The sequence below is a fragment of the Pagrus major genome, chromosome 8, assembly GCF_040436345.1.
Source record: "Pagrus major chromosome 8, Pma_NU_1.0".
NCBI classification, from domain to species: domain Eukaryota; kingdom Metazoa; phylum Chordata; class Actinopteri; order Spariformes; family Sparidae; genus Pagrus; species Pagrus major.
The window spans coordinates 6,075,629-6,308,526 of NC_133222.1; the positions used below are offsets into that span (position 1 = coordinate 6,075,629).

Consider the following 232,898-nt stretch of genomic DNA (forward strand, 5'->3'; position numbering starts at 1 on the left):
TCTTAATGGTTAGTTTCCAACCTTTATGCTGCAAATTATTTTTTTTATATCAACAATGGATGAACTGACCACCTGTACTGTGAAAGGTATCAACAGATGATTATCACGCAGCTCTGCAGCTCCCCTCTGTAGTCTCTACAGAGCTTATTATAAACATTTAACTCATCGTATGGGTCGTCATTTTACTGTTTCGGTTCAAAGTTACATTTACATTAAGGGCATTTAGCAGACGCTTTTGTCCAAAGCGACTTACAGTAATTCATACATACATTCATACATTGATGGCGGTGGCTGCCATGGTGCCGACCAGCAAATCAGGAGCAGTTTGGGGTTCAGTATCTTGCCCAAGGACACTTCGGCGACCTTCCGATAACAAGACGTTGGCTCTGCCCCTGAGCCACATCTGCCCATAGCGTTAGTTAGTGTTAAGTTCCCTCTGGAGTTTGGTGGAGACTAAAAAAGAGCTTAAAGCAGAGCAAATGTTAGGCTTACATTGGTGGTGGACAAAACCACAACTCCAAACGAAAGCGAAAGTGGCTCCATTGCTGCTTGATGTGGAAAAAGAGCACTGCTAGCATGCTCTAAAGGTGATAAATCTGCTGAATTGCTCAATATTAAACACTCACACATCATTAAATGTAATATACAGTACAAAGCACATAACCCACTGCAAGATAAAGAAGATACTCCAGGCGTGTGTTAAATAGGCAGAGTGGAACCTAAAGTTGCAAAGGCAGGAATATGTAGGTGCTTCGACAGCTTTCCAAACAAATATTTCAACAAGTCAATCAAAATTTTGAACGCTAAGGAAGCTAAGTTACCATTTATCACATCCACAAATGCTGTATTAGTAAGATTTATATGTATACACACAAGTACTGCAAATGCTGTTTAATACATAGCATGTTAAACAGAGTGCTTTTCCCATACCAGCATATTTTTAAGTCTGTGATTTGAACTTGACAGACAGTCTCCTGCTGTGTACTTAGCAAGGGAAAGAAGCAGTAAAGGAAAAAAAATCATTTTAATCCCAACTGGGATTCCATGCTGTAGAGTCTTATTAATATGTAATATTGCTCGACTACTGGGTCTACAGGCAGCTTAGTTTGTTTGCCCAGAATAGGGTGATCATCCATGACAAGCAGGTGTATCTGCCAGTCTCCAGCTTGCTGCAGCATTAACAAGATCCTCACTTGAGAGCCAACACAGAACATCAGACACACAAGGGAGCGAGGGCTGCCGATTGAAGCCGATATGCAAACGCTTGATTCCAGTCATGTCGGTTTTTAAGACAAATGATGCGCGGCCTATGCAGAAACAGGTGCTTTAAAAGCTTTTCATCCTGATTTCTCGAAGGTCAAGCTGCATTAAAAAGGGGAAGAAAAGGCTTGTGTTTGTGTGTTGAAGGCAGCAGACATTTGAAGCTGACTCGCATTGTCACAAGAGAGGAGAGGTTGGAGCACATGCACACGGGAGAGAAGAGAGAGTGACAGCTGCATGGCGGATGTTTTTGCATCCCACCGGTGGCCAGGTGAGAGTCATTTCTCCCCGTTCTGACGTTTGTTCCATGTGCGACTGCGAGTTCAATTCATAATCGATCCAGCTCCCTTGTAGAAAAGATACAATACAGCCACAGAAGTCGTATTCAATGAATGTAGCACGCAGTGATTTAAACTGCCTGCACATGATCTCTAACAGTCTGCAGCTTAATGTATTTCAGTCCTCTCAGAGCCCTGTATCAGCACTTGGTATTACCTTGAGTGTGTCAGTGAAAAGCCTTCTTCCTGGCACCATCAAAGGAGGGCTAGGACTTCTGAATCCTGCCTGTCAAAATTCAAATGGACCCTTTGGGAGCAGTGTCATTCATCTCTGCTCAGTCAATAGCTGGCAGCTCTGTCCCTCAATTGATTATCAACTGCGAGGGAGGCAAAGAGGGACGACAGGCAGGCCTTTTGTTCCCTCTCCTGAAGGAGGACTGCCAGCTAAATAACTCGCTACAATTAAAATCTCAATACATCAGCTGGAGTTTACTTTATGGAGGAGCCCAGCTGTTATCTGAAGCACTCAATGAAAAGGAGACAGAAGACGCCCAAATGCATAGAGATGCTTATGGTGCCATATACGGTTACCGGCTCAATTTTTCTTGGTTCCTGTCTTGTTTGCTGCGTCTTCAGTCTTTTTTCTTCTGCCTGTGCAGGAGTGGCTTGTCTTTTATTCTTTTACTGCGAGGACTTTGAGGTTAGATTTGTCTGTTTACAGAATGTAAATTACATTCAAATACAGAAGAACTGATCATTGCTCATCCGACAAAGTGGGACCATCATACAGGGGCTGAGCGCAAGGTCAGAGGTTAAAGACAGCTCAGTGGCAAAGGCCAGCAAAAAAGGTCTGCGCACTTGTTGGACTTTAACCCCACAGACGATTGCTCATCATGACGAATTAAATCTCCTTGACAAAGCAGGGAGCCAAGTGGACAAGGGTAGAGCCTGGAGACATGAACTTGAGCGCGCTCTGTCAGCTTCCATAGCCTCCCGCAGAATGAATAAGTTAACAAGCTGTCATAACATTAGCAGGCGAATATCTGGAGATTTGGATTCCGAATGCATCGCCCCGATTTGCCAGCGTTGTGCTGAATGTGCCCACAGTCCCAACAATGTGATGTGAACACAAATAGAGCTGGTGAAGGCATACAAAGAATGCCCCGTCCAGTCTGTCAGTGTTTTGTTGTTGTTTTTTTTTTTTTTTGTTAGACAAGAACTTTTGCGACTATATGGATATAACATTTCAATCACACACAAAAAACAAATGCTGGATACCTCTGCAAAATTGAGGCATGGGCAAAAAATGGAACTGGAAATGAGGTCAGACTTCAGCCTGCATTCATCCAGCGAGGCAGCGTACCTGTGTTTAATGTGAGCAGTATACAGAAAGAGGGACTTTAATGGATAGATGCAGCAAGTAATTCAGGCACTGCATGGAACCTAATGAGGGATAGAATTCAGAGAAACCAATCTTTTCTCCCCATTGGTGGCACCGGGTTGTTTCATAGAGCTACACTGCCCTCTGCAAGGTCTGACAGGTACTGCAGCTCAGGTTTGGACTCACTCAGGCTCTGATAATGTCCCTTTTTTATGGTTTCTAAAAAATTTGCAATAACAGCCTCCGTGTGTTAGCACCACTGACCAGTAGATTTCAGTGTCTGCATTAAGGCAGACGGGTAAACTTGACGGCTTGCCACACAGCACAGCCCTGAAATATGCCTGTGGGGGAAGCCAAGGAAAGCACAAATGTGAATTGATCTCTCCAATCAACATGATGAACGAGGAATGCCAGGCGTTCTTTCTGCAATGCCAGGTCTCGCTCTGCAGTATTGTTCACTCCATTGTGTTTTGGGGGGAGAGGATCAGGGTTTCGTAGTCGATATTCCTTTGGCCATTAAGCGAAGCTGCTGTGTTATTACACAGGTCAAGACTGTATTTACATGGAGGGGGTTTGCAGATTTGCTGCACCAGTCTGTCATTGGGTTTATCTAACCAACACAGGATGAGGAAAGAAATCCTGCTGAACTAAAACATTTTCATCACACAGAACTGACTCTGGGTGGTCTGCAGTCTGCAATGTTTCTTTTCATATTTTTATTTGTTTTGTTTTTTTTATGGATCATTAAATGCAGTGAGAGGAACAGGCAGGCATCTGCATTGTGATTGCTGTCGCTTTATTTAAAGTGATGATGTAGACATTTAAAAGGGGCGGATACAAAATCTTTTCAAACTGATACCTTCCTTTACCTGCAGATCACATGTATAATAGCACAGTGCATCCAGTATATCACATACATAATTTCTTTACATCACTGAATTATTCCCGCCACCTGTTCTGAGAGATCCACAGCGTTCCTATCAACACAGAACATGTCTAAATTTAATACTTAATGCAGCATCTTTTCCTCTCCAGTCCTCGCAATCTCGAGACAACAGGGTGAAACACAACAGATGGTAACATCTGTAAACTTTGCCTCAGATTGCACACCAGTGGAGGATGTCATTATATGTGGGCTTCATGTGTTGCTTTTAATACTCTACATAAATGCGATATTTATCTCTTTGTCGTTGTTACAGCTTCGCCGGGCTGCTGGTTGCAAAACACTGTGCAAATACTGCTTTTTTTTAACAGCCTGGGAGCTTTTTTTTATATTTTGGATCATCATTCCTGTTTTTATGACATTTTACTCACCATCTTCACTGTAGAGACTTCAGGCAGCAACACTAGAGTATCACAAACGCAGCCAAACATGTTCAGTTAAACTCAACTATCTGAAGTGTCATTTGGAGATGAGAGGGAAAATAAACTGTCCATTACAAGCATCTACACAACCGCACACTTAATTCTGCACACACTACGCCGTTGCACGGTTCACATCCGCTTTCATTACACCTACATTCGGTTACAATTATCCGTTCAGTAGGCAGATTTCTTGAATAGGTGGTGAACTGAGGGTGGCCAGGTGCAGAATGACAAGGTATAAGTTTGCACAACACAGAGAATAATCAGAAGAACCAGAGCTGAAATATACCCCCCAGCTCAGGGTATAAATTAAATAATGAGCGACAGGAACATCCTGCTGTTCTGTATGAAATATTGAAATGTATTGGTGATTCTATCAAAAGAAGAACAAGTTTAGCTCATTTGTAAAGTGGCTGTATTTTGTCCAATGCTCTCTAAGTACATATGAGAATTATAGCAATATTATCCAGGGCTGATGGTCTAATTAGCAGCAGTGTTATGAAATTAGAAAAACATCACACTTGTTTATTTTTATTCATTTATTTGGAAACCTGAAAATATTTCTTATTACCGTAATAATTTCCCCCAGATTTTTATTCCCACTATGTGTTACAGACATTAACAATGTACTGGTAAGTCTTGTTAGAGCATAATCTCATTAGACGGAAACCAAAGGGAGTCGAGTGCGCCGTGAAGTGGCGGTCGCTTGATCTGCTTACTCTGATAGGAAGGTTGATGCGTATATGAGCCATTGATTTTGCGATTCCAACAGAGCAAGAGCAATCGAAGGGTGTCCTTTTACCTTGTCAGATGTCACGTAAACAGAGTACCTTTTTCTCAGTTTGTCTTCGCTCCTCCAGAGGTAATGTCACAGGGAATGATCCTTTAACGTTGATCAATCCTGCCACCTGACACCATCATGAGAACAATTAACTCCTGTTCCAGCTCTAGGAGGAGACACGAGGGGGAGAGAGTGCAGTTCTGTGGACAGACAGGCTTTGTTCTGAGTGCTGCCTTGTGTGCCAAAATATCCGCTCTCGGTCCTATTCTGCAGCCCTGTGTGTAATGTGTCTGGCACTGTCATCAAGTGTGCTCCAGATTTCTATCCACCCCAGCAGAGTGGCTTTCAAACTTCTCTGGTAGCCCTTTTGTTTTGTGACCCACAATAATTTAATGGACTATTGTGTGGGCTTATCGAGCAAAATTTATCCTGTTTCAAGCTAACTACTAACCTGTTATAGTGTTTTACTCAGCTCAGCACACATTGCTGTGACCAAAGAGGGGCTTTGGCATCACAACATGGCCGTAATTTGGATATAAGCTTACACAGAATTATTTCCTGACCCAGTTAAATCTCGCTCTGAGTCATCTTTGAGTTTCTACCCAAATGCTCTCCAGCATGTTAACTTTGCACGCAGATTCTGATGGTAGCCAATTGTATGTGGTGCTTTAATTATCATTTCATATTGCACACAAGTGATGACACTAGACAGCAACAAAATAATGGCCTCCAGATGTCCCTCAGGGCTGTGTTAATAGGAAAGAAAACAAAGGGAAATTAGAGTAAATGGAAACAGAGACTTTTACTCTTATTTTATTACATGATGAAGCAGCGAAAGCATCCAATCATTCATATGTCATTATTTCCTCGTACTTCCTCCTGTGTGAGCTCGGCTGGACACATTTCTCCTCTGCGTGGCATCTTCCCGTAATCATCTTATGCTCTCCGACTCTCTCTCATGCACATGGCAGTGTGTGTGTGAGTGTGTGTGCAGAGGGGAAATATGGGAGAAACCACAACTGATGGAGAGACAGAACGCAAGAGATGGGATGAGCTTACTCATCCAGGCCATCTCTGCCAAGACAAAACAAACCCGGAGAGTGAAAATCATCTTATCAGGGCGATAGCAGACAAATAAAGGGGGACTGTCAAGAAATTATCGCGTTGGTATTCAAGCCATGACTTGCTGTGTCTTGTCACAATAAAACAGGGGGGGGAATGCAAGCGGCAGCTCAGAGAGTGCGAAGCAGAAAGAGAGAGAGAAAGAGAGAGCTGTTGATCTGTTTAGCCTGCTTGCTTCATGCCACTGCGGTGCATCTCCTCTCAAATGGCTGTATTTGAAATCAGCTTTATAGAGTAGAAAGACACTGCAGAGCCCTGTGTGCCCAGGCATGCCTGTCAGACCCAGGAAGAGTAGGCATTCACGGATGAGTTGTGATTGCTTACATACACAGCTACACACCAAACATTAATCACAGACAGCGGTCTCTTTCCAAAAATACTAAAAAAAAAAAAAAACAGCGGAGGATCAGAGACAGGTGCAGAGCTGTACTGGGGGGACGGAGGCAGGACGGGCTTGGGAACACAAAGAGCGGCTGAGACCTGGAGAAAATAAGGTGCAAGGCTATATGTAGTAAGTTATGAGAGCACTTTATTTTACCTTGTAGAAAGAAAGAGTGCAGTGGTGAGATTGTGTGCGCTTGAAGAGAGTGTTGCTTGCAATTTTAATGCAAAGCACGGCTCTACTTCAACCTGTCTGAGACAGCAGGGACTCTCTCAAGTGGCTCTGACAGGGACCGTCTGTGAACCTGCCTGTGGATCATCGTAAACCCTGCACCTGCTCATGACTGTATCACAGTGCCCCGCCGCTTTATATGCACATTGCATATGGCTCAACACATGCTGAATATATGCACCATTATGGGCCATAATTCATCATGCGTCCAGCGCTATTGATTATGTGCTCGGTGATAAGGCAGTGGAACATGCTTATTGAATATGGATAAAACATGCATCTGCATTAATTTGTCCACACATCTAATTACTGATGAGCGCGCTGCCAAATAATCACAGAGGAACAAACAGCTTTAATTAAACATGACTTGCAAAAAAGCGGACTCTGGAGATGAAGGGTGAAGTAAGCAGAAGACATCTCTGGATAAGAAATGTGCACGCCCTATCACTTTTTTTGTTTGATACAGACTTTTTTGCTGCTTTTCGCTCTAATAGACTTTCATGGCAGAAGTGATTTGTAATTAATGGTGGTTTTGTAACTCATCTATATCCCTGAAGCTTGACGAGACCGATCGATAGCTCTGCCTGTGGTCCACTCGGTGTGCTCGCTCGCTCTCTGTCTCACTGCGGCAGGACCAGGACTTCCCTTCACAGGTGGCCACGTGTACACACATTCACACAACAGCAAACCCACAGGAGGGATCTGTAGTCAAAAGTGTATTAAAACCTTTGTCCACTTTATATAGGAAATACATATAAGGAGACGACACGCCATTTTGTGCTTGTTTCTTGGGTTATTTGGGCAGCTGGTGGCAGCAGAACAATCCATAAACACGACTGATAACGACACGTTATCACCTTATGGAGTTGAGACTGCGAACATGTTAGCAAACAGCATTCCTGTTCCTGGACACCTCGATGAACACATTCCATTTCCTGTGATTAGCCTACTTCAAAATAAAAGTCGACTCATGTTTCCCCAGTCCAGCTTTAAAGTTATCATTGTAAATATTTAATTCCTGGCTGTCTGGTGGTGTCTAGAGTGTTTTAATGATAAGCCCCAGAATTATTTTGTTAAATAACACAGAATGCAAACACATCCGGCACCAACTGTAAGTACTGTAGTAAAATGTGGCTTCATATACCAAAAATCTTTAGTCAGACTTTGTTTACAGCGTACTGCATATGTGAAAAAAGTTGTATGGAACTTAATGTTGGAGCTGCACAGACATGTTGTGTTTGATAACATGTCTCAGGTGATGCCACTTGAGTCAACATCAGTTGGATCTCAGGACAAAAAAGACAATCTGCAGGTGCTGAGTTAGAAAGGATGGAGTTTGTCACACCTGCTATTCATCTCTGCTTGAGGCTAGTGGCTTAAGGCTGCATTAGCCGCTACGATCATAACACCCCAAAACTTGTCAAGTATATCAGATGTGAAGGGAGCTAAAGACTGTTGGACATCTAAATATGGTTTGTGGTAAGTGGACTTGCATTTTCTATAGCACTTTTCCAGTCTACAGACCGCTCAAAGCACTTTACAACACTTGTCACATTCACACACACATTCATGCAGAGGCTGCCATGCAAGGTGCCAACTGCTCATCAGGAGCAATTTGGGGTTCAGTATCTTGCTCAAGGACACTTCGAGATGGAGCCGAGGATTCGAACCAGCGACCTTCTGATTACTAGACGACCCGCTCTACCTCCTGAGCTACAGGTTATAAGCAAACTTTAATTCACTCACAACTGCAGCACATAAAGACAGACTCTCTATTTAGTGTACTGTATGTACCTTTCACAATAAAAGCCCTAGATAGCATATACTGCCTAATTGTTTATCTGGGGTGAATTTAAGTTCACTCTGACCATTAAACTAACAGGACACTCAATAAAATAGTCTACAATATCATTATTACAATTCCAGTTATAATTATTAATCATTATTTGCTATGAAGGTCATATATTGATGGGTTTCAAACGCAGAGACTACATTATTTCGTTGCCTCGAGTTGCATTGTGGTTAATAAATCCATCAGGTTGTGACAAGGAAGAAAAACAGAGAACAACAGAGATCTCTTGTTTATTTCGAGTCTGACGTTGTGATGTTTATGAAAAACTGTAGTGTGAAATATATTTGACTGCTCTTTCAAGGATTATCATTTTAACGCTGAACTTATGAACCACAAATAAGCTCCTTTGTCAGAACAAGAAAAGTGAATATTTAGAAAATGTGCCAGCACTTTGCACCCGACTGCTTTCTTTCTTCTCTGTCATGCAGAGATATTTACTGTTGCATCCCTCTGCTCGCTGCTTTGCTGCTCTCTCCCGAGCTCCCAGCTCGCTCCCTGGGCTCACAGTCAGCTCGGGTCTTTATTTGATTTTATGTCTCTTTCAGACAAGTGTCTTTCAATCTTCCCCCTTTGGGTCATACCCCTGAGTTGTTCACATAAAGAACACTGCACCGCCAAATTTACGCTTCAGTAAAAAATGAAAAAAAAAAAAAATCTAATCCGCAAAAAAGAAGGAATAAGACGGGGGGATGACGGGGGGAGAGTAGAGAGATGGGGGTTAATGATAGACACTAACCACATTTTTCCGGAAAGGTCACTTCACAGACAGATGGCAGCCCTGTGCTGTTCTGCTAATGTTCCCCATCATAATAGCTCCTGATTTTCATCTTCCATTTCCTTTTATTTTGGGAGTCACCCATTCATTTGGCACCGGGAAACTTTCCCCCGTCGCCCTCGACACAATATCAATCACGTCAGTGTCACAGCCAAACAATGCGGGCAGCACCAGTGTTAATAACAACCTTATCAGATAAGATGAAAAATAAACCAGCTGCCTCTTACGCTTCAATCTCCAACCTAAAATGACATGAGCAGGTGCACAGGGATGACACAAACAAATTAGAAGAGAAGGAATGTGTGACAGGACGTGCTATCACCTTGTGTTAGGTCCAGGAAGAGTGGCACTATATTCAGTTGTGTCAGCACTCCTATAGCTCGCACACACACACATATTCTGGATGGCTGCTAAGAAGCCTGAAGAGCAGGATGAGGTTGCTGTAAAAGCAATTTCCTCATGAGAGAAAGGTCTCATAATTCTTGTGAGACAAAGCATCTGGGATGATTGGGGGACAGATGGGGAAAAACTGTATGAATTCAGCAATGTCCTCATTCACTGCAATTGTGTTTTTTCGGTAACCTTTCTCGTGGAAGTTTCTCTGATGTATTTCCCCTGTTTTTGAGGGACTTCACATTAATCATGGTTGACAAGCAGCAAGGCTTTCCTGTTGACGGCAGTGTTTCAAACGTGGAGTGAGTGTGCCTACGGGCATAATGTATTGTGCTGGCAATGATACACGTATCCAGTCATCTCGTCCACGGCGAGCTTCCTTGATCACTTATCACTGATGAACATATGCTCAAATGCACGACACTTTTTTTTGCAGTGCGTGCTATATATCCATCTGATGTGAAAATTGTGTGCCATGTTTGTCGCTCACACTCCTCAACAGAGCATACTCTCAAACCCTGAAAAAATATGGCTTCTTCTGCAGTATCAAGGAGAAAATATCCAGCCAAGCGAAAGACATAAACAGAAGCTGGACTCTGTTATTATGTCCAGACGTGGGAATGGTTGGCCTGGCTGAGGCATGACTCGCTGATTTCAAAGATGGTTGTAGCAGGTGAAATGCTGGAGGAGAGCCACGGACTATCCTCTGGGGCGGTGGTATTTATGTGTCCTCCTCTCTCCACCCCTCACTCGCACTCCCTCTTTCTCTGTTTTGGTTGCAAAATTTAGCTCAAACAAACTTGTAACACTGTCCCTGTGCTGATTTCCCAAATGTGCCTTTGGTTGTCATTTCAGTGTCTTGAAAGGGTCTAAATACGATGTTTTTAAATGTTTACGATCATATTTGAACCCAGACAAATCTATACATTTCTTAAAATTTTATTTGGTCACCTTTCACTGGCTTCATCCCCTTCACCCCCTGTTTGCTGTGACTTCCAGGGAAACACAGACAACACGGGTGATAGGTCAGAGAATGAGGAAAGGAGTTGGTGAACCAGCTAACTAGCCACTATTGTTTGCATTGCTCACTGAGGATTGAGCATGATTACCAATAGGTGCGCTCCAATTGCCTTGTAGGGTTTTAAACCATGTTAAGTCCAAACTGTAGGGAGCAGATCACGTTCAGTTCAAAGGGAACTGTGAACTGTGTAGGGAACAAGCAAGATTACCCATCAGTCATTGCGCTCAAACAATCGAGCACTGTGTGCACCAACCTACAAAATGTAATATTTATATTCCCTTATTATTTCTCTACATTTCTTTTTAATTTCTCTTACAGTTTTAGGAAAACAAGTTATTGTTGACCTTTTTAATTACTCCAGTATTATTGCTTGTTTTACTGTAGAAGTGTAAGGCTGACAAATGGTGACAACAACAGGGTGCACGAGACCTGGCATCCATTTCGTTTACCATTCATAATTATCAAAGACCACATGATATAAACAATCTGCATAATATTAATCTCTTCAGCCTACATACGGCGAAAAAAGCCGCTCGGAGGATTAACATACATAAAGTGTCACCAAGCAAAATGTTCTGTTCAACACCAGTGGCAGAATATCAACAAACCAACAGGCGGAGTGGAAAAAACTGCCAGCGGTGGCAATGAAGGTCACACGCGACACGAAGGGTTAAACTGAGAGAGCGAAAAAAAAAGTATGGCTTTTGATCACCAACCATCAGCTCAACCACAACCTCCTGCTCCCCTCCACTCTCCGCCATTTATCTTCCCTGTGTGTTACTGTGCTCTTCAACACACCCCTACGTTATGTGGAGCAACACAACAACCGTTATCAGGAATGAAAAAACTCCTCGCCAGGATTTTTTTCCTCAAGAAACTGGTGTGCTGTTCGCACCGCTGTGTACGATGTTGCATTTTAATATTGAAGAAATACTGAAATAATCCAAAAGCTGCTCGAGCATTTTGTGGTGTAGCAGCACTTTTCATTTAATGGGCCATCTTGGTTCATCAAAATTGCAGCACGGTGCTTGAAGCAGCAATAATTGATTTTTTTCTCAACGCTGAGATCGCTTTAAAAAGTTGTTACGGCGCACATAAGCAAACAGCTGCCTATTTACACATTCAGCAGACATATAAGCAGCATTAACACTAATTTAGAGTCGTGTCTCTAGCCACCCAAAGAGTGTTAACCAAATAGCCGCGTTCCTTATTGGCTCTAGTTTGGCCTCCGTCAACTCTTGAGGGAAATGTCTGGCTCTTAAGAAGCTCGACGCTCCAGTTTGTTTACCGGTTACCTGCCAGTTAACTGTGTCTGGCTTCTGTTTGAATCTGAGCCTGAAAACAGATGCCTCTTTCCTTGACAACACTGCTGATGAGAGCGGTGAGATGTTTCAAAATCGGAAAGTTGACGTAAAACCAGAACAGTGAGCTGAAAAACACTCAAATGCCAATCATTTTCTGTGTCTTTATCACTACAAGCATGCCTACTGTCATTTAATCCAGTAATTAAATCAAGAATATTGTTTGTCGCAGCTTTTAAAATTCAATTACGCCTTGTATCATAAATGGGTGCAAATATATAAAGCTGGACGCGGTATTGTGCCCACATCTGCAAAAATCTAAGTTTTGTCATGTCCTTAAAATAGAGGAGTGCTTTTTTTAAGTGTCGATGAATAATTAAAAGGTTCGGGGCTGACGAGATTTTCAAAGGTCTGGTGGAAATAGATGAAAATGCAAAACAAATGGGTAATGAACTCTTGAACATGCGAGGTGAGGTGAGAGCGGGGAGGGGAGCTGCCGAGCGGGACAAGCCGATTGGAGTCTCTGCGCTCCAGCACTGTCAGATCAAAACGCCTTTCTGGGCATCAAAGACACCTGCAGCAGCAGTGTCTCCAGTGATAAAGATGCCACTCTGCCTGCCTTCCCCCTCCGATTTTAATTACAAATATTTATAAGCTGCTTAACTGCACGGACAGGGGTTTTTTTCTTTACCAGGCAAGGGTGTGGGGGTGTCTGGGTATCAACGCAGCTGTTGGATACGATAAGATTATAATTTTTTTTTTGTTGTTGTTATTTTATTTGTTTATTTCCTGTTAATTATTCATACCCCCCCACACGATCATCAACTCCACTTTCTCCTCCTCAATGCGTTAAATGGGGGGATAACAGCAATAAATAAAAATAATAAATAAATAAACTTGGGATAAACATTATCAGTGAAAAGCTAGAGGGGTGAACTTGTCTCCCTTGGAAATTAGACTCTTGCCTTGCGAGTCTGAGACTGAGAGCAGGTTTTCGCGTGTCACTTCCTTCAGGATGTTAAACTCCTTACTTAACAACTTTCATATCTTTCAGTTTTGTCATCTTCACCTCGCACACGTCGCATTTCGGCGTAACGCCGCACGGCTCAGAGCCGCTCATCTGACAACAGGTTTACTTTAGGACACCTATTTTCACCAAGAGGAAAAAGTAGAGCACACTCATCTCACACCTCACTACTTTAACCTTCACGGCACATTACTATAATCCTGGAGTATAAGTGTGGAAGTCACCTTGTGTGAGGAGGAGAGATGTAAAAGGGAAGAGGCAGAGAGTGTGTGAGAGAGAAAGAGATAGAGACAACACAGGTGTTTTTTTCACTGCTCTTCAGAAAGCAAAATACATTGTTTTCCAGTGAAACGGGGTGACGGGGGGTTGAAGGAGGTTGGGGGTGGGGGGGCATTTATCTTATTTAGTTCAGATCTCTTCTGACTAAGCAGTTCAGAAAACTGAGTGGAAAGTTTCTGTGGGATACTGTTAGAATGTCAATAACTCAACACCTCCTGTGATTCTCTGCCTTTTTTTTTTAATCAGTTCATAGATGTCAGGAAGACTATGGTGGCTGAGCCATCAGCTAATGGGAATGGTAATAAAGAGCCCCCGAACGGCGATCTAAATAGTGGCAGGAAAGCCAATTGTAGCACCGAGCGGTGACGGGAGGAAGGTTTATTCTCGTCCCGGTGTTCGGGGCCCCAAATGGGAGTGCGGGAGGGTTTATTTTGTTTTCAAATCGGAGGTGGACAGTAATTACATTTAGTCTCATTAGTCGTCCCCCCTTGACTCTGCACGGTCATCAAGGTAATGTATGTGGCCCTTCCTGTTTGGGCGAAAATGGATTTGTGCTGCATTAGCTGATGAGGCAGGTAAATTACATTATGTCCCCCAGTGTGATCTTAATGTCAGTGATTCAGGGATGGATCAGCCCTGTGGACAGTCTCAGACTTGTTAGTGCACTTCGTTTCACCGCTCTGTCTCTCTCCCGCGATAACAAAGAGCAGGGTTAGGCCGCTTATCCTTAAAAAATACTCATTTCAAAGAAGCTAGAGGAGTCACTCGGTGAATCTTTTTCAATTCTGACCTCATTTGGGGCACTAAACAGGGGTATTGATGAGGTATTACAGAGGCAAAGAAATGACGGTCAGTGAATTACCCCGTAACGCAGAAGGGCTGAATGAGTGGCATGAAAAGGTGAACGGAAAGTCTTTTTGGAAGAGAATGAAAAAGATGAATTCATCAGAGGTTTGAAACCTTTCTGTGTTGCCTCGACACCTCTCAGGGAGAAAAGATTGAGGTTTGCTCTTCTACAGATGTACTTCTCATATCTAACTAATATTATTTCGTTTGGTGTTGAGTGGGAGGCATGTGCATGGGCCTAATAAAGGTCTCACACCAGCAAAGGTATACACCAACTACAAGTCATGTTCAGCCATGCAGGGGAAGAAGGGATCTGCTATTTTCTTTAGCAAGCAGGCTAACATCATAGACTTTATTATCTGGTCACTGCCTCGTCTGTCAGAGCCGGCTGTTAGGGGTGATTTGGGTTTGAGCATTTATATATATTACATAAGAGTGTGTGAGTCGCTGTGCTTATGTGTGTATCTTTGTATTCCTGTACTGAACCACATATACCAAACTGGAAATTTGGTTTCTGTTTGCCTAAAAGCATTATATATTCAGCGTACAGGATGTATAGAGTGTTAGGCTGTATTCAGTGGGTGTACATTATGAAACAGTTTGTGTTAATGTGTTAAAATGTAAGTTGTTATGGTGTACTGCACTGTCACAGTCCAAAGCTTGTTGTGGGCCTCAGGAAAAATAGCTGCTGCAGCGCTTTAGTTAATGGGGATCCTCATAAACTAAACTAAACTGAACTAAAACTTTGATTTCTCTCTTTTGGTTGAAGGCTATTCCTGACTAAATCCTAATGTGTACTGCATTATATAAGCGGAAACCAAAAGGCAGGTGCTGTCAGTTAAAGCTGATTTGAGATTATAGATCACACGTCCTTCATGCGCAGCGTCTTTTATGAATAAATGTAGTGGAGTATACAATTTGCCTCCAAAATGTAATGGAGTGGAAGAATAAAGTAGCAGAAAAAGGAAATACTCATGTAAAGTACTAGTACCTCAAAACTGCACTTCAATACAGTACTTGAGTAAATGTACTTAGTTACAGTCAATCTCTGCAGTTGGAAATGGAGATTTGAGTCTAAACATAAATCTAAACATTTTTTATAAATGAGGCCCTGGTAACTCTTCACCACAGGTATTCAGTAATTACAGCAAAATATTGCTCCTTTCTGGCCTTCGGCTATTGAAGGTCTGCCCAGAAAGCAGTAATGTAACTGTTTGATTCTCACACAAATCAAGCAGAGATATTTGAACATTTTGTGTTCTCCCTGGGGAACTATGTGTAATGTGTTTGGCATCCTCTGCTGTTTTGTTTGATTTACATTCTGTTACCTTCAAGGGAAAAAGATAGGGGGATGAGAGAGGAAGGAAACTAGGCCAGCAGACTGAAAATGGACTCTGTCGAGACCAAGGATTGTAATGTGGAAGACAAAACTAAAGTTAATGTTTGCTCTCAGACACAAGGTCCTCGTAAGAAACATGAGAAACGTAAAAAGCCGGAGGAAAAAGTCTAAACAAGCCTAAAACCTTGCCTGCCTGTCTGTATTGGGGAATGATTTATTTTTACTGAACACGTTCAGAAAAACCCAAGTCAAATATTGTAGACCCATGCGAAACTATTAGCTAGAAGAGTTTCACTGAGACCCTCGAGGGATTACAATTGGTCCCAAAGCTTTCAGCCACAGGTTTCCAGAGCAGAAATGTACCAATCGGGACCGAAACCAATGAAAACAGCTGCTTGAGAAAAGGGTAATTCCAAGAGAAAATGGGACATGTAGCCTTGGGTGCTTCAACAAATCTTGAACACTGGATGAGAGGCAAAAAAACCGATGTAATTCACTATAGGAGGTTGTAAACAACTCGATGAAGTAAATACACAGCAGGAATAGAAGGTAGAAGTTAAGATTTCACTAGTTCTCAACAGCGGCACTAAAACATAAGTGAGCGCAAGACTAATATGTGCGGACACATCATCGATACTGATATAACCTTTGAGTTATGGATACATGGAATGATGGTAAAATACTCTCATATTGAAAGAGATATACAGCATACAGTATATTCGCAGGTGTACTGTGGAGTTTTACTTACAGCTCTGTGTCAACCTGCAAGAACAGCATATCATTTTTAATAGTTCAGTATTCCCTGTATCCATCTGTGACTCTTTGTTTATTCTCACCCCTGTACACTTACTCTAAAGTGTGGATAGAGCAGCAGGGATAAATATATAGACGCCCCCCAGTTACACATACTGCAAGCTGGTTCAGCCCAATCACCAGAATGAAACAACGGCGTTGTACATTTCAGCAAACCACGTATATACATTAAATTCATGAGATGGAAACAGGTAACAGCGTAGGCCCGCTTTAGGCTCAGTGTGCACTACTGATTATAAAAGTCTTGACTCTGCATGAGTCATATCAGGGTTGAAAGGCAGAAAACAATCAGCATGTGGAAGATAATTTGATTACACAACATGCCCTTTTTCTGTCAGTGTGTCTGGATTGTACATACCATCAATTAATTTGTGACTCCTATGGAATGTTGCGGACTTACATAACGCTGACACCGTTTGTGCCTCCCACAGACACACAACAATAGGTTAATTATACAGATGTCACTTCTTACCCACTTGCATGCTCTGTTTTGAATGTTTGCTGTCATCACGTGTAACATAATTGCTGACAATAAGATCAGAAAATTACGGGCCAGAATTGACAGTGAGTCATAACGCTAATAAATAAGACTTGGTGACATTTTTCAACAGAACACGGGGGTCTGACCAAAACCTGTTGTGCGTTACACACAACAGATCTGCGGCATTGTTTAGTGCCTCGCAGATACTTCCAGTGTGTGTGTGTGTGTGTGTGTGTGTGTGTGTGTGTGTGTGTGTGTGTGTCCTCCAAATTAAACAACAAACTACATTGTTTGTTTTCGCCCTCGAGACTGACTGACGTCCCGGCATGACAACGTTTCTTTGTCTCTAAAACTGTAAGAAGTCACCATTGGTTTGGGAACTTTTGTTGTCATGGTTACACTTGAGTTTTAAACACAAAGTATGTACAAAATGAACTCAAGGTTAGACAACAACCATGGCCATGGTTAAAGAAGCTGTCTGTAAAAAAAAAATTAAAGTATAAACATAATGTGAAGATATCTGCAGACCTTAGCATGCTAATCAGCTAGCCTGTCCTCTCTCGTAATACCACTTTGTACCTCAGGAGGTGATAGTAAGTCGCTGTAATGTCCAGTCTGCCCTCAGTCAAACGTGAGAGGGTGAAGAAGTAGCGTTGCGGCGAGTAAAGGGATGAAGTTTGATGCTGAACAAAAAAACGTTGCATCTTTAAGGTGATGATGTTGTCCTGTACAGCATTCCTTGTCCTACATCTGATTGTGAATCTGAAGGCCTTATTGTTTTGTAAAACTACTAATAGTATCATTCATTTCGAGAGGGAGGAAGAAAAATAATGATCATACACAAAGTTTTAAAAACATACTGTATATTTGTGGTTCTGGAATCAGCCACATGGATGATATCTCAAACTTGTGCCAGAAAAACCTTTAGCCCTGTTCCACACTGGACTGCAGGAGTGTGAGTGTCATGCAGAAAATTGACAGAAAAGAGTAGAAAAGTGTATTTTTCTTTCAAGTATTCAGCTCTGCTCTCTCCTCCTTCTCAAGCTCCAGCCAGAGGAAGAAACAGGCTAGTGCGCACATGAGGGCTGTAATGTGGTTTCAGTGTCTGGGCCCCTGTGGTATAGTACCCTCAGGTGGAAAACCTCTCAGACTGTGTTGGCACATCACTACTCCAATTATCAACAGCAGGAGTGCCCCTTTCATTTCTATTACATCTTTCTTCCTTTCTTCTTACTGCACCTTTCTTCGCCTTCACCAGGGCTCTCATCGCTGCCCCTGGCTCCTTCACCTCTACTCACCCTCAACACTTTTCTTCTAATCTTCCATCTCAACAATCATACCTTTTTTTCTCCACTCACCCCTGCGTCATACTACATTGAATGACTACCACTCTCACCGAAGAATTACTTACTTCGCTCGGCCCTGGCCGGGCTTTGGCCGGGAAATGCTCTCTAAATGGAAGCATATTGGACCGCGGAGATGATCAGACTGGAGAGGATCTGATGATTCAACTCATCTGTCGCAGCCGCAGACTACCGCTTGAAACACTACAATCCTCAGGAGAACTGTACTATCACATTTAAGTTGGGAGTCTCTAATCAGAAGACCGGTCTTATTGATTTCCTTCTCCCTACTTTCACATCACAAGTATCTGCTCCTTCTACTCCCTTGCTTTTTCATTGATTATTCTTTTTTTTCTCTCGTCTTTCATTCCAGTTACTTTTTATCTGATGCGACAGCTGTCTTCAAGTTTTTCCCCCATTTCTTTTCTGCTAAATATTCCTCATCTGTGCTGAAACTTTTCTATCTTACATTTATTTAATCTGCCGGCTCTTTGGGTACGTGGTCATTTTTTTTAGATAATTACCAATGTTATATAGTTGTAACAATTATCCGTGTTTAAATCATTACATTTACTCAAATTCAATCAAGTTGCATTGAACGTTTTGTAAGATTTTGCAGTGATAACATGAATGTGACATTTTTCTTTAATAGCAGATGGATAGCAAGGTTATGCACGATTTGACAGCTTACAAATCAGACATCTTGCTCTCATTTTCTGCTCCACCAAATCAGATAGAGTGATTACAAGTCATATTCCGTTGGAGATATCTTCAGATTCCGGTAACTGATTTATTGAAGCATCCCTCAGTACTGTATGAGGAGAGCTACCGTCCCCTGTACTACCTCTAGATGCCTGTGACATTTGTTTCTATAAACACAATTCCGAGACGCAATTATCAGAAGACAGCCGAGCTACTGAGGTGGAAAGTGTGGTCCCTCTAGGATAAAGTTTACACTCCATAGTTTTGATAAAGTCATCAAAACAGAGTGGTGCTGTAATGATTAAAAAGGCTCATCATAGATACGATGCTTTTGAAGGAATGGATTGACATTTTACTTATCTGCTGAGAGTTCGATGAAAAGACAAATTAAAGTTCGGGCTGGTGAGTTATTTTAGAAGCATTTTTGTGGTATTTCTAGTAGAAATCTGGAGATCCAGACAGCGATCAATAAATCAAATGCTCTGACTCTGTAATAAACTATGAGGCTTTTTATCCCTTGTATTAACATGCATCTTAGGTGTTAGCACTAATGATCAGTTCTCAATGGGTTTTTTTGCTCAAAGAGGGAAAGAACTTAATGTCTAACATTTGCCGAATGAACAAGGCCGTAATAATTTATGATTTTGTCAGCGTTTCATAAAGTTTATAAAGTTATTTTAGTTATAAAACTCAACAACTCGCAAAAATTGAGTGATATTATAAGGAAGTCTGGGGAATTTCTTTCCCTCCACATCTTCTTGCTGTTCTTGATTGTAGTTGACGTGTGGCTGCTTTGACCTGTATTGTGTTGGTGTTGAGTTAACCATCAGGCTGTAGTCCACAGACAGGAATGTAAAACTGACGTGCAGTTTGAGAAGGAATTCAACCATTTCTTGACCAAAAGCAAATAAGTTCATGTACGTAAATGACGTACTGATGTCACATAATTACATTTGAAAGTCTTAACAGATGTTGCATCTAACGTATCAGTCCTGACTTGACCACAGAGACATGTGCAAACTGATGCTGGAGGAGTAAGTAGAGCATCACAGTTTGAAGCTCAAGGGCACTGACCAAGTGGCCAAATTTGACGAGTTGGGAGTGAGAACGTGTTGGTTTTAAGATAACCACCTCCTGGCTCCTGCTCCTCATGGAGGAAGTAATGATTTCACGAAAGTCTGCACCAAAGTGAATAATACATGTAAGTCCTCTTTAAAGTGGGGTATTAAGGATTATGGGATTTTGAGTAGACATTAATCATCACCTTCCTTTGTAGTAAAAAAACTGTCACATCAAGGTCGTATGAAGTAAACTAACAATAACCTGATTAATTAAAATCTTTCAATCAGAAGAAAAAAAAAGACAACATCCAGGTTTACTTTCTCGTTTCCGTTTTTTGCCCTCTTTTAACGTTTAGGCACATTTTCTAAATGACATACATACTACCTCTTTAATGTTTAGGTTTCAAACACATCGGCAATTTAAATTCAAATTTGCTGCCTTTACTGTGATTCAACATTCTGCTCTGGTGCGTCACAAGGTCCGATGTCATCATTAAGAAAAAACACACTTTGTCCTCTGCTCTGAAGAAAAACTTTGCTCCGGTTGGTATTGTTTAACAAACACAATTCATCATTGTAGTTCCAAATGACTGCATGCTGAGAGCAGTGAGTGATAAAATAATGAACTCCTTGTAGCTGCGGAACTAAAAGACATGATTCATCATTTTGGTGATCCTACTATATTTCTCTTTACTTGCCCGCTGGGGAGACTTTGTCTTCCCATTATAATTAGCATCAAGTCTCCCTCTGTCTAGCAGCCAGCCAGCAAGGGCACTTAGGGATGGCTGAGTCAATATGTCTTCTCTGCACTTTTAATACAGAAGTGTGGACTGACTGACAAGTCATTTCAACAGGGCTTGATTCCCAGATTCCCATCCCTTCACACCGCGCAGTCTCTTATGGAGGCAACCGACACAAAGCAACTGCTCAGCCTTACCTTCAACACATTTTCAAGGACTGAGGAAAAACTTGGCAAAACTGGAGGGAAAAAAAACATGCAGTCACAGTACTGTGCATAAGTAATATTACACTCAGTTTTACAGTAGTTGCAGGCAGCTAAAATGGTTTTAAAATGGATTATGGCCAGAAATTTATGGGCAAATCATTCCATCAGTTATAAATGAATATGTTTATATCTTCATGGAGCTCAGACAGGTTTGAAATCACCATTCTGTTCAAGTGTAAAATAGAAATGTGCAGTACAAAATGAAAGAAAGGTGATGACAAACCGCAAAATATACATCCCCCGCAATCTCCTTTGTTCCATACACTAAATTAGTGCACAATAGCACATAGCTCTTCAATGATATTGCTTGAAAAGCTTTTTTCGAAGTCAAATGTCTGTGAATTGCAGCAGTGCAAAGCTGTCTCCTACAGAAGTACTTTATTTAGCCTAAATTTGCTTTTCCACATACCTCTGGAGATACTAGAAACGTAATTGCTGTCTGGATTATGTTAAATGGTAATGTTTCAGACAGGAACTGCATTCTTACACTGCAAATAGGAAGGGAAATTGGGACAGACTGGGGGGATTTAGATTTAAAGAACAGAAGATTTTTCAGAGGAAGGTGTTTGTAGCTTCATCCTGCTCTTTTGTAGATGTATGCTTTAGGTTGGAGAAATGATGGTTTTGGTTAAAATATGAGAAAGATCAACACAAACAGTACGTTTACAAAGCAGTGGCTGGTCGATGTCCAGAGAATCTGTTGGATGGATTTTGTTTAAATTTTGTGCTAACATCCCTAATGGTGATGTCGATGCCTTTACTTTTCATCTAGTGCTAATTAGCATGTTTGCATGCAAGTATTGCGATTTTGTTTTTTATGTTTGCCTGCTAAGGCTAACATTTATCTCAATTCATTGCTTTTCTCTGCCTCAGTACAGCCTCACAGAGCCGATAGTGTAGCTGTCTAGACTTTTCTTGTTACATTTACAGTTTACTAAATGTTAAGAGTTTATCAAAAAGGGTCACACAGAGGCAGGAAGGTAAAAAGTGAGTGAAAAATACAAAATACAAACAACAAAAGGCAGGCCAAGGGAAAGTCTAAGGAAAAACACAGACTTAAATACACAAGGGTTAATGAACAACTGGAACACAGCTGTACACAGAAAAAGGGCAGTAAAACGGACAAAGACAGGAAGTGGAAAGTAAAACAAGACACATGAGGATCAACAAAATAAAACTGGACACAACTTACCAAAAACACAAACCTTAACTCTATAAAAGTTTCTTAGTTGTCTTCTTATACTGACAAAAATAAGATTATCCAAGCGGCATCCATTTCACACAAATCACTTGCTTTTGTTCCATCAATAGCGAGATGATCTTGGACTTTTGCAATTTTTTTTTTGCGATTATTTTCTCCTGTGTGAAATAAGGTAAACTGTTATCACAGCAAAATACAAATCACATATACAAGTAAAACACAAACAAAAAGCACCTGAAGCGGGATCCTTCCTCTATCATGAGCAAACACAACGTGTCGCTGATGTTACAGGGTGTTATCAAACGGCAAATACGGCCCCACCTCGGCGATATGAAATTCTGATACAGCGCCCGAGCCTTGTTTCTCTGCCACCTTTACAAAAAGACGGAGAGTTCAGACAATCACTCACAAAGTTCCAAGTGAAATGTTACAAGTGATTGAAACCGGACACTTTGCCCTTTAGGAGACGAATGAGCCGAGATCATACGAGAAAAGGAGCTCACGCTTTTTTCAACGGCCGCCATTAGTGACAGAATTACTTTCTAGACATGTTTCCATGAAAGTGGCCACACCCCTCGTATTTCAAAATATCCTCGCATGCACTCTGTGCCCTCTCGGTGCTGTGCTGGGACTCCACGTGCAGCTACTCCGGTGGCCGATTGCCTTTTCCCCCTCCACTCTGTTTTTGTCCATCCTGCCACTGTAATGCATTTGAGAGCATAATGAAAACAAATAACAAGAAAACAGCCACCTCACTGGAGTTGAGTAATGAGAAATTGTGGGGATAAAGGATGGGTTTTTGGGGGGCAGTTGTTTAAAGGTAGCACAAGTGAAGCAGCTCTTTCGTTCCCTCTGAAGGTTACAGAACAACAAGATTAAAGGAGTGTCAGTCTGTAGCCCCTTAAATGGCTGGCAATGAATGCATCTCTGCGGAGGAAATAAGAGAGAGCCACTGGGAAAGAAAGTGGGAGGGCGTGCGAGGGATAGTTGAAGAGGAGGAACAATGGAGTGAAAAGTGAGAGAGATATTGGGGGAGTTTGGTGAGACGTTTAGGAGGAGACGACAGTGTGATGATGGGTGAAGAGGCAAGTGATGGATGAGACAGAGAGAGAGACGGAGAGAGGGTAAGAGAAAGAGAGAGCGAGGACGGGGGAGAGCAATTGTGCTGTTCTTGACACCTCCACAGAAAACACCTTGGCAAGCTGTCAATCAGACGGGCTCGCTTGATTGATTTTCTCCTCTTTTCAATCAGCATTTCACTCCGCGTCCCTCTTTTCCTTCAAAATGTGCCCCGATGCCAACGCTCGGCTTTTTTTTTTTTTACATCCTTTATGTTACACGCCAGGGCCAAGAGGTGACCGTCACATCGACTGTCCCGAAGCAGCAACATAAATTAGGTTAGAAATTAAAAATCTCTTTAATAACACATCCGCACAACTAATCGGGGCAAGTTTGAACTCTTTTTTTTCTTCTACATGGGATATGTGCACCTGGGAAATACTGTAGGCTACTAAATACTGGGACTTTCAGACTGCACTGCAGCAGCAGCTCACTAGCAGGAGGTCTTCAGAGCATTCGGTGATAACCACATTCGGAGATAAGTAAAATGACTCTGGAGTGGTTTAGACAGTTTAAATTCAAAGCATAGCCTAAAGTAATGACAGACCTTTTAAACCACGAGATACAGTGCACATATAACCACTAACACTTTAATATTTGGCAGGCAACATTTTGAGTTATTACCAAGAAGGGAACAAATCAGGAAAACTGCCGGTTTAATGTCGTTGCCTTTCCAACTGGCCCATACTGTATTACCCTGTTTACATGTTTATATGCTTTTATCTCTGTTTTTGTCTTCGCCAACTCCTTAGGGAAATATCTGGCTATTCAGCATCTACATACATCACTTTCTAGCTAGTTGCTATCTTTGTCTGTCTGCCATTTGGGAGCATAGAGTGGGTTTAGAGGGAGCTGTCCACTGCATGAGACACTAATGAGAGCAAAGTGAAGCGAAATGTGAAAGTTGCAAACCAGAACAATGAGCTGTAAAAATGCAAAAGCTCTGAAACATAGTGCTGACGGGAGCTGCAGGACTGCAAACACAAGCAGCTCCTTTTACATAAGTTCATTTGATTATTAATCTAAAGATGTTTATTGAAGCAGCTTTGAGGAACTATTTGTAGAAGGAATTCAAAGCTACTCATTAGCCTGGTTGTCAAAACGAGGTTAAGTAATTTATTTTAGAAGCAATTTCGGTCATATTAAATTTCCTGACATACAGAAAGCAATATACATTATTAAAAAAGGGAAAAACAAAGGTGCCTGCATCTGTGGCAGGATGTATTGCTAAAGTGGATATATTGCTGAGGCTATTACTGAGCTAGTCGCCAGTTTTCCACTCCTAACACGCCTTGAAAGCGGTACTAACAGTAGCCCGATCGTAAAACATGATGTCATGATGTCACCCTCCAACGTTAGCCCGAAGCACACCCGCAGCAGTGAGCAGTGTTAGCCATCTTGAACTGAGGTACGTTTGTGACGACTATGTGTTTATTAGAGCACAGCTTTATGTTTATTAGATTTTGGCATTTAACAGGGTTGTTTATGTACATATTTATTAGACTAAAAGAAGCTAAGTGAGCTCGTGGAACGTAGCACACATTCAGCTCACACACAGGGGTTGATCTTTTTGGTTGGACACTTTTAAAATCTAGCTTGCTCTTCCTGGTTTTTCCAGTTATCAGTGTTTTTTGCATTCTCACCATCAAATTAGAAACTAATATCTGAGTAATAAGTAATTAATGGGTAGTAACAACACTCCGCAGCCTATAATCGGGGACAAAATGACCACTTATAAAAGGTCCCATTATACTTATTTTCAGTGTACTTTAGGTGTCTTATAGTCTAGGAATTGTTTATATGCTTTAATGTCCAAAAAACGTGTTATTTTTCTCGTACTGTGCATCGCCACAGCACTTTCAATCACCCTCCGTCTGAACGCTCTTGTCTCTTTAAGGCCACCCTCCCGAAAAGCCCAGTTGATTCTTATTGGTCAGCTCTCACAGGCCTGAGCAGGAACTGTGATTCTGCACTTGTCAGTGTTATTGCTACCATATTTCTGAATATAGGCTGGGTGTATAGTTTTCTGCATGGTTTTGATACTCTCACAATTTCGGTGCTCAATCGAGAATTCTTCGTGAACATCAAGTGCAAATGCAATCAAACGCCCCAGTAACACGACTATATTTTTCGCAATATCACCCACAAAATATACTGCTGAGTCATATAACAGCCTTGTTTCCTAAGAGGAGGTGACAGTCACCTTCTTTTGAGGTCTCACAGCACAAGCAGATTGCATGTTAAGTGCACCTGCTTCGCCTCTGCAAATAAACATACAGGAGAGTAAACATAAATCAGACCGGAGAAAAAACAATGAGCAGAGTAACCTTTTCATAGCCATCTAAAAGGTTAACAAGCAGCCAATAAAGCCCGGGGCAAAGCCACTAGTCTCATTTGGAGAGGAACAAAGGCATGCGGCGCTGTAGCGTCGACTATACTGTACACCTAAATAAGCTCTGTAAAAACTTCACAGCTGCCAATCTATATCTAATTCTGTCCTCTTCATACACAAATTGCTCTAATCTTGTTTCACAGCAGTATTTCTTAGACCAGGGATTTTCTGAGAAATGATAGTCTTTTATCTTTAAATGTGTTATCATATCATTTGAATATCCGCAGATGACAGTGTTTACCGCAACAGTGGGACACGACGTCCCCGCCGGTGTCCACTTCACACTCGCAGTGCGGCTGACTCAGATGGTGGGCAGGATTCCTGCGGTAGGAAAAAGAAGTGAGCGTGGACAGTGGGGGTGTGTCTGAGAGACAGAGCCCATTGATTTCCATGCGGATGGATGAATAGATCAAATGCATTTGCTTTTTTCTCCTCAATTCCCCGAGCATCCGTGAAGGCCAAGGCCAATCAAATCGCCACCAATTGTTTTGTTTTTTCGGCGAAATAGTGGTGCAAGTGGGAGCAGGTTTTATATTAATCAGAGAGACAAATGGGAGAGGGCACTGTGGGAGGCGTCCTGGGAGAGGAATTCTGCAGTTATTACTGAGTGGAGGTAAAAGCCGGCAAAAAACAAGGAAAGAAAAAGGAGGAGGAAATATAAACTGACTGCACAGCGCATAACAGGTGCAGGTTTTAATGTGAAGGACAGCCCCTCACATAGAAATCTGCTTGTATGCTTAAAAAAATATGAAGAATGACGATGATAAATGCATGCAGGCATTGATTGTGAAAAAAAAGGAAAACAGAAAATGACGAAGGTGCATCAGGCAGAGAAAGCGGGAAATGACTCAAGGACGAGAGATGTGCAATTTGCCCCTCTGCCAGCCACCGCAACATAATAAGGTGATAAAATCAGACAGCTTTGCTTGTTACTTTGACGATGACATCTATCCATCATTCAACATGCATCTTCACAGCTTACCGACGTGTCAATCACTCCATCCTTCTCACTTCCCACCAGCACCAAGACTGTCCAGAAAGTGAAATCAATTATCTTACCAGCTCGTTTTTTTCCCCCACCGAGCTCTTGACCCTGTTGCTTTTTAGCATTTACCATGAATATAAAATTCATGATGTAGATTACATTCCTGATTACAGAACTGCCGTCTTCCTTTCTGCAATGTGAAAAGTAGGTGGATGTAATCGAGGCCCGGTAGCAAAGGGGTCCTTATTTAGTTTGTGGGTGAAGATAGCAACAGGGAAATGAAAAACCGCGTCTCATTTCCTGTCTGCTACAGCAGCTATGAGGTTTCAAAGCACAAAATGTTTCTCTGGTGATACATATCGCTCAGCCCTTACACTCCAATCGTAAACCAAACACAAAATTGCTTTTTTGCACATTCTCTGTGAGCCACCATGAAGCTTGTGCTGAGGAGGGATTGGGAGGGGCGCCCATTATGCAGGGAGCTATGCATGTCACAATTTCCTTTTGTCTTCAGCCCGCTGGCCAGCCCTGGAAGTCTCATTCGCCAGGGTCACACTGATAGCCATGACTCCAGGCCTAATTAGTCCAGAGGAAATATAGTAGCATTTATTGCATTTTATATCCTGTCTGCAACAGATACAGGCTTCATAAATATTATAAGTTCGAGGTACCCAGACGCCAGACGGTTATTAAAAATGAAAGGAATGCTTGACCTCCAAACACACCATACATTCCCTCCCATTGTGCCCTGCACTGTGCCTGCATGGGGCCTCCTCCAGGGAAGAGAGGGATGAGTGAACCTAGAGGAGCCTCAGCATCATGTCAAAGATCCCTCGCACCACATTTTTCTCAGACAGACACAAGTGCTGATTGTCCTGAGCCCGCAGAGAGCCACCAGGGAGGAAGGCCAGAGATTAAGGCTGACAAGTCAGCCCCCACTTGTGAGAGGAAACATGTTACAAACACACAGCAGTGTCACATTAGACCGACTCCCCGGTGAGGAAGGAAACAGTGCTGAATTGCTGAATTTTAAGGGCGCCGTGCTGTTTTGTATTGCAGCAGGTTACCAGATGTCTCATGTTATTGAACAGGGATACATTCATGTCACACTTTCAGTCAGTTACTTAATTTCCCCTGAATGACGGCAGAAATGGCTGAGAGTCATGGGAAAAAAATGAAAATCAATAGGAGACGTGGTGTCCAGCAAACGGCAGAGCGGCATGTAATGTTTTTCTCCACAAAATGTTGTTACTGTACATAAAGCTATATCGAAGAGTAAGGATGAGAGAGTACATCAATATCTGTACCTGTGTCTGTTAAAATGATCCGTACCCGTACAGGAATGTGGGAGACTTTAACCTGAAGTGGCTGGTTCTTTAATCAGAAGTTGCTAATTCAAGGCTAAAACTGATGCTGTTGCTAAAGGCTATATAATATTTATTACAAAATTCTTTACAGAGCAGCCTCAGAGTTGAGCTTCAGACCAGTGTTTGATCACAAGAATCAGAGAACTCTCTCAACTTGAATGAATAAACTTCAGTCGGCTACCAGCAAAGAGGATTTTCCTTCATCATGAGTGTGGATATTGACTAGAGTGCGGCTAGAGTCCAAGAGAGTGGTAAATGAACCCAACACGAAGCCGACAGGTGTTAGTTTTTTTACATCCGAACCCGACTCAACCCCAACCCCAGCCTGGAGGTCACCACGGTTGTGTTACCCTCTCACGCAGTTGTAGATCTGTAGATGACCGTGGCAAGGCGTTGTTCTACACACATAGATATAAAATTAAAAAATATTTAGGCCTACATAGAGTTTATATCTATGGCTACACACGTACTCATATTCCCAACTCAGAACTGGAGTTCTGACATTCAGGCAACAACTACCCCTGACCCGAACCCAGGTTTTCGGGTACCCATGCTCTAATATCGACACATTTCATTTGGATGATATTCGGACGTCAAAAAGTACATTACCTGTACAGGATACTTTTTTCAGCCGAGTAGGTGGAAGCTCGACTGCCATGATAATTTTATGCTGCTGTTCCTAGGTATAGATTTTAGATATTATTTCACTGCTTCCCAGTCGAGCGGCAACTGAAAAGATGATGGATAGTGAAAATCTGGAGGGACCTTGGGCCATTTTTCAAGGTAAAATAACATATTTGGCCTCAGCTAACGTTAGCATTCTACCACTTCCTTGCTAACATTACGTTTAATTACATCCAGTGTGTTGAAATCCCAGAGAAAATAAAAGTGTCAAAATATGTACGCTGATATTTTAGAATTAATTTACACCTTTCCTGTCTTATTACTTTGTAACACAATGAAACAGTAATCAGCGAGGAAGTGTTGGAATGCTAAGGTTAGCTGATGGGAAGCTAATGGAGTATCGAATACGTGTCTGACCTTGAGATACGGTCTGATGCTCCTCTGGACCATCCTCTGGTGAAATAACAACAATTTTTCAGATTCCTGTGCTTTTACAACTTACAACCTTGAACACATTAGTACGATATTTGAGCTTTCCCACGCTGAGCCATGAAAATGGCTGCCATGCACCCGTTCCCTTAGCTTATTCTTGTTTGAATCATTATGAGATTTCTGGTTAATGTGAATTTACACAGCGTCTGTCTTTATACTAGTCTCAAATGTAACCGTGGCTCTGGTTATGGTTTAAAGTGGGTGTGAGGGAGGCGGTTACAGCGAGCCAGAAGTTGCTTTGTGAGCCTAATTCAATTCTCTAATGGGAGCTGTCTACTTTATTACCGCAGTATATTACCTGCTCTCACCCCTTTTTCCTGTAACATTCAATCTGGGTTTTCTATATGGGTCTTATCTCACAGTGGCACAATAGCAACAGGGATAGTGGACACTGGATGCTGCGGGGAGGTAACAATATGAACAGATTATGTACTCAAAAAAAGATGTGAATAGCATCCAAATTATAGCAGCAATGTTTAATTTATCATTTGTTTGACTGTATGGACCTGTCACATTCTTTCACTTTAATTGCAAGCAGAGAATCTGCAGCCTCTCTGTCCCATAGCCTCCAGACAGTGCCGCTGTTATCTTAACTGTGAGTAGGTCGAATGGTGTGTTAGAGCCCTTGGTTGGATTACAAGGGCTTCCTGTACACATACACATGCGTAAATACATAAGCTGCTGCACACACCTCCAGTGTCATCGTCCTTCCGTCTGTCACTAATCTCTTCAGTGTAAACAGTTCAATAAATCAGTGTGGGGCAAATAAGACATTGCCTGATCAACAGCACTGGTTACTGTAATGACTATAGTAAAACTGTCATTACATCGATGCATAAGATGCTTGTAAAACCTATATTTAAAAGTGAAAGTGTGCAGTTCATCAATGCTGCTTTACAATGAGTCATCACTTGCATTTATATTCCATTCACTCACATGTTAAAAATCTAAAAAAATCCTTGTTTTGTACGGCTCTGGGGGACGGCAATGCTGATTGGTTGGTTGGTCCACCGCCTTGATGCAGACTAGGCATGTCAGTTTCAGTACATTTTCTGCTTTTGATAAACCAACACCAATTTAGCGGTAACTAACCAATTAGTATTAAGATAAACAATGCTAAGTGACGCGAAAAACAAGAGGCGCTTTCCATTTAATCAAGCGCTCCATTGGCTCCGCCGCGCCGTGGCAGCCCCTGGCGAGGCTGTCTGACGTGCCAGACGGAGAGGCTCTAAACGAGGAGTGCACCGGTCGTGCATAACCGCACTTATTTCCACATCTTGTTTCGTCGCTGTGTCAGCGCTGCAGAAAAAGGAGAACACTGGACTGCATCTCTTAGTCAGCAGCTAGTTGTAAAGTTAACTTTTGTTTGTGAGAGTTGTCCAGCAGTCGCTAATCAGAGCTATCGTTAGCCTGTCTGCCCTTGTTATCTTGACTTTCAGCATGTCACTGTTCTTCACTTTTTACCTGGTACTGCTCGATAGCACACTGTGTGCAAATTAACCTGTAGACCTTCATGCGTAAACGACCAAAAATATTCCGGGCGGTTAAGCTAGTCACGGTTAAACATTGACATCCTTAGTCCAGACTTTATAAAGTGCTGTGGAACTAGTCCTCGAACCCGGAAGTGAGTTAGTAGTTTCGCACTTCCTTTCATCTTGAAGTCAATGGGGTTTTTTTAATGGGATTTTGGTTAGACGCCAACACAAGCTGAAGAGATTTTCATGTTTTGTTTTATGACATAAAATAGCTTTTAAAGAGGTAAAAAATCCATTCATGATTTTTAAAGCGTTCACCTGTCTTAAAAAAGGTCGTTAGCCTCCTAACAAGTGGCCAAATGAGACAACAGAGGTTGTTGTCATGCCTCGTCAGTCTTTACTGTTATTTAACTATTCTAACTAAAATGTTCCGATTTGTAGAATAATACATTCATAGTAAAGTGTGTTTAATATAGTGCAGGCGAGTAAGAAGATAAGTGGTGGTGACGATAAAGTCATATGCAACTGTTGTGAAGGCTAGTTTGTAGCCTAACGTTAGCGTTTACCCGTGCTGCTTGCATTAATGCTTCAAAACTCATAAAAGTGGTGTTCATTTGTCAATAATGTCTTGCTGAACTAAACTTTTAAGTGTCATTAATACTTGCTTGCCACTATTTTCTGATCCAAAATCCAGTTGAAAAATCCTACAGGCTTTTTGCCAAGGGAAACGTGGCGATGCTAATGCCAAAAAATCAATCAAAAAATTGTATTCATCCACGAGTGATTCCCTGTATTTTCATCTAGTGTTGTCTCCCCTTAGGTTGAATAATAATAACTTGGGCGATCCCTTAACTTTACATCTTAAGCCATCTATTTGTCCACTGCTTCGGCTTACTAACAAACATCTGTCAGCTGTCATTCCCATCAGCCTCAGCTGTCATTTGTGTTTCATGCTAATTAGCCCATTTTAAAGTAAGCTCCCATGCTAAACTAAGATGCTGAACATGGTAAACATGCCTGCGAAACATCAGCACGTTAGCTTTGCCGCCGTCAGCATGTTAGCATTTAGGTATAAGTTCCGCTGTCCCAGGCAGAGCCTCGTAGCACAAATAGCACGGCTTGGTGGAAAAAGATTGATGCAGCCACTGATTATAGCTTTGCTTCACTCTCCTGATATGAAGTGCCTTAATTCTGAAAAATACAGTCATGCACGGCTGCACAAGGTCAAGAAAAGGTTGTGTCATATGTCATCGCAACGACTGCCGTCTAATCTCCTTTGATCCACGTTAATGACCAAACCTTATTCTTCCAATGTAAAGGTCAAGTTCATTAGACATGATACACACTGCAATAAAAAATCAAGCAGTTCATATCTCATTAAAATCCTGTCTTATAAATCATCGAGGAGGAGTTGGAAACAGCTTTTTTTTTTTTACCACCTAGAAAGTGCTGAATAAAACCACTCCCGCTGCTGACTTGAACTTGAAACACCTCGCTTCTGTTGCTTTTTCTCCCCGCCGTCCCTCCCCGGCCTCGTCAGGATTCAGGCAGGTGTAGAAGAGATGAGGAGCAGTACAACCAAATTGAGTTTTTCTGCCGCATACATGGAAGTATACAGTGGCAGTCTGTTTGTCCCTGTAAATCCCACTGATCCGCCACAAAATCCAGTCTCGACCACAGAGGGCTCTGTCTGGGGCCCAAGGCGAGCCCTGACAGGTGGTGCCGTCCTGAGTACTGGCAAGGTGACTGTCTGCCACGAAGGGACAGTGGAGATATTTCCTGAAAAAATATAGCTCCAGACATCCAAAGCCCGCATACTGAACCACTTCTCTCCCTCTCTCTCTCTCTCTCTCTCTGTGTATACAAACACTGACATGATGCCTTACTATCGTATGTTTTTATAGCCGCATCATTACGTCCCGACATAAATCTGAGCCGCCTGCTCCGCGAGATAAAAATGTGATTTGAGGGAGATCTAGTGGAAAGGAAATCAAGTTACACAAACCTTCTATGTCCACATACATATCAACAAGAGCATCCATGAATCACCGCAGTCCATTTATCTGAAGCTCTGAGTAACATGACGGGCCAGAAAGGTCCATTATGACAATGATGCGAAGCTCACTTTGCACCAGCGGGGCTTCCGCGCTATCTTCAAAGCTATGAAACGTCCTTACTATTGCAGCTATTTTAGACCAATTGCTTGGCTGTCTTCCTCTGTTTGCATAAGAAGTGAAAGCAAAAGCCTAAGTTCCTCCTTTAAAGACTCTCATACGTCGAGTGCAGAGCCCTCTTTGCTCCACACTCAGCCTCAGTCCTCACTGCCGGGTGTGTGTATGCTCACACATGTATAGGGGAAGCGTGTATGTGTGTCCAGGCCATGTGTCTGAGTTTGTGTTCAGCTTTGCAGAAATGTGGTGCTTTTCTGTTTTTTTGTGCAGCCGCCACCATAACTCATTAGTGCAGTGGGAGCACTGGATGAGGCTCAGCGGCTCGGATGTGGTAACAGTGACACCCACAGGAGGAGAGACGTACTGACCTTCCTGCCAGAGGGGAAAACAAATTCCCACCACCTTCACTGATTATACCCTGGGTGCGAGCAGTTCATGGAGACATATTGGGCAAGGGTAAAATAATAAAATATTAATGCCTCCATTTTTTTTCATCCCTATCTTAAATAGGGCAGGAGAAAACTTTCTCTGCAGTAGTGTTACAAATGACGTGAGATGCTTTGTCTGGTGGCTGTGAGCTCCACGGTGCTGTTTGTACCTTAAAGTAGTCTGTCTCCTCCTGCACAAAGCAAATCTGTTCTTTCATCAGTGGAGAGAAAATTCCCACGTGATGCTTCCTGTGATCTCTGTCATCATTTCACATCTGACACATTATCTGGGGATCCATTAAAAAGATCATCAGCTATAAAATATTTTTGGCTTCCGAGGGGAGACGACTAGGACCGAAATATATGAGCAGCGTGTTTACTAATGTAAGCTGGAGCTCAAGTCTGTAAACATCAGATCCTGAAAAGCAGAAGGCTTTGTGATTGGTCCAAAGAGGGGATAAAAGCTGTGGGTTTGTTTAAAAGATGTGGTTTCTATGTGTCTATACTCAGCAGATATAAGACTTTTGATTATTTTAATGTGCACATAAGACCTGAAACTTCCTTTAGTCAACACTTTTGAACATCCTTGTCCTTTTTCTTTTACAAGGTTTAAGTTATTAGTGATGGTTTTTGTACAGATGTTAATTTATTCTCTATAGACAGTAGCAGATCATTTCTGAAGGCAGAAATTATGTAAACCTCTAATTAAGTACGTGTGTCCCCTCTGGTGGAAAGCTAATATACTTAATTAGTGTGCATTAGGTTCAGTTCTGAGGTACTTGAACTCTACAAGTATTTCTACTCTGTGCTTTTGTACTTGTACTTATTTCAAAGCTAAAGGAACTGCTTACTTTGTATATAAAGATTAAAAAACATGTTACGACCATATCAAATATAATACATTAGTAAACTAGTGCCTCCTGCACATTAAAGGATCACTGTGTAGTTTTGGAAACTATTCAAACTCAGAAAAGGTAACATTTGCATTATTAATAAGGCAATTGCACAAACTCAGAAATATACAGTATTTATTAGAAATATACTGTGTAACTGAAATATACAAATAACTAAGTAAAAAAGTTGTAACGTATAAAAATTCTTCCCCTAAACAACATAGTGCACCTTTAATACAGCAGTGACAATACAGTAATGTAACACTACAACCTGCTGCATGAGAACTTGTGATATTTGTGTATATTTTGATCACAATACTCTTTTACCCAGGTCAAATTTGAGTATTATGGAGCATTTTTCACTGTGGTTTTGCTCATGTTTCCTCAGTAAATGAGCTGGATACTCTCTGTCATCGTCACTAGCGCAGCACGGCACCATACATCATTTGTACTCGTTTGTTTGTGTTATTATAGACATCACCGAAGAATCTGGGATAGGATTAGGCAGATAACAGCAAAGAGAAGATGAAGTAAAGTGAATCATCTGTCACTCTGGTTTCCATCTGCCCATGAAATGGACAAATTATTCTCCTCTCCATCCAAGCCTGAAATAACACTTGTAACTTGCAGTCGCCTATTCTGTCCTAAGTGCACGCGTTTGGGTTTCTTCGTGTTATCAGAGACATCGCTTTTCTTTACCTATTTCTATGATCCTCATCAATTACCCATCTGGCTAAGCTTGAAGTTATTTTGTTGTGAATGTCCTGCCTGTGCCAAATGATGCCTGTACAATTTCAGCTGCATGCTCTCCAGCTGCTGTCTGCTTGGCAGTTCATCGAGCTTAACTAGCTAAATGGCCCTGTTGCCTGTTGAAACGGGGTGGTAAATATAGTATTGCGACAAACCGAGGCCCCGGTGTTCCTCAGTGTCGGGAAATTTAGCTGCTATTTAGAAAAATATCTCAGCCGTTACAGGCTGTCATGGAAATGGCGCTAATTATATCCAAAGGCTGCTATTTTGCCAGGAAATTGACATCTGTGAAGATTCTTATTATTATTTTATCTGTTTACTGCATCTTTTGGGCTTATCTGACTTTATTACATTACATTATATTATGTTATGTTTGTGTTTAAAGTGTTTAAGGTTTGCTGGGTGTGGGTCACTTTGATTAGAGGACAGATATACATCATTAACATATTGAGTGAATCAGCTTCAGTAAAGAAACAAAGAGTGCTAAGCTATGAACAGCTGTTCCAGATGGAGGCCCCATGTCTCTCTTCTGTTTGATTTGCTCCCTCTCAGCCTTATCACCTGGGTGTTACTGTTGGTGCCCCACTAACAGCGCACCTGCACACAGCAGTGGGGGCAAACAGGAGCTGGGGGTGCCCTTTTATCTCAATCCTCATCTCTCCTGTTGGGGTAGCACCAACTGAAAGGCTGTGGTCATGGCCCTTACTTCACTGCCACCACAGGCAGCGGCACCACCTGGGGGGAGAATGAGTCTGGTGCTTCAGTGCCGCAGGACTCCTGCAGCACTAAAGCCTATTTATCCGTGCAGAGTCACTTTCTCAACCGTACAAACACAAAAACGGGGGCACGCTCGTGCACGTCAGCGCAACACCGGGCTTAATCAAAAACCAAATATCTTGTAAATTAAACAGGAAATCAGTGGCATCCTTCTCAAAACAAATGTGCTGATTTGAATATAAACAAAGGCAGCATGAATTCATATTGTCAGATATGGAGATGGTCTTTGTGCAATTCAGATGTGAGTCATACATGAATAATATCCTCAGTCCTAATACGAAATGTTGCCAAAGAAATATGTGTCAGTGGAGTGAGAATTTTTTTTTCCCCTGCTCTGAAAGTTTAACATAACCCCTCGAAAAGGTCTCGTCCTTTTTGGTCCCGCTCCGCTGTGCCATCCACCAATTAAATGTGAGGCGACAAGAGCAGACATTAAACATGCATAGCCTCAGAACGAGTACACAAATGTGAATACGTTCTTTCATACTGTTTTAAAGTAAAGTAAACCAAACACGCGTGCTGGAAAATGTGTTCTGATTTTCTGCAGTATGAACTCAAGCCAAATCCTGTCACGCACGCTTAGTTTCTCTTTCTAGCACAAACACTTCATTTATTTTCTCCCCCCCTCTCTTCTCCGCTCGGCATACTGTACTGTACAAGCAAAAACACTTCCTGGTACACAAGAGAACAGCACTGGAGAGTGAAGATGACACACAGCAGAGAGCCGCTGCAACCTATTGTAAGCACTGCGAAGAAAAAACTCACTGCAAAGTCACAGCGTTAAGGAGGCGATTACACACAAATTGAACCTAAATTAAATGAACTAACATACTGTTAGCCAGCATTTGTAAGCCATTTGTTTCTACAGAAGAGGACAGAGACACAGACTGTAGCGACATGAAATTAATCACAGTGCTGCACGTTCACCCGCTGAGCCACACACACTGAAGTGTTGACGACTGTACCCGGCTAATACCTTCCCCACCCAAACCACCCACACACACAACAAACACACACTCCTTTTCCCTCCTGCACGCACTAAAGTCCTTAGTCATTAAAAGACTCTTTAGACCAACCTAGATTAAAAGACCAAAAAGCAATTCATTCACCAAAAATGTGCAACATTTGGCAAGAAAAGGCTGTTCACAAAGTGTCTGCACATCTCTCATGAAGGGCGGAGTGCCATTTGTTATTCAAAGCAGCCATCTATCTGTGTCTTGCACCTGAAGGAAGTGTTGAAGGACAATCTGAACAAGATGTTCACTCCACATCAATGGAGATAAAAATCCTCCTTGTTATTTTTTTCTTGTTGTCCAGAGTGAACGTCTGAAAAGTCTCTCCGGCACCGATGCAAATCAAAGCAATTTTATTCTAAGTAATTCATTTTGATACGAACTTTTGTCATTTTATATGCTGGTGTGACTCGGCCTTAAAACTTTTGTTAAGAACTCAAACTCAAAATTCAGTGCAGCAAACATGAGGTCAGCTGGATGAAATGTATTTTCAACAGGAACACGTGGACATAACCTGATGTGGAAAGTTATTAGCTTCTCGTTCACAGAGATGGACTAATTTAGCGCTGAAGTAGACAATTCTAGAGAAAGATAATGGATATTGAATCTCATTCTCAGGTCGTCACATACTGATGCTTTGGTTTGGCCACCATCCCAATTTCATATTGTGCTGGATGCGCGTAAAAAGACAAATGTTTTGCCAGAAAAATTTCCTAATAAACATCATGTGGACATCAAACTTAGGTACGGCAACGGCAACAGACAGATGTTGTATTGTGCAGGTCTTGTCCTCATAATCTCGTCTTTTCAACACGGGCTTTTGAGGCTGCCAGGTTTCATTATTGCTACCAGTTGTGCTGTGACATTTTGTCTCTGTCCTCAGGGCCCCCTGGCAGTAAGGGTCACTTAGAGCTGCGTCAGGTGACAGATGCAGGTGAGTCAATGTAACATCATCCTAACCTTCCTGGTAGGACACCGCCAACCGGAACAGAACTGAATGACAAACTAAAGGACAAGTCATCCTGTTTTCTTCCTCTCTTGACAGGACACATGAAAGCATTAGGGGTAAATAACGTGTGCACAGAAATGTAAATGCTTTCACCTCGAGTCACTCGGGGTACGTTGACATTGTAATGAATGCTGCCATCGGAGGACACTTAATTGCATTCAGACAGGCACTTGGTGAGATGTGGATAGACAAAAACCATTAAGTCCTTTTCCAGCTTTCCCCGTCCTCGTGTTGGACGCTCCACTGGCTCTGCCTGATTTGGAATGACAGCTTCTCTTACCTGCATGGCAAATCTGTTGTATTCCTTAAGATTGGAGTAAGTGCAGCATTACAATGCAAATGATTATCTCATTGGCTTTGTTTTGTGTGATCATCAAACGCAATTCAAAAGTGTGACAATCAAATTAGTGGAAATGAGAGCTGACTCGCTGTTCAATTAAAATCAGGCTCCAGTTGTTTCTGAAAGGGTTGCTTGTCAATGTAATTGAATTGTATCACCAGGAAATCATGCATGGCAATGATAATTTTTGCAAAGTAATTATTTCACCTTCTGAAAAATTCTCAACCAGTGGACGTTGAAAAGCGGTGCGTCTTTTTTTTTTTTTTTTTTTTTTTAAGCTGTAAGAATGGAAAGTGGCAGAGGGTGCTAGCAGCGCCTGCCAAACACAACACTTTTGTTTGACGCAATCTGTCTCTCGGCTCCACCCACAGCCCGAGCAAACAGCTCTGTCTCACTAAGAGAAAACACAGGCTTCAGCCGGCGTGGCTGCACTGAGAGAGAATTCCATCAAAATGAAAAGGCCTTATTAGTTGTGTCAAATACTGATATTCACCATGGCAAAAGTGCACAGAATACAGATAGCATTACAGCAGCATGCAGCCGGCCATATCAACAGCTCAAGGAAAAGGGCCCCGGACAATAACTTGAGGGATGGCGCGATGGCAGGCATATGAAAGGCGTCGCAGATGACGTCTAATCTGTATTAAAAGACCTGGGCCAGCTGTAATCACCTCTCTGTCACTGTGCTAATGGAATCCACCGGCAGATAACGGACACGAGAGAGAAAAGAGGGTCAGAAACGGTGCAACACACAGAAAAGCAAGAAGAAGACATGCAAGGGAGGGGAGGGGGGATGTCCTGATACCAGCAGGCAGACAAAAACATCACAGCAACTGTGAAGACCAAGACAGGCTGAGAGTGCAGAGCAGAAGGCATCTGTCAAAGACGGGCTAGGGTATACGATTATGTACTCCCCTGTGTTCATAAAAGGGAATTTCAATCAATTTGAAGGAGCTAACACTATTAAATATTGACACTCTCCTCCTCCTGTTTGCCTGCTAACCCTTCCTCCTCCTTGGTTTGGCAATCAGAGACATGATGTTGATCATAATTAAACAGCCAGCCCCCTTTTTTCCCCTTTTTTTTTGACTGGTTTGTGCCATTAATTAGGCTGCTGAGATTTCCCCCCACACACAAGTCAAATGCTGCTGCTGCTGCTGCTGCTGAGTGCTAGATCACAAGCTAATGTTACAACATTACATGACTACAACATAAGTAAACGTTCAGTCAAAGCGTAATTAAACCCATGCTAGTGATGCCTTGTCTGCTTGTTTCACTCTGAAAAAGGGCAAAGAAGGCTCTTCTTGTCTCTTTGTTTGAAAGCACTTCATTTTTATAGGCAGTCGGAGGTGATGGCGGCAATTTAAGAGGCACTTGAGCTGCGTAACGTCTCCGCATAATCAGCATGACATATTAAATATAACCACTTCGACTAATGAAGTCATTAAATAAGCGAATAAACAAGTACACCACACAAGTACTGACAACTTAAAAGTCTGACGGCAGGTGTTCAACACCACCGTTGGCAGTAATTGTAATCACTGAGATAGACATGTGCATTTGGACATTTGTGGAATAAGTACTCTGTTTGTTTAGCTCTTGAAGAAGATATTGCTGAGAAACTTTTTAAGAGGAAAAAAACACCTCTCAAGCTTTGGCCTTTTCTCTCTGAGTTTTTCTTTTTAAAGTGGATCAATAGATTGACCGCCAGTTAGGTTTAAGCCGCTGCAGTAATGCACCGCAAAGGTCCAGGGAGAGCGAGTTGAACCACAAAGCACAGTGCTCCATCCCGGAGAATCCGATACAAGGAGCTGGAAATATGGTTACCCTGCGAGGTGTTGCACAGAGGAGAGCCCACAGAGGAAGGTGGACCAGGAGCTGCTCACTGGAAGGAGACCCAGGAAACACAGCAGCACACCTCCCTGTTTGAACACCTGCACATCCCCAGAAAGCGCTGTAGGACGTCGGCGCGCACAAGGACGACTCGGCTTTTGTGCTCGGATTGATCGATGACGCATAGGTGGATTGTGTCACGATAAGCTCAGAGTATATATTCACCTTTTTTACCTTGAAGTATGAAGTGTATTGTTAGTCTCCCATGTCACTCCACTTGATGGGCTGTCTGCATTAAAAATGGCTTCCGGGCTGCTGCATGCACAGAGCCACCGCAGACAGAAACAGAGATGAAACACGGCGAAGACAATACAATGAATACTGCTCATTTTCATTTAGTTTTGCTTTAAAACCTCGCAGCCTTCCATGACGTTTCTGGCTTTATCTGTCCTAAATAACTACAAGCTCAGCGCTCATCACACCCCAGTAAAATACCTCAACATATCCTGAACATCACAGACCCTCTCAGGCATGCGTGCCACATAAGCACCCCTCTAGAGTACACTGTAATTTTAATCATTTAAGCTTTTCCACGAGCCAGACTAGACAATCAGCTCTTGACATGTTTTGGTCCACAGGTAGCTACACGCTACATGTTTGACACCCACAAACACAGATGGGGAGGTTGGTAAATTGACAGGGGGGGAGGAATTGTAGGAATTAACGGTGTCAGGGAGGAAGGAAAGGTGTCATACCGAGCAAACCCTGACATGCTAATCTATGTGTTCTGAGTATCAAGAGGCGTCCCTTGCTCAGCGCTGCTTGTCGTCCGCCGTGTCACACTAAACAGAATATCATTGTTTTTGAAGCTCATTTTTATTCTCGACACGTCACCAGCGTACCCACACATCCACACGTCTGTCAGCACCAGCCATTTATGGAGCTGATATAGCCAACACATCCTCAGATAACCCAGTCCCCCAGAGTAAATGTTCGCAATGTTTGCTTTTGGAAAAACCACGGATATGTTGAAACATTTCTTTAAGTTCAGTTTTAGGTTGTGACAGTGCTGTGCTGTAGGTCTGGTGAGGTTTTAGGCATGTAATCCAATTTGTTAGGGTTAGGAAAAGATCAGGTTTTGGTGTACCTGGTTTTTGCCAGCAGCTGTCCTGATATCTTGTTAAAATTGTCAAGTTTTGTTGTCACACACACAGCTGGAAATCGTTTCCAAATCTAGTCCAAAACAGTTTGTTTTGTTGGTACAGAAACGGCTTGAAAATGTCCTGACATCTTGTCAAAAATATCAAGTTTAGGCAGCACAAAACGGCTGGAAAATGTCCTGAAGTCTCCTCAAAAATATTCGGTTGTTGAAACTGGACTCTCACTTACAGTCTGTCCGCCCAGCTGTGATGCCACCACCATCACCTCCTCCTGGCATAAAAGTCATCTCATATGCATGTAATGTAAACGTGGTGTGACACGTAGAAATGTTGATACGATACAATCGTTTTATTCTGGCGACTGGGCTTGAAATTACATTTATTTGTCGCTGTCTCAATGTCAAGGACTTGCAGTTGTGGCTTTTAAAAAGGTGTGAGACTGTGCTTGAGGAACTGTTCAGGTGTAATCACAGGTTATTAGCTATTTGAAAATAAAACCTAAAACCTAAAAACTTGGCCTTAATCTCCCCAAACAATCCAGACAGGCTGATTCATCCAAATGCCGAATGCTGAGCAGTCATTGATTGTGTGCTAGAGGCAATTACAGGCCGCTCTGTGTCAAAGAGACACAGCCACTTTCCAGAACGCCTCTTTTCACTCTGATTTTACGCTTACCGCAGCATATTTATAATTACACATGCTAATCAAGGTGGGAGTTCACAGTAAGCCATTCTATTATGTCAGCATCTCTGAGTGGCAACAGAGAGTCAACAGCCAAATCACTTCTGTGCCATTTGGCAGAGATTACACAGGCGACCCCCGCCACTCCACAATCCTTCGCCCGCCGCTCTGCTGTGTCAAATAGTCAACATCAAATCACACACGTGCTGTTCATTGAGCAGGTCTGCATTACCCCGAACATGTATGAGCTTAACACGCTCACAATGAATGATTGTTGCCAGGCTTTCAAGTCTGTGATCAAGGTGAGAGCTTTGATACGGAAGGTGCGCTGAGAATGAGAAATAGGTGGAGCTGTACCTTCAGTACTCGCAGCAGGACAGCTAAGCAATCTGCATGTAGATTATGCATAAAAAAAAATGTGATACAGACTATTTAAAAGGAAATGACTTCCTTAATCACGCACATTATATGCATCTAATATTATTTATATCCTACTAAATTAAAGGTTGACGGTGCCTTTCCAAGGCTCACCGAGGAACTGTTGCAAGTACTCTCATGAATTAAGAAATATTTTTACTTTTATTGAGTTTTCCATTCCTGTTTTTGTACAAATTGTTAAAACTGAGTGAATGTAATCAGGGCCTCGATTAAAAGAACCATTCTCCGTGAAATAGCACCGCGGCCGTCTCACCGCCTCGTATCAATACAGCACGGTGAAAACTCTGCCTCTCTAATTCCAGTATAATCAGAAAAAATAGGATAAATTGATATTAATGAAGATCCATACGCACAATTTAACAGCCTTATTTTCAAACAAGAATATCATTACGCTCTTCTCAAAGAGCACCTCCCTTAATATGCCTAAACCCTGATGAGACAGGGAAAAAGTTTGAATGGAAACAGAAAATTCATCAAAGTCGGGCGATTATACAGGTTTAATACTCACCTTGATAACTGTTGGTGCCAGAAGTCAAACTCTCTCATCCACAGAATTAAACTCATTGTCTAAACTAAGACTAAGAGTCTAAAGCCACCCTGTCACTTCTGTTTAGCTTTACCCAGGCACAGTGGTGCTTTGAGCTGAATGCTAATGCTAGCATGCAAACATGCTTGCAATGACAATGCTAACACGCTGATGTCCGGCAGGTGTTATATTCTCCATAGCCACCATCTAAGTTCAGCATGTTAGCGTGCAAACATTAGCCCGACAGAGTACAGAGCTGAGGCTGAAAGGACTGTCATTAGTTTTGCATTCAGTCTTAAAGGGCAGGTTCACCCAAAAATGAAATGAATGAAAGTCATTGTCATTACTCGCTCTCATGTCAGCCAGATCAGATGAAGTTTCGAAGCACACAAAACATAACTGGAGCTTCACATCAAGACAGCGTTTCAGCATTCTCCTCATCAGCTGAAGCAGACGGCACCTTAAAATGTAATGTAAATGGAAGCAACCGCTTTTAGCACTTTGGCGCTCTTCAGAGAGGATCCATCTCGGGCATTGCTTGGCACAAATTGGCACGCGTCATCCACTAATGGAAACACAAATCAACGTGGCACAGTTTGACCCAGCATGACCCAAAATGCCAATGAAAAAGACCCATAAATTAATTTGTTAATTCCCTTTTTTTCAGTTTTCAGTCGTCACTGTTGACTTAAGTTTGGGTAACGAAAATATTTGGTTAAGTTTGGGGAACAAAACTGCAAGATTAGGTTGAGGAAACATGGTTTGGGTTAAAATACACCCTTTCACAACGCTAGCCACATATTGCAAAGGATGACTTCTCCCATGTGCGTATTCTTCCGGTCTTTTCCTCTAGATGCAAAGCTATTTCATTACGAAAATGCCATTGGTCAGTTTCAATGGCGGTCCTGGAACACTAATTATGATGCTCCAGGAGCGCCAACACGGCGATATCCGATCAACCACATACAAAGACTGCGTAAAAAAATCCATCTTATCACATCTTACAAACGCAGAGTGTCCCTGAATTACATTGAAATTATTTACTTAATAAATAGCAGCTCTATTATACCCTGTAAATAATATCTGCTGCATAATCAGGACCTCAAGCCTCGCCTCCGGCGCTGGAGCATTAATTCCCTCAGCTGCTACCTGTCAAACCAGCATCGCCATCGTTCATTACAATAAGATAAGACTCTCGGTGAGAGAGAGCTGTGTGAGAGGAATATCCTTCATCATATTCTTACCGTACAGTGTACAGTGTCGAGGTAGCCCATAAAATGTAATCATGATGATCAGGCAGTGTTATTGACTGTAGTTGTTGCATTCAGTGTCCGATATGTCCGGACAGTCGAGAGCCCCTCATGCCGAACTGTTTTTCAATGCTAAGGGATCTTGTGCTCACTCAACTGCCTTTTAATCTTAAAAAATAATCAACAGCGTGATTAATTGGAAGCCAAATATGGGATCCTATCTGGGACCATCAGTTTCACTGTGCAGTTCACTGATGTATGGTATCGATTGCAACAGGGAGCCCTCTAATCAGAATCATGGTAAAATCAATAGCTGGCATTGCCTGAGGTCGTGTTCATGCTTCAGTGTACACATCTGAAGTAAACTCCCCTGCGCTGAAACAATGCGGCCATTTGCTTAAAGAAAATCAAGACTCGCTGCAATGGGGAGGCCTGCGGAGATAAACTGGAGGAGACAGACAGAGATAAAGGAGGAAAGCACTGAGACAGGTGAGAGAGAGGAGGGGGTTGTTCAACGACGCTGCAGGTTTTCTTACTTCAATCTATCAAAGCTTCCAGGGTGCTGCGGAGGATCAACAAGCTACTGACCTCGACCTGATGCACAGGCGAGATCCAGCCACCGAGCTGTCCTGCTCGCTGTCACATGTCGCTCCCTCTGCGCTCTGACCACTCTGTTCCTCCTCTGTCTCCTGATCCCCCCCCATGTGCCTCGGGAGGGAGTTAAGTTGCAGGGCCGCAGTCATGTGTCTATTCACCGTATTCCCTGATGGGAGACAAGGGGAGGCAGGGTGAGCAGCAGATCTGAGCTTATCAGCTGAAAACATGGCTGTAGGTTGTCTGTACAACATACAACAGTCACAGCCCATGAACCGTGACACTGTCCTGAAGACAGTTGAATGAAGTAGACCTGGGAGAGCTCGGAGGAGACTGTAGAAAAGACTCCAGGGTTTCCACCAGCATCTGGTCTGGTGCCAGGGTATCTGAGGCAGCCTGCACTCCTGGCATCCTGCCACGTACCAAGGCAACCAAACCTCGCCGCTCACCTACACAGAGAGAGGACAAAAGAGGCGAAACACATTTAGTGGAGCAGGGAATCCAAGAACAATAGGAACAAGATGAAAGAAGAGGAGGGATTTGGAACAAAGGAACATGGAGCATGGCAGGGGCACTGTGGATTAAACAACCCGATTCCTTTACTAAATTCCTTTATATCCGAGTGATACGCTTTGCCAAATATGTTTTTGAGGAGACGTATTCTACCTGGCTTGTGGTAATTGGCAGAGCTTTTTCCAGTTTAAGAAGTCAGACATAGGTAATGGGATGACGGTTGTTTGTGGGCTTAAATATACTACAATTATTAGGCACAGGACTTTGAAGACAGAGATCAGGGTTTATGTATCCTCCTCCAACACATTTGCCGAAAGCTAGTAAGACACTCAGGAGTCACTTTATATCGAAAAAGCTGATATATCCCGTCTCAAGCTTCAAGTCAGCTGGGAGTTTATCTCCAAGGATTACTGATTAACAGATCCAGCAAACATAGAGCCACATTAGCATTTAATTGGAGTTGTATTTCCAGTCAAACATTAACTCTTTTGTTTCTTTGTTGACTGAATAAAACATTCGGGGGAAACATCAGTTTTTTTTTTTATAAAGTTGAATGCTCCACTATCGTCCCTTACTGGTTGCTATCCTTGTCTGTCTGTTGTTTGGTGCTTGACATGTCAGGTTGTGCACATTTTCACTGAAAACAGCTGCCTGCTGCAACAAGGTTGTCAAGAGTGAAGAGTGAACCGATATAATATGTAACATTTAAGGTTAAAATGGTTAAGAACAGCTCGTCCTTTGTTATGTATTTTGTTGAGTTATGTACTCACATCATCCCAACGTTTAAACGTGCAGTGCTTAATTTCTGCGGCTAGGGGTCTCTCATCATAACAATGTCGAGAACCAGAGTGGGATCATGGGAGTTGTTGTCTTCATTGTTGAACAGCCAGCATTGCCAAATCAAAAATCTATTTGACGTAACCCAACTCAAACGACAAAATATATACCAAAAGTCTAGTTCACATGGAAATATTACTTATTATATCTTTAACATCTGTCTGTACAACAAAACAACAAACTAAAAGATGGCATTGTCACAACAAGCATCTACTTTCACGCCACGTTGTCATTTTTTTCCTTTGGTGAAGGTGCAGTATGTAAGATTTCAGTTGAAATACTCAAAAATGAATTTAAAGTATCGACAGGATGTGAATAACAGTTCGGACGTTGTGCGACCATTTGTGTTGTGTTGCAAGGATATATACTTAAGTTAGCATGCTAAATAGCCAGCCCCAACCCGTCCCAGTCTGAAGCTCCCGTGCTATCGGTGTAAACTCCAACACTTCCCTGGTTTCACAAACTCCAAGTGAGCTAACGGAAGCTACAGTTAGCAGCAGTTAGCAATTACTCCTGTGATATGCTGCCCCCTATTTTGAGTTATAGTTAGTTTTGAGTATGAATTCAACAGGTGGTCAATTCCTACATATTGCACCTTTAATCCAAACAAATTGATTACTGCAGCTTTATCCAAAACCAAGCGCTTTGAATTCCCTGAACATAACCACAAAAATCCTAATTAACACAAGTTGCAATTTTTCAGGAGCAAATATTGTATGAGAAAAAATCCCAGTTGCCAGTGAACAGTACTGTACTGTGCAGAGCTGTTTGTAGACACATTAAATAAAACTGTTTCATGGTTATGTTAACAAATAGTATAAACTTGGGGGCATTAGGGCCATACTAAATGAATTTGCTGATGCAGATTAGCAGCATTGTGAGCATAATTTTTAGGAGACAGTTTGGGGATTTAGACAGAGTGGAGTGTTGAAGTGTGAAAACTGTTATTCTGAGTGTAAAAAACTGAATCCTGGTATTACAGATCACCTCTCACCAGATGATAGCCACCGTACCGCAGCAATATTAACCAGAGTGAGGTGGAAAGTGCCCCACCGGCACTCGGTACCAATCACCACAAGGGGAGCAATTACCGTAGCATTAAATAGTGATAAACACCACTGCACAGTGATCGTCAGAACATCAGAGCTGTCACCGCATCATCCGTCAAAAGCACGCTTCGGGGTAGTAGCAGTCAGGTAGTGATACATTACAAGGGACAGAAACAGGTGCTACCATAGATTCTAATTACTTTGTTCTATCAATTATGTACAAATCCTTGCATGGCCTGGGGTCTGCCACGCACTGCTGTGCCTCCTACTCACTCTCTGCACCATGCCAGCTGCGGCTACATACAGTATAGAAGGCAGCAGCACTTTTTTTCAACAGCGCTTTTGTGCGGATACCTTGAGGTGACTAGAAAGGTTTTATTTTTCCAAGGCTGAATTCGTACGCACTGGAACAGTTCTCGCAAAAATAAAGGGAAGAAAAAACCCATTCTGCATATCCCACTGACATCTGAATTCAAGCGTTATATCCTCTCTAGTAACAAGAGTAAATTCTTTTCACTTCCACTCAGCCCTGTAAGCATCAGTTTAGACACACAGGTGCTCTGCATGCTGTTTTGTGTTTTCAAGCTGTAACGGTCTTCCAGGCACTTGTGGTTTCTGCCTTTGTTTTGCACACTCCTCAAGTTTTCTCTCTGCCGCTCAGTGCACAAAAACATTATGCTAATGAGTTGGTAGACATCTGCTTCCAGCTCCGTTTTTCTCTAGGTGTTTAGGCGTGTGTGTGTGTGTGTGTGTGTGTGTGTGTGTGTGTGTGTGTGTGTGTGTGTGTGTGTGTGTGTGTCACTCATATAGGGGATGTGCTTTTACCTACAGTAGGTCACATCTTTAAAAAACAGGGCGTTATACAAAGGTATTTCAGACCGCGAGAATGTGCCCATCATCGTTTCTGAATGATGTTTTCTTCCTCATTTATTTTCCCCTCCCCTCGTGAAAACAGCTTCATAGTATGATAATGCATTAGGTGTATGAATTAATGACTCATGCTCCTGGAACAGCATGTCATTCAGCGCTGAAGGAGAGTCTTTATGGATAAGGCCCTGCTGCAACTAATAGCCATATTTGTTGAAATGTGTATAGGGCTTGTTCAGTGAGCTATACGAGCAGACTGACAGAGTGTAAAGGATCAGATCATTTCTGATGCCAAAAATAAGTCAAAGCATGAGGGGAAATGAGAAGGAAAAAGGCTTAATGTGAAGGCAAAATAAGGGAATGGGAGACACATCAGATGCAAAAAACAAAGCTTTTAGTTAAGGCTGCAGTAGCAAAAGATGAAAATGTGACTCTAAGCTGCAGAACAGTAAACAGTACACTTGTACAAAACAGACATCCTTATGGAACTACGCTTGGAAGGAAACGCTCCAGTGCTTGAATAAATATTTCTGTTTTTTTATTTCAAGTAGTTGCCCTCGACTTTCCTGAATACCAGTGGAAGATAAGAACATACCGCCTCGTAATTAAAGAAGAGACTGATGAGAGTTTGTGTGAATTAGGAGCCCTCGTCTCGCCGCGTAAACTAGAACAAAATTATTTGAGAAACCACAATTCATCAGTTATGAGATTTTAAGGTGTTTCACAGTTTTACAATTTTCAGAAATTAATGTCAGAAGCATATTATAAACCTTAAAGGGTAACTCCACCAATTTAAACACATTAAAGCATGTTTGCAGGTCTTGGGGAGTACAACTGCATATGTGAAAAAGTAGTATAAAAGCAAGAGGAAGCTGGATGTAATCTGATAAATTGCCTCCAGTGATGTCACTCACTCAAGTTGCATTGTGGGTAATGTAGGCACCAGGTTTTGAAAAGGTAGAAAGATTTTGAATGTCTATAATAAGTCCAAAAGTGTTATAGGTGTGCAATGCTAAACCAGTGGACTGCTTTTCAAAACCAGCTGCCTTCATTACCCACAATGCAACTTAGTTACTGAGTGACATCACTGTCTGCAGTTTATCAGTTTATAGTTAGCTTCCTCCGGAGCCACAAAAGGTTTTATACTACTTTTTTCCACATAAGCAGTCGCACTCCCCAAGCCCTGTAAAAACACTTTAATGTGTCAAATCTGTGAAGTTACCCTTTAAGTCCAACTAAATGCAATTAACAGGCTGTTTGCAGCTTCATCAGTTACTACAATAATTAAGATAATGTTGTTGAACAGGAGGATTTTTCCAAACATTGCTATAAAGTCTGTGAATTTGTTGCATTCAAGTGTTGATTTTTCCAGAAATAACTACAAAAAACTAACAAACTATTGAAATTAACATCTACTGCTAACCTCTCGACAAAAAAGATATCATCAGAGGTGTTTATTGTTGGGCAATTAAAAGAACGAACAGTACTATATTTGGCCAATTCCAAACATTTTGTCATCATGCGTTTCCCCCACAGTGTAGGTCATGTTCCCACCGTGGACTGATAGGAACATCACTTTTAATTATTCATTTGACTGTATCACTTATTGAGGCCAGCTGTGGACGCGTACAACACATTTATTTACTGAATATAAACATGCAATCTCTTAATAAAGGCATCTGATAAGGCAGAGAGCGGCAGTGTGTCCCTTTTTCTCTTGGATTTCACATTTAAACTTGTTCAACCACTGGACCGAGAAAAAAAAGATCCTGCATCTTTTGAATTTCTGAAGCTAATGTAAAAGTTAGGGTTGTTCAACAGACGAGAATCTCACAATAGCCTGTTGTATAGCTGATACCCAGTGGCATCAATGAAGCGACTCAGTAAATGCATTCAGGCAGCACACCTGCCAGTGAGCAGCAGTCACAGACTGTTAACCTCAAGATCTGGAAGTGTTTGTGAGTCAACGAAGCTTCACAAACTCTGTGGCCGTCTGCCTTTGTCGAAGTTCAGCGACAGAAAGAGCGATTTGGGTTCAGTTAGTGATTGTAAGATTCACAGTAAAGCGAGCTCAAGCACTGCATCCTGTTCCTGGCCGTGAGGTAAGCCATCTAAAAAATATTATTTTAAAAGTTATAAGGCTGTATAAATCGACTATATGCTATTGTTACTCTCAGATGACGTGTAGAGTCTATACATAATCCTCCTGCTGTCTGTACAATATTGTCAGATGCTGTCTGTACTGAAGTGACTCTGTCCTCAACTGGATTTAATATTTCTGTTTCTGTTAAAGCTAAATAAAATGACATTGTATTGTCAGTTGAAGTAACGATGTCCCAGTCTGACTCAGAATAAACTCTAAAAGAGATATACAATCATGTAATTGGAAAAGGACGTCAGTAATTTTGTTTTGCTGTAACCTCCTTTTCGAAGAAAGAACCACATTATCAATACAGAATTCACAATGTTCACGCTGTGCTATTGTCCAATCATTTCATAACGGTGCCGACAGAGAAACGTAACGCATTTTCCATGAAAATCGTGCTGCGTTCTGTCTGTCACCTCGTAAACATTCCCAGAAAGTGACTGACTCAGTGAAGCAGCTCAGTGAGGTGTTTGTTGGTGTCTCATGCTGCGTTTAAGTACAGCCTTTAAGGTTGTGATTCAGAGAGAGAAAGTCTAAACATGAGGTTTTGCTTCGTGGGTGAAGATAATACATTGACCCCATGAGGAGATAATTTTTCCTTATCTAATTGGGTTGTAATTAAGTTTTGTGTCACTGATGTTTGATCCTTTGTTTTGTTTTTTTTACTTTGTGTTGCCAAACAAACAATAGTAGCCATAGAGATAATCATACAGCATGCAATATGTAGCAATAGTAGTAAGATACAACACTTTTACTGTCAGTGGGTGTGTAAGTGATGTCTGCTCGCCATCCCAAACATGTAGCATCTTGGCAAAATTGGGGATGCAGGGGGGGTTATTGCTCCCCATGAAAACATAATAAAGTGCCCTCTAGGGTGCCCCACCACATATAGCCGGTGCCCTTTTTATTTAATTGTTTTCGCCCCTCCCCCTCAGACATCCTTATTCCACCATCTTCTACAATTTTCATTATAAATCTAATAATAACAATAAGCAGTAGTAGTTGTAGTCATTCTACTAGTTGTTGTTGTTGTTGTTGTCTTAGTAGTAGTAGTATTGTTATTAAGATTTATCACTGGTATTAATTGTATGTTATTCCTATTCCTTTACCATTATTATTCATTTTTTATACAATATATCTATATGATTACTATCTAAGTCACGAAGTAAGTAAAACTTCATTTATATCGCATCCAAGCACAGGTTACAAACTGATTTACATCAACATAAAGATAAATCACAAGTATCCTGCACAGACCACATAAATAATCCAAAAAAATAAGTCAACATAAAGAAGTGGCTTTTAAACTGTTTTCTGAAACAATGATTGAGCTGATCTAACAACAGGGGGGAGATTGATCCAGATGTTTTCCAGATGAAATATTCTAATTATTGATAAGCCATTGGTTACGCTATCTTTCAGAACTTTGAGGAGATTCTACAGTGCATGTTATGAATATGTTCCTCCAGGTGTTAGTCATCAACAGGAAGTAGAAATTTAAACCCCCACCCCCCTGAATGAAAACAATCAACAGCTGACTAACATATTGTCTTCTTGTGTTGTTTTGATGCAGGCACCTGCCGGAAAATGACCCTGCAACCATTAACTCCAGTGAACTGTGCCAGCCTCCTCCAGCCTGGCTGCTCTCTGCTGCAGCTGGATGGTGAAGTTCTCCTGTTTGGCCAGAAAGGCTGGCCCAAGCGGTCATGTCCAACAGGCGTGTTTGGGGTTCGGTTAAAAAGTGGTGAGATGAAGCTGAGGGCCATCTCCTTCTCCAACGACTCATGCTACCTTCCTCCCTTACGTTGCCCGGCCATTTGCCGCCTCGACCCCTATGATGGGCTTCCCGAGAGTTATCTCATCCATGGTGGCCGCACGCCAAATAACGAGATCTCATCAAGCCTGTATCTGCTGACCATGGATAGCCGTGGCTGCAATCGTAAACTGACCCTGTGCTGCAAAGAGAAAGAACTGGTGGGAGAAGTGCCCGGGGCCAGATACGGCCACACGATGAGCATGGTTCAAAGCCGAGGGAAGACAGCTTGTGTGTTGTTTGGGGGTCGATCCTACATGCCAGCCGGAGAGCGGACCACAGAGACCTGGAACAGCGTCGTCGACTGTCCTCCTCAGGTGATCCTGTTTGACTTGGATTTTGGTTGCTCCTCTGCGCACACTTTACCCGATCTCTGCGATGGACAGTCTTTCCATGTGGCCCTGGCCAGAGAAGACTGTGTCTACTTCATCGGGGGTCACTCGCTCACCTCTGACTCCCGCCCTCCTCGACTCTTTCGCCTGCACGTCGAGCTTCTGCAAGGCAGCCCATTGCTTTCCTGTGAGACTCTAGACACCGGCATATCCATCTCTAGTGCCATTATCACTCGTACAGGTCCCGCTCACAGATATATCATCTTAGGTGGGTATAAGTCAGACTCTCAGAAGAGGATGGAGTGCAGCACTGTGATTCTGGATGAAAAAGGGATCCGCTTTGAGCACTTAGAACCACCTAACTGGATCCCAGATATCATCCATAGCCGCACTTGGTTTGGCGGCAGTGCCGGGGATGGAAGTGTCCTGCTTGGTGTACCTACTGAGGGAAGGCCATCCCAACAAGATATTCATTACTTCTATCAGGTGAACTTCCAGACAGAGGGAGAAGGCAAAGAGGACGAAGGAACACAGGCGTGCAGCCAGGAGTCAACAGATTACGACGACTCCACTCCTCTTGAAGACTCTGAGGAGCTCTACTTCGGCCGTGAGCCACATGAGCTGGAGGACAGCGATGGAGAACAGGACACTTACAACGAGGAGGATGAGGAGGACGAATCACAAACAGGCTACTGGATCAAATGCTGCCTGGGCTGTCAGCTGGACCCCAACACTTGGGAGCCTTACTACTCTACTGAGCTGTACCGGCCCGCCATGATCTTCTGCTCCAGAGGAGAGGAGGGACACTGGGTCCATGCCCAGTGCATGGAGCTGTCTGAGACCCTGCTGCTCAAGCTCTCTCAGGGCAGGAAAAAGTACTTTTGCCAGGACCACGGAGGCCTGCCCTACCAGGAGATGACCCCGCCTCGACAAATCGTGCCTCTGAAGCGTACCCCCATGAAAGTGAAGGACAGGAAGACTCCAACAATCAAGATTTCCCCGGCCAAAAAAAGCTTTTTCAGAAGGCTTTTTGGGGCCCTACCACGAGATGACCCCGCCTCGACAGATCGTGCCCCTAAAGGGTACCCCCATGAAAGTGAAGGACAGGAAGACTCCAACAATCAAGATGTCCCCAGCCAAGAAATGCTTTTTCAGGAGGCTTTTTGACTGAATCTAGGTTTAATCATGATGTGTGTTGATGGTCAGTGTGAAAAATAATGGACTGATGAAAAATACTTAATATGCTGATCTGTAAAATTGAGCGAAGAGCATAAAATTTCAACATGGTATTTAATGTCCAAAAGCTGTGTATTTCTTTTTTTTAACATTTATTTCTACAAATAAAATGTTGATTACTGAAAAAGTGTATATTTAAGAGTTTGCTTGTTTATATTCAGAAAATGAATTGTTGCTGAAGAATACTCAATATGCTGAACTGAGCTGAATGAAATCAACAATAAACAGCCCTCTTCAAATTATATCTTTCTGACTCTTTGCCTGTTTATTCTGAGTTTGTTTTTACAATTTTCTTTTTATTTGACAAAAAAATCATTTTCACAGTGTTTCTAGTTTGCATTTTTATCAGTTGTATGTCAATTTGCAGACATTTTGTATTCCATCAAGGACCACGGTTAAATTACAGGGTTAAATAAACATCGGCTTCCAGAGCATAAATATACATAAATTGTTTTTAGAAATAAATAAATCATGGATCATACCTTGTATATATTTACTTCAGATATTTTCATTACATGTACAATGCATTTTCTAAGTTTATTACATAAGTTCAATGTTAAGTGTCACATTTAATGTACATTTTTTATAATTACCTAATGATACCTTGTCTGATTTAATTAAGTCAATGCAGAATTACATATAAACCTTATGTGTTAATTCAATTATCGCATATAAAGTTAAGGGGAACTCTCGATAAACATAATGTTTTTTTCAAGTGTTAATCATTCAGGTATTATAAGTAAAAGTAATACAATGTCAGTTGGGTATTCTGTCTCTTGTAATAAAGCATACATGTAGTTTTTTAATTTATACATATTTACTCCACATAATAGAAAGAAATGTGTTAAATGTGACTTTACATTGATCTTATGATATATTATTAGATGGGAAATCACATACAATTAAAGTCACCGTTGCAGCTAATTGTGTTTTGAGTGTATATATGATATAATACATACAGTAGATGATATGATACATGATCTAATTGCACATTATATAGAAATTGCTGCTCATGTCTCAGGCCACTTACTGTTTATGACTATTTATAACTATGCCTATTTACAACTCTTACTCTATTTATATACCCCTATTTGATGTTTTCTTTGCTTTGTGTTTATATTTCATGCTTACAATTTTTTTATGCTCGTATTTTATATTTGTGTTTTGTATTTATTCCTTCTTGTAGCTTTGGTATAGCACACTTTACTCGTTATACATGTAAAATGACAATAAAAGGTGTTCAATTCAATGATAATGTAATATAAACAAATATGTTGTTGGTTAAATCTGTAATTACATCAAGTAATGCAGCTTGAATGAACAACCTAAACCTAAATGTCTTCATGGTTGCATCCTAATAAAGAGCTTTCACAATCTTTATATGTAATTAAAAAAAGTATATATGTTCATTGTCGGAGGGCCGTGAAAATAAGCATTTACTAGTGCTGTTATCAGGACCAAGTTACCTGAGCTCTGTGCTCTTAATGGTATATTAAACATAAACTCTAATAAAACAGGTTATAAACAAACCAAGACATCAAGTCAGATTTTGACTTTATTTATTCTTTGGAACGAGAACAACGGTACAACCTCCCTCCTCCAAACTCATCAAAACGATGGTAAGTTGTCCGTTTCAGTAAAAAATACAGCAGAAGTATCTGAATAATGTACAGCATTTAATAACCAATACAAAATAAAAAAAGTAGTGGAACTTCAGTGAAATACTGTACTTGTGAAAGTCTTCTGTTACCCCAGTAAACAGTTTACTTGATATTTAGTGTGATATGGAAACAAAAAAATGAGGATATACACAGTGAACAAGTGGAATTCAGTGAATCATCCATCATCCGTTACTTTGGAAATGCAATTCATTACAGCAAAAAAAAAAAAAAAAAAACGAATATGAGGCGAGTTTCAGTATAATGCACTCTGAAACAAGACGTTGCTGTGGGACGGTGACAACCATCAAATGAAATGTGAATATCTCGTAGCTGTCATGTGGTTAAACTTATGACAGTAAAGCAAAATCAAACATTCAATCAAATAAGAAAACAAAATTGCCTGTCACGATTCGAAACTGTGAGGGCAGAAAGAGAAAATATAATCAATCAATCAAACAAATAAAGTTGCCAACAAATCAGTTTACATCAGGTCTCTCCGGCTGTGGCTCATCCCTCTCCTCTGTCAGCCGGGGCGACGGAGAAATATCAGCAGAGGAAAAAGAAGGCAGGTTATATACAGAACTTAAGACAAATCCCTGCCTAGCTGGAGAGTCTATGGGGTATTAGGCGTCGTAATGGACCATACTGTATTTTTATGATATCAACAGGAAGGTCAGTATATGCTTTATTTTATGTGAAGAGTTCGAATAAGCATCATCTATTCTCCACTGTGCAAAAACTAAAAGAGATAAAAATTGGTTCAAAGTGACCTGGCATCTATCCTGCCCCCTCAGGGATCCCAAGATAAAGCACTAAAGTAATCTTTTTCAGAGGGCACTCATGAAACAAAGAACATTTGGGTCTCTGTGATTGCATTTTGCTCCAGCTCAAATGATATATTAATACAGTGGCCACAAATGTGGTCTTTTTAACACAATTTCCCTCCATGACTTACAGCGCTTTCATCTGTTTCCATAAATATCCTCTCTATATAAATTCATAAATGTGTCATAGCCTTGCAATACAATAAACTGCACCATATTTCACAGACGGTGGAGATAAAAAAAGAACTTCCCTGCTAAAGGCAAGAGTAAAGAAACCTGTGTGTGTGTGTGTGTGTGTGTGTGTGTGTGTTACCTCTATATTCAACTGCTGTCCTATCTTTGCACACAAAATTAACAGCTAACAAAGCAGGGCAAGGCAAATGTTTATGTCGAGAACAACAAGCCAAGACAAGTAAAACACACATTTAAAAACGTGGTGTGAGAACATTTTTACCTCAAAATTTGGAAATAAGGCAGAAATAAAATATGTCAAAAAGGAGGAAATTGGCTATTTCATTCTTTAAAAAGCACTAAATGATGATGACGTTTAAATTTGCACAGTATTATGAGGTTGGCTCCAGTCCCCTTTATATTCTCGCTATCGATCACACAAGTAAATGAAGTCCATATTACTGAACAAGGCAATTAAAAAATAATACAACTATCTTGAAAATCAATAAAATGTTAATGTTCACATTAAAAGACAAATCAAAACTCATTATCTTCCAGACTCATGTCCTCGTCATCTGGGGTCTCTACTGGTTCGATTGTAGCTTGCAGGGCTTTGGCAGAGTCTTTGTGAGCCTCCATAAACTTCTGCAAGGACTTGGAGGTGTAGAGCCAGTGATGTTTCAGCACGTCCTCCAGCTCAAAGGCCTTCGACTGACGTGCATTCATCTTCCGGAAACGCCTGAACAGTTTGTTTGCCGACTCGTTCCCCTCGCTGGCCCAGGCTCCGATGGATCCATCTCTCTCTATGATTTCAGGGACATGGGCCAGGGTCTTGTGCAGGTAATTGGTTATCTTTCCGTTGTACCTATATTTGAAGGTGGAGGAGAGGAGGTCAGCAAAGCGCTGGGAGTTAAAGCTGTAGCGGCACAGCTGGTCGGGGCACTCTTTGGCTGGGCAGGTGGCTCGCCACACGGGCTTCATCTGGAGGTAGAGCCTCATGAGCTCCCTCAGGGCCTCCCTCCTCTCCTCTGAGGGCACCAGCTCGCACACCACCTCCATGGCCTCCTGGGTCATTAGCTTGCGGGCATAGTTCCCATTCATCCTCATGACCGGTTTAAGCTTCATTTTCTTCCTCAGCTGTTTATCGAGGGCTGCCCTCCAGCTGCGCCGTTCCTCCCGGCTGGGGTTGGGCTTCTGGAACACCTCCCCGATCTCATCCTGGAAGATTTTGTAGAACTCAGTGGCGTTGCCGATGTCACAGTGCAGCGCATCCAGCGTGGGATGGGTCTCCATGAAGGGCTTGGCCGAGACCCCTTTGACTCTGTCTCGCAGCTCATCTGCGGACTCAGAAAAAGGGTTGGTCCTCCAGATTTCGTAACGTTCCAGGTTCTCGTCATGATTGCGAGTAATGGAGTGCAGTACCATGTTTTGAGACGCCTCCGCCCGACTTGAGTCACAAAGAGTGCAGACATAGGTGGACCCCGAGGCCTCGAGGCCCTCCATCTCACGCACCATCTTCTCATCGTATCCGGTGCCTCTGAAGTGAAAGCGGAAGGAGCGAGGAAGTCCACCGATGGATAGGATAAGCCTGCTCTCTTTCATTGCCTTACGCTCTGCAACTACAGGCCACAGGATGGCTGTGAGCGTCTCATGGTCTGACTCATCCACAAACATCAGGCAAAGGGGCTTACAGGACAGTTCTGAGTTCGGCTTTGGCTCTGTGAAGATAGTAACCTCTTTCTCCTTGCCGTCTGCCAGGACAGAAACAGACATAATGGTGAAAGAGAAGCGTACAGCCTTCTCGGGAACAGCTGGTCCTCCACCATGCTTCTCGCTGACATCGCCCATGCCGTCACAAGATTCCTTGATCATGACTCTGAAGCCTGAGGTGCAAGCGCTGTCTTCCATCCCATTCTCTCTCAGCCCGTCCATGATGTCCTCCTCCAGATCCTTTAATGCTGACACCAGTGCCACATCATAGCGAAAGCGCCGAGTGATGGTGTCAGCCGGGGCGTCATCCACTGAGGAAGTCCATCCAGAGAGCCCATTAATAATGCCAACATCGCAAGATGTAGACACATTCTTGAGAGCTGGCTGCCATTCAAACTGGTGAAAGCCAGGGAGAAGCTCCTTCTCTGTAGCTCGTAGCGTGTGCAGGGGCTGGAAAATCTGGCGGCCGCTGGTGGCTTTGACAGTCCGGTACATCTTGTGATACTGGCTGCAGCTCAGGAAAGTGTTGACCCGAATGGCCAGGCACACAGCAGGATGCAGCCCAGAGCCTCTGCCTGCAGAGAGAGCGAGAAAATGAAAAGAGAGAAAGTTTCAGAAAGATGCAAAATCAAAAAAAAACAAAAGAGCAGGAAAAAAAAGGACTGAGACGTGAAGAGAACTATTTAACACCCAAACTGTGGAAGCCCATTTCTAGTGCTTTGAAAGGAACTGTAGCATGTAACATTTCCTAATTTGATATCCCACATTTGGAGTCATTTATACTATAAGATGGAGGGAATCTGAAACTTAACACCCAAATGTGAATGTTTCATTGTCAAAAGCCCACAAGCCCCATGATTACAAAATCCAATATTTCCTAATTTCCAAATGTTATAAGGGGACGGAGGGTGAATCAGCGTAGCTGGCAAAAGTGATGTATTGGCTGCAGATGAAAACAGACACCAGCTGGCTTCTATTCCCCAGAGAGGAGGATGGTGCTGTCTGTGTAATTTGCAGATACAAGAGCTGCTGATGTTGTTTTGATTCTAACAGCCCCTTCACAAGAGTTGTTATTGTGCATTAAAGGGAGTGTGAGACTGAGGGACTGACAGACAAGCAGACTGAGAGTGAGAGTGGGAGAGAGGCAGAGACGGGAATGAGCGCGTGACAGCGGCGGTTCAATAAACAGAGATGGACAACAATGAAATGCTTTTCAATCAAAACGGAAAAATGGAAAACTTTCATTCTCTCTCTCCTCAATAGTGAACTTTTCAACTCATTGTTATTTATGAGACGACTGTATTCCTCAGAGCTGGGCGGAAATATTAATGAGCAAACACTATCATCATTTTCAGATGTTTGTGTCCCTCTTTCTTGGCTGTGGAGGGTTATGTTGGATGAATAAAAGCTTTATAATATCCTCTTACCTCGCATGATGGCCTCTAGCTCGTCCGCCTGCCGGTGTTCGTTCCCAGATCTCAGTGCGAGCAGAAACAGGGTCATGCACACGGACTTCAGGTCGCCGCCTTCCTCTTTGTCCGCGAACACCTTCACCTGGGTCTTCAGGTCCTTCAGGCGATGCTTCTGGGCACGCCGGGTTAGGGATAGCAAGTGCTGACGGGGCCTACCTCCTTTATTGGTGAGCAAGTAGCTGTCGAGTTGCGATGACTGCTTGTACGCATCCTGTTCATCCACGTCATGGTCCAGACAATGAGCTTTGAAGGAGTCTAGCCTTACCTGCTTGCCGCAGCCACTCCTGGGGCAGAGCAGAGGCAGGGATTGGAGGGCTGATAGGAAGGGTTTGGCAGGCGGGGTGAGATCATCAGGGGCACAGCGCAAGTTGCAGGCCGGGCAGTGAGGTCCAAGAACGTAGCTGTATTTTATGATACAGCTCCGGCAGAAGAGGTGCCCACAGGGGGACTGGACTGGGTCGGAGAGCAGGTGGTCACAAACCAGGCAGGTGAAAGAAAAGAGGAAGTCGACAGGAAGCTTCTCAGAGATCTGCTTGATGCTCAGGTGGTCTTTCTGGCAGTGGGTGATGTTCCTCACCCACTGTTCTCTCTGGGTGCTGGGTTTCCTCCAGGTCCTGATCACAGGGCGTCTCAGAGCTCTTCTTTCACCAATGCTGTCACTGTAGTCCCACCTGTGAGGAAGTAAGTCAGTAAAATGTATCTGTGTAGTGATGGAATGTAACTAAGTAGATTTACTCAAGTAATGTACTTAAGTTCAAATTTGAGGTACTTGTAGTTTACTTGAGTATTTCCATTTCCTGTTGCTTTATACTTCCACTCCACTACACTTTGGAGGCAAATATTACACAATATTACTTTAGTTACTAGTTACTTTACAACTTGTTTACTTAAGTACATTTAACATCAGATACGTTAAGACTTTTATTCAAGTGTGACATTCTACATCAACACATCTTTTCACTTTTTATATTTTCACTGGACAGGAAGGTAATCTAAAAAGTAACTAGTAACTAAAGCTGTCAGACAAATGTACTGGAGTAAAAAGTACAATATTTACCTCTGAGATGCAGTGGAGTGGAAGTTTAAATATAAAATGGGAATACTAAGTAAAGCACATTTGTAAATTGTACTGGTACAGTACTTGAGTAAATGTACTTAGTTACTTTCCAGGTGAAAAGCAACAATAAATGATGATAATGTAGATAAAGAAAGAAAAAATAAAATACAGGAGGAGTTTTTTTTTTTATCATCTCAATTACACAAAAAACTTGTTTGTTGAGTTTTCTGTTAGCGTTTCCACTGATGGAAGTAACTAAGTACATTTACTCAAGTTCAGTACTTAAGTACAATTTTGAGGTGGTTTCACTTTCCATTTTTTGCTACTTTAGAATCTCATTCCACTACATTTTGGAGGCAAATATTGTACTTTTTATAGCACTACATATATTTTATAACTTTAGTTACTAGTTACTTTGCAGATTACATGCTGCATCAGAGCCAAATATATGTGTAATTTACTTTTACTTGTACTTCTGATACTTAAAGTCTTAAAGTATCGGACATTAAATGTATTTAAGTGCTATTCAGATGGATGACTTTTACTTTTAGCAAAGTCATATTTTAACCTAAGATCTTTACTTTTACTCAAGTATGACTTTTGAGTACATTTTACAACACTGTTCATAGCCATGATGTTTCTAACTTAGACATTGACAGAAATCCTAAAAGATAAAGAGACCACCTGAGCCAGGTACATAATTATAAAATACAATACACAAAAAAGTACGGTACCTGGTCCGTTTGGCCAGGCTCTGCGCTCTGGGAATGGCTTTCCGCCTCTTCCTCCCGCTCCGCTGGAAGGAGGTTTTCCTGGGGGAGCAGAGGTTACAGAGGGCAGAGTGTGGTTTCCAATCAGGGACTCTTGTTGTGGAGAAGCTGCAGACGCCCCCTCCTCGTATGGCAACCATCCAGCAGCGATGGCAGAAGGACAGAGGGTGGATAGCTTCCGTGTCCTCGGTCACGTCCACTTTGAAGACTTTGAGGATGATCTCTGGCCAGCTTGTAACCTTGCAGCCCATTTTGCGTAGGGCGCCTCTGCTCGTCTCATTCAGATCTCCTTGAACGACGTGCGCTGGACCTTTGACTTTTCTCAGCACCATCCCACAGAGACGGCACAAGCACCTTTATAGGGGAAAGCAATGTTAGGAAAAAAATGCTTATAATATGGTGTAGTTTATATATTATAATGCGATTTGATCACCTAAGGTGGTCCATGTGGGTCTCCATTTCCTGCAGCTTGATATCCACCCTCCGGCCCGGGCCCTCCACATTTTCCTTGCTTTTTCCCCCAAGGCACAATTTCATAACACTCCCCGGACCCACACCATTACCTAACACTATATCAGGAGTTGCGGGAGGTGAGATTCCTAACAAGGCTCCACTCTCAGGCTGTGTCTCACTGGGCAGAGGTGCCTTCTCCATGGACTTCACCCTAAACAGTTTAAACTTCCACTGAGAGTACTGAGAGTGGGGGTGGTGGAGTTCAGCCGGCATGGTGGATCTGGGGTCATCTGTCTCCTGGCTCTCCTCCGACATGATGCAACTCGGAGCTTACACCCTAGAGAGGAGAGGAGAGGAGAGGAGAGGAGAGGAGAGGAGAGGAGAGGAGAGGAGAGGAGAGGAGAGACAAAAAAATAATAATTCCAGCTGTCCATGAGAGGCACATTGATGGATACAGAGAGAACATTTGAAGGTTCGAATGCTCAGATATCCCAAGTGTCTTCTCAGCATTGAGCCCACGACACAGTCTAACAGCTTCACGTGATTCCTGTTGAATTTATACACCAAGTATCCTGAAATCCCCCCGAACAGACGGCAGTGAGCCCCGACCCAGAGCGCTGTATTATACCATAAGTGGCATTTGGATCTTGTGTAAAATGCATGAGACAAGCATTGGGGGATCGATACAGCACCAAAATCTTCATTTCTCTCATCTCCAATACCATCACTCAGGGGAGCCATTGTGACTTTTTTTTTCCTTTGACACAGCGAGTTTGCTAAATGGGCAACCTTATCCCTGCAAGGCTGTCAATCATTTATATTAGTCATTTTCTTGGCTGGAGAGAGAATTGGAGCCCCGGGAGCCTCCGACTGGCATTTTAAATGCGGGGAAGAAATCGGAGACACAGGAAACTTATTTCATAATACATAGATATTGACCAAACAAGTGGGAAAAAGAAAACAAGGAACCGTCATATTGAATAAAGATCATAAAGAATTATTCAAGACACAACATCGCTCAGTTCAGGAGTTGTATTTCAACAGCCAAGTGCTCCTGTGTTACAGCACAGGTAAGATCAATGATACTGCTGCACACTGACTGATCTTATTTCATCTCCTCCCATGCTATCTAGGTTCCATTACCAGTTCAGACAATAAAGCAGCGAAACAATCTTACCATTGCACACCTACAGTGCGCACACTCTCGCATCTTCCGTCTATCCATCTTTCACTACGTTTTCTCCCCGGGAGGCTCGAATTTGGCAGTCTTCCTTCATTTCCTGGCTCTCCGTGTTCTTCACATGCTCAACTCTCCTTTGAGACAAACAGCTGAGCCTGTGTGCATGCGTGTCAGCTGGGCTCTTACCTTGTTTTTTCAGTGTCAGCTGGCGTCAGCTCCCCTGGGGGTCCTCTTCGCATGGGAGCACAAGGGGAGCCTTGGAGCAAGGCCCTACACACCGCATATACTGTATATGTCACAGCTCTGAGCATCTGTTGCCATTAGTTGTATCTCCATACAGTGGGATCGCTCCTTGTCTGTCTCCTCGCGTCTTGTATTTATACCCTTCATCCCAACAGTCAACTCCTGACACCTGACACAGGCAGCTGATTACAAAAAAAAAAACAAGGTCAACCCCAAAGCACAGTTGCAAACATGTGTGTGTGTACTGAATCCAACAGCATACCCCCAAACAAGCAACTTTTCACCACAGCACACTGATCCCCAGCTGGAAACACTTCTATAGTGTCACCTTTATCTCCCCTCTCTCATATCCATCTGCCGGCTCACCTCAAAAAGACTGATACTGTTGAACTTATGAAAAGGCTACTAGTGCAGAGACACAACGGATCAGAGAATAAATGTATTTCATGCCCCAGAGACAAATAAGAAGTCTGCCAAACATTGTATTATAAATATTTTTTTAACATAGTGACGTCATTTTTTTTGTTCTCTCACTGCTCTTTCAGACAAACAATGAAATAAAGTCTGATCACTGAAAGTCATGACCGGAAGGGGAATTGCTCAATTGAGTGTTTTGTTTTTTTTATAGTTTTAGTTTTAGACAGCGTTTGATAAATACAGGGATGAATACCAGCCTCAGAAACAAAATGTCTACATTTCTACAAAACAGATACGTTTCAATCTGTATGTGTCATATTTACGTATCATACTATCATAGACAGTGTTTCAACATTTGTAAGCACTTAACCATAATTTTTAATGAGACATCGGGACAATTTCCAGTCGTGTTTGAAGTGACATAACCAGAAAAGCAAAACATGATCTTCTCCTAACCCTAACCAAGTGTTTTTTTATGCCTGAAGCTAATCAGACCACCACCACATGGTTGTCACACCAACTGAAAACTGAATCCACATAAACAGAGAGTTGGAATATAGACAAATATAAAGTTTCAGCATATCTGTGGCTGGTAGAAAGCCACATTGCCAATATTTATTCTGGTAAATGGGTTGTGAATAAAGGAGCTGATTAACAAGTCACTGCAAAAGCAACTTGTTAAAACTGATGATGAGATTTGTGAATTTGTTTGCCAGATTGTCAGAAGTTTCAAAGGTCACTAGCGACAACATTTGGGGGTGTTGTTAAAAAAATATAATCTGTTACTATAAATGTCTTTCAGTCTTTTTGTTTTTGTAAAAACACAGAAGGTGACATGATAACTTCTTTATATTTGTAGAATATGGCCAGAATTCAAAAACATAGGGGGCAGCATAACTGACGTCTGCTGCTCTTTGTTAGCTATTCTTGGTTGTAGCTAGCTACCATTAGCTAATTAGCTCATGGCTCATGGATCGTGTTGTTGAGTTTTATTTAGTTTATGTCGAGTATCAATAAAGTGTTGTGTTTTACGATTGAGTCAATGCAGCAGTTAAGCTCATCTTTTCTTAATGCTGCCAGGATGTTTTTACTCTCAGTGATGTTTTTTCCAGTATTGGGTTTTGCTTTACTACCTGGTGACTCACTGGCAGAATGACACTTAAACCAATAGACGCACTTTGCAAGAAAGCTGTAAGGGTTTTCGATTAAAAAAAAAAAAATTACTTCAGTATTGTAACATCCTGGAAAACCATCATCTATTGAGCTCTGAGAACTAATAAAACTTTTAAATGTGCTCGTTTTACGTCTAAAGCTTTGCGTGGACTTGCCCCGCCACAACACGGTACTGTACATAGATGACTTTGACTTAATGGTGTTTCCTCACAAAAATGTTAGTTCATTTTTTGAATGTTTTAAACTAAAATGAGTTGAAATGGCACAGAGTACAAGAAGGTTATAAATTAATCATATCAATTGAGTTGTTGACGTGAGAATTCATAATACTGGGGACAAGGAGGACATAATTGAGAGTGTGTGTAAGGGCTTGACCAGGACAATATATGATATATGAGACAGAAGGACAAGATTTTCAAAGGGCAGAAATCGATAAACAAAAATAAAGAAAACAATAGGAATTGTGGGAACGATAATGACAAAACGACTGTCACTCTAATTACTGTGTGATTGAGACGTTTCCCCCCGCCACTTCACATCATCTTTTCAGTGTTTGTGAGTGATGCACCAGGAATTCAGGTGGTGGCTGCTGTGAATCAAAATGACAAAGGCAGCGACGCGAGTGAGTCATAATAGGTTGAATACCAATTAGCAGTGTTAGCTGTGAGAATTTCAGCGTTCATCTGGCAATTACCATTTTGATAAGTGAGTGTTCGAAGCAACATAAGGCAACATACAGATGGAGCGTAGAGGCCACGGCCGAGACATGAATCATCGCTGCATGAGTCAAAGAAAACAGAGAAAATATCAAACCATATAATATATGTTCTTTGTTCCAAGGGTAACACATATTGTTGCCACTGTATACAACATCAGCACGTCCTATTCATTTATCCAAATGCTGTCTTTCTACTGTCACAATCCAGGATGAGTTTTAATTAGACAGCATCATTTGATGTAATGTCTCAGTAGGTACGGAGAGTATTTGCCCAAGATCGTTCTTGTTTGTAATTATCCAGGGGATTAATCTGGTGTATTCGCCACAGGAGCCTGTTGCTGTTGCGTTGGATTTGCCAGCCAAGTCATTAGATACACAGTCAGTGGGCACCAAACAACAGTTGGGTCTCTCCCACTCTTGTCAGCTTAACAGGGGAGCGGGATGAATACTGGCAGGCTTTGCAAGCTTATATTCAGTGCATATGGTCAAGTGTGACCCTTAGACAACAATATTAAAGTTTTTGTTTTGTTTGTTTCTTTGTGACAAGCAGACTTACTCACAGGATGAGCAAATAGTGAGAAGAAGTGCTCTTTTCCAAGGCCTGTTCAAATCCATCAGACACAGCTGGGAGATTTGAAGTACACAATGCTTGATACATTACATATCCAAGAACAAGCAAATGATGGATTGTAACAAGATGTTCGCAGCCTATTTATAGTTGATATTTAGATTTATGATAGCCAGCTAGCCCGCGTGTTTCCAAGGTAAACGACACACCTAGCTCCGTGGCAGACAGGGACGGGGCTGCAGATGTCTGCCTGACAAACAAGCAGTGACCCCCTGAGACCCTCATCTCTCAGCGCCTGCTAATTGACTTGTTATTGATCAACTCAAAGACAGTCTGATTTATGGCGAAGAGGACTTGCGGAGACAGCCACCTGGCATTGGAGCGGAGTGTTATGAATGTGAGGAGCAGATCCTGGGGGACTCGTGGAGGCTGCAGTTTAGGAGGACATGCAGGAGTTTGCAATGCACCAGTGAACTGACACCTTGCAGCACCGAGCAGGAGGGGGTGTTTTCGCTATTATGATGAATCCAAACAACATCGGCGAGCAATGTGTGTGTGTGTGTGAGCGTGTTGCAGGTGTGTGCAGGAGGAGGGACGAGGGGAAATATGGCATGTGTTCAGGGGAAAGGGGTTGGGAGGAGGAGCTGTGTGTCTGTGTTTGTAAGTCCTTGATGCCGTGGAGGTGACGCCCAGGAACAAGACTTAACAAATATAAAGTAGTCCTGCTAATCCATCCTTGAGAAACCTCAGAATTATTACCTCTGGTGTCCGTGTGTGTAAAACAAAGAGACAGACGGACAGAGACGGGGAACAAATGGGAAGGTGTGAGAGGTGAAAGGCAGAGAAGGGGGATATAGTAGTGATCTTGTGTAAAGGAGTTGCACAGGATAACAGGCTTAGCTCAGAGTGGAGAACACAAAAGGGCTTAAGGCTGATTGCGGGCTGTGACAAGGAAAGGGGGGAAGAGATCAAGCCTTCCAGGCAGAACTATGTAAGCCAAAGGTCCAAAAAAGACCCTCTGACAACTCACAGTCACATAGCAGCTTAAGGGAAAAGTGTCAATAGCAGGAATGGGCAATGAATGAATTCCACGGCGACATCGGTATCTTCCTCACAGGGAATAAAATGTCAGAATAGACTGACCAAAATTGCAGCATGATATTTCTAAATGTCACCAAGAATGTAGGCATCTTTGTGATTGTATTCGGGGTAAGGAGGGCATTTCTCTCTCATATAACCGCCGAGCGTTACGCAATATATCGAGCCTTCGGTATGCTAATTTTTAATTGCGTTTTCATAACAACTTCTTCGGCCTCGCCCAGCCTATTCTGAGTGAGTCGCCTCCCACTGTCCACCCTCTTCCATCCCTCATCCCCAGACATGATTGTGTTGATTAATACTCAAAGAGGTAGACTTCAATGCGGAGCTATTCGTCAAAGCTACCTGCCAGAACGAACCCCTCACCCCACTACTCAAACTCCCCCCGCCATTCATCTCCCCTGTCTCTCCCTCTCAAAGTCTCGCTCCCCCTCGTCTCGTCCCTCTCCTCTCGCCCCTCGCCTCGGGTTTTGTTAATAATCAATTATGTGATTATTCCAATGAGGTGATTAATTACCGGCTCTCCCTCCCCTCTGTACCACAGGTTGGCGTGCTTATAATCACACGGTGACAGCCAGGGGACAGCTGAGTTGAGCAATGCCGTCTTGAGACCTCGCGTGACCCTGTATAACTTGGCCGCGTTTGTTGTCGGCTCATCCTGACTGATGGAGCTTTAACAGAGAGCAGAGACGCACACACACACGAGCTAGGGACAGCCTGACACCACAATATCTTCCATGTCCAGCTATCCAAATATTCATTTTATTGGATAGTCTAGTCTTTGGACGGCATTAATTCGTTCCAAGTCCTGCATTATAACTCTCCCCGAGGCGCTGCAGAGTTATTTTGGTTTTGGACTAGTTCCATTCATCTCTTCTTGCTCTGGTGAGTTAGACAATATGGAGGACAACTTAAGCCTCAGTGACGTGAGCGTCCATTTTCAGAACCCCTTTCTTTTGAAAATAACAAATCTTATTACAATAGCAGGATAGGCCATGTAGAGGTCAATAACGTGCAGAGATTGCAGTAGTGTGATTGCGCCGGGGTTCACGGCAGTAAGCGAGACCTGCATCTGAGCAGACAATCCAGATGGATGTTGATCCACTCGCAGTAAACCAAATGAAATTAAACCCTAAGCCGGATTCAGGAGCGATAGAGTAGAGTGGGGAATCAAGACCAGTGTCTTTAATCAAAATAACAATGCACTTTAATTCTGTGTTAATTAAATGTAGATTTCCCTGATTGCGGAGCAGTCCCCCTCGATGCCAGGGGACCTCCAGTCACACAAACATCCCCTCACTGGATTTACGTTGTGTTTAACTGTGCATTAGTCCTCTTTTCCCAAACTGTCTGGTGCCGGTTTACACAGAAGGTCTGTCAGCTGAAGGATCGTCGCGTGCAAACAACGCCGCAAGATTTCAAATGTTCAGCATCCTTGAAGGGAGGGATTTCACGGCAAGTTGTTAAACACCTTAATAAGCGGCTTAAGTCCGTGCAGTTCTGGAAAACGAAATGAGAGTAATGGTTAATTCTAAGTGGCGAAATTCGGCACTATCCGTCTCCTGCCTGGTCATTCCCCATCTCACTCCCTCCTTCAGTCCCCCTCCATCAATGTAATGAGCAAATCATGGCCACTAGGGAGAGATGTAGAGAGAAAAATTGGTCCCATTATGTGTCAAGGAGTGTGAAAAGAGCAGCGCCGTTGTCTGTCAACTCTAACCCCCAACTGTCCCTGGTCTTAACTACCCACCAAACACAAAGAGCTCTTTTCCCACACGTAGATCTGCTTATTATTTCCCTGTCTTTGAACCACAAAGTCCATTATAGGAAATGCCAGGACAGCCGTGCCCTTTTCTGCACTAGCTCTGCCAGAGCTCCGACACGGGAACAATGGACACAGTAACACGCGCTGATTCAAGGCTGATTTAGAGTGACTGGTCTTAAACCCAACTTACAGAGTACAGTAATTATAAGAGGTGAAGGGAGGGGCTGGGGAAGGATGCTGCGGATGGGAGGGGAGATTGTTGTCATTTGGCAGCCAGTCCAGTTGGAGAGAGAAATTACAACTGGAGCCAGAGCCTGGGTGGTGGAGCATTTATCAAGCAGTCATCGCAATGATTCACACAATCCAGCGGGGAGCCATTATTTTACCACCCCGCTCTCTCACGGCGACCTGCTAGGTGGCGAGGATGATGATAGCTATGGGCTTTTATGAGCACAGGAGCAGACGTATACAGTAATTGTTTGAGAAGACTAGTTGGGAAAGTCCCATCTCTTTTCAGAATTCACGATTTGGACAAACGGTGAGAATGAAATCGAGCACTTGAGCCCAACTGAGGGGCATATGGTGTCTGTTCGCCTCAGGAAGGGACTCAGAGGGCTAGGGTAACTAGCGCAGAATACATAAAGATCACAAATAAATACAACATCCACCTGCTCGCCAAGTGCTTTGGGACCGGGGTAGAACCCAAAGGCGCCGATGCAGTTTTGCATTTGCTGGTCTGCCTGTATGAGCGAGTCTAACAGTCTGTGCATAAGCAAATGAATTCCTACCTGAATGGGGAATAATGGAAGAGGCAAGGGAGGCCTGTGATGGCCTTCTCATAATAACAATGATAAAAATGCCATTCTTCTATTCACACTCCCCTCACTCTGCCTTTACCAACTTCTTCTCTTGGCTCCCGTGGGAGGCACATCATTCTAATATACACAGGTTTTCACACCTTCCCTTTTTGTGAAAGACCTGCAGGAGAGACAGAGACAGGGGGGGAGAGAGGGAGAGGGATGGGAACTGTTTATTCAGTCAGATGGTCTAACGTGTGTGGAATAGATTTGAGCTGAAGAGGAAGCTGTCTACACAACGGCAGTTGGCATCGGGGAGAGAGCGAATGATGCCGTATCCAAAATCGCTCCCTCGTTCACTCATTCACTTCATAGCGCGCGCGGTAAATTGAGATTTTTGGGCTCTTGTGAATCATCATCATCACCGGCTACTGTTGCGTAATGGCGATGACACATCTATGAAGGGGGAGACATTGCATTGTATGTTTTCCTAGCAGCTCTGTGAGGCTGTACGTAAGCATATCAGCGCTTTGAGCTAAATGCTAACATCAGCATCACAGTGACGATGCTAAGGTGATGATGTTAAGCAGGGAATGTATACCATGTATGTATAAAATGTTGATTTTAAAAACACAAGCACATTAAAGTATAAAAAAAACTATTATGCTTTTTTATTTGCTTGAATGCTTTTATATTATACTACTTCTGTGTTTTATATATGTTTGAAAGATCTTGAAAGTTAAAAAAAAGTCAAAGCCCGCACCGACAGAAGCTCCTGAAACACCTCGACAGTAGTCCCGTCTTTAATTCTGTGACTTTGTGACATCAAACTACGTCACAGAGTCACAAATTTGCATGATTTATGCCTAGCCTCAGAATTAATTAAGCACAGCTGCTCTGTTGTTGTTAACGGTGCTGGGTCAGGCATGTGTGAGCTGACCAATCAGAAGAGACTGGATATCTGGGACGGGGGCCTTAAAGAGACAGGAGCTAAAACAGAGCATTTCAGACAAAGGGGGAACACAGTGCTGCAGGACTGTACAGTATGAGAAAACTAAAGCATGTAAACATATTCTAGTAGTGACCCAAAATAAAATGATGAACCTGAAAATGAGCATTATATGTCTTTCTTTTTCAACACTTCACAGCCCCTGTACTAAAGTCATTAGTCATCTCTGGAGCCACAGTGTTAGCATGTGTGCTCGCTAACGCTTTAAAGGATTTCCTTGTTGCAATTTAGACTATTCACCCATGGAAAATCAGTTTTCCCAAGATGGCTGCATCAGTGTCTCCATGTCTCTCTTTTATACTCTGTATTTCCCCTCAGCCTCCTCTCGCTTCACTGTCTCGTGCTGTTCACTGTCATTGTGAAAAGGTGTGTGTGACTCCACTAGTAGAGCGGAGCCCATTATCGTAAATAGGCCAATAAGTAACTTCACACAACGTGTCTCCAAAGCAAGCACACTCTATATGCAAAGCAGAGGCACACTGTTAAAGAAACTGGCGCCAAGTGATTATATTTGTAATTTAATTTCCTTGGTCACACAGTGATAAGCGAAGGGAGCGGCTACAGTTGGCCGGGGATGAATAGAGTGACGAGAATGGGACCACAGCTTCATTGTCTGGACTGAGATGTCCGAGACGACACCACTTACGAACAAGGGTACCGGCGGGGAGATACGGTACCTGCACAAGGGATTCACAAGTCTAAATTCAAAGGCAGAAAAACTATGTTAGTACCAGAGACAGCAGAGAGAGTTCAATACAAAAAACACCGGCTCTTTCAAATCGAACGGATGAATGTAAGTGCAGGAACACCAAGAAACTCTTTTTTCCCCGATGCCAGCTCCCTCTTCCCTCTTCTGTCCGTCTCCTTTGCAGTGAGCTGTGCTGAACAAATGTAATCAGCGGGGTAGCCTGGGTGGGATGTCAGTCACAAAGAGCAACGGCTCATTGCAGATTCTACAGGCGAGATGAACTTCCCTTTCCCTGCAAGAAAGACGACTGAAGGACACAAGGTATACCGTCCCCGCATCCTCTCTCGGTCTCCCCTCCCTCTGCTTTTTTCTGCAGACATCAAATTTTCTGACTTTTCTATTCTCAAAGAGTGTCCACTTATACTGATGACAGTGCAGCAGACGGCACAATACTGCAGTGGTCACACTCTGATTCCGACTACATCAGAACATTCGGTGCTATAGAGAGCAATGGGGAGGAGGAGAGGTACAAAGTTCATCAAAATCTGACACCGCACACGGCTGTACAGAATTCAGGGACAGTGTGAAACTATTTTGTGACATCTCAAAATCCTCTCTCCCCCTTTGTTCTCGCCGCCTCTCATCTTTATGTCTGCTTCTCCCCTGCTGTCTTGTCTTTCTCCGTATTTCCTCAGTGTCTTCACTTTGAACCCAACAGCATTAACCTGTCAGGAAAGTTACAAATGTTCTGAGTTGAATTATGTAAACCAAGGAGAAATAAAACTGAAGAAAGCACGGAGTTCTCGCTTTATTTCATAATTCATCACGGTCCCAGATCGAGCCAAGTAAAAACTTGACTTATTAAGTAGTCCAGCACATTCTGGCTCAAAATCCTTCTGAAATATGCTTGAGAATATTAATCATTCTTTGTCTACCTCGCAAATAAAAATCAAACACACACACACACACACACACACACACACACACACACACATATGCACACATGCACAGATTTCTTTTGTGTGTGTGTGATTTCATTACTCATCAAATAGGAGCAGTGGTGTCTCACACATTTCACCAGATTTCACTGCAGGAGGCAGAGCGATGGGTGTTACACCAGCACCACCAAAAGGAGAAGCGGGAAACAACAGTCCTTTTGCTCTTCTTCCTCCATTTCTTCGCCTCCAAAATACAAATTTACAGTGTTGAAAATCAGATTAAGGACGCTTTGCCTTGGCAGGCAGCATGTTTATTTATTTATCTCAGCGAACACAACCACAGACACAGGAGAGAAGGAGAAACACACTTGATACTGGGGGGTGGCGTTGTGGCGCTGCAGCATAATTAGTAGGACATGGCTGTATAATTGGTCTCTAATTGATATGAAGAGCTGTGGTTTAGCCCAGGTTGTGTTCTACACGTGCTGCCGGGCCGCGGGCAGGAAGCGCTGGCGGGCCCGCTTCAATCTCGGTGCCATCTTCTGATTGATGTCTCTGTAGCAAATGCCCTTCAACAATCAGTACCCACAATCTCTCCGTGTCCATCAGGCCACCTGTCTATCTGTGTGTAACATCTCCCACCATTCATCTGTCATTTCTTCCTTTTGTGCCTAAACGTCTCACTATCTCTTTATTTCCATCTCCACATTGATTTGGCCCGGCTCTCCCTCTGAAGGCATCCTCAACCTTTGGTCTGTTTCTCTCAGGGAAGGTGAAAGAGCAGCGTTTGTGGTGATAGGAGGTGAAAAATGGAGGGTTTGTTTACGAGACACTGGCACGCTTTCAGTGGTGCAGACGGCTCCTACAAGGGAGATAAAAGCAAGTTCAGACGAAAAAGAAATCAATTTTAAAGGTACTTGTATTTGAAAAGGTAAGAGGGTTACCTGCTCTAACAATTAAGCAAATGAGGTTGGAAGAAATGAGAGTTTTATTGGGCCCGGCTGGACACAAGCGGTCAACAACAGCTAATTCAAATGGAGTTGAAGTTTGTATGATGGTGAAGCTCTTTCGAACAATTCCGTTCATGGATCGCGTGCTGATGCAAGACGACCTTCAAGGACATTCCCCTCATTTACACAGCAATTAAGCACTACCCTGTTGGTAAATTGAAAAAGAGACAAAAATCCTCTGTGGATTTAATAACAAACTCATTACCAGGGCCCAACAGGGCGGAACTGCCTTTTAATTAGAGCAACACCTGATTAACGCCCAATTAACAGAGCCAGAGCCACTTAATTCTCCCCCACTTTGGCAGGTTGAGAGCATAAACATAAGCAGTCCAGCATCAGAGTGCTTCCTCTCCTCTCCTCCAGGGAATGTGTGAGAGAAAAGTAAATAACGACTTTGGGAGGCAGTCTGTTGCGTGGTGGTCCAAATGCTCTCCAGAGCTGGAAATGCATGAGCTCAGTGTTTCAAGAGGGAGACAGATGTAGGGCTGGCTGGAAAGAAATCTGCTTCACTACACATGCAAGTCCTGGTGGACTGATGATAACACTCTTTTACCTTCAAGACAGACACACTGGCAAGGATGTAAACATAAAACTTTCATTTAGCTGTGGAAGGGTCGGAACAGCACACGATCAGAATACGCTAATCTTAGCTCAACATACTATACATGCAGCTCATTTAGGTATAATTAGTAGTCATATACTACTAATTGGCAGATAAATAAGGGATAATTGAAAAAGGGTATGATAATTTTTGCTAATTATTACTCGGCATTAGCACACAGGACATCTTTTATAAGAAAACAATGTAGTGTTGATGACTGAAATTACCTCTTTTGAATCGCTAACAGCGAGGACAAATAATTACCATGGGGAGTTTTATTTATTTATTTGTTTATTTAATAGGGACAGTGCAGGTTAATGAACATCGGTGTAAGAATACACAATGTAAATATGCGTTTAGTGAGAATGCTTATTTACATTCGTAGTCCCTGGGCAGGTAACATAAGCAGTAGCATTACAAATAACAATGTACAGATTTTAACTAAATACATGAAACAACATGTCCATTAAACAGTGATCACAGCTCTGGTGTTCTTTGAGCCATTGTTTGAGATGAATTTGAATGAATATGTAGGGCACTCCCTTATTGCAAGTGATAGGTCAGTCCAAACTTTACTTCCCTTCAAATTTGTGCGTATGTGGTGCACCTACAAGGCACCTCACAGCCCCCTCCAGCAGTGACCCTGGTGCTACATGCATACATGTTTACTTCAAGATTTCAAGACATAACATTGTTATGATGTAATTTTTGTTTTGTTTTGTAGTTAGCACCTACATTACATCACATCTGACAAGTTGTTACAGACTTGGGATTTATACCTACAACAGTGGTGTTACACTCAGAAACTGTGGGGGGCGCCAAATCACACAAAATGGCCATTTTTACATAATGTTGCTTTAATAAAAAATGAATAACAAAAGAAGGAAACAACATAGAAACACATGTGCATCTGTCATTAGTAGTTGACAACAATCATGATGTCCTCAGCATATTGCAACACTTGTAGCTCAACCTTTTGCAAATAAAACATCTAAAAATGAAACATTCATCTACACTGCAGCACTAACTGAACCATTCAGTTAAAGGGACTACTTGGATATTTTGTGACAGTGTTTTGTTTACAAAAAAAAAAAAGCACAAACCTGGACAAAACTTTGTGAGATTCATTACTTTGTTCACAAATTTCTACACATCACTTAGTTCTCACCAGTACTGTTGGTCCTTAGTGTTTTCATATTTCAATTCCAGTCAATACTGACTATAAACTGCAGAGTGAGTGGCACCATCAGCTCTTCAGGAAGCTGTAGCCTTCTGTCACACTGACTTCCAGGCTTCAGGATCCTTAATTCTTCCGGCTTAACACTTTACTCCAAACACAGTGAATCAATATGCAGTCTGGTTGTATGGATCTGTAAAGCAGCGAGGGATTGCTCCTCGTTGAGCCTGTGCGCATTAATGTGTACCGTACACATTCGCATTCATTGTCTCTGTCTTTTTCTTTCTTATGCGCTTCACTCAAGGTGCTGACACAAACATCTGTGGATACATGTCACTCGGGCTGTAATCAACGCGATAACTGTCGCTAAAAGAGCGTTTAGCGGCCTTGAGTTGAGAGGAAATCCGCCAAGACTCCACGGCCTTTTCTAAGTCTGGTAGGATGTCTGGTACAATAGCTTGTTCAGCTATGAAGACTATCATCTCCACGACCAACAGCAGGAACCACCCTATCGCCCCGAACCAATAGGAGGAGCCGAGGCTGGAGAGGTCCTGACTGATTTCCTCCCGGTGCTGATACGTGAAAAGAGACCAGCTGAGGAGGAAGAAGAAACCTGTAGAGAGAAAAGAAAAGAAAAGAAAAACGAGTCAAATCAAGTATCATTGCAAGGAAAAGAACAAAGTCATTAAGGTCAATTATTAAATGCCTGGAGCTATAGAAAAGAGTTTGTATGATAATGAACTGCAATTCCACGGAAAGTAAAAAGTCTCTTTAGAAACTGCTGCCCAGCAGGGTATGTAAATGAGTAGTACATAAAAGAATCTCTGGAGGTGTGGGTCTGACATGAACTACACAAACCAAAAGGCTATTTGGAGGTTAATTAGAAAGAAGGCAGTTTTTTTTTTCATGACACTGCTTTACTTGTTATGAATATATTATTTTAAACACCAACCACGCCAATCATTAATAAAGTGAAACCTGAAAACATGGTGTTTGGCCCAGGCAAAACTGTGTTTTTACATATTTTGAGTATTGCAGTGGCGTTACCTGTCGAGGCCATGGTGAGCAACAGCAGAGTGGTGGGGTAGAGCGCCTGTCCTGCCATGAGGAGGGAACGAGTGTTGGAGTAGGAGCGCACCGTCCGAGATGTCCAGCAGAGGGCAAACACCAGGCACAGAGCACCGGTGCTGACAGCCATCAGGAAGGAGAGAACCGCAAATACCCGCTCTGCTTCCAAGGCTGGAAGACACAGAGAGGCAGGAAAATAACATATGAGAAAGATAACCCAGACTGACACTCGGCATGGTGAAGTGAAACGTGTTGAGGTGACGTCACGCTCCTGTGGATGCACTCACAGCAAGTCCCTGCCTACACCTGAAACCAGCAGAGTAACACCGAGAGTTCATGTACTTTTTAGGGTAATTTTCTGGCACATGGAGCTAATTTTAGACAAGGCTATACGACATTTATTGTAAAAAGCGTGTTTGTACAATTACAAATACGTCATTAAAAAACAACAATTCTGGCAGGGGGAAATTTATTTTGGCTAATGATTGCCAGTTGGTTTGAGTAGCAACAGTCAAATAGCAGTTTAACTGACATTTTTACACCCACGGTCCATTTTATCTCTTATCTGTGACCAAGCAAATATTGACAATAGTCTGTTATACTCTTGTTCATTTGTGGTTCGTTAATTTAGATTTTTTCTATTATGCTATCTGTCTGTGTTGCCCAAAACATCATACAACTACAACGGTTGAATTATTAACTTGTGGGCTAAATTTATTGTATTTTACTCTTTTACTTTGACTTTTATGGACTCAATGTGTTTGTTTTGTTAGATGAATCACATTGTTAGCACAGTTAAATGGCAGTTTAACTGACATTGTTACATACATGGTCAATTCTGTCACTTATCTGTGACCAAGCAAATATTGACAAAAGTATTTTACGCCCCAAAAACCCTCGAAGGTATACGAAAGTTCATTTGTGATTAGTAAATGTAGTTTTGCTGTATTGACTGCTAACCGAGCTGGCTATTATGCTAGCTGTCTGAAGTTAATATGTTGCCAAAACATCATACAACTAGCTAACGGTTGAATTAACAGTTATTCTGACCTTTGTGGACTCACTGTGTTTGTTTATTACATTAATCATCACTATGTTGAACTTCCTATGAGGAACTTAATGTTATCAGTTATTCACGTGTCGTCCTTTTCATCCAAGCAATTCATTTTTAAAAATACCATTTTTGTGGGTAACTTTGTTGTTTTTTGTTTTGTTTTATTTTCTGCTAATTTATTTAAGAATTGATGGTTGAATTTGTTGTCAAATAGGATTCTGTGTTTGTAGTTTGACATTGGCTTCCAATAAAAAACTCAAAGGAAAGCAGTGAGTGAGAGCAGAGATCTAACACTACATTAGATTCACTCTGAAAGTCTTTGCATGGAAAAACATCAGTGGAATACAGCAAACTGACAGGGTTACACAGTTAACGATGACAAGAAATGTATCTGACAAAAACCAGGTTTTTCAGCCAGTTAAGATTCCAGCACATTCGCCTTCAGCTAAGTGTGGGCGCTTCAGCAGATACGAAGAATGCACTTCTCAGGTCCAGGAGCAGGCTCGAACTTGTTTACTACTTCTTGAGAAGCTCATCTGAAACCCGGAATATTTCCACATTTTTCCACCTGATGTTTTTCCCCTCCAGAGATTCAGAGGTGTAAACAAGTCTCCCTCAGGCTGATCTCTAGCAGAACCACTGCCCTATCGATATACAGCAAAGACATGTTTATGCCTCATCCATTTTTACTGGACATGTTACACTGTGTGTCAATCAACCCTTTAACCTAACCGTGAGCGAAAAAGCTTTAGACTGATGATTTGTGAACTGCAGAAAAATGTCAAAAAGGGGGAATGCAGTTTGTTGCTCACCTTTGAAGACACCTTTCTGGTTTGTCTGGTCACTGTTAGTGTTATTCCACTGTGTCCAGAGTCCCCTATCCTTCAGCCAGAACGGTGTCCACACTGCGTAGGACACACACAGGCAGCCTGCCAACCCCACACAGGATTGAGAAAACCTGAAGCGACTGATGGAGTCCCCCAGCTCCAGCAACTTCATATTTGTAGCACCACTGTGAAAGAGAGAGGCAGGGAGAACATTGAGTTACAGAAGTACAATCTGTCTCAAAACTAAGCTCATCTTCATTTAAATCAGATTTAATTAAAGCACTGTCTTACCTGTGTTGTTGAAAAGAGCAGAGAGGTGTCCTAAACCAGGCTGTGAAGTTAGTCTGTGCACAGAGTACAGGAGCGACTTATGTTTGCTGTTGTACAACTCCTACTGTACAAACACTTTCAACACCCGGACACATTATGACTTGTACCGCTCACGACCACAAGCCCTCACTCGCAGATCAAACCGTTGTTACTCCGCCTCTGCTGCAATGGAAACTCCCACAGCCGGAGGCCAAATTTCCCCGTGAATTCTCCACGGTGACCCACCAACTCACACTGTAGAGAAAGTGAAAGTGCCATTCAATATTTGAGGAAGCAGAAGTTAATGTAACTTCTATGCAAAAAGGAATGAAGAATTACCTGACATTAAGAGGAAGTTACAGTGTAAAAATCCCTTGATATTTACTCAGTAAGAGCACAACTCCCCCTTTGACATTTGTTTATATCAAATACAGAAACTGTGTGGGGGGTGTCGGACAGTCATTACTCATGACATAACATTTAAGAAAATCCCACTCTCACTACATCACAGGGGGGCATAACCTCAGATGCCGTTCCCCTTCGTCACACAACCACCTCCCTCTTTACTTTCCTGTGCCGCAACGGAAAAAGCGTTCACAGCCCACCCAACAGCAAGTTGTTGTTCACTTAATGCCCCACTTAGATGCCTACAGAGCGTGTTTCAGATAAGATTTCTTAAAATAAAGAACTTAAATACAAGATAAGTCAGATACGGACATAATAATTCATTCATTTATTCACAGACTATGAACTTTAAAAGAAAAGTACAATACATTCTCATAAAATAAAGTGTATAAGACCAAATAATAAACAATTTCGATTAAGAGACCAAAAATGCTTAAGAATAGAGCATGGCTGATTTTTGGTTGATTTACATTTGGCAATCACTTAGAATTTCAGTTAATAAACAAAACTTTAGAGTCGGGATCACAAGGAAAGCAAGGCCGTCTCACTTAGCAGCTTAAAAATAAGGCCTCAAGATGCAGAGAGAATATCACTGTCCTGTTCCTCCATCCTGGCCTCGACTGCGTTACTTTTTCTTCTTCTTCTCTCCTCTTTAGCACGCTCTCGGCTCATGTTTGCTCTTCACTCAGAAAACAGGCATCAGATTAGACCTTGTGTAAGGTATTTGTGTGTCAAGCTCTTCACCACAAACGCAAGGATGCTTGAAGTGCTGCCTCTTGAAATTTGGCATCTCCAGTTGCGCCTGTTTATCCTAAGCTTACTTTCTGGCTCTCTGCAGCAGTGCCTTGAATACATCAAGAATCTCCGGGTCCTCTCCGGCAGACAGCTCTGGAGTGTTTTTCTCCAGCCAATCAGAGGAGCGGATCTGGTGCCTGAGAGTCCCAATCAGAGAGCCCAGACCCTCTGCAGGCTTCGACGCTTGGCAGTCCAGCAACACAAACTCCTCGGTGGCCAGCGAGCCTGTGTCAGGAACAGGGCTATCATTCTCCTTCAGCTGGTCGGATGACTTGCTCTGGGGTGATGATGTTGAATTGACAATCGCAGCGTTGTCTGAATCTGCACTGTCCTCTTTCACTGACTTTTTGCTCTCCTTACTGGCCTCTTTGATAGAATCAGCGCTAGTGCTTTTTCTTTCAATTTCTTTCAAAGCCTCCCTAATTCGCTTCAGGCCTGAAATAACAAAACACATTAAAAGAACAAGTCAGTAACTATTATCCAATCAATAACTAGTTTGAGACACAAAGCGGGAGAACACAAACCATTTACTGATAAATGTAATGAAAGATATAATCTAGTCAATGTCTAAAAAATGGGAATAATGGGGAACAACACAACACACTAATTGGAAAGTTGAAAAGTAGACATTTACTTTTCTACACAAAACAAAATAGATATTTGAGTTCTTTCATCATCTATTTCATGCACTGATTGTCACCAGTGAGTCGATATCTGGCCCAACAATGACAAAAGAGTTGTTTTGTAGGAATCCTTAAAAGGTGTTTTAGAGTTTGTAATTTCCTGGAATGATGCAAAAAGAAAAGGTAGATGACTCATCCTGCACTCGGGGGCGTGAACTAATTTTGCGTCCAACTAAACACTTACTCATTTTCTTATGACGCAGAGTATTTCTGGGGGCCGCGTGAAGTGATGATGCATTATCAACATCCGGTGGTGGCATTTGGGAATTTGGGATGCAGCCAATTGTTTATTGTTTTCTCTTCTGTTACTTGTATGAACTGAAACGAAATGTCAGTGACATACAAAGTAAAGCTTTAGATAAAAATCACAGACTTGCCTTGCCTGCGGGTATTGGGAATGGGTCAATGGGCGATTTTTAGGCGATTTTTAGCCCATTTTTAGCGATCAAACCCATGTAGACCCACTAATTTAGGTGGAAAAGTGTCAACTGATTCAAACACACAACTGTATTACTTTATTCACTGATTTGCGTGATACTGGATCTCATTATATAAAGAACATATTCTCTGGTTTTCCCTCTGATGTTGTGCGGCTGATCTGCGCCAACTCTTGGGGATTTACAGAGATTCCTGAATCTAAATCTTGCTAGAGAAACAGTTAACTGCTGCTAACTGTAGCTTCTGTTAGCTCGGTTAGCCGTGCAGCTAGTGGCGCTTTAGCTGACTCAGCCCTGGGAAAACAAAACCTCCTATGTACTGTATTTCCTGTCAACAAACTAGTCTCAGAGGCTCGGTTCAGTCCCAGTACAGCATTGTTGACTGGGACCTCCCAGGCTCTTCAGCTAATAGGACTGCTAGCTGCAATGTGGTGGGGGAGGGATTTAACACAGACTGACCTAGTTGAAGGTGGGATTGTTGGACTGCGAAGACCATGCGGAACCAGCCGGGTGTGGAGCAGGAGAAGGCTTGCCCGCAGCTCAAAACCACCTTGTGTCTGAGGAAACACCGCCACATAGACAGCTCCTCCTCAAACGAAGACTCTCTGAGGTACTACCAAAATGGAGAGACAGTAGTGACAGATCAAGTCTACAGCAACATTTTCAAGAGGTTATTTGCATTTGAATTAGCTATAGACAAGTGAGAACTGAAATATCAGCCCCAACATCTTGTTACCTTTCTGAGGTCAGCCCAGACATAAAGTGCAGCAGGCCTGTCCAGGTAGGGGACGCCCATACCCCGCAGCTCTCCTGTCAGGTAACTGTGAGCAGCTTTCAGTCTGCATCGGTTCTCAGGGAAAAAATCCTTGTTGATCCAATCTAGAGCATGACAGCGAGAAGTGACAATAGGTAAGTGAAAATTAAATCTTACAAGTCTTTGTGCAGCATGACGTGCAGCAGAAGCCCCATGCTGAGCTCCTGTCATATCAAAGGAAGCTGAAAAGAGCGATGATGTCTCCCGACAGCAGAAAAACATTGTTGAAAAGCTCCCATTCAAACTAATTTGCATTTACGAATTTCAACTCAACCAAACAAACTGCTTGCTTTGTGCATAAGGAGAGCTGATTGTATAAGTGTGATATTTTCCAAGTACATTGGGTGTGCAAAAGCATGTGACTCTTGGATCAATACCTCTGTCCTGAAGTAGTCGTGCTACCTGGTGCTGGGTGGTTCCAGAGATACCGTGGAAGGGACCCAGCTTGGCCAAAGCCTCCACAAGGTCTTTGTTCTCAGTATACAGAGTGCCTATTCTGATTCCTGCCATGGCAAAGTCCTAGAAATGACAAGAAACACTGTGAAAACAAAGACCTAATGAAAAAAAGTGAGACATTTTACTGTACTGTCAGAGGGGATATAAAAAGTCTCAGCCCCGTACTCTCATAGAGCTCAGCACAGTAGCACAGTACGTACCTTGCTCATCCCCCACATCACATGTGTCCTCTGTGGGTCGGGCAAACTGAAATAAGAGCACATCATCAGCAGTTAAGAGGCTGTCTTCAGCCGCAATTGTTATGATTAAGGATCTGACAAAGTAATCATGTGGAGGTTAGGTTCATGCAGTACCTGTCTACACTGAGGACACTGTGAAAGGTGACTGATTCATCAAACACCGTCAGCATGTACACTTCATCCACAATGGCATGGAGCTCATTTCTAAAGGAGGAAGCGAAGGAAGAGAAAGACAACATGAATATAAAAAGTGCAGCATTAACAAACCTTTGTTTTATATTGCTAATGATTGTTAATGACAAAACAAATGCGACATAAAAGTAAAATGGTTCCCTCAACGTCCTGCGTGAGTGTAAAAGCACAGTGGTTTATGGTTACAACAGCCCAGCGCCTGCACCGGTGTGTGGAGGGAATTGCTCTGGCAACATCATTTAGAAAACAATAGATGATGCAGGAGACTCCTTGGCACATGGCTGCACTTGACAATATGCTGATGGTTGGGAGAGGTGATAAAACTCCATCAAGAGCGCTTGATATTCCAGACACGGGACAAAGCTCTTGGCTGTAAAATAAGAGTCCACACTAGGAACTGTATGCGGTGACTTGTGCTTAAAGGAGCCACACAGCTGCAAACCGGGAGGATTACAGTGCTATAGACAGCAGGACGAGATAATAGATGGGGAAAAACACACCTTTTGGCAAACTCCAAGAATGCTATCATCTCCTTCGGGGTGTAGATCTCAGCCAGAGGGTTATGGGGGTTCACCAGTATAACAGCTCGGATGATCAACCCCTAAAAGAGACAGCCAGCTTCTAAGTAAATGTAAAGTGATATTTAGTATCTCACAGTCTTTATAGAGATAAAGCTGAAAAACATATCACTAGGGCATCCAAGGTGTTTAGTATCTAAAGTAAGAACCTTGCCAGAGCATTTTTTTTGAGTGGTTCCATCCTTCGGATAAATACTTAAGAAAAAGTGCCGTCGTGAATTACCTCTTGCTTGGCTCTTTTCAGACCTTCTTCTAGTTTCTCTACAGTGAGGTGGAAGGGTCGACAGTCTTTGCTGTCGGCCTATAAATAAAGAATATTCAGAGGAAAAATGCATCAATACTTGAAGGTGAATGCAATGTGCACAAAATTGTGAGTTCTATTAAGTGTATACAATAACCAAATCAACTACGGAAAAATCATTTCAAACACAAACACACAGAAAGCACTGCAAGTAAATCAGCCTTCGCGTTCCTACCTCACAGTCAAGAGGAACGTGAAAGAGTTTGACCTCGCTGTACAGATCTAGATCCTCGGTTATCACACCGTAGAAAGGCGTAGGAATGAGAATGGCATCTGTAACATGAAAAACACGATAATACGTGGCATCTAAATACAAACCCATACAGCATCTCCTCATAAATTGTCACTGTGAAGGACTCCTTGTGCACAAATGCATACAAACCTACCATCAATGTATTCTGACCAATCATACCTTATGACGCACATAAGCTACTTTTCATATATACTATGTTCATTTTCAATTATTTTCTATTCTAGATCTGCAAGGCACAGCTGCACACAAGTTGGTTGTAAATACAGTACATGAATACAGGCTGCTTTAAGCCAGTCACTGAGTAATACAAATGCACTACATTGCTTATAATGAGGCTTAGTTTGCAGTAGCACTAAAGAATAAGCAATTTATGTAGCTGCATGAACACATTTGGAAAAAGTGTAACTCTGAATGATTATGTTACAATTTCCAGATTCTCTCTTATGCTTAAACTATGATCATTTTTAATAGAAAACAGGCACAAAAAAACAAAAACAGATTTCCTGTTATTGTACAAACCCAATACAGTTAAGATATGGATGTATTGCGTGTGTATGCCGATGCATTCTGAGCCTACCTTTGGGGTCACAAATGACTGCTGCGATACATGAGAAGAGGGAACCGCAGCCGTTCATCACCACAACCTGAACAAACACACACACACACACATCCACTGTGTTATGAAATAGCCTAATCAGGGCACAGGGGGAGGCCTGATAAATGCGCTACAAATTCATCCACCTACTAAAACAGCCATTCATTTCATCTGCAAATTAAGTTGCTTACCCTAAAAGAGCTACAGTATGTTAGTTCAAATGCAGCAGTTGGCATCTTCATAATCATTAGGAGTTAATCAAATAAATTACTTGAATGCACCGCCTTCATTTTTGATAATGAATGGCTGTAATCCAGAGAGTCTTCTGCAGCAGCTGTATGAGATGTTTAAAAAATGGCTTATTGGCTAGTGATTGCATAATTTGCAGGACATCTGTATCGGTGGGAGGGGAACCTTATTTACACATATCATAGAAATACAAAGAAGACGTATGTATTGTTGTGGAAAATGTATTTGGAGTGTTTACTTAATAAAGGTAATACGATATGACTTTGTAATTTTCACTGGTGTAAAGCAGATTGTTAGAGGTTACATGAAATTTAGAGCCAATGTAAAGAATTGTTCCTTCTATAAATTAAAATAATTAAAAAAGGTGCCATGTGTAAGAATTTGCCACCTAAATATATGGGGAGTAACAGTTGCTAACTGTAGCTGCTATTAGCTGGGGTGAGTGTTTGGGGCTAGCTGGTTAGCATGCTAACTTCAGTCGACATCCCTTCAACACAATACACAGACGTCTTTGACATTACGTCCAAACCCAAATTTCTTTACATTTTGTTGATAATTTAAGTTAATATTCAAATTTTTTAAAACCTAAATTCTTACATATTGCCCCTTTAATAGATTAATGCATTGGTAGAATTGTATTGTATGTAGATGTGATAGAATTAGTAGTGTAAACTCATGGACATTAAATGTATCTTTTACCTTTTGTACGGTATGTTGTGCGTGGACAAAGTGCCCGTTAATATAGTCATAATATAAATGTTGTAAATAACAATATTTCTAGGGGTGTAACGATACATCGATACAGATCGATGCAAAGTGAAAACATCGATTAGTATCGTCACTATCGTTAAGATACGCCGTTATTTTTAAATTCCCATGGCACGTCTGTGTCACCGTTTCCGTCCATGCGCAACTCATTTCTAAACAGTGCTTTCTTTTTATTAAAAAGAACAGTCTAAATGTCTGGACCACTGAAAAAATAATATTTCCACTGAAGAGTTCAGTAATAAAAATGTCAAATCACATTTTAGTTGCTTTTTGTGAGTTGATATAAATGTAACCGATTGTGTTAAATGGGCAGATGATCTCATCTCATATCGATCGCGGACCCCTGTACTGAATGGAATCGAAATCGTATCGTGGTAGACTATGTGATATCGGATAAATGATAAAGAATGGATATAATATCGTATCATGATGAAACTTATATCATCTGATATGTTGTGGAAAAAAGATACTGTACTATAAAAATGTTACTATATACGGTAATAAGAAAAAGAGCCTCTGAACTGTGCTTACTCTTCCTGCAATATATGAGTGGTTGTGTGTGGTAACATTTCCACCTCTGCTATTTGTATGCTTCCCACAATCTCTTAGGTTTTACCATATAACAAGGTAGAAATAATATTCTCATCCGCTCCATATACAATATTAAGTATATTACATTATAAAGTCTATTCAAATGACTGTACTTATCTTGCACAGCAAAAGCAATTATCTTCACTCACATTGTCGGCTTTCAGTGGGTTTGGAGAACAGCAGTAGTGCGTCAGGAACTTTGCAACCTCCTCTCTCAGGCTGAAAGAGAGCACAGCGGAAAAGGTTGTGGGAGGGTTAATGTTTACTTTGAAAGGTCTAACTTTCACCGTGAGCCACTTGACAAACGTGCTTCTCACTCCAAATGAAAATAAAGGTGCACTTTAATCTCTTACAACGTGTGTCCCCTCCAGTCTGAATACTGCAACAAAGACGGGTCAATAAGCAGCATGTCGGGGTTGGTCAGCTGTAGCAGGGAGGAAAATGAAATTCATTTGTGAATGCAGACAGAATAATTAAGAATAATGTTTTGTGGCAAACGAATATTACAGTACATTACACTCTGCAGCGTTATATCATTACTACCGGGATGTGCTTGCATTAATCTTACCCGTTTATGAAGAAGATCATAGCATAGTTTGTTCTCACTGGTACCCATGTTGATTATTCCCTGGGAGACAGAAATAAAGGGAAACCATATAAATATTCATTCTAGTGTCTGATAGCTGTGTACTTAATATGTGACATAAACTCACACCAGGGTTATCTGTGTCGTGGTATTTGTCTGCTCCATATTGGGCAAAGCCCTCCTGGAGAATGCCTTGCTGCTGTCGGATGCTGTTACCACGGTTGGACAGGTACACGCTTGGGCCGGGAGTTTCTGCACATCCCACTGTTGCCAAAACATCCCGAGACCTTTCACAGGGCTTGGCGGATGTGGGCAGAGTTGACTTTATCGGCTCTTGAGTGGAGACGGCCTGTGCTGCGGGAGCTTCTGAGGGTGGCTGAGATAAAGATGATGAGAGGGAGGGTGCGGCTGTGGTCATCAGTGAAGCTGACAGATGAGCTGGGGGTGAGAAGGAGGGGTCGGTCGGCTGTGTCTCAGCAGTCGGGGCACGCTGTCTGACCGCAACCAACGCCCCCGTGAGCATGCGGAACAGGCGGAGCTCGTGCTGGCGCTCCTGTTCTGCCCTCCTCTCCTCCCGCTGTTCCCTGCGCTCCTCGGCCTGAAACTCTCTCTCCATCCGCGCCTCCTCCAGAGAGAGCAGGCGCTCCTCTGCGGACTGCTGCCAGTTCAGGAAGCTGGCCAGGGCTTTATCCAGGCGCCCCTGACTGCCACCCCCGTAGCAAGATGATGTTTTGCCACCGCGGCGACGCTTCTTCTGTCTCACAAAGGTTGGGGGATGAAAGCCGTCCTTCCTGGGTTGCTCAGGTGCATCGTGCGGCATGGGACCACCAACAGCCTGGGCGGCACCTGTGGCAGAGCTGGCAATGTTCAGGTCACTAAAACCTGAGGATATAAGATAAAGAATATTAACTTTACAACTACCAATACTTTCTAACTGACAATGATAGTCATAGTAATAATAATAGTGATAGAATTTAAAACCTGAAGGTGAGATTCTTGCATTTGATGAGCTCTCTCCTCTAACCAGAGGGTCCTCAGGCCCCAGCAGAGACTGTCCATCAGTCTCCTGGTCATCTCCAGACCCATAATACATCTCGGGGGGCGCAACCCCTGAGTTCAGCATGCTCTCATCCACATCTTCACATTTAATATCCAGTTGCTCTCCAGCTTTTGGTGGCTGACCAAACAGAAACCCTCCTGAAGACAGAGGACCAAAGGAGCCTGGTGGGACCCCTTGCACGTACGGTTCGGACCCGCTCGGGCTCTGAAACACCTGTTGAGCTATGACAGCTCCGCCCAGGGAGGAGTAGGTGATGGCAGGTCGGTTCGCCAGCACCCTGTCCATCACATCATAGAACTTCCAAGACCTCATTTTGTAGTTGTCCTTGATGCGACGGTACTCCAGCTTCATCTTCTTGATCTTCTCCCTGCACTGGTCACCGGTGCGGTAGATGCCCTTCTCCCGCAGGATGTGGGCTATGCGGTCGAACACGCGTTGGTTGCGCAGCGAGCTCTCCAGCTCAATCTGGACCGACTCGTCCGACCACAGCTGGAGCAGCTCCACTATCTCCGGGTCGGTCCAGTTGCTGCCTCGCTCGTGCCTCCTGCCGCGAAAGTCCATCCTTCAAGTTACAGGACGTGTTCTGCAACGACACAGGGGGTGCGGGAGAAACGTTAGCAGCCCAACTCTGCCATCCTAACTTCGGGGACACAGAGAAACGAAGGGGCTCAGAGCTGCTCACGTGTACACACTTTATGTAAACAGTACATATATGGACGCTATTTCGCACACTTGTGTTGTCTCACCGTGAATCAACAGTGCAGCTCTTCGGAGACAGATTGTTGTGGAGCTGTCACACAGATGCGTGATCCACGTCGATCGACACATGTCACGGCTGGTTAACCCGGTTCGGACCGATTTGGAACGGCAAAGCTTTGTCCAGCCGGGTGCTAAGACATACAAATCATTCTTTAACAGCACATTTGTCACAACTTGGCGAGATGGTGAGTAGACACGTACAAAAGCATCTACATCCGGGTTGACGGCACATGCGTGCTGTCCTTATTCCGGGATAACTTTGGTCCGTGTTAACAAGGGGGAGCTGCGGAAAGCGGGCTGGCTTTCACTCATACCAGGCTGTAACGGGGTAGACACAACCATGCGAGTCAGAGTCAGACTAAGCGCTCTGTGTTATGGCCCCCTCTACCGTACGGTACCGCTGTTTCATCCACGGGTGTAAGTTCGTGGGACGTCCACAAGATGGCGGCCACACACAGCGGTACAACTCAGCCCGTTGGAAAGCAAGGGTGCTAGTTTTGTGAACAGGCCTCTCCCGGAAATGACTTCGATAGCCTCAAATAACGATTTCAACGATTGAAATAACACAAGCATTCTTTCTATTATAAAAATATTGTCTCTTACTGTTATAAAAGCATTAATAGAGATTTTTTCAGTATAGATAATCTCTTTGCATAGATGTACACTTTTTTACTGTAATACATCATGGATTTATAAGTTTAAACAACGCAACAAATTAATTTATTTCACACGCTAATGACAGTGAGCCTCTAACGCCGGATAATAAGTAAATAAACGTGACTTTACATGATGTCATTCCTGCTCCGAGCCCCAGAAATAAGGTGAGCCGCCCCTTCCAACGACCGCGGTGTGACTAATCGAGTGTACGCGACGGTCCAGCCGGCTCTGAACGTGACGTATTTCCTGGAGAAAAGGATTTGTGGCAGTTTGTTGTTGCCACCTCCGTCCAGCACTGAACCGTTATATTGTGTTGGCATGCAGCCCCTTTATTCTCCCCTTTGTCTATCCCCGTGTTTACTTTGCGTGTGTGAATTATTGCCACCATACTTTAGTCGGCAAGTAAGCCGCGGGAAGTAACCAAAAACCGCGGGGAGAGAGCGTTAAAGGCACCTTTTGGGGTGCGACGGGTGAAGTTAGCTGGCAAAATAATAACCATGGTGGTGGCAAGTTGGTTGCGGATGACGAGCGAGACGGGATAGTTGAAATTCAGCGCTTTGGGAGGGAGAATGGGTGTGTGCGGATAGCATTGTTGTTATTATTCAACCCCCGGGAGTAAGTAGCGGACGTATGGCGTCAGATTAGATGTAAAGTTGAAAGTCAAACCGCAGGAGAAAAAGGGGGGAGTCTCCGCCCGGAGGGAGAGGGAAGAGGATGAGGACGAGGGAAGCGCCTCGCTTCTTGTTGGCATCTTAGTTTGTGTAAAAAAAAAAAAGCCACGAGTTAGATGTGTTTCAAAGCAGGGAGGGGAGCCGTGGCAGAGTGGGTGGGAACAATGGGAGGATTCGCTGAAAGCATGACGGCTATTTCAGCATAAAGTCTTCTGCCTGCGCTGCCGACAAGCTCTCACCAGTCCTCCCAGTCAGGTGAAATCCATCCTCCAGTCTGGACAGCAGGCTTTCTTCATCATCCCGCCCAGGTGGACCTCTTCTGTGGAAGGAAGACATGACTTAGCCCGGCGGTTTGACCGGCCTTGGTCACCTCTTCTCTGAAGTTTATTCTTGGTAAGATGACTCCATGTTTGTTGTTTTGTTTACACAGTTATTTTCTGCAGCTTGTCTCATTTGACTGTGTTGATTCAGACCCATGCTCTGCTCTCTCTCTCTCCCGTCCGCTCTGTTTTCTCTTTCACCCACACTCCTACATTTTCTCGCTCTCTTACTTATTCACCCCGAAGCCCTACCAGACTAAAACCCTCATTAAGGTCCTTTTATCTGTGTACGGTGGGAATTGCTGTAATACATTTCAGCTAATTCTGCCTCACAGGCCAGGCAGAAATTCTTCAGACCTCTTCACACTGGCCTCACATTCTTGATGTGTGCCTATTTTAAGGAAAGCAAAGTGTGCTCAGACTGAGCCAACAAGATGAAAAACTAAACTTAAAGTGATCTAACTCCGCCTGTGTTGTCCTCTGGGCACTGTTGTTATACCTCTAGTGAAACTCCCGCTGGGATCACAACATGGGAGGAAGTCAAGGTCACCAGCTATTGAGTCAAGGCTCCAAGCTTCCTCCTCAGTCATATTACATCACCTCACCACATCAAAGATAACCCTATAGAACTAATCTTTTGTGTCTTTGTGAGGCCCAAATCTTATCAGGGCCATTTAAGAGATCAAGGCTATTAAAAGAGTCCTGTGTTGGGTTTACGTATCCAGAGGAAGTCTGACTAAGTGAGTCACATACACACGCTACCTCCTTTCCAGCTCTGTTGAGTCCTCATCAGTACTGGGTTCAACAATACAGGTAATCCTTGAGCTCATACATTTTATAAGAAGCATAAAGCAGGAATGCAGTGGAGGAGAGAGAACTACGAACACAAACTTGTCAACAGTATAACTCATCTATAAACTAGGGCAGAGAGTGTTGTGGATGAGAGCGAGTTTGACACGGGGAACAATGCCAAGATTCAGATGGCTGTGAAAAATTGGGTTGGATGTCTCTGTGGGACATTACTTACAGAATTGATTCTTTCTCCCGGACACATTGCAGCTGCCCTGGACAACATTTTATCACACTTTTCCATCTCTGCAGCTCATAGACAGTGGGGGCTAAGATGAATCTGGCTTTAGTGGTACTCAGTCACACTACCATTCTCGCTCACTTCACAGCGTTGGTCAGATGATAACTGTACAGCTTACTTCCAACTGTGTACTGTTGTCCTGACAGAGCACGGCATGCCTACTGTATATGCATTGCCTCTTGTTTTCCAATCACACGTTTTTTTTTTAACTTGGAGCAAATTCCTCTCTCAGAAGGGATGCTTGGCTGTCGGTGGTACTTGACAAATGCTGCAGCTCTCTCCTGTGCCTTGGTTTTCTCTGAGAGGGCAGCTCAGAGCACATGGTGGGTGTTGATTTGGCTGGTGGGCAGCCTATAATAAAGCTGGAGTGCTGCATATGGTCTGTCACAGCTTCGTGTGCTCGTCATTACCAATGGAAATTGTCTGTTCAGCCCCATCAAGAATAGATCTGTTTTTCTGCCACATTATGTTTATCCCATCTCTCTGGAGTGATACTAATGTAGAGGAAGTTAGCTGAACGCATATGCTGTTTGTCAGATATACATTTGCACTTTTGGTCACGTTCATATTCATAAACGCAGCTGGGGGTCAAGTGTTTTCCAGGACAGCAACAACTTTCTGTTTCAAATCCAGTTCTCTTTACTCTAACTATTTATTCACGAGAGGTGAATCTAGAGCTGGGCTGTACTTCACAAAATCAAATATTATAATGTGTTTGACTGCTGCACTATTGATAAAATGGTGAGATTATTGGTGTAACTGTGGAAAAGATTGCCAAGCCGATAGAGTCATTTATTAATAATTTCACTCGGCTATACGGATAATTGAGGGTGTGAAAAGAAGTGATGATATACCGACTGATCTTAATTTTTAATGGAAAGATCACTCAGATTTGGTTATTTAAGAGTTGTGACCAAGATGTATACTGAGGCCAGATACTTTACAGTTGAACACTTAGCATTTTTTTTCTCAGATTGCAGTAACAGTAAATATTAATGTATGAAGGTGAATTTCATTTGAAATGTAATTATTAATATATAAATTAAAATATTATTTTTAAATACTTAAATGCAAACGCAGCTGATGTAAAATTAATAATTAAATTATGATAAAACTGAGGTTCCCTTTTTATGTGCAGCATCTGTAAATGTGTGCACTGCAGTACTTTTGCACATCTGCCAAAATATGCAAGAACTGCTGTCGATAGGGCTGCAACTAACGATTATCTGCAGATTATTTTAACAATTAATTGATTGATTGTTTAGTCGAAAAAATGTCAAAACATTGCTCATCACCGATTCCCACAGCCCAAAGTGCTGTCTTCTTTTTGTCCTTCATTTACCATCTTAAATGACAAGGCAAAGCTGCAAATTCTTACATTTAAGAAGTCAGAACTAGCAAATGTTTGACATTATTGCTTGAAAAAGAACTCAACTGTTATCAAAATAGTTGTCCATTATTTTCTTTCGATCAGCAAACCAATTATACTTGATTAATTGCTGCATCTCTAGCCATCAATAGTTAATATATCTGTGATAACACACAGTATAACACACCCTCCAAGATCAGCAAAAGACCACATATTGATTCAGTATTAATGTCACCGTATTGCTTTTTCTTCCTATCAAAATTCCCCCCGCATCTTGCTAATCCGTTTCCAGCATCTGGCTCATACGGATCTTAAAAGCTAGTGTTTTTCAAAGCTGCAAGTCTGTAGAATATCCAGCAGTGAAGAAGCTGTTGCCCGAGGGCTTAATGGTGTTATCAAGACAATAATGAATGCACAGTGTTGACGCATTGCTCCTCCATCTCCCCCTCTTCTTCAGTAGAGTTGAATTGTGAGGGGGCGAAAACACAGGACAGGAATCAGTCTGTGGTTTGTTTTTACAACATTGTCTTGTTCTGCTGGCCACGGGGCAGCTCCACTGGAGCTGTCGGGGGCAAAGTGCGCTCCTCAAGGGCACCTCAGCTGTTGTTGCCGAGACAGAGGAGAGGACTGCTCATTATGAATTTCCCAGACCGAACATTCAAGCAAAGTATTTTGATAGGAACAACCTGTTGTGGCTGCTGCTGCTGCTGTTATTGAAAATGGTTTATGAACAGGAATCTTTGATCAAAATGTCACACCACACTGATCACCATGAGATACTGTACTACATTTGGACGTCTGTCAATAGCTTGAAGCAGAAGGTGCTGAATTAATAATTCATAGCTGTCATGTTATTTTTGCATACCACAGGTCACTTATCCGCCCCTGCATTTCCACTGGCACACTTACGCGAGTACTGTACTAATGTCGAGAGAGGTTATGCAACTGATTTTCTCTCCTCTTTGTAGTTTAGATTCTAATGTCTTAAGTTCTCCCGTGGTTTGAAGATTGAAGTTTCATCTCAGTTTTGGGCCTTTGATGTATATTGTAAGAGTAAGCAGCCTCTTGTTAACTCCTCTCCAGGCTGTGTTTTGAGAGAAGGTATTTGGGCGTAGAGTTATTATCTGCTCGTTATTTTCCGCAATGCTGTACCAGGGAGGGATACCATCCCTCTCTCTCCATCTATTCCTCCCTCTTCCAGCCCTCTCTCAGTGACAGCAGACCCCCTGCTCCTGTTTTTGTGACTCCAGCGTAGCATCTAATGAGCTCAGAAGGATTGCGCCACAGGAAGAGTGACAGCCCCTGGTCATGTTTCCACCACTTCTCCTGCTGCGCTCAAATCAAACCCACTCCTAAATGTATCTGTGAAGCCACAAATGTATTCAATGAGCTTCTCCTCTTGGATAGTTTGCATATGCGTAACTCCCCAGAAGCATGGGATTATTGTTCAGGTGAATGAAGGCGTGGGCATCCTCTGTGTTTGTAAAAGGTTCTGAAATGTTCGACTTTTTTGGAGAATGAATTACAAGGGAGAACTTATGGCGAAAACAAAAGCTTACCAACAAACCTATTACCTTGTTACCTTACAAATTGCCCACTGCCAGGACCCAATTTTCACTGTAGGAAATGACTATTGATGGTTAACAAAGTTAATGTGATCCAAGCTTAAGAAATGATGACAAACCTTGGCCCTGTTTTCCCAAAGTATATAAAGGCTATGATGTTTTTATTCCTATCGTATGTCTGATCATCTTCAGTACATCTCAGTACATCTATCAAGATATACTGTACTTGGACAGTAACTTGGCGTCCTATCCATAAGCTGTTCCCTGGTATGACTGGACTATGTGCTGCCATGGTCCTATTTGTTATTTTTTCAGCTTTTGTTACCAGTACAGTTGTGTTGAGGGGTGAACAGACTTCTGCTTTCAGACACTGGCACCTGCTGCCAAAATACCTAGCACTTAATTGGAATGCACTATGAAAACACTTTTTTTCTTTCACCTTCAGTACCTATGAGGAGTATAAACACACTCAGCCACAGTCGTGAAACAGTCTGCTCTACTGCCAGTTCGCCTTACCTCGCAGAAGACATGGGCCTCTGTTGTTTTTCAAAAAATCTATTAACAAGACTGAAAGTCTAAAGCCCCACAGGAGCCCCTTAAGCCTGCAATGATCATTACACTCCCCAATTTGAAACTTTTTGACAGAATGAACCCCACACTGATGATTTTGCTATTCTCAGAGCCTTAATGAAGTGGGGATGAAAATGTTAGTTTGTCCTGAGGGTGGCCATAGGGGAAAACCACATGGTCATTAGAATAAAAAAGGGTTTTCTCCTTGGTAGACTAAAACTGCTGAGCAAAGATCATGAGAATCTGCACACTCAATCATGAGATACCTTGTGAGCAGTATGATGTAGTGTCATAGCGACAAGTGAAAATCTTGTTGAGATCTCAAAATAAAGGGATCATCTCTTAGCAAGCGTGAATGCGCTCAGTCATGGTCATTGCCGATTGGTACTGACTTATTCAGATCTAACTTGATATTCATGGCCCCCAGAGGGACTCGTTAGCATGTCTTGTGTAAAGGCTAAGAGAAAGGTACTAGGGCTGGGCAATATATCGGTATTTTACCATTATTGTGGTCTGAAACTACATTGACTTAGATATTGGATATCACTAGATGCACCAGTCGATCAGCCAGGCAGCGGAATTGGCCAGTTTTCAGCATGACCGGCTTTGACCATCGACCAGCCTGTTATTTTTAGATATCCAGTGCCGGTCACATTTACACACATGCCAGTTCAGTCAGGTCAATGTGAGAGCCTTTACTATTTTGCTGTCATTGGCGACAGGATGTGTTGTTTTTTGTTTTTGTTTTTTTTTGGGGGGGGGGGGGAACTAAAATATTGTATCAGTGGGTTATAAATTGCACATTTACTTTGAGGATAGGGATCTGTTGTTTGAACCAGAGCAGTAAACTTTTTATTCTGCCCACTTGTCAAGTGCGTTGCAGGCAGACTCCTTCCGTTTCTACCTTTCACCAGGATATACCAGTATATGCTGCATAAGTGCTTATAAGAATGAGCTAAAATGCACGTATGTTGTCAATATCAGCTGATATGGAAACCCGTGGTTTGGAAAAAAACAATGTGGAAAATATGCTTGGGTTGATTTATAATTATTACATTTCCAGTGAAGTTTACTGTTTCAGCTCACTGCTGTCATTTTAGACAATAAAAGTTCTTTGTTAGACTATTAACTATCCTGCCTCCATCATAGTGGTTCATAACCACATTTTAGGGATATTGGGTGTATCGGTTGATATAAATCGATATTGGAATTTTGACTCGCTAATTTCGATGTTAGCACTGACCATGAAAATTGCATGTCGGTTGGGCATTATTGCCCAGTTCTAGCCTTTATGAAGTGCTATTGAGTAGATTTGAAAATATCGAGATATATATTTTGCAATGTAATGTAGAATAAACTTTCAGAAAACTGAAATATTATTTTAAGGCTAAATGGTGGCCTGATGGTGGCATTTAGATGATATATGAGCTGCAATGGTTAGTCAATGAATTGATTAGACGATTGAAAGAAATCAGTTGCCAACTACTTATATATTCTCATCAGTCTGTCTTCTGTTCTATTAATTGTGTAAATGATTATATTAAATAAACATTTGCTGGTTCTAGCTTCTTAAATTTGTCAATTCAAAGACGTCACTTTTTTGATACAGGAAATTGTGATGAGCAGCTTTCACAGTGTTTTGACATTCTATAGACTAAATGATTAATTGTGAAAATAATTGGCAGAGTAATTGACAATGAAAGTGATAATTATTTGCCGTCCTAATGCCAAGAGGGCTTCATGGTTACCAAATCTCAACCAAACTGAATACCTATGGGAGAATTTGGATACAGACAGCGCCATCCATCAGTTAGATTCTTTGCCAAGGTACATTGACGTTCTGGAGGTGTTTTGTCGTCCCAGTACCTTACTAAGGTTTTTTTTTTTTTTCCTGTCGTCACTTTCTGCAGCAGTAGTTGTCAAGATATCTTGCTTGAAAGTGTTGGACAGACAGATGGGGTATCTGATTGACTTACCATCATTGCCAGGTTAAAAAAAAAAATACGGACTAGAACATTCTGTCATGACGATTAGTAGAATCACCCGTCAATTTGCTCAGATATTTTCCTACATCCTCATTTTCTTTCTGTACCTGCTACGAAGGTTTATATTAGAGGTTCTTTCCCACAGAAAAACCCCACAGATAGTCATAAGTGAACACACCAGGCTTAAATTCAATTCAATTCAAAAAGGCTTAGATTGGACACTTAAAGTTACTTCCATTTCTTTTCACATCAGTTCACGCTGTAGCAGGGATGGACTCACTGAATAGCAGTTTGATTCCACGTTGGTGGGATCAGCAGTGGGACTGGACAACCATTTAGACCTGCATCACCTCCCTCCTCTTCATCTGTCTTTGGATGAACTGGTATACTTGGCAGATTCCCACACCTTATCATCTTTCCTCTCACTCAGAGGCGGTAACTTACCACAGAGCTTTGCTTTTTATGTGTGACTTAAGGCCTCCTTTCCTTAGACTCAAAGAGCCAAAAAATCAAAAGCCCACAGAATGTCCCTGTGTGAAAGTCTTTTTCGTTTGAACAGTTGCTCAAATAAAAGTCCTTTTTATCATGCTTATTATTTTACTCTGCAATTAGCATATGTCGTGCAGTACCTTCTCAGACCTAACAAGTACCCTGTTGAATTTGAATTTTGGAATACCTTAAAATTAAGAGCGGCGTCTGGCTAAGCATTAAAATGTCATCTACCTCGGTTGCCTTGCCACAGTGGCTGTGTACTGGTTTACTTGGAGCTCGTCCTGTCTTGAAGCAACGTGCCTACTGTATGTCATTATCATACATTACCATTTCAGGTCTGAAAATGAGGGAGGATTGAAAAACAATTCCATCTTTTTGCAGAGCACTTGTCTGTTTTGACCTCATATTTATGCTTTGCGCATTTATATAGACATTTATTGTTATTTTTCTCTGGGTTTGACAGTTGACAGTGAGCTAAGTATGATGCATGATAAGGTCTGTGGGTGTGCTGTTGTTTATTTTTGCTGCAGTTTTGGCTTTGTTTTCTGAACGGTATCTGCAGTATGTAATTCAGGTCCAATAGTGACCCAGTTAAGAAGGCCATGTTTGTGTTTATAGCCAGCTCTGTCCTCTCATCTCCAGGCCACCGTTCTACTTTGCTGCTGTAAGGTAAAGCAGCCCACTCTGCCAGGGAAGCAGCAACAGACGGACGGATAGACTGCTCTGTGAAGCGTTTTCCTTTTCATGGATGCCAGGGTGGCCCTGCTGCACTTATGGACAGTCCTTGTCCTCCTGACAGCAGAATGGAAGTGGATTGACGCTGCAGAGGTCTACACCAACACTTGGGCGGTCCAGGTCGATGGGGGGCCAGAGGAGGCTGACCGCATCGCCAGGGAACATGGTTTCATCAACCACGGCAATGTAAGCTCTACCTACAGCATGCCTTATTATCTTAATGCATGAGCTTGTAAACACATAGAAGGCGTCTCTCATACTTGCGGACGGGAGTCGCTTGGATTTTATCAATATGGTTATCGATACTGATGCTTAATGGCACTTATCAAAACTCTAATTGATACTGCGCTACATGATTTGGTGCAAAAAATAAAGACATGACACGAAATGGTGTGAAAAGATTCAACAGTTATTTTATTACTTTGTTTTGCAGGAATGATAAGTCAAATCTATGACTGTGGGATGGTTAAGGGACATCAGACATCATAATCACTAAAGACTTATTTTTATAAGGATAGTAAGTGTTACTTTGACTTGACAAGGTCGAGATGGTTAGATTTTAAGCTTGGCTGATCAGCATCGGAGCCAGGAGTTCGCTCCGAGGACATAACGTTATCTGCTGCAGCCTCTTTGCCACTGCCTCAGATTTATACAATGTTGTATTTGTAAGCATTTCATGAGGTTGCTGGATGTACCCCCTTTACATGCAACTACCATTTTACAGATATTGCATTTAGCTGCATTTTCATTAAAGTTAGTCAAGCAAGTCACAATTTGGCCCTGTCAGGCATGGCTGCAGTGCACAGAATGCACAATGTCAAACGTAACCGCCTGAAGCCGGCAGCTTCGTTATAATTTGGTGATGGTTGGGAATTTGAAAATGCCAGTTAAAGGGGCTCTGTGGAACTCCTGTGTTGTTCTGAAAGCTTTTCATCAGTTTATGTTACTGGACTCCATTTCTAAACTAATGTTAGCTACTGCTGCTCTGCAGAGCGGAGAGACACATTGAGACGAGGGACTCAAGGACATGCATAAAGTCACATACTTTGGAGTTTATGCAACTCTGACCCTGGTCCTTCACAAAGAAATCCACAGTCTAGCAGCATCAAATGACTGAACTTTATCTTCCAAAGGCTTGTATAGGCAACCAAGAGTGATGGAGAAGGTCTTATTTTGTCACGTCACGTCACAATCCACTCATATACGACCAGTAATTAAGTGATTTATACATGTAACTAGCTACAAATTGTTAAATAGAGCCCCTATAAGGTATGGTAGAATAAATCGCATCGATCAACATTGATACAGATAGCAGCACCCTTTGTCCAGGAGCTTACAAATATACCATCTACATCGAACCATGTGAGACAGTATCCTTACACAGCTATGGCTTGTAGCTGAACATCAATGTTAAAAACCTGTTGCACATCAAAGAGAGACTTACATGACACCTTCAGGCAATCCAGGATGTGTTGCAGATTGCAAAAGTGTGGCCTCCTCCACTTCATGTAGCTTAAAGTGGAGCATGCATGTCTTCCTAACACACTGGCAGTCAGTTATGTTTACTGAGTAGAGTTAGGAACAGACAGGAATAGTAAGTAAGGCTGCTGTTTCAGACACTCAAGGAAGGTTGTTATATATAATTATGATGTATATAGTTTAATTTTATTGCCGCCACTTTAGCTTCTGTTTTTTTTTTTCAGGGGATTGGCAAGTCATTTTAATTAAATGGGCTACAGCTTGCAGATAGGGGAAAGAAAAACAATCGTCAGAAAAGGGGGGGGGGGGGTGAGGAGAAGTAGTAGTGACTTATAGTTCTTTCAGTGGTGTGTTAGGTCCCTTGAATAGCAAAATGCTTCTAAGGCTAAGCTTTTCCATATTTGTGCTCAGCAGTTGACAGTGAGTTGCTATTTGGTACCCTCTTCCCCTGTTGCTCCTTTTGAGATTTAACTTCATTTGCATGCGTCTTTGTGGAGCTGCCTGAACTGCTACACACGCCAGTGAACAGCCTTCTGGATTACTTCTTAGGAATATGCGTAGGAGGTTCTGCATATTCCCACCCCACTTCTCCCCACCTCAAATAAAGAGGATTTTCTGAAAGAGAGGTTTGCGAAATTAGTTCAGGCTTATCTTTGCTTTTCTTTATTTTGCCAAAGATGGAGGTTTGTCAGGAGTGCAAGGCCAGGTGTTTTTTGACTATCTGATATCATGTTGGACAGTTGTCACATGGGTTTATGACAAACCGGACGAGATTAGATTTGTGTCATTATTAAATGCTCTTTATTGTCCACCCCATCATGTGACTCGACACCGCATGTCTGAAGGACTTACCTTCTGCTTGACTCTGGAGTTCATTTAGTATTGATCTGGACTGCTGCAGTTGTTGTTGTTCCAACAGGCTGAAACTATTGTACTGTGGAGTACAAAAGAAAGAATACATTTGGTGTAATAGCCCCTAACAGATTTATTCCTAATTGCTTCTTTGAATTCTAGATAGTGAATCAATCTCTAGTTTCAGTGAATTGGGTAAAATGAAATGTTCAATATTCCGCTCACAGAAAACACATACATATAGTAGACAATCACCCGGGGACACAGTGCTAAGGAATAAGAAAAGAAGTCTCTCCTCCTCCTCCAAACAAGGCAATTCTTCTTTTTCTCATATGTCCCGCATGTGATCGCTTTACCTCAAAAAAAACTTTTATTGCTTTCTTTCTCCTGTTTATTTCTCCTTCACCCAACCAAAAAGACATCCTCAGCCTCTATTGTCTCCTTTAAACCACAGGATTAATAGGTTGATGCATAGCTTTATTTTTCCTCTCTCTTTAAAAGTGATTGCTTCAAAGAGGTAGAGCTAGAAGTAGTCACAGGAAGGAGTCCTCCAGGACGGCTGTCTATAGCTGAATCTCTGATGCTATTTGGCAGCTTGTCATTTTAGTGGATGTGACATTAAGCCGCTCAGGTCCTTGAGTATGAATGAGGAGCTGTTGCCTTGTTTGACAAGGTGGGTCCTAAAAACCACCTAGTCACTTCATCACAGCCAACCAAGACACCCCACAAGATGTCTGTCTTGTTTTTTTTTTTCTTTGGAAATGTTAGAGTGGAGCTTTTTATTGTAGATTTTATATGAGAGGCAGATATTTCAACAGTGGGTATATAAGTCTGCAAGTTTGGAGAGGGTGGAGATGGATAATAAAAGAAGAGTAGGAAGGAAGGTAGACGGAATTGAGATAATTGACTATTTCTCGCTGGAAAAGAGTAGGAATGAGACAAGTAGTCATAGCACAATAGCTGTGAGGACACGTGGGAGACACTAGCAAAATAAAAAAGGAAGGTAGCTAATGGAGTATGGTATCACGGACCGAAAAGCATGAGTGCTGGATGACTGGAAGGGTGAAATTTTGTATTATCCGCTGCCTGGAATTAGATTTTGTGGGAGTACATCTTCAGTCATTGTTTCACAGAGGCACCCAAATAAGTTTTATTTTAGTCTCTAGTCCCTGAGTGGGTGCTATGAGAGAGGGATGATCTACAGTATGTGCCTGTGTCTGTGTGCTCTGACAGTGGCGTGTGGGTTATGTGAGGCTACGGGTTAGACAAGGCTTTGTCGGGCCGGGGGCTTTTAAGGGAAACGACTTAGTCATCTTTCCATCATCCTTGGTGGTTGTTCTACAGGGACGCTTAAAGATAGCGCGGAGGCTGCTGTATTATCAGGAGGTAATGGGATTTTGATCACTAACGTGATTACGGGATCATCTCATAACTGATTATTTGTTCACTGCAGTGCTCAGAAATGCTGTATTGTCTTGGTACATCTTTATATATTTGCAAATCCACTCATTATGTTTCAGCTTAATTTTGTTTGAGTGAGTGTCAGTGGAAGAAGAAAAAAATGCTTGAGTGTGCGTGCGTGCGAGTTGGGTTGTATAAGGTACTTATCCATAGTCAGGGTATTACTTACAATATATGGCAGTTGGCACACCCCCAGTTTGGAGAAGCAGACAGGAGTACTGGTGTAGGAAGCTAAGCTGTGTAAAAATATAGAATATATTCACTGCTTTACCTTGCCGTCAGACAGCCCTTTCTGACGCAAAACTGAAGCTGTTAAACGCTGTCTCCAAAGGTAAAATCCTTTGTCAAAGGAGTCTGGTGGAAGCTCAGTCGCCAGGATAAAATGTTGGTAGTTAACATTTCAACTGATGCATTCAGAATTGTATGTGTCAAAGGCTAAATACCATATTGAAATTTCTATAAAATGTTTCCTGTCATGTTCACATCACATGTTTTGGACATGACTTTAATATCATGAGATGGAGTTGTAGGCGAGAAGGCTGGTGTTGGTGAAGGTGATGTTGAAAGCTCTGTGTAGACGCCATGTCTTTTTACTTAAGTGCAATACTTTTATTGAAAAATTAAGACTAGTGTGCAGTGTTTTTTGCTTGGGCGGTGTACCCAGGTATATTAACAGCCATCCAAGTCTATTTGGCGACTCATTTTAGCATTTTAGGCTTTTATCCTGTTGTTTTTTATCCATCCAAGATAACGACGCCATCTGCATTCCATTAACTAGTGGACAATCTGTCCTCGCTCTTCCCTTCCTGTCTGCTGTCATTTACACATGCTTTTCAGGGAAAGAGACACTCCCTAGTATTACGTGCCTCCTGCAAACACGCTGACAGTGATGTGACCTCTCCTATTTAATTTAGGACTGCTTATGCTGTTGTTTTGTTCAAACTTGTAGGTGCACCTGGTTGTTGCAATGTCATTTGGTGCACGTTGGTCTTGATTGGCGACATAATTAACAACAAGCCTCCTCCACATGCGGCTCACCTGCTGTTATGGTGACAAAAACAAAAAAAAACATGTATTTTTGGCCGACTTTATAAAACACACTGCCAACGAAGAAAGCAGATGACGTTGCTAGTGGAGATAAAACATAACGGCCAGAGACACAGAAAGGCAAAGTCCATTAACACAGACAGTTAAAGCAACACTATATCTGGTCGTCAAATACCGATCCTCCCCCGCCAAAAGTGGGAAACACTGGTGCAAGAGAATCGTGATCTCAGTTCTCTGGGAGAAAATTTGTGATTCACATTTTAGCAAGAATCATGCAGTCCTAACCCCCGTCCACTGCAGTACATTGCTGTCTGCTTTTACAAACTGGGGGTGTGCTGACTGCCATATACTAATACACTAACCAATATGGATAAGTACCTCATAAACCAGAACCATCCCTTGAAGTGTAAATGTCATCAAGGCTTCCGAGTGTGCATGGGCATTTTACAAGTTGTCATAAAGCGTTGTTGTATCTGTTGCTTCATAATCTGTTCAGTAATGTTTTCTTCTTTTTTTTCCAATAATGCTTTTGTGTCTGTGTGGGAATGGCATACCAGGGTTTAGAGCTAAATGTCATGTTGTGTTCTTGGTGTGCCGAGTCAGAATCATTGTTTTTATGAGGATGGGCAGGCTCTGTGGGCGTTGACAGACTGAATCACCCCGCTCCGTGGAAAAGAAGGCTAATGCCAGAGCCTCTCTGCGTCTGTTTGTCTTTCTTTCTCGCTCACTACATCTCTCCATCTGCGTCTCTTGGTCTCTTTCTATTTATAGTTTATTTACTCAAAACGTGGCTATAGTGTAATCTGAAGTAAAGAACACAACGGTTTTGTCTCCCAGCTTCCCACCATCTGCTCCAGCTGCCTCTTTGGAGCACTCCACTGGCTATTGTGTTGCAGAGGTAACAGGTCATTTCCAGGTAGTGAGCAAGTGTTTGAATGCAGTCACCTTGTGTCAGCTGATTGTACTGGAATATTCCTTCAAAATCCAATATTCCTGCTGCAATTTCTCCATTTTTCCGACCACTGTTTTTCAATTTCATGCCATTGCAGCCCCAAACACACATAAAACACATACCAGCCCTGTGCTAGGAAGGAATTTAATGCGCTCCAAGGCCATTGTCCATTACTCTGCACATCATACCCTGCCAACTGTGTGATGCAGCAGCCTATTGGCAAATTCTCTGTCTCTCCCCGTCTCTCTGTGCCGACTCAATTCAATTCAAATGAGCTGTATTGGCATAAAATGTACATAACAAATACATCACACACATCTCACTCGCCTTTTCTCTCTCTGGTCCCACTTATCTGGTGGCTACGTGAGATCGTCACTGCGCATCAGGATTTAGTTAATGTTTCATTGCTTACGAAATGACACATATGCTTTTAGCATTGTACATGAGCAGTTTGCTCTGTGGCTGAGGAGAGATTGATTATATTCGAATGTGATTTGTACAGCGGACTCTGTCAGGCTTATTATGTCAGGCAGCGTCATTGCTTTTGTCTTGCTTCCATTTGCCTTGAGTGTGCTTGTGAGGCATTTGTTTTCCTGCGCGTGTGTTTATGTGTGTGTGATACGTTTGTTTGTTTGCTGGTGTTTTTGTCCTCATTTTAAGTTGATAGTTTTATTAAAAGGAACATCAAGTATCACTGCTTCTCAATCTCAGTCTCTGTCCGTTGTCTTCTCTCCAGTGCATTACCGTTCTAAGCTGTTCATATCCTCACATGTCAGCGCTCTACTTTCACTCATGAATCTATACTACACTGTTCTGCAGCACACAGACAGGCAATGACTGCACCTGCAGTATTTGTCTATTTCCCACAGGACTTTGAAAAGAAAATAAGTAGTGTCTCTATGAATAAAAGCTGTGAAGTCTTGCCGTCGGCACTAACGAATCTCAATCGAAAGAGTCTGCGGAGGTGCTAATATATTATAATGGTACCAGGAGATCATTATAAGAAAGAGTTACATTCCCTCTCAGCAGAATTCTTAGCTTTTTTTTTTTTTTTTTTGCTCTGTCACACTTGTGTTCGAAGTCATTTACAGAATGATTTGTCTGTCTTTTTTCCATTTACTCTTCATTTGTTAGGTAAACATTTTGTCGCAGCAATAAATATTCAGTCTACAGGAGGGAAAATTTCTCTGATTAGCCTCACATTGTCTTATTTTCAATTTATAGCATCCTTTGACTCATTTGTATTAGTAAACTTCTTCATGTGACGTTCAGACATTAAGGTTAACATCGAATAAAATCAAAAATATTATGAAAAAAGTGGAGAAGGACTTGGACAAGGTAAAAGAAAGGTGAGTGGTAATTGATGTGACGAGCTTGGTTTGGTGTTACCTGTGAACTGACATATGCTATGGGATCATAATATAATGTTTATTAATGTTGTCTTACACATAGAGAGATGATGGGAAATTACTATACGTGTTTGCTGTCTGCTCAAGTGGAGCTAAGAAATGTACAATATACAGTGTTGCTCTAAGTATGTTTACATTTTCAGCTTGTTGGATAATATACCGTTCGTGTGTTCACCATTATTATTTCAAAACCTTAATGATTGGAAAGAGTGACTGACAAACATTGCCCTAATTTACTTCTGCTCTTGCAGCACCATTTCCTTCCAGACATCATTAAGCTGCATTCCTTGATCCAAAACCTCACAAATTTCGAGAAGTATGTCCCCAGATTCCCCTTTCCAGTCCTTAACATCTTTTATACTTTCTTCCTCCTTTTTTCATGCTGTCTGACATGTTTCCCTGCCTGCTCTTTTCTCTTCAATTTTTCAATCCAGACAGCTTGGACAAATTGCTCTGGAAATGTTATAAATGATCTCATTAAAAATTTAGAAAGACACTGTTTAATGGGGATCAGTCTACGGTTGCAAAGGGTCAGTACATTTCCAAAGGAAGCTCAAGTACCTTGGGAATTTTTGTACAACTTCAACATAACAATGTTAACTTTATTTGAGATGCTAGTTCCATGGCATGTTTCAGTTAAAAGTATGCACTATTACGTAAACCATAACCATGGACTGCATTCAGTATCTTCCATCATATGTTTAGATCCTTTTTCAGCATAACTTTAAATTAAAATATTGAAAATTAAAACCCACTGCATGCACAGTGTATTCTCCCTCCACATGTGCAGCCCACATGAATTCACTGTCTGAACCAAGCAACTACAGGCTTTTGATCAAAACTGGACTACTGGACTGAATATATTTGATTTTTTTTTTTTACAATCTTGCAGTTAACCAGCAGACAGTTGCCTTAAGCAAAGTACACAGTTTATAACTTATTGACACTTTCTGCTAGTTTTTGCTAGCTAGCAGTTACTATGTTGGATGTACCTTGAGCCAGTTATTGAGGAGTTGATGAATCTATTTGCATTCATTCTCGTTAAATGAGTCAACTTATTCAGTGTTTCTCCTACATACAAATAGCAGCGGTGGTGCACTGCTGAGGGGAGAGAGGAGAGTGTATAGTGGGCTGCGTTTTATCTCTGATCATTTTGCGCTATGGATGCTTCATATCTCGGTCAATTAACACACCTGTGAGTAATAGCATGTAAAACAAAGGAACAGAGAGGAGAGGACTCCGCCTTATAACTATGGAGACTAAAGTTAACTTTTTTTCTTGCTACTGTTGTTCATATCCAGACCAATTCACACACATGAGTAGAGTGTTCAGCAAATTCAAAACAAAACAATTAACTTAACGCGTACCTGATTATGTCAGGTAAATGTCAACACTTGAAACTAGCGCTGCTAAACACAGAGTCAGGATCATTCCCGCAGAATAATCACCCACCCAGGGGGTGATATGGGTCACACAAAATAATAACTTGTTTGTCAAATCACACAGGCGTAAATCCCAGGGGGGAAAGGGGGGGCAAGATGCCCCATCCTGGAAAAATATGATTTGCCTCCCCAGTATATCACTGTAAACACAACTACCAGTGTTTTTATGTCGTTTTTCTTATCTGGCAGGGTGTTGGAGTGTTTGAGTTACATACACCACTACTACTACTACTTTATGTACTTGGAGTCCTTCTGCTGCCATCAGGCACATAGAAACCTACCGGACGGTGCACTTTGCAAACATACAAAAAAACAAACATTGTGCGCATCTGACAGCTCCACTGCTACAACTTTATCCTAGGGGAAACACTGTTATTTCATTATTTCCATTTCTAATGGAGGGTTTTCAATTCCGCCTGCTTGTTATAAGGCAAAATGTTCGTTTCTATCTGCATATGACATGGTGAATACAGCCTGATCAAATAACTTAATTTCCATTTTATACCTGTTCTTTCCCTTAAAATCCTGTTAATTCCCATGAAAAGTTTACACCTTGAATATTCCCAGAATTTTGCAACCCCAGATTAGTCATATCTCACCCAACACTCAATCCATTAAAGAGATACCAATACTAACATCACTAGCATGTGCTTCGTTTTACCACCCGTAAAAAAGCTTGACTGATGATTGAAATGGCAGTGAACTTGAATGCTTATATGTTAGTCAGAACTGCAGAGCCTTTGGTTAGTAAATCAATAGTGGAGAAATACATGAATTGTTGATATCCATATGCCTTGAGTTCTCTCTTTGTGTAATAGTCTTATTAGTTTTGCAAGCCGCAGTTTTGTTCTTACCACTCAGATGCTGCCTCAGTCGCAAGTCTTTGCAAGGAATTTAAATGAGTGGATTAAAAAGATTAACCAGAGGTTGTAGGCCTATATCTATCCTAGACAGGGTAATTAACATAAACTAGTTGCTTTTTATCATGCTTTATATCACCCTGAAATATAATACTTGTTTTTACTTTTTTTACACTTTTTTTCAATGCAGGGGACATTAACATGTAAATAATAATTTTCTGGAAAGGGTTCCCTCACAGTTTATTGAAAGTATTCATCTTTTAAATTTTAAAATGAGTAGCCAAGTACCTCAATAACTGTTAACAGGCCCGCTGGCATCACAAATCACTATTAATTTCATTAACCTCAAGTCCTTCCCTGGTTGTGTGTCTGTGTGGATGCATGCCCTCTCTCTCTCTCTCTCTCTCTCTCTCTCTCTCTCTCTCTCTCTCTCTCTCTCTCTCTCTCTCTCTCTCTCTCTACCTCCCTCTCTTCCTCTGTCTATTTATCCATCTATCTATCCCTCCCTCTCTCTCACTCTCACTCTGTATTTTTTTATTTTCATCAGTTTTCTTTGGATTTGGTGCAACCTTCAGCTCCTGCTCCCTGCCTCACTGTAAAGCCCCTGTGACTCTCTGCCTGCTAGCATACCAATCTACAGCCTGTTCTGGCATTAGGTTGCCATGGAGAAAATTGCTGGCATATTATTTCCAGTAGTTGAATCCAGTGTTGAGAGAGGGGATCGTTTTTTTGTTGACAATGCAATGGCATGCATTTTCCTGGATCTCAAGTACACTCGCAAAAAGTCCCTTTCACAAAGTGACGGCTCATTTTTGAGTGCTTGTCTTCCTTCTTTATTTTATTACAGGTATATGAGGTATTTTATACCAGCATCATACTCTCACGACCACATTCCCATAAAATGCACTTAGAAATGTTTCTTTGCCATTTTCTCATTTCCCTTAATGGCTCTGTGCCATTTTCACTTCCTATCCTTTTTAATCTGTTCCTCTCTTAAAACTTTCCAATATTTACAGGTTGTTTGAAGGTTGGATCTCCAGTCAGTGTCCCCTCCGCTTCTTTCCCTGTCTCTCTCCTCTTTTAGTTGTCCTCTCCTTCTTTGCTTCAATCTTTAGTTTCCACTTTATTTCACTGTTTACTGATGTGAGTGAAGTGTACCTCCTTGTCCCAGAGCTGTCTCTCATTTAAACAGCCAATTCATTATATGGAGCCTGCAGCCATGGACTTTTTAGCTGTTCCCAAAAATGTCTTCTAGAAATGGGTTGGTGCTGTGCCACAGATACAGAGAAATCATTACCCCAAAGGTACCCAAAGCTATGTTTTATAACTAAAAAATCTTTGACCTAAAAATCTCTGACTCCGGTTACGCCTTGTGAAAAGTTAGCCCTCTTTTCCCCCAACTCGCCTGACATTCCCTGCACCATTTAAATGGACTACTGTTTATTACACACACGCACGCACACACACACGGAGCTTCGGGCGTTTGTAATTACACGCGGCGCCGGCAACCGCGGCGTAATTCATTCATGCGCAATCACTATTTTACACATCTTTCAGTTACTCACCAAACTTCTGCCAACATCATAGCGGACGACGCGGTACCCGTCGATTCGGCTCCATAACTCATTTCATTCCGTTTGTCCATACATCATGCACGCAAACACCAACAGTACATTGATAACTTTCACTTTCACTTCCTGGTCCCGCATCACTTTGCTTCCCCAAGGAACACGAGTCCCCCGACGATGACGAATTTATTCCCGGTTTGGGACAGGGGAAAGGGTTGATTTGAGTGGGGGAAGCTATGTACATTACAAAATGTTTAACTATAAAGAGATGTAAATATTATTTATTCATATTTATTAATAATAATAATAATAATAATTAATATATTAATATTATTATTATTAGTATTGAAACAGCTGTGGGTGATGGGTAAAATATCTGTTGAATGTCTGTACCTACAAAATACCCTGTCACGTTGGTTTCTTCCAATTAGAGGAACTGAAGGGCTATTTAAAGCCAGGGTTTTCTGCCTCAGGGTGTGGGAGTCTGGAGAGAGCAACTTGCCGAGAGGTTGTATTGAGACAGAGAAATTGAGTCAGTGCCTTTAAAATTGAGGAACCGGTGGTTTCATGTTTTTTTGTTTGTTTGTTTTGTTTTTGAAGTTTTCTTTTGTTGCCATTGGACTGGAACACCTATTTTTATTTTGCACTGTAAATAAATCTGCACTTTTCACCCTCATCCACGTTTGCCGTTGCTGTGTTTTTCACCTCATCACCACCAAACCTCAGTGTGTCTTGTCGCCACCATCCTGTGTGGACGTGGGCTGCAAAGTCCATTCTTCACAGTTGGTGTCAGAAGTGGGATCGTGGCGCCCTCAAGGACACTGAGAAAGAGGCCAGGAAGACAGGGAGAAGTACGGCAAGCGATGTCGTACGGACAGCTGGCCCAGGAGGACCTGCAGGAGCAGGAGGAAGAAGGAGCCCGAGGAGGGGAGCCAGGGGTTGACACTGGTGGGACACTAGACCTCGCAGATCTGTATAACATCATACAGCAGTCCCTGCAGACCCAGGAACGTGAGTCATTCAAGCAGGAGCAGAGGTGGCGAAATGTGCAAGTGCAGCTCAACAGCTTTCGAGATGAGCTGGAGCAGAGAGGTGTCGGAGGTGGAGTGCAACCACCAGCAGCGCCGCCAGCAGGCCTACAGGCACCAGCAGCGCCGCCAGCAGCCCTACAGGCACCAGCAGCGCCGCCAGCAGCCCTACAAGCACCAGCAGCGCCGCCAGCAGCCCTGTGGATGCCTGCAGCTCCACCCGCAGATCCGCAGCTGCCTGCTGCACCACCAGTGGTGGCGTCTCCAGCGACGTGGACCAGAGCAGCCGTGCCAAGGCTGGAGGAAGGGGACGATGTGGAGCAGTATCTGACCACCTTTGAGCGACTGGCTACAGCCTACAGGTGGCCCCAAGCTGACTGGGCTATTTTCCTTGTGCCATATCTGACCGGTAGGGCACGGGCTGCGTATGTAGCCATGGATCCGTACGACGCAGTGGAGTACAGCAAGGTGAAAGATGCCATACTAGCAAAGTATGAGATAAGTGCAGAGGTGTACCGGCAAAGGTTTAGAGAACCAAACCTGCAACCGGGGGAGACGCCGAGGGAGTTCTACACCAGGCTGAAGGACTTATACCACAAGTGGATTAGGCCAGCCGAAAAGACCGTTGAGGAGATTGGGGAGCTCCTCATTTTGGAGCAGTTCCTGCGCTCCCTGTCTCCAGAGGTGAGGGTGTGGGTCAAGGAGCATGACCCACAGACTGGACACAACGCCGCAGAACTTGTTGACTCTTTCATGGCTGCTCGCCGTGGAACAAAAGACTTCCGCCAGCAAGGCTCCAGCAGACCGATGATTAAGGGTAAGTCTGCAGGGTATGGGAGTGGAGTTGGTCCTAGGTATAGCGAGCAGAGCAGGGGTCCAAGCACCAGATATTACCCACCACAGCACAACCCTCACGCCAGACCTACAAGCCCACCTATAACCAGAACCCCCATGAGCAAAGACAGCTTTGTATGTCACTTTTGTGGTAAGCCAGGACACCTCATCAGAGAATGCCCAGTTAAGAGAGCAAGAAGTGCTAACATGTGCTCAGGTCCTGGGACTAGAAAAGAACCCTCATATGTCGGCAAGGTACAGACCATAGAGGTAACAGTGAACGGCAGGCCAGCAAGGGCTCTTCTTGACACCGGCAGCACCCAGACTCTCGTGCAACCCCACCTGGTGGATCAGCCCGAAACGCTGACAGGGGAACGCCTCAGAGTGTGCTGTGTCAACGGAGATGAGCATGAGTACCCGATAGCTGAGATTTGTCTTGAGGTACAAGAGCAGACATACAAGCTTAAAGCTGGCATTGTCAGAGGGTTGAGCCATCCAGTTGTCTTGGGTCAGGATGTGCTCATACTGCCAGAACTGGTGCAGTCTACTCTGCCAGTGAGTATGGTTGCTACCAGGTCTCAGACAAAGACAGAGACCCAGAGGCTGTTAGAGATGATGCCATACAGCCAAGAGGAGATCAGTTCTCAGGAGAAATGTAAGGCTGTAAAGACCCGTCAGCAGCGCAGACGAGAAAAGCTGTTGGGCACAGTTCGAGTTATGGCGTACTCAGAGCCAGAACCTCTGCCCGTTGTGAGGGAAGATATCTGGGAAATTCCCCATGATTTAAAAGAGCTGCAGAGGCAAGATGAGTCCCTAAAAGAACTCTTCAGTAAGGCTACAGAGGTTGAAGGGGTGAGCACAGGTCAGGCAAAAGCTCTTTCAGGAGAATTCTACTTTGTGCAACAGGGCCTGCTATATCACCAGCCTGAAGGGAGCAGCACTGAGCAGCTAGTAGTTCCCTGTAGCCTAAGACCAAAGATCCTGAGCTTAGGTCATGACATTCCCTGGGCAGGGCATTTGGGTAGTGTAAAAACACTCCAGAGAATAGCTGGCAAATTCTTCTGGCCGAGCATGTATACTGATGTACACCGACACTGCAAAACCTGCCCCACATGTCAACTCACAAGCAAACACAAAGTCAAGCCTTTTCCACTACAGCCTCTCCCAGTTATTGATGTGCCATTCACTAGGATAGGGATGGACATTGTTGGCCCCCTAGAGCGCACACAGGCAGGCTACAAATATATACTGGTAATTTGTGATTACGCCACCCGCTACCCTGAAGCTTTTCCCCTCCGAAAGGTCACGGCTAGAACCATTGCCCCCGTACTTTTGCAGTTATTCTCCAGGGTAGGGATTCCCCAGGAGATTCTAACTGATCAGGGAACAGCATTTCTGTCAAACACCATGAAGCAGGTGTATGGGTTGTTGGGGATTAAGGGTATTAGGACCACTCCTTACCACCCCCAGACTGACGGACTGGTAGAAAGATATAACCAGACACTGAAGGGCATGCTGAGGAGGTTTGTGGCTGCCAACGGCAAAGACTGGGACCGCTGGCTCCCCTACCTCATGTTCGCCTACCGGGAGGTTCCCCAAGCCTCAACAGGGTTCTCACCATTCGAACTCCTGTTTGGCAGACAGGTGAGAGGCCCTCTGGATCTCCTCAGAGATGCCTGGGAGTCACCAAAGCCCACCACCACCAACATCCTCACCTATGTCATCACCATGAGGGAGAAGATGGAAGAGATGACCAACCTGGTAAAGGACAACCTTCAGCAGGCACAAAAGACCCAGACCAGCTGGTATGACCAGAGAGCAAGGCAGCGTACCTTCCAGCCAGGCCAGAAAGTTCTTCTACTCCTGCCTACGGAGGAGAACAAGCTGTTGGCCAAGTGGCAGGGACCTTACAGCATCAGCAGGAAGCTGGGGCCCACCACCTACGAGCTGGAAATGCCAGAGAGGAGAAAGCAGCGGCAGGTATTTCACATTAACCTGCTGAAAGAGTGGCACGAGAGAGAGGTGCCACTGAGTCAACAGCTGCTGGTACAAGCAGTGAAGGAGGAGGAAGACACTCCGGAGCAATTCTTCCCTACCGACCATCCAGCAGGAGAGATCGACATCACACATCTCACCCCACAACAGCAGCAGGAGTTGCGAGCTGTCATCCCTGACGGCCTGTTCAGTGACCAGCCCGGAGCCACCTCCATGGCCGAGCACAACGTCCTGCTGAAAGACACCACACCACTCCGGCAGCGGATGTACAGAGTTCCGGAGCGAATGTTGCCTGCCCTCCAGGAGGAGCTGCAGGTGATGCAAAGACTTGGTGTGATTGAGAGGTCAGAGAGCGCCTGGAGCAGCCCTGTGGTCCTTGTTCCAAAGAAGGATGGCGGCATGCGTTTCTGCATTGACTTCCGCCAGGTAAATGCTCAATCACACTTTGATGCATATCCCATGCCGAGGCTGGAAGATCTAATCGAGCGCCTTGGAAAGGCGCACTTCATTTCCACTTTGGACCTGTGTAAGGGCTACTGGCAGGTGCCAATGGCTAAGGAGGCCAGGCCCTACACAGCCTTCAGGACGCCCCAGGGACTGTTCCAGTTTAAAGTTATGCCGTTTGGCCTGCAGGGAGCGCCAGCCACCTTCCAGCGGTTGATGGATCGTGTGCTGGATGGGACTGGTGCTTTCGCAGGCGCATACCTGGACGACATAGTAATCTTCAGTGCCACCTGGGACGAGCACCTTGGGCATCTTGCTGAGGTGCTACGGCGCATACATCAGGCAGGACTGACTGCCCAGCCCAAGAAATGCGCTTTGGCCCAGCAGGAAGTGCGGTACCTGGGACATATCCTAGGACGTGGGGTAATCAGACCCCAGAAAGACAAAATTGAGGCTATCCGGGACTGCCTGCAGCCCCAGACCAAGAAGGATATTCGGTCCTTCTTGGGGCTTGCGGGGTGGTACAGGCGGTTTGTGCCAAACTTTGCGAGCAGAGCAGCACCCCTCACTGACCTGACCAGAAAGTCTGGTCCGGTGAAGGTCAGGTGGGAGGAGCAGCATGAGAAAGCTTTCATGGATTTAAAGGAGGCTCTGTGCAACGGCCCTGTGCTGCAGAGCCCGGACTTTACCCAGCCCTGGACTGTACAGACTGATGCTTCTGGAGTTGGTCTGGGAGCAGTACTACTCCAGGGTGAGGGAGAGCAGCAACGACCGGTGGCTTATATGAGCCGCAAGCTGTTTCCCCGGGAGACACGGTATTCCGCCGTCGAGCTGGAGTGCCTGGCCGTAAAGTGGGCACTGGACACTTTCAGGTACTACCTTTTAGGTAGAGACTTTGTTCTGGAGACGGACCACCGAGCCTTGAAATGGCTGGGCAAAATGAAGGACACTAATGCTCGCATTACCCGTTGGTTTTTGGCTCTGCAGCCCTTCAGATTTGAGGTGCAGTATAGAGCGGGAAAGCAGAACATGGTGGCGGATTTTCTGTCTCGCCACCCCAGTGGCGAGCCTCCAGAGGAGGAGGGAAGTGTGAAAAGTTAGCCCTCTTTTCCCCCAACTCGCCTGACATTCCCTGCACCATTTAAATGGACTACTGTTTATTACACACACGCACGCACACACACACTTACACGCATACACACACGGAGCTTCGGGCGTTTGTAATTACACGCGGCGCCGGCAACCGCGGCGTAATTCATTCATGCGCAATCACTATTTTACACATCTTTCAGTTACTCACCAAACTTCTGCCAACATCATAGCGGACGACGCGGTACCCGTCGATTCGGCTCCATAACTCATTTCATTCCGTTTGTCCATACATCATGCACGCAAACACCAACAGTACATTGATAACTTTCACTTTCACTTCCTGGTCCCGCATCACTTTGCTTCCCCAAGGAACACGAGTCCCCCGACGATGACGAATTTATTCCCGGTTTGGGACAGGGGAAAGGGTTGATTTGAGTGGGGGAAGCTATGTACATTACAAAATGTTTAACTATAAAGAGATGTAAATATTATTTATTCATATTCATTAATAATAATAATAATAATAATTAATATATTAATATTATTATTATTAGTATTGAAACAGCTGTGGGTGATGGGTAAAATATCTGTTGAATGTCTGTACCTACAAAATACCCTGTCACGTTGGTTTCTTCCAATTAGAGGAACTGAAGGGCTATTTAAAGCCAGGGTTTTCTGCCTCAGGGTGTGGGAGTCTGGAGAGAGCAACTTGCCGAGAGGTTGTATTGAGACAGAGAAATTGAGTCAGTGCCTTTAAAATTGAGGAACCGGTGGTTTCATGTTTTTTTGTTTGTTTGTTTTGTTTTTGAAGTTTTCTTTTGTTGCCATTGGACTGGAACACCTATTTTTATTTTGCACTGTAAATAAATCTGCACTTTTCACCCTCATCCACGTTTGCCGTTGCTGTGTTTTTCACCTCATCACCACCAAACCTCAGTGTGTCTTGTCGCCACCATCCTGTGTGGACGTGGGCTGCAAAGTCCATTCTTCACACGCCTGCTAAAGCCCATTGACAATAAGCTTGCAGTCGGGTTTTGGACCAGAAGAGATGGAAGGTTAGAAAGAGGGTTGTTGTATTAGTAGAAATGCTGGTCGGATGACTCAAAGACCAGACTCTATAGATCAAGTGTGTTGAAAAGGATAAAGTCTATCAGACCACTCGCTGTTCCACTGAGATATGGAGCCAGCCATGCATGTGCATTGTCTGCCTTTATTCAAGTCTCTTTTCTTCAGGGAGTTATTTTTTAGGACGACTCACATTCTTAATCTGCCCTTTATTGACTTCAGATGGCTTTGAGTAAATTGAAGATGGAACAGTCCTTTTGTAAGCCGTTAACTTTTGTTCACAGTAAAGAATGAAGCTGCAATATAATGCAGCCTCGACCTCAGCTACAATAGCAACTCCTTCGCTAGTTTGTTTAGCAAACTATTGCTGCAATATTTCACTCCCACAACCGTTCTCTGTGAGATATATTGTATATGTTCAGTTATATAGTGAGGCAAACAACATATTGCCATGGCTTGTGACTGTATAGACATACAATTGTGATATGCAAACACATTTAGAGTTGTTTGTTTGGTTATTGTTTGCTTGCATGTGTGCTTATTTACTCATCTGTGGTTTTATTCACACACCTATGTCAGCGTCTACAATAATTGTACTTGTAGATGTTGGTCCTTAGAGAAATTAGGAGAGAGAAAAAAACAGCAAAACATTTAATTGCAGCTCATTAGCAGGTATCACCACAAGTAAAAATAAGTTTTGCGCCTTAGCGAGAGAATGCAAAAAATAAATATCATTTGTTCAAGTTATTTTTTATGTTAGATATGCATATATATATATATATTATTCACCTAATGAAAATAGTGCCAAATGTAATGCAGGTCATTAACAGCCTGATAACAAATACAATTTTAAATGCCTATAATTGTAGTGATTTGTCGAGTCTTAGTCAGAATGGTGTTGATTAGCCTGTGTGGTAGTTTTGGAGGTTTCACTTTGTGTTGTTGGTTTGAAGGTAGGGTTAGCTAGGGTAAGCTTTATAAAGTAGGTTGTCAAACACGTTACACTGCTGAATGAATGTTTCTCTAGCAAAGTCTTAACTGAACTTGACAAATTCAAGTTTCAGAAGGGCATTGCTTGTTGCAAGGCTGTTGTATTACATTAGTTAGTACAGGTTATTATGTCATTATTTCAATCCATGTTTGTCCTTGTAGGTTCTCTTTATTCAGTGTTCCTAATGGACTCAATATGTGCAGGCCTGCAGCTTTTCTGTATAACATTATTCATACAAATCCTTGGCCATTGTCCATTTTTATTCATATTAATGGTGTTTGCCTGTTCTGTATATCAGTCAACTCTGCATGCAGTAAAATATGTGTTGTTGCAGCTGCCCAGGCTCATCAGTCTATCTACACACATTTACAATATCACTGTGAAACTTTTAGAGGAGCACTAAGTCTGACTTGCTCTGCAGGTGTTTAATGAATCATTCATTGAATCGAAACATCAATTATAAATGATGCCGATTCAAAGCATTGATCTGCTAAAAGAATTAATCAAATTACTCTGTCTTTAGAAACAATCAATATGAAACAATTAGAATTGCAGTAATCAAGTTGAAATGAAACTACTGCCAGAATTAAAAAGCGGAAACTGGCACTTTCACTCCTATTACCATTACTGCCGCTTCTAATGCTGCCACTGATAATAATATAAATGCTAAGACTTCTGCTGATAATGTCCCTACTACTGCTGCAGCTACTGCTGCCTCTGTCACAACTACAAGTAATGCTGCTAAAATGTGAACCAAACCCTGCAGGTAATCATAAATACACAGTTAACCAATATATAAGTAACGAAATTAAGTTGTGTTTCCCGAAATAAAACCGAATTACGTCAAGAAATAAAATGATGATAATCCCTCTTGAAGCAAATTTGGAGCTTGAATAATGAAAACAAAACCCTGTCAAGCCAGTAATCCACACACATACTAAGCATTTTTTAATGTCAGAGAAAAAGATTGCACTTCTTTGCTGTTCTGCTGTAGAGCTTGGGAGCTCATCCGTTATCCTGCCCACAGGTTAAAAAAAAGCTACGCACAGACCTTGAGTCAGCCTTGGGCCCTCCGCATGGGGAATAACCTCTAAGCAATGTGCATGCCAAACAACAGGACTGTTCAAGCAATGTTCAAGAGTTACTCACTGCTCAGCCATGGTTGTTTTTCACTGTTAAGATAAAACAATCACATATTTCCAACCTTTCCTTCTTCATGGGAGTATTCCAACCCTGGCTTTGAGAAAATGTTATTAGAAATGTAATATGTGCGGGTATCATGAGAGGTATAAATGAAAATAAGAATTAGAAATAAAACAATGCAGTTATATGTGAGGGGGAAATTGTTACCCAGAGGTGAGAGAGAGATCAGATTAGTGCTCAGCCAGTATTAGATTCTGCTCAGAGAACGCCTCTTTTTATCCCTGCTCCATGTACTAAAACATGAAAAAGCAAAAACATTGCAATCTGAAGCCTACAAGTGTACAAACAACAAGTAATATGACTGTGACTGAGGACATGAGACAAGTGATTAAGAAGTTATTAGTTTTCTCTGCATGAAATGTCTCATATCTTTCGGTAACTCACAATGTTATCTTGTATTTGGTATTTTTCATTTCTTTAATTTCATATCCTGTTTGGATGCCAGTGTAATGCCTCGAATTTTTCTCTTTATTCTTTTTAACGTGCAACCAGTCAATATTGCTGAATATTTTAAGACCCCATGAAATGTAAATCAGGGCTCAGTACACAGTTCATTTTGATAAAAGGGAGTTATGGACAGAATTTCAGCAGGGGTTCACAGTTGAGTGTCTGCACTGCATTCATAATGCGTAGAGTATTCTTTTAATTTGAAGAGATATTGATTAAAACCACGCAGGCAGTGCTGAAAAACTGCATTGAAAAATATGATTTGCATAGCTTCTGAAACTTAGTGGGAGCACTGGCTGTGAATTGAAGCTAGTCCTATATACTGACAAAGAGCACATTTTCCCTAGGAAACCCACCTCTGCTACATGCACATCAAGCTCATTAGATAACGCAAGATGTCGGCTCAACTTGAAGCATTATAGTGCCAAATTAATCGTCTTTGTTCACAATTGCATTTGAAGAAAAGTGGGTTTCGCATGTCAGGCCGTTTCAATTATGGATTTCCACTATGTGTGTTGTTTCTGCCGCCTCTGATGTTCAACCAGAGAATGGTGCATCAATACAAAGCCAGCATGGGATCATTCTTTAGTCTACCTAAGGGGGTCTTTAATGTAAAAAAAAAAGCAAAAATCATTGATAGTCATTAAACATTACTTTTCTCTGTGAGTGTACAAATGACCATGTAACCTGACCTCCCTCCTGGACTCAGCTGTGTTTCACTGGTTGTGTGGAAATGAAAAAATAATGTATTAGTTTTCCATTAATAAGAAAAAGACGGATCAAAGAAAACTTTTATCAACCAAAGCTGAAAGTACCTACACATTCATTGTTATACACAGTCAGGCCTTCAAACCGCTTTCTTCTTCACCTTACCCTAAAGGAAGGTCTGACAAGCTAATGTAATGCCAGAAAAAGTTGTGCAGAGCATCGTGTACTGCTTGCTGCTGTAAAACAAAGTAAAAATGTGACCTTTTGAGGAAAGCAGAATGGAGAAGTAAAAGGTCTGTGAGGCTGGAGATATCAGGCTCCCCTCTGAAGCGTGACACTTGGTCAATTGCTGGCTGATGCGATTTAGCAGAGACAAGACAGAGAGTGAGGGTGAAATAACAAGGCAGCTGAGCCTCCCTGACTCAGACACTGTAGGGGATCAGGTTGCTACTTCTTTGAGTTTACAGAAAGCTAGTAGATTAGTTTTTCCATCAATAACTATTTTTCATTATTTAGATACAAGTTATAAGCATTTGTTACCATTTGTAGCTAGAACAGACACAGATTAAGCCAATGAATCGACCTTTTATATTTTATTTATATGTATATAAAGTATTTAGATTCATATACAGAGCCTACATCGATTATTCTCTAAAATGTATTTCAGTCAAACTATGAACATCTGTGTAATTAGTGGCTAATGATCCATGTGGAGCCATTAGAGAGCTCTTATGTGTGTGGATGGCTGCTATCATGCAGCTCCTCACCCACAGATGGGAGTTGTGTGTAGTAGTTACAGTATTTAACTGACAGCCAGATCATTCTCAGTCTGAATAATCTAGAAAGAGTACCTGCCATGTCAAAAGACTACTGTTCACGGTGGAGGATGAATGCAGAATACTTTTGCTCCATTTTCATTCTCCTTTGTGGGCAAAGACAGAGTACACGGCGCCGCATGAGCGGTTTGCTCTAAAATTTAAACGATGCAGGGGTTCTTCAAATTGTGTTCTCTAAAGTAAAACTGACATGAAAGAATGGAGCGGTTGAACCAGAACATACCAGGGGCTTTTCGTTCAAATGGCACTTACAACCTCCGGGCTCTTAGCTCTTGATAAAGAGTTTGTCTCAGATATACTGCAATTTAAAATGGGACTGTGGAAAATGGGCTCTATAGGGCGAATTTATTGAATGCAGACTCTATCTGTATTCACGTGGAGTCCTTAGCCAATGAGGCTCATCCCTTGTGAATCTAAACCTACTCTCTCTTCTACACATAGAAGACTTTTATTTCAGGCTGCTTTCCTTAACTCAAAGACAATTTCTCACACATTATGATTTATGCTTTTATTCCACAGACTGGACGAGGAAGTTTATTTATGAATACTACTCGGTCATAATAAGGAGTAATGCACCCACTGCTTAAATGCCTCCTCATTAAGAGGTTGGGGAGAATGGGGAGCACTATAAATTTCTGGGCTGCATTATACTGTAATGGGAAAGATGACTGCATTATTTATGTCTTCTTTTTGTGTACTCTTGTACTTATTGTAAAGCCCCCGCCCCGTCATACATCTGTCCTCCATCTGTGCTGCATTACTACTGCAATGGAGGCTGCAGGCTATTCTATTTCAGTTAATTTACAGTAGGTCTAATTGGGAATATTGTAATACAAATTATCCGAATAACACCTTTTGGTAGTGGAATAGTAAAAGTAGATCAGACCAGACCATTGTGCTTACTTTGTATTTGCTTTACCAACACAGAGCAGTGGCATGGCTAAATCCATATTTAAGCGTGGATGGTGCAGAAAAACAGTCACTATTGTGGCAGCAGGCATGACACAATGTTGTCAGCCTTCTAAAGTGGCGTAGGGGCGGAGTAAATTTTGTTGCGAGACGATTCTGCACAATTGAGCAGATTCTTTTTAAGCTATTGAAGGAATGCATCAAGAGTGACTGAACCTCTTCTCCTCAGCTTTTCATCAGAAACCTAATGACATTCAGCTCCCAGCTCCATTGTTGTTGTTTTTGTGTTGTAGGAGGATTGTGGAGCGAAAAAAAAAACAAACAGACGCAGCACACCAGGCTGTCTTGATCCGGCCTTCAGAAAATCTCATGTCTCTGTTATGGATGTATGAGGGGAAAATGAAAAAAACAAATGAGATTTAAAAAAGAATCCTAACGGTTCCTCGTTCTGTTTTGCAGGAAGTCTTCCCAGTATGCTCCCGTCCTATAGGTGCTCGTCATATGATGTAGCTTAGCAGGGTGCTCGTGCCATCTATCATTGTTATGAAGGCTATCATGGGAACTCGCACAAGAGTCCTTTATAATAAGTGCTCTGTTCTCTCATATGTTCAGTGCTGCAGCATAAATGCACACTGCCCACACAGCAAATATGAGTGGTAGTTAAGTCCTCCTTTTTCTGCTGCATTAGATTTATATACCCGTCTGTAATAGAATATATTTCAACTCTTAAATCATGAAGAAAAAGTACTATGGCTGAACTCTGTTTCTAAACAATTTTCCAGTCATTTCCATTTCCCCTCCTGCTTTATACTTTTTTGTGTAGCGATTATGGGCATTTAGTGTGTAAAGCCTTGCTCCTACTGATCACACTGTGTTGTGTGGAGATGAAATGGTTGTAAATGTCATGCCCTTTCCAGCACAGGGATGTTGTGGCTTGAATAACACTATAAAAAGCACACCTGCCATGGTTGAATGCCACGCCAGACTTTTAACAGCTTAATTTATGCTTGGTCGCTTAATATTTTGGCCATTGTGTCAACAGTACCGTCAGCCTTCATGTCCATGTTTATGTCTTGCTGACAGCAAATAGAAACACAGACAAATTGTTTAATGGAGTGATCAAACAATTAACATCTTTCACTCTGACGGTTCTGCTGTGGGTGGAAGTTAAGGGGCAAGAATTTCACTCATGGATAAGCTCAGCTAAAAATGGAAATAAAATGTATGTGTGTTAAACTCGTACACATAATACTGTGTTTTCTTACTATTTTCACAGCCTTTAAGTGCAACTTCAGTGACACTGCATAGAAGTGACACCAGAAGTGTTTAATTACTATTTATTAGGCTTGTCACAATAATTATGTTATGTCGATTAGCAGTATACTGCCTGTTAAGGAATGAAAGACTATACCCCTGTATACAGAGCCCCAGAGTTCATTTTAATTGTTATTTTCTATGGTTTTTACTTTCCTCATGTTCCATTTATTTAGGACATTTTTAGATTTCCACTTCCAATGTATGAATGTCTTTAAGAATTAAATGCTCTACATAAAAAAGGGTGTGCATAATTTTGCTATTATATTATCATTATATCAGTGGCATTAATGGTCCTAGAAGGAAAATATCATTTATTGCTTTTTCTTCTGGAACAATATATTGTTAAAGTAGTTATCGTGACAGTCCTACTGTTTAAGGGGCTCTGTGTTACAATTTGTAGCATTTTACATGTTTTAATCACAATTTTATAGGCCATATGTGAGCAGATTGTAACGTGACATGATAAATGTGACCTGCCCTGTCTCTCTCGGTTGCCTATACAAAACTGTGGACAATTTGTTTAAGTTGTTTAATGCTGCTGGACTGTGGATTTCTTTTTGAAGGACTCTAGTCAATTTCCGCAACAGTCCAAAGGATGTGAATTTAAGCACGCTCTCGGGTCCCTCGTCTCAGTGCCTCTCTCTGCTCTGCTAACAGAGAGCAACAGTAGCTAACTTAAGTTTAGAAATGGAGTTGGCTAACATAAACTAACGGCGACAGAGCCCCTTTAATCAAGATTTAGATTTAAAATTGAATTTGTCTTGCCTTGCGTTTCTGATGCATTTGTGCTTTGACTCATAGCAGTGCTGTGCTTTAAACTGCTCCCCCACCCCATCAGACTTGGGCACAGAGCCAGCTCCCTCACAGAGGTTATTTCAGGTTTTTCTGAAGGTTCCCATTCCCAATTCACAGAGACCTCAATTCTCCTACTCTTCAGACACTATGTTTTGAAGTCCTCAGCTGTCTGTGCTTTTGTGGTTCACGGATAGGCCGTAGTGTTCCATGAATTTGAACCATGCCTGGTTCAAAGTCCCACACACTTCCAGTCTTGCTGCCCTCATTCAATGACCGCAGCAAACCTATGTCCTGGTCCCTTCCAGAGAGAGCTGCAGACTCGACTCTTGAGAGTCTTGTTTTTTGATCTATGAGGCCACTGTTGAGAGTCTGCTTTCTTGTGGTGTGAACCAGCAAGAATATGTTCTGGTAGACTGTATAACGATAGCATTCTTTGAATTCAAAACACGTAATAATCTGCACAGTACAGAATGTATTTTGGTATAGCTCTGTGGAACTTTGTTTCACTACTGCTGAGCTGAGATGATACTTTGTCTTACTTTTTTTTTTTCATCACATCTAGTTGGTTTTGTTATTACAAAGCCCTGCTTTGTTGTGGTATATATGAGAAAATAACTTTAATGGTTCAGGTAAAAATCTATTGTTTTGTGCAAAGGCTAAAATATCAGGAAAATGTCTGCTAAATAAAGACGAGCATCAAAAGTGGAATGCAAATAGAACACTGCAGTATTTTAGCTCTTTATCTTGCTTTGAGGAAAATGAATGTGACAAGTGAATTAGACAATGCATGTTATTGATTATTATGCATCACATAATGTGCACAGCAGTGTGTGTATGTATGTGTAAATCTATAATGGCACATGCACAGTTTGAAAAGACAAAGAAAATTAAGCTGTCATTTCGTATTATTACCACTCATCAATTAGGCTGTCAGCCGGATCTGTGTTCTTCTTGAGAGCCTACTAAATTGTGGCACTTGGTATCAAAATTATGAAAAGCTGAAAATTGGTGCTGTATTCTTGGTCAAGTTAGTTGGCAGTCTAGTTATTCTCTGATCACATATTTTCTATTTTAAGACAAAGTAGTTGTGCGCCTGCTGTGCAAACCCAACATTAAACACTAATGCCCAAGAGAAGATTTTTGTAAAACATGTGTATACTCATCAGCTATGGCATTCAAAAAGGTATTTGTTTTATCGTTGGTAAAAAAAAAACAGCGACTGGCACAAGTTTTTAAAATAGATGATAGTCATTACCACTCATCACTATTTTAAATGTCTTCTAATTTCCCAGTGGTGAAACTAGATACACATCTCAGGCTCACTCAACTGTAGACAACACATGTGCTCACTCTCAAACCTCTCAGGCGGCACAGAGGGACACAGACGTTGAAAGACACAGCCGCTGCTAATTTTGTGAACTAAGGCGCGGGGGCACAGAGCACACTCAAGTGTGCCACACCTGGGACACACATGGCAACAGAGTGGAATAAGAAAAAGACTCCATTATCACACGGTACACCATCAGTGGGGGTGTCAGGAGTTTGAACAATCAGGGCAAATTATCAGGATTAGGAAGAGCAAATTAATATTGTTTGTCACATGGGTGGAGGAAAGTCCTGCAGGTCAAATGTGCTGCCAAGGTTGGATGATGTCTCTTTTGAAGATTTTTTTAAGAAAGTCCAGCAGTTACCATGACACCTGTGTGCACTGGTATAACCCCATATTTGCAGTTGAAAAGAACTTTTTTTAATTCAAGCTATAAGGTTGTGTTTACTTTTTGAAGATGAATCAGACATTAATCATAACTCTGTCTTGCTGGCATTATTGCCATAATCTGAATAAAAAATGTATATTTTCCTTGCAATTACATTTGTGATTTTGTGTTAACTGGTTGAAGAATGCACAGGAATAAAATAGGGCTATGCGTGGTTTCTGGAGAGGTTTATACAGCGTGCACCTCCATCTTTTGACAAAAAATGACAAAAGGACCATAGAATAGAGGTACGCCAGGAACACAGTGCCGTTGACCCTCTCTGAGCAGACTGGCACCGACAACACAATCTTGACACTGAAATTGCAGTGCAGATTGCCTGTGACACACCTAAGCTCTTGCACCTTTTGACCCACTGCTGTGCATGGCAAGTCACCCAAGATGCTGAACTGTGCAGGCACAGCAAGTATTATAGCACCTCAGGAAAATGCTACAAACATGGAATCCATAATGTCCTGAAAGATATACAGCACAGTAGACATTAGATAAATGTGATAATTTGCATTCACCTGCAGCCTGAATCTGTCAGGTTTCCTCCCTAGTTATAAACTGGGAAGGAAACCTGAGCAGATAGTGAGACATGAATGATTTTAATAAGTGTCTCAACATGAAGAGAGGGATAGGATGTAGCCACTGAACGTGTCAGTATTAATAGAACGAACCAGAGGAAGAGTCGCAGGGGACTGGTGAGTGAAAGACACACAGAGTAAAGGAATTAAACTGACGATTCCTGAATGGAAATGGAAGTGGAACCTATTTACGCGAGTTCCCGGAAACTAGGGTGACGGAGCCTGACAGAGGCTGTTCTGGCAGCAGCGAATTCAGCATAGGTGATGTGGAAAAGAGCAGTGGGCTGAGTTACACTCGGCAAATGAATAATCCAGCAGCCTCACAGAATCCCAGTGCTCTTAAGCAGGCCACCGTGTGAGGAGCGTGCCGGAGGGGACAGCTGGAGGCTGGGGTTGTCTTTTTTTATTGATCTCATCACATATGTAGAGCTAAAGAAAGGGATCTAGAGGAGTGAGTGTGTCTGGTACGTGTTGGTGAGCATGCAGGTGCTTCTCTGTCGCTTTATGATGTTTAAGTGAGACTATTAAGTGATTTTTCCTCTCAAGGGGTTTTGTTTTTTCATGAAGTAGGGTTGCATTTTCTCGCTGTATGTCTGATGGTGCTGACAGCTTCCATTTTCCTGAGCTGAGCCCTTGAAGTGAAGGGCACACACTAGGCAGGGGACGTTTTGCACATTTTCTTTTCAGTAGTCCATCACTGCTGCTGTACACCCACGGCGCCCCTTTTCAGTGCTCCTGCCTCCCCTCGTGCAACCACTGATAGAGTGACTGATCTGTGTCTATGAAAAATCAATAGGACAACCCTTTGAGTGCTCCTCACATTGATTTTTCATGGACTGTAGTTACTGTACTAACAAGAAGCGGGCTTTTCATTCCTTGGGAAGTCTGCTGTTTCATGACTCTGCGGACAACAGGTTGAAACAGTCACGATGGAGCGCAAGGGCACCATTAACATAAATGAGTGGAGGAGGAGAGGATTGTTTTTTTGTGTGACGGAGTCAAGTGCAGATTGTGTGTGGTCCTCACCTCAGATCAGAGAAGCTTTTAAATTTTTATGACATGGTAATCAAGGTGACATGCTGCCTCCAGGCACGAACTGAAGGCCAACAGCACTCAGGTTCTACTTGTGCACCACAACACCTCTGAATACTAAGCACTTAAACGTTGTCAATATTTCAGAAGATTTCCAGTTGCAACGAGGTTTTTGTTAATTCACTCTCCAGCAATATTTTTGTCTCCCTCCTCATTTGCATAGTGCTATGCCTCATTGCCTTAGCTCTTTGTCAGATGCACTCACCGTGGTGGCACATTTTGTTTCCATAGCTTCTTTAGATCCAAAGAGCGCTGATGCTGTTCATCTGCTCCAAATGTCTGTGTACTCTACCCCTCTCCTGACAGCTTGGAAATTAACCCAGTTTGATCTCAATCCTTTGCTTTCTGCTGAGGTTGTTTTCATATATCATCAAGTCTCCTCCTGTTTTTCCTCATGGCAAGAGGAAGAGGCCCCATGTGGGCCCCTTTTCAGTGAAGATTGTGTTTACCAATGCGTCTGAGTCCGTGTTAGTCTATCTCTGATCCTCCCTCCTATTTCTTGCTCAATGAAAGGTAACAGTAGCATTACATGGAGAGTTGCCTAGCTTCCTTCACCCTTAGGACCATCACAGACCATTGCTCTGTAATATCAGAGACAGTTAGAAGAATAATTACTGGTATAACCAATGCCTGGTGAAACCAGCCACAACTCTGCACCGGAGTACTGCATAAGGCAAATGGATCCAACTCTCCCTTGACACCATGAATATTCGTCGCTCCGGCGAAGCATAGTTAAAGTTGGGTGTTTGCTAATTTGGTTAGCACATTCCTCCGACCAAGACAGGGATTTGAGACTTAAGAATCACCCCGGTGGGATAAATCTCAAATTAAAGAGGCACGGAGCGATCTGAAATATTTAATATGTCTCTCTTTCGCACACACACACACATACACACATACCCTCCTTCACATGCAAGGTCTTTTTTATCTCGCTCAGTCTCCCTTTCTCAAGGCCATAGCTTTGAGTCTTTGGATTGCGTGTGTGTGTCTGTTTCTGTGTGTGTGTGTATGCCTGCGTGCACATGTGTGAATTACTTTGAACACCAGCATGTTTGTGAGTTCCAGATGCTTGCTGGATGGATCAGTGCCACTCTGAGCCAGGTTGGGCTGCGTGATGATATTCCTTTACTCTGTATGTGTGTGTGTTTGTTTTTTTGATAAGACCTGCTCTCCTTGCTCTGTCCCTTATCTGTTCACTGAAAAATCAGGAATCCTATCTTTTTTTTCTTCTTCTTTTTTTTTTTTATGTGTGAAGCAAATGCTTGAAAATGAGATTCATACTCCCAGGCCATTTCATTTTCTGGCCCAATCTAACTCTAAACCCTTTGCATTAAGGCATAAGAGATACGGTGTAGATTCACCATGTTTTATTCAGGCAGAGAATCACAGAGAGTGATAACCATCATTGATAAGAATTACAAGGCAGTAGTCATTTACCGTGACGGAACTGTATAAATTAAGTTTTATGATAATATTAGCCAAAGGTCAGGCATCAGTAGAGCCTCTATATTTCTGCTATCGTAGCGTCTACAGTGACACATTCCTTTTGTACCCATTTCCTACTTGGTTTTCCGCCATCTACACACACATATTCTCCTGTGATATATTCCTTTCTCCTGCCTCTCTTTCATGTCTCTCCTCTCTTTTCACATTCCCACTGTGCCCTACTCTCCCAGAATAGGAAGAACTAGTCTGACTGGACACACCTTGATTTAGAATCCCTTTACCTTCAAGGTCTTTGTGCTCTTTCCCTACAACTGCTAGAACAACCCCTCTGTATTTTTTATACCACTGCAGGTAAGGTCCTCATAGGCATTTTGTTAAATCTTCGCTATTCAGCCACATAATTAGCCAGAACGTTTTTTATTTGTGGCTGTTTCCCAAGACAACAAATCCCTTGAGCTGGTGAATGTGGCCAAGGCGGGCTACATGCAGAATCGGAGCTAAGATGCAAACAAATAATTACCCTTCATTTGAAAACACTCAATTAGCCTCTGTTTCAGAGTAAAATAATGAGCTTCTCCCGCTAAGCGGAACCCCAGAGTTTCAGCAGTAATTAGTCTAAAAGATGGCAACCCAGTGGCTCAGTGGACGATAATAACATGACTGTTTTATTAGCCCAACAGCAAATGCTGCTCTATACCAACACAAGAGCACATTTGCTGTGTATATAAACTGTAAGCAACAAAGGAAGCACCTATCTCAGTAGGGTTAGCATCGATGAGTGTTTTGTGTGAATAAGTAACACAGATAAAAGGAGAGGCAGCATATAAGAGGAAAGGCCAGAGAAGAGAAAGGGTTGGTGTGCTGCGTGGCAATCAATGAGCTCCGCTGTGCCGCTGACATTTCTATCTCAGACATGCAACAGAAGCAGCCTCTGAGTTCCGTCCTACTATACAGAGGAAGAGAATTGTGTGCATTTAGCATTTATGCGCCCGCCTCCATCAAGGTTAGTGGAATCATATATCACAGGCTGTGAATTAAGGTGCTCAGTGTTTAGAATGAAATACTATCATTGCTGTGTCTCTAACCAACCATTGATTGCTAGCGTTTTTCCTTGAAGGATGGGTCTGATTGATGCCAATTCCAATAAGGTAGATTTGCCTCTGTGCACTTTGCCCAAGCTTAAGGGAATACACTTAATGTGGAACTCTGTTAGAGTCAATATAAGTATGGTGGACCTTTAAGCTCCAATGCTAGATACTGAATATTTGTATTCAGTTCCCATGCTGAATACTTACAAACACACACACCAATCCATGCACACACACTCCTCTTCTACTGCCTCTACACTCCCACTCTGAATATTGGAATTCTTCTGAGTCTCCCTGCAGAATTTCAGTTTGTTGATAAGCAAAATTAGATTTTATTATGTACCTTCTCCATCGCCTATCACTTGAGACAACCACAGCGTCTCAAGCACGAACCAAATTTCAGGCACATTTCTCAACAAGTGTACTGCACAATTTCATCCTTGCCAGTTTGATGAGAGTGGAAAGAAAAAACTTTCCCTCGTTTCAAATCAGTTTGTAACATTGGAGAGTTGCCTAAACACTTGTATGCACATACACCGCAATGTGAAATAACATTAGGTTACAGCCCAGTCAAAGCTTGCTACATTTCTGTTTTCGGCACCGCTGAGCTGAAGCCAATCCCCTGTGGCCAATATTGACTTAACAACTGTGGCGGTAGATGGCTAGAGACCAAGGCAGCCACCATAGAAGAGAGCAGGACAGGATACAGCAGAATATGGGATGTAGGAGACACACCGTGTCATTACTTTCAGTGACCTTGAAGTGTAACAACCACTCTGACTGATAATGTCAGCAGATAACTTGAATTCCCTGGTGGAGTGAGAGTAATACAATGATGGTGACCTCTGATATGAGACATGCTGTGATAAACAGTGGCTTTTTAACTTTCATAGGGGGGGTTAAAAAATTAAACATTAATGTGGTGAGTGTGCTGACGGAATGGTGAAAAAACCCGGCGTGCATCTGGTTCGTGCCTCTTTGATGCCTCACATAACTCTTGGACTGACAGAATGCTTTTGATAAGCTATGTTAATGTCAGTTGCACTCAAAGTCAGCCCGACTGTAGACTCCCACATCTGTCTGTCTCACACAACTGCACACTCTTTTAAGTTCAAAGTTGTTAAAATTACAAACTTGAAATACTTGACATTCACATCAGATGAACCCAATTTGAACAAATCTCACTTCATAAATGATGCCATTCCAGCTGTCAAAGAATTTAAGTTCGTCTTGTGATGAGCCAGGGATTCCAACCAAAAACAGATGGAAAGTTTTCCACGCTAACTGATGATAACCAGTCTTGATGTCCACGCTTGCAGACTCGCAGATCCTGCAAAGTCCACTTCAAGAGAGGGATGTCCCATTGTGAACCTACAGATGCGTCATCGCAATATTTCTATGGTTATATTGTGCAACATTTCTCAATATTTTTAAATCTCCTCAATAGCACTGCATAAATGGTAGGACTGGGCAACAAGCTCAAACGTCACAGTATTTTTACAAAATACCTTTATCGATATTACGACAATATGGTAGGGATGAATATTGGTACTTACACAAAATATTGGCATAATGAGATTTTTGATAAATAATCATCGGTAATGTAGATATAACGACCAAGTGGTAAAGGCAAATCAAATGCAAGAAGTAGAACAGTCTGATAAGTTCAAAAAATGACATCACTTTACTCTAATGCAACAGTCATTTATGCCATATCACAATATAACAATATCTAAAATCTACGTAAGACGATATATGGTTTCGAATAACGACAATAATGTTATATATGTATATTTTCCTGTAGTTCACACAAAATATTGTACTGTGTGATACACTGTTCTTGTCCTCAACAAGATCTCAATGGATTTCAGAACACCATGAAAAGTGTTTAATGCAAGGTTCACTTATGGACTGCTTCGCAGCTCAGGTCTTTCAAAGACTTTTCAGAGGACCTGGGTAAATTATTGTGCTCCATATACTTTGTCTGAAAATACATCACAAGGGCTACTTTCACAGGAGTTTACAAGGACATTTTTATTGCACTCTTTCCTTTCACTATATACTGCTTTCACTATCTGTGAACATTAACTCTTCTGAAATATTCTTTTGGATGTCGTAAAAGGAATAATATATGTTTCTTTAAGACCTGAATGCAAGGACTCCGAAGTCATTTATAAGTAAACCTCTTATTTAACATGATGCTACGCCATCCTGTTATCTAAAACCTACAAAGATTCTGTTTACAAGTTTAGTAAGATCTGTATTATCTCTTGAAGGCTTGTTCTAGATTCACGTATAATATCCTACTGAACACGTCTAGTGGAGTGCATTCTTGCTGAAGTCAAGACAGTTCCATATTTGCTATACTTAAGCACATGCCACTGGAAATATTTGTCTGAAGAATGTAATGGTTCTTCATGTCCACAATGTGAAGATTTGTGTAGATTTAGATTTGGCCTGAGGGAGACCTTTGGGAACGCTAAGAATGTAATATTCATCTGTGGAGATACATATTTTAGAGATCATCAACTATGTAAGTACATATCAAACCCAAGTGGAATATTCTTAATTAATTTAGACTTTAAATTATTTGGGCTCATTTTTATTCTAAAAGGCTGACAAGATTCAAATCGTCAAAGTCTCAAGTGATATTTTTTGGGGGGAAAAGCAAAGTCAATCAAAGGTTGTGTCAAGTCGAGTCTTTCATTAAAGATAGTCAAGTCCCAGTCACCCTGACCTGTATTTTTAAAGAGAAAAGACATTAGTATTAGTAAAAAATGACTAATATAAATAGTTAGTATAACTTTATGTAAGCTTATTTATTTCCTCATTTCCTCTCAATCAAAAGATACAAAATTAAAAAACTAAATTGAAAACTGAACATAGACAAGTCATTTCGAGTCACTATGTCTCAAGTGAAGTCAAGTCATGAGTCTTTAACTTCAGTCCAAGTCAGAACTTAACTTATTTATTTTCTGTCAAGTCAAGTTGCAGGACAATCAAAACAGTGACTTGAGTCGACTTGAGTCCACATCTCTGGTGAAAGGATTATCCGCTGTCTTGTGTTAAAGATTAACCTCCAGGCTACATGAAAGTAAAGACAGGATAGAGATGGGAGAGAAACAACTAAAGTGAGAACTACCTGAAAAAGCTACTTCTCCACTGCTCAGTGGGAAAGTGTAAAGGGCAGTGTGCCTCTAATGCAGACTCAGAGCATAGTGGCAGGGTGACTAATGACCCCAAGTGCTCTCAATTATTATCGCTGGCACACATGCACAGACACACACACGCGCGCGCGCGCACACACACACCATATGATTCATTTTGGTACAGACTGTAGAAAGGCATGACTCAGCCACACTCATGGAGAGCTACACCAACATTTCGATCTCCATCTCAATTTCCCAAGGCCCAAAGACTCCAGGTCTAAATGAGGACATCAGCACTTCAGGAAATAGGTTTGTCCCAAAGAAAAGCCACCCCAGCGCAGCACAAATTAGCCTCCTGCCCTGCCGCAATCAATGTGAAAGTGGGTCTCATTAATTTCTTGGGTCACACCTCAGTCTTGCATTATTCAAGGCTATTTCCTTTTGCGTGGCTTTTGACGTTATTTGTCTCAATGGGTCGCCTGTAAGGTCAGACGCTGATCGTCTAATTTACTGAAGATATAACAGCATCAACTGAGTGTCTCCAAGGGGAACACACTGTAATAGTCATACAATTTCACCTCTTGGCAATATATTGATATTATGTTATAGACTTTGTCTCATCTTAGATATTGAATATTGTTAAATTGTGATATGGCATAAAGCCTGGTTTTAAAAGGCTGTATAACAGAAAAGTGATATATTTCTAAACTTACCAGACTGTTCTACTTGTTCTAATACTTGTCTTTACCCACTTAAGTGCTGTTTGCATAGGACTAGTATTACCTTGGGACCTTGAGTAACTTGTAATAACTGTGGAGGACGGCTGTGTCCATCACATATTACCCACCATATTTCACAAACCTTCGTATTAGACCTGTGTGAATCGGCATTTCAGTGACTTTTTATGTTTTAGTTTTTTTTTCTTAATCTAGTTTATTTCCCAGGGACAGTGCATATAAATGAACATTACTATAAATATGCAAGAATTAGCCAAGGGGCTAGTTTTCATCTGTAGTCCCTGTGGTTTGGGGTTTTATTTCTTTTTCAACATCAGTTTTCTGTTGTCAGACAGCTGAACAAGGAAGAATATGTTGAACAGAAGTCAATAGCTGTGAGATTGGCTATATTGACATTTAAAAGTGATGGCAGAGAAGGTTACGAGCAACAAAATGGTGTCATATTCAAATACACACAAGTAACACATGCAGAAAGTGGGTAAATCAGCTCTTAACTATCTCAATAATGTGCCTGCTGGAGAACAGATGCTTTGGTTTTGAAAGTTGATGTTACATGGATCCTTGACATTATATCCAGGAGATAATGTCAGTAAGTATGAATAAAATACAGACTTTGCTTATTCTGTGAGTGCATCACATGAAACAGAAATGTGGGGTGGTAATTTCTAATTCACATGAGGTCCCTTGGTAATACTAGTACTGTGCAAATAGGGCTTTGGTCATTATACCCACATTACTGAATTTTTCAAAAAATCTCATTCTGTTAATATTTTGTAAAAGTACCGATAGTCATCCCTACAATATCGTCGTGATATCGAGGTATTTGGTCAAAATATACTGAGATGTTCAATTTGGTCGCCCAGAGATTTCGTGATATAGCCTATAAATTACACAATATTATTTTAAGCCCTATCCCTTTGCAAAGCCGTGTCCTCACAAAAGCAGCTTTATTCATCTTTTCCACACATAAATGTGTGCAACGTGATCTGCAGGGGGGGGATATAATTTTTGTATTACACTGCGTAAGTTAAGACTGATGGTCACTTGGGTTCATGTGGAAATTATCACAGCAAGAGATTTAAAAATCAAGCCTTAATTACAAATATTTGACAAATGAAGTCAAATTGGCCGGCACTAGGCTGGCAGCTTTATATCAGTGCTGCCAGGCTGCGCCTCTGAGCTCCATCCTTCCAGTCTGGTCGGCTCGCAGACAGCCAGCCGGCAAAATCAGCCTGCAGCCCCAGGAGAGCCTTCCATCCTGCTGCGTCTGCTCTTCTCCTCCTCACAAACATCCATCCTGCCTGGTCGGCCTGTCAAACCCAGCACCCACATCCACCCTCGCCGATCCCTTCGTCATCCCACCCCCCTCCACTCTTCCTCCGCTCCACTGAGCTTGTGAAGGTGAGCCAGTCCCCAGTGGTGCTACTGTACAGATTGCGATGCTTCCTCTTCAAATGGAGGCTGCTCTCTCCTGTGAATACCCATGCAAAGAGTGGCAGGGCTGCTCCTCGTCTTCCTCCTCCTCCACCTTTTGTTTGGTTATTTTGGTGTTGTATCACACATTTATCTCTGGATGTCTGTATTATTTAGTGTCTCGCTCTCAGGTCAGTTGTCCTTGATCTTGACTAGGGGAGAAACATGCTGCTCTGTGTGTCACTTAAGAGCAAGACTGACAAAAAGAAAGCACTCCCTGAGGCTTTAGGCCAGTTTGGTGACAGCTGTCAGCCAATTGCTTGTCCTTAAAAGCCCTTTTATGAGCAGGACGTGTGAAAGAACAATGACAGCGGCATGAGGAATGCTTCAGCCCAGCTCTGAAGGGATTCTACCTCTAATGGATGCGCCTAATCATTTTTCATAGATAGCGTCCATCTGCAGTTTTATAATGGATGTCTTTCTGTCTGTGCACATCTGTCTGCGTGTGTGTGCGCGTGTATTAGTGTGTGTGTGTGTGTGTTTGACATTTTCTCCAGTCTGCAGAGAGCCGTTACTTTACCCCACTTACAGGTTAGCATCTGTTCCTCTGGGTTTTGTTGCTCTGTGGAATAGACGGGCTTGTTTATAATTCTCTCTGAAAAGCTGAAATATGAATCTGAGGTCTGATCAAATCCTTAGTTCAATAGATTTCTCACTCTGAACCGACTTGTGAAAATTTAAACCTCGTTTAAAGAATAATAAGAGACCCATTTTGTTAGGATTCAACGACCACAACTTTCATGTGACTTTTACAGCATGTCTACGGCAAAGACTGTCATGATATGTTACGGGTGTTAAAATAATGGTGGTTGTAGCTTTCATAATGTTACGATGCTCATATTTCCATCAACCAGTGCAGTAACAGATGCTCACTTTGTGCTGAATATGGACAGAAAATGCCAGGCTCCAGTGTCTGTCTGTCTGTTTCAGCTCCTTCCGAAATGAACTCTATCTGCACGTTTGCTCGCGTGTGCACATGAATGCCTTGGTGAGCACGGAGTGTTATCTGGCCGTCCTGTTGCTGCAGGTGAACTCATTGCCTTTCCCTTTGTGTTTGTGCAGGTTTTTGGAGATTATTATCACTTCAGGCATCATGCCGTGGAGAAGAGGGCTTTGTCTGGCCACAGGGGGATGCACATCAAACTGCAAAAAGAACCACAGGTAAGACTGGTGTCAGCTCTCACAGAGCTCATTGCTGCACTCCATGTTGGCAACAAAAGGCCAAAAGACAGATTGGATTACACATCCAGAGTGTGTAAATCGCAAGAGAAGAAAAGGATGCCAGCATCAATGACAGCCTGTCAAACTGTGTATTCTTTTAAGTCCACACCGGTCCTTCCATCTGTCCCCCTGACCCGATCTGCAGTACCATGTAGCTGTAAATGTGCAAATTAAACACAACCCAACAGCTGGGATTGTCTCTGTGTTTGGGTTTGCTTTTTCTCCAGTCTTGTAAAAAATGTTTTTGCACCTAAATGTTAACGAGAGAGGAATATTGGCATGGATCCATAAACAAGAACATTTTCCATCCCTGAATATCATCGTCATTTGGACATCTGGTTCTGAATTTGCACACAGCCCAACCACAAATTTATACCTGGCATACTGTAACTCTTCCAAAATCTCATTTTCTCTGTGGACCAGATGAGTCAGCTTGGAGATGCCAGCATAGTGGAGAGAAAAAGGAAAACCCCGTATTGATTTTATTTCTTAAACTTAGAAAGGATTAAACTCATGTCAAATACGGGGAAACTTGCTTTTTCAGGAAGCAGGTTATTTTTTTCATAGACAGTGATTTTGAAAATAACAGTGGAAGCTAGAAGAGTAGGTGGAGGAGAGCAGAAAGTACTTATTATGTCCAGTTGTACATCAGCCTTCATGCATAACAAGAACCCTTTTCTGTTTTTAGAAAGGTTATTGGGTTTCTTTACTTGATGCAGTTAATGCACTGGCTGGGAACAAAATTGTTGGTGAATTTCTGTTAACATTTTTATACTGATTAAATTCACTCTAAAAACATTACTCTTGAATATTTATTACAACTATCAAAATACAATCCAGCAGTGTACAGATTAAAGCATGTCCTCCTCAGCCACCCCGTCTACGGGGGAAATAATCCTTGAGGAAACAAAAGATATGATCTTGAACAAAAAGGCATTTCATAGTACATAAATATGCTAATAAAATATGGAATTTATAGATTATTACACCGTTGCCTTGTTAAGGCAATAGGAGATTTGCTAACAACGTGTGAGAGCGTGTGTGCGTGCATTTGAAGCAAGGACTATAACAAGGTTAGTATGGTACATTTTTCAAGTCTAAGATTGTCATAACCTTTTGCAAGCTATGTCCATGGATTTAATTGCTTTAATTCACACTAGAGCCACTGAGGGAGGGAATGTTTTTTGTGGGCAAAATGCCACACCAGTCCCAGCAACAAAAGTAGGGACACTCCACAAACTTCACTGTGAATGGTTTTCTCTTCACCTCCACTGTGTGCGGATTCTTAGTGAAGAAAATCTTAAAACCAAATCTGTTTGCGTCCGCAAAATACAGTAACACGAGGGAAAATATGTTCCTTTGTGATTCGAATGAAATCTGCCATACATCGTGTTTATATTGTGATTGACCACAAAAGCAATCATCGTGACTGTATGCTGTCTTGGCTTCACAATGGTGGAACGTGCTCCCCATTGATATGAGGTCAGCGGAGACTGTACACATCTGCCGTTGCAGACTGAAAACTCATCTGTTCAGACCGCATCTTGGCCCATGAAAATGAAAAAAATATTTGTTTCTTAATGTAGCAGTTGGAGCAATGTGAAGCAGTTTAGCTTATTTGAATGTATTTGCATTATTCTTGCAATTTTTAGGTTGTATCCACACAGTTGAATGACTTACAGTAAAGTTGCTTTGGATAAAAGACTCAGCTAAATAAATGTAATGTAATGTAGTTTGATCACTCGAAATCATCACAAAAAAAACCATCAAGCCGCTTTCAAAAGATTTTCCCTATTGATGTCAAAGCCAATTAGCTGTGGTTACACATAGACTTTTTTTCATTCTGATTGAAGATTTCAGGTCAACTGTTTACATCGGATGTGATCTAATATAGTTTGGATTTCTCATGCACTGAAGCATTTAATCGGAGTAGCTTTGTGAAATGTGCAAAAGTCGTCTTCCTCTACCTTTCAGCACCAACCCACTCAGCAGTATCCCTTTGGCACATGATTGAGCAGCTCCCTGCAGATGGATATCTATCATCTTACAGAGCAGCCGTTGCCATTTTTGCATTGCCTACGAGGTCTACAGGTTGTTATTTCTCATTTTCCTACCATGCAGGCATCCAATAATATTCAGTTCTTAAAAATGTTGTATCAAAAACAAACTCTCTGCAGAGGTCAACTTGAGCTTGGAAGTTGCCTTTTTTCGGAAGTGGAGAAATGTTTCATCCCTATTGCATCAAGACTGAGGTCATGCACAAAAAGAGTGCAGCAGGAATACTTTGTTATCAGGTTAAATCGTTTCCATGGTACTGCCCCTCTGCAACGAATATTTTGAAAATCTGATAGAGATGTTTTTATGAATATTAGTCATGGCTACTGATCAGCAAGCTAGTTCAATAACTGTCAACCAAGGCAACATTAGCAGGGAATAGCTACAGTATGTGTGCAAGAGTGCAGTAGGCACCCTCTCTTTCAGTGCTGCTGCCACCTGACGCAGCAACACGCTGCTGCCATGTTCACATTGAAAACAGTGGAAGCAGCAGTGGTAATTGCTGCTATTTAAGAGCATCTTAAAAGGTACCTGACTGGTGCTAAAAGGGGGCATTTAAGAAGTGGGAACAGACTTGGGCCATCTGTAACAAGGCTGGCCTGCCAAGTAGAGCCCAAGGACTCCTCTCTATATTTCCCGAGCCCAACTCAAGCTGGCTGGAGAGGACCAATGTGATCTGACAAGCTCCAACGCCAAAGACATCATTAGTGAGATATGGTGACATTCACTGAGGCCAGTGTCAGGGGTCAGGATAAATGGACGTTAACAAGGGTCTGAGAGCAGATGGGTTCAGAGGTGTCTGCCTGGGAGAAGGGAGAGTATTATGTCACTCAGATGGTTGTAAGATTTGTTTTGAGATATCCAAAATAAACAACAAATCAGATTTAGTATGGGCAGTGACAGAGGCATGGATTTTGTCATTGTTGCCGAGGAGGATTTAATGATGTAGAATACTGGATTTTAGAGTTGTGTGCACTGCCAACTTTTTCCTCACTCGAATCGTGGGTCTAAGGACAGAGGTTGTTGTTCACTGTACGGTTTGTAAAGCCCACTGAGGCAATTTGATTGTGATTTTGGGCTGTATAATTGATGTGATTTGATTTGATTTGGTGGGGGTTATAATGCAGAAAGAACTGTTGGCAGAACCGCAGGACTTGTTAGAAACAGTCAATAGAAAGTTGAAATCCTCCTACAACGTGCCTGGAAAGGAGCAGAATTAATCTGTAAAATGGAAAGTGAGGTTAACTGTGTGGCTAGATTGCCTATTTCCTTTATTCGCTATATGCCATTTGGCAAGTAAGAGAGCATCTTGAACTTAAAATTCGAGCCCTAACAGCAGAGCCGAGGAGATAAAGACGTATCCACTATGAAGACATTTTTGACAGACGACATTCCATCTCACAGGTTCATCTGAGTCAGTAGTTCAAGTTAACACTGTGCTTAAACCCTCAGTTGCTCAGGTCGTCAGGTTTCTAGCTAAGGAGCAACAGTTTGTCCTTAGGTTACTTACACACCCACACAAGCAGAAACGGACCAGATCTAAGGCAAAGCATGACCACTGCCAAAAAACATCACAGCCAAAGTGAGTGGGTTTGTGTTTACGTGTGTTTATTAGTGTGCATTTGTAAATTTGTGTGTGTGCGTGAGACTATCTGATCCCTGGAAAAGGGTAAAGAAGAGGTTCAGTCTCACCTACTTCAAAGAAAACACATTTAAAACGCAGTTAAACATAATGGCTGGATTTGGATTAGTCAGTGCTAAGCTCTGAGCTTGTTACAGTGTTTCCTGTCTGTAATCTGGCCGCTGTCTCTCACATTACCCCTATTGTCCCTTTTCCTCTGCTCGGTGGTGCTAACATGCCGCTTATCACCATCCCCTTTGAATAATCACACAGCGGCAAGATGACATTGGCAGCTGCATAAGCTTTTACCATTATGCTTGTGAGGGTTGTTTGTCATCTCTCCACTCCACACTGCACACCTTCTCTGTGAAGGAAAGAATCGATTTGTTTTGGGGTGGCTGCTGTTGGTTTTGTACAAACCACAGTGAAAGGCAGCTTACTGCATACTGTGTTTCAGAGGGACCTTAGCCTACAATACATCTCTGTCTCTCTCTCCCTCTCTCTCTCTCTCTCTCTCTCTCTCTCTCTCTCTCTCTCCCTCCCCCCCACCCTTCTCTTCTTTTGAAGGCCTTACTATTACAGGATAAGGCTCGCAATGTTCTGTATTTGTCTGACTGTCACCTAAACTCATAAAAATACTAAATCAAGCAGGTCGTCTCTCAATGCTCTCAGACTTCCACACTGTCCACTGATTCCCACTGAGGACGCAAATGTTTAAAATAAGATTTTACCCGAGTGACAGGAGGAAATATTGTATTTGTCGGGGACTATGGGGACTGCCGATTATTTTCAAGATCAATCGATTAACAGTTTAGGCTTTTGCAAGTCGGTTATGTTCTTCACGCGTATCTGTTTGTTTGTTGGTTGGTTGGTCAGCAAAATTGCACAAAAACTACTGAATGGATCTCCATGAAACTTGGATGGATGATGGGTCTTGGCGCAGAATAAACCCCATTAAATTTTTCTTGATGGACAAAAATCAGGTGTATATACTGTAGGTGGCTGGCATCAATGAGTGAGTAAGTCTGTGAGTAAAGTGCACCACTGGGCCTTGAAGACGTATGTACTCTACTGAGATCTGCTGTTCTAGTTTGCAATGAATCTTCTTTTGATCAACGGATGGAAAGTAGCTAGTAAGCTAAATCCGGTACAAAGCATGAAACTTCTCTCATCTCGAGACTAATGTTATTTTGTACATTGTCCCTGATACAAATAAACTTATTAAATCAATATAATAAATAAAATCAACTAATTGATTAATTGACTCACCCTTGGAGCTCTATCCACAAGTTTTGAGCAGTTTAACTTAAGACTGAGGGTGTTTTTCACATTAGGTATGATTGTTTTGTACTGTGCCATACCGAGTATGATTAGTTCTGAGTCTGGGTCCCTGATTTGAAAGCGCCCTTAATGAGAGATTCTTCCCTCTCAGATTGTTTGATTTGGATTATTTTTAGAGGCTTAAAAGGATAAAATTATCCAGTAATTCACAAGGAAAAACATCAAAGATTAAATTAATTTCTTAAAAGCGAACCATGAATATGTGCTTTTCTGCTCTTATATTCTGTTTATCTTCTCACAACCCTTCAAATTAATCTTGTGACCCCTCTGGAGTGCTGTGAGCCCCAGGCTAGAAACACTGATTTACGGTACGAGAACATTAATCGGGATCCAGTCCAAACAAACTACAGTGCCCATGTCCATCATAATGTGCCACAGTGGAATAAGATTTATCAGGCTTTAGATACAAAGACAGTATTTTTTTAACTAAATCAGTTTATTGTTGGTTTGAGGTCTTTCCATGGGATTTGTTGGTTAAAAAAAAATGACTTGCCCTTTAACATTTATTTCTCTGTAACTTTTGGAACACAGATCTATAGATCAAAGCACAGTCTGCCTCTCTCACAGTGCCTCTGATTTTTCAAACAATACCAGCATGGCCTCTCCTTAGTCATCAGACAGGAATAGCCCTCAGGACACTGTGCAAGAGATGGAACAAATAGTTTATTGCTCTAGTGAATTACAGACCTAGACCTTCTTCTTGTCTCATGATTGCTTCTTTGTGTGGTTGTGTTTTGCTACTCTTTCTCTGTCCTTTTCCCTGACCTCAGGGTGGTTATCAAATTGTACCTCTGTGTTCTTATTTAGCACTCCATCTGACTGACTTGGCCTTCAGGAAAATATCAGTAATATCTGTTAGTCTTTTAGAGTAGAAATTCTTGCTGGAGTGTTTGAATGCCTTCTACATTATTCAAATGCATACACAAAATATGCTGTGTAAAAGTGATGTTAAGTAAGCTGTGAGCTGAATGCATTTATGTTAATCATTTGCATTAATATGCTATATGATGATGATCATGCATCAGATGTACTTTTTCTCTAATATTAATTTGGTGTGCAGTGGGCAGCAGTGCAACGAGGTCAGCCATGTGCAATTATAATGTAATGAAATGGGATACATGTTAATTAGTCTAGGGTCACTTGAATAAGGTTAATGACTTCATTCTCTAAGGCAAAGTTTTCAACTAGGTTAGGAGCTTCAACGGACTCTGTAGCTGTGCTGAACACGTTTTCTGCAGCCCACGTGTTTCATAAAAAGTCAAGCAAACACAAAAGCCTCACAACTACGAACGCCTCTGACAGCAACAAGGGGAAAAAGAAAGAACTGACTGAAAAGAAGTGAAATACTTAAATAACAAGCCATACTTCCAGAATCTGCAGGGCATTGTAAAGGAAATTCACACGTTTAGACACGCTTCGCTTGAGTGTTCTTAATAGAAAAGCGAGAACCACTTTAAGCTTTGTCCCCTTCAGCAAAAAATCAGCAATGGATGCATTTATCACTGACAGTAATAATACACAGCAGCATTTGCTTAAACGGCTGCAGAAGATAAGCATCTCTGCTGTAGTTTCACTTCTTCTATACAGCTTCCTCCTACAGTATTAGCTCAGTCCCAGTAGGCAGTTAAATGATTATTTTTTACAATGTTTTGTTTTACAATTACAAGTAAACACATCTTTGTTGCTTTTGGTTTAATTTGAACAAAATGTATTTTTTTATTAAAGCAGTGAGAACTTGATGTGTTTTCAAACCTCACTACTAACAAATCAATTGTTTTCTTTGTTAGTAATGAGTTGCAGACAAGTGTTTCTTATTCTTAGGTTACAGAGTGTGAGCCTGTCTGATTCTGTCTCAAAGCTTAGTTATGCAATGCTAAGTTGTTAGGACACATGGTAAAATGAAATATTTGGCAGTCTGGAGGTGATTGGTGAGGGAGGTCTGCTGACAGTTTGACAGTTGCCACATCGGGAAGCGGCGCTTCTACAATCACCCACAGGTTTGCAGGTGAAACATGACAAAAGCTCAAACAGGATATTGTTTTTATCATCTAGTATTTATGTAGTCTGTGTTTAAATATTTAACCATCGACAAAATCAAATTCTATGCGTGTCCTTATTTATTCTTATTACTGGCAATCATGCGCACAGAGCAGACTACCTGTCATAATAAATCGACAATACAACACAAGCATGAAAATAGAATAGAAAAATCCTTCATCTTAACTGGCAAGTGGACAGACATTAAATGATTTGCTATTGTGCAGCTTTTGGCAAGCTTGTTTGTAACAGTTTGATTTAATTGTTTTCCCAACTTCTGAAACCAAACAGTAAAATGTCAGTTTCTATGTGTGATATTAGCAATTACTGTCACCCACCCTTAGCGGTCTTGTGTGAACCCCTGCAGCCTCTAGGACTTCAAAGGCCCCTACTCCGACATGCTGTACAGTAGCCACTTTCTCTCTGCGTCTCAGGACTGAAATAAATTAGATTTGCTTCACATCTCTGCTTCTCTTTCTCGTTATTACTTTGTGAACACAGCTGGGGCCATGTTTTCCACGTTTACAGTCTGTGGGACACGCCAACACTTTCTGAAATTAGAACATTACTAATGGCACAGAAGCATGTGAGGATAAATGTGTGAACCATGAATTTTCTTTGTGTGTGTGCATCTGTTTGGGCACCCCAGGTCCTGTGGGCGGAGCAGCAAGTGGTGAAAAAAAGGAAGAGGAGGGATGTTTATGAAGACCCAACAGACCCTGATTTCCCCAAGCAGTGGTACCTGGTATGTGGTGGTCTCTTATCTTTATCCATTAGCTTCGACAAATTAGTCTGACATTATGACAAATGCATTAAAAATGTTAAACATTCATTTGTGCACTGTTTCTAAAATGGCAGAATATTTGCAGTAGCATGCTTGTTGTAATATAAACAGTATTACCATCAAAGAAATTCAAGTATTGTAAGTGCTGTCAGTAGAATTTATAATGATTTTTCATCTTTGTATTCCGCACTTTCAATATTGAAGCTACAGAGAAGGTCCCTGTCTGCACTCAGATTTATGAATAACAAAGTATAATAACAAACAACCTTTTTTTGCTATGCAATTATTTCTGATTAAACATTGAAAGTCTCTTCATTCAGCCCTGTCTGAGCAGCACATCACTCAGTATTTCCAGCTCTGCAGGAGCTTGTGAGGTTACCTGACTTAAAGATGTATTCATTATCGAAGTGGCTGAAGTTATTAATTCTCTTATGATCAGTCAGATAAGCATAAATTGAATTGCTGTCGTTTGGACTGACCCTGAAATGCTCACTTACTTCAGCTTCACCGCCGCCAACACAAGGTTTCCTCAGCAAAATGTATCATACATTGCATCCCGGGATGCTGAGTTGAATGTAAAATGAAATGTCAGGGCGGATCGCATACTAAGCTGCGTCACCTGTGAAACGTTGATAGAAAATGGTCCCGGCTCCATGTCTGTTTCGTTATTCACAGCTTTTCCCAGAGATGCTTCAATTTGCCCTAATCTGCCCTTCTTTCCTTTTCTATATGCGCAAAACCTCTGTCACAGCAGCGGATTAATGACAACATTGACTATCCCAGACATAAATCACCAGTGAATAGAAGTTGTGAAACCACCTCTGCCATTCAGCATTAGACCTCTAATCGTCTGAGGACTTAAACCCTTTTTTTTTTCTATTCCACACAGCCCTGACTTGCAAACCAAACAATGATGGTTTAGCTGAAGGTATTGCCAACATTTTGCTTTGGTAATGCAGCTATTTTAGTGTATTTAAAGAGCTTTTCTATTCGTTTATTTGGGTTGGGTTATCACAAATATTTACTTAAAAATGTGTATTGAATGGTGTCTGCACCAGTCCAAAGACTACATCCAGGAATTTAAGCTTACTTAAGTATGCAGGCGTTTTCACAGAGGTTCACATGCAGGAGTGGTGCCCTGTGGAGAAAAATCAGCAGGAAACAGAGGAGGGGGCAGACAAGGTTGTCTGTGATGTTTTTCCCATTCCTCCATCTACCTTATGTGTTTATCTGGAACCATCTCTTTCACCTCCGGCGCTCGCTTGTCTTCAAACTTCTCACAGTACGAATTTTCCATTGTTCAACCAAATCATGTTTAACCACTCTGTATCTCCTATTTGTCTGTCTCCCATTTCTTCTCGACGCTTGCAGCGAGGCAATTCTTTTTCTGTGAGAGAAAGGCAAATGCTCTCACCAAGATCCCTGACCTGCAACAGGTTTTCTCTCTTTATTCTAAAAGCGTAACTTTTGCAGGATGCTCTCATCGGGCAGCCCAGCCTGAGGAAGCAGTGGCGTCAGCGAGCTGATGCATCAAAATTGTATTTTAAGTGTTCGTGAACCACCTCTGATCTTCCCTTTTACGTCTTTTTTATTTTTGTATTGAGCATTTCTGTTTTCCTTTTTATCACTGCGAGTGAAAGGATGAGTTCAGCTGTTCTCAGGGTTATAAACTTTTTTAGAGTTTGCCTGGCAAGCATCAGTCACCAGAGATTGACGACTGAACAACAGTCTTATGTCTCTTCCAGTCCACCCCAACACATCAAGACCTGAATACCAGAGTAGCCTGGGCTCAAGGCTACACAGGAAGAGGTGTAGTGGTGACCATCCTAGACGACGGCATTGAGAAAGACCATCCTGACCTCATCAACAATTATGTAAGTGCAAAGTACCTCCCTATTTGTAAACAACATTGACAGGTAGAAGAAAATAGTACATTTTTAGGGATGGGAGATTATAAAATTTGAGATAAAAACACTCAAGTTGATCTTGGTAGTACATTTACATTATCCTGATAATCGTAAATTGGGATAAAGTAGATTCCAAACTAAAGATGTGTGTCTTATCTGTGATGCAAAAAAACATTTTTTTTTCTTACCAAAACATGATGCCATATGTTTTAGTGAATTTTTAAGGTTTTTTAAGCACATTTTGATGATTATCAGGACAATATCTTCAATCACAATTATTATGGCCAGGATAATGACAACATACATTTTTTACATCGTCCCATAGGGAGAACAATATCTGTAAATTTATTTATTTATTTTCAAACAAAATAAATATTGGTCGCACCCGTACGTTTTTTCTGGTCTATGTCAGACTCTTCATATACAAACCACATCCATGTGACAGAAGTAGCCCCTCTTTAAGGTTACATGGACAGACAGACGGACAGACAGACCGACAGAACTATAGATACTTAGATAGATAGATATTTTACTGTCCCCATGGGGATATTTGTCTTGGACTCAAACCCATTCAACACATATGGGCACACAACACTAGCCGACAGAAGAGCTCCTCATTTTGTCTAGTGTGGGAGTGACCTCCTGTCAGAATTACACCAATCTGTGTGACAGTCACTCTCTCCATGTTTGTCTGTGTTAGCATCATACAAATTTCTACCTAGATCAACAAAGAGTGTGATTTGCTTAACAGAGAAATAAACAATAGAGCATATTATTAAACACAAGATTTTTACTATCATCACACGATACATCGTCAAATCACACAGCCCTACATCAAAGATAATCGAGAACTTTGTTTAAGTGACATGATTAACATTCTGATCTTTTTTATGTCTCTCTTAGGACCCAGAGGCAAGCTATGATGTTAATGATGGAGATGCTGACCCCCAACCAAGATACACACAGCGGAATGAGAACAGGTAACTTGGCGAAAGCAGCAACACAGTGACAAGGAGCGGCTTCAAAGTGAGCTTTAAACTTTATGGAAATTTGGTACAGATTGACAAATCTGGTGGCACCTGATTAATTTCACTATGAAAGTGGGCATGTGCATTCATAAACTGAGAAAGAAATTTGGACTGAGATTTTCTTTTCTATACTGAACTATCCTTGTCAAACCCTTGTCGTTTTTGACACTGTACTATTTTGCTACAAATGTTAGTTGACAGGGCTGACACTGGTGAGAAAACACACTCTATACAGCCTTTGGACCAGTGCTTTTGGCTGAAGCATTTACATTTAGCAACCAATTATTAAAGTTTGAAAGCGCTGGTGCAGTCATTCTGCAAAGTCTTGAAAGATCTTTCTCTTTTTTCCCCTCTTGCTTCAGTACACAATCCAAGCTGCTGTAGCTGTATTTCAAGGTCCAGCCCGTACAGCCTCACAGCCTGTCTGGCACTTATTTGTTGCTAATATAATAGTTGTTTACTTGCCCTCAGTGATTCTTGCTCTTCCCTTCCAGTCTTTGTTGATCGCATTAAAACGCATTTGCCCCAATTTAACGATGGAACACTAAAGCTCCAGCGAGGGCAAATCCAAAAACCTTCACCCTCCTCCCTTCTACAAACACCATGGTTCTCCGCCTTAGTCCAATCCCCCCTGGAGCAGATGAGAAGCTACATCCTGCCTCTGAAATGCACAGCAGGATTTGTCTCAAATCTCTCTTTTCTGGGATGAGTGCCACCATGTCTTTTTGTAGCTGTTTGTTGTTTTGTTTTTGTTCTTTATTTTGGTTTTCAAAGCGCAGCATCCACTTGCAGTTGGTCAGAGGGAGACGCTAAGTAAGCCTAACAAGTTTTCGTGAGATTGTACAGACTACTGTGCGAGAGTAGAATTATCTCTGCGAGGTTGTTCTGATTTAAACTTTCACGTTGTTTATCTCTCTAAGCTGCCTCTGTTGCACAGGTAGCCTTTGTTTTTTTTGTCCTCATCTGAAATGTGATCTTTTCATCTACAGCATTTACTCATCTTGAAAGAGGCTAGCGTCAGCAGGTTTTTGAGTGGAAGCCTTGTTTCTTGTCCTTGCCGACAGCTCGAGCAGCCATGCAGATCGACCCCAGCCCTCTCTGTCGGTATAAAGTAGAACCCACTCAGTCCTGCTGATGGAACAAAGCACCACTGGAGGGGATTACTCCCTGCCTCTGGTTCACTTCAGCTCCCCAACTGCACCATGCTATTACTTCAGAAATACACTCATAATAAAAACAAAGAGTGCATAGATTTGCTCTTGCACACACACTCTTCTACCCGTGTCAGAGGAATTGCTGAAGCAATTATCTTGGATTGGATCAATTTATTGGCAGAGAATGAAAAGCAAGGGCGTGTCTCAGTGTGTACAGCGTGGAAGCTGCGGTGTTTGGCGTGGACAAATTATATCCAATGAGTCATGTAAATCACCACAGAGTAGTACTGGCCGACAGTGAGTAATGCTCCCAACCCCCTCACAATGAGATTATATGAATAAATTCATTGGACAACAAAAAGCAAAGAAGAGTGGGAGGCGGGTATTTTCCATATCCATGAAGGCCAGTTCATTTGTACTGATGACATGCAAGGCTGATTTTTGAATTCTCATCTCTGGCTTTTTCCATTGAGATGCTCTGTCCTATTAAGTTGGCAGCTCTGGCAGATGATTGTTAAAGTGGGTGCAGGCAAAGTTGAAGGCTGGTTGAAGTCTGGCCAAGCAGGTAATCCATTTGTGCTTCATCATGACACTGCTTGTCTTTTTTTCCTCCATTTTCCTCCACTTTTCCTCCATTATGTTGCTGCGTTACGGATGCAGAGGGTAAGGCTAAAGCAGAGGACGTCAGGAATGATTTCATCTACTGTCTACAGCCTGTCAGTAGAGCAGAACCTTCTATCTGCGAGTTTCCTGGCGAGGTCACCGGGGAGACGATTATTGGTGATATTTCCACTGCTTGCTGCAACTAGTGTAAATTGCTGATCACGTTGCTAAATTACTTGTTTATTGGCCATACACAAGCCTGTGGACAATTTGTTTAAAGCTTCTGTACAAGATGTTGTCGTTTTAGATTAACAACCTGTCCGTTTTGCAGTTAGCAATCATCAGATTCCTCCAATTCCTCATCTCTTTGCCTCTCCACTCAGCCTACAGACAGCAACAGTAGCTAACAGACGGAGTCCGCCGACATAAACTAACAACCCGCTTCAAGCACAACACTTAAGTGCCACAGAGTCCCGTGAGTGAATGATACGCCATACAAATCACTCTATGAAGGAGGTTTAGCGCCTTATTAACGCTGGTTTCAGTTTCCTGCCGTAAGTCGCTTCCATAATTCGCACAAGGTATCATGGAGACCAGAATTTTTGCGTATGTCAAACAAAGAGTTAATTAACCAATTTTGTTGGCTTTAATTACTGCTTGCTCAGAATCATTCATTTGGACACTAATTTGGCATTTTATGTAGTAATTTCTGTTTTTCACACACTGCCCTCTCTTCTACAGATGTATTCAGCCACACGCACACTGTCTCTGTCCATCTAAAAGTCCCTGTAGAGAGAGCCAGTAGCTCCTGTGGGGAAATTTTCACAGCTATCCATTAATTGAGACCCACATGCCTCGATTGTGCAGAGACTGCCTATATTAGAAAATGATTGGCATGGTTCATAGTCCTGTGTGTCCTTCAGTCCAAACTAAGCCATCAGCGTCTGGGTACGAAAAGTGACGTGAACTCGAGGCTAATGAGATGAAGGAAGAGGTGTGGTTGGCTAATCTTGATGATGGCACCAAGAGAAGTGTTTGTAGCCTTCTTCCGCCCTATCAAATTACTTTGTCCTTGGTGGCTCGTGGCTATTTGTTTCTCTGACCATGAAAGTGCTCCTTCAGCAGTAATGCACTGGATAGGAAAAATGGGTAATGCACCTGCACCAGTCGCTGCAGGTGACACGCATCTTAAGCTTAGTTTCATTATACTCTTAATTTCTTATGACATCAGTCAAGGTCGGGCAGGCGTCTCCAGTGATAGATAGTCGGGGAGAGCCTTGCAGTTATTAACAGGTGAAGTATTTGATGACTTTTAGTAGGGTCATTTTTTATTTAATCCTATGAAATGTTATTGAAAGGGGTTTTTTTTATGAATTATTAAATGTATAAGTAAGGTTCTGATGTTCTGACCTATTTCTGAAATGTGAAACTTTCATGAATTAAACATAAAAATCTCATAACATTAATTACTAGTTATTTGAAAGTTTAAAAGATCTTTATCCCTCTTCAGTGATTTCCTAGAGATTAGATATTAATTAATGATTTATCCTCTTACAAAATCCAACAATATTGTTCAAATCTGACAGGTTACTGACTCTGGAGGGTAAATGTGTCTGTGAACGGCATTTCAAATGTGTCGCTGTGGAATAGTTTTTGTACTTCGTCGGAAGAAAAGAAATCTCAATCCAATTAAATTCAGGCCACAACTTCAGAAAGAGGGAAAACGGCAACACGGTTAAATACTGTCTGTGGGCACTGTGCCTCTGGCCAAATGCTGCCAGACAAGTGGCTTCTAAGCCCTGAAACGTTCTCTATTTAAGAATGTGAATGCAAATCAGAAAACTCATCCCGCCTGCTGTAAACACTCTGCATGCATATCCAAGTCTGTATTGAAGTAACGAACCTGAGTCATCAAGGGGCCGATAAAGGACTAGTCAGACTGGAGCAGAGCACAAATCAAAGAAGACAGCTTCCTCCCGCGTCATCTGCTTTAGCACCTCTGTTCCAGTGTTTGACACAGCAGGTCACACCTGCACTGCGTTCACTTTCCTGATGATACATTTTAGAAGACAACATTGTGCAGAATTGACAGTCCCTCGAGCATCCGCGTTCATGCCCTTTATAGTAAGTTTGTATTTTCCTCACAGTGGTTTAAGGAGCATAAAGACATTTTAAAACTTAAGTAATTGCAGTACTTGTGTGGCTAAATGTGCCAATAGTATCTCAATTTAGTAATAACTAAAAAGTTAAATTACTAAAGTAAAAAAGGTAACTTGTGTAAGCCCTGTTGCGAGACTTTATTTTTTCATTCTGAGGCTGATGCTTGACAGTTTCTACATAAGTTTCCTTCGACTCTTAAGTTGACTGCTGGCATAGAGAAAAGGGTAGGAAACCTGCACACTACATGTGTTTTCTCTATTTATTTTGGCCATCACATGAGGCAGATAAATGCCCTCCACTGTTTACACTGAGTTTATATATTAGTGTTTACAGAGCTGCCACCCTTTGTCAAGTCTGAATAATGTAATTCTGCTTCCTCTCGTCTTGTTTACTCTGCCGGGGACGGCGTGTTTATTTTTCAGACAGCCAGGCAGACATTTTCGGAGGTGATTTTGGCAGGGACCTCACTCTTAAACTCAATTCCTCAGGCTTTCTGTCGGCTTTCCCGCTGTTATTTTTGCCAGAGAAAATGATCAATAGCTGCTTTATTTCTGAAAATGTTCAATGAGGATATAGCTCATGGTGATTGGAAGTGGCAGTCCTAAGCCAAACCCAATTTTAACGAGACATTGCCAATCACCCGGAGCCAATCGATATTTCCCTGCTGTGTTGAATATGATGCGAAGACATGCTAGGCGAAGTTGAGCTTTTTTTTTTCTTTTTCTTTTTCCATTAAGTTACATTGATTGCTTTCAAGCCATTAGAAATAAATTAAAAGTGCTTTATTGTTTGACAGACTTAATCAATCTGTTTTCAGTAACCCACTCTGAGTCGCAGTGCATCGCCTTGTTCTCATTTATGTCCTTTTCAGATAACTTATCATTCTGCAATGGTCATTTTAACCACAATAGCCCCATTAAAAGAGTTTATTTCCTCTCCCACCAAAGGGCTCCATATAGCAGAGTGATAATAAATTTTACTCAGGGAGTAGCACAGCTGTTACTGGCCTCCTTCATTTGTGGAGTTAGATTCTTTCCCTTCATATCAGCCTGACTTTCTTCCCACATAAGGTCATACAAGTCAAATGAATCAGAGACTCTAAACTGCCTTTAGGTATGAATGGTCATGACGGATGATGGACTTTCTGTTTCCAAAGTTTCTGCCTTCTGCTTACTGTATTGTGAAAAAAAGTCCCAACTGTATGTGTTTTTTTTCTCAAACCCGTGACATTCAAGTCTGGAATGGAATTTGAAGCAAACTCATCTGATCATCTTCTCAACAAAGCCGCAGACAGCGCCTCTGTGTTCGGCCACACAATGAGGAGATCTCCACTTCACACTGCTATGTAACCATTTGAACAGTCCTGCCTGAGGCCAGAGCTGAGATGAGCTGAGCCGAGCAGAGCAGAGCAGAAAATAGCCTAATCCTTTTGGCAGCTCCGATGAACGGACCCTATTCAGTCCCTCTGAAAACAGATAGAAACCAACAAAGCAACACCAACAGACTGATCCTAGAGTCAAGCCATGCATGGGTTACACATCAGTCACACTTGGTGATGCATATTTCAACACAAATACTGTATACAGCATAACACAGACACAAGTGCATGGGTGTGTATGTGTGGTTACATTTGCATACCATCTGTGAACATAAATGCTTGAGTACATGTCTTCCTGTTTCAAGCGCTGTATGAGAAGGTGCAGTGCCATTTAAGCATGGAGAAATTATGTTTTTCTTTCTCATCTGTAAGTAATGCAGACACATTAAGTTCAGTTTACTAGTCACAAAGAGTACTACTCAGCCTGTTCAAACATTGTATAATGTCTTTGTGGCCCTGGAGGAGAACTTCTGATGATGTCACCAGGTTTATCTCGGGTCGGACTTAAAACTTAAGATTTTAGAGCTTTGGAGTTTTAAACTAGAGGTGCAGCGTTTAAAAGAAGTGGGCATTTATGAGGTGGGGAGAGTCTGTATTGATATTATATAGCCCAAAATCACAATCACATTGCCTCAGTGGGCTTTACAATCTGTACAGTGCAATTGCATTATGGGAAATGTAGTAATCCAGCATTTTTGGCATGTGACCCAGTCTCACTTAGTCAGGATATGTCTGCCTTAGCTGTGTGATATTGAGTATTATTTTGTGTTACCTTACTCTTGTGAGTCTCTTAACTTTATTAATGAGCAATACTACATTTCTGGAAAACGCCTTTACAGTGGATAGATTTACGTTTTGTATGTAGCTACACTGAGAGCTCCTCAGAAACGTTACTACATGCCAGGGCTACAAAGACACTATGTGGAGACAAGTTTCCAATAACAGTAGAGATTGTGTAATATAAAGAGAAAGGAGAGTTATTAGCTCCTTTTCAGAAAGACAGCTTCTTGTCACAGTGAATGAAAGAATGTAATCACTAAGACTGCTGGGAATTCGTCTTATATTCACTAATTAGACGAGGCGAACCCTGCTGCCATCACAAAGTAAATGAAAGAATGTAAACACAGCGAGAAGTGTGAAGAGTGTAATTAAACCACGACACAGCCTGGCCAAATACAATGCGTCTGTCTAGTGCTGCCATGGTGACAGGAAGACATGAAAACTGGTCATAAAAGTAATAAAAAACTCAAAAGCCAGATAAATAAATCCTTCCAGTCAAAATATGCAGTGATTTTTTTTTTATTGCATAGTTACCGTTGCCTATTCTAGATGTAAGATGTAAGATGTAATTAGTACGGTTAAGAGTCAACTGACTTTAAGATTAGACAACAAAAAAGAGTCACCTACAATAAGATGATATGGTATAGGGTATATAAATGCTCTGTGTGTGTCAGACTGCACTGCACAGTGTGATGAGTGTGGATGGTTTGTGGTAACATTGCTTAATGTCCAGCGAGATTATGGGGGTGACATGTCTACGTTCTCCAGTGAATGAATGGCAGGGCAGCGACTTGACCAAACACGGTGCCTTGTCCTGAGGAGGCGAGATAAAAGCATTACCTCACTCGTCCCTTTGCTTCTTCTGATAAGATAAGAGAGGTCACATTGACTGCATGAATAGAGCAGCTCCAGTTCAGCAGCCTTTTATCTAAGCTTTGCATACGCTTTGTTGGGTCTTTTCTCCACGGCTCGTCTGCATTTAGCTTTTGCCATCCTCCTGCTCACACTAATGATTTATTTACTGTCATTGTCTGGCTCCGACATGAAGCCACACTATTTTTAAAGCCCGCTGTTTTGCGACGTCTGTCTTATAAACTTTCAACTTTTCAAACAACACACTTAGGCCTGACCCTGCGAGTCGCTGTGTGTGACACCTCTTCCAATCTATTTTAAATGGATGTGGAATGGAGGCATTCAGTAAAGTGTCTCGGAAATCATTTAATTTCATGGACATTTGACAGATAAATGTGTGGCTTCATCTCAAACCCTTTTGTCCGCTCTGGCACATCCTAGCCTCCCTGGATATATTAAGCTGTCTGGCTGTTTTAGCGAAATTCAGTCCAGGCCACTCAGACATTCACACACACATGCATGTGCACATGCAGATAGTATTCAAAACAGCTGCATCTTGGTGTGTATGGCCTCTATAAATGTCTTCCCAGGCATCTGGCTTCATGCTCCCTCTGCCCATCCTGGCTGAATCCTCTGCCTGGCATCGCATCTGTGGCCACGGCTCCTTGGTCTGAGGATATGTGCTGTCTGGAGCACAAAAGCCTGTTTTACGATGCTGTGCACAAAACAATAACTGTGCGAGCAGATAGTTGCAGCCAAAGGCGTAGTATTAATAGTCATGGACTTTCATTTGTGTTTCAAAAACAAGGCAACTATTTTTTTTCAGGTTAAGTTGTGATTTTTGTTTTGAGTCACAGCATCGCTAATCAGAAAGAAACAAATAAGAGAGTTCAGTTTATTTTTCCAGCCACAAATTCAAAGCATGTTTGTTCCAAAAGGCATAGCTGTGAGGCAAGCTTCTCTTTTATTTGTTTGTTTTTAAACTAAAGTCATTGACAGTTAACGCTGCGATTTCCTGTGCAATTCAACTGCAAATTTCTATACATAGTGCAAGCATGCATTTCTTTGTTCCAAGCCATCTGGCTGGCCCTGGTGCTGACTATATGTGTTTTTGGCCTGTGCGGATGGTTGCAAGCTCTCTGGCCTGAGTATTAAAGGAGACTGAAGGAATATGTTCACATCATGAATTAGGGTTTCCTCTGTGTTTGCTCAGTAGTGTTCCACTGCAAGGAAATTAACAGCTCTGGATGAGAAAATTAGTCATATAAATTGTTTTAAAATGTAGCTAGACTTCAAACTAAAGCAAACAAGTGCAAGCACTGGATCCCAATACATTAAAACAGAGGCTGGTGCGCAGCATTGACCCTCTGCTACACTAAATTACAGAAGAAGCACTTAGTGTCTTGTAAGTCTTCAAATAGAGTTCATCAGTGCTTGTTTTTATGTTTTAATCAGGTACATTAAAATATAAAAATGCAGTAGGTGAAATTGTTTCCTGAGCAGCACTGGTAATGAGGGTAAGAATATGAGTTAGATGCCAGTCACTCGCAGAAAGGCTAGGGGTCCTACAGCTATGTTTGTTTTTCCGCTTGAAACGACTGACAGTTACCATTCAGCACCCACTCTGCTGTGTTTCGCCACATAATAACGTGATTGATATGTGTGGACGAGCTTGTAGAGCCATTCTCTCAGACACAGTCAGGAGCGCAATGGTGGCCTAAAATGTAATAAGTGGGCCAGTCTGTTCCTCCGCGCTGATTAAACAATACATACTCACTAAAAGGTGTGCTCAACACTTAGTATACTATGCTACTGAGTATCAAAGACATACTCAGGTATTTTACTTAAGTAAAAGAAGCAATAACACAGTGTAGAATACTACAAGTAAAAGTCCTGCATTCAAAATCTTAGTCAAGTAAAATATGTATGTACTCAATATGCAGAATGACCCATTTCAGGATAATGTATCACTGGATTATAAATACTGATGCATGTATATGTCACTTTAATGTTGCAGCTGGCAAAGTTGGCTCTGATTCCAATGTATTTATATACAGCGGGGCAGCTTCATCTATAATAATACTAGTTTATTTATATTTTGTCATAATCATCTGAATATACAAAGTAACTAGTAACTATAGCTGTCAGATAAATGCAGTAGAGCCAGATTAATACTCGATTTCTGAGGCTGATGCTTTACCAATATTCAGCTTCAATATATTGGATATATTATATAAAATGCAGTGGGGTAAAAAGTACAATTAAGCCTCCAAAATGTAGTGTATTTGAGTATAAAGTTGCCTAAAATTTGAATAATCAAGTAAAGTACAAGCACCTCAAAGGTGTACTGTATTTGAGTAATTCACATTTGAGTAGCTCACTGTCGTGTGGGATCAGGAGGCCTACAAGCATAAGAAATTACACTATGCAGAGCTGGCAGCAGACGTAAAACAGCAAGGCTGGAGTACCAAAGTCTGTCCGATACAAGTGGGAAGCAGAGGATTTGTGGCTTCTTCTCCCATCGGACTGCTAAAGGACCTAGAAATCCATGGCGTGGCTCTGCAGCACACCATTAAATCGGTCTCAGAGGCAGGTGGAATAAGCAGCCAGTGCCTATGATTCAAGCACAAAAATCTTTGCTGGGCTCTAAGAACATCATCTTAACATCAATAGATCAGGAAAACAGAGTGGGGGGTGGTTCTGGGATGCCCGATTTCACCGTTGAGCCCTCCAGAGATGTAGTCGGCTAATCAACTAAACATTTAAGATGGAGGGTGCCCACTTGAGAACACCCACCTGTCAACCGTCTACCACTCTCAAAAACAAGTTGTTTACCACCTGTTGGCACGAGGGATTGTTTTAACATCAGGTCCTGTGTTTTTGATTCTTTAGATTCGACCTATGGTATCTGGAATCTGAATAACTGAGACTCAAGACTACGCCTCGGGCTTTTTCATAGACTAGATGTCGCTTTAATGATCAGATAAAGGGACTGATTTGTGTGTGTGAATTGAAAGGATTCTCTAACTCTTGTTAGTCCATTATTATGTTTGAAGCTGCAGTATTTCATAAAAACTGCTGCTGCTTTGTGACACTACAAAAAAAAATGGGCTCCCACATAATAAGTCTCAATTTAACCCACGAGTACAGAAACTGTTCTAGAGGGAGCCATCAAGTCTTCATTGCCTGCTGCCATTTGTACGCTATGAAAAAAGTTAGTTAGCAGTAAAACAATGTAGTTTAGCCTCCTGATAGCAATGACAACATTTTAATTGCATTTGTGATGTATTGCACCCTGCCATATGTTGTGCCAAGGTCCTAGTATAAGGGCATATCAGTCAGTGACAAAAACACCTTGTCAGGCCAGTTGATTACTTGTTTAAAAATCACTTTAACGCTTGTAGTTGTTGACAGCCCGGGTCATGTAATAAATGATTTGTCAGGAAGCTAGATTCAACGGCAAGATTGTCTTCCTTTTTTTTCCCAAAACATCCTTTTTTTCGCTCTGTGTTTCATTCTTTGAATCCTGAGATTGTGTAAAAAGGGAGAGAGAAAGAGAAGAAGAATTAGGAAGAAGACAGCAGTGATCCTCTGCTAAAACGTTTTAGAGTGAGAATTAGCAGGTGGCTAATATATCATGGAGCTACACAGAGTCTAATCAGGATCCCAGCTGGAGGCGTAGCCGTGCTCTGACCCTGTGAAACGACTTTGTCCTCTGCCTCATCACCAGGGAGGTTGGGAGATCAAACAGGAAGTCATTTTTGGCGTTTCCAAAACAATACTCTGGATCTAATTAGCTTTGTTCCGATAACATTCACACAAACGGGTGTGACACTGTACACCTCCTAATCAGATTTCTGCTCTGTAATCAGAAGACAATCTTAATGACCTGTGTTAAATGCCTCTCTATTCATTCACAGTCGGATCACACCGGTTCAGAAGGCATTGAAACAAATGTAATCCAGTTCACAACTGGATCTTTATTTACCTGGAGTGATGCAGAAGCTGCAACGGTTTCAATTTAGACTTTTCATCGTCTTTTATACGACTGGATCTGTAGTTGATGAAGCACTTTTTGTGGGTCGGAGACAGTGAAGTCTTCGTGTATTTGACATCCAGACATCACTCAGTGGGGAACCTGTCTGTTCTCTGAAACTCAAGACTGGTTGAACGTATTAATGAGGTACTCGGTGAATAATTCATGTACATCGATAACATCTCATATCTCATTTGGATGGCCTGCGGCCGGTGAGTGTCAAGGTAAAGTTGATTTTAGACAGGTCTTTGTATTTGTCCTCAGGTTTCACTTCAGTTATTTTTGATTGGAAGAGCGTGTATCCTGTATCCCTGTAGTCTGTACAACAGAGGATTTCTGAACAGAAATGATTTCCAATATTTTTTCTCAGAAAAACGAGTAGAGGTGAAAAGAAGGGAGCCCTCTGAAGCAGCTGTTAAAAGGAAGACAAGACTTTTCACATGCAGTGACATATATGTATTATTATATTGAACATTCGTCGCAAGCAGCAGAATGTTTTTAGAGAAACGCTGTTTAACTATGAGTATTTCTCTGAAACATGGAACATTCATGACAAAACTCCTTTATTATGATTTATTGAGAATTTAACACTCAAACTCAGAAAATCTGTGACTGTGTGGGTGTGTTTGGTCAGATTTGATTGATTGACAGTGCTGGCAGCAGAAGCGAACAAACCCCACAACTGTCATTAGATTTTGATCCAAATGTTACTAAACTCTGATTGGTGCACAGAAGTATGTATCATCACCTTTTTTTTCTAACTGTCAAACTGTATACAGTCACAATATAACTAGAGCTATAAGACAAAGACACAAATATGGAGAGCTCTTATGTGAAACTGTTCAGACTTTGGCAGAATCTAGCGTGTTATTGGAGGACATCATCACTCAGCTTGAAAGACTGATTAAGAAAATGTGATTTCATTTCTTTAAAGATTAACATTTTTGTCATTTAATCTATTTCAATCAATTCAGTTTCACTTCACTCGACGCTCTCTAATGCTCCACATATTTCTTTTTACAACTGACTGTGCTTGTTGCTTATTGTGCATTTTATCTTATTATAATTGCACTTCATGTTCACAATGAAGGTCGCCGCTCTCTGTCTCGTTATAAGTAAGTCTTGAATTTCAAAGGCATGTCTTGCTTTCTTGCACTTGTAAAAGGGCCATCAGCTTTTTTTAGTTTTGTTTGACTGTGGTGTATATTTAGCCACACTTAGCGACAGTATTGTTTAAAAGCTGAGCTCAGTTCTAGGTGTAACAAATCTGATGCCCCAGCTTCATGTGAGAAACTTTTCTCTCCTTTGTGACGTTTGTGTCTCCGACTCTTTTTCTCTCCGCAGACATGGAACTCGGTGTGCAGGAGAAGTTGCAGCCGCAGCCAACAACGGCGTGTGTGGTGTAGGTGTGGCCTATAATGCTAAAATTGGAGGTGAGTGAAGCATCCCGCTGGGATTTTTTAATTGGGAACAGTGTTTTAATTAGAAATAAAATGAGTTTGGTATTATTTTAATTAGAAATAATATGCACCATAATATTCACATTTAAATTAATTAACAGAGAATTGGATTTCTTTCAGCGAGGCTCTATTAAGTCTGAGACCTGAATCAAAATCAGAGCTGTAGTCGACTTCACGTTTTATGATAATAGCTGACATCCGTGATGTGTTTTTTTTTTCGGACCATTGACTCTTTTACCGACTGATTGATTCCCCATTCTTCGGATGCACAAGTGCAAGTGTGCTGCAGTGATAGGAAAGAGCACACAGTGGATTGTCCTTGACCTATTGCCACTGAGAACAGCTTTTGATCATTTTCTTCAAGGTGTTTGTCTGTGGAAATGAGATGGATCCCAGCCTCATTAGGACTGATGAGTGCTCATGAAACAAATTAAAGTGTCTGTCTCATGACTCCCATATTTTAATCTGACTTTTTGAATTCAAACCAACACATATTAAAGCTCAGCCCACCTTTATTTGGCACTTCTTGGCACTAAAACTCCTGTCTGTCTTCTACCAATTAGATAGAGAGCAAGGTACATTTTAAGTGTTTTATTGAGTCCTTTGTGTTCAGTTCTATGTTAATGCCAAGAAAACTGACACAATACAATGGACCTCTTTTCACACGCTTGTGTAAATCATCTGCCTTAAAAGCTGGTCAGAATAACACTCTTAGGTCAGGCTCTTGTTTAAAAAGTAATAAAGCTGTCAGCATGTCCAAAAATGCATTAAGAAAGAAGATACTCAGAGAGGTTTGATTAAATTAAACCTGCGATCACAAATTAAGTCTGAAAGGATGTTTTTTCTGCATTTGATGAAGTATTCCAAGGAGGCTTTTAGTAACTTTTGTCACCAAACAATCTGTCAATGACATGACGGCAGCCAACAAGACTCAGCGGAGCCCATGCAGCCCTGAGCAGTCCCGTTCACAGATGTTACTCATAACTCTCCTCCTTACTCTTCATTACCATTCATCCCCAGACGGAGCCGCGCATCGGCTGTTCTCGTAAATTACTCCTCCGTGAATCTGTTCACGTCACCAGGGTCAGCGGATTGTTTATAAACATCTGTGATTTGCTCCCAAACACCAATGGTGTGTGTGAGACGCACAAAAGGGGGATTCCTTACTGAGCAATGATTACTGATTAGTGTGTAAAGCCTGTAATTGACCCTGCTTGGCTCACTTGGTGTTTCCTTCCACCTCCTATACATGATTTCCCCCCCACACACACAGTCATAGCTGCTTTCCTACCTGAACCCTCTGACTCATTGGAGCTGCAGGGAACTCGCACAGCGGTGACTTAATAAGGAATAGCCAAGCAGCAGGAAGTTGATTAGAAGGGTTACGACAGTTATTATCATTACTGCTGCAAAACAGCCCATGCATAGTGATCACCCAGCAAACATTGTGCTTTATGTTCCATGTTTAGCTCAGGGAAGTTATTCTTTTTAAGGCCACTCAGTATTGAAACTTGTGTTACGGCGAAACGCGCCACGCCAACAGAGTAATTACTGCTTTGGCTCCATCCCTACTGGCATGCGTTTGTGGCTGCGGGGCCAGGCAGGTTGTCTAGAATGGATTATTGAAGTCTTAATGTGGACACCATCAGTCGTTGCGTTGCCTGTGAGGTCCGGGGGTCCTCTCTCCAGTAATGGGCCTTATTTGAGGGCGGTTTATTTCACGCCTCTCTACAGCCATTAATGTTCGGATGAGTGATCTGAGGCTGCTCACTTCAAAGGCACAGACAGGGTTGCGTTCAGGTATGATGAAAGGTGACATTTGGTGCTCCCCTGTGGACACGCCACGTCTGTTGAAGGCCCTGTAAGCCCCTTGCTCATCTGTATCTGTGTGAGGGTGTATGTGTGGCTTTCTATCTTCTGCAGTCTGTTAGATTTGTCTACTTATCCTTCCTGTGGGCACAGTCGGGTCAGGAAGCAGCCTTCCCTTGGTTTAATAGCCAGCTTGGTTTATGTTTACGTGACAGTAAAATGGTGTAGAACCAGTCGGAGCAGCATCTGCAGGTGACGCTTTGTGTGCTTGCTCATTAAAACTGGAACTCTGTCTTTGTATTTCCCTGTGAAGCCTTTTGTTTTCTCCTGTTTTTCTGTTTTTGTTTGTTGTGGGTAAGGTTGTGGCAGGAGGTAAAATGGGAATTTGCAGTCTGACCGATTTCTTTGAGTCTTACTATGACTACGTTTTTCTTTTCCTGTCACCTCATGCTGTGTTTTTTTGTACCCTCAGGTTTTGTCACCTCTCCACAGTCTGAAGCCAGAAATCATACGCTCGCTATCACTTCTCCACCTGTCACTCAGTCACACTTTCTCCAACACTTTTTTCTAGTTTGGTAACCTAATCTGCTCACTTTGCGTGTTAATTTTTTTTACAGGAGTTCGTATGTTGGATGGGGAGGTGACAGACGTGGTGGAGGCCCACTCTCTCAGCCTCAACTCTCAGCACATCCACATTTATAGCGCCAGCTGGGGCCCAGAGGACGATGGCAAGTCACTGGACGGCCCTGCCAAGCTGGCTAAAGAGGCTTTTCTCGAGGGAATCACCAAGGTCAGTCAGAGCATAAGCTTGGACTTTTAATTTACTAATATCTAGCCCATTTTTTACCTCAAGCATCACTATCAAACTCTCATCAGCTCTTAAAAGGTTTGACATAAATTTGTCCTTCTCTTGCCAAGAAATATGGGCGAAGATCTGTACCACTCTCACATCTGTATGTAGATGACGCTGAAGCCAGCAGACGTTAAACTTAGCTTCGCACAAACAGCTAGCCTGACTATTTCCAAAAGGTAGCAAAATCAGCTGACCAACACCTGTAAAGCTCACTAGTTAATACGTTAAATCTTGTTTGTTTAATCCGTACCAAAACCAATATGTAAAACTAAATGTTGCCATTATCTGCCGGACTGTTTCTTTGCTATTCTAGTGTCGAAGTCGGTTTGTCTTTTAGTGATTCCGTTGCCCTCTACAGTTCAGGTGAGGGCATAGGATGAGTGGTTTTAAGATTAAGCATTGCAGAAAAAGTTGGAGTAAGGGCAAAAAAGGGTTCAGGTAAGGGTTGTGGCATACACAAATCGATAACGACCAGTAACTCCCTTTTGTCTTACATGGTAGCCTAGCAACTGGTCCAAGCCCAGAATTGTCTGACACATAACCCCTTATGTTTATTCATTTTTTTGTATGGATCAAACAATCAAAATATAGCATTTTAGTTTCTGAGCTTCTGCGGAAATTACTTTAGGTGAAGGCAGACTAGCTGATTTCCCCTGTTGCCAGTCTTTATGTTACGCTACAGTAAGTAAACCAGCTGCTGGCTCTAGTTTCATATTTACCATACCAGACATGAGAGTGGTATCAATCCTCTCTCTGAGAGAAGTCGAATTTTGATAGCATATTTCCCACAAAATTAAACAATCCCTTTAAAGCTACATATGGATGAATTTCTGTCATGCCAGAAAAATAAAATGCTGTTGGAAATCTTCGGTTTGAACATTTTTCCACTTTTACAATCATACTGAAACGTTCTAAATATTGAATTGAGATGTGCTGTAGAAAAGGACAAACCCAAGGTGAGTTTGGCAGTTACCCTCCAGCTAGTCCTTCAGGGTTGAATAAAGAAGACATTCAACAGTATGACATACTTTCTAAGGCTAATGTCGTCATCTCTTTTGTGTCAGCATGCTACATCAAAAGACGTTGGCACAGCAGCTAAATGATAAATGTGAGATGAGAGAAAATAGAAACGGAGCAGCAGCCACTGGTGCTGAACAATAGTCAGATTCAAAGACCACAGTAATTAGCGTATAAATGAATTAAACTGCAAATTTTCTTTGGAAAAGAATGACTCATATGTCACATCCCGAAATGCGAAATGCTCCACATATCACGGTGTGTTAGTGAGGAAAAATTGCCTGACAGCAACACAACAGGACCTTTCTGGTTCAGCGAGTGTTCTCCTGGCAGTGAGATAACCCCTGGCGCCGAAGTGTTATCGTCTGGCCTCTGTAACCTGCAGCAAAGGCAGCATCAGGTCATAAATTGGGCTGGAAGGTTTAGGAGTATTAGCTTGAGCTTCAAGAGTCTTAGTGTTAGGAATACAGTGCGATTCAGACAGCATCATCACAAACAGGAGAAGGATATTTTTACCCAGCTTCTGAACAGAGGTCATGTGTGAGATGGGGATCCGTAAAGAAAATTTAAAAAACAAAACATGCTCTAGTCTCTTTTCAGGTCAAATTGAGGTTCCTTTGTGCCAGAGAAAACAGTGTTGCAACCAGTGATAATGAAGCAAAGATTCCTGTATCTGTGTCAGGACTGTGAAGCCAAAACACTGGAACCAATAATGTGGAGGGGCTTTTGTTTCTTTAACAGACAGGCCGGACTCAAGCAGGCAAGATAGACAATTACAATATTTAACAGCAGGATTAGCAAAACATTCCTGCAGCATTTCCCATCAAACTCTGTGACATCAACTTTTTTTTTTTTTTAGCCTCCGCACCAGCGACAGTTGAGGCCACAGGCATCATGTTTTCAGATTGTCCGTCCACATCACGTTCATTTTCGTGAACGTCATATCTCAGGAATTTCTTGAGGGAATTTCTTCAAATTTGGCACAAACCTCGACTTGAACTCAAGACAAGGCAATTTTATTCATAAGGGACGTTTCATACATGGATGTAGATTTAAGGTGCTGTACAGAGAGGTTAAAACAAAGTTAAAATGACACAGTTTAAAAGAGCAAAAAAAAAAGTCACCTGTATAGAAATACATTTTTAAAGTAAGATAAGAAAATGTAAAGATTAAGAAGAAATAAAAATGTTTAAAACACACAGTAAAAAGTCCTTGAAAACAGTAGAGTTATCAGTATTGATTTAAAAAGTGCAGTAGTTGGGGGAATTCCCAAGGTAGGATGAACTGTTCAGATTTTGGTGGTCAAAGGTCTGTCTGATTCTCATGAACACGATATCTCAGGAAGGCCTGCGGGACATTTCTTCAACTCCTGCTTAAATGCCCACTTGGACTCAAGGATGAACTGATTTGAATCTGTTGGTCAAAGGTCAAAGTCACCTCACAAAACCAGTTTTTGGCCATAGACAAAGAATTCATATTCTTTAGTATTTATGACGAAATTTCACAGAAACGTCCAGTTTGATAAAATGATGAAGTGATGACATTTTACATCCGAAAGGCCAAACTTTACTGTGACATCATAATGGTTTGCAGGTACACTTTTCTGGCCATTATTCAACGCCATAACTCAGAAAACCGAAGAGGAGATTGGTCGGATACTAAATTCGGACACTATTCTTGGGTTCCCACCTTGAAACTTAGCTGATTGATTAGCTCTTCGGTGTTGCCAGGTTAAGAAAGTGTGTGAAGCATCCCCGTTTTCGAATCTGTAGGTTCTTTGTGTTTCCATCAGAATCAGCTTTACTGGCCAAGCATGTGAACACGTAAAACGACTTTGACTCCGTTTTTTATTTCTCTCAATGAACTTACACAATAATAGACATACAGCGGTAGTCCAGCATAAGCTCATTGGTTTTGCTGATACTGAGCTTCAGGTGATTGTCTTTGTATCCTGTAATGAAGCTCTCTATAGCTGCGTTTCCACTGAAGTACTTTCGGTATAGTACTCTTCGTAACCCCTGGTAACTGTACCAGAACACCAGATCTGCTGTGGGTTTCCACTGAGGCCAATACCCTGAAATGTAGGTGGGGATGTTACTGGCTTGCCTGGGGCTACCGCTTTCATTCTTCCAGCAGTTGGAAAACAACAGGGCGGACTGGTCTTAACTCTTAATAAGCTGCTGCATTTATTCATTGACACGATACGATCTGTACTCTACATTACTGCCCGTCTGACAGCATATACAAACTGATAACCTTTTATAGTCTCTGCTCTGCTCGCATTCCCCGTCTCTTTTCTGCCGCCCACTCACTCCTTGTTTATAACAACAAGTAAACTGGCTTAACTTGAGAAAAGGCTGCAGGCAGCGAGTCAGAATACTGCTGAAAAAGCAGGAAGTAAAATACCTACTTCACAGCGCTGAGGGCGAGAACTCTGACTGACCAATCAGTGGACTACTTTCAGTATCGGAGCAGTGTGCTAGGTACCTCAACAGAAGGATGGCGAAAAAATAGGACGGTGCGGAACAGTTGTTTTGGTACCAGCCACAACTTTTGAGAGTGGAAATGCAAAAACAACCGTTCCAAAGTGTTGTAGCAGTCCAATTGTTTGACTTGCTATTTTTCTTTGTTTGGGCTGATTTTCCCTCATGACTAATCACAGGGGATTCAGAGCACCTGTGCACAGGTGGGGAGACTGACTCCTGATTTGACTTTTATCTTATCAGTACATATCGTATAATATATTAGTCTGGATGGACATGAATGTAAACTGTAACTTGTTGGAGGCATACAACCACAAGAATGTAATTCTAGTTTAAAGTTTAGTTTATAGTTTGGTGTGTCTGTGGGTAGGGAAGAGGGTGGAAGAATAAATGGTGTACATCTGTTTTCTCTCACCTTATTAATTTGTTGCTTGCCATCAACAGTTGGGTTGTTCTCACTCTCTATATGTGGGATGTTCCTTCATCATATGTATTTCTGAGCTTCGCCTTTTGTTCTCCAAAATGAATTTGTTATCCGCCCACTTGGTTCAAACAATAGGTGGAAAAAGAAAATTCTTCATCTTTCAATTTCATTCTCAGTGTCACAGTGTATGTGTTGCTACTTTCACACTTTGATGAAAGATTTTACTTGATTTTTTTAATTAACTTTTGAATGACAGTGCCTGATTAGTGCTACATGGAAATGTGAGATTTGAGCGAATTCTGATAAGTGATCTTTGTTTGTGTGACGACTTTTCAAAAATAAAACAAAATAAAAATGTTTCACAGAAGAATAAATCAAAGACAGAGAGATAACATGGTCTGACAAAGAGGAAAGATAACTTGCTAAATATATATATTTAAAAGAAGAAAGGCATAATTACACATGACAGCAAAACTTAAACTAATTAGGCCCATTTAAAAATATGTCTCCAAGTCTTTAACAGAAGGACACTGAGGTCATTCTCCAGCCGCAGGCTTTTTCAGAGCTGCATGCCTGGAGATGCCCTTTTTCTCTGTCTCCAGCCCAGCCTCAGGGACAGTCGACAACAACTGGCCAGCCGACCTCAGGCTGCTATCAGCTATGTGTTGAAAGAGAGAAAGGTCATCAGTGTAGGAAGAGGGCAAACCAAACATTTCCTTAGAAATAAGTATTGAAACTTGAAAAAAATCAATTCGAAAGGCCAGTGCAGGGAGGCCAAAATTGTAAAAAAAAAATAAATAAATAAATTAAAAAAAAAGTTGCACAACTTATGATGTCCCTGGCAGCTGTGGTTTTTCACAAGCTGAAGGCGGTCCATCGATTCCTGGGATATTCCAGCAAATAAAGAGCTGCAGTTGTCAAAACAGCTGGAGACAAATGCATAAAAAACCATTAATGTGTCTTGGAAGAAAAGGAACAATCTAATCTCAGAGATGTTCCTGGGTTAACAAAGCCCCCTTTGTTACTTTGCTTAAATTTTTTTGTGAAATTTCAATCTGAGACATAAATCTATCTTTCACAACTAAATGTCTCATAAAGTGTGTGTTTTTTGGGGTGGCATACGATCTCAATGCCAGATATCATGTTGACATTCATCAGGCCCGTAAATTGTATTCAGCATGAGTAGATTTTGTAATTACATTTCTTCTGTTTGTTACCCGATGTTCTGCCGCAATAAGTCGGCTGACATTATGATGTATTAATAAGAGTTGTGCCTGAAGCGGTCCAATGTTTCTGAACAAAAGCACAGAAGTGACAAGGCGTTTAAGCAGTGAGTCGAACGCCTTTGTCAAAGGCAATTTTTCACCCTTCAACCAGCTCCTATTAGTCTTTCTCTTAACCTATACTGTGCGTGGCGGCGTGGTGATTTTACAACCATTATAGCGTATATGTGTTTCTATACCACAGGGACGCAGCAGACTGGGCTCCATCTTCGTGTGGGCCTCTGGGAACGGTGGCCGCGAGCAGGACAGCTGTAATTGTGACGGCTACACAAACAGCATTTACACCCTGTCAATCAGCAGCACCACACAGTCGGGCAACGTGCCGTGGTACAGCGAGCCCTGCTCTTCCACCCTCGCTACCACCTTCAGCTCTGGAAACCCCGGGGAGAAACAGATAGTGGGTGTACACACACACACACTCACACAAACTCTTGCAAGTTGAATAACTCAGATTCTGTGTAGGTTGTTTTTACACTTCAAATCTTGAGCGCTCTGTAAATATCAGCATTGCAAAAATAACTAAGTATCAGCTCATAGCTTGCATCGGCCAAAAGCTGACGCAGGTACATCCAAAACGAACTCTTTTTCGAACCCATCAGACACGAACGTTGTCCCTCACAAATCAAAAATAGGCATCAAGCTGTCAATATCAGAGTGAAGTGAAACTTACAGTGAGCAAAGCTGACAAACACTGGGAGATGCCACATGCTTCCTTCAAGCTGCTTGTCAGCTGAAGAAAGACTTGCCTGAGGGACGTAGAATGACATAAAACAACCATAAATCTGCCATTCCCTCCGAAATGCACCAGAGGCGTGCTGCAGGCAAGAAAACATAACTCATCAAATGGATGAAATTGGAGTCATTTTTAAGTCTGTGAAACAGCCGTTGCTTTGTATTGTTGCTGTGTCAGGCAGGAGCTGTCAGATTTTGCATCAGTGAGTTCATACAGCTTCATTTTATCTTAAACGAGTATTTATGGTCACTTTGACTGATTTTTGTGTTGGGGACATTATTTGTGTTTCGACTGTGAAATTACAAGGAGACAAGGCTTTTCATGAATGTTACATGAATGTGGACAAGTAGCTGGTCCCCTGACATCTCATGAGGTGCTAAGTATGTGTTGCTAGGTACTTATTGGTTTATTGATTTGTTGGTTTATAACATGTTAAGTCGGACTTTATTTGTTCATAGAGGGGAGATTGGTTGTGCAGCAGTAAAAACAGTAATACAGACAATATCACTGTAGGTGTCGAGCTGCAACTTCTAAATATCTATTACTATTATTTTCATTATTGATCAATCCATCGCTTTTTCTCTTAATCAATTAATCACTTATCATCAAATGTCAAGAATATAGTAAAAATGTTCCTAGGTGACGTCAACAGATTGCCTGTTTCAGTCCAAAACAGTGTTGTCGTGTTCAGTGTTGTCGTATCCAATTCTGAGATCTAACAGTTGTCCAGTGCAGACATCAACCTGTCCTTTGTTTACTCCTCTAACTTCTCTCTACAATCAGTGGCCATTAGTGCCACAATCTGTCAGACCAAAAGTTGCAACCAAGAATCTGTCCCTAACCTTGAAGGGCTCGCCTGCCCCTCTGGCTTTTTGTCATTTACTGACGGTTCCCATCGTGACCCAGACGGGCCTCATTAGCTTTCTGGCAGCGGCAGCGACCGCAGTGCTAACATACTTTGTCTCACCACCACATCCCGACCTGGCCGGGCTGATTTGGCTGACATTCACTGCCCCGTCTGTGACCCTTTGGCAGGGATCCACAGACCTGAGACTGAACCTACCTCATATTCTCCTCTTCCTCCTCCTCCTCTTCCTCGGCTCCAGTCGCTGCAGGCAGAGCTCCCATTGTCCCCAGCCCTCCCAAGCTAACTCTCACCATGAACTTCACTCATACTGAAGTGAGAAACTCAATGTGTCATATTCACTGTGTTTCTCTCTCTGTGCTTCTCTCTCTCGTCTCCTGTCTCCAAGGTGACCACAGACCTGAGGCAAAAATGCACAGACTCTCACACAGGGACGTCTGCTTCAGCCCCGCTGGCGGCTGGAATCATCGCGCTGGCTCTGGAGGCCAAGTGAGTGAGAACAACACATCCTCATCTGAAAGACTATATAGCTATTTTCCTAGTCAATATGCTTTAACAGTGAAAAAATACAAGAATGTAAACACTTTTCAAGTTTAATTTCACTCATGGTGTGTGTCTGTGTGCGTGCATTCCTGTCTGCAAGTGTGCACGCGTGTCTGGGAGTCGTTGTTGGCCTAAATCCCAGCCTAGAAATTCTTTCCTCAGCAAATTAAGCTTTTGATAATTAGTTAATTAGCAAGACAAATCAGCAGCTGCAGCCCACGCAGACATCTGAATACCTGTAGGGCCGCTATAGTGAAGATTTTAACTCGAGAACGCCTCTCATTATCGCTCACTCAGGACGCCAGGTGTCAGAATCCAAGTTTCTGTCAGCTGCACTAATGTGTGCTCCATTATGTTCGTATCTTCAGTCATATCTGTGTGTGTGTGTGTGTGTGTGTGTGTGTGTGTGTGTGTGTGTGTGTGTGTGTGTGTGTGTGTGTGTGTGTGTGTGTGTGTGTGTGTGTGTGTGTGATAAGTCCTCTTATCAGTCTGCAGTCTTCCACTCACGCATCATTTTTCTTTATTTCCACATTAGGGATTAGCTGACAGGTATCAAATCAAATATTGTGTGACCTCAAAGCCCCATTTCAGTTCAGATACACATCCTCAGCGTATCAGGTTGAGCTCAGCAACCGTCGCCTCTGACTGACAGCGAAGGTTTACACCATGTAGAAACATCTTTCATGTTCAACACCAAACTGGAGTAGATATTTGTCAGCGAGCAGCCGCACCCATCCTGACAGGCAGCAGTAATAACAGGATAGCTAGTTTATCAGACTGGGACCACACTGGAATTCACAGAGATGGAATCATTTAATAGGCAGAGTGTTTTGGCTTTCTGGTGTTTTATTATTTAATAATTTCCCCCTTCGCTCTCAGCTGAGGTGACATTGAGTGGATGGGGGATCTTGTCCATTAATAACACATGAGAGGATGTGAGATGTGAATGCTGATGCGGAGGTGATGCGCCACAGTGCAATTCTGTGTTTCTATTTCTGTCTGTGGTGTTGCACCAGTGTGATTCATGGTTTGATTATCTTAACCAACGGAGCAGTGTTTTCCTCACTGGTGACTGAAAGCCTTCTCCTCTAGATGCTTCTCTGCTGTGCTTCTTGATAAAAAGAAACTTTTATGGGGCTCCCACTTTGTGGAATGTGACCAGCACCTTCTTCAAATCCCAGACCTCATTAGAAACTATCATTACAGAGTGGTCTAGACACAGTCCTCCACGGTATTGTATCCGCTGTTTTACTGTGTTCCCTGACCTTTCAACACAATAGTTATAATGCACCTTTAATACTGGTGTTCTGCGCCGGTGTTAAAACCATAATGTGAGCCCATTTCTTTGTTATGTTTGACTGACATATCCCTCTGGGCTCCCTCTAAGTCTCAGTATAATATTTCAGAAATGTATGGCTGTCCTCTCTATATATATGCTCAGCCCGATTACATTTCAGGTGTATCTACAGACTCCTGACCTTTTCCATATCCCATTGCTCCTCACCTTTCCTCTGCTGCATTGCTGTACAGTGTAGGTCAGGGTAACCTGGCTTTTCTCATAATGTGCATAATGTAGGAAGTAATATCTCCAGTTATTACATGACAGAAAGTCAATGCAGTTTGCCCTGCTCTCCTTCCTGTGTCTGTGCAGCATGAACCTGACCTGGAGGGACATGCAGCACCTGGTGGTGAGAACGTCCCAGCCGGGACACCTCAGCGCCGTAGACTGGAGGACAAACGGAGTGGGACGCAGAGGTAGAGGCTGGCTTGTCCAAATGAAGCACAGATGGCATCATGCTATATTTGTGCCTGTATCCCGGGTTCACAATGGGACACTTGGAGCAAAGAAAAAGATGACTCATATTTATTTTATATCATATTAATGTGCATGAATCATATTCGGCAGAGTTCACTATCATGGATTGAAGAAGAATCATTTGACTGAAGCAAACTCAAATCTATTCTGCGCACATTAAATGTATTATACGTTTGCTCTCATGCACAAAAGCAACTTCTCTCAGTCTCCCTGCACTGTTCACTCCTTAATCCTTCGAGACATCACTGCTCTGTGCGCTCTCAAGTTTGCCTGCAATATGACAAAGCATTACAGTGAATCACAATTTCAGCCAATAAAACGGAAGCAGAATATTTAATCATGTGTGATTGGCTTTTGATCCGATCGGTAGTAGGAATTTTGGTTATTAAGGAAATTGGGAAGCAATGAGATAAGGGCACAGACAGCCACATGTAGTAGTTCGTACAGTCTTTGTTAAGCCTCTACTTTTATGACCCTTAATGAAATTCCACTTGTAAGTCTCGACCTAGTTGTCCTCTGAAGGGATGTTCCTAATAACGTTTAAACTTGGACTAGTTGACTATTCTGAAGTTAAGATAACATAACACAATTTAATCTGTAAGGTTAAACATTACAGGACATTTGTTGTATATGTTGACGCAGCAATGTTAACATTAGTGTTTGTTTTATATAACGACATGAAGTTGCAGTGCAAATTATGTCAGTGTAATTGGAATATGTTAATTAATAGGTAAATAATAATAAGTTTAACGTGGAGTGTTTCTGGAGCTGACTCGTGAGGGTGGCAGTGTTTAATCAACTAATCGCCTCATTGCACTAATCCTTAATCCTGGTTAGATACCAGGCAAACCCCTGCTAGATAAGCAGAGGCTAACTAAGCTAGTTATGGTTTGGCAGTTGCCAGCTGTTGCATCAAGTGCCACTGAGATTTACTGACATGTTTTTTGTTTGCTACAATAAACCACCACCAGTCCAAAAAAGCTGCAACACTGTGTGTAAAACATAAACAAAACTGAATGTGATGACAGCCAACTAACAGTCAGAGCCACAAACTGTGAACAACAGTCTCCTTTTCATCTAACTTATAAACATGATTTTGTCATTGGCCACCCAACAAACATTCACGGGGGACAAATGCACTGCGTGTGTCATTTTCCAGGCTGGATAATTAATTAGCTGCTCAGCTGCACTACATTAGACAACATGTTAACGTACCTGTCACACACGTCACTTTGGTCCAGTTAGTTGCTGGTGTGGTCCTCGCCCTCGAACAACACACTATATGTAGGCTGCAGTTTGCTCTCTTTGTCTCCTGTTCAGAATCAGAATCTGTTTTTTATTGCCAAGTAGATCTGCAAAGAGACACGACCCTCCACACAGCTAATGAAAGAAACAGCAGCCCGCACTCAAAACTTTCAACAATATAACAGGTGCACGGTGGTGGCAGGAATCAAAAATAAAAACCTCCGGCACTCACAGAGAACATCCTTCTTTTTATGGTGAGTAAAATAAATAAAAAGACAACCTGTTCTCACGAGTGCTGGAGTTTCTTTCCTCTACCCAGCTGAGACAAAAAGGAGCTTCTTCAAGACCTTTTCTTTTTCTTTTTATTAAAAACAAAAAAATGATTGACACATATATACGTAAATAAACACATTTACATTATTTTTTAATGTCAAAATGTGATTTCAGTTGGACATAGATCCTGAACATTCATGCGGGTTCAGTTAAAAGTCAGTATTTTTGATGTGACTCTGTTTATAATGGCAGGCTCAGGACTGAAGAACAAACACAACACCTAGTATTACTGTAAAGAGAGGAGAGCTGACTGATGGTAATTTCTCTGTCTCTGATGTTATCTCCGCCATCAACCTGCCGCTCTGTTTATCCCTCTTTTTTTCTCCACAGTGAGTCATTCGTACGGTTATGGGCTCCTGGACGCAGGCGCCATGGTTGCTTTGGCACAGAACTGGACCACAGTCGGGCTGCAGCATCAGTGTGTTCTCAACATGCTCACAGAACCGAGGTGAGAAGGCTGACTTGAAGCTATGTGTGTGTCTGTATTTGTGCGTACTACAGTGAGTTTTAGTCTCATTATGAGCACTTGCTACTCTGTCATCCAGCTCAGCTTGATAGATGTCACCGTATTCTGCTCGGAGCTGCGACGGTCGCTTAGATTTGCAGCACAGCTCTATTGTCTGTGTCCATTTCTTCAGCCACACAACATTAACCGCTCTCCTCCCCCTTCACTTGTCAAACCTGCAGAGACATCGGGAACAAGCTGGTGTTCAGCAAGAGCGTTGATGCCTGCTGGGGACGACCGGAGTATGTCAGCTCTCTGGAACACGTTCAGGCTCGCCTCACTCTCTCACACAACCAGAGAGGAAAATTGGCCATTCATCTCATCAGCCCACTGGGCACACGCTCCACCCTGCTGTTCCCCAGGTACGCAGAAAAACACACCACTACAAACACCATCAGCTGAACTCTAATATAAATCTCTCTTTGTCTGTGTCTCTCTGTGTGTGTGCCTCAATTTTACTCATGCACACATACGCCCACAAGCAGTCTCGTTAAGTAAAAACACACCTTTTTGCTTTCCACCACAGAAAAATAACACAAACACCTTCATCACTACCACTTTTCTCTCAGGCCCAATGACTTCTCCTCGGAGGGATTCAACGACTGGGCCTTTATGACCACCCACTCATGGGACGAGGATCCTCAAGGGGAATGGACCCTGGAAATAGAGAACGTGGCGGCTAATGGTCGTGACTATGGTAACCCTACTCTTCGCCATTAATTGTTCAGCCTGGCCGCATCACATTCGTGCCATCATTAACTGCCCCCTCATCAACTCAAGTCCTCTTGCATATTTTTCATGCTTCTCTAAATAGCCTCTCTTCAGTCCCCATTTTCTTCTGCCCCTCTCTAATGATTCAGTACGTAAAGTTTTTTTTTTTTTTGGTTCCCAGCGTCTGTCACACATCCGGATTAAAACCTTACAGAAAAATATTCTTCTGCGAGGATCTGGTTGGCAACCTTTTGATTATCAACTTGAGAATGTTTTTTTCCTCTCAACTATCGAGCTGCATTTTCAAACGGCAGCACATCGTCCAGAAGAGGCAACTCGTTAAGACCTGGTGCTTTCTTCTGGTTGTTGTTTGCTCTGGGCAGCCAGGAAAATAAAAAAGGACCCTATCTCTATCCTCTGCTGGTGTTTATCCTCCTCCGGTGTTGTTTTTGGACACTCTCATCACTTGTTCCCTTTCCTTCCACCCCCATATCCTCTTCTCAGCCAGTTCACACTGTTCCCTCTCTGAAAAAGTGTTACATTGACATTCTCTTCCGCATCTTAATACTCCCCCCCTCCTTCTGTCTCTCCCTCTCTCTCAGGTGTGTTGAGTCAGTTCACCCTCATCCTGTGGGGGATCGGACCCAGCGTCGTCAACCCCTCCTCATCTGACTTCCCGCGGCCGTCCAACAACAGCTGCAAGACCTTTGACGCCCAGCAGATCTGCATAGGTGAGCTCATTCCACCGACGCACAAACTTTGAACAGGAGCCACTTAAACAGAATGGGCTCATTTGTATTAGCGTTGGCACAAAGGCAGTGTTACAAAGCAGGCTTTCGGTCAGACTGTGTTGGGTGTTTCAACTTGCGAAAAGCGAGTGTTGTGAATACAGATTGCCCATTTACAAGCCTCTCGTGAATCTGTTTACGAGCGCACTCTGAATATGCACATTGCCATATGTCATAACAGTTTAAATCAGAGTGTGGGACGTATGGAGGAGCAGCAGGGGGAGATTATAACTTCGTCACTGCAAGAGGTGCTACGTTGTCAACAACTACTGAGGAAGATGAGTCCCTCGTTGAAAGGCAGATAAGGTCGGAGGCTTCGTTCTGCTTCCAAGCATTCAGATGCTTCCTTCTTAATCATCCCAGACTTCTCCATAATTTACTTACAATCTACATTTCTACAGTCTCTGGCAGTGCTTGATTTTACAGGGCCCTATTTCCTAATAACTTCCTAGAAATGAGCTGGAAAGTTCCTGGAAAGGACTTTGTAATCTGGTGATAATTATGTAGAGAGAAAAGACATATCTTTCAGTCAGTCCCAGGGGATCAGTTAAAAATTCAAAAACCTTTTTTTTTAATGTTTAACAGTTTTCATTATTTCAACGGCGATAACATAAAAAAAAAGAAAGCGAAAACTTCTTAATCCTTTGTGATGCCCGCAACACATTTCAAACGAAAGACTGGGAAAACACCTGTTTGGGACAATCCTCAGGTAGACGAGTTCATTGGTGACAGGTGATAGTGTCATGATTGGGTATAAAAGGGTCATCTTCCAAAGGCTCAGTCGTTCAACACTCTCTGAGAAAGGATATTGCTCGATGGGATCAGGACACTTTGTAAAACTGTTGTCAGTAATCTGTTTGTTTGCAGTCTCTTTTTTATTTACATTTCACACCGCATGCAAATGTTTTTGTTAATCGGGGTGATTTGCATTTATTTAATTGGCAGTTCTCTCAAGTAAATTCCTTCGGAAACTAAACACCTGCTTGTAGACTGTGCCCAACTGCTGTACAGTTTGTTCAGTAACTAAGAAATCATTTCCAGATCTTTTCACAAGCACTCAGATTAGATCTGTTATCAAATATTATGTGCACCGTCTTTGAACTCATTGTGCTCATTTAATTAAAGAAAAAAAACTAATTGGGGCTGAAATGATTAGATTACTTCATAAGTAAAACAACAGAACATTAATTGGCAAATATTGTGATAAAATATTCATCCTTCAAGCAAAAATACCAAAGATTTGATGATTCCACCTTTTTAAATATGAGAATAAGCTGGTTTTCTTTGTCTTATACTGTTGTTAACTGAAAGACTTTGGATTGTTGGTCGAACAAAAAAGCGATTTGAAGACACACTCTATTCTTCACTATTCTCTGACCTTTAAAGACCAAATGATTAATCAATGAATCAATAAAATAACTGGCAGATAATGAAAGATGATGGAAAAAATGTGTTTCCTGCAAACCTAAATTGTAGACTCTGTAGTTCTTTGCAGTAAAACTTCCAGGAACAATTGTTTCGGATGTTATGGGACCAGTTATCTTCAGATGCCATTTTCATCATGTTTTATTGGATCTCATAAGACTTAACTTCCCGTATGCTTTTATCTCGCTCCATCTAGAGTGCAGCCCCGGCTTCTCCCTCTTCCTCCAGGGTTGTATGAAGCTGTGTCCGCCGGGCTTCACCTCGGGGCCGCAGCTCCTCAACCTCTCCCTGGAGAATTGGGTGGACTTGTCCTCCGTCCAGGCCTGCCTACCCTGCAACCCCGCCTGCCTCACCTGCTCTGGCACCGGGCCCACAGACTGCCTGTCCTGCCCACCTCACAGCCACCTGGTCCTCACCTCCTGCCTGCACCAGAACCAGGTCCAGCGTAAATCCCCACAAGCTGGGGGACTCCAGGGCGACGGAGCCCAGCCACTAGTGGAGACACCAGCAGCAGCAGACGACAGCGGAGGGGGCGAGGAACCGCCGGGGCTCAGCGTAGCTCCGTCCACTCGGCTGCCTGCTGTCGTGGCCGTGCTCAGCTGTGCATTCATCCTGGCTGCCTTCGGCGGGGTCTTCCTCTTGCTTCAGAAGCGCTCAGGTGGCGCTTCTTTAGGCTGGAGGACCAAACTGCCCTCTGTGTATTCAGAGACGAGGGGGGTGCGGGTGGGCTTTGGTTTTGGCTTTGCCCAAGGACGAGAGAGGAACGCACGGATATGCTACAAGGGGATCCCCACTGTGTGGGGGGATGAGGACATGATCGCCTACCAGTCTGAATCAGACAGCGAGGAAGTGGACGGTCACAGCGAGAGGACAGCTTTTATCAAGACGCAGAGCGCGATCTAGCTGAACCCGTATCAGCATTTGGATCCAGCTGTATGGAGCACATACATGGAGGGGAATCACACAGGCTCAGAAAAAACACAAAGCGCTGGCCTTACCGTCCCATCAGCACCCCGTCCAAATGCATTAAGGAGTCAGTCTTTTGTTTCTTCATGTATTTATTTGTTAATTTATCTTATGTGTTTAATATTTGGATGTCAGATGTATTCAGTGTGCATTTGAGTCTTTTCCACCCATATAAGGTGTTATGCAACTGCTTATTTTTACTTTAATGACCTGCCTGACCTGAATCTGTCCAATTTGTCAAAAGCATTTTTCAAAGATTTTGTTTTTTCCCTCTCAGAGACAGAACAGTCAAAATCAAAGCAGCACAGGCAGATTTATCCTGACTACTGGTCCCAAGTATAGGTAAGAGTCCCAATAACTTCTGAATCCTACATTTCCCATAATGCAACTCAATAGTATCATAGCAAATCCACATGTCTTTAAAGCTCCAAAGCCCCATTTTCTGGGGAAAAATAACGCAGACTCTGAGTCCAGTAACCACTCAGAGCTCAAAATAACCCTGATGTCTTCTTTGGGGTTATTTTTTTCAGACTCTTCTTCCTGAACTTGAGAAGATATTATATAACTGTTTTCACAGGCTGAGAAGTACTCTCTGTGACGAGTAAACTGATCTTGATGTGTAAAACGATCAGAGTGTCCCTGTACGCATCAGATTTGTCCCCGACACAAACATCTGGCACATCAGCACAGGCAGATAGTAATAAATCTGCGTTGTGATATTTTTATCAGATTCCCCCGGTAGATTGCGGACCAGGGGTCGTGCAGTCGACGCGCTGTTCATTAATAGTGAGAACACTTTAAATTGAAGATTTGGGCTGCGCACTGGGACGGCGTAATAAAACATCCCGCTGGCTGTTTGATAAGCAGGAAACTGTGGAGGATGCTCTGTTTTCAATCAAGGCACAGTGGGAATTGCCGCCGCAGCATAGGCATATCAGATATATCAGTCGCAAAATCTCATTGACTTGTAGAAGACGCTGCTTTTGAATAAAAAAAAAAAAAACTTTGCCCAAAGCTGCTTGGCTGACCTTTACAACATTTTTCTACTTGGTTGCTGCTGGTAAGAAATAAGATCATTTTCTCTTCATTCTCCCCACAGACAGAGCACATATTGATTTTGGGCTTTCTCTCCCAGAACATCTTCATCAGTCGTAAATCTCTTCCCTTTTCTGTTGTGAGTGCCATACATTGAAACACAAGTATCTACTTTTATTTCCTGTTTGTCAGCACTGAAAACTTGCCACCACACAAGTTGGATCAAAGCCTTCTTGGATCTAAAGGCCAGACAGTGATTAAGAAATGAAGAGATATTGTCTCGCATTTTCTATGTTTGTTTTATATCCTTTTTTATTTAACTGACAGTGGATGTTAATATTGTGGAGATCAGTTTCATGCTGGAATAAAACGACTTTGGCTGTTGCATAAATAGACTCTGTGCGCCTTTTACTGCCAGATTTGAAAACCTTTAGGGTTTTATGCATCTTAAATGCAGCCCCTGACATGCAAAAACACCACCCAAGAGAACAGATGGCTCATCACTTCTTCATGGCCGTATATCATTGTTGCGCGTGTGTTCACTCCGGGCGTTCAGCTTTAAGAGGCTTGCCAGCATTCTGTCTTCTCCTTACCATCCAGTTGCAGCGAGCGCTGCTGCTGCCAAAAAAAGCCTTCAAGAAACTGTTTTTCCCAGGCTTCAATATGGTGTCGTTTAAATTAATATAAATGGAAAAGGTTTGTATGCAGGCGGGAAAACAGTGCCCGCCGGTAGCAGCTTTGTTCATTAGCAGCTTTCCTCTGTAACACCCTCCACAGACGCAGGTAACAGGGTTCAGGGGTGGAGGTACATTCATTCTGTGGCCCATAATTAGATCTGCTGGGAGAGCTCGCTGCACAATTCAGTGACCTCTCAGATGCGTCATGTTTTGCATTATAAATGTGCACGTGTGGAAGTAAAGGTGTGTGTGAATGGGCTTGTTTTAGCCTTGGAAAAAAAGCAGTTTGAACTCCTTTTATCTCCTCATTCACACCTTCATTACATGTTTCCACAAGCTGTGATCAGTTTTTGTACCTTTTTTTTTTCCCTCCGTGCCCTTTAGCTCGTATTAATTAGCTGCCATGTTCTGTTCAATGCCGCCCACTAACAAGGCTTGGCAACAAGAAATATTAGATTAATTAAAACAACAAATCAGCTCCCCATTAGGTGATTTCACATCCAGATCAATTGGACACCGAGGTTCCAGTCTCATTAATCCAGCTGGTCGAACATCATCGTTGTGTTTGTGGTGAATCTGAAAAGGAACACACTGTCAGGTCTCCCTTCTTTCTCCAACAGACAGGTTGAGAAACACAGTTGGCAGTTTGGACTAAAAGGGAGAGGATGAATGTCCCCAGGGTGCCTTCACAGGCTTCATCACACCCCACACACACACACACACACACACAGCCACTTCCTTTCTTCTCCAAACATACAGTGCAGTGATCACTCTCTCAGGCCTTAGGCGTGCCTGCCACAACACTGTCTTTCTTCTTCTGTGTTCCATTTTTATGTAGCGTGAACAAAGAAAAAATTCTTTTCATGTTCCTGCTCAACGCTGTCGCCGATATCATCAACACCTTCAACTCACACGGGCATAAACATGGGTGGAAAACATGCTGCTTGTTAATTATACGTGATCTGAGATGGGAGCTTCTCTTGGTTTAATGTCAGGTTGAGTCCTTGACAGGCAACCACTGAAGAAGGAAGTATTTGACAGTCTACAAGGTCTGATAACACTTGTCTGAGACTGACAGCATCTGTAGGCATGCACTGTACTGCTGGACTGACTCAATGTTGCCCCCTACTGATAGAGAATGGGTCAAGCGCTCAAGGACCCAAAGACGGCATGACAATACAGAAGATTCACTTGAGCATGAAAGAGAATTCAAAATCATTTGAGATGAAGTGAAACTTCGTTGTCTGATCTTTGTTTTCTGATCTTTATTTACTCCCCATCTCCTCTGCTCTACTGCAGCTCTAGCTCATCATGAATAAACACACAGATGACACCCTGCGTTCACATATTACCTCTGAACTAACAAAAACAGCGCTACCACACATATCACATTTTAGAAAAAGACAAAAAAAAAGAGAGACAAAGACACAGAGACTCAGACGCAACAGGGGAACAGCAGGAGAGGAGGTTATGACAAGGTTATAAAGACGAGAGGAGAAAGTGCAAATTCAAGGCGCAGTGAAGTCTGGTCTTACAGAAATGCTAATCGCAGCCAGAGGAGGGGGCCGGGGATGTCTGCAGCGAGAGCGAGGAGGCAAAATGTATTGAACTATGGCAGAGCAGATAACAGCTCATAGGAGGAGAGAAGGGAAGCAGCAGAGCTCCTGTGGAGAGTGGAGATGATGAGCGGGGAAAGTGATGGGACACAGTGGGGACAGAGGGGAGATGGCAGCACGGCACAAAGTGTAACACAGGTGGGCTGTGAGCTGTCCGGCCTGAGCTTTGGACACAGATGACAGCATCCTCCACGGCCGCTGTGGAGGTGGATAAACGACAGAAGGAGGCAGAGTGCCTGGAGGCTGCCTCGGGACAGAAGTACATAAAAAAAAATAAAAAAATTGAAACTTTCTCCTGTGTTGAGGATCCATGTGAAGGGTTTCATACAACTTCTATGTAAAGGGTGAGTTCACCAAAACTACAAAAAATGTACATTTTCGTCCTTATTTGATCACTTAGTGGTATCCTGACATGCAGACAGTTTTTTTTAAAGATGTACAGGTTGACACAGATTATTGCTTTGTCCCGATTCCATTCTACATACTCGAAAAGTGCACTGTGTTTGTAGTTGATATACAAGAAATCAACGTATTTCACTGTCTTATACAAGCAGGAAATGATGCGATCCATGCATCCTGGAAAGGATACCAACCGGCATCTTGAGAAGATCTTGTGTTATTACACATAACTGAAGTGTTATGCAAAAAATTCAAGTTATCTTTGGTGTTCTGAGGTGTCTCTTGAGCTGGTCTACCACCATTTAACTCAGCTGTGAACACCTTCTTTGTGCAGTGCATAATCAGACAATGGTGTGCCCTCAAAAAAGATTTTTAATCATAATATTTCAAGGTTCAGACCTGCTTAGAAATCAGTATGTAGTAAGAAAATGGTTCTGTCAGAGTAGAAGGTAGTTCATGAACTCCTCCCACAGCTGAGGGGTCCAGAGTGACAGGGACACGTTTTCAGGAAAAGACCAGCTGCTGTCATTTTTTTTTTAAATGAAACATTTTAATGCATTGAGCACCAAAAAAATGAAATTTCATTCAACTTCATTGTAATGAGTTTGGTGGCAGACATCTCAGAGACAGATAAAGTGCTGAAACAGTCGAAAGAAAATTAAAAATCGACAACAATAATCACTTCTTCTTTTGTCGGGGTTATCAGTTACCAAGCAGAAATGCCAAAGATTCTTTGATTCGGCTTCTCAGACGAGTAGTCAAGTGGTTCTTTTAGATTTGAAACATTTGAAAAATCTTTAAGATGTCTGCTGTTTGTACAAAACAAGTGCTTAAAAATATGTAACCTTGAGCTCTGGGAAATCGCAGAGATAATTTTTATATTATGGTGAGCAATTTTTCAGTTATTCGACGGTTATTCTGAAATGCCACACAATCGGGTCTAGACTGATCTCTCAAAGTCAAATCTATCTGCATAGCCAGACACCACTGGAGCAAATGTGTCTACTTTTCATAATTTGGGTGAACTACCCCTTTTAATTTGTAGTCCGGTCTGTCTTTTTGTCCTACGATGACATGACCCACTGCTCGACACAGAAACCCAAAGTGATCGATGACACCTAACAGTACTATAAATGGTCCCTGATAGTAAACATTGTAACCTTAATACACCCCCGAAAGACCCCTCACTTATTCACATTAACATACTCTACAGACACACACACACATACATACTGATATATCTGCCGTATGGTATATATGAGGTATAGTCTTTGTCTAGTCTTCTACTGCATACAGCATGGTAAACGAAACCAGCCGGGAATGACGGACAGGGGCTTTCATAAATCACGGACCTTCCAGTTTTTCTCATCAGCAGAGAGGAAGCTCGGGGAGGGGAGAAGAAGAAGAAGTGAGGGGAAAGAAAGTCTTCGGACTATCTACAGGCAAAAATTTAAAAAAAAACAGCGAATCGAAGGTAAACGCTCATCAGATATGATTAGTGATCACATTTTTTATCGTGGCCGACTGTTGGACTCAAGACACATGAGAGTCGCAGCCTCTCCTCACGAGTTAAGACGAAGAGACCACACATTCTCTTTGCTGCATTCGAGTCTGTCGGAAAAAAATCAAATACAATTAACTGCAGTTACATTGACAGGTACAAAAACAAAATCACTTGTGGTGGTGTGTGTCATTTTCACTGCGTACATGTAAAAAAAGAAAAAACCCCATACACCAAATAAAGCTTTGTAAATTGCACTCTGATGTGGCACGAGTCCCAGCCCCCCCTCCCCTCCTCAGTCGTTTGGGATATTTACATTCAGTAGTTCAGTCCAGGATGGAGCGAAGATAGAAAACGACACGAGTTCTTACAAAGCAGAACTAAATGAGATTTCATTGTCGATTACAGAGATGAACAGACGCCCGGGCTGCATCTGATGAGAAGTTCTGGCAGCCTTTCTCGCTGCAAGTTCACCCGGGTTCTCGCTGCTCTCGGAGACGTCCACAGTAACAGCTATCGTCTGCCCCCTGCTGTGCAGTCAGTCATGTTACAGTGGACCTTTCCTCTCCGAGCTGTAGTGTTTGTGGTTCTGCTTGACAAATCAGGGAGAGAGCCAGACACACACCCCCCTCCTCCTCCCCTTCTCTCTCTCTCTCTGTTGCCAGTCTGTGGCCCCGGCATGGGGCATGGTTCTTGGTCCAACAAGTCTGGTGAGTTTTTTTATTGCCTCTTTTAGTCCGGACGGCTCTTAGCGCAGTTTGAGCTTGAAGGCGGAGATCTCCATGGGATCCAGGCTGATGGAGGAGTCGTTGGCCAGAGGCGCGCCGGAGTGCATCAGCGTCAGGGACATGGGCTGGAGCAGCTGCAGGTCCAGGTTCTTGAACAGTCCTGACACGCTCAGCTGCAGAGAGACAGAAGGCATTAGAAAATCTAAGTTTAGCTAAGTGGGAATCAAATATAAAGCAGTATTAGGGTGATTTACTAAAGTAAAAGTAGCAAAAACAAACTTTAAAAAATTTACAAGAAGAAACCCTGCATTAAAAATTAAAGAAGTATTCCCAAAAGCATGTGCTTAAAGCATCAACAGTAAAGTAACCAATTATGCACAAAGACCTCTTTTTTATATATATATTTTATGGCCTTTTCATGGCTTTATTGACAGGACAGTTTGAGAGAGGACAGGAAATGGGATGAGAGAGAGAGAAGGGGGAAGACATGCAGCAGTTGGCCCCCAGGACAGACACGAACCCTGGGTCGCTGCAACGAGGACAGGGCCTCTGTGTGTGTGGGTCACATGCTCTACCAACTGAGCTACTGGGGCGCCCCCTGCACAAAGGCCTCTTGACAGTCTTACATTATTAATTTTATGTTAGACTAGGGAGAGCCAATTTTAACAGCTTTATATACTGTTTGGTAGCTTAATCTTTCATAAAGCACATTTTATAAGATGATCGTATGTTTTTTGTTACATATTAATCTGAAAATTAAATAAAAAGCCATAGCTGACAGATAAAGTAGCAAAGAACAGATATATTTTGTATATCAGCTGATGCACAAGTGAGAGTTTGATGAACATACAGCATCTTTTGTTGTCTTTTTCTTTTGTTTTATAGTGTGTGTGTGTGTGTGTGTGTGTGTGTGTGTGTGTGTGTGTGTGTGTGTGTGTGTGTGTGTGTGTCCGTCCTGACCTGTCCCTGTGTGGTGGTGCAGTTGAAGCCCAGGTTCTGAGCCTCCAGGCCGCAATCTACCGCCAGACGGTGAAGAATCATGGCTGTGTACGGAGACGGAGACTGGGTGTCCTGCTGCTCACAAACACACACAAACAGAATTCAAGTCGAGTCAAACCACAGAATATCTGAAACCAAAAAGTTGTGTGTGTGTGTGTGTGTTTTGTGCGCATCACTTCACCTGGCTCTGGATGCTGCGCAGGTTCAGCAGGTGGAAGTCGCAGGGCAGGATGGACTTGAGAGGGGCAAAGGTTTGCAGAGGAGGGATGCCGCGGCGTTTGGGCAGGACGGGCAGCGCCAACACCTCGTGGTTCAGGAAGGTGTTGGTCATGTGACTCAGTATAGACGGGAAGCTGTTTGTTGCACTGTCCATCATCTGTGGGAGGGCGAGAGACAAATTTAAACCACAGTGGTGAGTGGCAGTGCTGCTGTTACAACATCAGTGGCTCATTTATTTTGTCATCACGTCTCTACAGGAGGAATAGGCTCTAATTACTGTGACGGCGCACAAGGTGTGTTTCTAATTCTAGTCCAGACACAGTGCTAATCGATCTATATTGGGTTTTGTTGCAGCCACAGCGCTGTGATGTCATTTTTTAAATTAATGGCATAATAGTGTTTGAAACATTATGTCTGATGTTTTGTGGCAACTTCATCCCAAGTACCATCAGCAGTTTTTTAGCACAGTGTCGGATGATAAAACTACAACCAATGGCTTCCATTCTCTGCCAATGAGTCTTCATTCAGTTGATAAATGACATCATTTGTTACTTTCAATGGTGCTGCTGTAAAGATGGAACAGCTATGAGGTGGAGGGGAGCACAAAAAAAAAAAAAGGGGAACTGGAGCTACAGTAACAGACTATGATGAGGGCTAACAAGCATCCTCACTGTTGCTACGGCAACATTACCTCTTGAACTCCGTCAGTCAAGATTTTGGAGAGGAAAGAGTGAAACAAGGAGGAGAGTTTGGCAAATACGCCTTCATGCTGAAGGTAATGAAGCAGAAAATAAAGGAGAAGGAGAAGAGATGAGAGGTAAACAACAAAGACAGATGGGGTGGTAATGAGTGCTGGAAATAAAACATGAAGAAAGGTGATAATGAACGCAGAATGAAGGACATAACACTTCTAAATTCCACAGAGCTTATGCAGAGTCATTCAACACAGCAGAGAAACTTCCCCAGGCCTCCACATCCGCCTTTGTCCGCCATCTTACTGACCTTGTTGCCCGTGGATCTCCTCTCAAGCAGCAGTCGAAAGCGGTTGCCCGTCTTCTTATTGTCCTTCAGGCCCTGACCCAGCCCTCGATTATCATCCTGCATCAGCCGTCGGTCCATAATCACTTCGAGCTGGCCTGAGGAGGAGGAACAGAGGACGACAGCGTTCATACAAAGCCTGCGCATTGAACTTTCAGATGATCGGTTGATGAAGACGAAAGACATTAGCCGTTCGTCCTTTACAAACGCCTCCATCACTCACATAACGATGATAATAGAATTAGCTCAGTGCATTAATGTGAAAGTATGAACTCTGAAAACCTCTTGATGGAGAGAAGGGAGAGTAACCTCCCCCACATCAGTACAACCCTATTACCTAAACAGCTAGAGACGGTTAAATAAGAAAAGTAAGAGTGCAAAAAAAGAAATTAATTAAAATGAAACGACATTAATTGAATGTAATAAAATGCAGACCGTTCTCCAGGCTGGTGACACCCAGAGACTGAGCTGTGTGCAGTGTGAGGCGGTGAAGGCTGTCCTGGATGTACGCCTGGCTGGGCATGGGATAGAAGTTGGCCTGCAGGGGGAGCTTCATGTAGTGGCGACGAGGCTGCATCTGCAAGAGGAGATCAATATGTCAAACTTACAGAGGAGGAAAGATGCAAAATCTACATTATGACCATGACCAGGTCAGGGATAGTTAAAGAGCAACTCAAGCTGCGTTCTTTTCAAGGTTTTAAAATGGAGATATAGGTTACAGCACTGATGCCCTCCCTCAACCCACACACACAGACACAGACGTTCGTCGACAGTGTAAACAAAAATTTAGCTTGGAGGTAGAAGATGGTGATTATTATTATTATGATTATTATTGTTTTAGAGCCATACTATACAGGATCTGACGGTTGCCGTTTGTAAAAACACTACTCAAAGTCGGCACCTTCTCCCTAGTTAAACGAGGGACGCAAAGTGATATAGGTTTTGTGATTGTTTACGCTCCTGTGACGGCCCCAGGCCTGGGTTCTGTGTACAGTGCACTGTTGGTTTGTTTGTTTGCTTGTTTGCAGGTCCGAAGCAGTTGTGTCATTAGGTTGACAGGGAGCACCTGGCCAGCGCTCCCAGTTAGGCCTATTTAACCCCGCCTTCCCAGACGCCAGATCTCTCTGCTCCGCTCCCTCCACTTAGCACCAGACCAGCGTGCTGGTCTTGTCTTTCTTTGCGTTGCCTTATTTTGCACTAACAACATGCACCACACATTGATCATAACACCCACACACTCACCTACACTCCTGATACTGACTTCCACACCCATATGGTTAAGTAATTTACTTTAATAAATTGTGGTTTGTTTGCAACTGCTTTGTGCACATCTCCTCCTTTGTTGCGGCCTACGAGCTGGTCGTAACAAATTGGGGGCTCGTCCGCTTTGAAGGTCGGTTTATTCTTTTTGTGTGATTTAGTGCTTGTTCCTCTTTTTTTTGAGTAAGTTTGGTTGGAGCGCTTTTGTTTGTGTGAGAGCACACGTTCGCCCGGGGTAAGTGGCTGTGCCTGAGGAAAGCCCTTAATCGGGGGGTTGGGCTTTCGTGCGAAGGTGACGTCATGGTGAGGATTCCCTGGTCGCCGGTAACGTAGTTCGCCCTTATATGGTGAGTTTGATTGCGCTCTGGGAGATGTGCCTTTGTAGTTAAGTTGGTGCACCTGTGCAACTCGTCTCCTTGGTGTTGAAGAGACGGGGTTTTGTTGTCGTTCGCTGTCTCGGGTTGTGAACGTTGACGGAGGCATGAGAAGGTAAGTGTCGGTCCACCTGTATGTGTGTGAGTTGAAGGAGTGTTTCCCCTTGTAGGTTTTAGCGGCGTCTCCCCTTTGGGTGTCGTCGGGGGGGGCTGGTAGTGTTGGGGTACGGCGGTTAGAGCTTCCTGGTCCCTTTTCCCTAAAACTGCTCGGGAGCACATCCGTGGTTTTGGTGGGGTTGCCAGTTTCTGGTCGCCTCTCCGAACCAGCGGGCTCATAGTGCATAAATACCCGCCGCTACGCCTCATGAAGACTAGGGAGGAGTTATGTAGATAGCTTCTGGCTAGGTAGTTAGCGGGGAAGCTCCGTTGAAGGCTACGTCGGCCTGTCGACACTGGGTGAGTCCCGTCACGTTGCATTCTCTTGTGTTCGTTAAAATGGATGAAGTTGTTGAATCATTCGTGCAGGCGCCAGCTGAAGCGTTGCTGGATGAGTACACGAAGGATCAGTTGGTTAAAATAGCTGGCCATTACAATGTTGATGTTGGTGATAAACGGGTGAAAGAGACAGTGAAGGCAAATTTGAAGTTCAAGTTATTGAAAATGAACGTGTTGGGTGCGGGAGAGGCTGTGTCCGTCTCCGCAGGCACTGAGGGCGTGCCTCCGCCGGTAGTAGAGGGTCCTGGTGATGGGCTGTCTTTTGAGCAGCAGAAAGAGTTGCTATTGTTGCGGATGAAGCTAGAGACTGAGAAAGAAGTCGCTGTAGAAAGAGTGCGACAGAGCGTTGAGCTGGAGAAAGTGCTGTTAGTTGAAAAGGTGAGGCAGGAAACAGAGCAGGCGAAGATTGATCTGGAAAGGCAGAAAATGGTCTTAGTTAGAGAAGGGAAAGTTGCGGTGGATGATGTGCTTGCTCACGGTCCGTCCGGTCCGGGTGGCACCCCGGTGAGGTCTGATTTGGGTGATTTGAAGCTGGTTCCTAAATTCAATGAAAGAGACCCGGAAACTTTTTTCTCACTGTTTGAGCGTCTCGCTGAGGCTCGCGGATGGTCTGAGTCCACTTATACGCTGATGTTGCAGTGTGTGTTAACCGGCAAAGCGCAGGAGGCGTATTCTTGTCTCAGTAGCAGGGACAGTGTCAAATATGATGTAGTGAAATCGGCTGTTCTCAAAGTGTATGAGCGGGTTCCTGAAGCTTATCGCCAACGGTTTCGGGGTTGGAGAAGAGGCGATAGGTCTCATTTAGAGTTTGCTCGTGAGTTGTCCACTCAGTTTGATCGTTGGTGTACTGCAGCTGAGGCTGAGTCGTTTGATGGTCTGCGGGATCTCATGATTTTGGAGCAGTTTAAAAATTCTGTGCCGGGGCGCATTGCAACGTACATCAGTGAGCGTAAGGTTAAGACGGCAGCTGAAGCCGCTGCACTGGCCGATGACTATCTGTTGACTCATGGTGGGGATACTTGGTATCCGGGGGCGCGTGGTGGTGGTGCACATAGGGAGAATCACTCAACTGTAGGTGCATGGTCTAGTCGCCCAGTAAGAAATGTTGGGATGGATCAGAGAAATGAGCGTGGTTCTCGGGAGGCTGACAAAATTTGTAATTATTGTCACAAGCGAGGACACTGGAAAAGAGACTGTTATGCTTTTAAAACCAAGAGTACAACGGGAGCGAGTTATCCCAAGCCGGCAATGTGTGTGGGGCCTGTTCCTGACCGGGCGTTGGAGCCTTTAAGTGGGTTAAAATCGCAGGTGGTTAGTTCAGATCTGCAGTCTTATTTGCCTTTCATCAGTGATGGGTGTGTTTCCTTGGTAGGAAGTGATGAAACGGTGAAGATTAAGATATTGCGTGACACAGCTGCTTTTGACTCATTCATTGTGGAATCGGCTCTACCTTTTTCACAGGAGTCCTACACAGGTGCTTTTATACCGGTGCTCGGGATTGGGCTGCAGGTTCTGCAGGTGCCTCAGCATAAAATTATGTTGTCCTGTGGGTTGTTTCAGGGTGAGGTGGCGGTGGCTGTGCGCCCAGCTCTGCCCGTGGATGGCGTGACAATGATTTTGGGTAATGATGTAGCAGGAAGTCGGGTGTGGGCCGATGTTCCTCCTGCTGCTATCATTGTTTCAGCGCCTCTGGTCACCAGTGAGCCTGATAAAAATGTAACGGATTTTCCTGAGGTGTTCAGGGCATGTGCTGTCACGCGCGCGATGAAACGTGCGCAGTTGGTTGAGACAGATTTTTCTGAAAAGGATGACACTTCACAACAACATGATGTCATATGTTCTAATGCTCCTTGGTCTGTTTCTCACAGTGAGTTGGTGTCGGAGCAGCGTGCTGACAGTTCTCTCAAGAGTTTGCTGGACATGGTGCGGCCTTCTGGTGAGGTAAAAAATAACTCTCAATGTTATTTCATCAAGAATGAGGTCTTGATGAGAAAGTGGGTGCCCCAGAGGGAACATTTTGTGGGTGAACCTATTTACCAAGTCGTGGTGCCATCTAGGTTTCGTACTGTGGTGTTGCAGATTTCCCACGATGAGTCTGGTCACCTGGGCGTCAGGAAGACGTACGACCGCATCCTAAGGTATTTCTTTTGGCCGCGGATGAAGAGAGACGTTGCTGAGTATATAAAATCATGTCATACATGTCAGCTAACCAGCAAGCCTAATCAGAACCTGAAGCCCGTTCCACTGTGTCCGATACCAGCCATAAGTCAGCCTTTTGAACATCTTATTATTGACTGCGTAGGCCCGTTGCCTCAGTCTAGGTCGGGTGCAATTTACCTGTTAACAGTGATGTGTCAGAGCACACGGTATCCAGCAGCTTACCCGTTGCGCACAATAACGGCCAGGTCTGTGGTGCGTGCGTTATCACAGTTTTTTTCCATCTTCGGAGTTCCCAGAATCATTCAGTCTGATCAGGGGTCAAATTTTTCCTCTCATTTATTTGCACAGATCTTAAAACAGCTACGTATCAGTCACAATCAGGCATCTGCTTACCATGCGCAGAGCCAAGGGGCTTTAGCACTTGCTTCATCTTGTTTGCTGTGTGTTTGTTGTTCAGTCACGCCATGTTCAAACAAGACAGACAAACTTGCAGCTCTCACACGAAGAGGAGACGCATAGCGGGCGGGCTAGCTGGTTTATTTGTAGCACCGTAATCATGCAGAAACCTACGTCAGGTCACACAGGAATTCTGATGCCAAAACACACATACTCTGATGAATGTTTGATTACACAAGGAACACTACTGGGAAGCTACAGAATAATATGAAAACCTCAAAAACAAGATAATGGACCGAAAAAGAAAATGCTATTATGCAGAAAAAAAAGGAGTGTAACTCCTCAGCATCCGCTTAATCAAAGATGCGTACAAAGAAAAAAAGTTACTCTTCTCTTTTGAGGAAGGTGGGACAGACCTGGAAGCCGTTGAGATCTGTGTAGAAGACGTCTCCACTCTGGATGTCAGTGACTAGTCGCATTGCCAGCTCCTTGTTGGTCTGATCTCTGATGTCCACCATGGTGGTGATGTCTATCGACAAACCATCCACCCCTGAAAATACAAAAAGCATAATGAAACAAACTTGTGACACAGATGGGAAGCAACGGGGAAAATGTGATTTGCAAATGCTACTTGGATAGTGTTGTGCATTCGTCTGCTTAGAAGTCAAAATTAGGCAGCTGCATCAAATTGTAAATTGTCATTTTGTCAAACATATTGGTCCTTTTTGTATTGTACCATCTGGCGCCTTTAACCGAAACATGAAAAGCTTTTGCAGAAGCCATTTTAAACTGATATGATTGTGCAGTTTATTACCTGGCACGTTGTTTATGCGAATCGTCTGCTGGAAATGCTGGTAGTGTGCCACCACCTCCGAGAAGAGTGGCCCCTCCACCACGCGCACCACGGGCGGCTCTTTCTGGTTGTAGGGCTGAAAGCAGGAGGAGAGAAAGTGGAGTCAGGAGCTAAATAAGTGAATAGGGAAGAACGACAGAGAGAGAAGTGGAGCCACAAGTGCCTACTGTGTGAGAACGAATCCTTTGCATTCTGTTGTCTTAAAAAAAAAAAAAAATCAATGAAAAGATGAAGCAGCACCCAGTCTGCCTGCCTTCCTGCCCCGAGCGCCCCAGCATGATACAATGACACAATACACAAGAGACAGTCTATCAAAGCCTTCTGAGAGGCAGGTAAACATCTGACATACAACAACTGAGAGAGAGAATACCTTTGCTTTCCCATCAGGTAGGAAGAGGTAAGCTCCACTTTTGTCTTTAGAGGGACGAGTGCCATACACCATGAACTGCATCTGAACCTTCACTTCCTGAGGATCGTCCTTGCGCTTGATGCTCTGCAGATGAAAAAGCCATAAAAAGGAGCGGAGGAGAAGACAGTGAACAGAATTAAAATAAGAGATGAAAGGATGTTTGAGTAGCAACAAGACATGCCATGTTCACTTTGATCAAACAGCAAGGGTTTATCAGGAAATCAAGCTCACAGCTTTATGCCTTCTAAAAGATCAAAGTTAAAACAGTCGAGCAGATCCTTAATTCAGATATAAATCCGACCGGTTCGATAAAAACACATACCTCCAGCAGGCCGGTGGTTCCAGAGAAGCCCAGCGTGAGAGACTGACTGCTGATGTAGAAGGTCTGAGGGTCGGACTGCTGCGAGCGCACGGGAAGCGGGTCCACGGCGCGAGCAGTGACGCCCTGTCCCGACAGCCTGAGCAGGGTGTCGGAGCGGAGCGTCATGGGCGAGTCGGGAGACTCGTAGAGATGGAACACAGCCAGGCCCAGAGGTGGCAGACGGACCATGAATGTCGCCTGGATGAAGGGTTTGAAGAAATGTTGGATATCAATCAAGCGGCGCTGTCATACGCATACAAATCTGAAAAAGTGGCTTCGTTTTCCTTGTTAATCTGAACAAAAGGGTGTTGACCATAAGGCGTTCATTAGAAGCGGAAAGCATTTACACATTAGCAACAATGTGCTGTAATTAAACTGTGATGAGAGATGAGTGTTAATGAGGCTGTAATTTCTCTGTTTCATTTAAATTCATTACTTTCTGTGGGTGGAGAGAATTTCATTTCAAATTAATCCACAGGGTGGCGGTAAGCAAATGGGAATTGTTTTTTTAACTTATGCAGATGCAATATAATATTTGAGCCGTTTCAGTGGATGTTTTGTTTTCATTTTGAGAGGGTAAACAAAAACACATCAGTTCTAGTACAAGCTTTCAGGTTAATGTCAAAGGAACGAGGACAAAACTACAACCTCATAACTATTACCTGAGCTACGGCATTCAACTCTATGAGTCAATATTTTGTGTCATGAGGGAGGCAGGATGTGCAGAAATGTGCCCAGTGAAGCTTAACTCACCAGGCGAGTACAACAATGACACATTTTAGATTGTAAAAAGATTTTTGCACTGATTCAGACTCCCGATAGACAAAACTGACGCAGCATGACCTGAGATATTGTCTTATGCCTCTGTGATCTTCCTTCTTGTCAAAAATCTGCTGCTTTACATTACCCACAATGCAACCAGACCACTGACAGTTCAGCCAGCGGTTTTGGTTGTTTATGCTCGTAGGGGCTAAAACAATCTCAAAGCTGTTCGTCTTAAACAGAGATTAGAAGTGGGCCACAGAGAATCTCATTTCTTTCTCACTTCTATTTCACTGCTAGTCTTCGGCCCCTACAGACGCCGACTCAAGAGACATGGTTTGAGGCAATTTATCAGACTTACCACATTTCCTTCTGGAGCCACAAAAGGCTTTATATAACTTTATTAACTTACAGCATGAAGTAGCACTCCCCAAGAAGGCTTCAAGTCTATCTTTCTTCCAACTTAAGCACATAACTATAATGACTTCGTACTGGGCTGTGAGAATTTGAGTGCACAGCAGCCAGCGTAGACACTAATGAATTATGTCTCTTACCTCAAATACCTCCGCACTCATTTGACTAGCAGAGCTCCACTGAGCACTCAGCTGCACCGGGAGGGTCTGTCCGTCCTCAGTAAGCACCCGCACCTTCACTGTGTTGACCAACACCGTCACCACACACAGCCGTTCCTGCTCGATGGGGTTAAACAGAACCAGGTACCTGGTAGAGAGACGGGAAAAAAGCAATCAGAGGCACAGAATGGTGGAGGAGTGGCTGAGGTAGGAGGCGGAGGAGATGAGAGGAGAGCGGCAGTGAGGGGATGCTGATAATACCTCGGCCCTGCTGGGTCCAGCTCGATTAGAGTGCGCTGAGGCAGAGAGTCTTGAGTAGCGCGCCTGTCATCCTAGAAAATGAAAAACATAACAGAAAAAACACAGTGAATACTTTTACAGTTTTTCAAAACACATTAACATACAGTGGCAGAAATGTCCCTTAATGTTTTCCTCATACCGTCTCTAGGAATGGCTCCGTTTGGTAAAAGCGATAAAACTCTTTGTTTTTCATCACCAGGAAATGAGCAGCGTTGATGATTACTCTCTTCAGACCGATGAGTGAACGCAGTAATCTAGGGAGGAAGGAGGAATCAATGGCTCAGTGCAGTAGTCACAGCTTGTTATTTTGCTTCAAGGTATTGAACCAGTGAGTATCAAAATAGCCACAGAGACGAGGATAAAAAAGAAGAGGCACAGTTTTTCAGTTTCATAGAAATTACATGAAATGTTATAAGGATGTAATCTCTCCAATCCACACTGTCGTCTGTTTCTAGACCCTCAGAGTCTTACTTGGTGCCGTAGTCGATCACAACATTCTCTTTCGCAGTGCCGGTGATGGCATCGTGATGTTGGAAGAGGCCGACAGATCGCCTCGCATCCACCAGCAGGGCATAGTCTGAGACCGGGTAGCGTCCTTCCATGCCAGCATGCCGAGCGTTGGCAACCGCCAGGCTGTAGAGGATCTCTGCCCCCCTGGAAGGAGATCGACAGACAATTATGGGCCAGGGTGTCTTCGGGTATTCAGACCTAAGCTGTAAATTTAAGTCTGACTTTTGGACCAGAAACTATTTCTTATTCAAGCTTTGCAGGTCAGTACAAATGTGAGTTTATGTGGCCGTATCTAGAGGTGGGTTTAATGTAGAAGTAGGGTTATTAGCAGGGGTGTGCATCTCTCCCTAAGATACGATCCGATACGTATCTAGATACATTACCTTAGACCTCGCCGAGTTGTAGCTAAGTTGTGGCTGAAAAAAGCAGCATAGCAGCTTCACTCAACTCAACTTTACAAATCGAGCCATCGACCAGTTCACAGTGCATTTAGATCGATCCAGAGGTCCGCGTATCAATGTAGTCACATCTTTAACTTTAAAACCGGTTTCCCATTCATATCGGTGAATTGTTACACCCTCTAGTTATTAAACTTCCTCTTAAACTTAAAGAATGACTTGCATTATGCCTTAAATTACTATGAACTATTCCTAGTGGACCACACATACATCTTGTTTGCAATGCAAAACAGAAACAAAAAGCCTTCTGTAGCACTCTCTCACTCAGGCTGCATCCACATGTACAATGGGGTATTTTTGGAGACGGGTTTAAAACAAAACAATCTCCGTCCAGACGAGCACTTTATCACCATTTTAGAAAAATTGTCTCCGTCCATAGTAACAAGTCTGAAAACGCATGTCACAAGGCCATAATCAGGAATCAGATTGTATATTATGTGGTTGCTTAGTTACAGAAGATACTATTAACAAGGCAGGCAAATGTGTCAGCTCTTCACAAAATCCTCCTGGGTACCGCTATTTCTTATTATAACAACGTCAGCAGCTGTTTTAATCTCTTTTCCATCATCGTGTTTTGATATCACTTTGTACATTGACAGAATGGATGTCATCTTGTCTATGTTTAGAAAGAGAGAGACAAACTCAAATAAACTCCAATATCAGAACACATACTCAAAATTCCCATTTGCCAATGCTAGATACACTGATAAGGCCCAATTAGGAAGCGAACGTGGGAGTATGTGTCATAGTTTCCAGAAACACTCAAGCCGAGTTTCTGAATATATTCACCTTAAAAGGGATATTCCAAAAGTTCAGTTTTCACTGACCAAAAATGCTGTTTGTGTTTGTACAAAAGGCCAAAATGTGCAGGAAAAGCTGAAGTAAAACCCTGGGCCCTGAACAGCTACAGTATAATGAAAGCACTGCGGGGTTGTGGTTGCCAGTTATCAGGAAAGTGAGACTGAATCTGCCTCACCTAAGGTGCGACTCTATCACACGGTCCAGGCTCTTGTAAAAGGGCCGGGAGGTGAAATAGCCAGTCCAATAGTGGTCTTCACGGTCTGCATAGGCAAAGAAATCTCCACTGAGCACCGGGAAGTCAGCGGGTCTAGATCCCTGGGCCACTCCGTTCGCTTTGTACACAGCATTGAAGTAGTCTGTGAGAGTCCCAAACTGAGCCTGGAGGACACGGACGACACAAAACACACACTTTACTCAAACACAGCTGAACAGAAAGAAGAAGAAAGGAAAAATTTCTCATTATTGGAGCGTGCAGCTTTCATCTTACAAGGCATCTTCTGAAGTAAACATCGAGTCGTGACAGATTCTTTGTTTTGTCAGCAAGTTAAAAAATCCACTGCATGATTCATTATCACAAGAAAGGTTGTATACCGAGAGGCACAAACACAATGGAAAAAGGCGACACGGTTTGTGACAGTTGACAAATTATTTTCTCACTTGTACGTGCATCTCGGGGTGAGAATTCATGTAGTCAAACAGCTTCTGGTAGTTGATGTACTGCTGATCCCATTCCAGAGCCTTGTCGTAGCGGAAGTCATCTCCCAGGGGGACGAGAAGCACCTTGCTGCGGTAGAGCTTGGACTTTTTACGGTACTGATCCAGGAGGAGCTGTGCCCTGGTTGAGGAGAGGAAAAATAACTGAGAGGACATATTTCTTGGCATCCAAACTGCGCCGCTTTGCATACGCCAGTTCTGGAGGAAATCACTACGACCTTGGAGAGAAGAGGACGAAATTAACCCTGGGGGTGTTTTCCATTAGCCACAGAAATATGTCCTCGGCAAAGTTCTTAAAGGCAGCTTAATGTGACTGTGAGGCTATCTGCAGTCTGCGTCTGTCTCCCTCCGTTCATCCACCTTCTCTGGCTGCTGTCATTGGCACAAGCTCAAGTTTAGTTTATTTTTAAAAAGGGACCAGCAGAGATAACAGAGTTTCAACAACAGTGTCCAATCTGCTCTGTATGGTTGTGTGTCGCTGGAGCCAAAATTCCATAACTTTGGTTATTTAAGACAAGATCAAGACACATACCCAGCAGGACATCTTAGTGCTCCTTAGTGGACAAACTATGTAATCAAAACTCTGTTTTCAAACATATTTTTAGCATTCCAGATTTGGACATTTCTTGTTATTAAATAGCCCAACACATACACTGGCTGTAACTAACTACTATTTTAATAATCGACTAGTCTGCCCAATATTTTCTCAATTAATCATATGTTGGGTTGATACAGTGTCAGAAAGCAGTGAATTTCTCACAATCACATTTTCCTATGTCTTTCCATACAATTATATGCTCATATTAGATGAAGGAAACCAGCTATTCAATTCCTTTGAGAACCTAGAACAACAGAATATTTGTTTTTCTTGCTTAAAAAATGACTTTGGGCCCATGTCCACGTCATGCATTTTTCCTCGCCAGCACCTTTTTTCCAAGTTGTTGGAGAGAGCATATGAGGCAGCATGCAGAGCAGCGTATTATTTCAGACAACGCCGGCTTTATTGTGCAGCGGCTCCGGGCGCTTCAACCTGAAAAAGGTTTGATATTTTATGAAAGGTGCTGGGATCGCCAACGTCTCTCTCTTAAAATCAACCAATTATATATCTGATTGGGCGCTACTCATCATCCGTCACCATGGTAACCAAAAAGATGAAGGAGGTGCCACTGAACGTTGCTGATGAGTGTAGTACTTTTATCGCCCCACATGTTATAAGCTTGTTGTTAGCTGTGTAGTGAGCCCGTATCAAAACAAGCATGTTCACTTACATCTGCAGAGTATGAGTTATAGGAGTATGAGTCCAACCCTACTCTAATTCTAAAATGTCTCTACGACACAGTCAGGATAGACTTAAAGGTTATCACCATAAGTAAGAGAAAAACTAATTCCCACATGTCTTACCTCTCTGCTACGTTGGCCTCCACCACAGCTTTTGGCGGCACTTTCCAGGGACAGTTTATCCGACCACCCGGTAACCTCTTGAAATCGAACTGGCAGCAGATCTTGGGGTCGGGCCCACAGGTGTGAGGCACGTCGTAGCTGTAGAATGGCATCATGTGGCAAAACATGTCCGTGCTGGACCCAGCGTCTGTAAAGGCAGGAAAGTAAAACATCAAATGGCATGACAGGCATCGATTGTTGACAGTAGCCTCTTAAGAGTCTGCAATGTTTCATGTTGAGTAAGGACGGTATTTGTGATCAGAGACACACGAGTGCTCATACACACCCACATTTTTCACTGAGGACTGTCAAAAGTAATTCTGGATAAAGCAGCAAATAGTTAAGAGAACACTTATAAAAATGAATCCCTGAAAGAACTATCAATATTTGATCATATCTACCCGTGTAATATTGGAGGATTTTTACATTAGGAACCAATGGGCAGTAATTCTTCAGCAGATGTCCAATTCATTAAGAAAAAATAATGAAGATAGGTCCTCTGAGGCTATTATGCACTGCTTGTTCTTCCAAAAGGCCATGATGACAAGTGGCATGACTCACTCTGCAATGAGCTTAACACAGATAAGCGCATGAATCAGATGACTGTTGCTGGCACCGCTCCACTCACCCCAGGCCTGCCTCCACATAAACTCCAGGCTGCGGGTGGAGGCAAAGTGTTTCTTGATGGAGTAGTGGACCCTCTGGATGAGCATGCTAGTCAGGTTGGCCCTCTTCAGCAGATAGGCCATCGTAGCGCTGTGCCCAAAAGGGTCTACCGCCCACCCGCTGCGAGGAGTTATACCTACGACAGCCAGCAGGAAGCAAGATGTTCAGGGTTATGTTTGGATAAAAAGGAAAGGGTGCATCTTTTAGAAAGTCATTCTCCTCAGCAGGGAGCGCTGAAAGTAGCACAAAGTGTTTTATCACCCGCTGAGTGAGAGGCAACACATGCCGCATGCAGGATGATGAGCATTGGGAAGACTGCTCTGATTGCAACTTTAGACTTAGGAAGCAAACATCCTTAGATTTCACGCAGAGAAGAGAGCATCCTGAACATTTAAGCATGATTTGACAAATTTGAATGAAAAGGCTCCCACAAGGAGTCTGATTGTGCACCTAGATTTCTCTCCAGCCACTGGTGTCCCTCAATAAGCTGGTCTATCATGGCAAAGTAGTGAACGTTGGCTTCATCCGTCATCACCCATCCTCCTGTCACGATCTCTAGCTGCCCTCCGAGGATCAGTCTGTTGAACACGGAGAGGATTAAGAAAGCAAGGTGAGGATAATCTAGCCCTAAAGAAGGAGAGTCGCATTAACCAGATAACAAGTTATTTTTAGAGCTACTGCAATCTGCCAGCTGATACTAGCCATTGTGTAAAAACTGTACTTCAAGCCAGTGGGCATCAGAGAAATATCAACCCATTCTCAGATTTAGGTGGGGAACTTAAAGGCGCGCTTCACTGAGCTGTGACTCACTTGCGCATAGCCTCCTGCTTGTGTATGTCTGCAGTCTCCCACCACTTGGAGAAGAATGAAATCTCGGACCAGATGAACTTCCTGCGAGGATCCTCTGCCAGCTTCACCACCATGTTGTTTAAAATGTGCTGCGTCTGGTCTGTGAAGTACTTGTCAAAAGTCTTGATCCAACCTAACGAGACAAGAAGATATATATGAGAGCAATTTACACAGCGGCTGGCGAACAGACTGTCCACTACAGCTTGGACCATCTCCTGAAACAATACACCTTCGTACACCACAACCCCCTCTCCTTTATCTAGCTGGCTGGTACAATGATGAGACAGGGGCAGGTAAGAGATTCAACTCTGTGGAAAAAGTGCTGCAACGGATCAAAAATAAAACTCATATTTTATTCAAGTGGAGCTGTTCCCCTCAGAAAGCTATTTAGCAGAGTGGTTTCAAAGAAAGCGACTAAAACGCACTTAGAGTTTGCAACAGTAAAATAGCAAAGCCTAAAAATGTCCCGTCAAATATTCATCTCACATATTGTGGGGCTGATGTATTTCATAGAGTTCAACATTCAAACTCATTCTGCAGTTCAATCATAAGAAATGACGCTGAAATGGTGATAGTTAAGTGAATGAGAGCTCATAGTTTTTTGTGAGCGACAGGACTATTTGCTGCAGTCATACTCAGTGTTTGACCTGCTTACCTGAAGTTGACTTAAAGCCCTAAATCCCCTACTTTGTATTCAAAGAAATTATCCTTTTACCAGTAAACCTGCATTCACGTGTCTTCAGGCTAACTGCAGTCTGTAAGCTGCATTAAAAAAATGAGTAAAGAAAACTTTGCAGCAGAGTTGAATCATATGCAGCTCCCAAACAAGGGCTATTCTTATTGTTGATGAATTTTACAGGTCTCTGCAGCCTGTCAACATATCAATAACTGTCAACTTAGCAAGCATGTGGCAGGCTGGTAAACAAGTTTAATGGAAATGTCAGTCCGGAAAAACATCTCAGCCAATCAAACCTATAAATAGATACAGTTTTCCATTGCCAATATCTCTGTAATTCTATTGTTTGTGTCTGAGCCGTCAATCATGTCAGCATTATGCTAATAATAATAATGAGAACAAATGAATCGAATCTTCACTAGCCCTCCTGCTCAGGTAAGGACTCGCTGTAGCTGGTTTGACTGCTGACAAGATGCCATTTTTAGGCTGAGTCTTAAGATACATTTCAATCAGAAAAACTCTTAAAAGCACTGAGACATGTACAGCTTTGTGTTACGCCCTCTTAACTCACCCGGATCATTGTGGGAGTGGGGGACCACAAACACTTGCAGCGGTTCATTATCCCACTCGTCAGGCTCGTAAGTAATGTCAAAGCCCTGTTTCCATACGCCGCCATCAGGGTTGTCAAACTTGAGAAGGGAGTACACATCCAGCATCTAAAATGGAACACCAACTCATCATGAGCTCACTAAACACGCCCTAGAAATAAGTATGTAGTAGCATCCGAAATTAAAACAACAGATTTCATCTGGGGAAACAACTAGCAGCTCAGTGAGCTCACCTGAACGTCTGCTTGGCCACGGCTGCCTGCAGCAAATTGGCAATCCTGGGGCTTGACAGCGAGGAAAGTGGGACGGCCGTCGAAGGGTAGCACCCAGGAACCGTTGGCACTTCTGAACGGCAGGTGGCCACTGGGAGACACAGCTCCTGTGTCTGTGAGCTCCATCACAGAGTCCTTTATGTGGCTGATGATTTGGTGGTTTTCCTCCAGGAGCTGCTCCAGCTGCTCTATCCGGTTCTGCAGAACTGAGATTTGGCTCTGAAACGCAGACAAAAATAATAAATCATGCAGCTGCGTAACGTCATAAAACATCTGTTATCCAAACCCACATTCTTCTTCTCTGTCAGAGTCAGTAAACTTTGTTTGACGACTACAAATTAAGACGATCTGTGATGAAAGATCATCTGATTTAGCAAAAATAACAAAGAGCAGTGTGAGATTAATCAGCACTAAAGATTTACAAAAGGATATGAGTGTTAAAAATAAATAAATAAATATTGAGCCTTTTTGTTCATGATTAAAATTATCTGACTAAAGTAAACAAAAGTCTTTATGCTAATTTGTGCTTTGATCAAACTTCTGGTGCATCACAACAAAACAGGCGGAAAGAAGTGCGACAAAAATAACTGCAGAAGAGGGCTTTCACACAACATACAGTATGCACAAGCACTACAGTAATTATTCTTACCCGTGGAAAGTTCCCTCCATTCTGTCGCCTTGCAGGATCATGTTGGACTCGATCCAACATCAGATACAGTGAAAACACAGCCACACAGAATATGGCCCCTCCACACACTGTCACCTGTTTCCTCAGCTTCATCCTCCTCTGGAGCGGTCTTCTTTCCGGATTAAAAAAAAAAAAATGACCTTGACTGAGGTGGGGTTTTTTCCAGCACAGAGAAAAAGAAAAAGTCCTTGAAAACTTGAATGCAATCCCTCACAGTGCGGACAAAATGATGGAAAGTAAACAGCTACACCAGTATTGAAGGTTCAGCTCCACTCCTGTGATGCCTCCAGCCTCCATTCACCATACTGGAGACCACAGCGAAGCGGGCTACGACAGCAGTGGCAGTGGACAAGGGTACTAAATCAGCAATAGCTGGCAAGCAGTCTGTCAGCTTTGGCCAAACCACAGCCACCGGTGGGCTCCTTCAAAGTAGCCCTTGTGTTCGACCATCCAAACTGATGAGACTGCAGGAAAAGAAAAAAAAAAAACAAGCGCCACACAGAAGGGGCTCAAACAGGGACCCTAGTGTCCCTGCAGCATGATGTGTGTCTCTGTGGGCCTGCTCCGCTAGTCCAGTCCCCACTACCACAGCACAGTTTAATCCTCCAGTACAGCCCTTTTGCTTAGTTGGCCTCTAGTGCAATAACAGTTTGCACACTAGGCTACAACAGCGCGAAGAAATGGGCTGAGAAAAAGACCAACTTGGCTTGGAGCAGCAACTTTTTTTCAAGCAAGGCCTCGATTCTTTCCCGAAACAGCTCCAGGAATTAAAATGAGACAAATGTCATTCTTCTCTCAGTAGCATAGAGGCAGCATATCTACTGTGGCAGCATGGGCAGTCCGTCTGTCCTCGATCGCAAGCGCCAAGTTGAAATCGCATCAGAGGGTCTTCTTTAGCTGTTGGGAAAGGTTTTGATTAATGGAGCGTACAATAATATGTATCCAGCCTTCCAGAGAGGGGCTGCCACTAATGAGAAGCACAAGTGAAAGGAAGTGTGAGGGAGAATGAGAGAGACTTTTTTTCTTGATCTGACAAATAAAGTCAACAAGAGGGGGAGCGGGGATCAAGCGGAGCATAGTGGCCTGTGTTTCCTCACAGCACTAATAGGTGCTCTTGTTTCCTTCTGTGAGCAAATCCAACAGGATCGTAATCCGCTCACTTCTCAGGCTGGGACGGTCTTAGCATTACCCACAGAGGGTTGGGATAATAACCTGGCACTTACATTTGCTCACACTGACTGAAATATAGCCTCACTGCCAGCAGGGAGACAATTACTTCTCAGACCATTTGGACCACATGAGGAATATATCCAACATGAAAGCCTTTGTCAGTCGGGATGCCTGACAGCTATAGAGACTACAGTCCTGCATTTGTTTGACAAAATGCAAATGAACCACAAATCCCAAGCTGCTCACATGATGGCGTGTTATTAGCATAAAGGAAGACATCCTGAACAGTAGTTTTCGGGATATTGACTCGGGAGGGGCACCTTATTTATTCATTAACTTGGGAGACTTTTAGTCTGCTATCGCTGGGCAGCTAGCCAGTGAACAAACTTAACAGCACCAACATACCTGCATTTGGACATTATCCCGTGTAAGCTCACATAAACGACATGTAGTTAACAGATATAGATAGTTAACACAACTGCAACATTACAGCACTCTGTCAAACTTTAATAAAACCCGGTTACTTAAATATTAAGTGACGTTTGATATCACGAATATGTAGCTGACTAAGCTAGCGCTAGCAACCAGATGTTTCCCTATGATTAAGTTACCACATCAACACGACTGGTTTACGAGCTAGCTTCGGGAGTCAGACAACGTTACTACGAGCATTGTCGTTTACTGATGAACCCCGGCAAACAGCAGTCACATCTGTCTTTCTGCATTGAGAGCCTGTGCTGCATGGCAGATTTATGTCAACCAGTCGATAGCAAGTATTGGCTTGATAACATTAAGACAAATACGTGACTGATATCTCCTGGCTAACCATCCCACTTTCCCCCATCTAAACATTCGGCGAACATTCACCGACGACCTTGGGACTGTCTCTTTGTGAACAAAATGAAAAAAAAATCTGACGTTACCCATCAAAGGAGAGTAATCCGGAAGAGTGGAGAGCCCAGCAGTGTGCGTGCTTTTAGCTCCGGGCTGACAGATTACCGACTGAACGAGCTAGCTTTAGCCGCTAGCACCGCTGTGCTGCCGCAAAGGCTTGTGGGAAGAGAGGAGCTGCGCATCGGGCGCTGATTGGTCGGACGGCTTCGGCAGATTGTGAAAGAAATGCACCAACCTTTAATTTCTGGACTCAGAAGTGCAGTGTGTAAATATGAGTGTCTGCATTGCAACACGAGGATCCTCCACGTGTTTGACTATGAGACAGATAAAAATCATAATTAATATTTATAGTGATTAATAGTGAATATAAAAGCACTTACAGTCACATGTATATATACAGTGATTATAACCTTTATAAAGCTGAAGCCATTCACAATATATTCCCACCTGCTTGTGTCTAACATGACCCACTTACCTGTGATATTTATAGCAAGTTAATGTTTGTAATATTCAAAACAATCCACTCAGCAGTTCACAGACATAATAGTGTCATACTGTAATGATATACCTCATTACTGTTAAAGGGCTATTCATTTACAAGATGAATAACACCTTCTGGACTAAATTCACAATGGGGTCTGTAAATCATCCCCGCTAACTGGTGCATTGTCTCTGGAAAGACACGCTGAAAACTTGTAATATCATATGTGGGTGGCTGTTGTTGTTTCCAGCGCAGTATAATCAGTCTACGAGCGAGAAGAATCACATAGCCTATTATACTGTGTGGGCTGTACCCGTGCTAGTAGGTCACAACTGCATCTGGTTTGTTCATCTGTTCTGATAAACCAGACGCAGCCCAAAATACAGACGTCCAGAGATTACATAAGTGTGGGCATGATTAAACAAATGCTCTACTGAGGCAAGTGAACCACTCTACTTTTTCTTCTGTGCTTGCAAGTCTCTACTTTCTCGAAAAAACCAGCTGTCTAATACAGATTTAGGATGAAAAAAACTTTCTGGCAACACTTTTTTTCAAGGCACTTATTAACGGCTTATTCTGCATGACCATGTTCTACAACTACTAGACCATTATCTAAGAGTTTTCCCTCAGTGAGCTCCTTATTAAGATGTTGTACATTAATTACTCAGTAAGGGCTTTACATGGTGTACTACAAATGTAGACAAAAACACACACACACTGCATGGCTCCAATATCCACTTGTTTAATGCACTACAGTATAGATGTCTCAAGCAATACTGCTATACACCAGGCTAATGTCTGGTAATGACTAGTGTCTGATGAAGAGCAGTATCGCTTGAAACGTCACTACTTTATGCAATAAATAAGTGGATATCGGAGTCCTGCAGCGCATGATTTTACGATGTCATTTTGAAGGGAGTATGACTCTTATTAGTGGCTATTACCACAGTGAGCTAAGAGATTGAACATTGTAATTAATGTACAATAAGTTCTTTACTTACTTTCAATACGCATTGATTAGGGGGTTATTAACTCATTTAGTTAATGGCCTGGTTGAAGAATATGGTTATGCAGAATAAGGAATTAATAAATTAAATGAAAATGACTAATAAAGAGGGTCAATATGCTGCTTATATGCATGTTAATTAGCGACCCTAATATCAGGTTTAATCAGCTTTCCTATGAATGTTTTTGTGTTTGGAGTGTGTGGGAATGAAGCATCCAAAAAATAATAGAAAACATCCCACCCCTTGTGCTCTCAGCAGGCAGTTGCAGTAGCAGCTTTTGAGTAAAAACATTTCCTCTAATTTATGGCAAATTTGGATAATGATTTGTGCAATCCCATGGATGATACTGAATATGTCTAGTTGTCCAATTAGAGCAGGATAATAACTTGTTTGAACCATGATGGAGGTTAGTTATATCTGGCTGGGGCTTGGGGCACCACTTATTTTTACATTCTGACTGTTTTGGTATGAGAGACACAGAGCTTTAAAATTTGTGAGACATAAAGTTATGTCACCATTAACTTTTATAATACCATTGTAGAGGGACTACTGTGACTCATGAACTGGCTCCCTGAGCCATTTGCCTTCGACAAAGGGGCTTAAGCAGTGCTGTGTATTCTATCGCTACAACAGCAAAGCTGAAAACCAGCGTTACTGCTGCAGAGAATTGAACACCATTGTTCAGGTAAACGACACCTGAGAAGCCCAGTGAGAAACAGGTAGGCCCGATGATGCCTTGCAGGTGAGTCCCATAGTTGTGTGTTCTTTTAATAGCCCAGTCGGGAACTCTTGTGTGTTTATGGAAACAGGAACTAGGCTGACACTTCAATAATTAATTAGCAGATTGTGTGGGACATGACAGGGGCAGATGGTGTTGTTTTGGTTTTGCTCCAGTCACAAGAGACTGATAACCTTTCAGTGAATCAGCAAAACTATTCGAAATGGGTTATTTCAGGCTTAATGCGACCAGAAAGTACGCCAGTAATGACAGAGTTCTGCTCGGAAAGCATAATCTCTTACGCAACAAAGTCGTGATAAGGAACAAATGTTTGCTCAGCTGGTTTTGATTTTAGGACTGGGGCTCTTCTACCCGTTGGTCCCTGTTGCTGCCGCTGAGTCTCATGGATCTCCTGTGGATCCGGTATGTACGAGCCCTCACAGCAGGCCCACCCCTGAGGAAATATACACTATCTTTGCTGGATATTCTTCTAAAGTCACAAAGCTGCCATGGTAATATGAGAGTCTTAACAGGGGTACCTGAATGCAATGCCCAAAGGGAACCACCTTGTCTCCATGGCAACAGAGGAAACAACACAATGGTGCTCGGCCGTCCCGGTAAACGAGAGTTCCCAGGTGACCAATACAGGAAAAACCACACCAGGACACTTCCTTCTTTAGTTGTGACCTGAAAGGAGACACTGTTGTGAATGCACTTCTAAAACTCACTCGTAAAAGACTCAGAGTGCAATGGGTCATTTATGCTTCTGCTCGAAAAAGTGACATATTTCTCTATTTGTCACCATATATTAAAAAAAATTATATATCCCCCTATAAACCTACTGAAGTGTACATATGCATACTTTTGATGTACTGGCACTTTATTGGAGCGACTGAATATCTTACTGTGCTATTGTGCTTTTTTACTCAGACAGTTGTAGCGAGTTACTTTACTGTTTAACATATCCTAAGAAGTGCTGCACTGGTCCTCCTAGGTTAGCAATTAATGTATGTGTAAATCCTTTAAGAGTTTTATTAAAAGTTAGTAAATAATTTCATAATACTTTGTAGATCTGTTATAAGAAAAACTGTTGGGTTGCCAGGTTGTTAAAAAAACCTTTGTTTATTCTTTTGTTTGGTAACAGCGCAGATATAAAAATTGGTATCAATCAATAGATGCTCATGAGTTTCTCATCCATCAATGTATGCAGCTATAAATTACAATAATTCATTAACAAATCACTTTCTTATCCATCAAGTCAGCAATTGTAAATGTTAAAGCAGCTGTAAACAGTTAGCAATCCCCACCCTAACCCTAACCCAGGGCGAGGAGCGACATGGGTTAATAACCAAATTATCTACCAGTGATAACAGTGATTAATGCAATATAGAGCTATTTAACACTTATTTTAATAAAAAAAATATATATCAGCAACAGCAGCTTTAAATAGGTTGCTAATAAATGGATTTGGACACACACCCTCACAACTGATGGCTTACTAGAAAATGGTACCAAAAACACACATTCCTGAGGTTTTACCATCATCTCAGCATTAAACACTTCCCACAGCTGAATGCATCTACAGCCTGAACTGCTGCCTTTATGAACCTGTCATGTTATTATACCAGCAGCTTGATAAAACCCTCTGTGCCTGTGAGCACTGAGGAAAAGCCACAGGATGAAAATATAACCAAATAAAGCAGAGATGGGAGAGAGACGCTCCGGTGCCTCTCTTCCTTTTATGGTCATGGAGCGTGAGGAGAGGGGGCGGGGCTGGCACCGAAACGTCATCAACGTGCTCCTGACACCCGGAAGCAGAGCAAGATGTAACATGTTTAGCTGAAGTTAGCGGTGTTTGTGACCAAGCAGAGTTAAATTAAACTACATATTTCCCCACATTTAGTAACGCTGTGTTGCTCGTAGCATCTTGAAGATGAGCGCTAATGGAAAAGACAAGGTAAGGCAGCGGCAGTTAGCTACATAGCATTTCTTTTTAGCTTAGCAGATTTCATTCCTGTCATCCTGAGCCCTTGTTGCCTACTTTTTCCTCTTCAACCCAGGACCCTGCAGCCCTGAAGGAGGAGGGAAACACCCTTTTCAAGGCAGGAGACATGCAGGGCGCTCTCTGCTGTTACACCAAAGCATTAAAGCTGAGTGACAGACAGACGGAAAGTGCTGTTTTGTACCGCAACCGCGCAGCGTGCTACCTGAAGCTGGAGGAGTACAACAAGGCAGAGGCTGATGCATCCAAAGGTGGGATCGGTCATAGGGGATGTTGTAGAGTTCATGGATCACTGAGTACACATAGACGTGGTTTAAATTAAGGGACACAACACCTTAATACCCAAGCCTACTTTTACATCCCGCGGTAAAGTTAGTTTTAGGTTGCGGACCCCCAATATTAATTATGAAACTTCAGCAGTTCTCTTTATACAATAGCTTCCATGTCATGTGACCCAGTGACTCCAAACCAATGCCAAATTGTATCACTATACAGGCCACATAGGACACACCTCTTTTTAATGGATTTTTACTGCTTCTTCTATTTTATATGAATATTTATAATGAAAATTCAGCATTTCTTTTCAATAGCTTCCATGTCATGTGACCCAGAGACTCCAAACCAATTCCAAATTGTATTACTAAATGGGACAAAAAGTTTTGATTACTGCTTCTTCTATTTTATATGAATATTTAACATTTTTGTTGTATTTCTTCTGCTTTTCAATAAACAAACATATCCATATTGTGCTTCTCAAAACTGTAAAAACATGTTGCTACAATCACGTTGCTATGTTGGTCTGTCCTGTGAGGCCTGTGTAGTGATAAAAATATGTGTAATATAAAATAGAAGATGTGTCTTATTTGTCCCACTTAGTAACACAATTTGGCATGGAGTCACTGGGTCACATGACATAGAAGCTATTGAAAAGAAATGCTGAATTTTCATGATAAATACACAATGGAAGAAGAAGATTGGAAGAAACTATTTACGGCTGTTCTAAGTTGGTATAGTTCACACTAAAGAGAAAAAGTTAAACTATTATGTAGTCATGGCTGATACCGAAAAGATAAACGATAATTTTCACATTTTTGTATTTTAAAAATAAGTTAATAATCTGTAGTTTCTGCACACCTGAGGGTAAGAAAGGCTCGTATGGCCAGTCACACTGGCAATGACATGTTTGGCTCTCAAGTCTACCATGTGTGGTTCTACCTAGGTGCAGCAGTTTGGCATTGTGAGCATGAAAACAACGTGCTGCGCTTTTTCTTCTTCTCATTGTCCCTCTTCATCTTGTCACTGTAGAAGAAGGATTGGTGAAACGCAACGTCGCTTTGTGTAGATGCTGTGCTTGTTAAACCGATGAAAGCAATTTTGCTTCGTATTACCTGCTCTATTTACTGGCTAGAATTTCACTAAAACCAATAAATAGCTGATGATATATAATTCCCTATATCAGGCTGCTAAATCCGATATATATCATGCATCACTACTGCTGTGCTGCTGCATGAACTGTCACTATAACTGGAGTAAGATTAATGGTTGTATGTGCAGTTTAACGTCTCGTGTCTGTCACTCTTCAGCTCTTGATACAGACCCAGGTGACGTAAAAGCCAGGTTCCGAAGAGCTCAGGCTTTCCAGAAACTCGGTCGGCTTGACCAGGCCTTTCTGGATGCGCAGAGGTGTGCCCAGCTGGAACCTAAAAACAAAGCCTTCCAGGATCTGCTCAGACAGCTGGGAGCACACATCCAGCAGAAGGTGATGTCTTTTCTTTAATAATGGATGAAGGTCATGGAGGTTTGTTATGTATTTCGAAACAGTTCCCTCATTAGCGTTTTCTCTCTTCACTCTGTAGTCAGTGCAGCAAAACTCCACAGATGCTCGTGTGCAGCAAATGTTCTCCCTCCTCTTAGATGGATCTGCAAATGACTCTGATCGACAAAAGGTAAGGGTGGCTCAAGAGGCAGGATCATAACAGACTGCTGTTTTTTCACTCTTAACGTGTTAATGTATCTTGATCTGTCTGTACAATAATGTTGTCATTTATTCAATTCCAGGCTGCTCAGAATCTAGTGGTATTATCTCGAGAAGATGCAGGAGCTGAGCAGATCTTCCGTAACGATGGAGTGAAGCTGATTCAGAGACTTCTTCTGTCGAAGCAGGAGGATGTTGTCCTTTCTGCTCTGAGGACCCTGGTTGGGTTGTGCACTGGGCATCAGTCCAGAGTAAGTTATTCTTTTTTTAACAAGAATGCAAATTTGTATTTTCTTTCCTGGAAAACATAGATAAAACAGAAAGTGAAATTTCTCTGCATTTCTGTTTCCACACATTGTTCAGTCCGCTGTAGAGTATTTATTTATATCCATGCCTGTCAGGACACTGAATATTCTTTCTAGTAACACTTAACACTGCTTTTTACTCCCAGACTATGGCTATAGTGAATGAGCTGGGAATGGAGCAGCTGTGTGCAGTAATGGGAGCAGGAGCCTCCACTGTGTCTCTGGCTGCCTGCCACCTGCTGCAGGTGATGTTTGAGGCTCTGACAGAGGGTATGAAGAGAGAGATCAGAGGGAAAGATGAAGCCATACTTCCTGGTGAGCTTGGCCTCTGATCATGTTTATATTGGAGTTGGCTCCACATGAAAGTCGATCAATAACATATCCTTTTTCTGTGTGTATCAGCTTTCTGTCCCGTTGTTTCTACAGTAACTGAATGTATGAATTTCACACAGAACCCTCCAAGGAGTTGCGTTCGATGTTGCGACACCTCTTGGAAATGATGCCAGCCTCTAATGTGTCGGGGGTGGGCAGAGACGGCGCCATCAACCTCCTTGTGAAGCAAGTTCCCCGCAAGTCTTTGAAAAACCCAGATAACTCCCTCACGTTATGGGTGATTGACCAGGGTATGAAACACACCTGCACATGATTTTTATGCTATGATGGATATAAAATAGACATCAGCTTTCCTCTGAACATCCCTGTTTCAGTTTTGTAAGTACAATTGTACTACCATGGCTTCTCCATTGTAGTCCTATTATCAGCTATTCCAAGCCCAGTTCAGACATTCTGTCACCAGTTTTATCTGACACTGCTGCAGACAGATTAATTAAACCGCCTGTCTTCCCACAGGACTGAAGAAAATCCTGGAAGTGGCGGGGACGGTCGCTGAGCTCTCAGAGGGACCACCTCTTACAGACAACTCCCACATGAGCTGCTCTGTCTTGCTTAGCAAACTCTACGATGACCTGAAGAGCGACAAAGAGAGGGAGAACTTTAACAAACTGTGTGAAGAATACGTGCAGTGAGTTGACTAAAAAAGCTACTCTCTACTACATTATTAGAAGCCGGAAGTCAAAAAGTAGTATTCTTTCACTAACTTTTCAAACTAATGTTTTTCTGTAAAGGGCACACTTTAGTCGATCTGGCCTGGACGCCAAGCTGCGAGCCATCCAAACAGTATCAGTGCTCCTCCAAGGACCGAGTGACGTGGGAAACAGAACTCTGGAAATGTCAGGGATGATCGATGCAGTGATCTCCTTGTGTGCGTCCAAAGATGTAATACACCAGCAGGTTGCGGTGGAGGCTCTCATCCATGCTGCAGGCAAGGCCAAGAGAGCGTCCTTCATCACAGCCAACGGCGTGGCACTCCTGAAAGACCTCTACAAGAAGAGCGAGAATGACAGGATACGTGTGAGAGCCTTGGTGGTATGTACTGCAGCAAAAGCCAATTTATTTATTTTTGACAGTTGGGCAAAAGAACATTTCTAAATATAGATAAGTCAACAACGGTTTCTGGTGGTTATTACACAGGGTTTGTGCAAGCTTGGATCAGCAGGAGGGACGGATTTCAGCATGAAGCAGTTTGCAGAGGGATCCACGCTAAAGCTCGCCAAGCAGTGTAGGAAGTATGTATGCCTGTGTTGATTCTTGAACCTGGGTATAGATTTAGAGAAATGTACCAAGCCTGATTAAACCTGATTTAAAAACAAACGATAAGGAATGGTTTATCAGATTTGAAATGAGCTGTATCTTTGCCTCTTTCAGGTGGCTGTGTAATGAGTCTCTGCCCCCAACGTCCCGCCGGTGGTCTGTGGAAGGACTCGCCTACCTCACCTTCGATGCTGATGTGAAGGAGGACTTAGTGCAAGACAAGAACGCTCTCCTGGCCATGTGTGAACTAGCAAAGGTTTGATTGATGATTGTAGTTTTTTTATACTTAGTGGTTATTGTGATATCTATTTGAAACCACCACCATGAAAATGCACACAAACGCTTTTATAATATTGATGGATGGCTTTAACAACCTTGTTTTATTTCAATTTGTGTTCCTGCAGTCTGAGGATAAGACAGTGCTGTTTGCTGTGGGCTCCACATTAGTGAACTGCACCAACAGCTACGAAGTGGAGAAACCAGACCCTCAGATGGTGGAGCTGGCCAAGTATGCAAAACAACACGTGCCAGAGGAGCACCCCAAGGTGCCATTGAACAGCTCCTTTTTTCATGCACAATATTTCTTTTGATATTGCACACTATCTCTACTACTTTGCTGTTTTACATGAACCTGTCTGTCTTTTCATGTGACAGGATGCACCTTCCTATGTAGAGAAAAGACTGGTGAAGCTGCTGGAGGCTGGTGTGGTGTCTGCGTTGGTGTGTATGGTCAAACAGGAGAGTCCTGCCCTCACAGAGGCTTGTAGGGAGTGTATCGCCAGGTAGGAAATTGGCAATAAGTCTTTTTCACTCACTGTTCTCTCTCTTTGTAGATTTTCTCTTAATGCTATTTATCACGACAGGGTTTTCTTGGCTTTGGTGGAACGACAGGAAGACAGAGGCACGGTGGTGGCACAGGGTGGAGGAAAGGTAGAGCACCATGAGTTTAGCCTGCACACTGAAGTAAAAACCTTGCTTCAGGAGCTCCACATGATATATGTTTTCTCCTCCTCAGGCTTTGATCCCCCTGGCATCTGACAACACAGACATGGGTAAAATCAAAGCAGCTCAAGCCCTGGCAAAAATCACCATCACGTCTAACCCAGAGATTGCGTTTCCAGGAGAAAGGGTGAGAGTTGCAATTGTAAAAAGCCTCTTCAGTTTAATAAAAAACTAAATAAAACTAATCTACTCCTGTCTAACCTTGTCGCTCACTTCTTTTGTTGGCAGATCTATGAGACAGTGCGCCCCCTCGTCAGTCTTCTGAGTCTTGAATGCACCTTGCTGCAGAACTTTGAGGCACTCATGGCTCTGACCAACCTGGCTGGCATCAGTGAGAGACTAAGGTTGGCCACTAGGGGGAAGTCTTTTCTAAGAATACATGTGACAGGACATTGAATTTTAGTATTTAAACTTGTTTGCAGAAAGCAGACCAGAGTTTAATTCTTTTGCTCTACATTTTTTTTAATTAATAGATCTACTTTCATTAAAGAAAGTAACATAATTTCATAAATGTAGTTACATATTTGTGTGACACACAAAGATCTGAAAAAGTCCTAGTTTGCTTTCTAAAATAAAAAATAAAAAAAGCTGTGAAAATAATATTACCAGAGCTGCTTTCAGGACTTTAGTGAGTCATGAGCAAATTGCAAGTCAAGATGCACTGTACTGTATATCAAATTACATTTTCCAAAGCTGTGTTAATCGTGTCACAGTGTTAATGCTATTTTTTTACATAGCTGAGACAGCATCCCTTCAGTGGGAAGGCATACGTCATGGTGCTGTCTTATTAATTTTTTATTGTTCTTTTGTTGGATTTTGTCCTGGATTTTAATGTCAAAGCCTCACACTCGACTGTCTTTTCTTTCTCTCAAATTCGTTTCCTCATGCATCTTTTATTCTGACATCCCAGTTTTGTATCAGCGTTTAGAGTAACTGCTTGTTTTTACTTTGTTTCGCAGACAAAAGATCATAAAGGAGAAGGCAGTCCCAAAAATTGAAGGCTACATGTTTGAGGAGCACGAGCTGGTCCGAGCTTCTGCCACAGAATGCATGTGTAACTTGGTTTTAAGCACAGAGGTAAGACATATATTCATAAATGATTTAAATGGTGCAAATATGTTTAAAGGTTGAAAGTTAAAAAGCTGGGTGTTTGGTGTGTCCTCAGGTGCAGAAGCTGTATCTGGCCACAGGGAATGATCGCCTGAAGCTGCTCGTGCTTTACAGCGGAGAGGAGGACGAGAGGCTGCGGAGAGCTGCTGCAGGAACTCTGGCCATGCTGACAGCTGAGCAGCCTGAGCTCTGCGCCCGCATCCCTGGAACAGTAAGCACCCATCCATCAGCTCAGCTCTGTCACACACTACAGTGATTAATTTTTCTATTTTAGCTCACATGACTCCCTGTTATCCTCCCTTCCTAGACGACCCACTGGCTAGAGATTGTACAAGCGCTGTTGCTCACTGAAATATCCGACCTGCGTCATCGTGGAGTGGTCATAGTCCAGAACATGATGCAAGCAGAGAAAAGTCTGGCTGAGACGCTCATGGAGAGTGAAGCTCTTGAGATTCTGTCCGTCTTGGCAAAGGGAGGAGAGGGGACGCCGGAAGCTGTTTCTAAGGTTGCTCAGAACTGTCTGGACACGGCTGTGGAGTACGGCGTAATTAAGAGCAGGGAAGGGAGGGAAAACGGCAAGGGAACTGAACCCTGAAAACACAGCTGCATCATGTGGATGTGCCTCCTGGCATTGTTTAAGTGCTTTGAGTATTATGTGGGACCAGTGACATCATTTCACTCAAGCAGGAAACGAGCGGATCCTGATATGCTCAAACAAAAACTGTGACGAGCAATAAAATAATTATTGAAGAAGGGTATTAAATGAAAACTCACAGAAAAGTTTTGTGACAAATGAGCTCTGATTGTTTATTCATATTGCTTTTCCACTGATTGTATTTATCTTAATTATACTGTATGTACATGAACCTCCACACAGCTCCAGTGTATGTTCCACCTGGAGGCCTCTCTATACATTCTTTACTAAAGATTGTCATTCCCTGATTAATTGAAATTGTTTTTTTTTTTTATTTCTGTCATTATTATTCTCCAAAATACATCGTCTTTATTTTCCATTTTATACACTACTGTATTCCTTCCGATATTTTGCCCTAAACGACCACACACCAAAAACACAAACATTTAATTTGAATAATTGTGCTCTTTTTGTTTTTATTATCGTCACTATTATTATCACTCCACTACATTCTGAGTGTCTTAATTGTATGGTTGGTAATTTTCCAATTTAGATCTGAACACATGGGCAGAAAAATAAAATCTCTATATACTCTATTTTGTCGCTTCTGCTGATTTAACAAGTATGAGTTGAAATGGATGCACTCCAAACCAAATACTGGACTTTTTTCAGCTTTCACTTGAACTGATAACTTTATTTTGAACATTTATAATTTCATGAATATCTAATTTGATTTTTGATTTTATATTTTTCACTTTTTTTTATCCAAAACTGTATACAAGCCCCTGGTATTGACATATGTTGCTGTTCATACCGTCGATGTACATGTATTCTTTAAATAAATTCAATAATTAAAAAGAAAAAAAGGTTTTAACCAGTACTTGTGCAGCAATACTGGGGCGCATGCGCAGTGCAGCACGTTGCTACGTGTTGAAACTTTGCGGACAACTGCGCTGCACAGCTCAGCTGCGTTTCTATGAGAAGCCGAACCGAAGTGTTTAAATGCGGTGGTTTGGGTTTGGTTTCAACGCGTTTGGACAGATATATCTCAATGAGAAATTAATTAAAGGAGAGTGTAGCGATGCTGCTAAGGAAGTGAAAGTGATTAGCCCGACAGAGCTAGTAGCTATTCATGCTGACAGAGATGAGTGCTGCTTGAAGGCTGTGTGTCAAATCAGAGCAAGTTGGAGTGGGAGAGCATCCTTGCATTTGGATGGTAGGTCTACCAGAGAGCAGCTGTGCATCCTTATCACTTGAAATATAATAAAATGTCTATGAAATGAAGTTATTTTAGGTATTAAGTCGTATAATAACTTTGCTCTCTGTCAGGTGACAGCTGTGTGTGTCTGGCAGGTTTCCTGGCAGCCAATAATGAGTCCTGTGGTATTTCTGTGAAAGACACCAGGGGCTGTAAAGACGCCTCCATCAGTGAATCATACCTGACCCTCGCTTTCCCAGACAGGATTGAATCCTGGCATGTGCAGAAGGAAGAAAAGACTCCTTCATGGAGCATGGAAATAAAAACTGCGAGCCCTGGTAGTGTAACCTTTATCTCATTTGACAGCTACTAGAAGTATGTTGTGAGGATTTGGCTAATAAAGTACACTCCCTGCTACTTTCCAGGACCATCTTTGGATCTCCCTCTGGTCCCTGGAGGTTACATAGCCACAAAACCTCCCTTCTACCGCTCCTTATCTCCACACCTGAAAGCCAAGAGTCTGGCACTGAGTGCAGAGCATGCCATCCTTCTCAGTGAATCTGGAGTTGTGTACACCTGGGGACTGGGCAGGTAGACCTAACACTCACACATGTTATCCCTTATTTGGAATCTGAGCAATATCTTAATATTTTCTTTGCACATTCGACAGTCATGGTCAGTTGGGGCACGGAGGCCTCTCCTCTGAGGAGGAGCCCAGGGCAGTGGAGGCACTGTGGGGGATGCCCATGAGCTGTGTAGCTACAGGAGGCTGGCACTCTGTCTGCATTAGTGGTAAGTGTCATACACGATGTTGGCAGTGAAAAGGGTTTTCTCGTTAACTTGAGAAATAAAATCACCAAATGACCTTTTCTTCAGATGGGGGTGACCTTTATGTGTGGGGCTGGAATGAAAGCGGCCAGCTTGGACTTCCATCACGAGGTCTGAGGAAAGCACCGCAGCAGCAGCGCAGCCCACAAGCAGGTAGATCTTTTTTTTTTTTTTAACAAATGAGATATTTGAGAATCACAGTAAAGATACATTTCATTAAAAACGTTTAAAAATGTTCACAGTATCTATAAAGGATGGTTGCCAAGTTATTAACTCTTAGCAACATAATCCACAGGCCTAATGTTCACCATTACCTTACCATCAGGTCTCTGAAAAGAGACATCACTGTCAAGTTTTCCAGTTTATTTTTTGCACTTTGAGCACCATAAACCAAATGTCATCAATCTCCATTGGACTGGGTGAACTATAGTCGGGTGTCTCAAAATCTTGGCAAATTCACAAACTACTTGAGAAATGCTTTATATTGTTAATAGATGAACAACCCAATGCATGCTTAAAGTAATGAATTACTGTTAGTTGTTGAAGTAGTATGAACTGCAACGTTGACTGCACTGAACAGGAGCACGGTGCCAAGATCCCTGCACGTCTCTCGCTGAGGAGCCGCAAGACGGAGAGAAACATGAAGAGGTATTCATATCGATCCAGGCATTCCCCGCTCTGCTGGATATCACTCCGTCATGTGAAATCAAGACAGTCAGCTGTGGCTCCCGTCACACCGCTGCAGTAACAAGTAAGAAACCTCACTTGACAATAGGGTTGTGTTCCAAATCACATTGTTTACTTTTGGTGCTTAGCCTACTGCAGCTTCACTTAAGAAGTACGTACTATTGCATGCATTTGACTGACTAAATGTTTTCCTGGCATTTTGAAATGAAACATCGGTGTACAGTATACGTATGCACATTTTCTTGGCAAGGTCATCATGGTCATCTTTATCTCATATCTCATTTCAGCCACAGGTGACCTCTACACTTGGGGCTGGGGTAAGTCTGAATTTGTAGTTTAACTGATTTTTAATGAGTTTAACTTCAGTCAAAATGTGTTAGCTGTTAGTTGCATGTTTCCAGTACCAGTTATATTAATATGCAGTCTTAGAGCATGATGTTAGTAAATGTTGAACTTCACATTTGCTACGATTTTAGGTAACTACGGCCAACTTGGACACCGGTCTCTATCCAGTTCAGATGAGCCCCAGCGTGTGGAGTTCTTCAGGGAGCAGCAGTTGAGTGTGGTTGATGTTGTGTGCGGGGCGTGGAACACTTTTGTTGCTGTTGTCAAGGAAGAATTAGCTTAAAAATACTATGACATAACACTGGACCTTGGACACCATACCAGGAAGTGTAAATGATCACAACAAATACAACTGAATTAAATATATTTTGCAATATATATAAGTTGTTCTCATTTATCTGTTTAAAAAAGAAACTTCATAATTATTAGTTTTTGGAAATATTTTTTTATTTTCTGTATAGAAAAAAATCACAGGTCTCGTGTTTAACAAACGATACATAAAACAGTTAAGGCAGTAAAATCCACAGGTATATATAATTTAAGGCAAAAATCTAAAATATTTCAAAATTAAAATTAAACGCCACATGAGAGATAAAGGATGATGCATTTCCACGGCCTGCTAGAGGTCTTCACAGCACAATCTTGAAAGAACTGCAATCCAAACAAAACCCAAGCAGTTAGAGTTAACTAAATTGCGATGAGTAAAGTACATATTGGCGATAACAGTAATTAGATTTATAGTCACCTGACGAAATCTGGCGACCTCGAAATGACGTGCTGAAACTCAGAGAGGTTCACGGTTCCATCCTTGTCAATGTCTGACTCTTCAAGAATCTACAAAACAAAAGGAAATAACCTATTAAGCCCATTAACACACCAGTGCAACCACAAGATCTTATAACCATTGACTGTTCCTTCCTATATTTTTTCAAAGGAGACGCCGCAGTGAACTTACGTTGTTGATGAGCTGTCTCATTTCTTCGGTTGTTAGTCTCGTTTCATCCGTCTCACCAGTCAGGCAGTTCACCAGCTTCTCCAGATCGCCGCAGTCAAGAGTTCCATCATCGTCAAAGTCTGAAAACACCAGTACGATTATAACACAGCTTGATAGCCTTCCATGTATTATTAATAACCAGCTTTAATAACTTATTTACCAAATATACGGAATGCATAGTGGGATTTGATTTCCAGAGTAGCAGAGTCGCTGAAGGCACTCAAGAGGTCCAGAAAGTCTTCAAATGTGAGGCTTCCATCTTTGTGGTCCGACGTTGAGAATACATGGCAGATTCTTTTCCTGAAAGGGTTGGACTGTGACAGGAACAAGTGCAAGGGTCAGTGCGGTTTATCGATACTGTGAGCGCTTCCTCAAGAACGCACAAGGCACAGGACACTCCTAGTCGTACACAGTGAGAACAACCACTAGGCAGACCACGTAACATAACAAATACTTCTGATTTACTATCAAAAAGCTTTTCACCTTGAGCTCTGGCAGAGTGAGGATCCTCTCCATCGGTACTCTGATATTAGGAAGGTCTTTCTCTTCTCTCGTGAGCAGCTCAGCGAATCTCTTGTGAGCACTGAAACAAAGATATCATGGATCAATACGCAGTGCTAGATTGATTGCAACATCTAAAAACACTGGTAACATATAATGTGTCATGATCACTCACAGAAGAATTTCCTGTTTTGTCAAGAAGGTCAGCTCCTTTAAAAAAAATAAAAGTGACCATTATTAGAATAACCTGAAACAATACTTTATTTACACACTTCAATACTTTTTTCAGTTTGACTATTATTCATATTAGCAAGATTAGCTTACAGATGACAAGGGGTACTCCAACGCAGCTGCCATCAACATGATGTTTACTTTAACGTAATAGGAAACACTACCAACACAGACCACAAGTGAACTATAATGTACTTCGGATGACATGACTTTTATAGGTTTCTTTAGTTAACTAAATGTCAGCCCGAGACAGCCACTACGTTATCCTCGGTTGTTATTATTACGAGGCGTCAACTTTAGCCACTCGGTAAACGATATAAATAACCGCTTTTCTTTGCTTTTGACTTTACTTTGAGGACTTACTTGGTATTCCGAGAGCATATCCTTCCCAAGTTGACTTGCCGTAGTGCCCATCTTGAAACTTTCGACTCTTTTAATGTACTTTTTTGTGTTGTAAACAGTGACCCACCGAACTACGAGACAACTACTTGGTTACGCATCGCCTACTTCCGGTATCTGGCAGAGTCTCTTTCCCTAGCTGCGTACGATTAGCATGACGTCACGTACAAGCTAACAGCTAACAGGCAACAGGTGAGGGAGCTAACGAAAGGTGGAGTTACGACTTTATTATCATCTCGCTGTACTTTAGGGACACTGGGGTCGCGTCCCCACCGCTTTTTTAAAACGGGCAGCTTCACTTTATGAAAGCAAAAGTTGTTAAAAATGTTGGAAAAATAAGCTTTCACCAAAGAAATGTTAAGTAATAAATCAGCACCTGCAGTTTCAAAATGGCTGCTTCTGTTTCTATGGAAACGTCCACTTTTCTGTCCCTTGTCTTTACAGAAAAAAACACCTTGAGACTAATTGTTTACTAACAATAAAACAATAGGTTATTTGAACAATTACTGCCTCTTAAGCCATCAATTTGGCAATATTTGGTTTTTGATCATTTGTTTAACGTTCAAAACACCACAGCGCTCCTTGTCCCCGCAGTAATGTAAAGAGAGAAAGTGCCATATTTTGAGTTGCCAACCATGTTTTTCTACCATTTAAAATGCAATAATGTACACATAACTATCAAATATATGATAGAAATAAAAAAAAAATTCAAAATACAAATTGTAGAATATATAATGAAAGTAGTCGTCCCCTGGAGTCGGACCAATGGTGTTACAAAAGCCAATTATTTTGACAAACTTATTTCCTTTGACCTATTTTCTGAAGAAATGTGAAAGAAATTACATGGTTACGTCCACTGTCTCTTTTCAGTCACATTTATCTCAAGATTTCATACAAAGCTTTTTGTAGACGTCACTGGTTTGATCTACTTTATTTGTAGGGAATTGTATTTAAAAAAAGTAGAATACAAATGGATTGAATTACATGATTTAGTTAGTTTTAAATGATTGACAACATGTAGTTTGATGCCCTGTAGCAGCCATTTTATAAAATGCATTTTTAATGGATATTGTCACTGGTGTTACCGTCACTGGTGTTACTTTCCTTATGGGTAACACCAGTTAAAAAAATTAAAAAATCAGTAAGCTTTCATCTATTTGTATTCATAGAGTCAATGAGTTATAGTGTGATTTTAAATGTTAGAAAAGGAAGTCATTTTTCAGACATTTATCACTTCTAAAAATGGATGTTTCTGTAGAATGACCCATTACAGTACACTTAGACTTTGGCTGAGCTAAAGCCTACAACATAGGTGCTATGATTAGCAAAATATCTAAAATAGACAAAGCTTTGCAAACATAGATCATTTCATCCTATTTGCGACACAGTATATTATGACAGTATACGTTAGTGACTTGCAGTACTGTGCTGCTTGTCGATTTGCATTGCCTAAAATTGCCAAATGATGAAAAATCTGAAAAATTAAAAATCTACAGATTAAAATCTAAATGATGAATACCATTTCAAAATGTTTTTTTTAATCCTAGCCCAAATGTCCCCACCACTTTTTCAACATAAAATGAAGCCCTTGGCAGGAGGTCCTTCAGTACTGTGTAAGCCGAAATTGCAATATTGCCAAGTGCAATATCTTAATCTATCTTCAACGTTTTGATAAAGGTAAAATGTGGCACAATACACGCTTATAAATTAAGCATTGTGGTGCTTTGTTTGGTAGAGACCCCAGCTAAAACCCTTACTTTATTTTATTTAAATAATTTTCTTCAGTGAGAATGAAATGCAAAAACTACCATTCCCACTAAAAGGGTGACTCATATTATGAAATCTGTCGAAATACTTTTTTCAGACCCAGTTTATGTTTTGTTCGGTTCATGTTAATTGATCCATTAATCTTGTCTTGTTTGTATTCTTTAGGAATGTCTTAATCCTATCAAATGTAAACAGTATATCACTTCCTATAAGAAATCCAAAGTAAAACACTAATAACTGCTATAATCATGTTCATTTTATTGTAAATATGCAGCAAACAGCATCATTTTTTTCTTGTTATTTGTTACAAACAAAAGTGCATCACTGCATTTTTCTTCTATATTAAAATGTGATTCATTAATAAGGGCTACCAGTATACAAATGTTAAAAAAAACAATATATGTATATATCTATAAAACCGCAGCTTCTGGTAATGTGTTTATTCACAGAGCATTTGCTAACTGATTTTTCTGAACAACACTTGATGGAGATGAGAACTAGATGATGATCTTGACAGGAAGATCAGGAGATGATTACTTCAACCCTGGGAAGGAGATAAGCTAAGCTCCTGGATTTGTCTCCCAGTCTGTTGTATCTGAAATGAACAGAAACAAACAATTAACATGGACAAAAACAGAATTCCTTTTAATTCAAGAAATAGAATAATGTTCAAAAAGAAGTTTAAGTGCTAAATATATCTAGTATTTCTCCAAAAGCTTTTCTAATCTCATCAGAATAATTAGTTTATTTTATCTCTTTTGCATGTTAAGATGCTTATTTGTGTATTCTTCACACACCTGTTATTTTCGTTCCCTCCTTGGTCTCAGCTGGAACACCGATCCCGTACTCGTTCTCAGCAGTGACTCTGAAGAAGTAGATTCCTCCCTCCTCCAGGTCAGACACCTTGTAGGACAGTCGGCGGCATTTGTCAGTGAGTTTTGTCCACCCTTTCCTGCTGATGTCCCGTATATCCACAAGGTAGTTCTTGACAGGGGCTCCTCCCTCATTCTCAGGGATGTCCCAGAAAACAGTGGCAGAGTTCTTGGTCACATCTTTCACTGCTACACGAGATGGCGGACCAGGTGAATCCAAAACCCTAACATTCAGCGTCAAAGAGGCAGATCCGGCATCATTTTGCAGTTTGACTATGTATTTGCCAGAGTCATCCCGTGTTGCCCCTTCCACTGTGATAGAGGTCACGGATCTGCAGGTGTTAATCAATCCTCTGACTCTCAGATCTACATCTGTTTTGTCCCATGTCACACTGGGAGCAGGTCTGCCTGTGAAAGGCACAGTCAAAGTGAAGGAACTTCCATCTTTAACAAGCAGGGTCTTCCTCATCTCGGTGGTAACATCAAACCTGGGCTCCTCCTCTCTATCCATGGCCACTTCAGGATCTGTTTCTGGACTGGGATCGCTGATGCCAATCTTGTTTATTGATCTGACAATAAACACATATTCATTCCCTGATTTGAGTCCATTAACTGTAACCACTGTTTGATCTGTGTTATGGACACCAGCAGACCAGTCATCTACTGTTGACAACCTTAATTCAACTTTATATCCAGTGATTGGTGCTCCACCATCAAACAGCGGCTTGTTCCATGACAGAGTGATGGATGACTTGGATGAATCAATTATGGTGGGTTTTGCAGGAGGGGAAGGTAGAAACGCTGGATCCTCTGCCAGAGTGAGCGGACAAGGGATACTGGGTTCACTGAGCCCGCCAGCATTCTCAGCAAAAACTCTGAATTCATACTCACATCCCTCTTGCAGGCAGGAGGCTTTAACACGTAGGTCATAGACTGGTTTCTTATTGACACGAACCCAGCGTACACCCTGCTTCTCCCTCTTCTCTATAACGTAACCACTGATGCGGCTGCCACCGTCAGTGGCAGGTCTCTTCCAACAGACAGTCATAGTGTCGCTGGTTGCACTTGTGACCTCAACATCCGTTGGAGCAGATGGGATAGTAAAGGGATCCATGGCTTTGATAGGTTCACTTTCCAAAGTCTCGCCTTCCCCATACTTGTTCACTGCCCTTACCCTGAACAGGTATTCATTGCCTTTAAACAGCTTGGTTATTTTGCAAGTAGTTGCCATCATGTCTCCGTACACAAGGATCCAAGCAACACGACTGGTTTCACACTTCTCAACAATGTAGTACATGATCTCAGCACCGCCAGTCTCAGGAGGGGGTGCCCATGACAGGGTGCATTTCTCTGCTGAGAGTCCAGACACTTCCAGAGGCCCAGCAGGTGGGCCTGGCCTGTCCAGGACCTTGCAGGTGATTGTCTTAGATATGGTACCACCTGTATTCTGTAGAGTCAGAGTATACTGTCCAGAGTCTTTCCTAACACATTCTCTGATAAGTAAAGAGGTATGCAACATTGTTGCAGTTATTTCAACCCTTCCCTTGGTGGCAATATTTCTACTGTTTTTCAACCAAAACACTGTAGGGTTGGGTCGCCCAGAGATGTCGGCATCTATTCTTAGGAGGTCTCCTGCTTTGACAACCACAGCCTGTTTAAATTTGTCCTCCAAGATAATTCTGGGTGGCTCCACGTCATGCTGTATTGTAACAGGTCCTGTGGTTTCAGACGGTGCACTGAAGAGCTCAGCAGAATTCTTTGCAATCACACGAAAATCATACTCTTCACCCTCTGTGAGGCCAGTCACTTCCAAGAAGGTGTCCAGTAAATTTGTGAAGTTGCATTTTAGCCAGCAACTATCTGGTAGCTCTTTACGCTCGACAATGTACCCAGTTATTTTAGCCCCACCATCATATTCTGGTTTGTCCCATGAGAGGGAAACTGAGCTGTTAGTTATATTGGTGACTGTCAGATTGCGTGGAGGATCGCACTGGTCTCTCGCTGCCACAGGCTCAGAGGCCTTACTGCATGGTCCAATACCAGCCATATTTTCAGCACAGACACGGAATTCGTATATCAGACCTTCTTCAACACTTGTTACCTTGAATTGGTTCTCAGTCACTGGGCTTTTGTTTAACTTAGTCCACAAAATACTGCTTTGATCTTTGCGTTCAATATGGTAACCAATAACAGGGCTGCCACCATCACTGTCTGGCCTGCTCCATGCAACCACCATTAAGGACTTTGAGGCATTCAGAACTCTGAGGTCGGTTGGTTGTCCAGGGGGCTTGAAGGGATACTGAGCAACAACAGGTTCAGACTCAACAAAGTGGCTTTTTCCGTAGCGATTCTCTGTAGCAATACGAAACTGATATTCAGTGCCCTGTGTCAGACGGGAAATTTTGATTGATGTTCTGGCCACTGTAGCTGACACAGTCTGCCATATTGTGCTGCATGTATCTCTCTTCTCAACGACATAGTTACTAATTTCACATCCGCCAGTGTAATATGGGGGCTGCCATGACAAAGACACAAAGTCAGCACTCACTTCATCCACACTGAGGTCACTTGGTGGTCCAGGTCTTTCAAAAATATTAACAAAGATTTCAGCTGATGTGGTTCCAACAGAGTTGGTCAGGGTCACCTCATACATGCCAGCGTCTATTCTGGTTGCATCTTTGATAATGATCTGAGATGATGTGTCAGATATATGCGTATTTACCCTGCTTGTCTCTTTTAGTAAGCTGCCATCTTTGTTCCAAGCTATGGTTGGCGGTGGTACAGCCTTGAATGGGACCTCAATCTTTAAATCATTTCCTGCCTTCACACTGAATGTGTTGCACAGCAAATTAATAATGGGCCCAGCACTGGTATCATTTACTGTAACAGGTGCCAAAAGGTACTTTGGTTCACTTTTTCCCTTTTCATTCACAGCACTCACTCTAAAGAAATACTCCTTTCTGTTAGCCAGCCCGTTAATAGTCACTTCCAGTGCTTTACTTTCTGAACATATTGTCCATGTATCATCTCCCTTAGTCTGCATTTCTACAATATAACATGTGATTTTGCTTCCTCCATCATGGTCAGGCTTCTCCCAAGAGAGTCTTCCACTATTGCCAGTAACATCACTGACTGAGATTTTGCCAGGAGGCAAAGGTGCCTCAGATACTTTAATAGCCTCAATAGTCTCTGCTGGCAGACCACTGCCAAACTCATTCACAGCCAGGACACGGAAATTATAGAAGCACCCTTCCTGGAGATTGTCAATTTTGTATGAGTTTCTCACACAGTTGCTACAGACGCTTGTGAACGCCATCCTAGCTTCCTCTCGCTTTTCTATGATATAGTGCGAAATCTTTGCCCCTCCATCAATGAGAGGTGCCTCCCAGGAGATGGACACAGAGTCTCTCTTCACATCCTTTACCTCTAGATTTGTTGGTGCGCTGGGAGAGTCTAGTACTTTCACATTAATGAATGCTGATTTAGAACCACTGTAGTTCTCAGCAGTCAACACATATTTTCCCGTGTCATTTCTATTGACATTTTCGATCAGTAACACTGTGTGGGAGCTTGTTACCTCAATTTGAGCGCGCTCGCTGATGGTGCCACCTTCCTTTGACCATTTAACCTCAGGCTCTGGCCTTCCTCTGATGGTGACAAAGAGACGTAACATGGAACAGGCTCGGACACTGACAATCTTCCTCAATGTAGAGTCCAACTCAATCTCAGGTGCCTCCAGTTTTTCAGCAGCCACCACAGACCCTGGTAGGTCCACATGCTCTCCAATTCCAGCAGCGTTCATCGCACGTATACGAAAATTGTACCCTGCATTTTCCCTCAGTCTTTTCACTGTGTAGTTTGTGTCCTCTACACCTGTGCTGGGAGAGCATGTGATCCACTCATCCTCTGCTGCTTCTTTCATCTCAACTACAAATCCACTAATGGGTGCTCCACCATCATAGATGGGCTTTGACCAAGTAAGAGATACACTGCTGCTAGAATAGTCTGTCACTTTGGGGTTGGTAGGGGGACCGGGTGGGTAAGTAGCATCACATACTTTTATATACTCGCTCGGCTCACTGGGTGTACCCACACCAGCAGCATTTTCTGCCAATACTCTAAACTGATAGCAATGTCCCTCAGCGAGTCCTGTGCATCGGAAACGCAGGTCGTTAAGTCTTCTCTTGTTGCATTTGGTCCATCTGACACCCTCTTTGTCACATTTCTCCAGGATGTAGCCATCAATCTCTGAGCCTCCATCAGTCTCAGGCCTTTCCCATGTTAGCAGCACAGAGTCGCCAGTCACAGTGCTGGCTATAGGGGTCGAAGGTGCACTAGGTGTTGTGAAAGGATTTTGTGCAATGAATGGCTCTGATTCCAGAAATTCACCAACACCAAATTTGTTCACGCCAGCAATTCGGAATATATATTCTTTACCAGGCACCAGTTTTGTCACTTTGTAACTGACAGCTTCAACATGAGAGTCAACTGCTGTCCATGTAACACGGCTGGTCTCCCTTTTTTCAATAATGAAGTGGGAGACACTGGCACCGCCATCATTTACAGGGGGGTTCCAGTGAAGATTACATTTCTCTGCACTGACAACTTTCACCCTCAGAGATCCATCTGGAGGACCAGGTCTATCCAACACCTTCACAATAACTGGGATGGATGTAGTTCCACCAATATTACTGAGGCTCAAGAGAAAGTGTCCCCCATCCACTCGTGTACAGTCCCTGACAGTCAGAGTCGTATGTGTGAGGGTGTTTTTGACCTCCATTCTCGGTGTAACTTTGTCAATTTCTTTTCCATCCTTCATCCACGTTACTTCAGGTAGGGGCTTCCCAAAGTAGTCAGCATCAAGAACGAATGTCTCACCAGCCGGAACAATAGTAGTGCTCTTGAACTTAGGATCAATAAATGCTGTGGGTCCTTCAATAACATCCTGAGCGATGATGGTTACACTTTCTGAATGTGCACTCCAAACACCAGCACCGTTTTTAGCAGTTACTCTAAACTCATAACTGTCGCCTCCTATCAGACCTGTGACTGTGAACTCATTCTCAATAACATTGGTGAAGTTTGCCTTCATCCATCTGCCATCTGGGAGCTCTTTCTTTTCAACAACGTAGCCTGTAATGGTGCTTCCACCATCATACTTGGGTTTTGCCCACTGAAGTGTGATGTTCTCTCTCGTAATGACAACAGCTTCAGGTTTACCAGGAGGATCACAGCGGTCTCTTGCCACATAGCATTCAGATATCTTGCTAGATGGGCTGAGTCCAGCAATATTCTCAGCAAAGACTCTGAATTCATACTCAATGCCTTCCTCCAGTCCACTTGTCTTGAAGCGAGCATCAGGTATAACGAGTTTGTTTAGCTTGGTCCATAAAATGCTGTTCTTCTCTTTGCGTTCAAGGTGATAGCCAATGATGGGGCTTCCTCCATCTTTGGCAGGAGGCTCCCATTCAACCACCATGCTGTACTTTGTCACTGTGGATGCAAAGGGGGTGCCAGGAGCAGTGGGTGCACTGAAGGGAAATTTTGCAGTCACAATTGGAGAGGTGATTGCAGTACTCTTTCCATATCTATTTTCTGCAAACACCCTGAATTGGTATTCACTTCCTGTCTTCAGTTTGGTGACTTTGATTGTGGTTCTTACTGTTGTTGCTGACACAGTCTGCCATTCTGTACTTGTAGTTTCCCGTTTCTCCACTACGTAGTTGTCTAGCTGACAGCCTCCTGTGTATTCTGGTGGCTCCCAGGAGATGGTAACATAGTCAGAACTGATCTCATCTATCCTCACAGGCCCTGTGGGTGGGTCTGGCTTTTCAAGAACCACCACAGTGATCTCTCCTGTATATTTTCCTGCACAGTTGGTTGCTGTGATAGAGTACTGGCCAGAGTGCTCCCTGGCACCGTGTCTGATGTGAAGAACTGTTAATAATGATGTATTTGAAATCTCCAGCCTTGATGTCTCTTTGACTGCCTGACCATCTCTTTGCCATTCAATCTTTGGTGCTGGCTGCCCAACCACTGGAATCTCTACTTTCAGATCTTGACCGTTCTTTACGGTAAATGTGCTAAAAGTTATTTGGAGTTTTGGTTTAATGGCATTTTCCAAATCTGTAGCAGGGTTAGGTTGGACATTAGGGTTGTGCTCTCCATTTTCTGCAGAAGTGGCGGCCTGACCTGGTTTGAGGAAAGAAATTAGATAGGGCTGGCTGTGGAGAATCATATTAATTATACAATATTTGTATGATATCTCTATCTATAGTAACATAAATGGGTTAATGATTTCATTTGTATTTGTATTTTTTTTATTGAAAAATGGTCTTCTCAGAAAAAAATAGTCTTTATCATGGCATACTGCATAGTAAGTAGAATAATATTTACACAGTGCACGGTGATAAGATGAATGCATACCTCTGACAATGACTCGGCGGGGTGACTGGGAATCCATTGCTGTGAGCCTTGCATCGGTATCTGGTGTCGTACTTATATTTAGAGTGTGAGCTTTATCTTCTGCTTTCTTTCCCGCCTGCAAAAGAGAATGGTACAAGAACTGTCAGAGAAAGTAAAATTAAAGACAAGCTAATATATTCAAGGCAATACCTCCCCCCCACCCCCTTATGTTGTTTGTTTGTTTGTTTGTTTGGAAGTAGACTGTACTTTAGCTTTATGACCACATTAAAATTACTATACATGTTTAATACTAATAGGATTTGACAAAACTAACTTTAGTGTATAAAACAAGTGTAAATGTAGGTCAAGTGAGTGTGATGTGTTGGTAATAGAAACTCTTGATGGTGTTTAAAATAACTAGAGACATGACGAACCTCGTTGCCATCTGTTCTACTGACCGAACAGATACAACTCTATTATTATCCCCCTCTCAAAGCTCTAATATAAGGTTTAAACCATTTCACTTAAGTAAAAAACACAAGATGTAAAGGATAACTAATCATAAAGTTAATTCTGAGGTGCCCCCAGTTCCTTCTGTACTATATTTCAGTAACTTTTAAGATATAATTGCTAAGTTAAGCTACATTTCCAAACACAACTGTACTTACCTCATTGTTGCTGGCTTCCATCCTTTCTCTTGCTGGTTCTTATTTATGTGAAAGAAATGGAAAGTGATTTCAGTTAATATCTTAGTTAAGATGGATTAACGTGGTGAGCCTCACGACTGTGTGGCAGACGTACACAGCTCTGCCAGTCACTGTCTGCTTTATCTCCAAAAGCATGCAGCGACCAAAATAACCAGGGTGCCTGATTGGCCAGCTGCTCATTCTTTCAAAGTTAGTTGAGCAACATGGGTCAGCTGGGGAAAAATGGAAAGCTCCTCAACAGTAAAATATTGCACACATACTATTCCAGTGACAAGGGGGTTTACCCATGACTTTACAATGTAGATATTCTCTAAATACCTTTGTGCGTATGTCCACGAGGGGGGTTGGGTTATATGAGAGCACGATGTATTAAGTGAACACGAGCCTTTCCTTTTCTTAAGTGGTACAAACAGGGTAATGCTATGAAATCAAATCAGACATTATTTGTGATTCACAAGTTATACCTCAAATGCAACTCCAAGTGGTGAACATAAAAAAGGTAAGAAGAACAGTAGTAAAAGTAAAACACATCATGTAAAATAGAGTAAAACTATCAGATAAAATTAGAAATGATGGAAGAACAGTAAAATTCAAACTGCAAGTCAAAATATACAGACACTAGACAAAAGCCTGGCTTTTTAAGATTTAGACACAATGTTAAATCCTCTCTTTGGTCAGTATGTTGTCACTGTATCCTATGTCTCCTATTTAAATTGATTATGTAAGGCATGCTTATGGTGATTTGTCTGGTATCTCTGCTGCCACTCATGGTAACACATTATAATAACTATAATTTATATGTGGTAATGGTAATTTATATTAGTTGATAGTTATTTCACTCTTAATAAACAATGAAATGCTTTGTTAACTATTTCTCAAGCAATGTAAATGTATTAACATCAGTTGCAAATTTATAATGACCATCCCAATAATGTTTATAGATGAACTACACAGTATTTTTTAACCATCTACAGAGTTTTATAAACATCAGTTGCCACTTTACTATAAGAAATTGCTTTATAAATGGTTTATAAAGTTGTTTTTATTATTTGTTGACAGTGAAATAACTTTTAACTAAAGTGTAATAATCAATTAACCATTTATTGTTGATGGTTATTATAATGTTTGATTTCACCATCAGAAGACAGATTATGCGCAAATAAAACTATTAGTAATCTAAGGAGACTAACAATAACATAAATGTACACAACTTTTAATGTGGTAATAAGAGATTATGCGAACATTTATTCTGAAAAACTGAACCCGGAAATACACTATTAAACAGCGACGAAGAAGAACGCGTGTAACCGGAAGCTAGCCGGCGGAGCAGCAAACCGGTGACGGAGAGAAACTGGGTGGAGAAAGTAGTCACCGGTTAGCGACTGTGAGTTAGTTGAACATCTTAAGGACTTTAATTGTTAGTTGAACCTCTTTAAGACTTTTAACCCGCATTTTATCTCAAGACGCCACTTTGACTCGCTAGTTTTTTACTGAAAAGATTGATTTTTAGCACTCATGCTTGATTCATCGGTTGTTTGCCAGTAACACAGAGCTGGTTCGTGTTGATAGTGTAGCTTACTCACCGTTATATTTAAGGTCCAAACACAGTAAAATGATACATGTTTGTATCCGTGTATCTAGACTGTATCTGATTTCAGAGCTTTCATTGTCTTCACACTACAGCTGAAATGATATGATATGTTAATTACTCAATTACTGAGGTAAATTAACTGGCAACAATGTAGATGATTAATTAGTAGTTTATTATTTTAGGTGTAGATTCTCAAACGTCAATGTTTTCTTGTCTTTTATAATCGTAAACACCTCGATTATTTGATATTTGGCCATTGTACAGACAAAATAAGCATTATAATTCCATCAACCTGGACTCTGGAAAATTGTAATGGTCTTCTTTGACTATGAACAGACATTTTATTAATCGATAATCGTTATTTGCATCCCTCATGTTCGCAGGCTCCACATGTGACCTATGGGCTCTATGTGATAATTGAGCAAGATGACGGCCAACTGACCCAACCTGTTCTAAGATACGATGCCTCACTGTTCACCAGCAGGTCCAACCATGCCGTCCCAGTTTGTGTACAGCGACCAGGACTTTGTCACGGATCTGCGTCAGAGCAGTGGAAACAGTCGTGGGATGGCCTCAAAACCAGCAAAGTTTGACACAACCATCAAGACCGGTTGGACAGACAGGATGGACCGGGGGCTCTTTCGCTACGATCTTGGTGACTTACAAACGCGTATCCTGCCAGGCCCACATAGATATGTGGCCCAGCTGAATATTCAAAGAGGAACACAGAGAAGAAAGCCTCAGGAGATACTGAGCATTCAGCAGGAGTTCAATGCCAAGCAGTTTAATTTTAACAAAGTCAATCCAGAAGAAATCATATGTGAGATGGTAAAGGACTCTGAGGGAGGGAATGGGTCCTGCAGGATGATTGTGCTGGTCAATGTCAGCCCTTTGGAGTTTGGACATTGTCTCTTTGTTCCAGATCCATCACACTGTTTACCACAGATCCTGACGATGTTCATCATCCAGGTCGGTATTGAATCTGTGCTCCTGAGCTCCGATCCTGGCTTTCGTGTGGGGTTCAACAGTCTTGGAGCATTTGCGTCTGTCAATCACTTACACATGCACGGTTATTACCTGGACCACGAGCTCAAGATAGAATCTGCGCCAGTCAAGCCGCTGGTTCCTGGACAAGGGTTTTATCGCTTGCTGGACTTTCCTGGAGGCTTTTTGTTTTACACAGAATCAGAGAGCGTGGAGAAAGTATCCAGAGCCATCTGTAAAGTAACAGACCGTCTCGTGGCCAGTAATATCGCTCACAACCTGTTCATGACTAGAGGATGTCCTCCCTGCGATCGTATACAGAATGAAGAGGATTGCCTTTCAAGAAAAGGCGTTCGTATTGCTGTATGGCCCAGATTGTCAACCTTCGGTGCCAAGGAAGAGTCTGCCTTCAATGTTGCTCTGTGTGAGCTGGCTGGACATTTACCATTCAAGAACAAGCAAGACTTCGAGCAAGCTACAGAGAAAGATGTAATAGATATCACCCAGAGGTATCTTCTCCCTGATGCAGAGTTTCAGACATTAGAAAAGCAGCTTACTGGTCATTTGATGGACTCATAAAGTATCAACTAGGGGTGTCATGATATTCTGACTATTTCTGTCGAAATCAAGTTCTGAAATGTGTTTAGTATTTTGCTGTGAAGAAAATCTTCACACTGCATGACTGAATGTACATACTTTGGCCTAAATATTACACTGGAAGTGCACAAGAACACCTTCAATGAGGATATATTTAATGGACCTAATTGATGTGTTGTATTTAAACTGGTTGCAAATAAAATGCTCCAAAACCTTTTTATCTAAAAACACAGAAGTTTTGTTTTTTACTTTGTGTAAAAAGTTGTGTGTGTGTGTGTCACTATGATAAGTAATGTCTTAGGCCACCTTTTCTGTCCAAAGACGGTCATTCCAGTTTGACAGAGATGGATTTCTTTACTCCTCTTTCAAACCATCTGTCTTCTCTGGCCAAGATGTTTACATTGATGTCCTCAAAGGAATAATTGTATCTCCTTCAGAAATTAAGCATCCATGCCCCAAGAATCACAGCCTACAGGTTAGAGAAGCAACCCTTTGACTGAAAGGCTACCAATTCGGGTGGTAAAAGTGAAAACAATAGCTCTTGCCCCTCCTTCATTAGGCTTACTACCAGTCAGTTTCCCGTGAGGTGAAGCTGCTCAGGGTGCATCAGCATGTTAATGTGCTGGGCAGCTTCCAGGTGTGAGTGAACGTACCTGGTGTTCGGTCATTCCAGAGGAAGAGAGCCAAGTCAATAAATAAAGGTTAGTTAAAAAAACAAGAAAGCTTCGGGCATTGCTAACAAAAGGTCATGGTTTTTATTTGTTCATGTTAAACAAATAGAAACCATCCAACTGTCTTTCCCTTATTCTAAAGACAATATGAGAAACATTTACAGCTTCCACGAGGCTGACAGTGGTGCTCAGATAAAGGGGGCATCAATGCTACCCGTCATCCCTGAAGGGCACATCATCTGCCAGAATTACATCACCAGGGCAGCAGTGTTAAGTAGAGCAGTAAGATCAATGAGCATAGGTAGCTGCTCGCTTATTTTTTTTAATGAGGTTCCTCATTGGTGAGCAAACAACCAGTGCATTGATCTATATGTTTAGATGTGCATATGCTCAGGTGTTTCAGGATATATAGAGCACAAACATACATGCTACAGTTTATGATAAATGGTCTTTGTAGCACATATAAAATCAATTTTGAAACATTTTGGCAAACTGCATTTAGGACTAGATTTAAGTTTCTAGCAAAAATACAAAAAAATTGTATCATGGTTTTATATCTTTTCAAACTTGTCGAAATGTCCACAGAGTCACCTTCATCCTTCAGTCAAACCTCAGGGCTCGTTGTAGCCAGTCAGTCTGGTCATTAGCAGAACAGCCCTGCATAGATTGTTTGACGACCACAAATATGAATCTTGCCAATGTATGTTGAGTAAATAATGGGGACTCTACACTGATTATTCACTGATGGTTTGTTCACTTACACAGCTGCATCATGCTCACGTTTTTAATACACAAATGACAATTTGTAGCTAAATAAGAGATAAAACTCAAAATGCATGAACTGTCTCATCACTTTCCTTTATGAATCATGATACAGTAATCCTGGCTTTATCCCTTTGATTCCTCAGCCCTGGGGTCAAGTTAAAGAAGCCCAAATAGACTTAATAGAATGAGGTGTACTGTCTTCACATTACATATTTTTGGGGATTTAAGTTCAGATTATTCAAAGAGTGGGTGACTATATCTATCTATCTATCTATCTATCTATCTATCTATCTATATATATATATATTCCTGAACAGTAACCATTTTATTGGGCTTAACAATAATAATAATTATTAGTTTTTTCTTTTGTTGGTTTGAGTCAGTTTTCTCCACGTCATTACAGTTTCACCAGAGGATAAAGGGAAACATGCACGTGTACTGCGTGAAGGCTGTACATGTGTTTCACTTTGCCGACACAACAAACAAGTACAGGACAGGTACGGCTGGATCATTCTTTACTATTTACATTTGGCTCTCCATGTGTGCACATGCACTCTTTTTCCATTGTCAGTATTACCTAATGCAAAATGAATTGAGAAAGTTTAGTCTAGCCGGTGCCTCATCATAGTGAAGACTGAGCAAGTGACACAAACATTTTACAATATTTTCTTTATTACCAACAGTTGCATGAGAGAATTACTGCCACTCTCATGCTTGAAGCTAGAGCTAGCACTTGGTTAGCTTAGCTAGCATAAAAACTCATATCATCCTCCCATGAAAGAAAGGTTGTTGGTTTCACACTTGTAGTTTTAATGTTAAGCTAACCAGCTGCTGTCTCCATCAACATATTTAACTTACTGTACAGACACAAGAGTGATATCAAGTGTCTTTCCCCTGAAATGTTGAAATATTCCTTAAAGGTGACTGCACTCTCCCACATGACACCACTGTCTGGATGAAACGCAGTGGTTTG

At 42.3% G+C, this 232,898-nt stretch overlaps 10 protein-coding genes across 11 annotated transcripts; 5 read left to right on the top strand and 5 right to left on the bottom strand.

The window, feature by feature from the left end:
- The first annotated feature begins 51,556 nt into the window (after positions 1–51,556).
- On the top strand, positions 51,557–53,281 carry rag2 (recombination activating gene 2). Its single transcript, XM_073471746.1, has one exon. The coding sequence runs from the start codon at positions 51,557–51,559 to the stop codon at positions 53,279–53,281; it is 1,725 nt and encodes a 574-aa protein (XP_073327847.1).
- Positions 53,282–56,543: 3,262 nt separating this feature from the next.
- Positions 56,544–62,887, bottom strand: rag1 (recombination activating 1). The gene is made up of 5 exons (XM_073472522.1): positions 62,835–62,887; positions 61,449–61,790; positions 60,980–61,369; positions 59,144–59,859; positions 56,544–58,291 (listed from the first exon to the last, which is right to left on the bottom strand). Exons 1-5 carry the CDS (start codon positions 62,885–62,887, stop codon positions 56,544–56,546), a joined length of 3,249 nt encoding a protein of 1,082 aa, XP_073328623.1.
- An 11,056-nt stretch (positions 62,888–73,943) lies between these two features.
- Positions 73,944–78,367, bottom strand: LOC141001341 (uncharacterized). Its single transcript, XM_073472390.1, has 4 exons — positions 78,091–78,367; positions 77,785–77,984; positions 75,898–76,089; positions 73,944–75,463 (listed from the first exon to the last, which is right to left on the bottom strand). Exons 2-4 carry the CDS (start codon positions 77,969–77,971, stop codon positions 75,150–75,152), a joined length of 693 nt encoding a protein of 230 aa, XP_073328491.1. The 5' UTR covers positions 77,972–77,984; positions 78,091–78,367; the 3' UTR covers positions 73,944–75,149.
- A 459-nt stretch (positions 78,368–78,826) lies between these two features.
- accs (1-aminocyclopropane-1-carboxylate synthase homolog (Arabidopsis)(non-functional)) lies at positions 78,827–88,097 on the bottom strand. Its single transcript, XM_073472895.1, has 16 exons — positions 87,857–88,097; positions 87,032–87,693; positions 86,178–86,932; positions 86,033–86,092; positions 85,818–85,888; positions 85,614–85,683; positions 83,839–83,905; positions 83,184–83,281; positions 82,931–83,008; positions 82,630–82,730; positions 82,052–82,141; positions 81,899–81,944; positions 81,620–81,761; positions 81,165–81,307; positions 80,888–81,041; positions 78,827–79,743 (listed from the first exon to the last, which is right to left on the bottom strand). Exons 2-16 carry the CDS (start codon positions 87,669–87,671, stop codon positions 79,331–79,333), a joined length of 2,928 nt encoding a protein of 975 aa, XP_073328996.1. The 5' UTR covers positions 87,672–87,693; positions 87,857–88,097; the 3' UTR covers positions 78,827–79,330.
- A 1,112-nt stretch (positions 88,098–89,209) lies between these two features.
- On the top strand, positions 89,210–177,019 carry furinb (furin (paired basic amino acid cleaving enzyme) b). Its single transcript, XM_073472872.1, has 16 exons — positions 89,210–89,590; positions 97,231–97,509; positions 134,446–134,544; positions 142,308–142,403; positions 144,188–144,316; positions 145,253–145,329; positions 157,685–157,773; positions 160,227–160,399; positions 165,854–166,066; positions 167,656–167,756; positions 169,462–169,565; positions 171,535–171,652; positions 171,892–172,071; positions 172,279–172,406; positions 173,023–173,151; positions 174,830–177,019. Exons 2-16 carry the CDS (start codon positions 97,333–97,335, stop codon positions 175,534–175,536), a joined length of 2,520 nt encoding a protein of 839 aa, XP_073328973.1. The 5' UTR covers positions 89,210–89,590; positions 97,231–97,332; the 3' UTR covers positions 175,537–177,019.
- A 1,532-nt stretch (positions 177,020–178,551) lies between these two features.
- man2a2 (mannosidase, alpha, class 2A, member 2) lies at positions 178,552–201,602 on the bottom strand. 2 transcript variants are annotated; one of them, XM_073471382.1, is made up of 24 exons: positions 201,529–201,602; positions 199,397–200,332; positions 198,709–198,966; positions 198,439–198,583; positions 197,153–197,324; positions 196,793–196,920; positions 196,305–196,478; positions 195,638–195,824; positions 194,180–194,357; positions 193,698–193,900; positions 192,225–192,407; positions 191,893–192,007; positions 191,715–191,785; positions 191,436–191,601; positions 190,081–190,317; positions 189,720–189,842; positions 189,311–189,425; positions 188,913–189,046; positions 184,247–184,388; positions 183,776–183,909; positions 183,465–183,542; positions 182,736–182,930; positions 182,516–182,629; positions 178,552–181,728 (listed from the first exon to the last, which is right to left on the bottom strand). In XM_073471382.1, the coding sequence occupies exons 2-24, from the start codon at positions 199,526–199,528 to the stop codon at positions 181,576–181,578; spliced, it is 3,537 nt and encodes a 1,178-aa protein (XP_073327483.1). In that variant the 5' UTR covers positions 199,529–200,332; positions 201,529–201,602; the 3' UTR covers positions 178,552–181,575. The 2 variants fall into 2 exon arrangements, with proteins under 2 accessions (XP_073327483.1, XP_073327482.1); XM_073471381.1 differs by lacking the exon at positions 183,465–183,542.
- A 3,907-nt stretch (positions 201,603–205,509) lies between these two features.
- Positions 205,510–212,979, top strand: unc45a (unc-45 myosin chaperone A). Its single transcript, XM_073472613.1, has 19 exons — positions 205,510–205,662; positions 205,766–205,958; positions 207,291–207,466; positions 207,564–207,653; positions 207,766–207,933; positions 208,134–208,302; positions 208,440–208,610; positions 208,837–209,008; positions 209,112–209,412; positions 209,518–209,612; positions 209,752–209,893; positions 210,042–210,182; positions 210,292–210,419; positions 210,501–210,567; positions 210,653–210,766; positions 210,868–210,983; positions 211,599–211,716; positions 211,805–211,960; positions 212,057–212,979. Exons 1-19 carry the CDS (start codon positions 205,639–205,641, stop codon positions 212,342–212,344), a joined length of 2,829 nt encoding a protein of 942 aa, XP_073328714.1. The 5' UTR covers positions 205,510–205,638; the 3' UTR covers positions 212,345–212,979.
- A 335-nt stretch (positions 212,980–213,314) lies between these two features.
- LOC141001393 (RCC1 domain-containing protein 1-like) lies at positions 213,315–215,813 on the top strand. The gene is made up of 8 exons (XM_073472459.1): positions 213,315–213,599; positions 213,713–213,919; positions 214,007–214,172; positions 214,252–214,373; positions 214,458–214,562; positions 214,990–215,160; positions 215,384–215,413; positions 215,573–215,813. The coding sequence occupies exons 1-8, from the start codon at positions 213,386–213,388 to the stop codon at positions 215,722–215,724; spliced, it is 1,167 nt and encodes a 388-aa protein (XP_073328560.1). The 5' UTR covers positions 213,315–213,385; the 3' UTR covers positions 215,725–215,813.
- Positions 215,814–215,863: 50 nt separating this feature from the next.
- On the bottom strand, positions 215,864–217,664 carry LOC141001099 (calcium and integrin-binding protein 1-like). The gene is made up of 7 exons (XM_073472063.1): positions 217,531–217,664; positions 217,112–217,146; positions 216,919–217,018; positions 216,596–216,749; positions 216,397–216,515; positions 216,187–216,275; positions 215,864–216,092 (listed from the first exon to the last, which is right to left on the bottom strand). The coding sequence occupies exons 1-7, from the start codon at positions 217,579–217,581 to the stop codon at positions 216,071–216,073; spliced, it is 570 nt and encodes a 189-aa protein (XP_073328164.1). The 5' UTR covers positions 217,582–217,664; the 3' UTR covers positions 215,864–216,070.
- An 11,632-nt stretch (positions 217,665–229,296) lies between these two features.
- gdpgp1 (GDP-D-glucose phosphorylase 1) lies at positions 229,297–230,710 on the top strand. The gene has a single exon (XM_073472580.1). The coding sequence runs from the start codon at positions 229,371–229,373 to the stop codon at positions 230,469–230,471; it is 1,101 nt and encodes a 366-aa protein (XP_073328681.1). The 5' UTR covers positions 229,297–229,370; the 3' UTR covers positions 230,472–230,710.
- The last annotated feature ends 2,188 nt before the right edge of the window (positions 230,711–232,898 follow it).

Coding starts and splice junctions, on each gene's coding strand:
- rag2 (XM_073471746.1), top strand. CDS start 51,557: ATGACCCTGCAACCATTAACTCCAGTGAACTGTGCCAGCCTCCTCCAG.
- rag1 (XM_073472522.1), bottom strand. CDS start 62,887: ATGCGAAGAGGACCCCCAGGGGAGCTGACGCCAGCTGACACTGAAAAA. Junction 61,370..61,448: donor ACCCACATGGACCACCTTAG/GTGATCAAATCG, acceptor TCCCCTATAAAG/GTGCTTGTGCCGTCTCTGTG. Junction 59,860..60,979: donor AGCCTGGCCAAACGGACCAG/GTACCGTACTTT, acceptor ACTTCCTCACAG/GTGGGACTACAGTGACAGCA.
- LOC141001341 (XM_073472390.1), bottom strand. CDS start 77,971: ATGAAGTTGCTGGAGCTGGGGGACTCCATCAGTCGCTTCAGGTTTTCT. Junction 76,090..77,784: donor CCAGAAAGGTGTCTTCAAAG/GTGAGCAACAAA, acceptor TGTGTCTTCCAG/CCTTGGAAGCAGAGCGGGTA. Junction 75,464..75,897: donor GCTCACCATGGCCTCGACAG/GTAACGCCACTG, acceptor TTCTCTCTACAG/GTTTCTTCTTCCTCCTCAGC.
- accs (XM_073472895.1), bottom strand. CDS start 87,671: ATGGACTTTCGCGGCAGGAGGCACGAGCGAGGCAGCAACTGGACCGAC. Junction 86,933..87,031: donor TGCAAGAATCTCACCTTCAG/GTTTTAAATTCT, acceptor TTATATCCTCAG/GTTTTAGTGACCTGAACATT. Junction 79,744..80,887: donor ACAATCCCACCTTCAACTAG/GTCAGTCTGTGT, acceptor TTGTTATTTCAG/GCCTGAAGCGAATTAGGGAG.
- furinb (XM_073472872.1), top strand. CDS start 97,333: ATGGATGCCAGGGTGGCCCTGCTGCACTTATGGACAGTCCTTGTCCTC. Junction 157,774..160,226: donor CTATAATGCTAAAATTGGAG/GTGAGTGAAGCA, acceptor TTTTTTTTACAG/GAGTTCGTATGTTGGATGGG. Junction 171,653..171,891: donor AACATGCTCACAGAACCGAG/GTGAGAAGGCTG, acceptor TCAAACCTGCAG/AGACATCGGGAACAAGCTGG.
- man2a2 (XM_073471382.1), bottom strand. CDS start 199,528: ATGAAGCTGAGGAAACAGGTGACAGTGTGTGGAGGGGCCATATTCTGT. Junction 191,602..191,714: donor CTGGACCCAGCAGGGCCGAG/GTATTATCAGCA, acceptor TCTCTCTACCAG/GTACCTGGTTCTGTTTAACC. Junction 183,543..183,775: donor GGAGATCCACGGGCAACAAG/GTCAGTAAGATG, acceptor CATTACCTTCAG/CATGAAGGCGTATTTGCCAA.
- unc45a (XM_073472613.1), top strand. CDS start 205,639: ATGAGCGCTAATGGAAAAGACAAG. Junction 210,568..210,652: donor TGGCACAGGGTGGAGGAAAG/GTAGAGCACCAT, acceptor TCTCCTCCTCAG/GCTTTGATCCCCCTGGCATC. Junction 211,961..212,056: donor GCGCCCGCATCCCTGGAACA/GTAAGCACCCAT, acceptor CTCCCTTCCTAG/ACGACCCACTGGCTAGAGAT.
- LOC141001393 (XM_073472459.1), top strand. CDS start 213,386: ATGCGGTGGTTTGGGTTTGGTTTCAACGCGTTTGGACAGATATATCTC. Junction 214,173..214,251: donor TACACCTGGGGACTGGGCAG/GTAGACCTAACA, acceptor CACATTCGACAG/TCATGGTCAGTTGGGGCACG. Junction 214,374..214,457: donor GCACTCTGTCTGCATTAGTG/GTAAGTGTCATA, acceptor CCTTTTCTTCAG/ATGGGGGTGACCTTTATGTG.
- LOC141001099 (XM_073472063.1), bottom strand. CDS start 217,581: ATGGGCACTACGGCAAGTCAACTTGGGAAGGATATGCTCTCGGAATAC. Junction 216,750..216,918: donor TCACTCTGCCAGAGCTCAAG/GTGAAAAGCTTT, acceptor TTCCTGTCACAG/TCCAACCCTTTCAGGAAAAG. Junction 216,093..216,186: donor AGGTCGCCAGATTTCGTCAG/GTGACTATAAAT, acceptor TTTGGATTGCAG/TTCTTTCAAGATTGTGCTGT.
- gdpgp1 (XM_073472580.1), top strand. CDS start 229,371: ATGCCTCACTGTTCACCAGCAGGTCCAACCATGCCGTCCCAGTTTGTG.